The following is a 276,313-nucleotide window of genomic DNA, read 5'->3' on the forward strand; positions in this document are numbered from 1 at the left end:
AAGTGTGTATAAGTAATTCTTAAATAATGCCTCACTAGAGCTCAACAAAGGAAGATAAGAAAAAGGCAAAAATGGCTGCTGGGACATAGACCATATAGCAAATACTAAGAAATCCAAATCAGCAACACCCGACGATAAAAAGAGACTTCGGGAGAATACCATCACCCCCCTCGTAACAGAGTTGCTAAGACTAGGTCATAAAGCACCCTGACAAAAGTATTCAGAATGGTGGTAGCACACAGACACCATCCTGATACTCAACTATAATATAGATCGGGTTCAAGCAAATTTGATCATTAACAAACTGGAGCAAGCACTTGATGAGGCTCCTATCTGAGGTCCAAATGAATTTCTGCAGATCCATAAAACATCGTTTAGCGAAGGGACCCTGTAGGTGAACTGTGTTAACGAGTATACAAAAAAATGAACGACTGAAGTGGTGAAGACTATTGAGGGCCTGGGGGAAGGAGTAAACTTAAATACAATTATTCCAAATAATATGCCCAAGCGCCCCATGGTCCTCACCCGCGTCCCCAAGAAAAAACTTGATGAAGAAACTATCAGGACCCGTCTAGAGGCAAAATCAAGACGTTAACACAGAAGACTGGTTGTGATCTCTGTTCCACAGACTAAACGACAGTAAAGATAAATAAAGATTTTATTGTGAAAAAAACAAAAAAAAACCGTTTGCAAATCAATGACATCGAAATTTGATTAGGCGTAGATGCTTAAGTTAAATAAATAGCTCCGTTCGTACTCCTTTCCCACTTCCCCCTAACTACATCTTTCATGATATAATAGTTTTAAGTCGACAGCCACGGTTTGAGCTTATGCAGTCACCCTCTTAAGGAGTGTTTTGAAGTATAAACCATGATACTATGACTAACAAGATAAGGATCTTCCCGTAGCACAAAATCGGCCGTGTTCGCGCATGCCGTCATTGGAGAGTAGAATTTGAATTCTTGTTAAAGTTAAATGGGATTTTTATGCATTCTGTGATGAAATTATTCAATTAGCAAAATAATAATATTAAATAAAGGTTTAATAATTACAATAATCGTACACAAAAGGATATCTCCAAACTATTTATTAAAGATTATTTATTGACACATACAAAAAACTGACATTACGAACGTGCAACTCTCCAATTACGTCACGACTTATGCGCAATATCTTATCTTAGTCATAATCATAGTATCATGGTATAAACCGTAACCGTAAGAGATATGTAAGAACCAGGTAAGAACCAAATCTCCTATCCATAATAATAACGATATAATTCATGATTCATTTGATTGAACTGTCCTTATTAGTGGTCTGTGGTCCTTAGTGTCCTTCTATTGGTTCGATGACATCGATGTTCGATTTTCGATTTCCGATAGTTCGTACGTTCCTACCATCGAGCAAAAAGACAAAAGAGGGAATCTAATCATTATGAAAAGGCGACCAAAAAAGTGGCCTCTGATGGCGGACATATCCGGTAATGCGAATGCGCCAAATTAAAATTTTCCGACACTTATTAACAGTAGCTATAAAATAGTTTTCAGAATGTGTCTTAGACGAGAAAATTTTAATTAAATATTAACGATAACAGTCTAAAATGTGAAACAATTGTTAAAAAACTTCAATATAAATAAGATTTCATGTGACAGTTGGGACAAATAATAACATAACCCAACTAAATTTGATTTCTTAAACAAGGAAAGACTCTCTTTTCTTGTTTAATTTGGCCTCTCAAGATGGCACTTCCTGTCTAACAATATTTTTGCCCCCACTACCTTTACATTCCCTCTTTTGTCTTTTTGCTCGATGGTTCGTACACAGTATAGACCCATGTATAGACCATGGTACAATGAATACACAAGGTATGATATTGCGCATGACATTTGACAGCTGGCCCAGGAGTGTGACGTAGTTAAGATCGCCTGAACCACCTCGAACCCATTATTATAGCTTAACGTACACATCAATTTTGAAATTATGGTTAAAAAGTGATCTAATTTTTTTTTAAATGTTTTGTTTTGGTTATAATTGAATAAAAAATATATTTTCAGTAGCGTAAAACCTTTACTTCTCCTAGAGATTCAGGCAAAATATTTATTTTTGTTTTCATACATATACTAATAATATAAGTACAATTTTGTATGCAAATCCCTTGAAATTTAAAAATTTTCTGCAGAGGAAATACTGTGAATAGGTAAATAGTAGTAGATTTGCTTATTCTGATTCACTGTCACTCACTTCCAAGCAGTTTTACTGAAATAAAAACAAAATAGAGTACAATAGAGAAAAATCTGTTTTACAATTCAATATGGTATTTTAGATGAGTTATAATGAAATTTAGTAAAATAAAAAATATACACATTACTATAACCTACCGATTATTATATGCAAAATTTACTTATCAAACAATATAATAATATGAAAATAAGACACGAATTAGTTCAAACGCAAAACACAATAAATATCGACTTCAGACGACTTTACACCGGCAAGACAGAAAGCTTGTATAAAAACAAAAGTTCAACAATAATATCGGTTATCAATGGTGACTATTGCAAATTGCAAGTTATGAGATAATAAATATATTATAAAATATCTCAATACTGACTGAGTCATCTATTTTATAATAGAAAAATAATTTAGATATATGCTTATATATGTGTCTTTATACAAATGGTGTTTAGTTACTATTTATTTATACTGTATAGTATTTTTTTGTAAAACTGAAAGTTTTTATTTGCCATTGTATATCTGGTTTTGTACCTTTTTCAAAGTACGCTGTGCAATTGCTTGTTGCAATAGTGACAATGAAGATAAAATCTTTAGGTTTCATACATTTCCTAAAGATAGCGTGACCAGAAAACTGTGGATTGTATCTTGTTGTAGCTAGGATAATTTTAATTGTAATACTGCAAGAATTTGTTATACACATTTTAAAACTGAAGATTACCAAAGAAATCTACAACAGGAACTTTTAAATTACGTTTCTAAAAAGGGTCTAAAACTCAAACCTGAGGCAGTACCTAGTCTTTATTTGCCTAAATCAACATCGGCTACCCTTTTAACCAACCAAAAGAAACGCGTACAAGGAGGCGAACACAGAGAGTCCAAAAAGTATGTTGAGCAGCTTCTTACTACTTCTAGGTCAACGACGTAAGTCTAAATCTTTATTTTTATTAATTATTAGTCATGAAACCTTAAATGGTATTTTCATATCGATTTGTTAAGTAAGAAATTAGCCTCAGCCTGCTATGCAATTTGCAATAAGAACTGTTTCGGAGGAAATCAATTTAGCATCTTCCAAAATAACATATTTTTCTTTGTTAAATCATGTTATCATTATTAAAATATACAATGTTATCATTATTATAAACAATACCAAGATAATTTTATGTGTGAATATTACAAGAATGTCATTTTAAATGTTGTGCAATATTGTGTGCCCTCACAACACTCATATTCGATGGCCAGCTAGCTCATTCGATATAAATAAAGTTGACTTTGTCATTATTTATTTTGATTTTGTGTTTAGTTCAGTAGGTATATATACGTACAAATTTTGTATACCTCCATTACCACTTTTCTGTATCTTTTTAAACATCTGAAATATCGAACTCTGGAGTATAAGTTAATTAACCTGTACCTACGTGTAATAAAAGATAATTAAAACTTGTCTTATAAAGGATATCTATGTTTTATAAAGGATAAATATTATAATAACATAATTTTATCATCTCTTTATAATTACTATAATTAAATTAGCCAAATTATATAAAAAAACTTAAAATTAAAAGTCTTTCCTATACAACTACATTCAAATGTTGCGGGAATAAGCGATCTTGACTACGTCATGCGCGAAAGCGAACCGATTTTGGAACATTATGTATCATACCTTGTGTATTCATTGTACCATGTGTATAGACCATGATAGACAACAACCACAGTATGTATAAGTATAGACAACAACAACAACTTCGTAGTTCCTTAAGGTTAAAGTAAGGTTATGGCTTATCACCACACCACTTTCTTGTTTTATAGTCTGATTTGTTGTTAAATAATTTGCGTTTAAATAATAATAAAAATGTCTGAGGATACGTCAAACTCTAAAGAACAAATAATATTCAAATCTAAAATTCGCAAACAATTTAGAAAACGTCTTAAACAGGAAGACAGTGATGAAGATGAGACTGAAGTTATTGCAAAACTACAAGAAATGAAAGAAGTTCAGAAACTTAGAGAAAGACCTAACGGTGTTAGTTTAGTGGGTTTAGCGTTAGGAACAAAAGTACTAACAGACACAGAAATCAAAGATCCTTTTAATAAAAACATTGGTGGTTTGGTGAACTTACAGGCCCTAAATAGTGGCAATTGGAAAGTAGATGACGCCTATGATACTGGAATAGGAACACAGTTTTCTGTTGAAACTAATAAACGGGATGAAGATGAAGAAATGATGAAATTTATAGAAGTTGAACTCTCAAAAAGAAAAGGTATATTTTAAGTTAAATTTTATAACTAAATTACAACTTCCATTGCACATCCTCAATTACAAATGTATATCACAATTGAAGTAGAATTTTATTAATTCAAAAATAGGGAAAGCCCTGATATATACAAAAATTAATCAATTTATGACATTAATACATACATAAGACAAAAATAAAAATGATGCTTTATAGTACCTGCATTTATTAAAACATATAAAACAATATCCATAAAAACTTGACTAAAAAACAACTACCAAACTATTGGTGCTTAATATCGTTCATAAACAACTTTTAGCTGTTTGAGGAAGCTTATTAAAAAGATCAAAACCCTTAAACAACAAAGAGTTTCTTGAAGCTGTCCTTTTTGTTTTCACAATGTGTAAATTGCAATTACCTCAAGTAGGGTAATTGTGAATATCATAATTCCACATATTCAAAAGCTCTTTTTAAATCAAGGAATACCACCACCACATAATTATCATGTTCCAATTCAGATCTGAATTTACAAAGTTAAAGTTGCAGCGCAGTCTTGTGGAAATACTTTTTATAAAAACGGGACTGATTATTTTATACTTTTACTTTATAGTATTATTAACTTTTAGTATTGGAACAATTATACCTACTGTTTTTTAATAAACTTGGAATTTTGGATGATCTACAGAGTATTTATAAAATTTAAGATAATTTGACCACAAGTTACAAAAAACTTAGACCAGAGACGAAATACTCACCAAACTGGTGCACCATTTCAACTTTGTCATTAAGAATGCATAACTGATTGCTGCAATTGATCCATGCAATACTGGAACTTTTGACAATTATCGTCAATTATTGTTTTTAGTGTTTTCCACATTAGTCTAGTTATTTTTATATCTATCAATTGTATCAAAATAATATTGATTTTTTTTGCTTTTAACTTATTAACTACCACATTTCTTGTCCTTTTAAAACCCTCCCATTTAACACTTCTTCCACTTATTATGTAGCAGTTAAACTCTGTATAATTTGTCCCTAATCTTAATTTTACTATTAACTTCATTATCAAACCATGGTATGTTACTTTTGATCTGACATGTTTGAATAGGTGCTATTTTGTTTATGACAGACTGACTGACAAAATTTTATTGTAAATAGTATTGACATCAGTAGACTCTAAACCCCAATCACAAGAAAGTAAATTCATTTGGATTTGATGTATTTTTTTTTTGATGAATTTTAAAACTTAAAAATGTATGAAAATTTCAATATTAAAAGTATTCATTAAATAAAATCTGTTCAAAAAAGTATTCAATGAAACTTTTTAATAAATTTTGAAAATTTTCTATTTTGGCGCAACTTTTCATCATAATTACATCAGTAGTCCATTTTTTTTGTATACTCATTAGAACAGTTAACCCACTGAGTCAATTCGCTAAACAATGTTTTATTGAATTGCAAAAGTTCATTCTGACCTCTGATAGGCACCTCATCAACTACCTTGTTCCAGTTTGTTAATGATCAGGTCTGCCTGAGCCCGATCTAGTTGAGTATCAGGATGGTGTCTGTGTGCTACCGCTATTCTGAATTTTATTCTTTTTATTGTATGGTGTTGCCGATTTAGTTAGCCGATTTAACTCTGAGTTAAAACACACTAGTAAAAGATGACAACAAAATTTTTACTACTTGTACCTAAATTTTAAAGAATTTTAAATGTATTTTGTCCACTATTTTATATTTTATGTGTGTTGTTATTAATGTTGAGTGTCTATGCTTTTGTAAATAATCTCAACGACTAAGTCTTGAAAAAGGAACAAAACGATTCCGAAAGCTAGACAAAAAGTCATAAGAGTGTTTCATTAACATCCCGGCCAATTTTCTGACTGCAACCCTAATAAACTGTGTTGTTTGGTTATATAAATATATATATATATATATATATATATATATCTCAAAGCATCTATTCTTTTTTCTATTTCAGAGTCCATTTCAATGGACAGCTATTTCAATTGTTGCCGTTTGGTGCCAGTATAGTTCTGAGATAATCCGCAAGTCTTGTTCATCAACTCTAGTTTTTCTCAGAATTTCGATCATCTTTTGATGGTTAACGCAGTCAAATGCTTTTCAATAGTCAATAAAACATGCATATACATCTACATTCATGTCTCTGCATCGTTGCGTTAACATCGCAACTCAGAGTGATATAAATCAATATTAAGTTTATTTCTTCAACTGTCTTTGTAATCAGCCTGGAGTGTATGGTAGTGTTACTTATCCTCCTCCTTATCTGAGAATTTATGTACAGAAAGAGAAGACCTCAAAAAAAACACGACAGTTTCAACCTCCAGAAGAAACTTAAATATACCTCCGGAATTAGGAAACTGAAAAATGCTCACGTGCCTAAAAAAGAAGTCGGAAAAACTTGTGATCACAAACAAGAGTGCAAAGAATGGGAGAGATACATCATTAACCTTTTTGATGATGCTTCTTGAGAAAATGTTATACATGCACATACTACCCAGTATACTGAAATCAGAGGTCAGAAAAGTAATATAGCAAACCAAAAATAATAAAGCATCTGGACCAGATCAAATCCCTACTAAGCTACTTAAACGTTTGGACGAGGAAAATATTACCTACTTAACTACTTTCTTTCACAAAATTTACAATGAAGGAATTATATCAAATGATTGGTTAGTCACTGTTTATAACATTACCAAAGAAAAGCAGGCCCATCAAATGCACCGATTTTATACTAATCAGTTTGATGAGCCACACTTCAGACACTTTTACGAATTATACAAAACCAAGTATTCCTTCTGTGCGAAAGTAGAATGGGTAACAAGCAGGTTGGATTTAGAAATGGTCTAGGAACCAGAGAGCCACTATTTTGTATGCGCGTTCTCTTACAAAAAAGCTGTGAGTTCCGAAAGAATGGTTATTTTTGTTTCATCGACTTCGAGAAGGCATTCGACCGAGTACAACACGTTACACTTTTCGATTGCCTGCGGGCAGCAGGACTTGACCACTACGATATAAGACTGCTAAAATACTTATATTACAATCAAGTAGCTTCTATCCAAATTGTAGATAGTCGACAGGCAAGAGGGAGCAAGACTAGGCGGAGAAGTAATCAATAACATCAGATACGCTGACGATACAGCCGTTCTTGCGAAGAAAATTTACAAGATCTCTCGACATTCGTAAATCTAGTCAGTGAAGCAAGTTATCGGAGATGCCTTAAAATTAACATTTCAAAGACAAAGTGGATGGTGGTTGGAAAGATTAATATAGATCAAGGTTTGCTTTCCCTAATGGAGAAGACATATAACGCGTAAACCGTTTTAAATACCTCGGCAGCTGGTTAAACGTAAATTGTGACTCTGGAGATAATAATAACCAGGATCAAATTATCACGTAAGGCTTTTATGACCTGGAAACCAGTTTTATGTAACAGAAACCTGTCGATACATATTCGAAAGAAGGTCCTAAAATGTTATGTGTGGTCTATCCTATTATATGGTTGTGAGACATGGACATTAAAAACCACAATGCTTAACAAATTAGAAGCATTCAAATTGTGGTGCTATCGACGGATCCTAAAAATATCATGGGTTTCATACACTTCCTATGAAGATGTTCTTAAAATGATGAATTCAGAACGCTTGCTTACAAACATCATAAAGAGAAGAAAAACAGAATAGTTCGGCCATATAATTAGAGGACCCAAATACCATTTACTTCGCCTTATAATACAAGGAAAAGTGGAGGGAACGAGATGGATTGGTCGAAAGAAACTTTCAAATGATGGCCAACATCTGAATACAGACACGGCACCCAAAGAAGATATGAGATTCTACTAGTTCCTTTCCCAATTCCAAAAGGAACAATAGTCTTTTATGAACTAAATCATGAAAAATCTGCACAGATTTTATACTAATGATTCAGAAAAAAGTATAAAATCTACTTTTATAAGGTAGATTTTATAAGGAAAATATTAAAATAAGGAAAACTTGACGAGTTCTTACTCCATCAGCGCATCATTTTGGTACATCAAGTAGCGAAAAGTACAAAGAACAATGTAATGGAGTACAAACAGGAAAGATCAACTATAATAAAAAATACAGGGGAAAAACATCTTGGGGTAAGAACTCACGCCACCATGAACTGGGAAGGTTAAATAATGTATAAAGCAGATATTAATTTTTAATGTTTTTTTAGGTTAAATTAAATTTTATACCTCTTGTTTGCTTGAAATAAGTGGCAACATACATTGGTTGAAGGTAAAACTACTACAAATGTGAAAAGTGCAATCTTATTTCTGAAGTTCTAAAATATTTTGTTTATTCAAAAGTCTATTTGTAATGTCTATTTCTCAATCAATTATTCTGTATAACTGAGCAGCTGATCAAAAACATGCAATGAAAGTTGTAGAAAAATCTGATATTTTGGTATATTATTTCACATTTTCTCTTATTATTTTAACAGGCAAAGAGAGGGAAAATGAAGGCCAGGATGGTAATAGCAAATATCATACGCCTGAAGAAATAGCTCTACAGTCAGTACCTGAACATTTAAGGGAATCTTCAAAGAAACAATCTGAAGAAATGTTATCAAATCAGATGTTAAGTGGTATACCTGAAGTTGACTTAGGTATTGAGGCCAAAATTAAAAATATAGAAGCTACAGAAGAAGCTAAACTTAGGTAATGCAGTTGATTATTAAGTTATAGAAGATAAAAATCATATTTATTGGTTCATATATATATATATATATATATATATATATATATATATATATATATATATATATATATATTAATGTGATATTATAAGTCAGAGGTGCGCCAAGCAATTAATTAGCTAATTAATTAATTAATTAAACTTATTTAAATGATGCAATTATGATTTTATCACACTATTTAATTCTCTTATCTCAAGGTTATATTCGTGCTTCAATATCTATGCTTTACATATGATAGGTAAAGTCCAAAGAATACCGGAATAATAAAAAACATATATGATACAACATTATATATTGAAATAAAATTCACACTCAAATATCTTCAACAAAAATATCTCATAATGATTATCAAAATTTTGTTCTATGTACGTGAACCTTCAAAAATTTATGTTATATACAATATAAATTAAAATTTCAAATCAAAATTGTTGTTCTAAATCTCCTGATCAAAATATTTCTATCTTTTCTAAAGCAATTAAAAAAAACTGTGTTAATAAAGAAAAACTGACGAATGGTAAAAAAAACTACCTCTCTGATGATGAGTTGTCCAAATCCTTGTTCCTCGTAGCCTACACTATCTATTCTTAGCAGTTTCCTAGGTGATCAGCAATCTTACAACAAATTATTGCGAGCCTCTAGTCTTTAATGATCTTCAAATGCACGTATCGTTCAAAAAATGCTAGCCTCTTCTCCTTTCGATAAACTGAATCTCTCGTTCCGGCCTGAACAGTGACTATTGGAATATATAAGTAGAAAAGTACAACTTACAATATTTTACTGGATCAGCTTCCGTCAGATACGCTTACTCCAAAAAAACTCACAAACATTCACTTCTAATGCTTACTATCACTTGGGAACCACCAGAGAACAACGACTGTTCGCCTTGCACCCTTGGAAAACAACTGATTATCTTTTCTCCCTCAAAAAATCTAGCTAAACTCTCATTCCTACATACCAATCCCACTTTTTTCAATCTCCTCCAATCAAAGCTCGTCATACGTATCCCATCTCTTCATTTAGATAACAAACAACAATTTTACCTACAATTATAAATTTCCTAAATACTATTTACATGCTAATCGGTTTCTACAAATTCTTAAGAACTAACGGAGGAATATAATTTCTAAATATTCTATTCTATTGTCTTATTCACTGTACAAGTCCATTTGGAAAACCCGCTCGCATTGTTCATGACTTCACTTAAGCTCACTCACGTCACTCGAATATATTTTACAAAGAAAATAATTTTTGCATATCTTAAATTTTGTTTACTACAGGTCATCCAGGATAATCGACTTTCATTTCTTCGAAATATCTTTTATAGTTTATTAGTTGAATTATTTGAATTATTATATTTTGTACTTTGAAATATATTAAAAGCAAACCAATATTATTTTAAATTTTACATAGCTTAACAACTTTCCAGGATATCTTGAAAATTTATTTAAATGGTCTATTTAGTAATTTTTAATTTTATCTTTGGCTGATAAATGAATTATAACGATATATATATATATATATATATATATATATATATATATATATATATATATATATATATATATATATATATATACTTACTTTACTTAATCAGTAGACCCACTTGTACCTTTCGGTGTTGGGCCGTTTAAAATACAATTCATTAAATTATAATATTTGACAGTCTTCTGAGGTGTCCTAGCTCTTAACGAACTTTCTCCATTCCTTCCTATTGGATGCCATCTGTGTTGCTTCCTGCCAAGTCTTACCCTTACTCTGCAGTATCTGCGAGATGTCACTGTTCCATTCTTTAATGGGTCTTCCTCTTCTGTTCTTCCCTATTGGTTTGGCGTCCCACACTCTTTACTTGTCTATTATTGTCCATCTGGGTTAGATGTCCGAACCATGCCAATTTTTTCTCTTTGATTGACTCGAGTATCGGTTTGATTTTGAATCTTTCTCTTATTTGTTCATTTCTGATTCTATCAGTTCTTTTTACTCCTATCGTTCTTCTGAGGTATTTCATCTCTGCTGCCTGAATTCTGCTCTGATGTCTTTTGTTTAATATCCAATTTTCTGCTCCATATGTCACTGTAGGTCTATATATTGTTTTGTATATTGTCATCTTGGTCTTTGTTGATATTTGTTTGTTATTGAGGAATCCTCTATTTAGTGCTTGGAATAGTTTTCCTGTGTTTTCCATTATGTTATTAAGATCATCCTCGATGTCTCCTTTGTTGTTGATTACTGTTCCTAAGTATTTGTATGAATTTGTCTGTATTATTTTTTGTTGGTCTATCATTACTTCTATTTGATGTTCCGTCCCTTGTTTCCTTGATATTTTCATTATTTGAGTCTTCTCTTTGTTTACGTTTAAGTTGTATTTGCTTGCTTCTAGGTTCCATTTCTCTAAGTTGTATTTCAGATTTTCTGCAGTTTCCGCAATTAATACTATGTCGTCTGCAAATATACACATCTCAGCATTTATCATTTGCATTCTGTTCCAACCGATGCAGTATTTCTTGAATGTTTTCTTACATTCTTTCACTATCTCATCTATTACATTTATGAATAGTACTGGGCTGAGACTTCCCCCTTGTCTAACTCCTTGGGTTGTTTCAAATGGTTCTGACTGTATATTTAACATTCTTACTGTATTTGTTGTTTTCATGTATATACTTTTTGTCGCTTCTATCAGTTCTTCACTTACTTGTTTCTTCTTTAGGCTTTCCCATATATCTTTTCTTTTGACTGAGTCGAATGCTTTTTCCATGTCTATAAAGCTCAGATGTATTTCTTTATTTTTCTTTAAGGCTTTTCTATTACTTGTTGCATGGTGAATATATGGTCTTGTGTGTTGTGTCCTTTCCTGAATCCACTTTGTACATCCTCTAATTTATGTTCTATTTCTTTTCTAATTTTCCTTTCTATTATGGTTTCGTATACTTTTGCTGCTACACAAAGTAGTGATATACCTCTATAGTTCCTACAGTCTCTTGTGTTTCCTTTCTTGTATATAGGTATAATTACTGCATTTGTCCATTCTCTGGGTATTACTTTTCTCTTCCATATTAGGTTATGTTATGTTAGGTCCTATGTATTTCTTCATTTCTGGTGCTACTTCATCGCTTCCTGGTGCTTTTCCAATCTTTATCTTTCTTATTGCTTCTTCCAGTTCTTCTTTTTCTATAGTTTCTGGATTTTCCGTGTTTCTCATGGATACTCTCCTGTTGTGGCTTTCCTTCTCCATTGTATTTGCTTGATTTCCATTCAGTATCAGCTGAAAATGTTCCCTCCATCTTTCCATTATTATCTTATCGTCGTTTATTATTGTTCCTTTCTTGTTCATTATTTGTTTCAGTTTCGTTTCTTTGTTGCTTCTTTGGTTTTTCAGTGTTCTGTAAAATAATTTTACGTTTTCTTTGCTGTTTTCTTCCATTTTTTCCCCGAATTTTTCCCAACTTTTCTTTTTCTCTTTCTTAACTATCTCTTTAACTTTTGTTCTTTGTCTCTTATAATTTTCATATTTTTGTTGTGTTTTGTCTTGGATGTATTCTTTCCATAATTTCTTCTTTTCTTTTATTTCTCTTTTCACTTCATCGTTCCACCAAGATGTTCGTTTCCCTCTGTTGTTATTTCTTGTGGTTCCACATATTGATTTAGCTGTTTTTATCATCGCATTTTTAAATTTTCCCCATTCTTCTTCTATTGTTTCTGTTATTTCATGTTCATTGTCCATCTCTTTCTCTAGTCCTTCTGAGTATCTTATTCTCGTTGTTTCTTCACTTAGTTTATAAATTTTTATTATTTCTTTGTGTTTTCTGTTTATGTTCTCATTTCTTTTCTTTTGCTTTTGAATGTGGTTTCTAGTAGATAGTGGTCACTACCAATTTCATAACTCCCTTTTACCCTTACGTCTCTTATCCAGTTCTTCTCTGTTTTTTGCACTATAGTATAGTCTATAATTGATTGTTCGTCTCTTGATTTGACTTCTCTTGTGATCTTGTGTATCCTTTTATGTTGGAAGTGTGTGTTCATAATCACCAGGTTATTGTCTAGACAGAATTCGAGTAGTAATTTTCCATTTTTGTTTAGTTTGTCCTCCCCATAAGGTCCGATGACATTGTTCCATTTTTCTGTTTCTTTCCCCACTCTACTGTTCATGTCTCCTGTGATCACAATTTTCTCTGTACAATCATTTATCACTTCTTGTAATTTGTCCCAGAATTCATTCTTTTCGTTTTTTGTTGCGTCTTCATCTGGTCCATAACATATGATTAGGTTTGTATTGGTTTCCTCTGTATCCATATCTATGTCTACTCTTAGTATACGTTCGTTGTAATATATCCAATTTTTTTATTTTGTTGATACTCTCCTTCTTTATCATGCACGCTACTCCTGCCTGAGCTCTCTTCGTTTCTTCCACTCTACTGTATATTAGTAACATTCCGTTTTCTAATATTATTGATCCTTTTCCTTTTTTCTTTGTCTCTGTTATAGCTACTATTTCAATGTTCTTATCTCTAATTTCTTCCCCCAGTTCTATTTCCTTCCCATTTATACCTCTCACATTCCATGATGCCATTTTCCAAATTGTTTTGTTCTTTTCTGTGTTTAAGTTGTACTTCAATTTGTTTTTACTTCCGTTTGTGTTATTATCTTTAGATCTGCTCATATCCCTGTTCTGTGCCTGTTTTGTTTCTCGGTCCGTCATTGTGTTTTCTTCAGCTAGTTTTTTGAACCATTTGGTTCTGTATTGTATGTTATCTTTTCTATCTGGCTTGTTTTTTGATTCCATTTCCACTTAATGCCTTCAATAACTATGAAACCATATCCAATTTTTGTCCTTTTCCCATTAGTCTTTTCATCTGCTGCTATCTTCCTAAGATTTCTTTGTATATCTATCTCTTTTAATGTTAGGTCACATTCTATATATACTCTATGTTGCTTATAGTTTATTAGTTTACTCTTGGCTTTCAGTATTTTCATTTTATCTTCGAATTTTTTACATTCGATAACACACATTGATTCATTTATCTTTTGTACCCTATTTATTTTTGATTTTACTCCCATTTTTGTTTCTATGAAGTTCTCCAGTTGCTCTGCTTCTATTGTGTCTATTGTAAGCCTCTCATTATTAGGTTATTTTTCTTCTTTTCTTTCTGACATGCTTCCAAGGCTATTTCTATTTTATCTATTTTTTGTTTCATCGTTGTCATTTCTTTCTTTAGATTTTCATTTTCTCTTATTATTTCTTTCATTTGCAATTTGTATTCACTATTTTCCTTCCTAATTTCTTTTAGTTCCTCAATCATATTACCCATTGTATTTTTTATCTCTTCCATGTCCCTGTTTTTCTTTTTATTATCGCTTGCTATTTGTCTCATTAGTTCCATCATTTCGTTCTGGCTGCTGGTTTCATTCGTTGTTGGTTTCGACCTGTCTGGCGTTCGGCTCACTTTTCTGCTCCTGCTAAATATGTCTATCTCCTCTTTGCTTTTTCTTTTACCATCTTCATCAACCTTACCATCCGTCATCTTTCTTCAAATAATTAAAGTATTTATAAATATAAATATTATAAGTAACGGTTACGGATCTCGACAAGCGCCGCGCCTACCTCTACAATTAAATCTTAGCAATTATTCTCGATCCTAACCAGTTTCGACTTCTACCACTTGTAACTACAAAATACAATCAATATCAAAACAACAAATAAATTCAGCCTTTATAATTCTGTATAGTTTTACCGAAACCTGAATAACAGACCTATTGTTTTTGTTGATAATTATTATTGTTTATCGTTCTTAATCACCCGTCCAGCGCAAAAAGCTCAACTCGTTTCGACCACTCAGAAGTTTCACTTTTATCCGTAGGGCAATTAAAACTAACTATTAATTTAATACAGTTCAAAATCAGATAACTGATTATTTACTTACATAAAGGTCCTTTTTAAATACACTTTACACTAATTTGCATGCAGATTACACTCGAAACCACCCAAAATTCGAATTTAATTTCGGAGCGACACTACATACGTCCAACTAGTCTGACCGCGTGTTTACGTTTCGTTAAAGTACATATATATATATATATATATATATATATATATATATATATATATATATATATATATATATATATATCTATATATATTGTGACGATTGGGGTTTATAGAAAATAATTTATAAGTTATATACTACATAATATTAGATATAAAAAAGTATTGATTATTTTAAGAAGTTATATACTAGAGAATTTATAAAAATATATTTATGTGAGGGCATTTTAAGAAATTAGCATATAATAATTGTAAAAAGTTGTATTTTAGTAATTATAATGTGGTAGATATATGTAAGTGAGCCATGTGACTAGGCAACCAACTATACAGTGAGTGATAGACAGATATTTATACTCTGAAGTGACGTTTAAGAATATTTACGAATATAAAGTGGGGTTATAATAATATATTGTTTGAAATGTGTATTTTATTAAATTAGAGTGTTAGTTACTAATTTGAATGTTTATTCTGATCTGAAAAGCCTAAATGTCAACAAAATTATCAATGGAACATTAACGAATTCTCCAGAGTGCAGAGTGTAACCATTGTTTACGGTCGAACATTCAGGAATAATGATTATGTCGGTGGATAGAACAGATATTTTTTTCGAGAACATCGATATCGAAGAAATAGAACAAATTGGAACATGATCTCTTACCAGATGGTTCTGGAATATCCAAAAGGATATAAATACCCGTGATTTGGATTCAAGATGGAAGTTTTTAGTCAGAAGTCAGGCCAGTTTATTATGAAAGTTAGTAGATTAGTTAGTGAAGTCAATTGTTCACAGTTTTAGTAAGTCAGTCAAGCAGTTTAATAAGAAATATGAAAGTTAGTTGGAGATAGTCCAATTGTTTAATATAGTGAGTTAAATGAAGATTAAAAATTATGCATAAATTTAATGCACATTTATAATTATACACAAATAATTATTGAAGATAAAAAAAAGTATATTGGAAGAAATTAAATTATATTATGGTTGGAGATTAGTATAAATCAACTTATAATAATTGGATATTGGTATATTGAAAAGAAGAATAAATATAAATGCTGTTTGCTGGTTTGGTTGGTGGTATATAAATGCTGGTGAAGAAAACTATATCTTAAATTGGTAGAAGCTGATAATTGGAAAAAGTAATTTCACAAAAAACAAGGATAACTGAAGTACGAAGACATTCAGTGGTGATTAGAATCTATATAGTGGAAAACAGTTCATTTAGGCATTCAGTGAAAGAAAGGTACAAAATTTTGTTAATATAATTTAGTTAGTGTTATAACAATTTCAATATTGAAGATAGTTTGTTTAAATTTAACATTGTCTATAGAATTTAATTAGTTTTATAAGAACATCAATTTAAAGATAGTTTATTTTAAATTTACATTGGCTAGGTTAGATATATATGTGTGTTTCATAATAGTTATAATAAAGATAATTTAAAAAAAGTACTTACAAGCTAATTCTTTGAGAACCGCGATAAAAACCCTATATATTATATTATTAAAAATACTCATTGCTCATCATTCAAACAAAAAACACATCATAACAATATATATATATATATATATATATATATATATATATATATATATATATATATATATATATATATATATATATATATATATATATATATATATATGATATATATTATATAAGAGATGCGCCTGAATGGCTTAAATATTCAAAAGGGTCCCACTATAGACCACGCTTCTCTATATATAATATAAAATCAGTATATCTTGGGTTTAGGCTCAATAATAATTACTGGTAAATTTGGAACTAAATTTTATTATTCCATTAACATCAACGTTTCGGCAGTTAATCCTTGTCTTTGTCAAGATTCAACACGTAAATGGAACAATAAGATTTAGTTCCAAATTTAACAGTAATTATTGAACCTAAACCCAAGATATACTGATTTTATATTATATATAGAGGAGCGTGGTCTATAGTGGGACACTTTTGAATATTTAAGCCATTCAGCCGAATTTCTTATTTTTTTAAAGGTTTGAAGGCACAAAATCACTGCTTTGGATATCCTCGATTATGTGTCAATTGAAGTTTTAGATAAAGTTAACAGAAAGGACTGCATAATCATTGACCCAGTATGAACCATTTGTCTCAGTATAGACCAATACTGGTTAATAGTGGGCCTCCTATTGGTTAATATCCGGACACATATGGTCCATGCTGGGACTATATACTTGAATCAGGAGATAAGTAGGTACTGATGGGAAATCAATATTAAAAATAATAAATAATTTATTTCTAGCAAAATTTTTAACATTACAGGAGACATTTATATGGAGAAAAATCAAACTAGAACTATAGCTGACTTGCTGAACGTTCCGTTGTGCTAGGTTTTGGTAATATCCTAACAATATTATCGTGATCTATGGTGTCCATATCTTCATTTTTGGAATATGTAAATGTATTACCCAATATTTTACGAAGGAAGGAAATCACATACTCACCGTTAATAACATCTTCAACACATCCAGTATAATGACGAACAGATTTCTTGGTAGGGTCTTTCACAATAACAAAATCGCCAATATGAATATTTGGCTCTAAATCATTGTCCTCGCCATCACAAAGTGCGTTTGATTCAATGTCATCGTCTGTTTCAGACTCTTCCGAGCTGATTGTCTCGTTTTATACCTTTTTTAGGTAATAAATGAACATTACGCATTTTCTTATTTTTTTTAGTTTCTATTTTTTGTAATACTCCAAACACTTGTTTTGTCACTTTCTGTTTCTCATTTTCTTTTAACTGTTTTTTTCTTGTCTTTGTCTATACTCTTCTTCTATTTTATCTTTTATAGGAGTGTCTGTAAGTACTAGTGATTACTCCTTTCTTTTGGTGGTATTTTTTCTAGGAGGTGCTTCCTTTAGGTGAGGCCTAATGACTTCAGATATTAAAAATATTGAGGCTCTAGAATGAGAAGGTCCAGCTACTGGAGGTAAATAAGAAGGTTCCAAATAGGCACTAGTAATTTCATTTGAATCAACTGATATTTTTTTAGGGGAACAATACGAAATTCGGTGGACGACTCGGGCGGAGTGTTTGCTTCGCTTGTTACAGTATTTTGAGGTTCTTGATTTGGTAAAGTTGCAACTTCAGACGGTCGGTCAGTGACGTAAGACATCATGAAATCTTGGTCTGTAAAAATGTTGGAATCCAGCGGACGAATTCCAGTTTTCTGGAAACCTTTTAAAATAACGATCGAGGTAAAGGCTAAAGGAAATGCTTTACCAACAATTTCACGTATGTTATAAATTGTTAAAGGTGTAAAGGAGAGCAGTTGGTGATATGATCCGTACATTCTGAAAATGTGTTCGAAGTCTTCCAACCTGTAGGAAATGCGGAACCGCACGAACCAGGAGGAGCGTGTTGTAACATTTTTGCGACAAATTTTTTTCTTGGGAAAACCATAAATTGGGAAATAAAAGTACCATTTGTAGATATTATATAACACAGGGTTACTAACATACACTTTTCTCCCGAAGTGAATTTTCCGACTTGTTTGCAACCACGCTGCGCTAATATCTTTGCAGGCTTGTGCACAGTCATAACTCCTGTCTCGTCTAAATTATAAGTCTAAATTATTTTTACGGTAGCAGTTTGATTCAAGTGCAGATTTTTAATGACATTAATTCTTGTCATCTATTCCTATATTCTTTTGCGTTTGCAATAATTTTACATGCTGTACTTTATCGAATGCCTTTTTGAAGTCAACAAAGCATGTAAACATATCTTTTCTTTAATCACGGCTTTTTGAAATCGGATAATTACCTCAAAAATGTCTTCATGGTTCCCATAGCATTTCTAAAACCAAATTAGGTATCTTCGAAATATTCATCACATTTTAGTCTAATTCTCTTGTGCAGAATTCTTGGAAAAATTTTAAGAGTGTGGCTCATTAGGCTAATTAATCTATATTCTGAGCATTTTCTAGCATTGTGTTTTTTAGGTAATGTAACAAAGATGGACTTGGACCAGTCTGCGAGAATCACTCCAGTGTCATATATTGCATTAAAAAGTTTTACTAATATTTTTATGTTACCTTTATATATTAGCTTCAGCAACTCAGTTGGTGTATTATCTGAAGCTTTTCTAACTTTGGCATTTTTTTATAGTGTTTTATCTCTTTATTTCATCATTTCTGGGCCGTCAGTACAATTTTGGAAGGATTCGATAATATTATTTCTATCATATTCAAACAAATAAGATATATACAGTTGTCATTCTCTTCTTATGTCACTTGCACAAAATGTATACTTTTTAAGCACATCTGTTAGATTTTTAAAAACTCACTAATATTGTGTTTGTTAAAGCTTGTCGCACGAGACAAACTGGTAGCTTCCGGTGTGCGTAACTTTAACAGAGGATTACGATGTCGGAAATTTTTCGTCCACTCACCTTCAGCGACACAATTTAAATACTAAGTGTCTGGTATAACGATTGAATTGGTAATGACAAAATAATGAGCCAAAATTGTAGTCTCTTCAGTTACACCATAGCACATATAAGAGGCATCAAGTAAATACTGTGCCAACATAGCTTCATCTGCTTCAGTAAATACAGATTTATACACATGTTTTTGTGCAAAAATATATTTTTGTTTTTCATCATCTGAGAGAGCCTTATATTTTGAAACATGACGCTGTAAAGCCGGTTTTGATATAGAAATGTAGAGTATGTTGCTACTTCTCTTATAGTTTTCTGACCGCTGATTACTTGTAGGACTGCTTTCCTCTCGCCCACTTCAACATTTAGCGACATAAATAAAACAAGTGATGAAAATTATCATCCTTAATTGTTTTTTATCCAATTTGAAAAAAATTATGTTTGGTAGGAAAAACCTACTTTAAATACAAACCATCAGAAAAACGTTTAAAACATGAACTATTCTATACTGGCTTGTATTATTTTTTTCTCTATAGTAAAATGCTTAGGCGAGCATCACGGAACTAGCGCCCCAAAATGGCGTCGTCACGGAACTAACGCCACAAGATGGAGTCGTTACGGTAGCGTCATAAAATAGCGGTTCTTTTCGTCGATTCACTACTCTCGATCAGTTCATTTCTAGTCATCATATATTTATTCTAAGCATTAATTTAAAAACTGCATGAAAAATAACTAACAAAATACAGACATTAAATGAGAAGTAAAAAATTAAAAGAATATTTATCAATAAAAGATACGATTCATAACGATTGTTAAAATTTAAAAGTCATAAATGTAATCCGATTAATAACAATATTAAATCATCTGTTTAACTTTTTAACACACTTCTCGTTTTAAAATAATTTAATATAAATACAATTATTATTTTGAAACATATTCAGTTTATATAATAATTAAATTTACTTCTTCTTTATTGGCTTTACAACTCAGGGTGAATCTTCGCCGCATCCACTAACCCTTCATCGTCTTCCATTTCTCATTGTTGTACCCCAATCCTAGATAAATCGTTCAACATCATCCTTCTATCTTTTTCTAGGACGACTTACTGATCTACCGTCTGGTCTCTCAAAAAACACTGTCTTCCTCTGATGTTACCACATGATCTGCCCATCTTATCCGGTTAGCTTTTATATGTCTGACGATGTTTTCAGTACTATACAGAATCACCAATTCAGCATTGCGGCGCCTTGTCCACTCTCCTGTTAATTCATCTTTTTGAGGTCCAAATATCATTCTGAGAACCTTCCTTTCAAATACCAGCAGCTTATTTATTTCTCGCTGATGTACAGTTTTTCTTTTTAGCAGCTTAGATATTAATAATGATAATAGGGAGTGAATGCTCCATTCCCCGCAGTTATCCTTGCTCTGACCTCTTTTTGTATGTGATTATCGTCCCCAAATATTCAAACTCTTTTACTACTTCGAAGTTGTGATCATTAATAGTTATGTTCTGCCTAACTCTTGGTTTTGGATATTTGGTTACTAGCATGTATTTCGTCTTCTCTTCATTTATTGGAAGATCCAGACTACTTGTTTTATTATATATTAAATTTACTATTAAATTATATTTATTTATATTTTATTATAATTTAATATTTCGTTTGAATTTGACAGGTTTGTCAGAACGTCAGACGTAAACAACGTATGCTTTAATACGTCAACGAGCGGCGTTATTTATAAATAAATTATAAATTATTTGAATATAAAAAAATTGTTTACAATATAAATAATAAAATTACTTTATTCAATTTTAAAAATGTTATTTAAATTTTAAAAATATAGAAAACATAGTATAAAGCTTCGCGCTAGTCTACTGTACCGCGTATTGTACCATATTTTTTTAGATGTCCCAGTATGCACCACATAGATATTCCCCAATATGAACCATTCCACGAAAAATAAATACTCATTACTTAAAATAGACAATACATAAAACAAATGTTCACTGGCCTATCTAATCTTTAATGTTATAACCTCAACATATTAAATAGGGTTTTAAAATTTATACAATTAAAACAGTTATAAACGAAATTGTGTGACTCTTATTGTAGAAATGGCATACAATTACTTACTTTTTTATTGAAAATATTAAATATTTCTCTTATTATTTGTCAGAAACAGCAAATTAATCACAAACAAAACGGGTATGAATAGATGACTCGAGAGTGGATATCATCATGCGTCAAGGCCTTTCATTCCTGGTGGAATGTTTGCCAAGCTTACTTAGAGCTGTTTGATTTTCTCACCGCGTTAGTATTGTCAAAGTTTGTTTATGACTTGGCTTTCTTTACAATTTTCTTCTAATTATTTCGATCTGTGCATAGTTTCCTTCAGCTTCTCACTTTCAGAATGTGGATATCTCTTATGACCTGGTCCTTCTATCTCCCTCTAGGTCTTCCTCTCAGTCTTTCAGTTTCTGGCTTCCATCTGGTGAACTTCTTAATCAGTAGGTTGTTTTTCCTTCTCTCTATGTGTCCAAGTTATCTCAGTATCTCCGTTTAATAAATCTAACTATATCTTCTTCCTTCATTATGTCTCTTATTTCATGATTCATTGGTATTGGAATAAATATACTGTTTGATTTAATAGTTGATTCATTTTTTAAGAATAATTTATTGCTACTTTGACTTTTTTTGTTTCTGTGGAATTATTTGGGAACTCGTTCTTTGCTGGTTTTTGTTGAATTCATTACTGTTATCATCATCATCATGGTGTTACAGACCTTAAAGGGTCTCGACCTTTCTCACCATTCTGCTATGACCCGTGCGTGGATTTTCCAGTTGGCAACACCGATCTTCTCAGTATCCTATGTTACCCCGTCTATCCGCTCAGCTTTTATCTACCCCTTCTTCTCATTCGCACCTGATTCGCTGTTATGATGAATATCTTTTATCATGTTCGATTGCGGGGCCCGGGCTACATGTCCTGCCCACTGCAGACGGTTTCGTTTGATTGTTTGATTTCGTTTCAAACTTTTCCACCGAATGCTTATAGATATTCTGCAGTTCAAAGTTATATCTACGCCTTCATATTCTGTTCTCACAGATCGCTCCAAATATCTTGCATTACTGTTATTAGTTCTTTAATTTTGAATTAGCCTGGATGCTTGTACCAATAATTTCGGAGATTTCTTGCTTAGTATACATATATTTCTGTTTTTACGGTTCTATCCAGATGATTTTTGGTTTTCTTTTGTGTCACATTTTTCCTAACCCCATTGTCTTCAATTTTCATCTCATGATAACTTCCATCACTCCCAAAGCTCACATTACTTCTTTACTCCATGTCTGCTACTTAGCATCTAATTAATGTTATATTTCTTTATATTATGATCCTTTGAATTCACCTCTTTTGGCGTCTTTGTCTCTTGAATGTGGTTGTGGTTTTCAAAAAACTCAAAAAAAATAAAGAGCAATGTTTTGTGCCATTCATACTGTATATATTTATTTGAGACGGTGATAAAAATATCAGGTATATGAACTGAAGAATCACTGAATTGATCAAAAATTATATGTTAAAGTTTTGTGCAGAGAAAGAATGTAATAATACCAGAGCAAAATATTGAAGAAAAAATCCTCCTACTGAATAAACAAATGGATTTATATCCTGTACAGTAGAAAAATACAGAAAAAAATTACCATTGGGCCATTACCATAATCTGATGTCAGTAGCAATAAGTTTCATCTACTTATGTAATGTATGTATCTGTATAAAATACTATAAATGTCAGTAGGTATACAGATTACTGTACCATTTTAATGGAGTTGTACCAGGTACTCCTAAATTAATATTCGAAGAGTAGATTATTCACGGAAGTTCATAAACTTGAAACAACCAAAATAGACATATTTATGTTCGAAGAAATTATATTTAATACACAACACAATATACTCTATTTGGTTCGCTAAAGATTTTCGTTGAGTATACTATTTTTTATTAATTCTTTACCTTAGATATTGGATAATCTAGGATTTTTAAAGCCAGATCTGCCCTAGTCTGAGTAAATATTACTTATTGAAATTCTAAGGCAGTTGACAAATAATTATAGGGAATTTCCCAAGTATCGAGTATCAAGTTTGTAATTAAATTTCGTATTGTATTTAAATAGTTTTTATGTCTATAATTAAACACATTTTAGACTTTCGACTCATTTGAAATAATGTCTATAGTGAATTATCAACATACGCTGTTTTATATTTTATTATCAAAATTACAAAAACTTTGCTCAAATTAAGATATTTTCATTGTTAAATTTTTAGGTTATTGTGGGAAAAACAAAATAAGAAAGATGGACCCTCACAGTTTGTTCCATCCAACATGGCTGTAAATTTTGTACAACATAATAGGTTTAATATAGGAGCGACTGAAATTCCGCCAAAGAAAGCTAAAATCGAGGAAAAACCGAAGAAAAAGGATGAAAAAGCCACTGACGACTATCATTATGAAAGATTCAAAAAACAGTTTAAAAGATAATGCTAAATATTTTTAAATATAGTTTAATCACAGATACAATAAAATTTATTTAAAACTAGACTAATACATTTGTAGCTAAATTGGAAAATATACGTTTTCTCTACCCAAAGTGTTTCAACATTAGAATACTCTGAGTGTTGGAACCAAATGCTTTAGTCTTGTTCCTAGGAGTATTAAATGACGTCATTAATTATAAATATTTATTTTTTTTTTCTAAATTATTACAAACCTAAGACATTACATTAAAACTTATCTACTAAGTTCAAAATATGTTGTTGTTCTTGATCTTTCCATTCTTTATCGCCCTCCTCTCCTAAATTACCAGCATATTCCCTCATGATATGTCTAATGGTTTTCAATGAGGCACCTCGAAGATTCAAAATTTGCATGACCCTGTGCTTTATGCTTCCAGGTCCCGCTGCACATACTTCTACAATGATGTAGTCTACTAGCTGAAGGGTAAACAAACCACCTACAAGTTTTAAAGTTTTTTTATTAGAGCCATTTTGCAAGTTTAAGTTTTTAATATATTGTAGAAGAAATAAAAATTATAAGCTAATCACAAATCCTATATTAGTTTATTAGTTAACAAATTAATTAGACAAAAAAAAATTCGTGATTGCGGAATACACAGTAAAATTTTTCGATACACATTTTGTAGGATAATGGAGAAAGTAAACAATCCAGTTAATTTCTATAATTTTCGTACCTATCAATTAATCCATATAGTCTCATACAATATACGAAAAAGATAATTCTTTTGTCACTAACCACATAAACAGCGACAACCGTTTTCGCCAGAAAATTTGTAAGATATTAAACTACTCAATTCACTTAGGGCCACGATAACATCGATTTTTTTTATTGTACATAGTCGCATCAACCTCTGAGCAGTGGCGGCTTTTGGGGGTAGGCAGGATAGGCCGGGCCTACCCAATAATTTTAAGAGCTTTAAAATTGAAAAACATATATTCAAAAATTATGTTAATGCATGTAAATAACTATTAAATGTACTAAATCACTCAATACATTAGCGTCCGTTAAAACAACTATGTTATTATATTACCACAGAAAGCATCGAATCGTATTCAGGCATTTTAAATATCATTAATAGGCCCGATCGGATGTTTGTAGTAAAAAAGTTTTATAGTCGGGAATATATTGCTTTTTCGAATGTTTTTGAGAATGATGGAAGAAGGCTTATCGGTCTATAGTTCTCCGTCTTAGTAACGTCACCCTTTTTATGCAGTGGCTTGCATGGCATTTTTTACATGCTTTATTTTTCTGTACAGGTTCCGGCGTTGCATTTGCCATAAATTGATTTATTTCGTTAGAAAGCACCTGAGGGTCGCCCTCTAAACAGAAATTACCTTGATTTTTTGAATTACCCTTAATCTCTTTTACCGTTCTTATAACAATTTTTTCGAGATTGAGTAAGTAAAGAATTGTATTTGCGTTTTTCTGTCCTTTTGACATTTATATTCCATTGTAATAAATAAGATATTTTTAATTAAATGTTAAGCTCCTGGTATAACTCACTCGACGTATTTGTGTCGGGTTCTTCATTCTCGTATTTGAGTTTTCCAAGCTGTTTCGTCAGTTTTTTTAACTTTGTACAGTTCAATTTTAATGGGCGCTCAGATGTATATGAATAGATTTTGGAAAAGAGTTGTATTAATGCTTAAGTGTCTGAGGTATATTTATTTGTAACACTAATAACATCTTTCACTCCTTGAAGGTTTTCAAATAAATCAACTATTTCCTCTAAGGTTAATATTTTTCTTCGGAATTGAATAATTCTTTAATTGGTTGAAATGGGTTGACATGTGTTGTCAAATGACATTGATGAAAATAGTTTTAGCCCTAAAGTTAAAAGTTCTTTCTCTAGTATCTTATGAGGGATAGTATGAAATATATTAGATATTAAGAGTCTTTCACTAGAAGTTATTAGTTTACGGACTTGAATTTGTGTATTGTTTACAGTGATGAAACCTCCATTGTTTAAAAAAAATCATCTACGACTTGTTTGCTTGAAAAATAAATACAGATACGATTGTTGGTGATTCTTGACGAAAAAAGAATATGTTTTGGACTAACTAAAGAACCTATCGATAATAAGTATTCTTCTAATTTGACATTATTGAGAGAATTGAAAACTATTGCTTGTAGTTTGGATGGATAGATTAGTTCTTGTTGTTTACTGGCTGCAGCTGAGTAAGATAAGGTAGTGACGTAGATTGTGATAATTCATTGTTATTTTAAGTAACATCAAATTCCATTTTTAATCACCATTTGTTTATTATAAATACGGATCTGATCCACTTCAAGTTTTGATGATTACCTTTAATGACAAAAACTGGTGTTTTTGAGATTCTGTTATTACGGATTACTTTATTAATGATAAAATATATACTCACAGATTTTGTTTCTTCAATGCACAATGAAAACACTGTAATACTGTATGGTTAGCGTAGTGTAAGAATTTTATGATTGTTTTTACTCTTTAAATTTAATGATTTAAACGAATCAGTCAAATAGCGTGTATGCTTATTCGATATCGGTGCCGGACTCTCCCGATACCGTGTAAAAGATCTCAACAGTGTTCAATTATTGTGATACCTAAGTATACAGTATGAGTGAATGGTCCACAGGGGATGTGAGAACTGAATAAAAATTTAGTAGTAATAAAAATTCGGATTACAGTACCGAGGATTATAAATAATAAAAATATTGAATTTTAATTCATTACATCTAACAATAAAAACACTAAAAACTTGTGTTTTCAACACTTTCAAAATTAATTTTAAATTATTATCACTACAGCTGTTTCGGCCGTATGAATTCTGAATGACCAACTTAAGACAAACAGTTCTCGCCTCCTCAACTTATTCAGTTAAAGACTATAAAGTGTAAAGACATACCAAGAATAGATTACTTGAGAAAGGGACTCTACAGAAACAGCTCTAGTGATAATAAATTAAAATAAATTTTGTGAAAGTTTTGAAAACACAAGTTTTCAGTGTTTTTAATTGTTAGATAAAATGAATCTCCATCAAGTAATGGTTGAATCCTACATTTAATTCATTACTTATTTTAATGTTGATATGATATTAACTCTAATTAGTCTTATTTACCTTCAAGTCTTTTTAAATAAACTGCATCTTCTTCTTCCTTGTCTTCTTCGATAGTGTCGTCAATAGCTTCAATTTTTTCCAAATACTTAAAATGTAATTCAAGTAACCGGTCTACTTTCTCGTGGTCGTTTTCTGTAAATTTACTGACTAATCTCTGTCTTTGAGAGCCTCTGCAGTTTCTCAACATCGAAGCTATTATGGAACACACATGCTCTTCGTGTTCTTCGGTGGACAATACTTTTCTTCTGTTCTTCTTAGGTGTCTTCATGAATAATGGAAAGATAGTACGGAGACCAAGAATATCTACAAATTTATTACAGTTGTCTTTACCTTGAGGACCTGACATAGCATAATCTAATACTTTTAGGGAGCCATTTCTGGAGGTCTTCTTTTCTCTTAACATCAGATTCATTAGCTGTAAGCCTATAAAATTTGCAAAATTTAAAATACTTGCTGAGGTAATATAGAGAAAAAATACAAAAGTTTAGGTATGATTGAAATACGCAAGAAAAAAGGAACCGGAAAGGGAGGAGCGATCTGTTATCACAACTGCAGTTTCTGTTCTAGTAATGAAGAAAATTTCCTTCGAAGATTCTTCCATTATTAAATAAAAGGAGGAGGAAGAAATATACATCTTCGTCTTCTTTAGGTGCCGTGTCCGTGTTCAGACGTTAGCCATCATCATGTTTACAATTTCCTGAAATCTTCTGTATCGGCTGCTGCGCGACATAATTCTTCTACTGTGGTACCACACCATCGTCTAATATTCTGCCGTCTTAACATGAAAAGTCCTATCTGCAAAATTTGGTAAAATGACTTTATTGGCTCACGGCATTCGTAAACATATTATCTATGTATGTACAAAATGAAATTGTCCTATAAGCGTCTTAAGTGCCTTATTATATACCTAAATGGTTTGTCCTAACTGACTAAAAAGCCATGTTTACTAATATAAATTGTCCTATCTCACATATACTAAGAAAAATTGTCCGTTTTGACTTTAAAAATGCAGTTAGGACTATTTAAGCTAGTATTTTATACTGAGCGGCATCATTTAGGACAATTTTTGCCTAGTATGATATAAGCATGTGTGTAACATAACTTCAAATAATTAATTAAAAAGGGGATTTTAAGGAAAGGGGAAACAAAAATTTTTTATTGTCAGACATTGGGAATACTCTCATGCTTTTTGGTATTTTAAGTAAAGATATTGTGAGAAATGGATGAAGGGTAAGTTTAATAATGTTACCTTAGGTATAAGCAATAACTGATCGTAATTATTGTTTGTAGTAGTAGCAAAAGATATAGACGCACATGCGTCAATATTTTCTGGTTGTAGCAATGCAGCATGTAGTAGCCAGAACAGCGATAGGTGTAAACGTATGGTATTTAGCCAAAAGCGAGAATGATCCAGATTATGCACCTGGGACGTCCAATAAATTCGATAATAATATAAATGGAAATGAGTCGGATTCTAGTTTCGAATCTAACTATTATCATTTATGTTACATATATTAGGATGTAAATTGTGTACTAAGTTTTAAAACTTCTTCTTCTTTTTATATAGACATGACTCTGTCTGTTTTTCAATGTACCTCCAGTAAGTTACCGTTTCATTGTTTTCGTGGTCTTCCAACTGATTGTCTTCTTATTGGGGAACCGTCTCTTGCCGTATTTACTACTCTATTTGTTGTCATTCGGCTTGTATGATCGTTCCATTCTACTCTTCTATTTCTTACACAGTTCTTACTTTGTCTGATGTACCTCACCTTGCATATACATTGTATCTCTGTACTCTGTATCTTATCTTAGCTCTATCACATAGTGTTTTGCCATCAATGTTTCTAAGTGTTTTCATCTCTTCTGTTTCTAACATCCCCTTTGTCCTCTCTGTGTCATGTCTTGTTTCTGCTGCGTATGCCATTATTGGTCTGATGACTGTTTTGTAAATTTTGTCGTTCATTTCTTTTCCGATATTTTTATTTCTTCATATTGTTTCATTCAGGCAGCATGCGGCACTGTTTGCTCTATTCACTTGAACTTCCTTTTCAGTTTCGAGCTTTCCGTAGCTAGATAATGTGATGCCTAGATATTTAAACTCCATCACTTCTCCTATTATCTTACCTTCCAGCTCCAATTTACATCTTAGTAAATTTGCTGTTGTAAGCATGCATTTTGTCTTTTTTGGGTAAATTAACATTTTTCTGGCGATTATATTAAATTGGTGCAGCTTAAGTTGTAAATCATCTTCACTTTGAGAGATCAGTATTGCGTCGTCTACATAGTAGATTATTTTAAGTTGTTTTTCTACCATTTGGTATCCTTTTTTAGTTATTTCATCCATAATCAGGTTAAATAATAAAGGACTCATAGAATATCCCTGCCTTATCCCATTGCCAGTTACAATAGGGTCGGTTAGTTCTTCTACTTTTATTGTGTTTTTTTGGTAGATATTTTTGATCGTTTTGATTATTCCTGGAGGTATTTCTCTTGCGTACAGTAAGTGGATAACGTCTTTTAGTTTAACCCAGTCAAATGCCTTCTTAAGGTTCACGAAACATAGATATGCCGGTTTGTTGTATTCTAATGATTTCTCTTGCATTTGCCTCATTATAAATATAGCGTCGATGCATAATCTTCCCGACCTAAATCCTTGTGGTTCTTCTGGCTGTGTTATAATTTCATTCAGTTTATTTGTTATCACTTTGGTTGTTAATTTTAGTGTTGTGTTTCATAAATTAATTCCCATTCCCTTGATCTCCATTCTTGAGGAATACTATTTTTTGTTCTATTATTTTATAAAACTTAGTATAATAAAATTAAAAGTGTTCAGTTAATTTGAATTTTAGTTTTATTTAGGACAATTTTAGTAAGTAATACAAAAAAACGTACTTCAGATACACTAAGCTAAATTGTCCTAAGTGGCAATTTAATCAAAAATCGACTAATCTGGAAAGAATAAAACAAAATTCTGACTAGCAATTAAATTCTATTCTCTGACATAATATATAAAATAAAACATAAAGACTTCTTTAAATTACCAAGCGTTATACAATGAAAAGAAACAAAAACTTGATTTTCTCAAAACCTAAATTTTGCAGATAGGACCTTTCATGTTAGGACGGCAGTATTACGCTGCCATGAAAATTTCTTTCGACCAATCTATCTCTTTCCTTCCACTTTTCCTTGTATTATAAGGCGAAGTAAATGGTATTTAGGTCCTCTAATATGGCCGAAGTAATCTGTTCTTCTTCTCTTTATAATGTTTGTGAGCAAGCGTTCTGAATTCATCATTTTAAGAATATCTCCATTGGAAGGTGCGAAACCCATGATATTTTTAGGATCCGTCGATGGCACCACAGTTCGAATGCTTCTAATTTGTTAAGCATTGTGGTTTTTAATGTCCATGTCTCACAACCAATATGCTAATAGGCTAATAGATGCTATTTTGGGCTTAATCTCCTTTTTAAATCTACAGTTATATCAAGAAATTATAAAAATAATTCATCGATAGAAGTTTAAACGTTGTTAGCCATGTAATCAGCAAGAGGGAAGGGAATATTACAAAGCGAATCATTGGATGTTTCATTTAATTGGGAGGAGAGAGTTAGTTGCGTTAGTGCAAAATTTAGAGTGTGATTAGGCTTTTTACAAAAGAAAGATTCCAGTTTATCCATTGATATAAAGATTCGATGCCGAGTATTTTTCAGGGATTATTAGTATGGAAGTTTGTAGCGAAAAATCATTATTTTCAGGAATTATATAAGTCAAAGTCCGGAAGCTCATTGCCTGAGCATGGATTATCGTGCCCCATCTGACATAAGAAATGGACGTGACAGCAGATCCGTGGAAGATAGGTATAAGCAAATACGAACTTGAGCAATGCGTGGCGTACAACGGACATATTTGGGAGAGATAATGGTGCTAATTGCTTTAATGTAATAAAAAATGACACGGGTTAGGAATAGAGGGCATTGATGGTGGTTTGGATTTATTGTTTAGAGTAAACTGTAGCATAGGATCGATAATATACGCTTCTGGTGGATGATGCATTGTAAGGTTGAGATTAACATATGCACTGGGGTTCGTCCGTTGCGATTCTGGGTACCAAAATCGCAGACATTGGAAGGGCTAGAAAGTTATTCAAGTGTACAGTGAATATATAAAGATTAGTTCGAGAAAAGGTTATTTACTCCTGGACTATCAAGACTTCTTCTCATGAACTATAATTAAATACTCATTAATTTTACCTGTTCGGTAAATACATACTATCGATAAAGCAACCAAGACACGACCGCTCTCATAGAAGGCTAATTTGCGAATTAGAAAAATAATTAAAGCATTAATATCAAATAAAATACAAACCTTCTCCTTTTAAAAACCGTTCTCTATTTGGAAATACCATCAATGCACTACATAAACAGTCAAATAAGTTTTCCATTAGTTCATGCTCTTCAGAACTAGTAGGATCGTGTCTTTTATAAAAGGCCAGTTGTTGTAATAGAGTATCAATTCCGTCCATGTCTCCCAATGCTAATCTGAAAACAATATTTCTTTATATATATATATATATATATATAAATAAACCCACCACAGTGCTGAGTGTGACTCATGTTACATCGGTCAGACAGGGAGATCACTGAGAGGGCGTCTTACGACACACCGCAGTGATATCAACTTATCTAAGCATACTTTGCTCTTGCCAAGCATGCTATTAACTCTAAGCACAAAGTGAACTTTAATGAATTTAAGATTCTTGGCAATGAACGCAATCTCGTCAAAAGACAGTTTTTGGAAATGAGAAAAAGAGAACTGACATTAGTAACTTGAGCCAAATTAGGCTCAATATGTTGTTTACTTTAAATTGTCCCCCAAGTTGTTTTTTTATCATATTTTCATATTTAATAATTTCAAATAAAAATAAAATAAAATAACTTTTTCTTTCTTTATTTAACTTAGATTCGTTCAACTTACATTTTATTAATAATTTTGTCAATATTACATTTACATATATTAAGTAATTGTTTTTTGATTGACTTGTTTAGTAAAATTTTTTAATTGAAACTTATTCATAGAATCTTTTTCATTCACAGTTCCAAATGCTATGAACCTTGGACTGTGGAAGTTGAATCAATCTTCACCTGTTGGCTGGCTAATCAGTCACAACGTAGATTTTATAATATATGATATTTTGGATTGACCTCGCTTGCTTTGTTCATTGGTTTTCTCAACCAATCACTGGGGGGAAAATGGTGATCTCAACCACCATTTCCTTTCATTTTTTGGCTTTTTAATGACAAGTTGTCACCCAAATTTAACATATTCTTTAAATGTACCGCTCTATTGCACTAGAGGTTGGTATTTCGCCTTGCTGTTCTGTCATATTTTGACCTCAAGGCCACTGTCTTTTCACGTTGTTGGCGTGGGTATTACACCTGTTACTTTCATTTACCTGCGGCACCTAGTAAGCTAAAGACTGGTAACTTCATTTTATTTTAAATATTATATTTCAATCTTAATCTATTCAATAATGTTACCTAATGTCAAAATTAAATTTAACTGATAATATACTGTTGGAAGTGCATCTTATGATCTTTCTAGTTCTCTACATATTAATATTAATGTTTTTTCCTTAAGTTTTTTACAAAAATTTTTTATATACATGTATGATTATCACATGTTCCTTTGCTGTGCTGACTTTGTTAATTTGTAAACTGTACCTAGTTTCAATTAATTGTTTATACATCTTGATCTCAAAATGTCCATTGTCGTAAGCTTTTTCACACATTTAATATCATTGACTGCTACATGTCTTTTTAATGCAACACACATGTAATAACTTTTCTATGGATGTTTGGTTTTTCATATTGTTCTTTTTAGATAAACTGATGATGCTTTCTGAGTAGAAAGCGAAACGTCTTCAATAAATAGATGAAGTAGCCACCTTCTTTGTCTTTTATTTCTCCACTTTGACCGAAAAACCCACCATTCTTCGAGTGTTCCTTAATTTATATTGGATTGACGGTCGTACTCCTTTTCTCGATATATATATATATATATATATATATATATATATATATATATATATATATATATATTATATAAGAATATATATATTAATAATATAAGAAATTATATTATTTACAAACAAAAATATTATTTACTTCAAAAACTAATTACATTTCGTAATTAGATTACAGATGTTCTACTGCAATATGACATCGAAAAATCCACATAGAGTATAATTTACATAATAATTTACTTATAAAAAATTCACAACGAATGTGAATCCCATACTTCGTTTGTCATTGACTTAATTTGCTAGTTTCTAAACCTACACGACACTCTAAATAAAATTAATTAAATAATTTTAGGTTATAATGTTTAGGGTATAATAACTGAGAACACATACTTATTTTCTTTTATCCTATTTAGGTTAGTAAAAATCTAATTTTGTTTCCAGTCTATTTGTTATTATTCTTGTGAATAACTTGTAGAAGTGGTCTAACAGGCTTATGGGTCGGTAATACTCGAGGTGTGTTGGATCGCCCTTTTTGTGTAATAAAATGGTAAGTGCACTGTGCCATCTTGTAGGTATTTCACTTTGGTGTAGACATAAGTTAAACAATTTTTTTATATTCTCTTAAAGTCTGTCTCCGACAATCTTTACGGCTTCTATAACGGTATTATTTTCTCCTGGCGATTTATTTCTTTTCATTTTCTTCAGTGCGTTCCTTATTTCGTCTGTTGATATATCAGGCATCAATTCTGATCCTTGGTTGACTAAACTTTTTCCTGAATTTTCTAACTTTTCTGTTAGTTGCTCATCATTGTTTTGTTGACTTCTGTATAAAAATCTTCTACTACCCTTAGTAATTCACCTCTGTTGGTGATGATATTTTCATCTTTATCCTTTAATTTCATTATTTCTTTTTTACCATTTTTCAATTTTGAGAACTGAGACTCTTGTTAGTTTCAATCCCTTGTTGGATTTATTCACTTTCGGTTGTCCATCCTAATATATTTTTGTATTCTTTTACTTATCTCTCTAAGTTCGTGATGTTTTTTTGTTTCTATTACTTTGCATTTTTCTCCTCTTCCATTAATGCTTGTGTTTGAAGACTTATTCTTTCGTTATTTGATTTCTTTTGGCTTTCCTCTATAGCTTCTATTATAATGTCATTCAGGGTGTTGATATTTGTATTCTTGTTGCTTTAGAGAATGCTGTTGATGTGTTCTTCAAATACATTTATATTATTGGGCTCTGTCCAGGTATGTGTAAGTTTCCTTTTGATCATGCGATATCTCTCCTTCCCAAGGTCTATTTCTAACGACGCTTTCACCATTCTGTGCTCGCTACCTGTTCAGGACTGTAACATCTATAAAGATTTGCTTCTTGTCAGTGATCATAAAACCGATCTCATTCTTAGTTTTTCCATTCGGACTCTGCCACGTCCATCTCCGATGTTCTTTTTTGTAAAAGAAGCTGTTCATTTGGAACATATTCTTTTCGAGCAGGAAACTAAGTAAAGTTTCACCGCGCTCGTTCCTGTTACCCAAACCAAATTTTCCCAGTGTCTGTCTCATCTGCCTTTCTCCCCGTTTTAGCGTTGAAGTCACCACATATTATGGTAAAGTGTGCTTTTGTATCGTTTAGGGTGTAAAACAAAAAAGTCTTATAATATTTTTTTGTAAAGTCAATCGTTTTCAAAAAAAAAAAATATTAATTTTAATTCATTTGATTACTGTCCACTGAAAAGTAAATACAGCCGGTAACGTTGCGCTCCTTGTTATACTTCGTTAATGACTGTGAATCAGCTATCATGAATCATCGATCTTTAGGCATAATATTATGTATTGACACTGATAACAGTGATAGAGAAAAAGCATATTTGCTTTTCTTAAATATCTAATAATTACGGTTTGTATAGGTACTGTTTTAACTTACATGAAAAATTATTATTACAATATAATGTTCGAAGTAAACGCCATTCGCACGGATACATGCATTTATTCGGCGAAGCCAACTTATTAGCGTAAGTATTTCAATAGTTCAATTTCATCCTGGATACTAATGATTTTAGATGCCCCAAAAATAAAAATCCATAATATTGCATTCCGGCGTTCTGGGTGGCCACAGAAAGTGTCCATTTCTACCAATTCAACGACGAAGATAAGTTAGGGATGTCGAGGAACTTTTTAATGTATGGTAAAATGTGCTGCGTCCCCGTCATGAAGAAATCACATTTCACAGAGTATTTGTATTTAATCTTCTAGGAAGTTCGTATGTCCAAGCAGATGATTACAAATAATGCCAGCCCATAAATTTATATTATTATTTTTTTTAATTTGTACAGCGTATAGCATACGAGTTTTCATCATTCCACATGTGGTAATTGTGAAAATTAGCACACAATTTTCCGTAAAACAAGCTTCATCTGCACACAACACTTTGCACGGAAATTCGGGTTCTCTGGAGATTTTGTTTTGAAACCATCTACAAAACCTTAATCTTCGATGTAAATCGCATTGGTGTTAATCTTGTACTCGTTGGTAATGGTAAGGATGTAATAGTTGTTCCGTAAATGTCTTATGAACAATGTTTTTAGAAATACCAACGATTCTAGCCACAGATCGAGTACTTATTTTTGGATTATTACTGACTATAATATCCAAAATCGCATATTTTGCATTTAGTCTATGATTACTTCTACTTATTCTACTTAACGTAGTCTAACAAGGAGCGTAACGTAGCGATTCCGCTAATTTTTTTTATTTTAGACTTTTTTGTTGGTATTTACACTGTTGGGCAAATGTTTACTCAAAACTTCCCTTTTGAGCTTATACCGTGTGGAAGAAAAAAAATGTTTTTCTTAGCTTGAGACACCCTGTAGGGAGAATACATCAAAACCATGTTGCAGTCTCATGTTTGTAGACATTTTATTTTTTTAATTTCCCTCTCTTTAAAAACAAAGAAAATAGATGGTTTTACTCTTTAACATGTATTTTACCAAAAACAATGCTAAGTAAATTAACAATAAAAAATAACAACAGTTAATAAAACTTTAAAAACAGAAAGAAACAACCTAAAGTAATATCGCGTAATTCTCCCTTTACTTTAACAGCCTCACATAGCCTAGGCATGTTGGATATTAAACATGCTATTTGATTTTGGTCTATGGAATTTCAGAATAGTCATAGTTTCTATATATACGTATATATTGTCATACCTTTTCTTTCCCAACCAAAGAAAAATAAATAAAATATCCATCGGAATAAAATTTTAAGATATCGTTATAAACAAAAATGTATATAGTAATTTAAGATAAGATTTAGTGTAGATAAGAATAGAAATTTGTTTGGCAAACGACCTTTTTCCGTTTCAAACAAAATTATCAAAAAAACCTTTGTTTAGAATTAGAAGACATTTTACCTGTCTTAGTTAATCTTTTCATTGTTTGTATAGTCGAGTATTAAATGACCATATTCTAATCTTTTGAAATATGTATAAATTGTGTATTGACAAAACCAATTTTAAAGTAAGCTATTTAGTTTTTCTCTGAAACCGAAATTAGGCTTTTCCAAAATCATGGTAAACACAATTTGAGCTTTTGATTGGACGGTCGTTTTTAAAGGGGAATTTGTGAGCCGATCAGGAGACCGGAGGAGTTAGTTATATTTTGGTCATCGAAAGGAAACAGTCGTTTGTCTCAAGATAGGGTGTGGTTCGTGAGTTTGGATACCGGCGTAACGAAAAGAAGTGAATAGTTTGCGGAAGGAGATAACAAGTAGATTAAAAGAGGTCCTTGTATCTACCGTGGGCATTTTATAAAGTATATGTGAAAGTATTCTTACGGCATCAAGTTGACAAAAGGAGGTCCTGGTGTCATAAATAAGTAGCTGAGTTTGGAGAAGTGAATCAGGTGTTTTTTGTGTAGTCTGCAGGAGGTTTGCAGAGACGTTAAGAAGGAGCCGAGGTGCCAAAGAGGAGAGATCACATCGTTGAGGAGACTGGACTTTTCTGGGTATGTTCCAACATACAACTCAAGAAGAAAATAAGCTGTAAGTGTTTGTACAATTGAATTTTATATCTGTGAAGGATCGGTTTGACATCATGGTCATTAGCATTCAAATTTAACAACTGAGGTTTTGTTAGGCTAATCCAAAGTTTAAAGTTTTGTTGTTTCTTGTTTCAAGTAAAGAAAATTTTAAGTAAAATTGGTTAACGTAATATAAATGTATGTAGCTTTATAATCTTATTATTATAAAAATTTGATTTATTTTCTTGTATGCTGATTGATAAGATAACGACAGAATTTAATAATTGTTTTATTCGTTCATATAAAATAAAGAAACGTAAATCTTTGTAATATAATATATTTGTATTCTTATCCTTTCTTCTCTCTCCTGATAAAAGACAACTAGAAAATCTTTTGAATCCATCGAACACAGGTAATATAAGGATTATTTTACTTTTGATAACAAATAAGTTATAATTCTTTTTTATTGGCTCAATAAACTAAGATTAAAGTCAAAATAAACAATCATAACAATATATATATATATATATATATATATATATATATATATATATATATATATATATATATATATATATATGGGATAAGTCTACCGACAATATCTCATACATGTTTAGTAGGATTCATGTCAGGACTGTGAGGGGGCTAATTTAATGTCTGAATATTTACCTCACTTAACACCGCATAACGACATGCGCTAAGTGAGGCCTATTTCCTATAAAATGAACAACGTTCTCATAGAAATAAAATTTCTGTAATGTACTTTTCGGACTTTAAAGAGCCTCGACACCAAATCCGTTCTTGCTGTCAAGGAAATTCCAGCCCAAAACATCACAGAGCCTCCATTAAACAACCTCGTATGTCTTATGTTGCACTCTTCATACCGCTCACCTGGTCAATGAATAACTCTTAAGCATCGATCAGAACTGTTATTACAAGTAAAGGATGAAACACGAAATATTAAACAAAAAGAGAACTCAAACGATTTCTACTTAGCGAAACCGAATTCAAATCTTAACCACTGTGTTTCCTAAAATTTGCGAAACAAACAGCTGGATAAATTACTCGGCAAGGGAATCTAAAATTGCATTCCACAAGTCGTTCATCCTGGTCAAAATTCGTAGTGAATTCAGTTTCTGGTACTTCAAACGAAGTAAATAACAAAACAGAATGACGGTATTAGATTTTTGTTTTGATACAGTGCAGCGACAACCGCTGATACGTATTTCGACCTCCTTAGGTCTCGTCAGAACGGTATAGTCACTGCTCTGAACCAAAACAAAAATCTCTCCCGTCCTAGACAATAGTTATTAAAATAACTATATACGGACGTAACTACGCCATCTAAAAACAAAAAGAGAAATCCAACGATTTCTACTTGGCGAAACCGAATTCAAATCTTAACCACTGTGTTTCCTCAAATTTGCGAAACAAACAGCTGGATAAATTACTCGGCAAGGGAATCTAAAATTGCATTCCACAAGCTGTTCATCCTGGTCAAAATTCGTAGTGAATTCAGTTTCTGGTACTTCAAACGAAGTAAATAACAAAACAGAATGACGGTATTAGATTTTTGTTTTGATACAGTGCAGCGACGATACAGTGTCTGGTACGAAATATTAGTTTACGTTATGTTTCTTTCTGTTTTTAAACTTTCGTTAACTGTTATTTTTTATTGTAAATTTAGTATTGTTTCAATAAATATTTATTGTTATTGTTTCAGTTAAAAAACATGTTAAATAATAAAACAGTCTATTTTCTTTGTTTTTAAAGATATCTATCTTAATCTAAGATATCTAAGATATTTAATTTAAACGATTTCGATTTTGTATCTTGTCCTCCCTACAGGGTGTCTTAAACTTAACATAAGAAACACATTTTTTTTCTTTTACCCGGTATAAGCCCAAAATAAAAGTTTGAGTAAACCCTTACCCACTGTAAATACCAAAGAAAAAGTCTAAAATAATAAAAAAATTATCCGTAAATTCATTCACGAGAAAATCAACTATCAAAATGAGCATAATTTTTGGTGGTGCAAAACTTTTGCGGTTAAGTTTATTTGGGTATCAAAAATTAAGAAAACGGGAATAATAATTGTTGTAAGAACAATAAATATTTAACTCACCTATTTTTTTCGTTATTTTGTAATAATATAGACAAGATTTCACAAACATAGAGCTTATTGGGATCAAAAGGAGACTTCAATTTCAGCCTTTTCAGTAACCAAGCTAAAAGTCCCTGTTTTGTGGCTTCGTTTATTATTTCTGAGCTCAATTCAGTCAAGTTTTCAATTATAGATAACGTATTATGAACACCATCTGCTTCTTCTTTTACAGTTTCATCAAGACGTTCTAAATTTTGAACTAATAAGGCAATGATTTGATGATCTAGTAAAGATTCTATTAAAGCCTCCGTACCTTCTTCTGATTCGTTGAGACTATCCACATCCGTAAGTTCTTGGAGGAGTTCTACAGTGGCAACCTATAAAAACCATAATATTTTCACCAAAAACCGAATATACAAAAAAAAGACAATAAGGGCCCTAAATATTATAATTACAAGATAATTAAAATGAAATAAAAAAAAACTAAAAGTAAACCATTAAAAAAAAGAGTTAAAGAAAGAAGAATCTCATCTCGTGACTCATGAAAAACTGAGGGTTTGATTTTTTATAATTATTTGAAGAAGTCGTCACTTTGTGTTCGTTGCGATATTGTGAAAAAGCTGAGTATCGTATCAAAAAATGTTCTACAGATAAAATAATCTAAACGCTACAATATTTAAAACGAGACTTGTGAATTGATCAATAAGCAAAAAAGTTATTACAAATTTATTAATTGTTATTATCTTTTTTTTTATGAATAATACGAAACTTTCCCAAATTCCGAATTTCTACTTTTAAATTATGTGTTAAAGATGGGCTCGATCGGTACAGTAGTTTTTTTTTAAATTCTAATTGTTAATCCGGATTTTATATAACAAAAGATCATTTTCAAATAGCCAGTTCCTGCGGACTGAGTAACAAATAAACTATGCATATTGATCTCATTTCCTTCTTAAGGCCTTAAAATATCTTGAGTTTAAAAAGTAAGAATATTTTGAAATGTACTTAATAATTTTTATTTGATAGATAATAACATTTTTTGCATTATGAAGAAGTAAAAAAAAGATGGTACTGTAGGCGGTACAGTAGACTAGCGCGAAGCTTCATACTATGTTTCCTGTATTTTTTAAATTTAAATATTTTTAAAATTGAATAAAGTAATTTTATTAATTATTTATTATCTATATTTTAAACAAATTATATGATATTGAAATAATTCAATAATTTATTATGTTTGCTCCTAATGCCACCTGTTAACATATTAACAAAGCATACATTTACGGTTTACTTCTGATAGACCTGTCAAATTCAGGCGAAATATTAAATTAACAATAGAATATAGATACATATCATTTGATATTCAATTAAATTATAAATAAACTAAATAATATCTATGAAAATAATAATTGTATTATTTTGCTCACAGACCAACCAGTGGCACATAATAGACCAGATCTCATACTATGTATTTATTTATACATACTATGCATACCCATACTAGTTAACAAACTTACTAGACAGACAACACTAATAGGTGTGGCGATAAACTCGGTTCGCTAATCCCAGTCCGAACTGTCTAGTGAATTTAGTAATTATTTTTTTGCGAAGTTAGTTACTTTTTGACAGACTAAAAGTGGCTGGAAATTACTATACAACCAAGCACCCGTACTCATAGCCAATATTAATAGTAAACAAACTAAATAGTAAATAAAATAGAAGTTTGCAAATTACCGACAATCAATATTTATTTATCTGCACCATATAATAAATAGTTATGTTAAATTATAACAACTAAATATATATTTTTTAAATATATACTACCCAAAATTTGATGGGTTTAGTATACACTTCGACTATTTAGAATAATTCTTCTTTTTTTAAAGAAAGAAGTCTGTAATAGCAGGATACTTGAGCTATTCATACTGAGAAGTAGGAATTGTTGTGTTGTAGGTTTCCGACAATGAATCTGTCAAAATTTGTCCGAGCTAAGCGAATGGAGTTTACCTAACAGTAACAATATGCATGTTAAATACAATAAAAAATCGCCAAGTGTAGATATCTGGAATTACAAATAAAGAGACAACGGAGAACGGAAAGTACTCAGATGATACCTATTATTCTATCTACTACTGGAGTTATTCCGAAGAGCCTTTTAGAGAACACCTTTCATAATGAACATCTATATACGACTATGCAAAAAGCATTACTGCTCTCAACATCTAGATGCGTAAAAAAATTTTTGGGAGATACTCCGATATACCAAGGCACCTAGGGCTCGATAACACGGAAAGATCCCACCAGAGCTAAATCCTTTTGATACCATAGGTATCGGGGATGAGTGAGTTTTCCCCTTAGAGGGAGTGTGAGCCATATAGGTAAATCTGGAACTGAATGAGAAAATTTCTTCTAGTTGTCTTGTTATTTAACACATTATCTGCCGTATTATATATAAAGAACAAAATTGTTCTGCATGCCAGTGAAAGACAGTGGTACCTCGACATACGAGTGTAATTCGTTCCGTTTTGTTGAGTGTTTTTAAATAAGAAAAATGTATTTAAAAGAAGAAAAATTTATTTATAAGTAACAAAAAATACATACATATTCTGTAAAAACATAAGAAAAAGTGAAGTGCTTACGGAAGCTCTTTTTTTCGTCAGTGGTCTTCGCTTTTTTCGTCACACTTTGCTCATTTTCATCTGCAGATCGTTTAAAAAAACTGTCCAAGGAGGTTTGTTTCTTTCTCCCTTTCAGAATATTGAGGAAATGTGTTAGGCAAGTTTCGTTGAACAACACCGATGCACGACCATTGTAACTTTTTCGGGGTGATTTTTATCCACGAACTCTGCAACTTTCTCCCCACATTCCCAGGATCTCCTTTATATCTCTTGTAGAGACAACATCTTCCAATTCTGGCTCCTCTTTAAAACTAATTTTTTGTTGAACCACCATATGCTGCTGCGAATGTAGTTCGTCTAACTTCTCGGTTGTCAGCTTCTGAGACTGTTTCTCAACAAGTTCATTCACATCTCTTTCATCCACCTCCAGACCTATGGATTTTCCAAGAGAAACAATCTCATCTACCACTGACACTTCAGTTTCCAGTACTTCGCAGGCCCTTTCATCTACAGCCTCAGGCCACAGCTTCTTTTATGCAGAGGTTAAGGTCCTTGTTGTAACACCTAGCCAGGCCTGCTCAATAATTCTTAGGCATATTACTATGTTAAAGTGGTCCTTCCAGAACTCTCGAAGGGTAAGGTTTGTGTTCTCCGACACCTCACGGCAGCGCCGAAAAATGTGCTTGGTATACAACTTCATAAAACTAGAAATCACTTGCTGATCCATGGGCTGCAAGATAGGAGTGGCTGGTAGATAGAGAATCTTTATAAACTTGAACTCTTGGAGTAAATAATCTTCGAGATTTGGTGAGTGAGAAGGGGCATTATCGAGGACAAGAAGGATATGCAAGGGTAGGTTGTTTTTCTGTAGATATTTTTAACAGAAGGGGCAAACACCAGGTTTATCCACTCCTCAAAGAATTTCCTGGTGACCCATGCCTTTGGATTTGCCCTCCACATAACTGCCAGTTTTTCTTTTAAAATCATATGTGACAAAGGCTCTGGGAATTTTATGAATGGTTCACTAGAAGAGGTTTGATTTTACAGTCGCCATCGCATTGGCGCAAAGTAGTAGAGTTAATCTATCTTTCATAGGTTTGTGACCTGGCATCATCTTTTCCTCTGCCGTTATGTAAGTCCTATTCGGCATCTTTTTCCAGAAAAGCCCTGTCTCGCCACAGTTGAAGACTTGCTGGGAGATGTATTCTTTGGCTTCTATCAGTTCGGAAAACGTTTTGATGTAAACCTCAGCTGCTTTCATATCCGATCTTGCTGCCCTTTTCTAAAGTTGTCAAACCAGCCCCGACTGGCTTTAAACGAGTCTTCCGATTCATCATTTGTGAGAGTGTGTGGGATCTGCTTCAGCAAATCTTCGTAAATCGCTCGTGCCTTCTCACATATGATGCTTTGTGTTAAGGTTCCTCCTTGAAGCTGCTTCTCTGTCACCCACACCATTAGTAGTTTCTCCATCTTTTCATAAAGAGAAGTCCGGAGCTTAGAAATTATTATAACGCCCTTAGCTGGCATTATACCATTTATCACCTACTTCCGTTTAAGTACAGTACATATCATTGATGTGGTACATCCGTACATCTTCGCCAAGTCAGTTATTTGTACACCTTGCTCATGCTTTTCAATGATTTCACGTTTCAGTTCAATAGACACCATCTCCTTCTTCGAACCCATGGTTGTAAAAATAAATGTAATATTAAAGTACAAAAAGCAAAAAACGCGAACCCAACTTATCAACAATACTTCGAAAATGAGGGAAACAAGCAAAGTAGAGACAGGTCTATAGTAAAAATTTACACAGTGTAAATTACACCGACATCGAAAGTGCAATATGGTTAGTATTAGAATCTGAATTTTTGTCAGATTTAACTTCCAATGACCATTTAATTTGTCAGTCCAAGTAATAGTCACCTACAGACCAGTAAAATGATCTTTATGGCGAGTCCATAAAGATCTATTACCACTAAAACTATCTTTTATTTACAAAGCAAATTAGAAGTAGTCAAATAAGAGGTATGAATTTGAATAAAAACCGATTTGTCGTAATTCAAGTGTTGCTCTCATCTCAAAGCAAAATATCGCTCGCTCCGCGGCTCGTATCTCAAAATACTCATATTAGGACGCTCGTATATCGAGGTACCACTGTATATTTAATTAATACACTGGCAGATAGGATGCAATAAACCATCAAATAGATTGGAACAACACCACAGTCACATTAAAATTTTCGATTAAATAGACCTCGCTGACACTCAGAGCAACTTTTTTCTGGGTCACATAGACCAAGATGGCAGGCCATGTGTTAATGTTAAGAAAAATACACAATTTACCTAATGTTAAAAAAGTGAAAAATAAGTATTATATTAATAACTACTTATATTATCCTTGTTAATACAAATCTGTAGTCTTTCCTTTTTATTCCTAAAGTACATATTGTTCTACAGGCATCTAGCTTTTTTGTTTTAACCAACCTTAGAAATATTATAAACCACTTTAACTGCTGTTGTGTGTCCATTCATATAAGTTTTTTAATTATTACCCTCCACATTTTGGAGTATTTCAACTTTTTTCATAGTGTTATCTTTCACATTATAATTAATTGACATCTCAAGTTGGTGAATTTTACTGGTTCATTATTCCTTCCCATTATTTCATCACGTTTATTATAATAAAATCTTAAATTATGCTGAATGTTTGTATTCATACTATTTACAAACTTTCTTAAATTATTTTCCTATTATTTCTGAATTTTTATTTGTGAAGTTTATCTTGCTTGGGTCACACCAATATTAATAACATTCACAGAAAAGTCTAGTCTTAACTGTTTCTTTCCATGTTATTTTTAGCCTTCCCTTCCTGTTCCTTGCTGGAACTTGCTACTACATTGTTCTTAGGTTATGATTTTCATTTGAATTTAACAAAAGATTTTAGTAAAATAATTATACATAAGTAAACATTTTTTTCTAATAATACTTACAGCTATATCTGTATTGTCATGGGACAGCAATTCCAGTAAACTGGGTATAACTTGAAGTTTGACTAACAATGGATAATAATCAGGTGCAGTTGCCAATATTCGCATTTCTTGAAGAATTTCATGCAATTCTACTTCACTTTCCAAAAACTTTTCAGGAGAATCTGGAAATTTAATCCTCATTTCTCTGTTTTTTAAGCTTCTCTTTTCAAAATTTAGTACAATCTTCTTCAAAGCTGTTTCATCAATAATTTCACCCTAGAAGAACAAATACCTTAGGGAACAATACAATATTTTCTGCTACTAAAATCTTTTTCATAGACAAGGTTAAGATAAAATAAACAAATTCAGGAAACATAATGTCTGCATTGTATTGTTGTTGCAGATGCTTATCAGAAAGATTTGCACAAGATATAAGAATATAGACGCTTATAGAAGAATTGTTCACTGTTATTTTTGAAAGTCGGCAAAGGTTAAACAGGGTGGAACGCACGTTACAAACAAGAATGAGAGGTGGATAGAGGTGGATCAAGATTTTAGTACCACTAGGAGCAAAATATGAAAGAGTGGGGCAACAAATGCAACTTTAGATATTTTTATAATGTAGATGCCGCGTGGTCGTAGAATAGGATTAAATTTTTGCGTTTTATAAAATTTTTTAAAGAAAATAATATTATTTTAACTTTTAAGAAATTAATCTTTTTAGAAAAATTATTATGATTGAAATTTTTAATTGAAATATGTACAAATCTAAAAATAATATAATTAAAACGCTCTTCTTATAAACTATAAATAAAATTAATTAAAAGTCAATCACCGGGAGATAAAGCTCAAAAAATTGTAAGGTGTTTCGATCAAAAAACAATTCCTGATCTTGTTAGTACGCTAGAATTGCTTTTTAGCACATACACCAAAGAATTATTTTTTAAAATTTGAAAATTCGAAATTGTGAAGTATAATTTCGTATTTTTGAATTAAAAAATAAATAAGTAAGTCTTAAATAACGCCTCACTAGAGCTCAACAAAGGAAGATAAGAAAAAGGCAAAAATGGCTGCTGGGACATATACCATAGCAAATACTAAGAAATCCAAATCAGCAACACCCGACGATAAAAAGAGACTTCAGGAGAATACCATCACCCCCCTCGTAACAGAGTTGCTAAGAAACCAAGGTGCTCTAACAAGCAGACTAGGTCATAAAGCACCCTGACAAAAGTATTCAGAATGGTGGTAGCACCCAGACACCATCCTGATACTCAACTAGATCCTGCTCAGCTAATTTGATCATTAACAAACTGGAGCAAGCACTTGATGAGGCTCCTATCTGAGGTCAAAATGAACTTCTGCAGTTCCATAAAACATTTTTAGGGACCCTGTGGGTGAACTGTGTTAACAAGTATAAAAAAAAATGGACGACTGTGTGAATGTGAAGTGACGAAGTGGTGAAAACTATTGAGGGTCCGTGGGAGGGAGTAAACTTAAATATAATTGTTCCAAATAATATGCACAAGCGCCCCATGGTCCTCACCCGCATCCCCGAAAAAAAACTTGAATAAGAAACTATCAGGACCCATCTAAAGAGGCAAAATCAAGACCTTAACACAGAAGACTGGTTGGTAAAAAACAAATTGGGAAGCATGTCAAGCAGACCTGGAATATTGTTTAGGTAAGAGTTGGGTAAGATTAAAGGGACGATAAGGCATACAGTGAACGTAGATGTGGCCCCCGTACAATTTCATTTTCATGTCAGCGCTTAAAGATAACTGTCTTTAAGCGCTGTGAGGAATTTCAACAGGAAAGTACCTTGTGGAATGAAAATCTTGCAAATTAAAGGACAGAAATCAAAATTGTCTAAAAAGTTTGATGAAAAGTTCTAAGAAAATATTAAATTTTTGGTTGACAGAAGTTTTTTAAAAATGCTTGGTAAATTTTTGTTATAATAATAGAATAATAATAAAATAAAAAGTTATGTGACGGTTTTTCGTAGTGTTGGAACAAACCTATCTTTAATTCAAAGTTATTAAATATTTTTTACATGTAATAAAAAAAATAAATACTTACAATATTGTAAATATCGTACCTTTTTAAGTTTTAAAATTAAAAATTTAATATATTAAAAATAAAGATTTTTTGTGAAAACAACAAAAAAAAGACAGCTTGCAAATCAATGGCATCGAAATTTGATTACATGTAGAAGCATAATTTAAATAAATTGCTCCGTTCGTACTCCTTTCCCACTTCCCCCTAACTACATCATTCATGATGGTTTTAAGCAGACGGCCACTGTTTGAGTTTATGCAGTCACAACCGTTACCAAATCGCCCATTTGAACTGTCATTCTATAAGCGTCTATATTCTTTGGTATAACATAATATCACAAACACATTAGAACATAAAATATCAGATATACTTTATATTCAAAATGTATATTACATAAGAAGTTAACAATTACCTGAGTTTGTTCTGTTTCAACAAACTTAAGAATTTCTGCTCTCTCTTCTTCACTTATGTGATCCAAAGGTTGTGTTGATGGTGTAGGAGATATAGGTCTAGCCATTCTACTAGCTTTAGCTCTGGCTATTCTTCTCATTTTTCTGGTTCTTTCGGCCTCATCGTCCTCCTCGTCAATCTGTACTGGTCTTTTTAGAGCTTGAGGAGGCTACAAAAATATATTCCTTATAGTACTCTATAATGAAGTTTAAATTGGCATTACATGCCACAAGAAAGCAGTTTTAGAATATTTTTAAAATAAAGGTTCTTAAAATTTATATAAAAACATTACTTTATAATCCAACAGTTCTTCCACATCCATTTTTGCGACTTAAAAAATAATTAAGCAACTCAACAAATTGTACTTTAGTTAGATAGGTTAAAAACAATAAACGTCGACGTCATGTCAGTTCCAGTTCCTGTCGTTTCGTCTTCTCGTTCTTCTCCTCAACTTTTTTTATTGATACGAATATACCTCCACCAACCAGTTAAAATTATTTCAAAGTGATTATGTAATTATGTATTCTGCAGAACATTTGAAATTGGTGTTTTTAATTGTGTGGCCAAATCCTTTCATATTATTTGAATAATTGGTGTTTTTACAGGAAGATTTGTAAAATAAGAGGTGGTGTGGTCTTAATTTTTTATGTTGGCGATGGTGGACTTGACGGTCTGGGTCTGGCATTATGTTATTTTGTCAAGGAACATCTTAAAATATTTAGATTCTGTCAGACTGTCAGAAAGTCAGAACCTTTTCCATGTCATTGTTGGTGTATAATCAAATGATGTCACCGTTTTTATTCTCCGTTTAATTTTTTGTAGTTTGTATAAGATAATTTAATTAAACAATAAGTGGCTTCAAATTCTAGTCAATTAAATGATGTTCACACCAACGTCATAATATTAACAAACAATATTATAATTGTCATATCTCATTTAAATGTTAAAGCTAAGAATCATTTATTTTCTGGGTGATGAGTGCCAGTGAGACTGTCCCTATTCTGATAAATACAAGTGGCTCAGAACCTGAAACACACGGGGCCTTGTCAATAGTTTGTAGTGATAGTGAGGACGTTCCATTAGTCCCAGAAGTAGTGTTTGAATCTACATTGGATTCACCAGGATTTAGAGAATCACAGCCTTTATTGGGAGGGCTTGATGTCTCTTATAATCAGTTCCCAGGTAAGCAAGTGCATATATATCATATCTGTATAATAATTGTTTCTTTGTTTCTTAAAATTGTTTTTTAAGAAACATTTGTAACTAGCTAAGTAAGTAATAACCTATGTTTTGTTATACTCTAATTTTGTTTTAATGTTGGTTTATACTTTTAGATGATCCCGCATTTAGTGACTTGGTATGGCAAGCTGAAGTGGCTATTGATCATGGAATATTTCCTGAACGAATATCACAAGGTTCTAGTGGTTCATATTTTGTTAAAAACCAGTCTGGGGTAAGTTTCTAGATTATCTAAAATGTTTATGTAGTGCAGTAGTTTTGGTGTAATATTGATTAATAAGTACTAACTGAACAGCATGAATTTAAAATACATGATTAGTCAGGCATTTTTAAAACTAAAAATAATTTTTATCTGATAGATTACTGACCTTTATTTTATTATATTTGTTTAAATAAACAGCAAAATATTGGAAGGCTATTTATTTGTTAAATTTGAAATTTATGATTTAATAAGAAATAATAACAGTTTATTTATAAAAACATAGTATTATTTGTACTTATAAAATCTAACAGTATATCATACAGGACCTTATTTTATGCTATGATAAATCAGATTCATTGGAAGTTTCATTATAATTTAATTTAATATTATTATTTATAACAGAGCTACAGGCCCTTGGCTACTATTGGCCCAATTACCCCATTGCTTCTATTTTTTTACTATTCTTTTCTGTTTCTCTCAATTTCCTGCTTTTTGTTTCCAACTTTCAGCTTCCACTATTCTTAAGTCAGGTATCACCACTCCAATCCAATCTTTGTTGATTTTTTAAGATTTATTTACAAAAATTATGTAGTCAGCATAACTAAGGAGACTGTTCTGAGTCTACAAATAAAAATATAAAGGGAAGTAGTAAAGAGGTAACCCTTGTTGTGAATACTGTTTCTGTCTCAAACCCCACCAAGGTTTATAGGTGAACATTCAACATAGTAAGGGAAGGCGGCTTCCTTTCCAAAAAAACTAGTCAATTTGATAGGATGTGTATGGAAGTGTTACAATGTAAGGTGAGAGTTGGAAAACAATACTCAGAGAAATTTGAAATAAAGAATGGACTAAAACAGGGGGTTTCACTTTCACCACTTGAAAAACCAACTACAGTATTCCGTCTAGAAGGACCAAACTATGACGTGACTATGGTCAGGCAGGCTGTGATCAGAGAATTTAAGTATCTGGGAACAACAATCACTGAAGACAATAACGGATCACAAGAAATAACCAATTGAATACAAGCTGGCAACAGATGTCTTTATGCCTTCATAACTTTATAAAATTTAAAAAGATAACAAGACATACAGAAATACAACTATACAAAACGAATCATATGACCTGTAGTTATGTATATTAGCAAAACATGGATGATAACAAAGGCAAATAAAGAGTGACTATGTGTTTGAGAAAGAAAAATCCTATGGAAGATCTTTAGGCCTGTGCTTGATGGAGCAGCAAGACAATATAGGATAAGAACTAACAAAGAGCTTGAAGAGCTATATCCAGACACCAATATAATAAAAGAAATAAAGTTCAGAAAACTCCAGTGGGCAGGACACCTCAGAAGACATTCTGGCGAAAGAATAAAAAAGGCTGGTATAGGCATAAGCCCCAACTGGAAGAAGACCTTGTGTACAACCTCGACTCTGATGGCAAGATAATATAACAGGAGACCTTAAAGCTATGGACTTGGAGAATTTAATGGAGATTACTCAAGACAGGAACGAATAGAGGCATATTGTCAAGTCATCAAGAGTAAGTAAGGAGTACAACCTTTTTGGGGTTTGTTGCATCTTTGGTTGTCTTTGATCAGCTTTCTCCGGGAGATGACTGCCGATTTGACTTTGGAGTGAAGTGATGGATCCATGTTTCATCCATTGTTATCTACCGTCCAAAAAGCTCTGAGATTCAATACTTCATTGCTTTTTGTCTTGTGTGATAAAATGTGGCACCCATTTGGAACACAGCTTTCTCATACCCAAATGTCCATGCATCTATCTCTTGCAACTTCTCTTTGTGGTTTTCCATAATCAGTTTCAGCATTTTTTCAATGTTTTTGGGAAATAACTGCATCACTTGACCTTCCACAGTGCTCAGTAACACTGGTGTTGGTACGACCACATTTGAATTTAGCAAACTGTCATTTAATGTTTGTAATTGATGAACCAGAGTCCTGATAACACTTTTTGAGTCATTGATCAGTTTGGAAGTTTTTTCCCTTCAAATATCAGTGATAAATCAACACTTGGAATTGCTTTGAATCCATTGTTTATAAAAAATCCAAAAGTAGTGTCACTTCAAGCACTGTAAAAGTAAATAATAATCCGAATGACATGAACTTTTGACAGTATGCTTTTGAAGGTTACGACTATTGAAATGTCATATGAAACATTCATTAGAGTTGCCATCTTATGGTTAGGCCAGGACTTACTGACATGTATTAATTTACTCTTTATGTTTGACTGGTTTTAGAGTGTCAGTAGTTCAGTTGTGAGCTTTTCTACATGGCAGCCGGTGATTACAATGTTGTGTTTAATGTAATATGTGCTACTTTTGCTTGTTCAAAGATGGATATACTCCTATGAAGCATGCTAAAGTAATCGCTCTTAATGAACACTCTATGACTGTGAGAGATAGCTATAGCTGTTGGTGTTCGAAAATCAAGTGTTTCAAGAATTTTAAGAACATTTCAAAATTCCGGATCGTCGTCTCCAAAAAGAAAAGGAAACTATGGGCGCAAACAGAAAACAACTCCAAGTACTGATAAAATTCTAACAAGAAATAGGAAACTAAATCCAAAAAAGACAAGCACAGACCTTTGAAGGGATTTATTGGATTATGGTATTGTAGTGAGTACCTCAAATGTATTGAAAAGGCTTCTGGACCATGCCTGAAATACAAGAAAAGAGAAGGAAACACAATTTATGACACAGAAAATGATGAAAAAATGCTTAGCATGGGCCAAAAAATACTGATCATGGACTGTTGATAACTGGAAAACATTTTTCAGTGATAAATCATATTTATTTGTGCAGTCTAATAATATCATAATATATAGGTTGATCCATTTAAGAAAGTTGAGAAATTTTTAAGTTTATGTTTTGAATCACTTTGTTGTATATTAAATATTATTCTATCCACAAAATGTTAAAATTTCATTAAAATAGACAATACTGAAAAATTTTGTACTTAACAAAAAGTTTGCAATTTTATTATTTATAAAAATACAGGGTGTCAAATCAAATACAAATATAATTTATTAATCATGAAACTTGCAAACAAATGGAGAGTCTTCTGCAAGCCTGCCAGACAAGTCAAATATAAACATAAGTATAAATATTACATCACATTAAATTTCATATTAAAATATTTTAAAAACTTTCAAAACATAACATAAAACAAAATACAATACATTACAAGTATTTAAAATTCAAGAAACTCACTTAAGCTGTAAAAGTTATGACAGTAAAAATTTTTTTACTTTTGATTTAAAATGAGCAGAGCTGCTCAATCGTAAATTCATATCGGCACCCAATATGTCAATGACCTTGGTAAAAGATTCCATTCCAATATAGTCAAGAGCATGCTGTGCCACTGCCAAAAGTAAGAATGTATTATGTGTATTATCCTTTTGTTAGGTATTATAAGAGTGTACATCACTGTTTTTATTTAGTGTATGCTCATTTCCTGTCACATACATTATCAGTTGAAGTATGTACAGACAAGGCAAGGTTCATGTTTGCCTTCATAAAAAGTGGTCTGCATGATTCTGCTGGTGGCACATTAAACATGGCTTATATTACTTTCTTTTGAACTATGAATGCTCTATCCAAGTATACAGAAGAACCCCAGAAAATTAACCCATATTAAGTGGTTGACTGCACTAAACCAAAGTGTAACAGTTTCAGAACATGAAATGATACAGTTTCTATTAGATTTCTTATGATGTAACAGATTGTAGTTAACTTTGAACTCACTTTGTCTACATGTGTTTCCCAAGTTAGTTTTGGATCCAAGATTACTCCCAAGAATTTCATTACCTCAATGTTCTGAATAGATCCATTATCAATTTGCAAATATGGATCATATTTGGGAGTTACATTCTTGGGTAAAAATCTTATTAGCCATGTTTTCAATTGCATTCAGTGCAAGGTCACTTTAAATAGAGGGCATTCTATTAAAAAAAAAAAAAAAAAGTTGTAGACCACTTCCGGTAGTGATAGGAGGCTCTAAATATTTTAGAATAATTAAGCATATCTAAAAACTCCATATCCTAAATTTTCAGATACTGATTATGTCAAGTTTCTCTAAAACATCTAATTAGAACTCCTAAAGAATCACCCAGTATATGTTGTTTCAATACCTTTGTAATTGATATTATGATAGAGTAAATTACCAACATCATATGTTACAATAAAAATAGAAAGATACTGTAGAATACTTATAATTTTAATAAAAAATGGGATGTGACACTCTGGGAATAACCGAGGAGTGGAAGCATAGCTTTCCCATAATCTATACACAGAGCGATGGTTTTTAATATATTTTTTGACGTGACAACGTCTTAAATTAGGTTGTGGCTCGGAGTCATTCATGAAAAAGTGTAACGCCCGCTCACGTCTGTTACAGTGAGTCACTGAACGAGAGAGAGGCCCGCCGGACCGGCGAATGCCTTGCGTCTCTCTCCGACTCAAACATGATCGGTCCGCTGCGCGCAAAGCACTAGAGAATTAGGCGCGTTGAATCGGTGCGTGCTTCCGTGCATCATCGTCCTATCCTCAACAAAATCACTCAAATAGAAATTAGTTAAGTTTAAGTTTACATGTACAATGTTTTAGTAAACAAAATATATTTCTATAGTTAAAATTTGTGCAATTCTTATTTTCATTCAATTCCTTGTTCCTATTGTGCAATTTAATAATATTCATATCAATAAATATTCTACCGAGAAAAAGACGTTGTCACGGAAATCTTCGCCCGTAAAACCGACTTTACAAGCAACCGAATTTTTTTTATTTTTTTTTAATTTATTCTATTTTATTTTGTTCGATCCTATTTTAGTTTATTATATTAAGAAACACACATGGGAGTTCATTTACTACTCCACATAGTGTGTGGTCGTCCGATCTGTTCTTATAGTTGTTTTTATTTTATCAAGTTTTTCTAAGCCTTGTCATTTAAAAATTACAGGAAAATGAAATATCTGTTTTATATATATTCATCCACAAAGTCAAATACCTTACTCAACTTACTTTTGATACTTTTTTTTTAACATTTTTAATACACACAACTTTTGTCCCAATTAAACTAATCATCTATCTTTTAATATTTTTAAATAATAATTTTATAACAAAAAAACAAATTTTTCAAAATGATCTCATGTGCTTCTAGTCATTTGCTGCAAATATGAAGTTTTTTATTTGGAGCAGAACTAAAAAGCAAAAATAATAAAGGACTTCTTGGGGAGATCATATTAAAATAGCTTTATTATATGCCTTTGGTGAAGTCCATACATAATTTAATATTCATGAATATTGATCCTATTAGGAGGTTATCACATCAACTGTTATCACATTAAGATAAGTAATTTGAAAGAGATGTAAAAAATTCAATGTTTATTTTGTCTGTTTAGTATTATATGAGTACTTGAAGCTTTTTTGTTTCATCATATTATAAACGTTATACTTAAAAAACATAGCAGATTACATCCCTAATTATATATTATCTACTAGTAATAATTACCAATGCATACTATAAATAGTTATGAATATGCAATTATATCTATTTAAGTACTAGATGCATTAAACACAAAAAATACATTAAGTTAAAAAGTTCAGTATGTTAATATTATTGCTAAATAATTAATAACCATAAAATAATTCATGAGTAAAATTCTGATAATAAAAACATTTGAGTGAACTGTCTTGTCATGTTGAGTTAAATGTTGCTAATTTTGCAAAGTTTATCTTGGTTGTAATTCTCTCAAGGGTTTATTTTGTGAAGGTCATCCAAAATAGGCTTGAATCATGCAATCATGCCTATTTCACTGAAGATCTCTATATAACTGACTGTAGGACTCAGCCATGCTTGGACATCAGTTCCACTCACACACATTCAATATTCTATGAACATTTGTGCAACAAAAAGATTTTTTCATGTTGTATACTACATAATTGGATAATTGTTTGAAAATATATTTTACGCTTATTGGGTCAAGAAATATTGAAGGATGATAAAAAATTAAATTGTAATGCTTATATAAAGATAACTAATAAAACTAGTAAGATTGTGATATATAATGATTGTCCGAGACTTTCAAGTTAAATTTGTTTAAAAGAGATATATCGCTATCATATTATTTGGAAAAGTTAGAACCATCAGATTATTCATTTGTCAGGAGAGTTATAAGAATTGAATAAAGATTCCTTGACTGTAATTAATGCCTTTAAAATTTTATTTTGGAGTTAATGTCTTTAGGTTAGAAAAATTAATTTGAAAACCAGTTCAATTGCAAGCAACAATGTATCAATTCTCATAGGGAATATTTAGGCTGTGGTTTTTTGGCAGGTTTATTTATTTATTTATTAAATTATATTTACAAAATATTAATTAATAATAAAAATAAGCAATTAAGTGAACATTTCCCCTTTTGTTAAAAAACAATACTTGCAATTAAAATTAAATGCCTTCCACCCTCTACGTTAAGAGATTAGATCTGTTGTTAGCACTAATATTTTTAGTAAATAGTCATGTTTTTTAAAATTATAAATATAATTATTAAATTTACATTAATACAATTTATAATAACTATAATAACTAAAAATTATACGAACAAGCTGAATATTGCCGAAATTATCAATTGTGGGACCCCAAAAAAGATGCCAAAAATATTACCATTTTTACCACCGGGCTTCCCCCTAAAACCCGAGCGTAGTGGGGCAAAAACGCAAAAAAAATCGATTTATCAAGAATCTGTACGCTGTAGAAAAAAATGTTTCAAATAAAAAATGTAGCAGAGACAAATTTTGAACAAAAATAAATATTAGCACTTTTTATGTAGAATGAACCGTTCTCTCAGAAACAACACTTGAAGCGACCGGTGATTTTCAATGCCAGTTGCGCGCGCGAAATCAATATTAAATAAAATGTGTATCAACTCGACGGTAAAAATTCGATATCTTTTGATCAGTGTGTCCTATCGACAGAAATAAAAATGAGTTTTAAAGGTGAAGAGCGCAGCTTTTTTATGCAATTTTTGTATTTTGCAGCAAATGAAGTCAGTTTCTATAGATCTGTTCAATAAATAAACGTTGCGCGATTTTTCAATTTTTTATGATTTTCATGAGATCATTAAAATTTATTACTTTCCTTGACCGGTCCTAGTGAAATTTCCATTTTTAGAGAACAATCTTCAAAACCTATAACGTTACATTTCAATTTTGAGTTGTGTCAATAAATATAAGGCATTTGAAATATGACTAAAAAGCGCAGAATTTAAACTTTTACATTCCAAATGATAGCATGTTATGGGAAATGCCTCCAAAAAGACGGTTTTGGGTGTAATTTGTACAGAAGTTAAGTACTTTTGGAAAACGTACTAGTGTAATTGAAAAATTAGCAGTTTTAAACGTTTTAGATTGTTTGTAATGTGAAAGTTTAAACTCAGCGTTTTTTAAGCATAATTCAAATGCCTCACATTTATTGCCAAAACTCAAAACTAAAATTTCATGCTACAGGTTTTAAAGATTAGGCTCTAGTAGTCAAAACTACATAGTGCCGGTCAATGAAATCGATAAATTGTATTAATCTCATAAGAATCATAAAGTGGCAAAAATTGCGCCACGGTTATTTGTTTAAAACATTTATAAACACTGAGTTTATTTGCGGCAAAATACAAAAACAACATACGAAAGCTGTATTTGTTACCTTAAAAATGCATTTTTGTTGATTTGACGTACAGATCATTTTTAATGTTATCCTCTTTTGTCACTCCATTCATATATCTAAGCATAATCTTTCTTTTTAACTGACCAAAATTCAGTTTCGTACATCATAGCTGGTTTTATGGCAGTTTATAGAATTTTTCTTTCAGTTTCAGTGGAATCTTTCTGCCATACAACACACCACTCGCTTCCTTCCACTTCATCCATCCTACCCTAATTGTACTAGATGCATCTCCATCTATTTCGCCATTACTTTCTAGTACCGATCCTAGGTACATAAAACTACTACTTTTCACTCCACTCCTACTAGTAACTCCATCGTTAAATGAACATTCCAAATACTCTGTTTTTGTCCTACTAAGTTTTTTTTCTCAAGTACTTGTCTCCACTGTTCCAGTTTTCTTCTAAATCCCTTTCAGTATTTCTTACTAACACTACATCATCAGCATATATTAGTCACCAAGAAATGTTATCCTGTAATTTCCCTATTATCTGATTTAACACTAATGAGAATAAATAAGGACTAAGCACCGAGCCCGGATGCAATCCTACTTCCACATGAAATTTATCAGTTCCTCCCACACCTGTTCTAAGACTAGTTATTACTCCCTCATACATGTATCTCAATATTGCATTACACGAAAATTGCAATGAAAATTGCACCTTTTGTTGATCTGCCTTGCATAAAACCAAATTGATTGATTATCGCATATTTTTTTTGTTAAACAGGTATTAATATACTGTTTCTCCATTTGTCTGGTATTTGTCCCACTTTCATAAATGTATTAAACAAACCTCTTAGCCAAGTTGTTTGGCTGATCAATCCAAATCCAAATGACCAATCTGATCCAATTGGTTTATCTTCATTTTTTTGAAGTTTTTGAACAACTTCCACGTTTAATATTGTAGTATTTTTATTAATCTAATTTATTGTTTTTATTTATTATCAGAGGTTCTACATTTATAACACTGATAAGTTTATTTAAAGTCTTTATTTGTACAATATAACTAATTTATTTCACACTAATAATTATATAATTTATTTACATTTATTATAATACGCGCGTTACATTTTAAAAACTCGACGTGATGTTATTTTCAGACTAACTGTTCTCAACAAAATTCCCTCTTTAAATATAAAATGCCGGTAATCAAGTATTCCGGTGATACCCTTCGAACAGACAGATGTTGACCTGAATTGGCCCGAACACCATGGAGGAAGACCAGTCTCATCGTGGCCCGCAGCGGTGTTGACCTTTCTCGAAGAAAAGGGGGCGCCAGACTGGTTTCAGAGAATCTACGAGAACATTCTTGTTAGAATAATAACATGTTTACAGGTTAAATATGAAAACATAATTTATCGTAACAATATTTTGGCAACCATTGCTGTTACTGTCTCCGTTAGCTGCAGTGTTTTTCTGTCAAATTCTTCATTTAATAAACTGACAGTTTTGAATGAACTGAACAAGTTAGTTTTCCATACCTTTTTGAGATCCTTTTCGTGAACTAATATTTTATTATTTTCATCGCGGATACATCTAATCTGATTAAAATCTTAATTTTTTTGCACTATATTTGGCTATTTTATATATCTTTGCTTCGCCCTCCCTGGTATCAAATAGAAATCAAGATTTGTATACGCTCTTGTTTTAGCGTTTACTACTGCATTTCGCTTCCTTTTGACTGATTATATAGTTTTCTGTCTCCTTTATTTTTTCTAGAATTTCATTTGATCACCACCAGATCTCTTTATTCTCAAACTTCTTTTCAAGTATTCCATTTTTCCAAATATTTGGAACATTCTTTTAGTTTTTTAACATGTACTCTCTCTCTCCCTCTCTCTTTCTCTCTCTCTCTCTCTCTCTCTCTCTCTCTCTCTCTCTTTAACTCTCTCCCCCTGTCTATCTCCCTGCTTCCACCCCTCTATCTTTCCACACCCGCTTTAGCCAGCGCTCTCTCACTCTCTCGCCATATCACAAAACTTTAATTGAAAGTTTAAATTTAAATTAAAAGTTATTACACTTAAATCTTTAACTTTAATACCATTTAAAGTGATGTAAAATATATTACATATTTATGTTTTTAGATTACTACATACTTTGGTTCTTGGTATGTTGCGTGTTAAATTATTTTTTATATATCTCTTTTGTATCGATTACGAATTAGCTTTTGCACGGCTTCTCTCGTTTTCTGTTTCATATAGAAAACAAAATATCGAATATCTACAATTAAGAATTTGTAGTGTTTGACTGAGGATACTATTTCATAAAAGTTATCGGAAAATTGAGATCAGTCACAGCGGATTTTATATTTATAAAATATAATACTGTAAGTAAAATAACAACATGAACATAAAAATAAATCACTTTGAAATTGTGATGTTTTTTGCAGGATATGTTTATATTTCAAAACTGTAATTGATTTTTCTATATTAAATTTAAAATAAAAAAAAAAACATTTTGATATCTATGACTTATTTGAAACAATCAACAAATTTATATTTAAAATGAAGGTTGACTTGTCAAATGAATTGTTAAGAAACTAAGAAAACAAAAAATAAAGCATAACATAAACTGACCTCGTTAATAACGTGTATTTCGTTCCTTTACGTTTCGGAAGGCCAGAAATCAACGAAACATTTTTATGTTAACTACATACCAACTATAATTTATTGAAGTAAATCAGAATTATAATTAAAACTATTTTATATTTAAATAAACTTACAGTGAAGTAAAAAAGTTCTGATGTAAAATGGTATATTTTTAAAAAAATTAGGAAAAAATGGAAATTTTACAAACGGATTACAAATTCATCAGAACGTTTTCGGTCTTATCAGACCATCATCAGTGAAAACATAGTTAAGCGAGGCATTCACGTTCCGATATTTAGTCCGACTTGTGGTCAAACCTCCGAAGTTGGATCCGATATCGGACCGTGACACAGTGGGGCGAAAGCGCTACTAAAAATCGCTTAAAAATGATTAAATTCTCAGGAAATTGAAGTATAGCCAGGAAATTTGGCAGACTTGTTTGTGTTACCAAGTAGTTAGATAATATATATTATGAAACGAATTCGAGGCTAATGAAATTTTCAGTATACAAGACAATTGTTAAGAAATAGAACAAATATTTTTGAAAAAAGTTGTGCTTGGTATCTTGGTATATATAGGGTGGAAATCACTTATGGAATAAAATTATTTCTGTCTTGTTTTAAAAAATGCTGAGACTCGGTGATTTTTATATATAAATAGGTGCTTTTCAAACATAAATTTAAATGTACAGGGTGACTCACGAAAGCTTAGCATAGTTCAAAATCTTTTTTTAATGAAACATCTTGTACATTTTTACATTTTTAAAAGTTCCTCAACAACCTGATCTTAACGAACTCGGTATCATGTTTGGTCTATTATGAATAATACAGGATGACATTTTGTATAAAGTGTGGAAACCACTGATGGAATAAAATTGTTTGTGCTTATTTTAGAAAATTATGAAAAACACTGGAACACGTCAACTTTTAAATTGAATTATGCGCTTTTTAAATATAAATTTAAATGTACAAGGTGATTCACACGAGTCTAGAATAGTCCATTATCTTTAATTTGAATGGAACATCTGTGTATTTTTATGGTTTTAAAATCTCCCTAACAACCTGGTCTTAACAAACGGGTTTGTTAACCTGGGTATGAATAATACAAGGTAAAATTTTGAAATTATGTATAATTTTCTTCAAGAAACTAAATACAAATCCCAATATATTGATACTTAGTTTAGAAACTTGATGCCTGTATTTAGCTAATTTCAAAAAATACCATTCAAAATTTTATGTAATTATTGTTATGACGAAAATTTTACATAATTTCAAAATTCCACCTTGTATTATTTACAATAGAACCTACATAATATACAGGGTGTTTCATTAAAAATAAAGATGATGGTCTATGGTAGACTTGCGCGAATCACCCTGTACATTTAAATTTATGTTTAAAATGCGCGCATTTATATATAAAAGTCGGCGGGTCTCAGCATTTTTGTCGATAGGACACTTTGATCAAAAGATATCGAATTTTTACTGTCGAGTTAACTGACATTCAAAATCGCCGGTCGCTTCAAGCGTTGTTTCTGAAAGAACGGTTCATTCTACACAAAAAGTGTTACTAAACATTTCTGTTAAAAATGATCTCAGCTACATTTTATATTTAAAATATTTTTTTACGACGTACAGGATCGTGGTAAATCGATTTTTTCCGCTTATTCCCCTTGCGAGGGGAGTTTTAGGGGAAGCCGGAATAAGGAGTGATAAACTTTTTTGCATATCTTTTGCGGTCCCAAAATTGATATTGTTCGTATGATTTTTAGAGGTTCAGTGACATTCTCGTCTCTCACGACTGCTTTTTGGCTTTTTTGCCCCACTGTGCGTGAGTATGCTTGCTGGACTATTGGAAATCTAGTTGTACGAGTCGGAAATATAGAGGGACGATTCGAAGGTCCAACTTTCGACTGGCGACGGAGTTGATGCGTGAAACGATCGAAAATCTGATCAAAACTTTCCTCTGTCAACGCTTGACCTTGGGTATCTACCGCACGCCTTCCCTAATGAACAATTTCTGAATTTATTAATATTTACAAAGACACTCTCTGATTGTGGGATACTAGTAGTGTTTTATGCGCGAACTGAAATGGCGGAAAATAGGGCCATCTGCTGAATGTGATGTTGAAGTACGAAAACACTGCCAGCATAGCGTTCTGCGGTAATTTCTGTAATCATCCCTATCAATGCCATTGAGCAACTTCGTGTCACAATAGTTCACACGATCAACGAATAATTTTTTCGTCCAACATTTTTTTCCCTTCTTTTGTAATGATTACGCTAACACGCACATAGCTCCTCCTAATTATATTTTGCTTAAACTTTACTCGATACATTTTTTAGCTGGGCGATGTACACTACCGTGAAAACAGACTAGGATTGAAGTTAGTGCGCTAGTTTGATAGCAAGTCGGAGCGTGAGTGGAGCCGAGTATCCAACTATTATAGTAGTCCAACTAAGTGGGACTTCAAATCGGAACGTGAATGCCCCGCTGTAGCAATTGAAACTAGACATTAAAAAAGGTGTAATTTAAATATGTTAAAAATTAAAATTGAAACGACATGAAGTTTATGTTAATAGACAGCTTAAAGGAAACTTACTAACTCCTACTCAAAACGGAGATTACATCCGAGTTTTACCGAAGGTACTAGTTGGTTGCAGTATCCAGCAGGCCTTCGTGAACTTTGCCTGCTTCAAAACTTATATACATCCTTCCCTGTCGAGTGTCGGTCTTCTCCATCCCCTTACTTCAATGTGTCTTAAATCGTCCTGCACATCGTCCAGATATCTGAGTTTAGCATGGATCACGATCACATGGAGCAGGATCAGCAGGATGGATCACTTTCATCCATCCGCATAACGCGGCTCACCTATCTAATGCGGTTTATTTTGATGGTTTTCACAATATATGCATCACCAAAAAGTCTATAGAGTTTGAAATTATATCGCCTTCTCCACCAACCGTGTTCGTTAAGTCTCCGCCATATATGGTCCTCAATACTTTTCTTTCAAAGATTTGTGATAACTCTTCATCTCGAGTAGCCATTACCCATGTTTCCGACCCGTAAGTGAGCACTGGATGTAATATTGTTTTATAAAGTTTAAACTGTGTTGCTCTTGATATAGGTACTTCTCGTTTTTAGTTGAGGGCCTAGGCCAAAATAACAGCGGTTAGCCACGCATATTCTTTTTCTTATTTTTTTTTTGGATATGTTTTTTCAGTCCACCAGTGACCCTAAGTAGCAGAATTCTTCCACCGTTTCTATAGTTTTATGTTGCACCTCTAAGTTATTTTGTTGCATTCTTGATATAGCCGGCATATATTTAGTTTTCTGGGTGTTAATCAGAAGTCTGATTTTTTCTGCGCCGTTTTTGGTACATACTTGTGAAAGCTTTAACTGATTCTTTTCGGGTTGTTCCAATGATCATAATATCATCAACATATGCCATTATTTGTAAACTACGGGTTTCTTACCCTTTAAATCTATTCTCGAGTCTCATAACTTTTTCTAAAGCTAGGTTGAACAGCGTGCTTGGTAGCGCATATCCCTGCGGCAGCCCTCTGTTACTTTTAAATGGTTCTGAAAGATCCCCTTGTACCCACCCTTTATATTTGACTTACCTCATTGTCATTTTAGTTCATCCTACCAATCCTTTTGGTATTCAAAGTTCGATCATAGTCGAATATAATTGGACTCTGTCAACAATATCGTACGCTGCCTTAAAGTCTACGAAGATTTAATACAATCTATGTCGTATTCCGTGTTTTTTTCTGATATTTGTATGATGGATGGTATGTGATCAATAGTAGGTATGTTTTTTAAAAAACCTCTATTAAGTACATTGTCAGTATACTGTGCCAGTCATTCGTTAAGTATCGGGAACAAAATTTTGTATGCCGTATTAAGAAGGGAAATCACTCTAAAATTGGAACAGTCAAGCATGTTTTTTTTTTTTTTTATTTTATTTTTATGGCTTCGGCAGTTTGCCATACAGCCAGTTACATAATCTTTTAATCTCATTAGGTACAGTAAAAAGTTTTTGAGTTATTTGCAATCGAATAGACTAAAATAGATACATTTACAACATTTAACAAAAAGAAGAGAAAAAATATAAATAATACATACACATATATATCCATAAACATATACAATTAACATGGGTCACTCGTTTCACGTCCAGGGGACCATCAGGACATTATAATATATAACATACACAGAACTAGGCCACGGTAAATAGGATTAAACATATAAATTAGAGAAAACAAAGGTAAAAAGTAAAAACCAATTTTTTTTTTTTTTAACTAAAGAGTCAAGCATGTTTCCCTTGTTATGTATAGTTATGTATAGCGCACATAATGCCAGTATTCCATTCTTCCGGTAACGCGCATTCTTGCCATACCTGTTTTAATAGTTTGTGAATGAGGGTTACAAATGTTTGACCGCCACTTTTAAATATTTCCTCGGGTAGGTTGTGACTGAATTTCTTTATTTATTTCTTCCAAAGTTGATAGCTCAGTTTCCTCCTGTTCTAGTTCTATATCATCTCTACCTTCAGCTCTACTTTCTCTATTAAGTAGCCTAATAAAGTGTTCCTGCCACCTTTTTACGTACTTCTATTCTCTCGTTCAAAAGAATTCCATTATGAGCCTTGGTTCGCCTGTAGCTTGAAAACTTTTCTCTTTGTGTTTACTTGTTTTTAAAATTTTCTGTGTTCGTGTTCCCGATTTAAGATTTCCATTTCTTGGAAAACGTGTTGTTCCTGAAAGAAACCCTTTCAGCAAGAAAATCTGTTCTGTTATGCTTCTTCCTTGTTTAAAACGCTCCTGGTATTCACCAATTATATCTTCCATTCTTTTTTTAATAAACTCTTTATATGCATTGCCAATATTTTGTATGCGACATTTAACAATGCTATGCCCCTGTAAGTTTTTCATTCTTTTATCTCCTTTTTTTTTCTAAATGGGACGTATTATTGCTTCCGACCATTCTTTTGGTAACTGTTCTTCATTCCATATTTTTTCAATTCCCATTAAAGATATTAAATAAAGGAACTTTTTATAATTAAAAATATAATTGACGCCAGGAAAACATGAATTTAATCAAATTATTAACACCACTTATTTTAAAGATAACACAGAATAAATTCGGAAATAATCGACGATAAGTATGATATAATTTTCCGGTCAGCTACATCTGGTATGAACATTTATTACGGTCTCAACTATATTATATCAATTCCAGCAAATATCTATTTGGAACCTATTGACGTCATCCGGCATCAAATGCAACATTTGATTAGTTTACGTATGTTGTGATTTCTGGAAAAATATAATTGTCGATTATGGGAGTGCCTGCTACATATGTTATGTATATATATATATATATATATATATATATATATATATATATATATATATACATAACATATGTAGCAGGCACTCCCATAATCGACAATTATATTTTTCCAATTATATTTAATAATATATATATATATATATATATATATATATATATATATATATATATATATATATATATATATATATATATAAGCTCTGGGATGTTGGCACCTCATTGATCGAATTTCGTAAAAATAATTATACCATCTGAATGGTCACGTTTTGGTCACAAATGGTCAGTTGTTTTCAGCTTTTGGTTAGTTCTGGTTAATTTTTTATTAAGGGTTGAAAATTTTCAAGGACAAAAAAGATGTTGGCACCTCTTTGAACGAAATCTATAAAACAAATGACTGTATTCGATAGAGATTAAAACGCTGACAAATGGTCAGATATATTGAGCATTTGGTCAGTTTGTTTTTGGGGTGAAAATAATTAATTAAGTTGCAATAACCTTAGCACGCAAGCGCAGTCCATTAAAAATTTTAAAAATACCAGGATTGCAGTTCCTTGCCGCAATAAACATTTTAAAAATACTAGGAAAATAGTAGGTTCTTGCGTTTTCTTAAATCACTATGTTACAGCTAGTATCTCTGAAATATAATTATACCACCTGAAAGGTCACAAATTAATCTCCAATGGTCAGTTACTTTCAGAAATTGGTCAGTCCTACGTAATTTTTTTATTTAGTATTGAAATATTTTCAAGGACAGTGGGATATTAGCTTCTTATCCAAATTCTACAAATATTACGGAATACCAAATACATACAGTGTTGCCCGATTTTAAATAAGTAAAGAATTATTTTTTTTCACAATTAATATTATTATTATAACATTAAAAATTTTAATAAAATCCTTTATAAAAAGGTATATAAAAACCTAGTCGGGCTATGTTAAATAGACAAAACGTTTTCGGAATAAATATTCCATCATCAGTGTCCTAAAAAAGTATTTTACCACTTAATTAAAAAGAACATGAAATAATTTAAATTTTGACTAAGGTTAATGTAAAATGTGGTTAATACTTACAGGTTAATACATGAATGTAGCCACTAAATATGGGGGTAAAAACCCTTTAAAAATTACTAATTGAAATTTAGTTTACATTATGTCTTGTTTAAAATTAAGATGGTAAAGTTGCCGTTGGATTGGTAACATGGCGACATATGACTCTACATTAAGTTTCAAGTCCTGAGACGGTATGTCTACGAGGACCGTGCATCAAGACTTAAAAAAATAACTAAAATGATGAAAGATGAGCTGATCCTGTAACTGTGTATCTACTAATATCCTCTTAATGCAATACATTAGTTTTGTTAGGAATAAGCCACAATTTTACTTAAAATAAGTTTGTTTGACTTTTGAGAACGATTTTCGAAGTGGAAATCGAAACATTAAATAAACTTATTTTAAAGTGAAATTGTGACTTATTCCCAATAAAAATAGTAAATTATTTATTTATATTTTAGAACAAACATATTTTACAAACACATACACACTATGATATAGAGGCCGAAGCAGGCAGAAAGCTAGATTTAACGGCTTTGGTGTTGGCGTTAAAGATATCTATGTTGCTATCTTTTAGAATTATATTGCACTACCTCATAATGCTGTTTATGGGCGAGCAATCCGTCTCACAAATGTGAATGGGAATTTTTAACTGAATATCCAAGTAGAAAATGTTAAAACGGTTGAGAAACCAGTTCAGTATAAAGTTAGGACTAACTTTATTTTGTTCTAAAAGTGAATACAATTGACAGTTTACATTGTACTAATCTTAAGTTCCTGTAAATGACATTATGGTGCTAATATTTAAATTTGTTTAGTTGATGTCAATATTTTAACACCCCCACTTATGAATTAAACTCTGAGATAGCGCGTCAAATTGACTCAATAATCTATGCAGCTTTTTAGCATCAGTAGGCATATATTTTACATTAATTATTGTGTCAGATATTAGGTCTTTCAAAAAATGACATCTTACATCAATATGCTTACTTCTTTTATGATAAATTGGATTTACTGATAGATTTAATGCACTTTGATTATCATTAAATAAAGTAAAACATTCAGTTTTTTCAATTAAATCACTTAGCCAAACCCCTAAGAAAAACAGCCTCTGACAAGGCCGTATATTCTGCCTTGTAGCTAGATAAAACTAATGATTTTTGTTTTGCACTTTGCCAAGATACTGTAGAGCCACAAAACTTAAATACATATCCAGTAAGGGATCTTACGATCTAATATATTGCTTGCCCAATTGACATCTACAAAACCTTTCAATTCTGAATCATCTTTTGAGTCAATCAGAGAATAATTAATAGTATCTTTTAAATACCTGAATACTCTTTTTGCACATTTCAAATAAGACTCAGTATATACATTGTTAAATTGGCTCAAGAAACTGATTGTAAATGATATATCTGTTCTGGCCAAAACAGATAAATACATCAAACTACCAATTACCATCTGATAAGGAAACTTATCTCTAAATTTTACTATTGTTGTGAATTTATTAATTGTTATGTCTTTAATTTATAATGTCTTTATCAAAAGGTTCTTATCTAAATTTATTAAAAAGCACAATAACTGATATTAATTTATTTATCACTAAAGATACATAATTTATTAAAAAGCGAACGTAACATTTATCGCGGGCGCGAATCTTCTTTATTAACTGACCTCTTCCAAATAAAATGTCCTGTTATATACTCAGTACCGTTAGACTCGAAAAGTCTAAAACCTCTTGAGTAGACGACGGCGAAACGGTAAAGGCAAACTGGATTTCCCTCGCATCGGTTCGACCTTATTCTGGAAGGTTGTTCAGGTACATAGAAGCCTCTCGTAAAATCTAAAACATATTAGAATTAGTCATCATATATTTTACAGTTATTTTTAGGCCAGGATATTTATCGTAACATTGCCCCCCTCTTAAAAGATGGTTCCTCCTGGAACCTTGTCGGGACTGGAACCGGAACTGTATGCTGGTATCGGCAACTGAAACCTCTTTTACAACTTCCAGTTGTATAAAAATGACAAGGGACGGTTTTCTCTCCGCACCAGTAACTATGCGGATTGCAACAGACTAACACCTGGACTTCGGTGTCTTTGAAGATCTCCTCCACCATATTTCGGATAACCCTCCAATCTAATTGGCGGCACTCCAACTTTGGCATGGCTAACTTTTGCACGTCGGACTCTAGTACGTGCTCTCTCAATTGAAGTAAGGCTTCCCATACATCTCGGTAGGTAGGTTGGTCACGGGCAGTGTCTTTTGTTACCAGGTAGAAAAGGTAACATGATGCATCTTGGAATTTCAAGGTTTTACCGGGAGCTGGTACCTGGCATTGAAGTTCTGCAACTCGACCAAACTTCCTTCGAAAGACGGATGCCAACCCTGGTGCGTCTTTGATACTGGCCGGGATGGTAAGGGCCAGCGAGTAGTCATCGGGGAGCGCGAGTAGATCTTGCTTTTCTTCAGTGGTAACACCATGTCTTGCTTTACCGGTACCCTCCATAGGCACCCATGAATTCCTCAAACGTGAGGTCAGACACGTCTTGGACTTGGTTTACTTCCACTTCTTCATCTACGTCGTGGTCACCTTCGAAAGACGCCAGCCGGTTATGGTGTACTATCATCGGCTTTCCCTTCGGAATCTTGCTTATTCGGTAGATGACATCGTTGATCTTCTCCATAATGAGGTATGGACCTTCCCAAAACTGCTGCAATTTGGGAGAACAACCTTTTCGCTTCTTGGGATTATACAGCCATACTTTTTCGTTCTTCTTAAAGCAACCCTTTTCGGCTTGTGTATCGTACCGTTTCTTCATTCGGTCGCTAGCGATCTGAAGGTGGGAACGGACTAACTCATTTACATCGTCCATTCTTCTTCGTAATTCGATCACATAATCTTCACCTGCTACATCTTCTCCAGGTCGACATCCAAACTCGAGATCACAAGGTAGTCGCATTTCGCGTCCGAATAGGACTTTGGCTGGTGTCTGGCCTGTTGATTCGTTAACAGCAGATCTGTAGGCCATTGTGAAGAACGGAAGGTATTGGTCCCAGTCTCGCTGATGATCGGACACCATCTTTGTCAAATACTTGCCAACTGTCCTATTCATTCGTTCTACCATACCATCCGATTGCGGATGATACGCGGTAGTTCTTGTTTTCTTCATGCCTAGTCTATCACATATTCCTTGGAATAGATCACTTTCGAAGTTCCTGCCTTGGTCACTATGGATCTCCAAAGGCACTCCAAATCGGCTGATATATTCTTGGATCAACTTATCTGCAACGGTGGCGGCCTTCTGGTCTGGAAGTGCGTAAATCTCGACCCACTTAGTAAAGTAATCCATTACTACCACTACCAACATGTACTTGCCCCCCATTTTCACTTTCTGGAAATGGCCCTGCAATGTCCAAAGCTATTCTTTCAAACGGGCTTCCAACATTATATTGTCTCATAGGAGCTCTCCTTTTTCGGTGAGGCCCGTTACTCGTAGCACAAATAGTACATTTCTTACACCAGTCTTTTACGTCGTCGGAACTGTTCATCCAATAAAACCGTTCCCGAATTCGCTGAAGGGTTTTCCTTACACCAAAATGCCCTCCCGATGGACTGTCGTGTAACTGACGAAGTACTTCGGCTATTCTGCTCTTTGGGATCACCAACTGTCTTCTCTTCTCTGAACCGTCATCATTTTCCAGGACTCGTTTAAGCAAGCCATCTTCGATGATAAATGAGTCCCACTGGGCCCAATACGTCTTAACTACTGAGCATAGGTTTGATATTTCCTGCCAAGGTGGTCGACGGTTTTCCATTTTCGGATTTTCTGTATAACTGGATATCTCTCTTGTTCTTCCCTGATCTTAGTAGGCGTCCAGTCGTCGTTGACAATCGTCGTTCTTAGCACTGCTGCTTCCTTGGATTCCGTTTTGTTGCAGTGGGAACACTCTGCTGAGCATGGCCTTCTGGAAAGAGAATCAGCGTTTCTGTGGCTAACTCCGGCCCGGTGCTCAATCTTAAAATCGTATTCTTGGAGTCGTTCGATCCACCTGGCTATCTGACCCTCTGGATTCTTAAACTGCATCAACCACTTAAGGGCGGCATGGTCGGTTCGGATTAGAAACTTTCTGCCATAGATGTATTGATAGAAGTGCTCTACTGATTTAACTACTGCTAGAAGTTCTCTTCTCGTGACACAATAATTCCGCTCAGGTTTTGAAAGAACTTTACTAAAATATCCGAGGACTCGTTCCTGTCCTCCTTGAATCTGAGACAGCACTCCTCCAATTCCCACATTACTTGCATCCGTATCTAAGATGAACTCTCCTTCTGGAAGTGGATACCCCAAAATTGGTGCTGTTATTAAATGCTTTTTCAACGTTTCAAAGGCATTTTGGCAGTCTATATCCCAGCGGTATTCTCTTGCTTCCTCTGTAAGTCGCGTTAATGGCTTAGCGATATCTGCAAACTTCTTAATAAACCTCCGGTAGTAAGTACATAGTCCAAGAAAACTTCTCACTTGATGTTTGTCAGTTGGTTTTGGCCATTCCTTAATGGAATCGATTTTTCCCTTATCCACGGCCACTCCTTCTTTACTGACTATATGACCCAGATAATTGACTTTACCTTGAAATAGCTGGCACTTCTTGGGGTTTAGCATCAATTGGGCAGCTTTAAGTCGATTAAAAACGTTTTCTAAATTCCTCAAATGATCTTCGAATGTCTCCCCCAAGACGATTATGTCATCTAAATAAACCAGGCATGTTTTCCAAGATAACCCTCTCAACACATTTTCCATAAGCCTCTCAAATGTCGCAGGAGCATTACAAAGTCCAAATGGCATAACGTTGAATTGCCACAATCCAGATCCTGTGGTGAAGGCTGTCTTTTCTTTATCGACTGGGTCCATTTCTACCTGCCAGTATCCAGACTTCAAATCTAAAGTAGAAAACAATTTACTTCCAGCCAATGTGTCCAATGTGTCATCGATCCGAGGCAGAGGATAACTATCTTTCTTGGTAACGTTGTTCAGCAAACGGTAATCCACACAGAACCTCGTCGTTCCGTCTTTCTTCTTAACCAGGACCACCGGAGAGACCCATGGGCTCGTAGAAGGTTCTATCACCCCGTCTTTCTTCATTTCCTGAACAATCGTTTCAGCTTCCTCTCTTTTCGCCTGTGGTAATCGTCGAGCTGTTTGACGAATTGGCTTAGCATTACCAGTATCAATTTTATGCTTAACAACGGTAGTTCTTCCCGTCTTTCCTCCTTTCGGTACGAAAATATCACGATACTGCCGAAGAAATTCCCTTAATTTCCTTTTCTCCATCTGATTTAGAGACTGTCCTGCAACTGCAACCATTTGGTCGAATTTGTCGTTGGAATTATCAGATGTTGTCGCCTGACGGATTATGGATGTCACAGGTACACAAGTTCCTACTTTTGTCTCTTTCTTTATGGTCACTGGGTAGTCGTTGACATTGATAAGTCTCACAGGAATTTCCTTAGCCGAAGTCACCAATTCCTTTCCAATTATGATTCCACGGCCAACCTCATCGTCGTGGTTCCAAGGCTCCATCATAACAGGTCTCCCTTCGTCCACAAATCCCTGTAGCCGCGCTACTATGATCGTTTCGCTTCTCGCAGGCACGACTGTATCTTCTGTAATGGCTGCTTGCACAGTGTTGTCATTATGTGGATGGAGAAATACCTCCTTGTTGCCAACTTTGATTACCTTATTCTTAAAATCCAATTGGAATCCATGCATATTCATTACGTCCATTCCTAATATAACATCCTCTTCGATGTCAGCAACTATAACAGTATGGACGAACTTTTCTGCTCCAATTCCCAATTGTACCTGGATTTCTCCATGAATGTTAGCATTTTCACCTGTAGCGGTCCGAAGTCGCAACCTCGTTGGTAACAGTTTCTTTCGGCTGTTTATAACTGTCGGGCGTATAATGGTTCTGGTCGCTCCGGTATCCACCAACAACGTATGCTTTTTACCATTTATGTCTCCATCTACATATACACTATCTTCACGACATTTCAAAGAAGCTATTAGTATGAGAGGGTCTTTGGAAAAGTTCTGGGTCGAAGCTGCCCCCCTAAGGCTGACCCGTTCTAGTTTTCCTGATGGTGAGTTTCTTGATTTGCGTCGTACCTAGGGTGCTTACAGCAGCTTCGTACGTGTCCTATTTCGCCACAATTCCAGCATCTGGTGGTCTTCGTTTTCTTGTATGTCATGCTTTTTATCATATTAACGAGCTGGTCAAGTTTATCTTCATCTCCTTCCTCTTTTACAGTTCTAACTTTACTGTACCCGCCAGAGGCCTGCGTAGCTGACTCGTATTCGAGGGCTGCGGATAAGACATCAACCAGCGTTTTGTGACGAGCTAATCGCAGTGTTCTCTGCATTTCATGATCACGAAGACCATCAATAAACGTTTGAACGGCCAATTTTTCCATCATGTCTTCGGGAGCTGTTGGATAAGCATATCGTACTAATCTGGCAATATCTACCTCATATTCTTGAAGAGCCTCATCTTTCTTCTGTCTACGATTTTTAAGCTGTGACTGATATACATGCTCCAAATGTTCGTGGCCATATCGCATATTTAACCTCTTCTTCAGTTGTTCGAAATCATCGGTCTCCTCTACGGCTATGGTCTGAAGCACATCTAAGGCATCTCCTCGAAGAGCGATAGTCAGGTTTACAGCCTTTTCTTTTTCAGACCATCCATTCGCTCTTGCGGCTGATTCGAACTGTTTCATGTAGTTGTTCCATGATGATTTTCCGTCGAAAGTTGGGACTTTAACATGAATAGAACCTCCACTTCCTTTAAATTTCGGCCGTGTCTCCAGCTTAAATTTCGTCTCGTCTTCTTTTATCTCCACTGTTATTGGATTGTTTCCTCTCTCTGCTGTCCCTGTTTCCTCCATCTTCCTTTCCATCTCTTTAATCTTTTCTTCGAAGGCCGACATATCGGCAGCAACTTGGTTTTTTAACGAAGACATTCTATCGTGGAGGGCAGACATCTCAGAAGTTACTTTAGAGATTTCCAAAGAGATATTAGCAGAGACTTTGCTTTCCAGCGAAGAAATCTCGTTAGAAACTTTGTCTTCCAAAGAAGCGATGTCGCCGGAAACTTTGTTCTCTAATGATGCGATGTCACCAGAAACTTTCGAAATCGACGAGAGGACAGCATCTTCAAATATATAACTCTCTGGATCTAGTCCTTCTTCTAGCAAAGCGTTCTTTAGTCGTTGGACCAACTCAGCCTTTTTTCCGGTAGAAGCTAATTCTCTGTCTTCGAGATGTCTTCTTAAATTAGTCACTGTGAGCTCATAAATCGTAGCCATTTCCACAATTTCCACTTATTCCACTTTTCTTCTGACACCACTTGTTGTGAATTTATTAATTGTTATGTCTTTAATTTATAATGTCTTTATCAAAAGGTTCTTATCTAAATTTATTAAAAAGCACAATAACTGATATTAATTTATTTACCACTAAAGATACATAATTTATTAAAAAGCGAACGTAACATTTATCGCGGGCGCGAATCTTCTTTATTAACTGACCTCTTCCAAATAAAATGTCCTGTTATATACTCAGTACCGTTAGACTCGAAAAGTCTAAAACCTTCTTGAGTAGACGACGGCGAAACGGTAAAGGCAAACTGGATTTCCCTCGCATCGGTTCGACCTTATTCTGGAAGGTTGTTCAGGTACATAGAAGCCTCTCGTAAAATCTAAAACATATTAGAATTAGTCATCATATATTTTACAGTTATTTTTAGGCCAGGATATTTATCGTAACACTATCATCAATTGTTAAAGATAATTTTGGTTCAATTGGAGTTTTAACTCCTTTGGCATCACTCATGTTAAATCTCTTTAAAAACCGAATAATATAGTTTTTCTGATTCAAAGCAATATAACCTTTATTTTGATCAAAGTCTATTCGCATACCTAAACATTCCTTAATTCTACCAAAATCTTTAATAACAAATTTACTTTTTAGCTCATTTTTTAGTCTACATGTTTCACTTTTATCATTTGAATACACAAAAAATCATTTACACTTCTAAAACCGTAATTTTATTATTATTTTTTTATAGATACAAGATTCATGTTTTGATTTCTTATAATTAATATTTTCCAAAACATTATTTACTTCATAATTCCAGATCCTTGAAGAGTGTTTAAGCTCATAATGCAGTCACACTATTATCCTAATACGCTGATCAGCTTAAGTCACTAACTTCCTAATGTCCTAATCAGCTTAAGATGGAATACTGGTAGTTCTATTATGACATTGTGAAGTCACACTCAACTTCTAATACGGTGATTGGCTTGGGTCACTAATTGCCTTATATGGTCACGAGTAGTTCGGTGATGACACATAAACACAGCGGAACGAGAGATAATAATTTGGTGTGATTTAATTATGACCATTGTGAACGAGTTTGATTTAATTTAATAAAATAGCTATATTTACGTAAATACGTGTTTTAACTATTTTAATAGACGATACTATTTTAATAGACGATAATAAATAGTCTTATTTAATTTTAAACATTTGTTACCTGTTAAATCAAAACCTTCTGGTGATTGCGTGTATATTTTCTCTTTCAAATGACGATTTAGAAATGCTGTTTTAACATCTAAATGAGTAATATCGAAACCTAATTTTATAGAAAGTAAAAAAAAGCAACCTTAAAGAAGAATGTCTTATTGCTGGCGCAAAAGTTTCTGTATAGTCTAATATATTCTCTTTTATTAAAACTAGCTACTAGTCTTGCACGATATGTAATTTTATTTAGCTATTGCACTTTAACTTAAACACCAACTTATAGTACAAGGATCACAATATTTATAACGTAGTTCATCAAACTCACATTTTTACATATACCTATTTAAAATTAAGAGAATACATTGATAATAGTAACCACTCAAAAAGTGGCCGCAAATATGTTTAATTAAATTAAAAGTAAGTAGTTTTTGACAAACATTTTATTTGGTTAATTTATTTTTTACATAAAATACGCTGTTCATTACGTATAAGCATGTTTTTTTTATATCAAATCCAGTAGCGCACCTAGAATTTGGCTCTGGAGGGGGGGGTTTTGGTTGGTCACCGAATTTTTTTTTTATAATGTTACCTCCATTTTGAGTCCTTAAAAAGTGTGAGTAACAGTGTCGGAATAGGGTCCTGGGGGGGGGGGGTGTAACCGCCAAACCCCCCCTGGGTGCGCCACTGATCAAATCAAAGCTAATGTTTTCTTATAATGATATAAGGTTGGCTGAGAAAAATGGTCACAAATTAGGATTACCAGCTGTAAAACGCGAATTATCAAAAATAAAGTATAATAGAGTAAAGTCGCAATGACACTGGTTTGACAAGTGATAATGTGTATATTATTTTATCTATCGACGCATGCTTTCAAATCCGACACAACTGACACTTTAAATCAGTAGCGTTGAGCGCTTGCTGTTTTTTTATTTTATCGCATGTTTTTCGGTTGTTTTAACCGTCCAACATTTATTTTCATAGTAACCTGTTTGTTTACAACGATAACATCTTATTTTCGACAGATCTCTGTCTCTCTTGTTATTTATCTGTCATCACTTCTGTAATTTTCAAACTGTCTGTTGTGATTGGTTCGGTTACTAGTACCACTTGCAAACGCACTTACCAACATCACTTTCCATGGCCAATACTTTTGTTTTGATTGAATCGATAGAAATAACAATCTCAACAACTTTTTTTAAAGCGTCCCAGATTTCTTTAGCGGTTTTTGCTTGTTTTACATGTATATATAACTATGGATCAAGCAAAAGAACTAACTTGGCTTTAGCTTTTTCTTGTTTGTCTACTTCGGTTGCAATTCCGTCCAAACACGTGGACAAACCTTCTAGAACAAGATAATTTTGCACTGCGAAACCCAATCATTGTAATTTTCGCGGCATAATAGCTTTGGCACAGTAGACATGTAATTCACTGCTATTGTGAACCTTAACACTTACTAGTATACAACGTTTATCTATTTACCGACGGAAAAAAATGATCTGAGTCACTATAACCTGTTAAAACTTATAAATGAAACGAACCAGTTGAGTATACGGTTAAGACTACTTTATTTTGTTCCAAAAGTGAATACAATTGACATTTTATATTGTACCAATCTTAACTTCCTGTAAATGACATATGGCGCTAATATTTAAATTTTGTTTACTTCATATCAATATTTTAACAGAAAACAGTCGCAGAACACTTGAGTCAGAACACAATATGTCTCAGAACACTTGAGAATTTCCAGAATATTTAATGACTCTTAGCAATTTTCTTAATTACTACTGCTATGAATTTGTGCATCTAAGTAATATTTTTGTACACTTATTCTAATAAAAGAATAAGTAAAATGACTGCATAAAAATCAGATCAGATTTAACAATTATAAATTGGATATTCTACAAAAATATAGCAATGATATTAGACAAGAAAAACTAATTTTTAGACGCGACAACGGTGTATATTTGAGAGCATGTGTATTAAGATGCATATTTGCCAAACCTATCAGCGAAGTTAATCCCGTTATAATATATTTGTATTAATCGCGTCCCAATATTCAAAACAAAGAAATCTATTACAATTCGTATTATCATTAACAACTGTTACACTGTCTAGATATCAACAAGTTTTACTATAACCGCTTCTTATGATTAGAATCTAAAGAATGTGTCTGGGTGAAAACTTACAATTCATCACATATTCAAAATCGCGCAACACTGTAAGACTTGGTGTCCTGTAAAAATGTTGAGATTTAGATGAGAAACTAATATCAACTGCCCTTGAAAATTTTTCTATACTTGATAAAAAATTACATAGAACTGACCAATTTCTCGAAATAACTGACCATTGGAGATCAACTTGTTTGTAACCTTTTAGGTGGTATAATTATATTTCAGAAATACTAGCTGTAACATAGTGATTTAGAAAAACGCGGGAACCTACTGTTCTCCCAGTGTTTTTAAAATGTTTATTGTCGCAAGGAACTGCAATCCTGGTATTTTTAAAATTTTTAATGGACTCCGCGTGCGTGCTAGGGTCGTTGCAATTTTAATAATTATTTTCACCGCAAAAACAAACTGACCATACGCTCAATATATCTGACCATTTGTCAGCGTTTTAATCTCTATCGAATACAGTCATTTGTTTTATAGATTTCGTTCAATGAGGTGCCAACATCTTTTTTGTCTTTGAAAATTTTCAACCCTTAATAAAAAATTAACCAGAACTGACCAAAAGCTGAAACCTATTGACCATTTGTGACCAAAACGTGACCATTCAGACGGTATAAATACTTTTACGAAATTCGATCAATTAGGTGTCAACATCCCAGAGCTATATATATATATATATATATATATATATATATATATATATATATATATATATATATATATATATATAAGGAAATTATAGAATATGTAGAAATCAATAAAACAATAAGCAGAATAATAAAAGAAAATAAGAGAAAAGAACAAGAAATAAAAATAGAAGAAGTAATACAGAACAACAAAAATATGAATTGTGTGGATGGAATAACTGCAGAGATGCTGAAATATGGTGGAAAAGTGGTAATTAATACTCTACATTCCCTTTTTAACAAGATGTTAAAAGAAAAAAAAATCCCAAACAACTGGAAGGAATCCGTAACCATTATCCTCTACAAGAAAGGGGATAAAGCAGATATAAAAAACTACCGTGCTATAACACTCCTCAATTTAATGTATAAACTCCTAACAAAAATTTTAACCAATAGATTGACGACAAAATTCGACGGATACCAGTCGAAAGAACAAGCTGGTTTTAGAAAGGGATTCAGCACAAGTGACCATTTACTAAGTATGAAAATACTTATAGAACAAGCAAGTGAATACCACATTCTTCTATATATAGCGTTCATAGATTTCGAAAAGGCTTTCGACAGTGTCGAACATTGGGCAGTGAAAAGTTCTTTGAATAACAGCAGAATTGACCACAGATATACGGAACTAATAGCCAATATATATAAGGAAGCCAAAACAACAATTAAAGTATATGAAGGAACAAAATCGATACAAATAAATAGAGGCGTGAGACAGGCTGGTATAAAAATTTGTGGACAACGCTTGAACCATCTAAGGTACGCTGATGACATCGCATTGATAACCGATAAAAAAGAAGAATTATTTGAAATGATGAAAAAACTGGACGTAGAAGCTGGAAAGATAGGGCTTAATATGAATTACAGCAAGACCAAAATCATAACAAATACAGATGAAGACATCACAATGAGGATCGGACAAGATGAAATAGAACAAGTTAGGATTACATATATCTGGGTCAAATTATAAAACTTAACAAAGAAAACCAAACAGCAGAGATAAAAAGACGAGTTAGACTGGCATGGGCGGCATTTGGCAAACTAAGCTACATTCTTAAAAACAAAAGATATCCACAGCATCTTAAGACCAAAGTATACAATCAATGCGTACTCCCTGTTCTCACTTATGGTTCCCAAACGTGGACATTTACAAAAGCAAACATGGACACAATCATAAAAACCCAAAGAGCAATGGAAAGACAAATGTTGCACATAAGATTAATGGATAAAAAGAGAAACGAGTGGATAAGAGAGAAAACAAAAGTGAGGGATGTTGACAAGAAGTTGCAAAATTGAAATGGAGATTTGCAGGACACAATATAAGACAAAAAGAAGACCGATGGAACAAAATTCTTATGAGTTGGAGACCGTGGGAATATAAACGAAGCAGAGGAAGGCCCCAAATGAGATGGGCAGATGATATCAAGAAGCACGTGGGCTCTAGGTGGATGACTATAGCGACAGACAGAGAAGAATGGAAAAGGATTGGGGAGGTCTATGTCCAAAGATGGACTGATGAAGGCTAATGAGATATTTATATATATATATATATATATATATATATATATATATATATATATATATATATATATATATATATATATATATATATATATATATATACAAAGAAAACAGTTTATTAGGGATGCAGTCAGTAGGTTTGGCCAGGATGTTATAGAAACACTCTTTTGACTTTTGGTCGAGCTTTCGGAATTACTTTATTCCTTCTTCAAGACACTGTAATTAGAAGAAAGTGTAAATATTTACAACATATCTCAAATTATCATTACAACTTACTAGTCGTTGAGATTATCTGTGTAAAGCTACGACACTCAACATTGAAAACACACATATAAAATATAACATTTAAAATAATAGACAAAATACATTTTAAAATTTGTTGAATAGTTAAAATTTTGTTTATGACATCTTTTAATGGTGTGTTTTGACTGATCCATAGAGAACAGAAAAAAAAAACAAAACAAAAATAGTGTGGTTTAAAAGGTAATTAGGAGTTCTTGCTATTATATTAATGGAAATAATATTAAACCTGTCTTGATAGTATGCAACACGTTTTGTATACAGGTGTATTATGGTGTGTATATGTAAAAGTAAATCTTTATTTTATTTTTGATGTTTTGTCAGTAAGTAACAATAAATGTTGCTCAATTTATCTATGTCTGACTTTTTATTTATACAAGACGTATTAGATTTTATGAAACACATTTCCAAGAAAACACGTTTAGTATGGTTTTTTTCCTTTGCCAAAATACAGGAATCATCGAAATTAAATTCATGTTTTAAAGTTAACGCATGTTCTGTGAGCGCGCATGCGTTTATCTTTTTGGTTTTTATGTCACTGCGATGTGATATTACTCTATTGTGAAAATTACGAGATGATTCTCCGATGTACACGTTTTCACAATTGGCACACGGTATAGAATAAACAACATTCGACGACTCCTGTATTGTGAAAGGATCCTTTGTCTTTGTGTACAACTTCGATACCGTTTTCACATTCTTAGTTGTAATTTTTAAGCCACTAACATTTTTGAAAATGTTCAATAGCTTAGGTGTGAGAACTGGAATATAGGGTAGGCAACCATACGTTATTTTAGATTGTGGTAGCTCTGATGTGTTCTGTGTCAATGTCTGTGTCAGTTGTCGGACTTCATTCATCTCATTATTATGAAAATTTTGGTTATCAGAAAATTGCACAGGAAAAGGAGAACCAAAAATGAGTTTATTCAATAGCCCTGTAGGATAGGAGTTCTCTTGTAGTATAGATCTCAACTTTTTTAGTCCCTTGTCCCTGAACTCGATGTGTGATAAGTTGGTAACCCTAGTTTTAAGGGCCAAAACCAAATTTGTTTTCATCTTAGATGGATGTTGAGAATAAAAGTTTATGTAACGGTTACTAAAACAAGGTTTACGATACCATTCCGTCCTTAGCATGCCATCACTGCCCCGATGTATAAGCATGTCTAAAAACGGAATCATATTGTCAGCTTCTCTCTCAACCGTAAACTTTAAGTGTTCACACTGGGCGTTAAAAGTGTTTAGAACATCAGTTACTTTGTTTTCAGGGACAGATAAGATCAAATCATCAACATATCGTTTGATAAAAGGTATGTGAAAAGGTATCTTTTCCTTACATGTTCTTATAAGTTCATCCAATACAAAGTTACATAGTATGGGGGATATTTTGCTGCCCATTGGAGTGCCAAAAATTTGTTTAAAAAAATTACCATTAAACAAAAAGATGTTAGAGTCAAAAATGAATGTTAAAATTCTTATGAAATCACCTAAACTGATCTTGGTATGCAGAGAGATGCTGTTCCAGTTATTTTTGATGCTGTTGAGAATAGCATCTAGTGGTAGGTTTGTAAATAGTGACACAACATCTAAACTAATTAGTATATAATTATTCGGAACTTTAACATTATTAATGAAGTTACTAAATGTGAAAGAATCTCTAATATAGAATTCATTGGATTCGTTGTAGGAAATTGTGAGGATATCTGTAAGGTGATATCCTCACAATTTCCTACAACGAATCCAATGAATTCTATATTAGAGATTCTTTCACATTTAGTAACTTCATTAATAATGTTAAAGTTCCGAATAATTATATACTAATTAGTTTAGATGTTGTGTCACTATTTACAAACCTACCACTAGATGCTATTCTCAACAGCATCAAAAATAACTGGAACAGCATCTCTCTGCATACCAAGATCAGTTTAGGTGATTTCATAAGAATTTTAACATTCATTTTTGACTCTAACATCTTTTTGTTTAATGGTAATTTTTTTAAACAAATTTTTGGCACTCCAATGGGCAGCAAAATATCCCCCATACTATGTAACTTTGTATTGGATGAACTTATAAGAACATGTAAGGAAAAGATACCTTTTCACATACCTTTTATCAAACGATATGTTGATGATTTGATCTTATCTGTCCCTGAAAACAAAGTAACTGATGTTCTAAACACTTTTAACGCCCAGTGTGAACACTTAAAGTTTACGGTTGAGAGAGAAGCTGACAATATGATTCCGTTTTTAGACATGCTTATACATCGGGGCAGTGATGGCATGCTAAGGACGGAATGGTATCGTAAACCTTGTTTTAGTAACCGTTACATAAACTTTTATTCTCAACATCCATCTAAGATGAAAACAAATTTGGTTTTGGCCCTTAAAACTAGGGTTACCAACTTATCACACATCGAGTTCAGGGACAAGGGACTAAAAAAGTTGAGATCTATACTACAAGAGAACTCCTATCCTACAGGGCTATTGAATAAACTCATTTTTGGTTCTCCTTTTCCTGTGCAATTTTCTGATAACCAAAATTTTCATAATAATGAGATGAATGAAGTCCGACAACTGACACAGACATTGACACAGAACACATCAGAGCTACCACAATCTAAAATAACGTATGGTTGCCTACCCTATATTCCAGTTCTCACACCTAAGCTATTGAACATTTTCAAAAATGTTAGTGGCTTAAAAATTACAACTAAGAATGTGAAAACGGTATCGAAGTTGTACACAAAGACAAAGGATCCTTTCACAATACAGGAGTCGTCGAATGTTGTTTATTCTATACCGTGTGCCAATTGTGAAAACGTGTACATCGGAGAATCATCTCGTAATTTTCACAATAGAGTAATATCACATCGCAGTGACATAAAAACCAAAAAGATAAACGCATGCGCGCTCACAGAACATGCGTTAACTTTAAAACATGAATTTAATTTCGATGATTCCTGTATTTTGGCAAAGGAAAAAAACCATACTAAACGTGTTTTCTTGGAAATGTGTTTCATAAAATCTAATACGTCTTGTATAAATAAAAAGTCAGACATAGATAAATTGAGCAACATTTATTGTTACTTACTGACAAAACATCAAAAATAAAATAAAGATTTACTTTTACATATACACACCATAATACACCTGTATACAAAACGTGTTGCATACTATCAAGACAGGTTTAATATTATTTCCATTAACATAATAGCAAGAACTCCTAATTACCTTTTAAACCACACTATTTTTGTTTTGTTTTTTTTTTCTGTTCTCTATGGATCAGTCAAAACACACCATTAAAAGATGTCATAAACAAAATTTTAACTATTCAACAAATTTTAAAATGTATTTTGTCTATTATTTTAAATGTTATATTTTATATGTGTGTTTTCAATGTTGAGTGTCGTAGCTTTACACAGATAATCTCAACGACTAGTAAGTTGTAATGATAATTTGAGATATGTTGTAAATATTTACACTTTCTTCTAATTACAGTGTCTTGAAGAAGGAATAAAGTAATTCCGAAAGCTCGACCAAAAGTCAAAAGAGTGTTTCTATAACATCCTGGCCAAACCTACTGACTGCATCCCTAACAAACTGTTTTCTTTGTTTATATAGACAGTCAATAATATCCAGTATTTCTTATATATATATATATATATATATATATATATATATATATATATATATATATCTACGAATTAAGCGTACTCCAAAATTTTGCAAAAATATAATACATTTTTCAGGCCACCCCTTAAAGTCATGCCACACGCGGTACAAGAATGTGTATGACATGTTGCTTTTGGCCATATTGATGATTCTGATATTTGACAATATTTGAATTGTCAATATTTTATTTTATGATTAAATTATAAACAACAAATTTTCACAATTACTACTACTACTAGTGAATAATAAATAGTACTTCGTAAACAATAAATCATATTGTTTTCAAAGCAATAAAGTTAATGAAATGTACCCATTTCACGAAAAATCCCAATAATGTATTTAGGCAATAGTGCGAGTACTATCATATCTTTATATAAGATATTATAATACACACCAATTCAATGCCAGTTTATACAACAATTCAAAGAATTTCAATATAGTTTTACTGTGATCCTTCCTAAAAATAATTTATGATAATTTCTAAACATAAAACTATCACAAATGTTTAAACAATAAGCCATTTTGTACTAGGCAATATCCCACTCAATTGTAAAATTCTCGTCTAACATTAGCCAGAACGTCTGGCGTTATTTTTGCACACTCTTCAATAATTCGATTTTTAATGCTTCAATATCTGTAAACTTTTGATCAGAATAGATTTTTGATTTTAGATGCCCCCAGATAAAATAATCGTTTGGACCTAGATCTCCCGATCTCGGGAGCCACTTAATATTACTGTCAGGTCCAATCAAACAATTATTAAAGCTGTTTTTAAGGAATTCCTTAACCTCCCAGTTATTGTGCGCAGGGTACCCATCCATTTGAAACCAAATTTCTTCTTCATCTGGAGCTATATCTGCAAGTCTGGGTAAAATCTCTTCTTGTAGCAAGTCTAAAAACTTTTTTGAATTTAAATTTTCTTCATAGAAAAATGGTCCAATAATATTGTGTCTAAATATTCCTAACCAGACATTTATTTTTCGGCGATATTGGGTATGGCTTTCAATAATATCCTCAGGCTTTCTGTCGACCAAATCCTATAATTTTGAACGTTAGGTTCATTATTTAATTAAACAAAATGTTTTTTAAAAATTGTCTGTCTGCATAGCCCTCTCTAAAATTTCTTAACAAAATTCCGATCGTCGCTAAGCATTCCCTTTTGTTCTTGATGACATTGAAATTTATATGAACGGAATTTATTCCTTTTCAAAATTTTTAAGGCCGTGGAATTATGAATATTAGACTAGGTCCGAGAACTTATTCTAGGATTTTCTACAACTGCTGTTTATACATTTATTTAATTTTGATTTTCTAAATTTCTTGGTACCTCAACAATATTGTTTGTGCAGATACAATTAGAAATCACGGTCCCAGTATTTTCAAAATTTTCTAAAATCCTTTGAATTGTTGAATGACTTGGAATTTGTCTATTGGGATATCTTACGCTAAAAAAGAACTGACAATTCGCGCACTATTCTTCTTATGGTGCCCTATCCATTTAGTGGATGTTGGCGACAACTGTTTCGAGCCGCAGCGAGCAAGGTCATGATTGCCAATATGATTTCCAACATCCGAAACGGATAGGAACCAGAAGAAGAAGAAGGCGACAATTCTGGCATACTCCTCTCGGTCTTGTGTGGCTCCAAAGAGTGCATGGTCATCGAGATTTGTCCAATCCCTTATGTTTTTAAGCCATAGCAAGTAGCAAGTATTTATTTCATCCGATGCCCCGTTTTCCTTCTATCTTCCCTTCCATAATAAGCTTTAAGAACTGGTACTTGGAATTTTGAAATATATAACCCAGATAAGAAGTTTTTCTTCTTTTTAATATTGGCAACAATTCTCGGTCTCTGTCCATTCGATTTAATACTTCGACATTTGTTGTGTAATCTCTCCAGGGAATTTTAAATATACCCACATTTCAAAGGCCTCCAATCGGTTCATCACATTGGCCTTTATGGTCCAGGTTTCTACACCATATAGCAGTATGGAGTAAATGTAACATTTTACAAAGCGATATCGAAGCGTTAAGTTAAGGCTGCTGTTGCTTAGCAAGGTTGTCATATTAGTAAATGCTGTTCTGGCTATTGCTATACGCGCACTATTGCCTGAATTTTTATTATTGCTACTTTCTCCTCAACTGAATACATTTTTAATCAACTATATTGTTTTTTAAACCATAAATCACAAAATAAAAATGTTTGCAATTCAAATATTGTCAAATATCAGAAACATCAATATGGCCAAACGCAACATTTCATACACATTCTTGCACCGCGTGTAGCCTGACTTTAAGGAGTGGCCTAAAAAATGTATTACATTCTTGCACAATTTTGGAATACGTTTAATTCGTAGAACAATTTTAACATTTGTTTTCGATACATATTTCAGTGCTCTACAAATAGTTTTTCTTGACTTTTGGTGTAAAATAATTAGGGAAGCAGGAATTCAACAATTTAGAATTTACAATTCAGTTTCCTATCGCCCGTTTGACGATTTGACGATTCATCACCCTGTATATATATATATATATATATATATATATATATATATATATATATATATATATATATATATATATATATATATATAATGTTCCGAATGGTTTCCGCGGTTACTATTACAGGAATTAATATTGAACTTAACAGTTTTCCGGGTTGAAACGCGTCAATTATCATTGCGCCGAGTGTTCGACATCCTCTTCGATGTCTTCTTCAGGACTTCCGAGGTCTCAATCTCCCGAGCCCCCAGACACTACTAAACTGATCACTAATCAATGCTTTACTGGTCCTGGGAATAGAGGAAGGGTCATTTATACCGTCGATGATGACGTGGCTTGGGTGGAGGTTGGAGTGGGGATTGGCGCAGGGGTTGGAGCGAACATTTCTGATAGTAGGATTTTGATTGACGGGTGGAGCGGACGGTACTTTCTTTACGAGAGGTCTCCAAGTCGAAGGTAACTGTATGCCGTCATCTCTTTTATTGAGACAATTTGGCCTTTTTTCAATTTCTATGGATTCTCGGAAAATTCTTGGTTTATAGAAGCGGATAGGGGCTATAGTTCTGGAGTTTTCAAAATCAATTTTGTGACCTGTATGAAGATGGTGTTCACCTCTGAAATTGAGTTGAAATTGCGTACAGAAATGGAATGTTCATAAATCCTATTTTGGATTCTACTATTTGTTGGTCTATATAGGATCGGGGGTAGTCTGCAAAAGGAATTTCATAAACTCAAGGTGTTGTTTATTTGGAATGTTGTCTTTGATTGGACAAGGGATGAAAGTTTTTGTTGGGGGGTAAATATTGTCTTTATTCCTCTTGATTTTAGAATTTTGTCGATATTGTCAGTGACACCTTTGATGTAAGACAAGCTTTCGTATGATGAGGGTCTGAGTCTTTGGGTGGAGATTGAGTGGGAGATTGATGTCTGTGGATGCTGTGTGGAAGAAGTTTTGGATGAGGGCTTGTTTTAAACTAGAGAGCTCATCGGGTCTACTTGCATCATCGTAAAGACGTATTGATCTGGAGCCAAGCGTATTAATGACTGAATTAATTTGTGAAGGGGGATGATGAGAGTTGGCATGTAAGTAACTATTGGTATGGGTGGGTTTTCGATAAACAGAGTGATGAAAACCTTGGGATTGTTTTTTCGTTATGATCACGTCGAGAAACGGTAGGGATGAATAGGTTTACACCTCCATCATGAACTGAATACTAAGATGTATACCATTCAGATAAAATTGAAAAGACACCAAAGCATCCCTGCCATGGGGCCAAATGACGAATGTATCGTCAACATATCGTAGCCAACATGTGGGTTTGAGCATTGATGTGGATAGTGCTCGGGTCTCGAAGTCTTCCATAAAAATATTGGCAATTACTGGAGATAATGTGGAGCCCATTGGGGCACCATTTATTTGTCTGTAGAATTGATGCAGGATGATGAAATAAGTGTTGGACATAAAATGTTTAATGAGAGATAAGTGGTATTGATGATGAAATATTAAATATGAAACAGAGATGAAATATTAAGAATAGTCGAAGAGTTCTACACAGAGTTATATAGATCAAGAAAAAAAGATAACAATACGGAACCTCCAATTACACTAAAAACTGGGGTATTAAACCAAGGATCAGATTTAATGCCCGATATAACAAAATCAGAAATCAAAGAAGCCCCGAAGAAAATGAAAAATAATCGAACCCCGGGTGAAGACGGAATTACAGACCGATTAGCCTCCTCAGCCATATATATAAGTTGTTTACGCGAATACTAGTTAAGAGAATGGAAAGAAAATTAGAGACTTATCAACCAAGGGAACAGGCAGGATTCCGAAAAAGTTACGGAACAAATGACCATCTACAAAGTATAAAAACCCTAATGGAGAAATCAGTGGAATACAATAAACCTCTAGTTCTAATATTTATCGATTTTCACAAAGCCTTTGACACAGTTGAGCTAAGCAAAATATTACAGGCGCTTAAAGAATGCAGGCTAGATTATAGATATACTAAATTATTATACAAAATATACCTGCAGGCAACAACCACTGTCAGATTACATACTAACAGTAATCGCATAAAAATAGAACGGGGGGTTAGACAAGGAGACCCAATGTCACCTAAACTTTTTAATACGGTGCTAGAACATGCTTTTAAGAATTTGGATTGGATGACAAAGGGAATAAAAATAGATGGAGAATATCAAAACAACTTACGTTTCGCCGATGATATACTTATAATAGCTGAAGATCTAGGTATGGCAAGAGAGATGGTACAGGAACTCGTTGTGGCTACAGAAAGTGTAGGTTTAAATATAAATATTTCGAAAACAAAAATCATGACCAATTTGGTACCCAACCAGAACATCAGTATTGGTGGGAAAGAAATAGAACTCGTAGATAGATATAAATACCTGGGACATGAAATTATTATTGGCAGGGATAACCAGACTCATGAACTGAAGAGAAGAATCGGCCTTGGGTGGGCAGCATTTGAAAAACTGAGAGAAACTAAAAGTGAGCTGCCCACATGCCTAAAGAGAAAGGTATTTGATCAGTGCGTCCTCCCAGTCTTGACGTACGGAGCAAAAACACTTACCTTAACAAAAGCAGCAGCTACCAAACTGAGAGTCACGCAGAGAAGAATGGAGCGGTCTATGTTAGGAATAACTCTGCGAGACAGAATAACCAACGAAGACATCAGGAGAAGAACCGGAGTGACTGACATCATCGAGAAGATAGCCAGACTAAAATGGAGATGGGCAGGACACATAGCCAGAATGACAGATGGGCGATGGACAAAGAGGTTATTGGAATGGAGGCCAAGGGAAGACAAGAGAAGCGTCGGTCGACCACCTACAAGATGGACTGAAGATTTAAGAAGACTCAATAAAAACTGGATGAGAGCGGCGCAAGATAGACGGGGTTGGAAACATGAGGAAGAGGCCTATGTTCAGCAGTGGACTCTTGAGGCTGGATGATGAAGTGGTCTTGATGAATACTGTATTTAGTTTTCAGAATGTTTTGAGTTTCGTCTATAGTGTAGCATTTTTATTAATCTAATTTATTGTCTTTATTTATTATTAAAGGTTCTACATTTATAACACTTACAAGTTTATTTAAAGTCTTTATTTGTACAATATAACTAATTTATTTCACACTAATAATTATATAATTTATTTACATTTATTACAATACGCGTTACAATTCGAAACTCGACGCGATATTATTTTTTAGACTCGCTGTTTCCAACAAAATTCCCTCCTTAAATATAAAATACAGTTATTCTCGAAGCGGCGTTGACCTTCCAGAACTTATTCGATCGTCGTGGAGCCAAACAGGTCTTTTAGCGTAGGGGACCCGTGCATCTTCTTACCAGAAATTTCTGCCGACAGGTATATGATCTGGAAAATACTTGAATTAGAAAGGATATTTACAGTTTAGATATTACCAGTCATTATTTATCGTAACAATAGGAATGTTTGTAAAAAGTGAAACGATTTCTAAATAGAATGTCTGACGGTGAGATAGGGTATTGTTTAAGAAGTTCGATGGAATGAAAATAATTTTTGACGAAGGATGATACATTTTCGGCGAGAGGTTGGAGTTTTGGCCAATGATTGTGTAGGGCGTATTGTGTATGCGCTGACAATGGGACGTAGAGGAATATCTGGTTTGTGAATCTTGGGTACGCCATATATTCGAGGTGTTCTGGAAGACTTTTCACAAGGAATTAGAGATTGTTTTATGTCAACTGGAAAAGAGGTTTTATTGATAATGGCTTTTGTTGTTTTTTCCAGATAGGTTGTTGGATTATTAGGAATTGGTCTGTAGTCCAATGAGATTGGAGAGTTTATTGATATAAAAAGTGTTAAGGATGACGGTGGTATTGCCTTTATCGGCGGGAAGAATGACTAGACTTAGATTTGACTGAAGTTCTTTCAGGGCTTTTTTCTTGGATTAGCTAATGTTCGGAATAGGCTTTGAGTTTCTAAGAAGTCATTCTTAGAAACTCAAGATTCATTATTATATCTGATAGTATATGGTATATATAACTGTTTGTATGGGAATATAAAACTGCTTTTACTATTTTCTTTCCACTTTTATCATATTTTCTCAAGTTTAAGCAAAAAAAGTAAATAGACTTTGAAGTTTGTTAAACGTCACTTTATGTTTAAAAGAATTACTGTGGAGGTACATCGAATAAAATATTTTGTATAAGAGCATAATGTAACCGTTTGTATGGGAAAAAGTTATAAATACATAAAATCATGTTTGTTAAACGTCATTTTATGATATTTTATAACTACATGGATCAAATGAACTAAAACTGTAGGGGTGAAGTCATATAAAACATTTTAAATTTACAAAAAAAAAATAATGGTCATTCATCGAGATAAAAAATATGCTATCTCCTAAGTTGGACCAACAAATACACTTTCACAAAATTTTATTGCAATTGTCTCAGTGGTTTTTGAATATTAGCTTGGACAAACACCGTGCCACGATATTTATATATATATATATATATATATATATATATATAGATTTCAGTTCAAATTGAATATTCATAGCTAAGACAGAACAACGTCTGTCGAATCAGCTAGTAATAGATATATCTAGTGATAAAGAAGGTCAAATATTTACTTAGTAGTGCATTTGGGTCGGAATAATGAAAATTATCTTAAATTTAAATAGACATGTTGTTTCGATATTGTAAGTAATTTACAGCTTACATCAAATAAATTGACCTGTGTAAACAATAAGTACATTGTGTTTTGTAAATAATACGATTTTTAGAAAATATGAATAATAAATATTTACCGGAAACATAGTAACAGTCATTACTATACTGGATTGGCATAAAATTTTGGACTTTTTACGATCCAAAGTCGACATTTATATTTATTCTTCCAGAGAGTGTTTTCAGTTTCTGGGGTTTTCTTTCTATCTCCTATCTTATATTTTCCAATAAATATGTTCTGCAATCGGACTTTCTTCCATTCTCGGAACATTTTATTATTATTTAAACTGGTTCATTCGCCGATGATTTCAGTGATATAATTATTAGTATATCTTGTGAAAGATCTGAATCTACCGTCTGGTTTGCTTTATGTTACAATCTTCTTAGTACCACCTTTTCAAAAAATATTTTTTATTTTTACCTGGTGATTTTTTCAACTTCTTAAAGTGTCCATCATTTCAATGCATATATCTGTTCGTTGGTTGTGTTAATTCTATATATTATTATTATAATCTATTTTTGTTGATATTGGTTTTTGAATCGAATGGGCCATTAAATGCTTGCACCATTTGGAGTCCTACAAATCATTTGGTGAATATGGTATTTTTCCATTCTGCTGCAACATGTTATTGATATCCTACTACCTCACCTAGTAAAAATATTCAATATGAGCTTTATCCTAGGTTACATTTACACAGAATGGGTGCCTTAAATCTGGTAACTACTTTTGTTTGAAAGAAACACTTTCAGTAAATCCCAGTTGAAGTTAAAAGATCAATAAAAGCTGCTAGCGACAGGGGAATGGATGATTGTTCTAAAAAAGTTTTGCCTCATAATTATTGTACAACCAATGAAGATGATGGTGATGATCAGTTGAAATTGAATTTATTTTTGAAATTATTATCAACAACGAATATTGTGTTTTGCTTCAGTGTACAGAAGATAATTCAGCTGTCAATGTTGCTTAAGCGTTTGGTTGCCTAAAATTTTATCAATGTTACATCATTGGTTGATGACCATTCATTAGTCTACAATCCCTCCACTACAAATTCCTGCCCACGATTTAACTCTTTTAAAACCGCATGGGGATTACTGTCACTTCAATAAACAGAATTATGTCGATTAACCCTGCCATTTAACTTAAATATGGCTTTCACTTGTCCATAAAATCCGATCGGTAAAATTATTTTTAACTTCAGTCCGAATTACGAACGATTCTGAAAATTCCATTATTCACATCGAAAATCATCTTCATGTAAAGCAAGCAGAAGTCGTGGCCGGTAGCATTTCAATTTCAACTCACTCATTATGTCTTGAAGACTTGTGGACCGAGACACGTCCGAGTTGACCGAGGCATGTCCAGTTCTAAAGCCCATCTTCTAGTAGATACGGTGGGGTTTTCAACGACACTTTCAGAAACTAACTGTAGATTTGCTTCTGAACGTGAAGTGCGTGGACGACCACATCGAGGTAAATCAACAACATTGCCAGTGCTCTCAAATCTCTTGTTTAAATTAAATAAAGCATGCCGTGTTGGCGGCAGAGTTTTATGAAATTTGTCCTCAAATAATGTTCTCACAATCTTCTTCTAAATGTTCTATCTTCTAGAGATGTTGGCGACCACATTGACCCATCTTATTCTATTCACAGCAGCTCGAAATAGATCAGTTGACGTTAGACCAGTCTACTTCCTAAGATTGGCCAGCCAGGATATACGTCTACGTCCAGAGCCTCTCTTACCCTCAATCTTGCCATGTAGAATCAACTGTAGAAGTCGGGATTTATCATTACACATGATGTGGCCGAAGTAAGCCAATTTTCTGTTTTTTTTTATGGTATTGATAATTTCTTTGTCTTTTCTTAGCCTCTGGAGAATAGTTATGTTACTTATGTGGTGTATACATGAGACCCCCAACATACGTCGGTAGGACCACATTTAAAATGCCTCTAATTTATGGCATTATCTGTAAATCTCCAGCTTTCTACTCCATAGAGGACACTAAAGACGTAACATCTAAGAATTCTTATGCGTATATTGATACAAAGATAAGTTGCAGAGAATCTTCCTAAGGCTGTTGAAAAAGCTTCTGGCCTCTTCAATACGAGTTTTTATTTCGTAGCTGTGATCTCAAGTATCCTTAATATTGCAGTCCAAAGATCATATTTTTTCCACTCTTTCTAACGGTCTATCGCCTATTGTAATTTGGACGTTTATGTTGGTGTTCTTACTAATGATCATTATTTTTATCTTCTTGCAATTTAGTTTTAGGCCGTATTTATTCCATGCTTCTACAACGTTATCAATCATCATTTGAAGTCCCTGCGCACTATCTGTCAGCATCACTGTATCATCTGCATATCTAATATTGTTTATAAGTTGACCATTTACAGCAATCCCATCTTCTGATTCGTCCAAGGCCTCTCTAAAGATGTTTTCAGAGTATATGTTAAATAATGCCGGTGACAATATGCAACCCTGTCTAACTCCTTTTTCAACTGTTAACATCTCGGACAGTTCATTTTCTAATCGTACTGTTGCTTTTTGTTGGGGATATAAGTTTGAGATCAGTCTTATATCCTTACCATTGAGTCCTGATGTTTTTAGGATATCGATTAGTTTCCCATGTGGGACTTTATCAAATGCCTTTTTTCTCACAATAGCGCTGTTTTTTTATGTCGCTACCACATCTACATCGCGAATACACGTTCACTTGTCGTCAATTTGCGGTTCATTTCTAGTAATCAATCCTTGCGCTTCGCATAATGAATACTAAATGAATAATGGCGGTATAGCCTACACTGAGCCATGGCATTCATTCGGTACCACTGTTGACACGTTTCAAAGTAATTATGGGGTTTCAGTAAACTTTTTCGAAGCGAAGCTTCTATAGTGGTGTTGTATTATTTTTTTTTTATCTACAATAAAATGCTGAGGCGAACGTCATGGAACTAACGCCACGAAATAGAGTCATCACGGGTAGCGTCATAGAATAGTTCTTGACATCGATTCAATACTTTCGATTAATTCGTTTCTAGTCATCATATATTTACTCTAAGCAAGTTTAAATTAAAAAATGCATGAAAAATAACTAAAAAAAATATAGACATTAAATGAGAAGTAAAAAATTAAAAGAATATCTGTCACTAAGAGATTCGATTCGTAATGATTGTCAAAATTTAATAAAAATAAATGTCATCCGATTAAGAACAGCATTGAATCATCTGTTTAAATTTTTATAATAATTCTCGTTTAAAAATAATTTTATATAAATATAATTATTATATTTAAACATATTATTTAGTTTATATAATAATTAAATGTACTATCAAACATGTCTTATAAAAACAAAAGACAGAAATGAAAAAATAAAAATTATGCGAAATAATTACAAACTAAGATCAACGAAGCCAGAAATATACATTAATGATGATCTAACGCACGAAGAGATGAAGATACAACAAGAAATACGGAAAATTGGAAAATTAGAAAAACTTAAAGGTAAGAACATCCGAGTTGGCTATCAAAAATTAAATATTGACGGGGACATGTGGAAATGGAATAAAGAAAAAAAAAGTTGGAAAAAGATAAAACCAATAAAAATTAATGAAAACCAATATAGACAAAGAACGAATCATGAACTACTAAACGAAATTAAAGAGGATATAGTTTTTAAAATAAAACAGCAGGGCAAAATGGCTAGGACATATATGGAGATCAGGACCATCTACGACAATATTTTCAATATTGGAATGGACACCAGCTGGTAAAAGAAGACGTGGAAGACCAAGATCTACATGGCTACAAGAAGTAACAAATGATCTCAACAGGGCGGGCGTACGGCAATGGAGAGAAAAAACCAGAGATAGGAAACAGTGGAGAAAAATAACAGGAAAAATTAAATAAAGAAAATGAGGACTGATCTACCTCGTAACATAGATCTAGAGAGCTTAAGCGGCGTAACCCCGTGTGGGGTGTTTAGCCACAATATATATATATATATATATATATATATATATATATATATATATATATATATATATATATATCAAATGGTGTTTTATTATATATAATATATTTTATTATTAATATTTGGTCTGAATTTGACAGGTTTGTCAAGTAAACAACTTATGCTTTATCAACACGTTAACAGATGGCGTTAAGAGCAAACATAATAATTTATTGAATTTGTTTAAAATATAAAAAATAAATAAATAATAAAATTACTGTATTTAATTTTAAATATATTATTTAAATTTTAAAAATACAGAAAACATACTAACTACTCAAGGTTCTAGAATTACTTTTTGGTTAAATATGCTTTTATGGGATTAAGCCACAATGATTGGTTGTGATGAAATGGTTGATGAAAATCACATTTTTAATTAACTAATATTTGACGTTTCGATTTCCACTCTGGAAATCGTCCTCAAAAAAGATTTTTTTGTACAAATTATGTAAAAATGTGTATAACCAAAGATTTTGTTTTGGTTATGCCATGATTATGTCATTGGTTATGTAGTGGCTACAAGTTTAATTTTGTTCAAACGGTTTGGCGAATTGCCATTGTCAATTAATACTGTGTTAAATACTAAAACTTAATATTATTCGGAAGCTAATTCTTGTGACATTTTAATATAATTTACTATTTTTATTAGGAATTAACAACAATTTTAGTTTAAAGTACGTTTATTTTGACGTTTCGATTTTCACTTTGGAAATCTTTCGAATGAAACAAATTGTTTTGTTTTGTTACTTGGTAATACAAAAAATTCTTAGAATAATTTAATTTTATCAGCCTCATTCATATTGACAATTCTGACATTTATTATGAATAGATGACTTTAAAATTATATTGTCAATCTATCTGCTATCTACAACTAAAATGCCACAGAAACAGTCGGATTCTTTAAGAATATTGGCGTACATGGTTTATTCATATGCAAGATGTAAGTTCTACCAGTGTCAGAGCAATGTTTTATAGTTGATTAATTAAATTATAATATGTATGGGGGAGATCTATAATATCGGTCTTATTATTGATGCAGGTTGATCTACTTTTAATATGCATAATCTACAATATACATATTTTATTATAATTTGATTCTCTTCCTAAAAACTGTATATTTTCAATATCAAAAGAATGAAGTTAAATGTGTCGATAGCAATTAAAGTAAATTGTATACTCACGCTTAATCAAGCCATTAAGAGCGATGCTGGGAATATTTATATTCCACTATGCATCAACAATTTACTCATATAAATTACCATCTTTCTTGTACTCATTGCGTCGAGTAAGGACGATAAATATGCGAAAATGGTTGCGTTTCGATTTAATTTGAGTTTCTTACCACTCCCTAACACGTGTTTCTGGGTCTTCCCGTCATCAGAGAGAGCTTGTAAGAAAACTCAAACTAAACCAAAACGCACCGACTACTCGGCAATTATAGAAAAATAATTACCAGAGTATGCTACTAGAGACATCTAGTGATGAAAGATGAAGTTAAATGTGTCTATAGCAATTAAAGTAAATTGTATACTCACGCTTAATCAAGCCATTAAGAGCGATGCTGGGAATATTTATATTCCACTATGCATCAACAATTTACTCTGAGTATACAATTTACTTTAATTGCTATCGACACATTTAACTTCATCTTTCATCACTAGATGTCTCTAGTAGCATACTCTGGTAATTATTTTTTCTATAATTGCCGAGTAGTCGGTGCGTTTTGGTTTAGTTTGAGTTTTCTTACAAGCTCTCTCTGATGACGGGAAGACCCAGAAACACGTGTTAGGGAGTGGTAAGAAACTCAAATTAAATCGAAACGCAACCATTTTCGCATATCAAAAGAATGGTTATTTTCCAAAGAATGTTTAGCTAAGGCTGGAGTGTTAGATTTATTATCCCTTATAGTTTTTATAGTTTATATGTGCAATAATTCTATATAAATATTGATGTGTCTGTCTAATATAAGATGAGTTACAGTCTTTACAATTTATTTTATACATCTTATAGTCTTTATTGACAATAGGTTTAAATTTTGAAAAATATTTATTGGATGTTTTGGTGATTTATATCCAACATTTATGTTAAATCTCCATAGGATTTTTGACATTATTTTTGGAAAACTATTAATGTATGGCAATGATATAGTCGGTTCGCTATTCCCAGTCCGAACTGTCTAGTGAATTTAGTAATTATTTTTTTGCGAAGTTAGTTACTTTTTGACTGACTAGAACTGGCTGGAAATTATTATACAAACAAGCACACGTACCCGTAGCCAATATTAATAGTAAACAAACTAAATAGTAAACAAAATAGAACGTTACGAATTACCGGCAATCAAACAACTTTTGCAAACAACTTTTGTGTTGTAGGTTTCCAGCGATGAATCTGTCAAAATATGCCCGAGTTGAGCGAATGAACTTTATAAAGTTCTTATGTGTAATGATGGGATTATTGTTGTTATTATTTGGGGTAGTGTTTTGTAAGTTATTGATTCTAAGATTTTTTGTAGAAATATTTTTACAAATCATTTGCTTAAGATCTCAGCGGAATCTCATTGTATATCAATTAAGATCTCAGTGCTTTAATATGATAGAACTGGAAAAAGCAAACATTATTATCTTCTTGAAATAACCAGATAATATATTAAATTGGCATAAGATCTAAGAATTCAAAGAGATTAGGATTATTCACAAAAAGTTTTTGTTAGGTACAGGTACAGAAAGGATAAGTAGCTTATACGACTTTGCTACATTCTACTACATTGTCCGACAGAAAATATATTATGTATTTATGTTGTATCCAAATATCTAATATCATTTTTTACCAGTAATCTTCAGTATGTTTTCCATTTATCAGATGATGTATTTTCTACTTTATTTATATCTATACTATTGTAGCGTGATTAAATAAAACGAGCGGTTCGAATTTATATACATATATTTATTTATAACTTTACAGTTCGGTACTCTCTTATCAACTAAACTAACTTCTAACATCGCGTCATTTATATACCAAAAGTATTAAGTTCCAGAACATTCAGGAGTTGTCCCACCTCTAATTCGCCTACGTGACCTGTTGTTCTGTCTCTCACTCGAAGGATCGCGAATGTTCTTGTGGCCTTGTTAGAGTTGTAACCGTTATATGAGTCATGTCAAAAGCATGTTCGTAACACTGCTCCCCTCTTAAATCTGAGCGTCCCGATCAGTAACTCTATATGTAGGCCCAGGATGGCGGAATCTACAGGACTCTCCAGCTCTGCATGAACCCCTCAAGAAGAAATAACAGTCTACAGACTTTGAAAGACACGATCTCTTCGGATTAATACAACACACAGTAATTCGTACGCCGGTTTCTCGGAAGATTACTTCAAGCATGCTTCTGACAATCTTCCAATCCAGATTTTCTAGTGCATGGCCTATCTTGGGTAAGGCCAAATTCTTGATGTCATAATTGCACACGATTTTCTTCAAATTAGTTAGAGCACGCCATATATCCTCGTAGCTTGCCCTGTCTGTATACGACTTCCTGGTCACCATATATAGCAAAGATCGAGAACCATCTTCTAATCTCAGTACTCTTCCAACTTTAGGTTGCTGGTTTTTTAACTCGTCCAAACGACCGAATTTCTTATAAAATACAGATGAGATTCCTTTAGTCATCTCAAGATCTTGGGCAACACAGTGGGCTAGAGAGACGTTATGCGGAACACTAAAAAGATCCTGCTGAACTTCTGTGGTCACACCGAATCTAGCACACTTTCTCTCTGCGTAATTTGACATAAATTCATTAAAGCTTGGTCGCCGGTCATCTTTGATCTCATGTTGAAGGGTTCGTGCTTCTTCTGTTTCATTTGAGTCAGCATATGGTGCAAGACGATTTATGTGAACTACTTTTGGTTTACCTTTCGGCAACTTCTTAATTCGGTATATTACGTCATTTATTTTCTTTTTAATTTCATATGGACCTTCCCATTGTCTTTGCAGTTTGGGAGACAAGCCTCGACGACGTTGTGGATTATAAAGCCAAACAAGATCACCTACTTCATATCTTTCACTCTTGCATCGAGAATCATATTGATCTTTCATTCTGTCACTGGCTATCTGGATGTGTTGTCGGGCAAGTTCATGAATGTTGTTCATTCTTAACTTCAAGCGGTCGACATAATCTTCGCTTGCAACATGTTCTTCGGAAGGTCTGCAGCCAAACTCTAGGTCGCAGGGTAAACGAACTTCACGACCTAACATCAGGCAGGTTGGAGTCTGGCCTGTAGTTTCATTCACGGCCGAGCGGTAGGCCATTAGGAATAAATGAATGTGCTGGTCCCAATCTCTTTGGTGTTCTGATACAACCTTGGATAGGTGTTTACCCATTGTTCGGTTCATTCTCTCGACCATTCCATCTGATTGAGGATGCAAGGGTGTCGTTCTGGTCTTATTGACACCAATCAATTTACAAACGTTTTGGAAAAGAGTTGACTCGAAGTTTCGCCCTTGGTCGGAGTGGATCTCCAAGGGAACACCAAATCGGCTAAAGAATTCTTTAACAAGTACCTCTGCAACGGTAGCAGCTTCTTGATTTGGTATCGCATAGGCCTCAGTCCATTTCGTAAAATAATCCATGGCTACCAGGATATATTTATTTCCATCATTTGTCTCTGGAAGTGGACCTGCAATGTCGATTGCTACTCTTTCCATAGGACTACCAACATTGTACTGTCTCATGGGTGCCCTCTTTTTACCAACTGGACCATTACTGGTTGCACACAGTTCACATTTCCGGCACCACCTTCTTACATCATCTTTAAAGTTCACAAAATATAACCGTTCTCGAACCTTTTGCAGAGTCTTCGTGATACCAAAGTGTCCACCTGATGCACCGTCATGTAACTGACGCAATACTTCTGACACTTTACTTTTAGGTACAATCAACTGAAGCTTAGTTTCTGTACCATCATCGTTCTCAAAGGTTCTATACAGAAGATCATCTTTCAGCACTAGGCAATTCCATTGGCTCCAGTAACACTTGACTTCTGGACTACATGCACTAATGTCATGCCAAGAAGGTCTTTCACTTCGACGCATCCAATCCAATACTCTTTTTATACATGGATCATCTGCTTAAGCGTCTTGTAGCTGTTGAGGCTGCCATTGCTCATTAATGACGGTGGTTCGTCTCACGGGGCAAAGTCGTTCTTCCAATTTAAGACAGTGATTACAATTTGCACTGCACGGCCGTCTCGAAAGGGCATCAGCATTTGAATGAACTCTGCCAGCCCTGTGTTCGATCTCGTAATCATATTCTTGTAATCGTTCTAACCATCTTGCCATCTGGCCCTCTGGATTACGAAATTGTAGGAGCCATTTTAGAGCAGAGTGATCCGTGCGAAGAAGAAACTTTCTGCCATACAAGTATTTATGGAAATGCTCACAAGCCTTCACTACGCCTAGCAATTCTCTCCTGGTAACGCAATAGTTTCTTTCTGGTTTTGACAAGACTTTGCTAAAGTAAGCGATGACTTTCTCCTGCCCATCTTGGATTTGGGATAGAACAGCTCCTATTGCACTGTTGCTTGCATCTGTGTCCAACACAAATTTTCCTGCCTGTCTAGGGTAGCTTAAAATCGGCGCGCTGATCAGAGCCATTTGTAAGTGTTCGAAAGCTCTTTGACACTCTTCGCTCCATGTATATTCTTTGCCTTCTTCTGTCAACTTTGTTAATGGCTTGGAGATGTTGGCAAATCCTTTGACAAAACGTCGGTAATATGTACATAGGCCAAGAAAACTCCTAATTTCGTGTTTATCTCTTGGTACTGGCCAATCCTTAATTGCTGCAAGTTTTTCAGGATCAGCTGTTACACCATTACTTGCTACAATATGTCCCAAGTACTTCACTTCTCGTCGAAACAAGTGACATTTCTTCGGACTCAACTTCAGATTCGCTGCCCGCAATCGTTGAAAGACTTCTGTTAGGTTATTGGCATGTTCATCGAAGGATCTTCCAACTACAATTACATCATCCAAATAAACCAGGCATGTTTTCCATGTTAGACCTCTTAAAACTGCCTCCATTAATCTTTCAAATGTGGCCGGGGCATTACATAAACCAAAGGGCATAACTGTGAACTGCCAAAGCCCTGATCCTATCGAGAATGCGGTTTTTTTCACGATCAGCTGGCTCCATGTCTACTTGCCAATATCCACTTTTCAGATCGAGTGTGGAGAACCAACGAGAACCAGAAAGTGTATCCAAAGTATCGTCTATTCTGGGCAAAGGATAACTATCTTTTTTAGTTACTGCATTGAGCTGTCGGTAGTCAATACAAAAACGTGTTGAACCATCTTTCTTCTTTACTAGCACTACTGGTGATGTCCATGGACTATTTGATGGTTCAATTACCCCTTGTTTGTTCATATCTTTGATGATGTCTTCGGCTTCATCTCTTTTCGCAAATGGAAGTCGTCTAGGTTGTTGTCTGATTGGCTGAGCGTCTCCGGTATTAATTTTATGCTTTACTATGCTTGTTTTGCCATTATCCTTCTTATCCATGGCAAAAACATCTTGAAATTCTATCAGCATAGACTTCACTTTTTTAGTTCGTTCATCATCAAGATCTTGGCACGTTTTAATCATCGTCTCAACAAGCTCCTTTGGATACTTAGATTTCGACGGTTTCTCATTAGTATTCATGGAACAAATCGAAGCCACGGGAACACACTGTCCGATCAAAGTTCTTTTACTTAACTTAATAGCAGTTCCCTTTAAATTCATAACTCTTACAGGAACGACATCTCGAATTCTCACCAAAGCTTTTGCCGTTAGGAACTCGGCATTATTCACATCTTCGACCATCCTCAAACTTCCCTCTCGGCAGTAACCATCAGGTCTGGTCATCAAAATTTTCTCACTATTACCGGGTATTGTTACGTCACAAGTCGTTATTAAGCTGATAACATCTTCTTTGTCTTCATGAAACGGCAACTCTTCTCCACTGATCTCGAGAACTCCATCTTTGACATTCAATACAGCCCCAACTTTCCTTAGTAAATCCATCCCCAATATGAACTCATCGGAGATCTCTGCAATTAATACTGTATGTTTCACTGTGGTCTGGCCAATGGATACTGACATATTAGCCTCGCCATATGTATTAATTATCTCACCAGTTGCTGTTCTAAGCTTTACTGTTGCGGGCAATAATTTAAGATGGCCTCGTACTACTTCTGGCCGTGCAATAGTTCTCGTTGCACCTGTATCTACCAAAAACGATCTACATTTATTATTGATACGACCCTCTATGTACAAGCTATGAATTCCACCTGAGGACGTAATGTTCACAGTTACTATGGGGGCTGTGTTTCTCGAGGTCGGCAGTTGCCCCTTGTTGTCGACCCGTTCTAGTTTTCCGACTGTTGTATCATTTTCTTGCAATTACGGCGAATATGACCTACGTCACCGCAATTCCAACATCTGGGCTCGCGTCTCTTCGGCATCGTGTTACGAACTACTTTTCGCACCATTTCTTCCAGACGTTCATCGTTTGGTTCGTCGCCTTCTTCAATGGTTCTTACTCGATGACTCCGTGAAGTTTGACTGGCTGTTTCATGTTCCAAGGCAATAGCAAGCGCTTCATCTAGAACTTTCGGTCTTGCTAGTCGTAAAACTTTCTGTAATTCACTTTCTTTTAACCCATTGACGAAGGTATCTACAGCAATTTCTTCTAAAATGTTGTCTGGTACTTCCGGATAAGCCAACCGCACTATACGAGCAACATCTGCTTCAAACTCTTGCAAATTTTCACTTGCTCGTTGAATTCTACTTCTTAGTTGCGCCTTGTAGACTTGTTGTAGATGGGCATCTCCGTAACGTTTGTCTAGTCGGGTGAACAAGGTCTGGTAACATTTTTCTTGACCCTTAGGAATCGATCTTAGGATATCCGCAGCATCACCTCGTAAAGCAGCAGTCAAGGAAACAGCTTTTTCTTGTTCTGTCCAATGATTGGCTGTCGCAATAGCTTCAAATTGTCTAAGGTATATGGACCAAGAAGACTTTCCATCAAATGGTGGCAATTTGAATCTCATATTATGTGTCGTTTCGTCTCTAGGTGATTCTTCTTTCACTACCGGATCTAAGGCTATTGTGTTAACTGGTGGTAGCACTTTTGTATTAGTTATCATGCTCTCTAACTGTTTGATCTTCTCTTCTACTTTATCGAATGTTCTTGTGACTTCTTCAAATTTGTCATTGTTTTGATTACATACTTCGTCGAATCTTCTAGACATATTTTCGAATTTCTCGTCGTTTTGTCTAGCTATTTCTTTAATAGTTTGAGACGTTTCATTGAATCTTTCATCATTCTTTCGAGAAGATTCTTCAATCATTTGAGACGTTTCATCGAATCTTTTGGAAACAGTCTCGAATTTATCATCATTTTTTTTAGAAGATTCTTCAATTTTTTTAGAAGTTTCTTCAATCATTTGAGACGTTTCATCGAATCTTTTGGAAACAGTCTCGAATTTATCATCAGTTTTTTTAGAAGTTTCTTCAATTTTTTTAGAAGTTTCTTCTATCTTCATTAAAACTGCTTCTTCCGCTGACTGAAACTGGAATGTCTCTGGGTCATCTCCATTCTTGTTAAGAACATTCTTTAGTCGTTCTTGGAGTATCTTCTTGGACCCGCTGCAGTGTTCATCGCGTTCTTCCAGTTGCTCACGCAACTGTTTTACTGAAAGTTGTACTAGCAACATCTTTGGTCAGGCACACACGTACTTTTTTTAAATGTTCTTTCGTACAAAGGACACTACCGAACTACGCAGATGTTCCCGACGAACAATACTTTTCAAAAGTTCAAAGTCTTTTTCAAAAGTCACTGCTGAATTTATTTCTTTTTACTCACACCGTAACACCAACTGTAGCGTGATTAAATAAAACGAGCGGTTCGAATTTATATACATATATTTATTTATAACTTTACAGTTCGGTACTCTCTTATCAACTAAACTAACTTCTAACATCGCGTCATTTATATACCAAAAGTATTAAGTTCCAGAACATTCAGGAGTTGTCCCACCTCTAATTCGCCTACGGGACCTGTTGTTCTGTCTCTCACTCGAAGGATCGCGAATGTTCTTGTGGCCTTGTTAGAGTTGTAACCGTTATATGAGTCATGTCAAAAGCATGTTCGTAACACTATTTATTTTTTAGAAAACAATCGGCGTATTCAAACCAAAGGACGAGGAACCATATGGTAGGTTGAATCCAAAATGGACGAAATGGACGCATAAATTATGTTGTCCGTGTTGTTTTGGGAGATCTTGTTTGATACCAAATCAAGGATATTTGTCAGAAGCTGCAGCCTCACTAGTTGATCAAAAGTTGAATCTGAATGTTGTTCCCAAAACTAGAGTAAGTATTATATATATATATATATATATATTAATTTTAGTAGTAATATTGCTATTTTTTATTGGTTTGTAACATGTTACATAATGCATTTTTTTTCTCCTGGGAGCCGTGTGTTATAAACCGGTCGTACTGCTGCCAATTGGCTTATAGTACATCACACAACGCATTAGTGGAGTCGACTTGAAATCTTATTTTCACATTGAGTTCGTCTTCTAACACCTTTAGTAGATTGTATTTATATTTATTTTTATTTATTATTTGATTCATGCTTGTTTTCCGCAGGATTTCTGCCATATTAGTGCATGTAAGTCCAATATACATTGTGCCATGTGCTTGACCGAGTATACTTTCCCACTGTGAGTATGTGCCGGTCGGTGCTTTTAACACTCATAAAGTCGTCTCTAGACTTCGATTTAGGTCAAACGCCCTTATGTTAATTTCTCTTGCTTAATGCAATATTGCATAAATATTTGCCTGGAATACAGAGTTATATTTTCGTAGTCGAATAGAAATGTTTAAATTTCCACCAATACGGTAGATTAATAGTCCCGATCCTTCAGTAGGTTTAGACCCATCTGTGTGTACCAGTTGTAAACCTGCAGCCTAGGCTATATATTTGTTGTGCACCGTCCCTCTCGTGGGTACTTTAGGCCAGTATCTGGGTACCATATGGTCAGAAATTATCATCATACCGTATTCCTAATCTTATTTATGATGTTACTCTGTCTTGATCTAACCATTACGTTACTCAGGTTTTCTAGCAGCCTATAATATGCCAATCTCGCCTCCCCTTTTAACGATGTGCAGTGGAAGGAGGTCCAGTAGGGCCTCTATAGCTGCTGTTGGTATGCCCGTCAGAGCCACTTGAATTCTAAGACAAGCATACTTTTACTTACTTAATCAGTAGACCCATTTGTACCTTTCGGTGTTGGGCCGTTTATAATACAGTTCATTAAATTTTTATCTCAATATTTTACAATCTTCTGAAGTGTCCTAGCTCTTAACGAACTTTTCTCCTTGATTGAGTCGAGTATCGGTTTGATTTTGAGTCTTTCTCTTATTTCTTCATTTCTGATTCTATCAGTTCTTTTTACTCCGATCGTTTAATATCTAATTTTCTGCTCTATATGTCACTGTAGGGCTATATATTGTTTTGCATATTGTCATCTTGGTCTTTGTTGATATATCTTTGTTATTAAGGAATCCTCTATTTAGTGCTTGGAATAGCTTTCCTGTGTTTTCCATTCTGTTGTTAAAATCGTTCTCGATGTCTCATTTGTTGTTGATTACTGTTCCCAAGTATTTGTATGAATTTGTCTGTATTATTTTTTGTTGGTCAATAATTTCTATTTGATCTTACGTCCCTTGTATCCTTGATATTTTCATTATCTGAGCCTTCTCTTTGTTTACGTTTAAGTTGTATTTGCTTGCTTCTAGGTTCCATTTCTCTAAGTTTTATCTCAGTTTTTCTGCTGTTTCCGCAATTAATACTATGTCGTCTGCAAATATACACATCTAAGCGTTTATCATTTGCATTCTGTTCCAACCGATGCAGTATTTCTTGAATGTTTTCTTACATTCTTTCACTATCTCATCTATTACATTTATCTAACTCCTCGAGTTGTTTCAAATGGTTCTGACTGTATATTTAACATTCTTACTGTATTTGTTGTTTTCATGTATATTCTCTTTGTTGCTTTTATCAGTTCTTCACTTTCTTGCTCTTCTTTAGGCTTTTCCATATATCTTTACCTATACCTTTTCTACCAGGTAGAAAAGGTAACGTGATGCATCTTGGAGTTTCAAGGTTTTACCGGTAGCTGGCACTTGGCATTGAAGTTCTGCAACTCGACCAAACTTCCTTCGAAAGACGGATGCCAACCCTGGTGCGTCTTTGATACTGGCCGGGATGGTAAGAGCCAGCGAGTAGTCATCGGGGAGCGCGAGTAGATCTTGCTTTTCTTCAGTGATAACACCATGTCTTGCTTTACCGGTACCTGCATGAATTCCTCAAACGTGAGGTCAGACACATCTTGGACTTGGTTTACTTCCACTTCTTCATCTACGTCGTGGCCACCTTCGAAGGACGCCAGCCGGTTATGGTGTACTATCATCGGCTTTCCCCTCGGAATCTTGCTTATTCGGTAGATGACATCGTTGATCTTCTCCATAATTAAGTATGGGCCTTCCCAAAACTGCTGCAATTTGGGAGAACAACCTTTTCGCTTCTTGGGATTATAGAGCCAGACTTTGTCGTTTTCTTAAAGCAACCCTTTTCGGCTCGTGTATCGTACCGTTTCTTCATTCTGTCGCTAGCGATCTGAAGGTGGGAACGGACCAACTCATGTACATCGTCCATTCTTCTTCGTAATTCGATCACATAATCTTCACCTGCTACATCTTCTCCAGGTCGACACCCAAACTCTAGATCACAAGGTAGTCGCATTTCGCGTCCGAATAGGACTCTGGCTGGTGTCTGGCCTGTTGATTCGTTAACAGCAGATCTGTAGGCCATTGTGAAGAACGGAAGGTATTGGTCCCAGTCTCGCTGATGATCGGACACCATCTTTGTCAAATACTTGCCAACTGTCCTATTTATTCGTTCTACCATACCATCCGATTGCGGATGATATGCTGTAGTTCTTGTTTTCTTCATGCCTAGTCTATCACATATTCCTTGGAATAGATCACTTTCGAATTTTCTGCCTTGGTCACTATGGATCTCCAAAGGCACTCCAAATCGGCTGATATATTCTTGGATCAACTTATCTGCAACGGTGGCGGCTTTCTGGTCTGGAAGTGCGTAAATCTCGACCCACTTAGTAAAGAAATCCATTACTACCAACATGTACTTGCCTCCATTTTCACTTTCTGAAAATGGCCCAGCGATGTAAAAAGCTATTCTTTCAAACGGGCTTCCAACATTATATTGTCTCATAGGGGCTCTCCTTTTTCGATAAGGCCCGTTACTCGTAGCACAAATAGTACATTTCTTACACCAGTCTTTTACATCGTCGGAACTGTTCATCCAATAAAACCGTTCCCGAATTCGCTGAAGGGTCTTCTTTACACCAAAATGCCCTCCTGATGGACTGTCGTGTAACTGACGAAGTACTTCGACTATTCTGCTCTTTGGGATCACCAACTGTCTTCTCTTTTCTGAACCATCATCATTTTCCAGGACTCGTTTGAGCAAGCCATCTTCGATGATAAATGAGTCCCACTGGGCCCAATACGTCTTAACTATTGAGCATAGGTTTGATATTTCCTGCCAAGGTGGTCGACGGTTTTTCTCTTTCCATTTTCGGATTTTCTGTATAACTGGATCTCTCTCTTGTTCTTCCCTTATCTTAGTAGGCGTCCAGTCGTCGTTGACAATCGTCGTTCTTAGCACTGCTGCTTCCTTGGATTCCGTTTTGTTGCAGTGGGAACACTCTGCTGGGCATGGCCTTCTGGAAAGAGAATCAGCGTTTCTGTAACTAACTCCGGCCCGGTGCTCAATCTTAAAATCGTATTCTTGGAGTCGTTCGATCCACCTGGCTATCTGACCCTCTGGATTCTTAAATTGCATCAACCATTTAAGGGCGGCATGGTCGGTTCGGATTAGAAACTTCCTACCATAAAGGTATTGTTAGAAGTGCTCTACTGATTTAACTACTGCTAGAAGTTCTACTTCTCGTGACGCAATAATTCCGCTCAGGTTTTGAAAGAATACTAAAATATCCGAGGACTCGTTCCTGTCCTCCTTGAATCTGATACAGCACTTCTCCAATTCCCACATTACTTGCATCCGTATCTAAGATGAACTCCCCTTCTGGCAGTGGATACCCTAAAATTGGTGCTGTTATTAAATGTTTTTTTAAGGTCTCAAAGGCATTTTGGCAGTCTGTATCCCAGCGGTATTCTCTTGCTTCCTCTGTAAGTCGCGTTAATGGCTTAGCGATATCTGCAAACTTCTTAATAAACCTTCGGTAGTAAGTACATAGTCCAAGAAAACTTCTAACTTGACGTTTGTCCGTTGGTACTGGCCATTCCTTAATGGAATCAATTTTTCCCTTATCCACGGCCACTCCTTCTTTACTGACTATATGACCCAGATAATTGACTTTACCTTGAAATAGCTTTAGTTTTGGGTCAGAATTTATCGTAACAATATAATTAACATTGTGGAAACTTGTTAAAGTTGGTAAACCAAAAGGAAGGTCACCGAGGTCACATGGTGGGGTAAATTTCTTTCAAGCTCATGAACACTGAACTGAGCGCCTTTGAAAATTTGCATTATCTCGGGCTCGGGTTCTACGTAACGTAGAGCCTTCTTCTTTGTTTTTTGATTTGGAGTAGCTCGCATAAAAAATAAGTTCAAACATATTTTCACCCCTATAAAACCACCACTAACCCCCAAAAATTATTTTTTTTTTCATTTTTTTTGCGTTTTTTCGATTTGTTAATTTTTTTACTATTTTTATTAATATTAGTATTTAATCTAAATTGTTTTTAGGGGTTGAAATGGTTACAAGGTTAATAAAAATAATTAACAATAATGTATATACTTTTATAAAACAGTCAAAAGTGATTATAAACCATTTATTTTAAAAATTTAAAATGATTATTTCTCTTTTGAAAAAAGAACTATAAGTAATAAAAAGAAAAAAGTGAAAAAACAATTTCATAAAGAAAAATTTATTTTTATAAATAGAATTGGTTTTTCAAGGGGTTTCAAACATCATATAATTTCAAAATATATTCAACATAGATAGAAAATTTCATTGATTAATAAAAACAGTAAAAAAATGAACAAACAGAAAAAATGTAAAAAAAAAGAAAAAAATTATAAACTCTAAATTTTTAGGGGCTGGTGGTCGTTTTATAGGGGTGAAAATATATGTAAGAACTTATTATTTTGTAACCGTTTCAAAAGATTCCGAAAATTCATTATAATTTCGATTAAATTTTTTTTAATAAAATTGCTTCCGCCATCTATCTGCCAAGTACTTTTAATTACCTCAAGGACTCTAACGTGATTTCTAATATATTCGTTAGATGAGACCGTTTGTCAACTTGTCACTCGTATTGCTTCCCAGCTAAAATTTCTAGCATCGGAGCATCATCTTTTTATCTCGCAGAACGCCAAGCCGCTAACGCGTGAATCTGTTCAGTTGGTCTTTAGACCCTTATCGGAGAGGCTAGAATATTGACAAAATATGTTTGGTTCGAGGTAATATAAATATCGAGTTGTGACATGGTATTCTAATCCCAGCCCAGTATCTCTTTATGATGTGATATATTGATCTTAAATGGAGTCGTACACAATGGTTTCATTTGGTCAACTAATTAGAGAGTGAAAAGAAACAATTTCTTCAAAATTACCAGCTATTGGATAATTCAGGTTGTACCAATTTTTATTATATTTTTTCTTCTATTGAGCAAGCGAGGAATATTTACGAACTTAAAAAGAAACAGTGAAGTGCTTATTATTAATTTAATTATAATAGATATTCTAGATAATAAATAACAGTATTTTTTATGTGAACGAATTTCGAAGTTTGGGATAAAATATAAATTCATTTTCTTAATTACTAAACGCCGTGATGTAAATGTTTGTTTTCTTACGACATGATTTTACTTTTAGTTTTGTATAAACACTCCTCATGGTAATTAAATACTGTAAACTGTAAACACAAATTGGTATTTTAATATAATTCTGAACTGTCAATATTTTTTTGTTTCTTTGGAAGATTTCTACAAAAATAATATATTATCTACTATAATTATACTTGGATTTCAAAAATAATACACAGCTTCTATATGGTTGAAAAAACCACGCCCTTTCTCTACGACGCGGGCAACCTGGCCTTGAATATAAATTTGTATGCATATACGCTACAAAATTGGCGCCCAACGTGGGGAATTTTTCAGGCTTTTGAATATTCCTACAAAATTGACGCTGTAACGTGGGGCTTCTTAATGTTACATGATTGATTTCTGTTTATATTTTATTTTTAAGATTCATAGTTGTTTGTGTATAATGATGTCATATCTGAGTTTTTATCTTCTGATGTGTGGTACATATATTTTTAGATGGGATTGAAACCTGTTGAGTTATACGGGCTAATATGTTTAAACAATTTGTAGGTATTCTAGTTCTCAATTCCTTTTCTTTGCAGTTTAGTCTTTTATTTATCTATATACTGTGGCTTTATTTGGCCTTTTGTCTAATTCTGTTGACGTTTTCGGGATCTTTAGATTTATTTTAACAGACTGGAATTTAGGAATTGAATCATCCAAGTTTTTATCCGCCGATATTTGGAATGCAAAGAGATTTATTTATAGAACCCTAATAATTATAATCCTCGATGTGTTTATTTTAAATAAACAACTTGCTCTTAGCGTTTGTTATTTGAAAAATCAATTAAGTGAATTCTATTTCTTGACCTTGTTTCATGGTTTGTATATACAGCAAACAGCTGGGAAAATTATATCTATATACAGACTGTTCCGACCTAATTTTAAAATGTGTTATCTGGATTCGTGCTGAATACTGATGCGAAATATTTTTTTAGTGGATGTGAAGTTGAGTTCTGTAATTTTGGATGTTTTTGATATAATATCTAAATCTGTTATCTGATAATTTTTTTTTATTTGTTAAAATTTTTCATACTTTGAAAGGAAAACTGATTTCCTGAAAAAGAAAATGTTTTCGATATTTTGCAGTCCGTGGTTCTTTTGTTTTGCAAGTATAAGGAAATAATGATATGACTTCGTTTATCTCTGGCTAAGGCCTATTTGTTGAGAATATAGAGAGAAAATATTGTTATGTTCCTTCTGTCATGTTAATTTTCTGTCTTTGTGTGGTCAGATGTACATAGTAGAAGTATGTTTTTGGTACTGGAACTTATTTTTATTTGTGGTTTTACTTTTCTTTTCTTGAGATGGTAAACACAAATTGGTATTTTAATATAATTCTGAACTGTCAATATTTTTTTGTTCCTTTGGAAGATTTCTACAAAAATGGCGCCCAACAATAATAATATATTATCTACTATAATTATACTTGGATTTGAAAAATAATACACAGCTTCTTTATGGTTGAAACGACTCTACGACGCGAGCAACCTGGCCTTGAATATAAATTTGTCTGCATCTACGCTATAATTTACAAGAACTACCCAAATCAAAAAGATGGCTCTACGTTACGTACTCGTAGAACCCGAGATATTGCAAATATTCAAACACGCTCTGTATGAAGTTCCGTTTTTACTTTTCATGAGCTTGAAAGAAATTTCTACTTTTAATGTTTATAAACAATTGCGCTGTGAATTAAAAAAAAATTAATGGGTCGTACAAACTTCTTTTTTTTAAGATGTGTTTTTTCATAACCTTGCAGATGATGCACTTTGTTTTTTTGTAAAAGTTAAAACGACGGAGATAATTTTATATGGCGAAAATGGTACTTCATTCGTTATCATTTATTTATAAGTAAACATATACAAATTAATATTCTTTTTTAAAAACATAAAAATTACACCTTACGAAGATAATGACACCATAAAAACACTTTTAAGTATTGACAAAGCACCTATACAGCCATTTGAAAATGACCTTTTTTAAACTTTTAAACTTAATAAAGGATTTTATAATAATAATAGTCTCCCGTTTTATACCGCTGTCGCGGCTTTGGGAGTATAGCAGGGTAGTCTGCTATATCTAGGGCCTACGGTATACAAAGAAGGTAACATGGCCAGTGCTACGCTTCAACCGTCTATTATTACCCCTGGTTTTACCCAAGGTACTCATTTTTATTCAGGCTGAGTCGACCTGGGGCCTATAGACATTTTTAAAATGTCTAGATGTTCTTGCCGGCGGTGGGATTCGAACCCCGGACCACCGGCTTGCGAGGCAAGCATCCTACCGCTTGCGCTACGCAGGCTCTTAAGGATTTTATACTATACTTTATTTACTGAACTCAATCCCAACTGCATAGTGAATTGAGTCATTCATTTTGTGTTCTGTTGGTCAAATTTTGACATCGACTGAAAGTTTCTATACAACCGAGTACACGTTTTCATAGCCTATGTAATGGTAATGGTGACTTAAAATTAAAAAATTATTCACATGCGGTTTATTCAAAAAATAATACTGAATCAATTAAAACAACAAAAGTTTAAATGTATATTTTAGAAATTTTATAGTGGTTTATACATTAGTATTTACCAATGGAAAGTTTTTAATTTAATTTCTTTTTTCGTTTTTACGCCATCAGCATTTATTTAATTTAAAGATTGTACTTCTACAAACAAGAAGATTATTAAAAAAATACTGTAAAACTAGTTAGAGACCAATTAACATTTTTGTTATTGACATAATTTTTGCTATTTGTAGAAACGTTTTAATTTATATATTTATTTATTAACGGGATAGCCCCAACGGCAGTATAATACAGTAAAGAAAATACCAGGCTCCGTGAATCATAAATCTAGGTAGAAATTTGACATTATAAGAGACCTCTTAAGTTGACTCATACTGATGTTAAATAAGTCCATAGCTGAGTTATTCAAAAATATCATATAGGTATTTGTGGAACTTATTATTTCTACCATATGATGTTCTATGAAGGGGGATATTAAAAGTTGTAATATGGTGCAAACCTATTTAACAAATAAGAAACATTAAATTTGATTTAATCCTTACTCGAGATTTTTTGTTGTCCGAGTTTCTAATTTTTCTTACCTTTTTCTCCACTGTTATAAAGCAGATGCCATAACATGGCCACAAAATGTGAATGCAGGAAAAAAATTCGCTCACGTTCAACTTAAACATAAAATGACATATCATTTTCAAAAATAAACTCCCTTTTGGAAAAGGTATTACTTTAAGTAATAGATTCCAAAAAAAAAGTAAAATAAAAAAATTAGGCAATTTCTCTACTCTTTTTTTAATTTCTTCTTTGTTTTGCATTTTCTGGGAAAATTTAAGACTCTGAGACGATAAAAGATAGAAACCTGGAACTCCTGATGGGTATTATGGCTTTTATGTGTTCTGAGAAATGAAGACTCGAGTGTTAAGGTGGATTAAAAAAAAAGTGGGAGTCGTACTGACTATCACAATGGAAAAACAGCTCTAATTTTGGGTATATTATTATTAACACCCCTCATTAACTTTTTTAAATAATATTTTCATAGTAAGTTTTTGAATTTTTGTCAATATTCAATGTGGTTCCAGGCGAACCAAGTTCGCCTGGAACATCAAGACGAAGCAGAACTAATCTGACTTGACAATGGCAAGTGTGACCTTGCCGAAACGTCGCCAAAACAATGGTTTTTCTAAAAACCAAAAATATTTAACCGCGGGGTCAAACCCGGAAAACAACTGAAACCACATATAGCTCCCGCGGAAATTTCAAATTCAATATATATATATATATATATATATATATATATATATATATATATATATATATATATATATCTATATATATATATATATATATATATATATATATATATATATATATATATATCAAAAGTATTATGTTCGAGAATATTCTGGGGTAGTCCCACCTCTAATTCGTCTCATCGAAACCGTATCGAAAGACGGGCGCTATTGAAATGCCGATTCTTACGTTTTCTAGATTCATCCTTCTAAGAATAATTATGACGTATCGGAGATGGGCTATTTCGTTACACTGCTCCCCTCTTAGATCTGAGCTTCCCGATCAGCAACTCCAGATGTAGGCCCAGGATGGCGAAATCTACAGAGCTCTCCAGCTCTGCATGAACCCCTCAAGAAGAAATAACAGTCTACAGACTTTGAAGGACACGATCTCTTCGGGTTAATACAACACACAGTAATTTGTACGCCGGTTTCTTGAAAGATCACTTCAAGCATGCTTCTGACAATCTTTCAGTCCAGATTTTCTAGTGCATGGCCTATCGTGGGTAAGGCCAAATTCTTGATGTCATAATTGCACACGATTTTCTTCAAATTAGTTAGAGCACGCCATATATCCTCGTAGCTTGCCCTGTCTGTATACGACTTCCTGGTCACCATATACAGCAAAGATCGAGGACCATCTTCTAATCTCAGTACTCTTCCAACTTTGGGCTGCTGGTTTTTTAACTCGTCCAAACGACCGAACTTCCTATAGAATACAGATGAGATTCCTTTAGTCATCTCAAGATCTTGGGCAACACAGTGGGCTAGAGAGACGTTATGCGGAACACTAAAAAGATCCTGCTGAACTTCTGTCGTCACGCCGAATCTAGCACTCTTTCTGTCTGCGTAATTTGACATAAATTCATTAAAGCTTGGTCGCCGGTCATCTTTGATCTCATGTTGAAGGGTTCTTGCTTCTTCTGTTTCATTTGAGCCAGTATATGGTGCAAGACGATTTATGTGAACTACTTTTGGTTTACCTTTCGGCAACTTCTTAATTCGTTATATTACGTCATTTATTCTCTTTTTAATTTCATACGGACCTTCCCATTGTCTTTGCAGTTTGGGAGACAAGCCTCGACGACGTTGTGGATTATAAAGCCAAACAAGATCACCTACTTCATAGCTTTCACTCTTGCATCGAGAATCATATTGATCTTTCATTCTGTCACTGGCTAACTGGATGTATTGTCGGGCAAGTTCATGAATGTTATTCATTCTTAACTTCAGGCGGTCGACATAATCTTCGCTTGCAACATGTTCTTCGGAAGGTCTGCAGCCAAACTCTAGGTCGCAGGGCAAACGAACTTCACGACCTAACATAAGGCAGGCTGGAGTCTGGCCTGTAGTTTCATTCACGGCCGAGCGGTAGGCCATTAGGAATAAATGAATGTGCTGGTCCCAATCTCTTTGATGTTCTGATACAACTTTGGACAGGTGTTTACCCATCGTTCGGTCATCCTCTCGACCATTCCATCTGATTGAGGATGCAGGGTTGTCGTTTTGGAAAAGGTTTGACTCGAAGTTTCGCCCTTGGTCGAAGTGGATCTCCAAGGGAACATAAATCGGCTAAAGAATTCTTTAACAAGTACCTCTGCAACGGTAGCAGCTTCTTGATTTGGTATCGCATAGGCCTCAGTCCATTTCGTAAAATAATCCATGGCTACCAGGATATATTTATTTCCATCATTTGTCTCTGGAAGTGGACCTGCAATGTCGATTGCTACTCTTTCCATAGGACTACCAACATTGTACTGTTTCATGGGTGTCCTCTTTTTACCAACTGGACCATTATTAGTTGCACACAGTTCACATTTCCGGCACCATCTTCTTACATCATCTTTACAGTTCACCCAATAGAACCGTTCTCGAACCTTTTGCAGAGTCTTCGTAATACCAAAGTGTCCACCTGATGCACCGTCATGTAACTGGCGCAATACTTCTGACACTTTACTTTTAGGTACAATCAACTGATGGATCATCTGCTTGAGCGTCTTATAGCTGTTGAGGCTGCCATTGATCATTAATGACGGTGGTGCGTCTCACGGGGCAAAATCTTTCTTCTAATTTAAGACAGTGATTACAATTTTCACTGCACGTCCGTCTCGAAAGCGCATCAGCATTTAAATGAACTCTTCCAGCCCTGTGTTCGATCTCGTAATCATATTCTTGTAATCGTTCTAACCATCTTGCTATCTGGCTCTCTGGATTACGAAATTGTAGGAGCCATTTTAGAGCAGCGTGATCCGTGCGAAGAAGAAACTTTCTGCCATACAAGTATTTATGGAAATGCTCACAAGCCTTCACTACGCCTAGCAATTCTCTCCTGGTAACGCAATAGTTTCTTTCTGGTTTCGACAAAACTTTGCTAAAGTAAGCGATGACTTTCTCCTGTCCATTTTGGATTTGGGAAAGAACAGCTCCTATTGCACTGTTGCGTGCATAGGTATCCAACACAAATTTTCCTGCCTGTCTAGGGTAGCTTAAAATCGGTGCGCTGATCAGAGCCATTTGTAAGTGTTCGAAAGCTCTTTGACACTCTTCGCTCCATGTATATTCTTTGCCTTCTTCTGTCAACTTTGTTAATGGCTTGGAGATGTTGGCAAATCCTTTGACAAAACGTCGGTAATATGTACATAGGCCAAGAAAACTTCTAATTTCGTGTTTATCTCTTGGTACTGGCCAATCCTTAATTGCTGCAAGTTTTTCAGGATCAGCTGTTACACCATTACTTGCTACAATATGTCCCAAGTACTTCACTTCTCGTCGAAAAAAGTGACATTTCTTCGGACTCAACTTCAAATTCGCTGCCCGCAAGACTTCTGTTGGATTATTGGCATGTTCATCGAAGGATCTTCCAACTACAATTACATCATCCAAATAAACCAGGCATGTTTTCCATGTTAGACCTCTTAAAACTGCCTCCATTAATCTTTCAAATGTGGCCGGGGCATTACATAAACCAAAGGGCATAACTGTGAACTGCCAAAGCCCTGATCCTATCGAAAATGCGGTTTTTTCACGATCAGCTGGCTCCATGTCTACTTGCCAATATCCACTTTTCAGATCGAGTGTGGAGAACCAACGAGAACCAGAAAGTGTATCCAAAGTATCGTCTATTCTGGGCAAAGGATAACTATCTTTTTTAGTTACTGCATTGAGCTGTCGGTAGTCAATACAAAAACGTGTTGAACCATCTTTCTTCTTTACTAGCACTACTGGTGATGTCGTCCATGGGCTATTTGATGGTTCAATTACCCCTTGTTTGTTCATATCTTTGATGATGTCTTGGGCTTCATCTAGTTTCGCAAATGGAAGTCGACTAGGTTGTTGTCTGATTGGCTGAGCGTCTCCGGTATTAATTTTATGCTTTACTATGCCTGTTTTGCCATTTTCCTTCTTATCGATGGCAAAAACATCTTGAAATTCTATCAGCATAGACTTCACTTTTTTAGTTTGTTCATCATCAAGATCTTGGCACGTTTTAATCATCGTCTCAACAAGCTCCTTTGGATACTTAGATTTCGACGGTTTCTCATTAGTATTCATGGAACAAATCGAAACCACGGGAACACACTGTCCGATCAAAGTTCTTTTACTTAACTTAATAGCAGTTCCCTTTAAATTCATAACTCTTACAGAAACGACAGCTCGAATTCTCACCAAAGCTCTTGCCGTTAGGAACTCGGCATTATTCACATCTTCGACCATCCTTAAACTTCCCTCTCTTCAGTAACCATCAGGTCTGGTCATCAAAATTGTCTCACTATTACCAGGTATCGTTACGTCACAAGTAGTTATGAAGCTGATAACATCTTCTTTGTCTTCATGAAACGGCAACTCTTCACCACTGATCTCGAGAACTCCACCTTTGACATTCAATACAGCCCCAACTTTCCTTAGTAAATCCATCCCCAATATGAACTCATCGGAGATCTCTGCAATTAATACTCTATGTTTCACTGTAGTCTGGCCAATGGATACTGACATATTAGCCTCGCCATATGCATTAATTATCTCACCAGTTGCTGTTCTAACCTTTACTGTTGCAGGCGATAATTTAAGATGGCCTCGTACAACTTCTGGACGTGCAATAGTTCTTGTTGCACCTGTATCTACCAAAAACGATGTACATATATTACTGATACGACCCTCCATGTACAAGCTATGAATTCCACCGGAGGACGTAATGTTAACAGTTACTATGGGGGCTGTGTTTCTCGAGGTCGGCAGTTGCCCCTTGGTGTCGACCCGTTCTAGTTTTCCGACGATTTTCTTGCAATTACGGCGAATGTGACCTACGTCACCACAATTCCAACATCTGGACTCGCGTCTCTTCGGCATCGTGTTACGAACTACTTTTCGTACCATTTCTTCCAGACGTTCATCGTTTGGTTCGTCGCCTTCTCAATGGTTCTTACTCGATGGCTCCGTGAAGTTTGACTAGCTGTTTCATGTTCCAAGGCAATAGCGAGCGCTTCATCTAGAACTTTTGGTCTTACGAGTCGTAAAGCTTTCTGTAATTCACTTTCTTTTAACCCATTGACAAAGGTATCTACAGTAATTTCTTCCAAAATGTTGTCTGGTACCTCCGGATAAGCCAACCGCACTATACGAGCAACATCTGCTTCAAACTCTTGCAAATTTTCACTTGCTCGTTGAATTCTACCTCTTAGTTGCGCGTTGTAGACTTGTTGTAGATGGGCATCTCCGTAACGTTTGTCTAGTCGAGTGAACAAGGTCTGGTAACATTTTTCTTGACCCTTAGGAATCGATCTTAGGATATCCGCAGCATCACCTCGTAAAGCAGCAGTTAAGGAAACAGCTTTTTCTTGTTCTGTCCAATGATTGGCTGTCGCAATAGCTTCAAATTGTCTAAGGTATATGGACCAGGAAGACTTTCCATCAAATGGTGGCAATTTGAATCTCATATTATGTGTCGTTTGATCTTCTCTTCTACTTTATCGAATGTTTTAGAAACTTCTTCAAATTTCTCATTGTTCTTTTTAGAAGTTTCTTCCATCATTTGAGAAACATTTTCAAATTTCTCGTCGAATCTTCTAGACATATTTTCGAATTTTTCGTCGTTTTGTCTAGCTGTTTCTTTAATAATTTGAGAAGTTTCTTCTATCATTTGCGATACATTTTTTATTTTCGTTAAAACTGCTTCTTCCGCTGACTAGAACTGGAATGTCTCTGGGTCTTCTCCATTCTTGTTGAGGACAGTCTTCAGTCGTTCTTGGAGTATCTTCTTGGACCCGCTGCAGTCTTCATCGCGTTCTTCTAATTGCTCACGCAACTGTTTTACTGAAAGTTCTACTAGCAGCATCTTTGGTCAGGCACACACATACTTTTTAAATGTTGTTTCGTACAAAGATCACTACCGAACTACGCGGATGTTCCCGGCGGACAATACTTTTCAAAAGTTCAAAAGTCTTTTTTTTTATTTAGCAATCACTGCTGAATTTATTTCTAAATCTCACACCGGACACCAACTGTAGTTTGGTGACGAGATTAAATAAAACGAGCGGTTCGAATTTATATAAATATATTTATTTATAGTTTACAGTTCGGTACTCTCTTATCAACTAAAACTAACTCATAACATCGTTACATATATATACCAAAAGTATTATGTTCGAGAATATTCTGGGGTATTCCCACCTCTAATTCGTCTCATCGAAACCGCATCGAAAGACGGGCGCTATTGAAATGCCGATTCTTACGTTTTCTAGATTCATCCTTCTAAGAATTATGACGTATCGGAGATGGGCTATTTCGTTAATAAATATATATATATATATATATATATATATATATATATATATATATATATATATATATATATATTGGAGTCTCGTTCCAACCTTTGCTGGAGACGGTCGCATAAATTTGTTTTTCTAGTACAAAAATATCTATTATTATAGTAACCAGTTCTTATTGGAAACTATATCGTTAATTACTAATATTAATTATCAGTGTTCTAAAAACGCAAACAAAATAAAACAAGTGCTATTTCCAAACGCCAAATACCGGTAAATAAAAGTCATAGGCGTATCATAAATAATTGTTCGTGATGTATAGAATATTTAATCGTGATACAGGATGGACATAGACAATCCGTTCTTAAATTCAAACAAAGTGAGCAGATCTCCGCTGAGAAGTTCAACTTCAGAAAAACACACTGCTAATCTGCAAATAACTACCATGCAACAACCATCGAGCAACAGAACCTTGTCTAGCGAACATCAAAGGAATGAAAATTGCTCAACCAATATAGTACTCCAAGAGACAGAGTCAACTGAGAATCAACATGAACAACCAGGTAACTCTTTTCTTTCTAATCATGCTTCTTCTTCTTCTTCTTATCTACCGTCACAAATATACATCGCTAATCCACAAGATAGCCAAGAAAACCAAGATCAAGAATGGAAAACTGTTCAAGCCCACAAACGAGCAAGAAATGACAGCCCTGGAGGTAATAAACAACTAAAACAAACAATAATGAGCGATTACTGGCTCAAAGCACCCACACCAACGTCTAATAGATTTGCTAGCTTAGATGAAGTACCTGATGAGACCAACCAAACCAGAACTGATGCAGTTAAAGAAAGTATTCAACCCCCACCCATATTTGTTTCAGATGTAGGTGATATACAACCTCTTCGACAATTGTTAGAAACAATATCCCCTCTGGGATATTCCATCAAATGTCTCTATAACAACCAAGTAAAGATCCAGCCCTCAACTTCTGAATATTACCGAAACATAACCAAAGCACTCGATGAGAAAAATACACATTATTACACCTACCAAACAAAGGAAGAAAGAACATTCCGAGTTGTGCTTCGTAATATGCATCAGACAGCAGATAAAGACGCTTTAGTACATGAGCTAGGATTAATGGGACACGAAGTAACCAACATAGCTAATATATATAAGAATGGATCCAAAATAGCGCTTCCGCTCTTTTATATAGAATTAAAAACCAAGCCAAATAATAAAGACATATATGATGTGAGAGCACTCCAGAACATGATTGTGTCCTTCGAACCACCATATCCCAAACGTCAGGTTCCCCAATGTACCAAATGTCAACGCTACGGTCACACACAAAAATTCTGCCATATGCCTCCAAGATGCGTAAAGTGTGCAAGTAATCATCTTACTTTACACTGTCCACGAAAAGAACGCAGCAATAACGTAAAATGTGTACTTTGTATGGGAAACCATCCGGCCAACTATAAGGGCTGCAGCGTATACAAACAAATACAAAAAGAAAAATTCCCCCAACTCAGAAAGAATCAAGAGACCCACAGAACAGACACCCATGAAACCAATAGTCAAAGAGTAACCCCTGGTGTTTCTTACGCTCAAAAAACTTCAGGAAATAGTCAAGCGGATGAAATCACAAATCAACAAACTAATGTCGGCTCAAACCATTCAACGAAAATTGCCAACCTTGAAAACCTGATGACAAAACTAGTAGAGAGAATGGACACTATGCTTAATCTTCTTATGACTATGATTTCCAAAATGCACTAATGCAACACAGACTTAAAATAGCCGTCTGGAACTCAAATGGCCTAATGAACCACATCCAAGAAATAAAAATTTTCCTCGACGAGAAGAAAATTGATGTTATGCTTGTATCAGAAGCTCATCTAACAGACAAAAACTATATCAAAATTCCAAAATACATTGTCTACTACACAAAACATCTAAATGACAAGGCACACGGTGGCACAGCTATTATTATCAAATCTAATATAAAACACCATGAGTTAAATAAGCTCAGTGAAAAGTACCTGCAATCAACTAGCATTGTCATCGAAGACTGGCTAGGCAACCTTACCTTATCTGCGGTCTACTGTCCTCCTGGTCAACCAATCAACGAAAACAACTTTAGCACCTATTTCAGTTCTCTTGGACACAAATTCATAGCAGGAGGAGACTTTAACTGTAAACATCATCACTGGGGCTCTAGGGTAATTACAACAAGGGGTAGACAACTGCTGAAGTCAATAACAGGAAACAACCTACAATACATATCTACAGGAGAACCAACTTATTGGCCTACAGATCCAAATAAAACACCAGATCTCTTAGACTTCTGTGTGATTAAAGGTATCTCTCTTAACTATTTAGCAATAGAATCATGCTGGGACCTCTCTTCAGACCATTCTCCCATTCGAATTGACCTAGACTCCAAAATCATAATCAGAAATAAGCCTCCAGTCCTAACCAATAATCAAACAAATTGGAAAATATTCCGAAGCGCACTAGCAGAACAAATACCAACGAACTTGCCACTTAAAACAGAATTACAAATTGAAAATGCGGTACAACAACTTACTACCTCCATACAAAAGGCAGGTTGGATTTCTACTCCTGAACAAACAACATGGAAGGAAAGCATAAACTGTTCGCAAAGTGCAAAAAACCTGATCGATGAGAAAAGAAAACTTAGGAAAAAGTGGCAAAACACACACGCTCCTATTGACAAACAAAATTTAAACAGAATTACCAGAAGACTCAAAAATCTATTAAAAGAAGAGAAAAACAGGGGGATCCAAACTTACTTAGAAAATTTGACTCCGTCCAAAGACACCAATTATTCTCTATGGAAGGCGACGAGAAAGGTAAAAGGTCCACAAGACGCCATACCTCCTCTAAAAAATGTCAAAGGTAAATGGGCAAGAACAGACACAGAAAAATCTGAGACATTCGCTGAACATCTTTCTATAGTATTTAGTCCTTTTAACAGAGTAGTGCCATTAGAACAAGAAGAACCATTTAATTCTTTTCTTGAGGCTCCATATCAAATGGATCTACCAATTACCAAGTTTAATATTAAAGAAGTAAAACAGATAATAAAGAATGAGATACAACCCAATAAGGCTCCGGGATTCGACCTCATAACGGGTAAGATCCTCCAGGAACTAACCAATGACTGTTACAGAATAATCACTATGATCTTCAATGCCATGCTTAGTCTGCATTACTTCCCTCTGCAATGGAAAGTGGCACAGATTATACTCATTCAAAAACCTGGTAAAGATCCAAAAGATGTCAACTCATACCGACCGATTAGTCTACTCCCAGTCATCTCTAAGGTCTTCGAAAAACTTCTACTACGAAAAATCAAACCAATATTGGACGAAAAGTGTCTCATACCTGACCATCAATTCGGTTTTCGTAACCAACATGGTACAATAGAACAAGTTCACAGACTATACACAACAATAAGAAGTAGTCTCGAGAACAAGCAATATTGTACTGCAGCCTTTCTAGACGCCTCTCAAGCTTTTGACAAGGTGTGGCATACAGGACTTCTGTACAAATTAAAGAAAAATTTACCTTACCCTTACTTTAAACTGCTTCAATCATACCTTACAGAAAGGAGATATCTGGTAAAATATAGTGAAGCCTATACAAAACTCTACCCCATCCTGTCTGGTGTACCTCAGGGTAGTGTGCTCGGACCGATTCTGTACCTGATATATACGGCTGACTTGCCAATAAGCAATAACCTAACGCTTGCAACATTCGCAGATGATACTGCTTTCTTGGCCTCTCATAGCAACCCAATAATAGCATCAGAGAGACTGCAACTACATCTGAACAAAACAAATGAATGGCTGAAACTCTGGAGAATTAGAGTAAACCCCTCAAAATCTACACAAATTACATTCACTCTAAGAAGAGGTACATGTCCACAAGTTAACCTAAATGGACACCCTTTGCCCCAAAAGCATGACGTAAAATACTTAGGTATTCACCTTGACAAACGTCTAACTTGGACCAAACATATATGGATGAAAAGGCTTCAATTGGGAATTTTATACAGAAAACTTTACTGGATGTTGGGAAAAAACTCTCACCTATCGATTGACAACAAGCTACTGATATACAATACAATAATAAAACCCATTTGGACATATGGCTCACAGCTCTGGGGTTCAGCTAGCAAATCTAATATTATGATAATACAAAGATTCCAATCCAAAACTCTGAGAACAATCGCTAATGCACCTTGGTATATCCAGAATGATGCAATACATAGAGATCTTCAGGTACTAACAGTCTCTGAAGAGTGCAAAAAAACTTCTGAACAATATCAAAACAGGTTGCGGGCGCATCCTAATACCCTGGCACACAATCTTCTCAACAACCAACAAGCGAAGAGATTGAAGCGACATGACCCCTTGGACCTACCTCACCTATCCTGACAGAGCCTACAGCAGTGGGAGTTACGCCTTCAACAACACCCAGCCATTGTGATCAGTGCCGCTTTTAGTGCTCGCGTATCAGTGTATGTGCGCATCCTACCGGTAAAAAGCCAATTTGTGTCGTGATGATTTGGTCACTGGACCTTACATCTCTCTGTCATGTAAAGACAAAAAATTTTACTTATTGTTGGGTTGGAGTCAATAAAAGGGCTATTGGTTAACTATTTTTTTAATCTCGAGCTTTCAATTGTGTTTACAATTATTATCAAGAGCTAAAAAAGACAAAATATCTTACAAGGTTGAACTAGAAAGAAAAAAAATTTTTGTTAACTTACCAAATAAAAATTAGTTTAGTAAATAAAAATTGCTGCTAATACATCTTAAAAATAATTAATATAAAAATGTCCTAATCTAATAAATGCTTCTCTGAAATTTTTTTTTATAATTTTGAAAACATTTTTTTAATACAAAAATAATTGAATTTATAAATAAGTTAAAATAGCAACCAATTACATACATATATATATATATATATATATATATATATATATATATATATATATATATATATATATATATATATATATATATTTATATATATATTTTAATGTATAACGGTAAAAAATCTGAGAACAAACAGAAAAGAAACGAGTAGAATAGATTTAATAGAAGATCTTGGATCGAACACTACTCACACCTTTTGACTGAAATAAGACCTCAATTCACGAACATCAGTACAACAACATATGAACTGGAATTCAGTGAAGACGATGAAATAACAGTACAGGAAGTCGAGAATGCAATACAAACTCTAAAAAATCGGAAGTCATGCGGACCACAAGGTATACCAAATGAATTATTAAAACATAGCCCACAAGTATTACGGGAATTACTGGCGTATGTCTTCACCTTATTCTATAATGGACACGACTTACCACCGGAGTGGACAAAAGCACATATTAACAACATCTACAAAAAAGGAGATAGAAAGAATTGTTCAAACTACAGGGAGCTAAGTGTCATAAATTCACTCTCAAGACTGTATGGAAAAATAATAAAAAACAAAATTGAAAAAGAGATGACAGTTGTTGAAGAACAGAATGGCTTTCGTGCAGGCAGATCCTGTATGGACAGTATATTCTCTCTAAAGCAAGTTATCGAGAAAAGATTAGCCCACAACCTTTCAACTCATATAGTCTTTATAGATCTGACAAAGGCATACGATAGTGTACCACTTTCAATGCTTTGGGTAGCAATGGAAAAACAAGGAATAAGCAAAAAAAAAATATACAAGCAGTACAACAGCTCTACAAAAATATGACGGCCAACATGGCCTAAAGCAAGGCTGCTGCATAGCACCTACACTCTTCAAAATATATCTAAATGAGGCACTCTCAGTGTGGAGAAGAAAGTGCTGCAATATGGGCATCCCAATCGGAGATGATAGATTGTACACGATACACTTCGCTGACGACCAAGCCATTCTAGCTGAAGACGAGAGTGATGTAGGCTACATGCTTAGAAAACTGGAAGATGATTATACCAAATGGGGCCTCACAATTAATATACAAAAAACTGAGTATTTAGTTGTAGGAGAAAAACCAGAAAGCCTACAAATCGAAATGGGAACTATAAAACCAACAGACAATTTTAAATACTTGGGAGTCCAAATAACATCAAAAGCAGGAAGTAGCGAAGAAATACACTCCAGGATTGGCCAAGCAAGATCAGCCACCAGACAGCTACACGGACTATTATGGAATAAAAAAATAACAAAAGAAAATAAAAGAAGAATCTATAAAACAATAATAGAAAGTATTGGGCTGTACGGCGCCGAACTCTGGGAAATAAACCAAAGAAACAAATCAAAAATTAAGGCCATGGAAATGAACTACTGGAGACGATGTTGCCAGCTCACTAGACTTGATAGGGTGAGAAACGAAGATATTCGGAGAGAAATGGAAATCGATCTAGACATAATAGACACAATCGAAGCCAAAAGACTTAACTGGTATGGGCACCTTCAGAGAATGCCTGAAAATAGATGTCCAAAAAAAAATAGAAGAATGGACTCCGCCAACTAGAAAAAAACGAGGTAGACCAAGACGATCCTGGAGAGATCTAACAACTGAAGATTGCTTCGACAGAAAACGCTGGAAATTAGGATGCGAGAAGCGGCGCCAGCTGTAGAAGACTCGCTTGTTATATATTATATAAATTTTAATGTTAATCAAATTTATCGTTCAGTAACTGAATCATTCGGTCTAAAAGCGGATAAAATACAAGAGTTTCACTTTAGCACTATTAGCATATTTCAGCATTATTGTCTAATCTAGTAGAAACTAAACTTTACGTTTTCTCGTAGTATGTCAATTTGCAGCTTATCACAAGTGTCTTTTACTTTGGAAGAAATATTATCAAATATAGATGGTTCGATCCTTAATTCTTCCAAAGCAAGCTTTAAATTTGAAACGTCTATAGCTTCACAAATATCTATGTCTGGTGATTGAAGTAATTTGCTAACTTTGACAACCATTTGCAGAATTGGATGCATTATTTTCATACACATAATAAAATCAAAGGATTTTATTTAATGTTATCCTCTTACAACAGGTTAAATACAGCAATATATTTCTTTAAAACAATTTTTACACACAATATCCTTATTGTACTATTGTTTAAGTGGTCGCCAAAAATCAACTCTCCGCTGGCTTGAGGACCTGACAATTTTAACAAAAATTTTTACTTCGTCCATGGCCTAATCAGCTGCCTATTTCTATTAGTTGGACAAAGTTGTCCTCTCTTTTGAGCTAGGAAGATGTATGTTCTGTTCATGTTAAATCTTGTAAAATCGAGCCAGTGTAATTAAAATATTATAATTAACCATGATTTTCATGTAAGAGAAGGGTCTCTACATCTTTTTACATAACTAGTTTCAACTTTTTTTAATGTAAGTATTTTCCACATGTTTTGTAATTTAAGTCAAAATTTTACCGTATGTTTTTTGTCATTTTAAAGTGGAAATATACTTTCAGGTTTTTCCACTGATGATGGTCCGACTGGACCGAAAACATTTTGAAGATTTGTAATCCTTTTGGATAAATTTTAAAATATACCATTATACATAAGAAGTTCTTACTTCTATGTAAGTTTTTTGAACTATGGTATACAGCCAACCACTGGTTTTCCCCTTTTAGTTTTTAATTAGTCAAGATTTATTAGAGCAACTCAATCCATTCACTATCGATCTCGCGCCAGCGCTTGATTCGGCTACTGCTCGGGCACGTATGGGTTCTATCCTGTTACCATAGACGTATATATTAACCAACGATGTAATACACTAACGATGGAATGTGTTGACATTTTTACATGTAGTTGATAAACGAAGGAACTCTAGGTCACATTATCAGCTACAATGGCCGACGTGAATTTGACAGGTGATTAACACTAGAAAGTCGGAGGGGCCAATTTGGCCCCTGTTGCGATTTGAAGTTATTGTAGTTCTTTTATTTGACACAATAATAATTTCATATTTTATGACTTTTAATATTTTGATACAAAGTCTTATTTAACGCAAAAAATATTGTTTACTAAATTTATTAAATGGATTTTCTAACAAACCTACCATAGAAGTCTGAAGGGACCAAACTGGCCCTGTATTAATTATTATCGTTTTCTCGGAAATTTGACGATTTCTTTTAACTTTCTGTCGGATAGATAAAATTATGTTTATGTACGTTTATTCCTAGAAGGTATTTTGTTACATACTGTTTGTTCCTTGAAAGTATTTTGTTTATTGAGCGGTTTATTAGGTTCTGCTGACTCTCGTTTCTAGAATATTGAAACATTCGTTCAATTGTGAAAATTCAAGACGACTGTAAAGATGTCTCGTCGTGGACTATCAGAGCTTGAACTTCTTGAAGAAATACGAAAAATACAAGAAGATGTTTCGGGAGGTGAATCTGAATTTGCAGAAAATAATGAGTCAGACGATGAACAATACGTACCACCACAAAATAATGATTCAAGTGACTCTGATGCTTCAGAGCAGTTAGAAAGTTTTATTGTACAAGACTCACCAATTTATGTAAACACTGCTTCTACAACTCAACAGCACGAGTCAGCTAATTTTATCGTGAATCCAAGTGCATCTAAGCCAAGTCACAAGAGAAAAAGAGGTCAACAAGGAAAAACTATTTCATTCGGAGACACCGAACAATCGAAAGACGGAACAACGTGGAAAGTTATTGATTCTGGATCAGTACCTGGTAAGATTATGATTTTTAGTATCTTCATATTCATTGGATGTTTGCTCATTACAGGACGCCGCGCTCAGCACAACATTTATCGAGAGGAATCAGGTCCTACGTCGTATGCAAAAAGGAACGTGAGGAACAATTGTGTGGTAAGTGCTTGGCATCTAATAATCAACGACAGCATGTTACGTCATATAAAAGAATGCACTATTGCAGAAGCACATCGATGTTTGAAAAATGACACATGGACTATAACTTTGGAAGAACTGGAGGCTGCCCTTGCTATTATGTACGCAAGAGGAGTCTACGGCGCCAAAAATTTCCCAACCAATAGCTTGTGGTCAAAAGTATGGGGTCCTCAGTTTTTTAGGCAAACTATGCCACGAGACAGATTCAAGGATATTATAAAATATCTCAAATTTGACATAAAGCAAACGAGATCTGAACGATTGAAAACCGACAAATTTGCTCTAGCCTCTGCGGTTTGGAATGGATTTATAGAAAATAGTGGTGCATGTTACAAACCGGGAATAAACCTTACTGTGGACGAACAACTACTGCCTTCTAAAGCCAGGTGCCCGTTCACACAGTACATATCAAATAAACTGGATAAGTTTGGCATAAAATTTTGGCTTTTGACATGCGTGGAATCAAAATATATTGTAAATGGTTACCCTTATACTGGCACTGATCATCTACGCAAGAAAGATACAAGTGTTGGTGAACATGTTGTTTTGCGGTTAATGGAAAATCAACTGGGAAAGGGCAAAAATGTTACGACAGATAACTACTTTACATCGTTAAAATTGGCCAAGGCATTGCAAAAAAAATCAACAAGTCTTGTGGGTACTTTGAATCGCAACAGAAAGGAAGTTCCTCTAAGCGTAAAGAGTAAAAATGGAGAATTATATGTTACCCATATATTCCAGAGCGACGAAAAGATAACACTTACTGCATACCAAGGAAAGAGTCACAAAAATGTGCTTTTGTTGAGCTCATTACATCAATCAGTGGATGTTGCTGTCGATGGAAAAAAACTTCCTCAAACAGTAAGTTTTTATAATAAAACAAAATACGGGGTTGATGTAGTGGACCAAATGGCGCGTCTTTATACCACAAAAGTTGCTTCAAGACGATGGCCAATGCACGTGTTTTATAACATTCTTGACTTAGGAGCAATAAATGCATGGATTATTTATAAAGAAGTTACTGGAAGTAAAATCAGTCGTCGTAAGTTTATTCTTCAGCTGTGTGAAGAATTACGGGCTCCATACCTTGCCTCCCGAAATCTGGTACTATACCCAGCACCACCGGATTTACCAACTACCAGCACCGTTACTAGCCAAAAAAGAAAAAAATGTCAGTTAAAAATGTTTTGTAAAGGAAATCATACTTCCAATGAGTGCCACGGCTGTAACAAGGCAATGTGTGGCAAATGCCAAAAACTGCAAACTGTATGGTGTTCCAAATGTTTAAAATGAAACTAAAAAATTAAATCAAATTCTATCGTCAGGAGTTTATATAATTTCTTAAAACTGTTTATTTTTATTTTTTGTTTATTCCCAAATAAATAGTTAATTCTAAACTTTTATTGATTTAGGAACTTGGGGCCAAAATGATCCCTTCGGGCTTTCTAGGTAGGTATGCTAAGCCCGACTTTCTAGTATTAATGTCAATAAGGTTATCCCCGATATTTTAATGTTAAACAAGTAATATGTGTTAAGTCAACAATTTAATGTATTCTTTTTGGTAAATCAATCAATTTGTTAAATTTTTAATATCAGTGGCGTGTGATGCGCAACTACGTACCTGTAAAATATATATGTTATAAAAATAATAATTTTTTAATTTTACAATGTTACACGTCATTATATCTTTTAATGTGGTAATAACACGAAAATAATTATTGTACATGTATACATACATATATATACATATATATATATATATATATATATATATATATATATATATATATATATATATATATATATATATATATATATACCGGCAAAATAACGCAAAAGATAGAAAACATAACACGTGAAATAAAAAGAGATGAAAGTAGTAGAGGTGGGAAATTATCGATAGAAACCTCTAATTTACATTAAATTACATTAGGACTATCGATAGTTTCCCACCTTTAGACGTTAGCTTATGAGCTATTTAGTTGACTCAGTCATAATATTACAAGTGACATGACAATATTACAATATTACAATATTACAATATGACGTCGAATATTTAAATTTTTTAAATTTCGCATAAAGTAAAAACTGATTGAAGGCAATAAAGCAAATGTAAGTAAACAATTTAATTAGTAGTAATTTGATAATTAATTCTGTGTTGACGAATACAGAATAACAAGCTATGATAATTCTGTATTGAGAAGAGTGTATGCGACGTCTCAAATCATAGTTTATTATTGATCAATACTTTAATGTTGGATAAAAAATACACCTACTTAAACTGTTTTTACTTACATTACGTGGTACGTATTACTATGACTGAAGTCAACCAGCTCATAAGCTAACGTCTAAAGGTGGGAAATTTTCGATAATTCTAATGTAATGTAAAGTAAATTATAGGTTAATATGGATAATTTCTCACCTCTACTACTTTCATCTCTTTTTATTTCACAACGTATTATTTTTTCTATCTTTTGCGTTATTTTGCCGGTTCTTAAGGCACTCATCCCTGTATATATATATATATATATATATATATATATAAATATTCGGACATTGTTATCAGGTACTTTGGACCCAAATATCTATTCATAGGTCCCATCCTTAGTATATTACATCGTCGATATTGACATAGGCTGACCATAGCGGCCGCGCGTGCTGACGACAAGATTTCTTGCGGTTGTTCAATCTGTCTCTCTCTATCTCCTCATTGAAACTCCTCACTCTTTCTTTTCCCCACCAAAAAGAGACGCTGCTATACTTACTTATTGTAAGACAGAGACACAAACCCATGTTAATATACACGTATATACCTGTTAGCTGCAATAAAATTGGTTCCAAATAACTGGTTGGAGCAAATATCGTAATTTTTGCTCGGCAGCGGATTTAAAAAAAAACTACGGAAATGTTTTTTTGGAAAACATTTCCGTAGTTTTCCGGTTTTCCATTTAATGGAAAAACTCCATTAATAATATGAATGTACTCTCATATCAAATTAATAAATGCATGCTCCTTCTTTAGATTAAGAAGTACATATTTGGAATCTGTCTTTTTGTGTTTATTAATATATTTTTCATTTTTGTCCCTTTGTAAATATTTAATTGTGTACAATAAAAATTCTTAAAAAACAAACGTTATAATCATGTTTTTCATTTGTTTTAGGTAGTTAAATTAGTATCAGAAACTTTTCACTATTTAAGGATAGATAGGCAAAAAGCTAGGGTAAAAAGGGCGATCATGGAACAGTTCCCTAATGTTGGATTAAGATTTAATAGGATAGGTTTGCCACCGAAAGTAAGTACCTTCTTAAACAGAAAAAAATCATGTAAACTTATAAATGACATTCAAATCAAATTTAAATTTTAAAATAATTGTCATAATATGTAAATAAAAAATATTAAGTAAAAATATATAGTTCACTAAGTACTTACTGAAAATTATCAATAAAAGTTTGTGTGTGTGTTTGTGTGTGTGTGTGTGTGTGTGTGTGTGTGTGTGTGTGTGTGTGTGTGTGTGTGTGTGTGTGTGTGTGCGTGTGTGTGTGTGGTGTGTGCGCCGTGATGGGTCCTCCTTGATAACTTTTATGGTGCCACCATTGGAAAATGTTGAGATTTCTGTTGGATTTCTGGTTGGGATGTCTGCAGTAAATATCAGGTAAAGGAGAGGAACTAGCACCCTACCCTGTGGCGCCCCTGAATTATTGGGAAAGTATGTGGAAGTCGCTGTGTTATATTTTACTTGGCAGTAGCGATCTTCGATATAAGATTGTATAATGAGGTAGTAGGGAGTTGAAAGGATGCTTTTAAGGTGGTATAAGAGTCCATTGCGCCTTACTCTACCAAATGACTCTACATCTAAGAACGTAGCTGTGCAATATATATATATATATATATATATATATATATATATATATATATATATATATATATATATATATATTGCGTCCTCAATAGCAGTGAGGATTTTTGTTATTATTCTATGGGTCTGTTGTGTTATAGAATGTCTCACACAAAATCCGAACTACTGTGTAGGTATTTCTGCATCTAGGTTAATATCCTTCTTTAATCTATCAATCAGTAGCCTTTCGAATATTTTAGAAATTGTAGGCAACAGACTGATTAATCGATAGGATGACGTTTTATCTGGAAGTTTGCATGATTTGTGAATCATAATTTTTTTCAATGCCCTTTCGTGGTAGATTTTTCAGTATCAATCCTGTTGTGAGCAGGTGCCTTGTGGTTGTTGGATTTTTCTATTTTGTGTTTCACTTCTAGTGAATTGAAATGTTTTATTGGTAGGACAATACTATGTATCCAGAAAGTCTCTATTAAGTTTTCGTTATTATTATCATATGGTTGGCGTTCTTTAAAAATGTCAGATTAGTATTTGTTGATTCGTTGATTCTTTTTCGTGGTCTGTTCTTCTCCGTGTATTGCCGTCTTTTTAAGTGCTTTGTTGCCTTCCAGATTCTGTGATCATCTTTTGATAAGCTACTAATATAGTGTTCAAATGTAGAATTGCATTCATAATGTAAGGCTGATCGTAACTGTCTTGTTGTCGGTTGTATTCGGCTTTGTCACTCAAATTCCGACTTCTTTGCCATCATGTCATCTACCTCTTGCCCTCCATTTCTCAGCTATTAGTTATCTAATATGGTCTGGAGTGTTGTTTTTATTTTCTTGATTAAGAGTTACTGGTGGTGTAGCTCTACTTGCAGCTTGTTGAATTTGGCAGGTGAGGTTGTTTATAACTTTACCTATATCATTTTTATCTTTTAATCTGATTTCAAGATTTAGATTTGTTTGGCGCTCATACTTTTGAATTTACACCAATTAGTTTTAGGATACGTCAACATAGCTATTTCAGGTCGTTTAATTATATGAGTGCTGAGTGATGCTGTGATTGGTATCCCAATTTTCTTCTATGTCCGTCTAGTTTGTTGCTATTCCTTTTATCACAAAAAAACCATGTAGATCCAGCTGTATATTTGAGTCAGTTAGCCAGTAGTTCATCCTATTGATGGCATCTATCAGGTTTCTACCCTTTGGTGTGATAAGTAGTGGGCCACAAGTGGTACGTTTAACATTCCAGTTTTCCCCAATTTATTATGTTGATGTGTTGAATATCTCTTTGTATTCTTCAGTTGTGATTATGTCTTAGAGGGCTGTACATTGCTACAATATTAAACTCCCAAGTAGGGACACTGATACTAATTATTTTGCTTGTATCATTTATCTGTTTTATGTTCCGTCACGGTGTTATAAATTATATTATTCCTTGTAATTGTTGCTGATCTTCCACAAGCTGTTTCATCTGGATGGCTGGTATGTTAAACTATGTACTGAGGTATTGTAAGTGCACTTATTTCTGTAAAGTATATTTAGAGGATATGAGTAAGATATCTACTTTGTAGTCTTTTAGGAATTGGATTACCTCTGCTAAACCATTCGCGTTCCACTCAGCGATTCGAAGAGATCTAATGAATTTTATTTATTAATGTTATTAGCATGGGAAGGATCATGCTGTTTTGATTCATTAGTTGTGTAAGCATTTCTTTAAATGTAGTGAAGAATGAGTTCAGTTAAGATCCTATATCTGCTACTTGACTTTCATTTTTTGCTGCTTCTGCGTATGATTTAGTTACATTCTGCTGATAGTACTATCGCTCTTAATTATAACACTATGATGTCTGAACTGGGTTGGAAGTTTGGTGTGGTTGACTGATTTCCATTGACATTGACATCAGATTATTTGAGGTTGACTGATTTCCGCGTTGATGATTATTTATTGCATTTAGCAAGTTCTTAGACTCGTAGATTCCACAGAATTTATAGTTTGCAGTGTGCGCTCCTTCCCACAGGGCACATTTTGTTGGAGTGTTTCTGGGTTTTCTGCAATCTAATGTGTGGTGACTTCCTCCACATTTTACGTATGTATGAGGTCTTGGACAATATGCTTTTGAAATGCAACGTTGGCACTTTACGATCGACGTCTTCCATTCTTTGCGGTTTCGTGTCAACCCTTGCGTCTGTCCATGTCACTCCTCTTGTATCCAATATCTTCCCTATTACTTCATCCCATGTCTGTCTTGGTCTTCCCCTTTTTTCGTTTTTCAATATTTTTGCTTCCTACACTCTTCTCACTGGTACGGGTTTAAATGTCTTATAAGTTCCCTGTAGTTTTGGTGTTTATTTTGATTGTGTCGTTTTTCAAATGGTAATCTTCTTCTTTAATGGCAGCTGTTAGCTTTGGAGTCATTTTTTTTTTAAATATCATTTACCCCGTATATAAATATAGGTCGAAGTTTAGACGTCACAAGTGTGGGTGTTATTGGTACGCTATCATTATCGGTTAGTTTTTCTGAAGGTTCAGATGTGTTAGTACTCATTTATGTTGATATATTTTCCGTTTTTGGATTTGCTTTCCTTTTTTTTTGTAATTATGTTGACCGTTTGCCCATCGTGAACATTTTTTGAGATTTTTTCATCCCCTTCGCTGGGATCATTGTATGCCAATTTCCTCATCACTGACTGCTATATAAGTATATTGGGCATTTGTTATATTTGGTTGGCCCACTAGGGGAGCAGGAAAGTTTGAGTTATATTAATGGGCATTATTTGGGGATGGGATAACTGGTATATATTGGTTTGATGCATGTTGTTCATTATTCGGGAAACTATAGAATGGGGATGATATTGTAGTTGGTTGTTGTGTCGGTTCATAAATTTGAGGTGTATTATATGACTACACATTTGCGGACTGCTCATTTTGATCTTGATTTTATATATTTTGGAGTCCATTTATGTTGTTATAGGACGCCACTGGATTATTATTTTATGTTACTCAAAAACTGTTTTTATTTCATTTAATAATTAATCACTTGTCACGCTTTGATTTCACTTGTCAGTAGCAATATCATAATAGCGGAAACTCGCGAAAGAATAACTTAAATCTCTACAGCTACATGAATAGGTGTTTACTCACTATAAAATTTTATTAAATAAATTTGTACTAAAAGTGTAAAAGGGATGTAAGTGGTATTTATAATTATTTAAAATAAAATATTTTCTTTTAGGTTGGCTCATTCCAATTGTTTGTAGATGGATATAAAGATGCTGATTATTGGTTAAGGAGATTTGAAGTGGAACCATTAACTCAATCGCTAGCTCAAAAATTTCAATTGCAGTTTGAGCGACTGGTAGTGTTAGATTATATAATCAGGAACACTGATCGAGGAAATGATAATTGGTTGATTAAATACGATCAACCTACAGTTGTAAATGGTACGTATTATGGTTTTATTTATTAAATTGGTGATTGAGTGAGTTACATCAAAAGACTATTTTTTTGTACCTACATAATGCTACAGGAAAATGTACTTTAAATTTATTTTAGAAAAATCATATCAAAATATTTATTATTACCGATAGATACAAAGATGTATAATATTTATATATACACATTTGGAATTTTATTTATGGAACATAGGATTTTTAATACAATTACTAAGATTCCCTGATTTGCAATTAATCAGTGTAAATTTCTATATAACGTCGTGATGTTTTATAACTAATTTATTTATTCCACTGGATTGCCTCTCCTCTGCGGTATATAGGTAGTAGCGTATGTGGCACGCCGACAGTGTTGCTCCATCTACCGATTTTTCCTGAAAGTCCGGTTTTGTGCAGATAATAAATAATGTTTTTTTAACATCAATTTTGTTTGTGTTCATTAGGTATTATTTGAATTATTAAATTTATACTTAAATACATTTATTATTCCAAATATTGTTTATAATTTCGAATTAAAAAAAGTGTATTATTATTTTATTTTTGAATTAATTTTTATTTTTAGAAATCTACTTTTTTTTAAGCCGTTTTGGCAATAAAACATAACCATTTTTTTTTTAGTTAAATAATAATTTTAATTCCATATTAACATTTTTTATAAATACGTACGTTTTCGGTGAATTGACATGCATTCTAGCTGGCAGCATCGCGGCATGAATTGAGACTCCAGTCGAACAAATGAATTAATTATAAAACATCGCGACGTTGTATTGAAATTTACACTGGTTAATTGCAAATCAGAGGATATGAGTTATTGTAATAAAAATCCTCTGTTCCGTAAAAATTTTTCCAAATCTATATATATATATATATAAGAATTACTGGATATTAGTGACTGTCAATATAAACAAACAACACAATTTATTAGGGTTGCAGTCAGAAAATTGGCCGGGATGTTAATGAAACACTCTTATGACTTTTCGTCTAGCTTTCGGAATCGTTTTGTTCCTTTTTCAAGACACTATAATTAGAAAAAAGTGTAAATATTTATAAAATATCACAAATCTTCAGTGCAACTTACTAGTCGTTGAGATTATTTACGAAAGCATAGACACTCAACATTAATAACAACACACATAAAATATAAAATAGTGGACAAAATACATTTAAAATTCTTCAAAATTTAGGTACAAGTAGTAAAAATTTTGTTGTCATCTTTTACTAGTGTGTTTTAACTCTGGCACATAGAGAAAAAAAAGAAAAAATCCTATGATTAAAAAGTAATTAGGTGTATTTAATATCATGTTTCTTTTTAAGAAATACTAGAGGCCCATCTTAGGTGATTTTAATTTTTAAACCTGTCTTAATGGTATGCAACATGTTATGCATATAACTGTAATTTGTGTGGGTACGGGTACAGGTAGATATTAATTTTATTTTGGATGTTTTTCCAGTAAGTAACAATAAATGTTGCTCAGTTTATCTATGTCTGACTTTTTATTGATGCAAGATGTACTTGATTTTATGGAACACATTTCCAAGAAAACACGTTTTGAATGGTTCTTTTCCTTTGCCAAAATACAGGAATCCTCGAAATTAAATTCATGTTTCAACGTTAATGCATGTTCTGTCAATGCACATGCATTTATTTTTTTGGTTTTTATATCGCTACGATGTGAGATCACCCTACTGTGAAAATTACGAGATGATTCTCCTATATATATTTTGTTGCAATTATTACACGGTATAGAATAAACAATATTCGATGACTCCTGTATTGTGAAAGGATCTTTTGTTTTTGTGTACAACTTCGATATCGTTTTCACATTTTTGGTTGTAATTTTTAAATCACGAACATTTTTGAAGATGTTCATTAGCTTCGGTGTCAAAACTGGAATGTAAGGTAGGCAACCATAAGTTATTTTGGATGGTATCACTGATGTGTTCTGTGTCAATGTCAATTGTCGGACCTCATTGTTATGAATTTTGGTTGTCAGAAAAATGCGAAGGAAACGGAGAACCGAAAATGAGTTTATTTAACAGCCCTATAGGATAGGAGTTCTCTTGTAATATAGATCTCAGCTTTTTTAATCCCTTGTCTCTGAACTCGATGTGTGACAAGTTGATAACCCTAGTTTTCAGGGCCAAAACCAAATTTGTTTTCATCTTGGATGGATGTTGAGAATGAAAGTTTATAAAACGGTTACTAAAACAAGGTTTACGATACCACTCCGTCCTTAGCATGCCATCATTGCCACGATGGATTAGCATGTCTAAAAAAGGAATCATATTATCATCCTCTCTCTCAACCGTAAACTTTAGGTGTTCACAAGTTTACGGTTGAGAGAGAGGCTGATAATATGATTTCTTTTTTAGACATGCTAATCCATCGTGGCAATGATGGCATGCTAAGGACGGAGTGGTATCGTAAACCTTGTTTTAGTAACCGTTTTATAAACTTTCATTCTCAACATCCATCCAAGATGAAAACAAATTTGGTTTTGGCCCTGAAAACTAGGGTTATCAACTTGTCACACATCGAGTTCAGAGACAAGGGATTAAAAAAGCTGAGATCTATATTACAAGAGAACTCCTATCCTATAGGGCTGTTAAATAAACTCATTTTCGGTTCTCCGTTTCCTTCGCATTTTTCTGACAACCAAAATTTTCATAACAATGAGGTCCGACAATTGACATTGACACAGAACACATCAGAGATACCATCCAAAATAACTTATGGTTGCCTACCTTACATTCCAGTTTTGACACCGAAGCTAATGAACATCTTCAAAAATGTTCGTGATTTAAAAATTACAACCAAAAATGTGAAAACGATATCGAAGTTGTACACAAAAACAAAAGATCCTTTCACAATACAGGAGTCATCGAATATTGTTTATTCTATACCGTGTAATAATTGCAACAAAATATATATAGGAGAATCATCTCGTAATTTTCACAGTAGGGTGATCTCACATCGTAGCGATATAAAAACCAAAAAAATAAATGCATGTGCATTGACAGAACATGCATTAACGTTGAAACATGAATTTAATTTCGAGGATTCCTGTATTTTGGCAAAGGAAAAGAACCATTCAAAACGTGTTTTCTTGGAAATGTGTTCCATAAAATCAAGTACATCTTGCATCAATAAAAAGTCAGACATAGATAAACTGAGCAACATTTATTGTTACTTACTGGAAAAACATCCAAAATAAAATTAATATCTACCTGTACCCGTACCCACACAAATTACAGTTATATGCATAACATGTTGCATACCATTAAGACAGGTTTAAAAATTAAAATCATCTAAGATGGGCCTCTAGTATTTCTTAAAAAGAAACATGATATTAAATACACCTAATTACTTTTTAATCATAGGAATTTTTTCTTTTTGTTCTCTATGTGCCAGAGTTAAAACACACTAGTAAAAGATGACAACAAAATTTTTACTACTTGTACCTAAATTTTAAAGAATTTTAAATGTATTTTGTCCACTATTTTATATTTTATGTGTGTTGTTATTAATGTTGAGTGTCTATGCTTTTGTAAATAATCTCAACGACTAGTAAGTTGCACTGAAGATTTGTGATATTTTATAAATATTTACACTTTTTTCTAATTATAGTGTCTTGAAAAAGGAACAAAACGATTCCGAAAGCTAGACGAAAAGTCATAAGAGTGTTTCATTAACATCCCGGCCAATTTTCTGACTGCAACCCTAATAAACTGTGTTGTTTCTATATATATATATATATATATATATATATATATATATATATATATATATATATATATATATATATATATATATATATTTATATATATATATATATATATATATATATATATATATATATATATATATGTATATATATATATGTAACTATTTGTAAATAATAAAAAACAACTATCGTATAATTATTTATGAAATTAGTTAATTACGAAATTGCACCTTTCTAGTATTGCTTGGATTTTACATATTTTCGTTTAAAAAATAACAAATTTGTATAAAAATATTATTTTTGTTTTTTTTTTTCAAAGTACTTCCTCGCAACTTTAATACATTTATTAAAGAAAATGTTCTTTAAAACCGTTTCTTAAAAATATACTATATCTCCAGTCTAGATGTATGCTTAATTACTTAAATTAGGTATATATTAGCCGTTATACAGGGTAATTGCAGGATCTTGATGCAACAAAATGTCTTAACAACTCGTACTTATATGTAGATGAAGACCATAGAGGCACGAAGTATGATAATTATCTGCATACCTCCCATATGATGATCCTGAACAACCACCACCAAGGGAGTTGGAGAAGCTGATGAGAGATTGCAGGAAAAGTAGACTGCAATTGTTCATCGGCTGTGATGCGAATGTGCACTTGTACAAACACCAATGACAGAGTCATTACTACAGTTTGCGCTGGTGTTAGACATGGAGGGCCGAACAATTTCAAGAGGTTGTCCTGTCGGCGTTCGGACAATTATCCGGAAATAGTGGAAAAATTCCAACAGGAAAGTACCCTGATGTAATAACCTTGCAAATCAAAGGACAGAAGTCAAAATAATGCGGGAATATCAAGGCTCCATAACGTTCTCTCAAAGGACCCTCATATAAGTATTCTTTCAAACCAAAAGGAGTCAGTTGAGTACACTCAGAATGGAGTCTAAAACAAAGCTGATACCACTAGTCACATGGCAGCAGACTTAATAGTTTCAGAGGAGACTGGTTTCTGGCAAAAGGAGTGGCAAACCAGAACAAAATAAAATGGACAATAAACTCATTTTAGCCATATAAATCTTTCTATGAGATTTATACAATACTTTTACGGAAGAGAAATTATATCTTATGTACACTTCTGAGTACATATCAAAAGCATGGAGGCTCTAAAGTGAGGCATTTATATCCAAACCTATCAAAACCGGACAGGAACAAGTCAAGTTTAGGGCAATAAGTCAGATGTCAGTCTTACTGAAGACTGTAGAAAACCTACTCGATAGGCACATTAGATAAGGTGTATTGGTACAGAGTGTTGGCGTACGTTCTGGAAAACCAAAAGGTGATGTTGAGTGTATTTCTCGATATAGAAGGAGCATTCGACAACACCTACGAAGCAATCACAAGGGCGATTCGTCTAAAAGGAATAGGCGAAACAAGCTGCAGATGGATAAACTGTATGCCGAGGAGCCGGGTGATATACGCAGCGTTACCAGCAGATACAGTTTTAACATAAGTAGACAGACGCTGTCCGTGGGGGCATTCTTGGGCTATGCGGTTGACTTGGTCATCGCAGCTTACAGAAAATTTAATGGCACAGTCAGAGATAGAATGCAACAGACTTTGAATCTAGTTACAGAATGGAGTTCAAATGTAGGGCTTAAAATAAGCCCCCAGAAGTCCAGAATCATGAAATTTACCAGAATGAGGAATTTAGAGGGATTGGGTACTCTAAGCCTAAATGGTACGTGTATAAAATTTGATAAGTAAATCTTATTTAGTCTAAATTATCTTGAGGTAATATTAGATTCGGGGCTTAATTGGAATTATCAGATAGAACGAATAACCAAGGAAGCGGAAACCACGGTAATGGTAGCCAGATGCACTCAATGGAAAAATGTGGTGTTTAAAACCAGACGTGTTATATTAGATTTATAAAATGATGGTGAAACCAACAATTACATCTGCATCAGTGGTATGGTGACCAAAGGTGCAGCAAAAAAGTGCCATACTCAAACTAAGCAAGATGCAAAGACTTGCTTGCCTTGGAATCACAGGGGCTATTAGGGGCAGCCATGGAGGCACTACTGGACCTCCCACTTTTACACATAATTATAAAGGGGAGGCGAAAATGGCATATTATAGACTGCGGGACAACCTGAGTAACGTAAAGGTTAAATCAGAACATAGTACCATCATAGCAACCAGTCTGCATTGGCATTTTATCGATCCTCTATGGGAATTACTGTCGTTGTGAGAGGTACTAAAGATATAAGAATTATCTCCGACCTATCCTAAAACTAGACAGCAAAAGTACATCTTCAAAATTCGTACAGAAAACGAGTAAGACAAAAGCATATGTTTTCTTTATTTACTAATTAAGTTTTTTGGTTCTTGTTGTACTACTTTTATCAGAGATTAGAAATCATTTAGACTTTAGTCTATGTATCGATGAAAAAGAAATTAAACTTGGTAATCAGTTAGTGGTTAAACGCTAATTGTTGTAATAATATTCAAATAGTGTTAGATATGTTTGAAAAACTCCATCAAAATAACATTCTTCTAATTGTTTACATCTGAGATGTTTAGAAGCTACTTACCCAAAATACATATTGGATCAAGGTACAAAACTAGGCTTAAAAAACTACTATCATTTTTACTAACCCAGTCAAAATAAAACATATACTAGTTTGTAACTAATGATTTCTTTAGCCATTTCACTTTCTCTAGGAAACTCTGTGAGTGCTCAAGTAGAACTAACAGATACAACGGATTGGAATTTGGTGCAGCTTCCTGAGATTAGTATAGCAGCAATCGATAATGGTCTAGCGTTTCCTTATAAACATCCGGACAGTTGGCGAGCTTATCCTTACCATTGGGCGTGGTTACCACAAGCGAAAGTACCATTTAGTAAGGCTACCAAAGACCTGGTGTTACCATTATTGTCAGATATGAACTTTGTGCAGGTAATTTCTGAAATAATCTATAAATTATTGAAAAATCAAAAATAATTCATCCAAAATTTTTCGAAATTTGGTACCAATCATTTTAAAACCAGGTGAAATTTATATTTGATAACATTACTACAATGCTAACCATTAAAAAATGGCTTCCAATACATATTTTTGCTCTTACTTAATCCCTTAGGCCTTTTAAGGCATGGGTTTGGGGTTCTTTGTCATCTCTTTTATATTGAGATGTTGCAGAACAAAAATGATGTACTCATATAGTGAAGTTTAAATTTGAATGTTTCGTGATATTAGCTGGCAGGTTGTTCCTTATGGGGACAAGATTGTTATTTTAAAAAACTACTAAAATATTACTAACCAATAAACAATATTGCATTTTAGGACTCCTACTATATGATTAAACTCACTAGTAGACAATATTTTCAGATTTCTTCACATTTTTAGTTATCTTACTTTTTTTACGGAAAAATTAAAGGTAGTTATTGATGCAGTAAAATTTGCATTTACAATTTCTAGGAACAGTTTTATATATAAATTCTCACTATGGTGCAAAAATTTAGTGGAAAATCTAGAATTTTGATGATTTAATCATTAAGTAATAGAAAAAACCCTAGTGACAAATTTGTCAAGCTTTATTTAGATTGTGTCATAAAATATTTCTATATGTCTCTTTAAAAGTAATAGGTAGCTTTTCCCAATAATTTATATGGCGCGATAGATTCTGTCCGCTGGTTATTTGCACATATGTGGTATTATTCACCAATTATTTTTAAGACAATATTATAACGACTAACCGTTACCTTAGAATACGATTTTGTGGAATAAGTACATATTTATAAGCTATTAACTGGAACTGGTTATAAAAAATATTAAGAAGAATAGACCTCTAAAATTGAAATATTTGAATGTGACTGTAACTCTGTCAAACGAAATGGTGAAATATTTTTGGTCGCGCAAATATAGAAATATTAACACAATTTTGTGAAATGGTAGAAACATTTTTTACAAAGTGTTTTTGTTGTTAAATCATTCTTGGAAACCATTAAATTCTCAACCACAGTAATTTGTGAATGAATTTATTGAATTGGAAAAAAATGGGGTCCTTTGGAACTTTTTTGTGTTCATGAGGTAGCATATTTATTCAATAATGTACTTACCGTTATGATACCATTGTCTGTCTTTATCTTAAAAACTCTGACTACACCATCACTGCCGCGTATAAGTTCGATCACGCGACTAACTTCCACCGTAATAGAAATAAATTGTCCTCTTTTATGAGCACTAACGTGTTTTCCGCAACTTCACCGTTAGTAGTAGTCCATTTGGTACGTTTTTGTAGTTCGGAGATGTATTCTTTGTTCCATCGTTCCCATATATGCTGAGAAAGCTGCTGAATATGCTGGAATTTTGAGAGCCGATTAACTGGAATATGACGCAAATCTGGATCTGGATTGGTAATAGGTGGTCTTCCGATGAGAAAATGTGCAGGAGTTAATGGGGAGAGATCATTTGGATCACAGGATAAAGGATGAATCGGTCGGGAATTTATTATAGCTTCAATCTGCACAAGCAACGAATAAAATTCCTCGAACGTTAAGTGCGCGTTTCCCAAAACTCTACGTAAATGATGCTTAACTGTTCTTACTCCGCTTTCCCATAGTCCGCCAAAATGTGGAGAATATGGAGGCATAAAAGACAAATATTATCCTTTAGCAAGGATTCTCTTAACGCGGGAGTGTGCTGCTCCAAAAATTCTCTTAACGCTCTTAACTCCGAACTAGCTGCTATAAAATTGGTTCTATTATCGGAAACCATCTTTTGAGGCTTGCCTCTTCGTGCAATAAATCTTTTAAAGGCCAACAGAAATGATTTCTTAGAGAGTTCCGCAACTAATTCTAAATGTATGGCCTTCGTACAAAAACAAATGAAAAGACACATGTAACTCTTAAATTAGTTTACAACCTCGACCCTTTCTATCGCGAATTAAGAAAGGGCCCGCATAATCTGCACCTGTTACAATAAACGGTGGCCCACCTGCGAGACGCTGAGCAGGAAGGTCTCCCATGATTGGCTGAATGGATTTAGATTTTAATCGAAAACATTTTACACATTTGTGTACGGTACGTCGCGCTACCGACGTCTCTTATCGTTGCAAGTAAAAGCTGAGAACCAGCATGCATAAGATCCTTGTGAAAATGAGTAAATATTAAAGATGTAACTATATGATCTGCCTCTAAAATGATGGGATGTTTTTTGTCATACGCAAACTCGGAATGCTTTAAACGCCCGCCTACTCTCATGATGCCCTGATCATCAAGAAATGGAGATAAATTTATGAGTTTGCTGTTTTTATCTAGAGATCCCCTTTGGTTCAAACGCCTTATTTCATTAAAAAATTACTATGGTTGACATAGTTTTAGAATACGGTTAAATGCAGAATGTATTTCATCCACAGAAAAGGGTTCAGCAGTCATCTCCTTATTTTTACACATGCGGATGAATCTGAACACATATGCAGCGGTTCTTTTTAAACCTAAAATATTAGAGAAGCGCTCAAATGAAAATACTTCCGTATTCTGTGTTTTATCAAGTTTATTAGTAAAAACCTTTATGTTTTTTCTCGTTTCGCTTGTTTCAGTAGGAGCAACTTGTAAATTTGGCCATGTATCTTAATCTTTCATGAGTCACTCCGGTCCATGCTACTGTTGTGAATTTATTAATTGTTATGTCTTTAATTTATAATGTCTTTATCAAAAGGTTCTTATCTAAATTTATTAACAAGCACAATAACTTATATTAATTTATTTATCACTAAAAATACATAATTTATTAAAAGGCGAACGTGACATTTATCGCGGGCGCGAATGTTCTTTATTAACTGTTCCCTATTCTCCAAAAAGTCCTGTTATATATTCACTACTGTTAGACTAGAAACGTCTACCGCCTTCTCGACTAGACAGAGCGGCGAATTGTTCTCAAAACCGGTATGGTTAAATCGGCTTGTCTCCAGAAGGTTCGAATTGTTGTTTTTATTACAAAGGGGGACCCATCGTGTGTCAGGTAGGCATTACCTAAAAAATACGTGAATGAATGAAAATATTAGTAATAAATATATTTACGGTTTTGGGTCAGGATTTATCGTAACACTACCATAAGTTGCATACCATTATTTTATCTGGTGCTACGCGTCTGGATACTAGATCTGCAGGATTATTCTTGCTTGGCACATAACGCCACTGCGCAAACGAAGTGGTTTCCTGGATCTCTGCTACGCGGTTACTAACAAACGACTTCAATAGATTGGCTGATGTTTTCAACCAACTAAGTGCTATGGAGGAATCTGTCCAGATGTAACACGTATTAAATTGCACATTTAATGAATTTTTGACCTTATTGGTCAAACGCGATAAAATGACTACTCCACAGAGCTCTAAACGCGGCAAGGTAACTGGCTTTAAGGGCGCAACCTTGTTTTTCTCACATAATAAGAATGAATACGATCTACCTAACGAATCGGTAGATTTGATGAATATGCAAGCACCGTACGCTTTTTCTGACGAGTCGCAAAATCCATGAAGTTCTAATCTGACCTCACGATAACATATAATATGCCGAGGTATTTTTAAATTGTTTAAGCTTTCTAATTTATTCCTAAACTGTAAATAATTATTCGCTAAATGCTCAGGTATGGGATCATCCCATGTAAGACGCTCTAGCCATAGTTTTTGTAACATAATTTTCGCTATGATGGTACACGCACTTAATAGACCCAAGGGATCAAAAATTTGAGCTATGTCCGATAATAAAGTTCGCTTTGTAATTATATGGCCTAGAGATGAATTTATGCTATAAAACAGAGTATCTGATTGCGGTGAGTACAATAATCCCAAAGTTTTCGCCTTCTCGTTTTCACCAAATTGAATAACTGAACCCGTAGTTGAATTATCCGGTATATCTCTTAATATTTCAGGATCATTTGAATAAAATTTACGCAATGTAAATCCTCCGCCTTTGAGGACCTCAAAAAGTTGTTTACAAGCTTCGCGCGCTTTCTGTTTTGAATTAAAACCTGTCAAAAGGTCGTCCACATAAAAACCCGATTTAATAAGGCTAGCAATGTTGAGATTTTTAGCTTCTTGCTCTTCCGCTAATGTCATTAGACATTTTATCGCTAAGTAAGAAGAGCATTTCATACCGTATGTAACTGTTTGCAACTGAAATATTTCAATCGGTTCTTCCGGATTATTTCGCCATAAGATACATTGTAAGGATTTTTGATCATCTGGAACCGATACCTGACGGTACATCTTTTATATATACGCACTAACTACATATAAGTGTGTTCTAAAACGCAATAAAATGGAGAGTAAATCATTTTGTAAAGTTGGTCCAGCCATTTGAATACTATTTAATGAAATGCCGTTTGTAGTTGGCGCACTACAATCGAACACAACGCGCAAGCGTGTCCTCAAAGAACTTTCTTTTAATACTGGATGATGTGGCATGAAATAAAATGTAGTATTTCCACTAAAGTCTGTTGCCGCATCTGTAATTCTGCACAAATTTTTCATATGTCCTACTTAACTCTTTATATTCCTGGATGAATTCGCTATAAAGAGTTTTAAGATTGGCATCTTTATCCAACTTAATTATAATAAAAACCTATTTTTTGCTTGACGAAATGAATCACCGAGTGAACTTATCGGTTCCTTGAATGGCAATGACACTATGAATTTGCCTGTCGCGTCACCTTTTACCGTATGCTCGAAATGTTTTTCGCATTCAATTTCTTTGCCCGAGAGTGCAGGTATTTCATTGACAACCTCTTCAAGTTCCCAGAACTTACTTATCTGTTCTGAAACTTCGATAGTGTTTGTAAAATTACACTTAGTTATTCGCCTTTTTGATGCGATGTTTTGGCTGGTATACGGCCCTGCTATGATCCAGCCAAACATTGTCTCTTGCATGAATGGTTTATTTTTACCTAAACTAATTCTGTTTGCCCCAAGTATTTGCCAAAATAGATCACTTCCTATCAGCAATTCGATTTTTTGTGGTTTATGAAAATGATTATCCGCCAATTTTAAATGTTTAGGTATCTGCAAATCGCTAATGTTTATTTCAGATGCCGGTACGCACCCCGTAATTTCTGGTATTACGGAGCAATTTAAAGTTGTATAAAAACTTATATCGGTACGCGACTGTATATTTATTTCGCATTTGTATTGAACGGGAGATGCAATATTATTTATGTCCATGACTGATATGTTCGCGCTTGTCGTTTTTACTCTAAGTTTATCGCATAAATTTTCGGTTATGAATGAGCTTTGTGAACCACAATCTAACAAAGCTCGCACTATGTATGCCTTGCATTGGCCGTCAAAAATATTAACTAATACTGTGGACAGTATAGTTTGGTCTGTAGCGCTAACTGCCGAAACTGACAAATTGGTAGTGTTTAAAATATCTTGTATATTATCTATAGATCGTATATCGCTCGCGTTTTCTACCGGTTGATGAACTAAAGCTGTTTTCTGTTCGCTTGACCTATCTGGATGCAATAACGTATGGTGTTTTGAAGCCCATTTCTTTCATGTTGTCTGTCTACACCGCTTATAGAAATGTCCAGACTTAAGACAATTCGTGCATAGATTGACCTTTCTTACTGTATCAAACTTGTCCCTAGAGGAAAGTTTTAAAAATTCGCCGCATTGATAAATGGTGTGTTCCCTTTTGCAAATAGGGCAACACTGTGTATTATCCGCTTTGTTTAAGGTTCTCTGTGCTGAGTATAGACCGCGATGCGTAACCACGCGCGTAAAGTCGATGTATCGAACTTACAAGAAATGATATGAATAAGGAGTATGTCCCATGAATCCGTGGGTAGCCCTAGCTGCTTTAACGCGTATAAATGCTTCGAAAAATGTCAACTAATTGTCGCAATCTATTCGATGACTCTTTATGTATTGGCTCTATATTTAATAATGCATTAACATGATTGGAAATTAGTAATCTCTTATTATCGTACCTTTCCCTGATTAATTTCCACGTAACTGCATAGTTTTCGGCGGTAAACTCTAATGTTCGTATTACCTGCGCCGCACCGCCCTGTAATGAACTTCGTAAATAATGAAAACGCCTTATATTGTCTAAGTACTCATTTCTGTTAACTAAAGATTCAAAAAGATCTGCAAAATCTAACCAATTATTATAATTACCATCAAATTTTGGTAACTCGATAGGTTTAAGCTCAATACAATGCCCTGTATATGAATTCTTAGAGCGCTCACTAGCTTTATCGCCTTCTATACACGCTACTTGTTGATTATCGCGAATGATTTTTCGCGCTACCGCTAATTGTGAATAATATTTGTTGTAGAATTCTTCGCGCTTCGTATATTCATCCTCTAATAATTCAAATTGAACCGTATTTTCTATTTGCCCTTGAAGCTCATCGAATTCGCCCTGTAAATGTTCTATATTATTTATTATTTCTATAGCCTGTAATACTTCTAAATCTGAAACCGTTTCTCCACTAGTTATTTTATCATTTAACGCTAATATAAATTTCGAAAATATTGTGAGTTTGCATTTAAAACCCCTTTTTCGCTTTAAATTCTCCATAATTTTATAATGAATTAAACAGTAAACAGAAACAGATTATAAATCGCTTAATATTCGACCTACACGTTCTAAGAATTATCACATGTGCAGAATAAAGGTACAAAACTGATAAATAAAAAGGGATGTGAAATGGATATGCTCACCAAAATATTTGTATATGTTTATTCTAACAGCTGGCCTCCTGGCGCCAGAGATCTTCGCATCAACTCGTAGGTCTTCACAAGTTTTAAAAACCACAGTTGTTAAATTATGTAACTGTCTTGAGATTCACGCGCTTGAGTCACTATGAATGCACTGTCTCGCCCGCTAATTTGATGACACAAATATGAGTTCCGAACCGGTGAATTTACACTGTTTTAACACAAGAATTTGATGATTCGGCATCGAATGGACCATGTAAATGACTTGATTTGCACTTCGCGTGTGCCGCTGCTAAATAATTAAACTTCGAGTGAAAAACTGACTTTATTTTGAATCACACAATACATGAATATATGAACGCTAATAAGTATTATGTCCGCTCGCTCTGAATGCTGTATCACCGATCTCGTCTCGTATTTGAGTGCTGTCGTCTTGGGGTGCTTTTAGGGACTCGCCTTATCTTCACATATGGCATAATATCTGCATACGCATAGACTGCTTTGTTGCCGAATAGGAAAAAATTCATGAATTAAACTTAAAACAGATAGTGGCTTGAACACCATTCAACAATTAAAGAGCTCGGTGCAAGAAGCGGTCAACTCCATGTTTTTATAATTTATGGAAAATCAATAAAAACTTTCCAATATTGATATCTGTAGGAATTTTTTGTCAAAAAAAAAATTCCAATTAACTGTTGGTGTTGGAAAATAATTTAATATCAAACTGATAACAAAAAATTGTTTTGAGACTAAGAAGTTGACTGTTTTTTGCACCGAATCTCCAAAAAGTACACAAACAAAGCAGCATTCATGATACTATGACTAACAAGATAGGATCTTCCCGTAGCACAAAATCGGTCGTGTTCGCGCATGCCGTCATTGGAGAGCAGAATTTGAATTATTGTTAAAGTTAAATGGGATTTTTATGCATTTTGTGATGAAATTATTCAATTAGCAAAATAATAATATTAAATAAAGGTTTAATAATTACAGTAATCGTACACAAAAGGATATCTCCAAACTATTTATTAAAAATTATTTATTGACACATACAAAAAATTGACATTACGAACGTGCAAGTCTCCAATTACGTCACGACTTATGCGCAATATCTTATCTTCTTAATCAGTATCATGGCAGCATTATTGCGTTCATCATTTGTTTATCATAAAATAAAAAACATAACTTTATTTTTTAACTCAAAGCAACTCTAAAAAACAAGAAAAATATCACAAATAATGTGATATTCAGCAAAGAAAACTGATAAAAATAATATAAAAAACTAGAAATCATGAGTTTCAACTTCGTCAGTACTTCTTGTTGTTATTTATCTTGATTTGTGACTCGTATTTGCTCGTAATACCAATTATATATCGGTGGTACGTATTTATCTTCCAAATACATTTGCTATTTTTTTGGTTTTTTTTAGTAAAGTAAACCGCGTCAACCATGAAAGGTTATTGGCAGGGAAGAGTTGTACATACAATCAGATGTTTGCTTATAGCTACTAATTACAATTGAGAACTTAAGTCTATTTTTTATTAGATTGTACAATTTAGTTAGTTTTAGAAACTTAGTCACTTTATTACATTTACTATAGTTCAGAGCACTTTTCAGATCACTCTGTGATTTACCATGTTATATTGTTACATGACAAATGTAACACTGCGCTTTTTAAAAATAGGTTTAAAAGTATTCACAAAATCGATCATCATATCCTGGGTAACGTCTATTATGCGAAACTGTTTTGATGTTTTCTTGACTAATTTATTTCGTTTTTCTTTTTCAATCAGACCAAAGTAACGGTCGTGCGATCGAAAACTGTGACCGGGTTCCGGAAACTGATATGTAATTTGGTGAATATTACTATTGAAAGCATTCATGAATGTATGAAAGAACTGCACTATGGTGTGATTTTTGTTTAGGGCAAAACAATTGTTCATATAGAAGTTGTAACAGTTTCCCGGATAAAGTTTGTTAAATATTATGTAAATAACTGATCACTTAGTTACAACCTTTTTTGGCAGTGAGCTCAGCGTGCATATAAAAAGTAGCATCTCTTTTCTTGGCAGAATGTACACAAAAGTTGTATTGCCATAACTGCCTTTTAATAGGTTAACTGCCATAAGGTTTTGTTGCTAATCAAAGAATAAGACATCAACTGATTCGTTTTCGCGAGCAAAATTTGTATATTCTCGTAATTTGGTATAAAATATTCTTCGGCATTCTGTAAGTGTAGATGATTTTAAGTTCCAAGCGGGTTTTAGTTTCTGCATTGACTTCTGCGGCAATTGTGTTGTCCAGGCGGTCATATTTCTCGGAAGTATCTGACCTAGGATGTCCAAAACTAAGATTATGATTGAGATTAAATTACTGGTGATATAAATCATATGTTACTAGCGGCTGTGTCTTTCAAATTTTTCCCGTCGTCTAGAACATACTTTTCTGGCTTACATTTTTCAAGGTACAGGCGATACATTTTTGCAATATGCTTCCCACGCTTATCCGAAGTGACATAGTTCTATGCAGCGTCAGATTTTTGACAATCTTAGACACTCTATTTTTTGATACTCTATGCAAAGAGCAGAATGCATTTTTGCATACTATGGATTCTTGGCTTCCTACAAGTAATTAAAAAATATATATTTTAGAACCAACTATTATATTTTGCAACAAAAATATTACCTTATACTTATAGGTGCTGTTCTTTTCTTTTCCCTCTCCTGTAGTCGGGCGTTTCCTTTGCACCTTTGACACTCTGATTAATCCTCCTAGATAAATATGTCTTCTTTAGTTTTATCTCCCGTACTATAAAACTGCTCAAGTATGTTGTGGATATCGTCTATTTCAGTAAAACATATTTTTCTACAATAGAAATTTGTTCCAGTAGTTTTCTTTTGAATTAGTTTATTTGCCGAATTAATATATTCTTCCCCTCTAGCCTGTTTACTTTTCATAACGTTTAGTTTCCATTTGCTTTCCATCTTTATCCGGTTTTTGCCTTTTTTCTTAATGGTTTAAAGTTTCTGTATTATTACGCACAGCTGTTTTTTGCTGTTCATTACTTTCATGGCTACGTTTTTTAGCAATAACAAAATGCTTTGATCGCCGTCGACTAGGACCCGGAACATCAGAATCGGAGTAATCCGATAACACGTAGTCAGTCCCAGAATCTGAATATGGGTCTTCCTCACTAAACTCACTACTTGAACTAATATTCACAATGCAACTATCTGTTTTACACTTTATTGGTACCTGCGATACACTACTGCAATGTTCAAAACAAATAATTGAAATGCTATGCTATTCCGCTTGCCATCGCCCGTGGCCTGATTTTCTGATGCTGCCAATGTTAATGTAATGCCATTGGTGGAAGAAACAGTCATTTCCTGGAATTGACCGATTCTTGCACCTACATAAGTACTTTTATTGATTGATGCAGTCAACTGCTTAGCACATGTATTTAATATTTGTTGGAGATTGCTGCTTCTTGCACCAAAAGATATTATGCAAACATTGTTCTATGGTGCATATAAAAACTGAATTTGGGTAAAAAAAAAAGGAGTTGACTAGTTTTTGCACCAAACCCTTTATTTATTTATTTAAGAAGGTAATTGCTGAATTGAAAATGTCCCTGTGAACAGTATTTAAGTTAAAAAAAAAATCGGTTGCCTGTAAAGTCGGTTTTAGGGGCGAAGATTTTACGTGACAACGTCTTTTTCTCGGTAGAATATTTATTGATATAGCGCTGCGCGCGGCACTAGAGAATTAGGCGCGTTGAATCGCTAAAGTTGAAAATCGTTGAAAGTATCGTCAGCTGTATCTGTAGTGAAAATGTGGAGTGCTTACAGTGTCCTATTTTAGGGGGAACCACCAGTATCAGATATAATTTTAGGAAATTACCTAGGGACCTATATTCTTTTATAATATTGCTATGGATTTATCCATTTAATATTGAGCAATGATTGTAAACATTCTTTATAGTTTAAACTTCAATGAAAATTATTAACTGTGTCTAAAGACATATATGATATGAGGTATTTTACCCAAGAGTATTAAGTATAATGAATATACATAAAAACATAATTTTGTTTTCTTAGGATTTAACATTTTGTCAGCACATTATCTCAAATTCACACTTAAATCAATATGTTTTTACTATTAGGTCTGTTGAATGTTTGTTCTTTACACAAAATTTAGTCTATACTTCATATTTATTAAAGGCGATAAAATATACATTACAATTCAGTTGTTTATAAACCACTTTCAAAGCATAAAGAACCTTTTAAGCTTTGTTTATATTATTTTGTGTATATTAATTGAGTTAATTGGAGTAGCCCACTTTGATACAAAAATACAGTCAATTTATGGATATTTCAAGGTGACAATCTAAAAAAAAGCTGATTTCCTCCCATGCATTTTATTAGAAACACTTGAAATTTAAAAAAAATTTAAAAATCGTAAGATGTAAGACCTTAATCGTGAGATCGTGAGATTTGTCTTCAATTCGTGAGTAGATTCGTCATTTACAACAACTACAACAATAAAGGTAAATAATTGTACACTAATATTTCATTATCGTAAACTATGATTGATTGATTAATTGTTAGATTGACACAAAAGTTGAGAAACTGAGTTTATAGCGGCAATTCCTTGTTCCTATTGTGCAATTTAATAATATTCATATCAATAAATATTCTACCGAGAAAAAGACGTTGTCACGTAAAATCTTCGCCCGTAAAACCGACTTTACAGGCAACCGATTTTTTTTGAAAATTTTTTCGATATATCAATTAGTTGCGGAGATATCGATCATTGAAGTTATTGTTTGCTACCAGTATTTTATATATTTATTTTTTTCAGTTATAAAAAATTACTATTTCCAATTATGTCTACCAAGTATGGTCACATGTATTTGCCTACATATTAAATAATAATAAGTACAGATAATGTTATGTGACGTTCACTTCTGATTATATATATTTTAATATTTTTAATTTTAAAGAATCAATTTGAAAATCAAAACACTTATTCAGATCGAAGGTTCAAATTTTTGCTAAATAAATTTGAAATTAATTAAAATTTGTAAATGTAAATGGTAAAGTTGAAAATTAAAACATTTACTAAAATTGGAATTTGAAATTCTTGCTAAACACAGTTAAATTCTAACTCCGCGCGTGGTGATTGGTCGGTTTAGTTCGTTTGTTTGGTCGCCCTGTTTTGACAGGTTAGAAGTTATAATTTGTTATTTTAAATGTTTGACTAGCAATACGCGCTGTTTCTTCTCAATCGACTGAATTACGATTGATTGCAGAGTGATTTAAACTAATAATTTACTTAACACTATCAACATTTGTCAATAGTATGACATAACCTATAAACTCAGTTTCTCAACTTTTGTGTCAATCTAACAATTAATCAATCAATCATAGTTGATAATGAAATATTAGTGTACAATTATTTACCTTTATTGTTGTAGTTGTTGTAAATGACGAATCTAAGCACTCCACATTTTCACTACAGACACAGCTGACGATACTTTCAACGATTTTCAACTTTAGCGATTCAACGCGCCTAATTCTCTAGTGCCGCGCGCAGCGGACCGATCATGTTTGAGTGGGAGAGAGACGCAAGGCATTCGCCGGTCCGGCGGGCCTCTCTCTCGTTCGGCGACTCACTGTAACAGACGTGAGCGGGCGTTACACTTTTTCTTAAATGACTCCGAGCCACAACCTAATTTAAGACGTTGTCACGTCAAAATTAATACCATCCTTTAAACCCCAGGCAAAAGTAGAACTCTTTTAAGAACAAGAAAACTTATTGATCTCAGATGTCTAAAATAGCAGATAGAGTATGTACAAAGTAAGTACCAATTTCGTCAATGGGCGTTTTTGGTAAACAAGTAGATACATTTGAATAAGTGTTTTATATCAATCTTCTTCTTCTACGGCACTACAGCCCAAAATGAGCCTTGGCCTCCTTTATTTTTTGCCTCCACCCTTGTCTGTCTGTGGCTGCTCTTCTCCATACACGGACTCCTAAAAGTGCTTGTGCGTCGCTGCTTACTGTGTCTTCCCAGCGCTTTCTTGGCTTTCCAACTGGTCTCTTTCCCTGCATTCTGGCGTTCAGTGCTTGTTTTGGTAGCCTATCCTCTCCCATTCGTATCACATGTCCGGCCCATTGCAATCTTTGTATTCTAATGAAGTCTGACAGGGGTGTTTCCTTATACAGTTGATAGAGCTCGTTGTTATATCGAATTCTGAAGATTCCGTTTTCCCTCACAGGTCCTAGTATTCTCCTCAGTACTTTTCTTTCGAATGTGTCGAGTTTGTTTTTGGATGTTTCTTTCAGGACCCATGCTTCGCTGCCATAACATGCTATTGGCCGAATTAAAGTTTTATAGATTCTCATCTTTGTATTTCGGTGGACACTTTTAGACCGAAATATATGGGAGATAGGTATAACTTAAACTTTCCAACCGTTTCAATGTCATCTTCATGCATAATGTTTTGTGGGATTATATTTCTTCTCGTCTGTACCATTATTTTTGTTTTTTCTGTGTTAATTTCCAGACCTAGCCTTTTCGTTTGTGTTTTTAACTCTGCGTATGCTTCCTGTGCTCCTGTTGATGTTCTACTCATAATATTAATATCATCGGCGTAGGCAGCCAGTTGAACCGTTTTATTGGTCAGTAGGTTTTCTCGTCCAGTTTGCATTTGCCTAACCGCATACTCCAGTGCCAGGTTAAACAATGTTGGTGCCAGCCCATCTCCCTGCTTTAGTCCCTGCGAGATTTTGAAAAAGTCTGTCCGGTTGTTTTGTATTCGTACACATGCCTGAGTTTCATCCATTGTGGCTTTAATGAGTCTAATCAGCTTATGTGGTATTGCTAATTCTGCCAATATATAGTATAGTCTGTCCCTTTTGACTGAATCGTATGCCTGTTTGAAGTCTACAAACACGTTGTGAACATCAATGTCGTGTTCCCACGATTTGCTCAAGACCTGCTTGACTGTAAATATTTGATCCATTGTCGATCTTCCCCGTCTGAAGCCCGTCTGATATTCTCCAATAATATTTTCTGCTAGTGGTTGGAGTCGCTGGTTTATAATATACGTGAGGACTTTATACGCTGTACATCGTAGAGAAATTCCACGGTAGTTTTTGCACTGGAGTTTGTCTCCTTTTTTATAGATTGGGCATACTATACTTTTCTTCCATTCGTCGGGTATTTTCTCTTCTTGCCATATTTCTTTGATAAGCGCGTGGATATGACTTGATAGGTGGTTGCCACCTACCTTATACAGTTCTGCTGGAATCTCGTCAACTCCCGGGGCTTTATTGTTTTTCTGGGCCTTAATAGCTTCGAGAACTTCCTCTATGGTTGGAGCTTCTACTTCAACTTCGTTCTCTTCTACATGGTTCGTACCCATTTCATCTTCCATATCTGCTTGTGTTCCAAGTAGGGTCTGAAAATAATGCTTCCAGGTTTCTGTGACTTTCTGTTGGTCACTGATTATTTGCCCACTTTCATCTTTGCATAGGCTTGTTTGAGGTTTATATCCACTTTTTATCTTTTTTAGGTATTCGTAAGCTCCTCTAGTTTCGTTTTTTTTGAAATTTTGTTCCATTTCTTCTATTTGTCCATTTTCATAAGCTCTCTTTTTGTTTCTGCATATCTTGTCTGCTTTCCGTCTTGCGACTTCAAATGATGTTCGTCTTTCCCGTGTTCTTCTTGTTATGTACATTTTGTGCGCTTCGTTTCTTTCTTCTATCGCTTGCCTGCACTCGTCATCAAACCATGTTCCTCTTCTCTTCTTTTTCTTGTTTCCCACGGTGGACGCTGCTGCTGTCAGCACTGCTGTTTTGATATTATTCCATTTGCTCTCTATGGAGTGCAGTTCTTGTGTCCTTAGCTCATTTGTGACTTCTTGCTCGAACTTCTCTCTACATTCCCGAGTCTTCAGTTTTTCCAGGTCTAGTTTGTTTGTTCTTTGTTGTCTTTCGTTTCTTTCTCTGTTAACTCTGCACCTAAATTTGGTTTGCAGTAAAAGATGGTCTGATCCACAGCATGCTCCTCGTCGTGTTCTCACATCAGAGATACTACTGGCTGCCCTTTTGTCTATCATCACATGGTCAATTTGATTGGTTGTGGTTCCATCTGGTGAGATCCACGTCATTTTGTGTATGTCTTTATGTGGGAAGCATGTGGAGCTTATAACCATGTTTTTACTGGTGGCAAAATTTATCAAAAACTCCCCATTCTCGCTTGTTTCATTGTGCAGTGAGTGTTTTCCTGTTGTGCCATAGAACTGCGGTTCCTTGCCTATTTTGGCATTCATATCACCCATTATAACCTTAATGTCATTTTTTGGCGCGTTGTCATATACTATCTCCAGCTGTTGATAGAAGCTTTCCTTTGTATGTTGCTCTTGTTCATCTGTTGGGCAATAGATGTTTTATATCAATGTTTGTTGAAAAACACTGTAATGAACTAACGTATCGTGTTTATAAATGCTCGTGAATATTAACTCTGTATAGCCATAATTTTGCCGTGTTCTTGTGGTATTCTTCTAAGTAAGTAACTTCTTGAGACACAGATGAATCTAATAACTAAATATTATTAGATTCATCTGAGAAATCTTCATCAATTTATAGAAAATGCGAATATGCCTTTTGCAAAAATAAAGAATATATAAAAAAAGATTAAATTTTAAAAAACTTTTGGATGCATAATTTTTTATTAGTGTCCTTTTACAATTATAAGCCAGATGATGTCTATACAGTGAGCACGTAAAGATTGGAATAAATTCGTTAAAGGCTTGATTTGGCCATTGTGCAAAAAAAGCTCAGACAGGTCGATTTTATTTTTCAGTTGCTCATTTTCTGCTGAACTCATATTTTTGATGTGAATTCGAACAGTGATGGCGTCATTATCATTTTTTTAAATGGTAATACCTTATTTGGCACTGTTAATTTTCGTATTTTGAGAACGATTTTCGAAGCGGAAATTGAAACGTCAATAAGCTTATTTTAAACTCCAATTGTGACTTATTCCCATTAAAATGGTAATCGAAAAGAGGGCATCTTTTTAACCGAATTGCAACGCAGAGATTTTAATGATACTAGGTTATGGAGATAGGATTCGTACACAAGCTAAGGTTTGTAACTTAATTAAAAATAAACATCCCGGTATTCGTTCTGTGCAGCTGACATGACGGGAAGGGATATACGTCACGTTTAAAGCACTCATATCGGCCAAATTTGTCATCACCATAAGGTCCGCTTGTGATTATGCTAATTTCAGTACTGATTTTAGTACTAAAAATATTAGTTACAAGTCGATTTAGTATGAAAAATGTGGGTTTGTGTTTTCAATTATCTTAATTTTAATTACTATGTAGGCATACGCTCTACCAATTTTGCATTGGTAACCTTAAAGTTAAAATTATGTGCTGTAGCTTTAATTATAATAATGAGGCTTAAGAAAAAATCACACTTCTTAAAAAAAGCGTTTATGCAAAGGAATATTAAATATGTTGAATGAAGAATTATTAGTAGAAGAGCCTTTGGCATATAAAAACTTTTTACGAATGAATAATAATTTGTTTAAAAAATTGTTACCACCAGTTGAGAATAACCTCACTTTTAATTTAACCTCAAATGTTAATTTTTTTTTATTTTTCAATAAAATCATTATTTTGGAAGAAGTTATTTTTTGACATTTAGAACATATTCTTAAACATTATACAAACATCTAATGACAATCACTTTGTGACCTCTTTTTCGTGACGCGCAGTGTAGAACAGTGATCAAGTCATCAAAAATATGAGTTCAGTAAAAAATGCGGAACTGAAAAATAAAATCGACATGTCGAGGTTTTTTATCCAATGACTAAATCCAGCGTTTAATGAATTTATTTCAACCTTAACGTGCTTATTATAATATAGACCACACTTTTCAGAATTATTAAAAATGTTTGATTCTATTTTAGGATCTCTGTGATGATTTATATTTACTTTTTAAACAAGATAAAGGTTTTGATAGAAATTTATACGAACGTCAGATGTCTGTAATGAGGGGCCAAATATTAAATTTAACTCAAGCTTTGAAAGACAGCAAATCACCAGTGCAGTTGGTCCAAATGCCTGCAGTTGTTGTTGAGAAGTAAGTATTTTATATCCTGATTTATATTGATATTTAGTAGTAATTTACTAGAGTTTCAAATTTTATTGTTATAGTGTAGTTATAGTAAAAAGGAGAAAGTCAATTTATCACATATATATATATATTATATATATATATATATATATATATATATATATATATATATATATATATATATATATATATATATATATATATATATATATATATATATATCCTCCTCCTCCTCCTAAGTGCCTTCTCTGTTGAGGTTGGCGATCAATATGGCAAATTTCTCTCTATTCTGGGGCTTGATGAATTAATTAATTTCCTTGTGTGTGGGTAAAATCTCTGATGTTTCGTAGCCAAGATTTTTTTTTCGTCCTATGCCCCTTTTACCTTCGATCTTGCCTTCTAATATTACTTGGAGCTGCTCAAATTCCCTATGGCGCATTATGTGTCCTAGATATGGCGTCTTTCTAATTTTGATAGTATTGACCAGGTGAGGGCGTGTATATATATATATATATATATATATATATATATCAATGCTCAAACCCACATGTTAGCTACGATATGTTGACGATACATTCGTCATTTGGCCCCATGGCAGGGATGCTTTGTGGTGTCTTTTCAATCCCATCTGAATGCTATACATCTTAGTATCCAGTTCACGATGGAGGTGTAAACCTATTCATCCTTACCGTTTCTCGACGTTATCATAACGAAAAAACAATCCCAAGGTTTTCATCACTCTGTTTATCGAAAATCCATCCATACCAATCGTTACTTACATGCCAACTCTCATCATCCCCCTTCACAAATTAATTCAGTCATTAATACGCTTGTCTCTAGATCAATACGTCTTTACGATGATGCAAGTAGACAAGCTGAGCTCTCTTGTTTAAAACAAGCCCTCATCCAAAACGGTTACCGCGAAAATCACATCAATAGGAGCATCCACAGACATCAATCTCCCACTCAATCTCAACCCAAAGACTCAGACCCTCATCATACGAAAGCTTTTCTTCCTTACCTCAAAGGTGGCACTGACAAAATTCTAAAATCAAGAGGAATAAAGACAATATTTATCCCCCAACAAAAACTTTCATCCGTTGTCCGATCAGTCAAAGACAACATCCCAAATGAACAACATGGAGTTTATGAAATTCATTGTGCATACTGCCACCGATCCTATATAGGCCAAACAAATCGTAGAAATCAAAATAGGATTTATGAACATTCCATTTCTGTTCGCAATTCCGACTCAATTTCAGCTCTAGGTCAACACCATCTTCATACCGGTCACAAAATTGATTTTGGAAACTCTAGAACCATAGCCCCCATCCGCTTCTATAAACCAAGAATTATCCGAGAAGCCATAGAAATTGAAAAAAAAAGTCCAAATTGTCTCAATAAAAGAGATGACGGCATACCGTTACATTCGACTTGGAGACCTCTCATACAGATAATACCGTCCGCTCTACCCGTCAATCAAAATCCTACTGTCGGAAATCTTCGCACCAACCACCGCGCCAATCTCCACGCTAACCTCCTCCCAAGCCACGTCACTATCGACGATATAACTGACCCTTCCTCTATTCCCAGCACCAGTAATGCATTGATTAGTGATCAGTGTAGTAGTGTTTGGGGGCTCCGGAGACTGAGACCTCGGAAGCCCTAAAGAATACACGCGGTTCAACCCGGAAGACTGTTGAGTTTCATATTAATTCCTGTAATAGTATTAATCTTAACTCTAGGTTTAATATATATATATATATATATATATATATATATATATATATATATATATATATATATATATATATATATATTTCAAGAGTATTATGTGAAATTTTGGTACAAAAATAATAAATATTGTGGTGTAAATTGGCATAGAGAGAAGAATTAAACACTAACTTAAATTTAATTCTATGATTAAATAGCAATTTCTGATTTTAGCTAGACATTAAGTAACGTTCATAAGTAGAATGGATAGCAAATGGCGGTATTGTCCGATAACACTGCTGTGGGATATTTCACTACACTTCACTGATGCCAATTTCACTATTATATCTAATTACAAGAATAACTGCTTAGCGGAATGTCGTTTCTATGTTAAAACCGAACTACTGGCAACACTGCTGGTTTGAATGAAAGAATTTATCTTTTAGCGGTTTTACTAAACACTAAGTACTTACTATTAATGATTTGTTATAATAATATTTAGGAAAGAATAATGCGGTGCGAACTACTTAGTTACAAATACAATATACTAATAAGCGAAGCGAATCTTTTGCTAGCTAACGATTTTAACTAATGGGCTTGCGAGATTTGCGACTGATCTCTATGACAACTTTTAGTCAACTAGTGATAATATTCAAATCACAGCATAGACATAACAGTTATTCCTTATGCTATGTCCAAATCATGTAGGCAATAAGAATCGCAATATCGGCATGATTTAGAATTTATACCGGGTGAAACGGAATTTCATCAATTGAGCAAATGACAGCTAATTTTCCAAAATGAAAAAAAGTCACTTTGCGGTGTTCCACGTAACTTATAACTCGTCCGTTGACAAAAAAACAAAAATATTTTGTTAGTTTATGAGTTTCTCTAGGTTAGGAGTCTAATGTTCATTTTATATTATTTTTTTCAAATTATGGACAACAACATGGACAATATCTTAATGTTGTGACCTAGTAATTTATCTATAAAAGAAGTGTGCAAAATTTGAGTAGGATCGATCAAGTAGTTTTTAAGATACAGTGAACACCGACTAAAGCATCTTTTTACTCCTGCCTTCGACGAAGACTGTCTTTTTTGTTGCATCTACAGCCTTTTTATCCGCTCTAGTAATTCCATTGTTATCTGCCGTGAATGCATAATTATGAGAATTGTGTGTATTTATTCAAATTTCTATGTGAGTGCTCACGCACTTCACTTACTCATCTCATTCACCACTTACTCGCCTCACTCACGCATTCAAATCAATCACTCACCTTACTCACTTACTTCACTCACTCACTTCTCTCACTTACATCAATCACTCACTAACCTCACTCACTTAAAATGGATATTCTTGAAGAGTTACACTATCGAATAAAAAAATAAATGAAATGCAAAAAATAACCTACTCTCCCATAATAATGGTCCAAACAGGGAGACGCGCTGGCGTGCCTCCTTTTTAATATTGCCTTACAAAAAGCAATCCGGCAGATAATATTAGATTGAATGGAACTATCTTAAATAGGTCGACATAAATTCTCCCTCAGTGTTTATAAACTATACCTTGGAGTAAGTCAAAGAATTCACATATAATGGATCGTTAGAAAAACACAACAAATACACAAAGTAAAAAGACACATAGCAACAGCAAAAGAACTCTCCATGCTCTTCATAAACATTTGAAGAATAAAATCCTAAGACGTGCAGTAAATCTCGGGCGGACGTAATTTCGGCCGGAAAAAGAGCAGGTACTAAAAGCCGGTAGGTAAATTCGGCCGGAGGTTTTAAGTTGCTTCCTTATCTCATAGGTATTTTCGGCCGCAAATCAAATAAAATAACAGAATGCTTTATATTAAAATATTTCTTTATTTCAATAAAATTATTACATCAACTTATTTCTATAAATTAAGTAAACTATAAATTTTTAAAAAACGTTTTGATGTGATACAGATTTAACGAAATTAATTCTAGAAATATTGTCAGATCGAAGCATATTTACCATGTTTTCGATAAATTTTAGTTTGTTTTTTACTTGTTTGTCTTTAATTTTTGCTGGAATATTTAAATTTTTTATTTTTAAATATGCATCGATCTGACAATCTTTTAATTTTTCTATAAAAATAAATATAGAAGGGTGACTTGAATAAAAACTAGAATTAAAGTGCGAATGGAATGATTCGCAGGCATTTGTGGTTCTTTTAATTGATGGGTTTTCATATGCCCATATATTTGGTGGAAAATGAGATTCTGGCGCTATGTAGTTTTCTAATAAATAGTCTGCGTATTTATCTATAAGTTTATGGTCCGGTTTGTATGACATGAGATCAAATATGAAACAATCTTCAACTTCAGAGGGGTCTAAATAAGTTAGCCCAAAAGTATGAGTAAGCCATTTGCTTTCCTCGCAGTTTTTATCTTTATACATTTGGGTTAACCCTAATGATTGTATTTTCCTATACCACGCCTGGTGCAAGTGGAATCTACAACCATTTAGTTTGGTTTTGGGAAAGACAACTTTTAATGCGTTATGAATTGCGATTTCAAAATCCACAAATACCTCCTTCGGTTCAAAAACAATATTATAAAGTTCAAAAATTTTAGATTTTACCAACAGAAAAAGTCTCATATATGTGTCACTGGTCTTATTGGGCAACAGACAATACAAAAGAGGAACATAATGCCCATTTTCCAGTCCATGGATGGTAAATAACTGATAAAAATATTTTGTACAATAAGAAAATGTGCCATCCATGTAAAAATCTTTCATTTTACATAAACTTATTATATTTGTATGGCAAGAAAAAACAATGATATTATCAGCTGTGCTGTTAATAAACAAAAAATTTTCACCTGTTGTGGTTTTCGGTCCATAACTATCGAGTACAGAATGTACATCGTGAATATCCTTAGGCAGGGCTGGTAAGAGCTTACGGCGGCTGTTGTACAAATTTCTTCTTATTAGACTGACATCTATCGATGACAAATTCTCTGGCAAATGATTTGAAAGAACGCTTTTAATAATTTTTGAAGGTTTCTCCGATATGTCTTCCTCAGCTTTGCGCTTGCATGAAGTCGTCACTATTTTTCTCTCCAACGTAGTTTCATCGGACTCGTGGTTGTGGATTAATTCACTTCTAGTAACTGTGTATTCCGCACCAACAGTGTACAGTTTGGCTAAACATCTTAAATTTTTCTTTATACACCTCCAACGTACTTCACCACTTTTTAATACGTCCTGTTTACAAAACTGAAACTTTTCTACAACTAGTAAGTCACAACCGCGTGAACTCTTAATTACTGAAACAGATGCCATCGTATACAAATAATATATTTTATGCTTTCTATCGACTAGTAGCTTCAAGATAAGTTATAATACTGACTAGCTATAATAATTTTATACCTGTTATTTGTGAATTTTATACATTTAAAGGAATAATCTTAAGTAGGTACAACATAGTTATTAGAATAAAGAGATAAGTAAATTAAAGGTATTTCCGACAGGTACACAGGATTAGGTATTTCCAAATAAATACACAATTAATATTTTACAGAAACTATGAAGCGTAATTACCAATATTTTAATCTCATCGTAAACATCAACCCCTCGGCCGAAATTACCCCTGTCATAAATGGTACCCCTTGATTTATGCAGGTAGGCCAAGGGATTACCGGCCGAAATTACGCCCGCCGGTAAATCTCAACATTTAAAAGACCTTAATAAGACTGGTTTTGATTTATGTGGGTGAAACATGGACTTTATCCTTAAACGACAAGAGACAATTGTCTCAATTTCATTTTCTTTTGAAAATAGTTTCAAGAAAATTCGTCACTACATGATAAAGTTTTACTCACAATATTTTCGTACTACGTACTTTACGAGTTTTTTTACAATTGTAGCGTCCACTAACTGATTATTATTTTTTTAGGTCTCAAAGTCAACATACATCTAGGTTTTTCAATTTTACACAACGCTTCCAAGATAAAAGTCCATTTTTCTCTTGGTGTTAAGTTTTGTTGTTCCGAATAAGTGATCGATTATAAGTGATAACAGTTAAACAGTCTCTACTTTTAATTATTTTAAAGATGGTAAGCTTTTATTTACAGAGACACTTTTTATATGTTACGTCAAAAAATATATATGTTTAAAATATATGTAATTTTTATTTATATAATTGTAGTATTATTTATTAATGATTATATTCCTGATGTTTTGCATCCAATTGGTCAATTGATCACGACAATAAAATCCTTTTCTGTACATCAATTAGTTAGATATATATCTAATATTCATAGAAGAAGTTCATTAGAGAATTGGTGTAAAATATATAAATTGGCGTTATTTTCTAACGCTATAAACGTTCGTGGATTTTAAAATCTTCATTATAGTGCAATAATGTTTATATTGTCATGTGCTATTGTTAGTATAGAGCTATTAAACAAAAATCGTAATTGGAGGTTAACTCAGGCAGGTGTGCAATTTAGTCAACTACCATTTTCTTTGTGAATGCTATATTTATGACTTGATGTAAGGTTTGGTTATAGACGTATATATACTCAGTGACATTAGAAGTGTTACACCCAGAAGGAATAATCTCTTGAACTTAATTTTTTGGCAACATGGTAGATTTATATCAAGAATGAAACGATAACGTTTTCAAGAATTTGTATTAACAAGTAATCAAAAAAAAATTAATAATGCGTTTGGCGACCCCGCAGCTGAATACACTCCTGTATACGTCTAGGCATTGACAAAATGAGATGATCGATGTCTGCTTGTGGCACCTCGTTCCAAGCAACTTGAACTTCATGTATTAAATGTGCCAGAGTCTGTGGAGGATGGTGCAAAGTGGACAGTCTCCTTCTCATCATATCCCATACATGTTCGATAGGATTTAAATCCGGAGCACTGGGTGGCCACGGCAAAACATTAACGCCAGCTTCTTGGAGAAAGTCCATAGTTTGACGAGCAATATGGGGACGCGCGTTGTCTTGCTGAAAAAGGACGTTTTGACGGCCGTCGAGATAAGGCAGTAAAGTGGTTTGTAAAATGTCATCAACATAACGCGCAGCTGTCATATTGCCTCGCATAAACACAAGTGGTGATCGGCTACCATAGGCAATAGCCCCCCAAACCATTACTCCAACTGTCCTGTGTACATGTCTCTCAACAGCAAACCCGATATATCGTCGCTCTCCACGGCGGCGTCTTACCATCCTACGACCATCATGCATTCCTAAACAGAATCTTGATTCATCGCTGAATGCTACATTACGCCATTCTGCCACCCAATGCTGCCGTTCTCTGCACCAATTCAAACGTTGATGACAGTGATCCCCAGTCAAAGGAAGCACTAGTCGTGGGCGGAATGAAACCAGTCCAAAGGCTCGAATGCGACGATATAGTGTACGCATACTAACAGGTCTACCTACTACTTCAAACCATTGGTCAGCAATTTGACGCGTAGTAGCAAAACGGTCTCGCAAAGCAAGTAATCTAAAGCGCCTATCTTGATGCTCTGTTGTGCGCCTCGGTTGACCAGTAGGTCTTCTTCGTGTTCCTCTACCTTCGTTTGTCCACACACGACAGACACGCATAACCTGTCATTGCCGTACAATTAACGCGACGGCCTATTTCGCGATACGACAAACCCATATCTCTATACGCAATAATTCTGCCCCTGTCAAAATCGCTTACATGGTGGTAATTTTGATGTCTTCGAACTCGAGGCATTTTCTTACACTGAATACAATTAGACTAAGGAATAATAACTAAAAATTTCTATACAAACCGGTTTTTACACATCGGTATCTTCACAAAAAAATTTAAAGGTAAAACTTTATTTTTACAAAAAGTAGAAAAGATAAAACATTGATATTGTTATCATAGCATGTTTTAAATGTTGTCATTCTGTTGCCAAAAAATTAAGTTCAAGAATTTATTCCTTCTAGGTGTAACACTTCTAATGTCATTGAGTATATTTAAATAAAAATTGAGAAAATCAAATAGAAATGACATTCAACGCATGAAAAGGCAAAAATTATCGAATATTACTTCCGTACAGATGTAAAAGTAAATGTACTATCAGTATTCAATGTCAGAATGTACTATTTTCCTGAAGAACACTGTGAATTAGTTTTTAACTAAATAATTTGCACATTAGATATAAATAGACAAATTCGGTGCAGTTTTTCAGAGATATTGACAAATAGACAAATTCTGGACAATGTTTTAGCATTGATTGAATATCCGAATAGATCCGTAGCCCTATACAAATTAAGTGTAGCAAATTATCTCTCCTCAAAACAGTTTAGCCATCTATATTCGAATAAGAAAATTACACCACGGTCAAGCACATCTTGATTTTTGTCGATAGGTCATTTGAATCAAAAGCTATCGAATTTTGACCGTCGAGCTGATACAAATTTTATTGAACATTGATTTCAACTGACATGCAAAATCGACGGTCGCTTCAAGCGTTGTTTCTAAGAGAACGGTTCTTTCTACACAAAAAATGCTTATAAACATTTTTGTTTAAAATTATCTCAGCTACATTTTTTATTTGAAACATTTTTTTTTACGATGTACAGATTCTACGTAAATCGATTTTTTTGCGTTTTTACCCCCCTGCGCGGGAGGTTTTAGGGAGGTAAAAATGGTAAACTTTTTTGCATCTTTTTGGGGTCCCAAAATTAATATTGTCGACAAAATTCAGCTTGTTCGTATGATTTTTAGAGGTTCAGTGTCATTTTCGTCTCTGACGACTGGAATAAGGGCAAAATGAGCCTGGTTTGACCCTTTTGTGTACCCGTTTATGCTGCTTAAAATGGTTAATAGTGGGTCAGAAGTTAAAAGAAGTCAGCTGAATATGATTATATCTAGGTTGTATTCCTCCCGCGAGAACTCCGTGCATAAATCTCGGGTATAATCAAAAATACTTATTCTTAGTTTTTGTTATTCGGCAGCTAATTGAGGATTTCAAAGAATGTTCGGCTAGTGTTGCCGTAATAGTGTTCCCGAAATTGGCTTTTTGCATGTTGACTAACAATTCAATTTGTTTTCTAAATCTTTCCTCAATGTCTTTTTTTTGTGAGCACTAACTTCTTTTCTTTACCAGTTCTCTTCTCTACATACTTTTTTATTGGTAATTTATACGCCAAACGTAAAACGCTTTCAAGCTTTTGGATCCTTCCATGTAATACCGACAAACCGCTTAGTTCCAGTGCCATAAAACAAAACACACACACACACACACACACACACACACACACACACACACATACCGACAAACCGAATTCAACAGTCGTAAAACCCGTACTTAGTTTTTTAGTCAGATTGTTAAAGTATTTAGATGTTGCACCACATATACAACACCGACTTGTAGATTTTGTATTGATTGCAGCATTACAGACCTTGCTATAAATTATGGTTATCTTGAAGGCATGTTCAAACATGGATGTGTTACCGTGCAAAACAACTTCAGTACTTGTAACCTTTATGCAATCCGTCGGCAGGTCTCATTATTTTTTTTTTCCTTTAACAAAAAGTCATAGCATGGATAAAATGATTTATTTGTGTTTCTAATAATTTCATATTGTCGCTTGGTTAAATCGGCTCCAACAGACATTGCTAGGGCTTGTAACAGTGTAAGAGCAGTAATGTCATTTTTATCTAATTCTGCCTGTACGCATCGCTGTATTTCCCTGCATGAGTTGGAGAGTTTGTGACCTCTTTTAGTATTTGTTAAGCATTCCTTTTTTCTCAAACCTGTAATATGAAAGATAACTTCACCATCAAGCAAAAAACGTATTTCTTCTTTTCATCCTTTCACTGTAGTCTTCAAATGGTTTAGAAAGCCAACCTAGTAGCATTTGTTTGTTTTCTACCAGTTTAAATGTTACATCTACCGAATCTTTATTTGTTTGTAGAAATACTGCTTTTTTCGGTAGACCTTAACCCATTAACGCCGAGAAAAAAAAATTTCTTAAAATTTTAGAAATTTACAATAGTAATGACTAAAATAAGACCCTACAACATACTTTTGACCATATTTTTTTATTACGAACAACAAGATGCTTTAAAATAGCTGTTCCCATATGGGCTCGTTAGGCGCAACCTATATTATACACAAAAAAAAATTATTTTTATAAAAATTAACTATTGATTATGAAACATTCGAAAACAATCTATACAAAGTCCAATATTGCATTTGCAGCACATTGTTCGTCCCCTACTATTGCAATTGTCACCCCACATCTTCGCCTTTTACCTTCGGGGACTGTAATAATGTAATGATGCATTCCATCATATCTAATATCATTGCTAACTCGAAAATCACTCGCTGCTGCTTTCGGTGCTCGTCCAGTAGCTTTCGGTTTTACCTGTATCTTGTTAAATACGTCTGAAATAAAGAAAAGAAACACAAGAGTACTACTGAATAGCTTCCTTCTACCTGTTTATTTACCTGGTAAATACTTCGTCTAAAATCTAGTTGACTAATTTTTCGGCCACTTTTTCTGTTCAAAATCCATGCATTCTGTAATGCAGCATCAATTACATAAGTAAATATGGGCCAGTACCATTTCTTTGATCTAATACCAATTCGATAACTACAATCAGATAAAAAATTATATTCTAAAGGCAGACAAAGAGACAAACTTACCAAGATATCTTGTTGTCCATTTGGTCAGTTCCACCCATATTTTTATTGTATTCCGGTATAAGATTAGGCCTTGGTATGGGAAGTATTTTCTTTTCTTTTCTGTTAAACCTGTCTACTGCCTTCACTGGCTCAATACCATAACTCGTACTAGCAAGGGTGACAACATTATTGTCCATCCATCTAACATACACTATTCCCGTTTCCCTGTCTAAAATGTATGAAAAGTATCCTCTTCTTTGTTTTTCAACCTCCTTTTTTGAAGGAAGAGGGCAGTCCTTTGGCAAGCGGTTTTCCCTTATAGTGCCGGTTCCAGTATAACCATTAGCTTTTAGAGTACATAATAAATTTGGATTTGTAAACAAGTTATCGAAAAAAAAATTGTACGGAAAGTTTCCTTTTTCCTTTAGTTCCTCAATCATTTGCAGTAGAGGAGCCGTTGGTTTTCCAAAAATTGATTTATAATTAGAATTTGATCTGGGATTTTTTCCTTGGTATACTTCAAAATTCACCAAGTAACCATTCGGAGTATTCAACGACCAAACTTTGTATCCAAATCTTACTGGTTTGCCACGGATGAATTGTTTACATCCATGGCGACCAAAATACCGAATCATCGATTCATCGTAGGAAAGATTTGGTTCAGGTATAAAGTGTTTAAGAAAACTTGATTTTAAGTGGTCTGTAATTAGCCGAAGCTTGTACATTTTATCAGAGGTGTTTACATTGTTATTATCAGCAAAATAAATAAATCTGCATATTTGCAAGAATCTATCACGGCGCATGGCTTCTGATATCATAATATTTTTCATATCATCTGAGTTTTCCCAATAACTTCTTTTCGATGGCAAAACATTAATTCCACTGAGGATCAGAATACCAATAAAAACTTTTAATTCTTCTATGGTCAGATTAGGATTAGGACAATTTTGAAATAAAGCATAGTTTACCGTTTCATGTAAAATTATTTGAAGCAAATCGTCGGAGAAAAAACATTCAAATATCTCTGAACAGCTCAACGATTGGTATTTAGAGTAGTCCCCTGGTGGAAATGTACGACTACCGGTTTGCAAATCTCCTTCAACAAAATTGGTGACTGCTGGTTTAATGGCTATATTCAGTGAATAACTGTCCTTATTTGGAACATGTACATGAGAAGATGCAGATAAAATATCAATATTATCAAGGTTGAGTCCCAGTCTGTCTTTGTTCGCAAATACAATCTCAGCTGGAGCACTCAGTTGTCCTGCCGACAAATTGTCTGCTAAACCACTCTCATCTTCATCTGCAGAGTCTTCATCAGTTAAGATGTTACTATCAGGAGGCTCAATATATATATATATATATATATATATATATATATATATATATATATATATATATATATATATATATATATCTACGGCATTTCCTTCATCATAAGCTATATCTAGAGCTTCTTGAAGCGTAATTCCCCTAAAATAAAACACATTGTTCTTAAATGGCATTAACGCCTAACGAGCCCATATGGGCACACCTATGTTTAGAGGCAAATTTTATAGCCATAATAATTTAGACAAAAACAGTTTTTACATACTAACATTCCTTCACATGTTATTGATAATATACGTATAAATGCAATTAGCTAGATAATATTTTCAGAGTTAAATAATACTTACACAAATTTGATGTCCATATTTTTCACGAATATTACTATCACATGTATTCAAATATCCAAAACAAACGAAACCTTTTACCACTGGTTCGCACAAACTCTCCTAGGTATGTATCGACATGTACTAAACTTGTCTGACCACTCAAACCGCTTCGGAGTCCCCACTACAAAAAATTCTTCACGTTTTAAAAAATTCCTTCTAACGAGCCCATATGGTACCGTTAGGCGCTAATGGGTTAAACCACTTCTCCTTCATCGCCGTTTTAAAATATGAAAATATTTGCTTTAAACTGTTTAAATTATCAGGTGTGTCGCCATAGTTTGACTCTAGATTATTCAAATATTGTTGGTCATAAAGATATTTAAGGGTCACTATTTTCATGCCAGAGACACCACATGTAGTTAAAATAAAGAAAATAGTAACTTATAATTAAAAGAATTAAATAATTTTCATTTTGTGACGTCATCCAATATAGCAAAATTATCAAAAACCCCCTATATTTGGAGTATCCGCACCTAAATTCTACGTCGTTAATTATTAGTCAAATATATACAGTATACTATACAATCAACAGTATTCCCCGAGAGGAGACGAGAATATAACTAAATGTCTTGCAAACTTAGAAATTAAATAGAAATGCCACCACAAACGGCTTACGTTTGATTTTCTAAAAATAATATAAAACAGTAACAGTAAACATTCTTTAAATATTTCAAGAAATATTGATTCTTACCTGAATTATTCGATTCCACCACAATTACTTTAAAAAATAAGGTGAATATCACAAAATATCACGATTTTTAAAAAGTTGACTACTGAGCTTAGACAACAAACCGTCACTTACAGCTAACTGCGCGCACATTTGCATGTGCACACGTGCGTTGTGGACAGTTCTGAAGTGGGGATAGTAAGTTTGTGTTAAGACAAACCGATATTTTCCTCTAGGATGTTTCTTGAATTTTTAACGTCACTTTTGAAATTTGACTTTGGCCGGTTAATTATTTAAAACCAACGTATGTGCGTCGTCTGTCCGTCGTATAGGTGGTCTACCTCTGCTTCTTCTTTCCGCTCGTGGTCTCCACACTGCAATTTTTTGGGTCCACCGCCTATCACTCATTGTGGCCACATGGCCCGTCCAGTTCCACTTCAGCCAAGCTATACGCTCTATGACATCTGTGACGCCTGTCCTTCGTCTTATTTAAGTAATTCAGGATATTATTAAACAACTACAGTGTAGAGATTTACTAATATAAACTGTTCATACTAAAATCTCCAGCATATACTAAAATATCAAAATTACAAATAAATATCTGTCAATACTATCAGATATAATCTAATTATTAAGGTAAACTAAGTGTAAAATAATATGACATCACCTAGTAATTTGGATCTAACATTGCAATTATTTCTTCAAGCAAATCTAAAAGCAGATAAAAGCGAGTTATTCTCTTACTGTTTTCTGTTTTGGTTATTCGAATAATTGAACTTTCATGCACTTCATTTCCATAAATTTGATGTATTTGGTGTCAAAATGTTCTCAGACTTTGCATTATTCACATAATTCCATTATTGGATTCAAGATTTCATCCGGATTCTATAAGATGAGAATTAACTTAAAGCTTAGAATTTATTTCAGCAATGTGATTCTGAAAGGTAGTAATCATTTCCCAGATGAACATGTGTATTGAATTTAAGTTTGTATATCCTTGGTTCTTCTTTTTTTTATTATATTGCTGACAAATTATTCTCCTGCATATACAGTAAAGGTATGAAAAAAGAATGTTAGGAAAATTCTACTCACAATACGTTATAGTTTTATTAAAGTTTGGTAAAAAAGAATGGGCTACCGGTTTCGCTGTTTACAAAATTTTACAGCATCTTCAGGCCCTCAAGAATCTAAGGCTAAAATATATGGTGTATATAAACAAATGTGTATATGACAAAAAAAAACAAACAATTATTTGAGTAGTACAGAGGACTTAATCGATAGTCAGTCAATCACGATGACTAGATAGAATAAAATAGAATAGAAATAGGTATGTGTGCTTTAAATTTATATTAGATATTAAGATTCCATAGACCAGCTTCACTCTGATGTTAACTGTATGAGTCATTTTTAATAAAATAAAATAATGTAAGATAAATGAAGGAAAATACTTACATATCAGTACAATTCTCTTTCATGATTCGTATGAAAAAAGGTGTCCCTTTAGCTCCATCCCTCCTTGTGGAGTATTGGGTGCTTATGCGTTTCTTGGCCAAACGTGTAAGATTCTTGACTGGCCGGGTCAGCGCGATAAAAAAAAGTGGTACAGTTAGCGGTACTATAGACTAGCGCGAAGCTTCATAATAAGTTTTCTATATTTTTAAAATTTAATAAAGTAATTTTATTATTGATTTATTATTTTTGTTTTATTTTATGTTTTTTTACAATCATTGATTTACAAAGTTTATTTATTTTAACACATAATCTTTTATACATTCGAAAGTACGTAAAACCACTGTTAGTTTATCCTTGTTGTAGATTTTAATAAAAGTTTACATGTTGTATAACGGACCTCCCCTCGTCGAGTAAGTGGTCTCTTGAAACTGTTTCGTGTCGCTAATTTCATGACAATCGCCTCAGTACTTTACTACAGAGAAAAATGAATACATCGCCAGTATAGAAGCTTTGCTTCAAAAAGACTTAAATACATTTTAATTTATTTCATCAACTTTAAAACTATTTAAAAAAGCTGAAAATTTTAAACCAGTTAGGTTATGTATATTATCTCTGTTATGTATTATAGTGTGAAAGTGACCATTGCAACCGATGTAGTTTTTATAGCACAGTTTTCTGTAATTTCGATTTTTTTTCAATGGCTCTATATACTAAAATTGGAAGACTGTCAGTGACTAGTTTGATTTGGTTTTCTTCTACATTTTTCAGTTAGAAATAGTTTATCTAAACATATAATTCTTTGCTGAGACAATAGCAATAGGGAGACGATTAAACAGCCAATTTGTATGTAAATAGATTAATGCTTCTCTTGATTGACGATGCATATATAAAAAACATAAAATATGTATAGCAGAAATGAATTTAAAACATATAGGCACGAGATTAAACTTAGAAAGCACATCTTCACCTTAATGCGAGAACTAGGTATCTCAAAAATGCTCAGTTTTCAGTTATATCTGCAAATGTATCGGGTAGCACTCCAACTAATTTACTACTAAAAGTTAAATCTTTTACTTACAAAAAGTGAATATCAGTGAGTTATGCTTTTAGACGCTATAATATAATCTAGTAAGAAATCTATATTGCAACTCTCAATATATAAATTCACCGTTACACAGCAATAGATTTTCTTACTGGATCGAAATAAAAGATTTAAATTGAGATTATTATTGTTAAATACATTATTACATTGACGTCTATTTTATCTAAAACCAACCCTAATAACGGACAAGAAAAAACAAAGTATTGTATTAATAAAGTACCTTGTGAATGGAAACGCTTTTATTTTGGTGAAACATTAAGACCATTAAATGTCAGATATGTAGGTACACATGGAAAAATGATCATACAATGGAACGATTCATGCACAGTCCCGAAAGAAACAGATGGTAAAAGGAGAAAAATCAAAGAAACTGCTCTTATTATGTTAAATGAAACAACTGTGGCACAGAAACAATGTGATAGAGGAGTGGCTGTGATATTTGAACGGAAAGTATAAAGGTTCTATATATTATAGCTGAAGGTCTTATGTAACAAACAAGGTATATGGATAAGACAATATAATTCTGAACTATATCGACTTTTTGGTAATGGATCTTTAACAAGATTAAAATAAACTGCCTCAAAACGGTAGGATTAATAATTGGGATGGATGAAAGTGACCTTGGTAAAATAACTATTCTAAACAATTTGGTCAGAAAGAGTATAGCACTATCTGATATTCAGGTGACTCACCACAGACAAACCTTCTACTAGCTATTTATGACAGCAACTATCATAATTGAAAATCTCTTACTGAAAAACCATTTTTTCAGGTTTTTAAATGGATATGTTCGCTTAGTACCAAATCTGAACATTAAAACAAATGATCCCTTAATTCAAAACCTCAAAATAATTTTGGCCCTTGCAATTGCAGACTTATGAGCATTATGCTGATGGAAAAGTACTTTCCTTGTGGTGATAACTTTAGTAGGTCAAGTCGTTATTGAACAATAAGTGTAACCAAAAGGTAAAGAATTTGATGAAGAAGTAACATTTGATTTTTATAGAGTTTGTTTGAATATGATAATGAAAATTTTATTTTAACTTTTCATTGCAATTGAGATAATTTCAAGTTTTTACATAGCTTCAAACCAGATTCATGTTTAAAACACTGCAGTGTATGTCCTAGAACATATCTCCAGATATAAACTATCGAGCGAGATAATGATTTACTGTGTTTTCAGCACTAAGAAATTCACTCATTTACTGTAGAGATTAAAAACCATCTTCAACATATCAGAATCTTAAATATTAGTAAATGAATACTTATAACACTGTTAAAATGATATCTAGGACAGCTATATGACCTTCACCTTAATGGGAGTTAAGTAGCCAGTTACATTCCTCTACTGAATGAGGAATACTTACTAGGGAGTGTCAAAACTGGAATGCAACCTACTGGAGATTGTGTTATTTATTTATGGATTTAGAGATTTTGTTCCTTGGAGCGCCATGGAAGACCGTAGAAAGGGGAGGTGAATTACATGCACAGTGCTCTTTTAACTTTACATTACGTTTTTAAGAGGTATAAACTTTAGTGTAGGCTGGAATATCCTCAAATAGGTGGGTAGGTATATAAGTGGGCAACTGCAAGATTCTTTTCTATACTCACTATTTTATCGTTAACATACATAACTGAATTTTTTGACGAATGGGTTTTTTGTTTCATTAGATGCAAAATCTCACACAGAATATCTGAATGACTTTAGATTTATATATATATATATATATATATATATATATATATATATATATATATATATATATATATATATATATATATATATATATATATTCAGGGATTCTACAGTATTCACTGCCTTCCCTCGCTCGACCGTTTCCATCTCTCTTAGTTGTCCCATTCTCCGTCGTTTAGGCCTCTCTTACTCATGGCGTCGTCTACTTCGTTCCTCCAGGATTTTCGGGGTCGTCCTCTTTTCCTCCTTCCTATGGGGCTCCATTCGGTTATTCTCTTTATCCATCTGCTGTCGCTAGTTCTTCTTACATGTCCATACCACTTTAGTCTTTTTTGTTCTATATATGTTAGTATGTCTGTTTCTATTGATGTTCTTTGCTTTATTTCGTCATTATTTCCCCTATCCATTCTTGTTACTCTGCAGCATCTTCGCAGGCATTCCATCTCTGTTGCTACTATCTTACTGCTGTTTTTCTTGTTTATGATCCAAACTTTAGATTTAAACAAATCTAAACAGATTTCACTGTAATCGCAATAAAGCAACTTCATATGTAATATTCCCAACCACAACACCCTGTATTTCATTCAGTTCCCATACCAAAACCATCAAGGGCTGGTTTGCTGTGTTCGTTGTCAACCAAAGTAGGTTGCTTTATTATTGCTCTCCTGTAAAGTTAAAGAAAAATGCTTGCTTGACAACGATTTATTGAAGAAAAAATATATCGATTTTTATTGAAGATTTAAAAAAAGTAGTGTGGAAAGGAATTCGTTAAACTTCGCTGGGCTGGTCATGTAGTAAGAATGGAGACAGAAAAATTGCCGAAAAGAGCCCTTGATAGTAAAATGCAGGGCGCAAGACCAAAAGGAAGGCCACGGAAAAGATGGGAGGATGAAGTGGCAGCGGACGCGCAAAATTTGCTAGACGTGAGAACTTGGAGAAGATTGGCGCGGGACCGACAAGGTTGGAGGAGGCCAAGGCCCGATTTGGGTTGTAGCGCCATTGGAGAGAGAGAGTATTGGAAAGAGAGCTAACAAAAAAAATAGTTGCTTCTGAGAATCGAACAAACTAATTTTAGATTGATATATTGAAACTTTTCCAAATTTATGACAATTGCTATTTGATCAAAATCTTGCATATGTTTATAAAATTAGAAAGTGAATAATAAGTTAAAATTCTGTTGTAATGATTTTAATATATATTTTTAAAATGATAAGGAAATGGTCATAAAATTGAAATCTACTGAACATCTGTTGCAATCTGACAACTAGTGTTTTGAAGGTTTTGACACTATTGCCAAATTTATCCATTAATTGACCAAAGGGGAATTACAAAATTTTTTTCTAATGACTAACTGAAACTAATATCGAAAGAAACAACTATTCATTCATTTGTGTTTTATATGAATAAAAAAAAATTAAAAAATACCAGATTCCATAAAATAATATAATGAAAATGTACTGTTTCAAAGCATATTTGAGGAATAAAACATATCGCACATGCTAAAGAAAAGTGACACTATCCAAAATAATCAATTTTACAGATTCAGCGTTTAAAGTTTTTGACATACTTTGTTGCGAAATATGATCTTTTAGAAATAAAGTTAGTGACTGAAAGATATTTTTTTAAAACCTTATTTATTACCTTAAACACTTAATTATGTAGTTTTTCTGTTTCCGAGTCTGATACCAGTAAAAAATTAGTAAAATCATTTAATATAGTATAAGCAGTGAAATATTTTTATAGTTATATAATTTTTTATTGAAAATAACAAGTTACAACATTTTTAAAAATATAAAAAAAAACTTAATGTGTACCGTTGGCTACACAGTTTGAAAATATATCGGAATGAAATTAACATAAAAAGTAAGAAAAAAATTAGAAAAAATTATAAAATATTATTATAATATGATACAATATAATATTCAGGTTTTTGGTCTATCATGCTTTGTATGTGTTTTTTCTTTAATTAGATCAAAGAAAGTCGTGTGGAATATAATTGCTTTAATGGAAACTGCTGATTTATTGGTCGATTTTTCCGTGTTTTACACCTGTTAGAACCATCTATATCAATTTCTTTATAGTCTTCGTAGTACGAAGTTACTTTAATATTATCTTCATCTCTTTCAATTCTTATTATTTTAATATCAGTCAGTTTTACGGTTTCATCTTCTTTGTTTCGTTCTAAGTTAACTAGATTTGCAAGTTCCTTGATATCGTAAAAATATTTAACATAATTAATTTACAGTATAAGGATTGCTTTTTTCCTTTGCGTTTCGTATTGCAAAGGCACATAAATAGGACCGGACTTTAAAGATTTCTTTACTTCTCTTTCGATTGTAGAGTGGGCAGCGTCACCTTCATTTTGTGTATGACCTTTTATTAGAAACTTATGTGTAATTGAAGTCAAGTTTTTTAAGGTTAGCAAGCAATAAACATACAAAGAAATCATAAACTGTTTTTTTTTTTGACCACTGCAGTTATCTGAGTAGAAAATAATATTTAGGTTAGTAGATACAGTCATTTCTGACATCTTTCTAATATATTTAAGAACACAACTTGCTATTTAATTTGCTCCACGTTGGCCCTCTACTTCATTCCAGAAAAAACACTCAGTGTGGTCTCTTTCTATTGCCGATATAGTGAAATTAAAACAATTCATTTTACTTTTGTAGTAAAAGACTGAGACATCACTTCTTAGACAGGGCAAAACAGCTTGTAGGTCGTAACATGCTACTATTAAATTGTCGCATACCAGTAGTTTATCGTTATTTTTATTTCTCGAATTTTCTTTTTCAGAAATATGTATGAATATATTTTTCTTGAAGAGCTTCCTTATTACCTGTTTGAGCGATGTTGTATGCTGCACAAAGATCACATTGATCTTTTTTTGGAACAAAGAAGCTAATTTTGAATCAGTTTTAAAAATTTTTCTATATTATTTGAATATCCACAAATGAAGGGTTTGCTGTCTTAAATAGTGACTTTCTATTCGTGAAATTCCATTTATGTGATTTCATACAGCAGATAATAAGCTATCATTTAATTTTGCATGTTTCCCACTCTGTTGTGTATCAATTATTCCTTTGTTATCTATCTTTGATATTACAGTATGTATTGGACAATCAGATATTCCAAGAGTTTGAAAAAAATTTTACATACTCACACTGTCTTAGATGTATCTACTTTCAAATGAAAAGATTGTTTAAGTTTCCTGTTACTGTTAACCATTTTGTACTGATATTTTGGGATAACAGATACCATACTCCTTGCAATAAATTCTCTGACTTGTCAGCGATACCATAGCCCAATAGCTATCAAATATCTGTTTTCGAATTTCTTCTAAAATGTGGTCAGCACATTTTAAAAGGCATTGAGTTGTACATGGAGATCCCATTTTTCTTGCAGGTATAACCCTATGGTTACGAGAAGCTGACAGGTATTCCTGTCCTGAATTTCTCAAAGTTTTAGCAACTGCCTTCCTACTTTGTCCAGGTCTTCTAACTATTTTTGGTACAACGCAATCGTCTGCTGGTTTGGAGGACAGATTTTGAATGCCTGTAGCAAAATCTGACTGTGTAACTGAGGGTAGCGCTAATTGATTGTCGGGTTGTACCAAACCTAAAATATCAATATAATTGTCAAGAGTATTTTGTCGCATGTTAATGCTTTCGACAGAAATATTGTTTTCCGTAGCAACATAAACGGGATGTTCTTCTGATTCGCTTTTATGAGTGCCTGATATTGAACTAGTTGGCAAACCTGAGTTGGAAGATGAGCTTGTGCAAGACGAAGTGATGCTAGAAGAAGTATCAGAGCTTGAAGAGGAGTCGGAACTAGAAGAGGCCCTGCATAGTTTTTTTGTATTGGATGGTGCCAGCAAATTTTTGTAATGGCGTTTCTTTGTATTGGATGAATATGGCAAATATTCTTTATTGTCGTCTGACACTGGAAAAAAACCGGAAACATTGTCCACAGTATTATTATTGTGTTCACTTAGATCTGTATCATTCAATAATATGGGAGTATTTAAATTGGGATCTTCCACATTAGATGCTGTTGACAGTAAAACATCCTCGTTAATAATTTGCTTTTCCGTTGGAATTGGAATATGTGCTATATGTAGCATTCTGAAGTCTAAAAGAAAATATTGAGCATCAGAAACATAAAGGTAAACTTATAGTCAAAATAACTATTTTTACAGTTTTTCTCAGATTTTATTTACATCATCATCATCAATGGCGCTACAACTCTTCGTGAGTCTTTGCTGCATTTACTATTGTCTTCCATGTTTGTCGGTCCTGTGCCAGTAATTCCCATTGTCACACCCCCATTTTCTCTAGATCTTCTTTGACTGCATCTTTCCACCTTTTTCTAGGCCGCCCTACAGACCCTTCCCTCTGGCCTTTCCCAGAACACATTGTTTATAACGCGATTGTCTTTACTGCGTATCACATGCCCTGTCCATCTGAGTCTACTGGCCTTTATATATCTGACTAGGTTTTCTTTTCCGAATAGAGACTAGCTGATTATTGTATCTGCCCCTCTATTCGTTTGTCACACTGTCTCTGCAAGGGCCATATATCATTCGAAGAATTTTACGTTCCCACAACAGCAATTTATTTATTTCTCTTTTTGTTAGCGTCCATGTTTCGCTTCCATACGCGACTGCTGGTCGTATTATGGTCTTATACATCGGGATTTTTGTATCTCGTGAAAGAAGTTTTGACTTCATTAGATGTTGCATTGCAAAGAAAGATCTGTTTCCTGCCATTATTCTCGTTTTAACTTCTCGCTCTAATTTGTTGTCATTTGTGATTGTTGCTCCTAGATATTTAAATTCTTTAACCACTTCGAAGTTGTGATCATTTATAGTAATGTTTTGCCTTATTCGCAGTCGTTCTTGTTTTGAGACAACCATGTATTTTGTTTTGTCTTCATTTATTTTTAGAATGATGTTTAATGCAGCTTCTTCAAGGCTCGAGAAAATATCCTTAATTTCTAATGTTGATTGTGCTACTGTGTCTACGTCATCGGCAAAGGCGATTATGATTTTTGCTCCCGAGCAGTTATGTCTGGTTTGATTTTTGGATATATTTTCGCATGACATATTCTAAGGCAAGGTTAAACAACGGATCTCCCTGTCTCAGTCCAGAATTTACGCAGAAAGCATTTGATATTTTTCCCCCTATTCTAACTTGTGCAAAAGAATTACTTATACACATTTGTGTTACCGCAGCTAGTTTCTTGGGTATGCTGAGCTTGATCATTGCCTTCCATAATGTTGCACGATTAATTGAATCATAAGCCTGTTTGAAGTCTATAAAAATCTGATGCACGTCGTGATTATATTCCCAATACTTTTCAAGCATTTGTCTTATTGTAAATATTTGATCAATAGTCGTCGATCTGCCAGGCCTGAAACCACACTGGTAGTCACCAACTATTTCTTCAGCGTATGGTACTAATCTTTTTAATAATATTGAAGCCAATATTTTATATGTAGTGTTGATTAGTGAGATTCCTCTGTAATTCATGCACGATTCCTTTTTTCCTTTCTTGTGTATTGGTACAATAATACTACCACACCACTTTATTTACATTTTAAATTATAAAATTTTCAATTTTAAAAATTATGATATTAGTATCTATATGATTAGTGTATTATTATCTTTGTTACAAAATGAAAATTGATATTAATAGATTGAATAAACCAAATTAAAAAAAAAAATGATAACAAAACTATCGTTTAAAAATTTTAATAATTAACAGTCTCAACTTTGCAGTAAATTACGACATAAAAGCCGAATGTAATCATATATTTAAAGAACCGTATAAACAACAATGTCACTAAACAAAACGTGACGCTATGGTATCACTTGCTGCAGCTATTAATATTATAAATTAACAGCTACAATCACACTAAAGACAAAGTGGTGTTATTGCTAACCACAAAGTCAATTATATTTACAAGATGTATAAGGAACACTGACACTAAACAATGAATGTCGCTTTTGGAAGCGGCTAATTTAGCTATTATTATTATTACAAACCAAAAGCCATAGTGACATTAAAAATAAAGTGATGTTATTCCTAATTACAAAGTCAATACTAACCTTAAAACTGATACAGGTAAAGTGTTCTTATACTGAAGAAGACGTTATTTCACAATTTGAATGTTAAGTTGTAGTAATCACGTTCGTCACCACTGACATAATGACAGTTTTCAATATTGTAGAAAATCATCTTTCAGATAATGATAAAACGGATTTCTGCCATTTAGTCGGCAATAGTTGTACTAGAAAATGATAATTTTATTGTATTGTGTAATTCTAAATTTTGTAGTAGATGCCGCCATCAGTACAAAATATGTAAATTTCGTATAGTGTCACTTTTCTTTAGCATGTGCTATATACAAATCATATAGTGGCAATACCACAAACACAAATTTGTGTTTTACTGAAGATTCTTTGTAGCTAACTTAATCGAAACATTCTCTAGACTAGTTATTTCACACATGAAGAGGAATAAAAACAATTAAATCAAAAAAACTGAAGGTGCAGGGAAATATAACATAAAATTGTAAGCAATTAATAGAAAAAAAAACAACACTTTTAATTGAATCATAAATATCTTACTAATCAAAGTTAAGTTGATACCATATAATATAATTATTAGTGATCATATCATGAAGTAAACAGTAGTATACTGTAAATAAAAGCTTATCTTACTGTTTCTCATTAGTTCATTTAATTTGACTTAAAATTTGTAAAATATGTTAACTGTAAATTTGAATATAAAAATCTACTTTAATAAATAATGTATTTATTTTAAGAAAGTTACAACATGAAATAAAGTTGCTACAGGACTAAATATTTTATAAATCTATTATGGTTTTAATTTTGCTACCCTTGGATCATCGTGTCTATAAACAGTGTATTGCTCCTTATATTTTCTATTGTCTCCATCCTTTTGATAATATAAATACACTGAATAAACTGTTATTCCAATCCCAGCTAAACCAAAAACTGAACTACCCAGGATTTCTGGAATTTCGTTCCATCCTCTTTTAATAAGCCCAACTAAACCTCGACTTGGAACTGCACTCATTCTTATAATGTAAAATATCAGAATTTGATTTTTCGTTTTATTTTTCACTAAAAATCCAACAGATTATATCATAACCTTAGTTTTTGAAATATTATGTAAGTTATTCTTCATCTTCTATTCATTTGTTTGGTGTTAGCTACCAGGGCTATCCGGCCAATGTAGTAGCAATTTTCTATTAATTTCGTGTCATTGGTGACACTTTACACCCAAATACGCATAGTCGTAGGTAGAATATTTTTTAACTATTGTAATTTTTTTTGTGTTCTAAATCTAAATAATATCAAAATTTACAATTAAGGATGGTAAAATTATTTTTGATTATGAAAAGGTTGGGAATAAAAATAGAAAAATGTAGCTGAAAATGAAAAAGTATTGTAATGGCAGATATATTAAACCAATTTAATTTGATTTCTTTGTGAAATATAAACTTTAGACTGCCAATGAAATAATCAAATGTGTCCCAAATCACGGGTGCCCAAATATATATATATATATATATATATATATATATATATATATATATATATATATATATATATATATATATATATATATATATATATATATATATATATATATATATATATATAAATAGTGGCCTCGAATGATTATGCAACCAGGTGTTTCAACTAATGACAATCATACACGCAAAGCAAATTCAAGAAATTGATGACATTGACAATTAATAGCTATAGATAGAAGAGGGAGGATATGTGGATGCGATGTTTAGGTGTTTAAAATTTGTACGTGTAATTTCGTAGTTTAAAAAATAAACAAGATGTTGCACCTAAGAAAAGATGTATTATTAACGCTGTTTATTTATTTAATTCATGGATTTCAAGAAATCCACGGTAAGAGTTGATTTATTTTTTTTTAAACATAAACCTCAAAGATTATCTTTTGTAGCTTCTTCACAAAAGTATGTAACATGTGGCTCGGTGGTAAAACTTTTAAATACAGATTATAGAGTAAGACTACATTCTCATGATGTAAAGTATGGAACAGGTAGTGGACAACAATCAGTTACTGGGACTGAAGTTCAAGAAGATATTAACAGTCATTGGTTGGTAAAACCAGCTACTGGAAAAAGCTTAGAAAGAGGAACACCGATTAAATGTGGTTCAACCATAAGATTAGAGCATGTAGATACTAAAAAGAATTTACATTCTCATCATTTTTCTAGTCCTTTGAGTAGTAATCAGGAAATTAGTTGCTATGGAGACAATGGGGAAGGTGATTCCGGAGATAACTGGATGGTTATATGTTCAGGTAATTTATTAATTAGTAAGAAAATAGGAGAACAGGAAAAGTTTTAATGACTTTAAAAAGTGTAAATTATGTTAAAAAACTAAAAAGTTGAAAATTTTCTTTATCATATCACATAATAATACAATTATAAATACCAATATAATTAAAATGATGATATGTTACGTTATTTAAATATAACTAACAAAACTGTTGAAGTAACAGCTAAGAGTGGTCTTCGTTGTCTAGGATGCTAATTTATAACCTGCCTATAAAACACAGGTCTGCTGTTCCAGGCTGTTGGCTAACAGTCTGTCCAAGTTATGCAAGTCAGCAGTTTCTATGGGAACTGAATGATGAAATGTGAAGTCAGTGAACTTCAGCTAGTTCAAGATTAATATTTTCTCAAATAACAGCTCCCCTTATTAATGAAAAGTAAATACCATTGCTTTGACTTTTAAAGTGTAATTGGTATCTCTGGAATTTCTATGTGGTGGTGAAGGTGGAGACTGATCCTGGGACCAGGCGATTGCAATTTTAGGGAATCCTTTGTTTCAACATTTACAGTAAAGGTATAAAATAAGTAGGGTGATACCAGTGATAAGGTTGATATGGTGAATAAGAATAAACCTAAACTTCACCACCGCAGTGGTTAGCGTCGCCTGCTTTGGCTGCTGTGAATGAAAAAAAAAATAATATAGTTTCCTATCCACTGGCCTATGCGAAATATGTAAAAGATATTACTCCATCAAACTATTTCTTCTTTCTATATTGGCATGATCTGAGTCGCATTCAATAATAATAATATGAATAGAATATGATATGCTTAACCTCGTTGGGTATATCCTGAATAAACTTACATAAACATGAAGTACTTACATTGGCACCACGTTGACCATTACCTTCATGCCACATAAAGTAGCTTGTGGTGTTCGAATTGCAATTCCTTACTGTGAAATATGTCCATAATTTACATTTGTAAAAACTGATACTTATATTTAAGCATGGTGTAGCAAGACATTGCTGGAGATCAAATACGGCCATCAGTACTTTTCCTTCAGAATTGCGTGATCTAATTTTATCATATGCTTTACATTTGTAATGAAAATCAGCCTTTTCTTTGTGAATATCATACTCCGACTGCAACCTACACTTTCCATTTTCATCGGTCACATTTTTAATTTTAGACAGGTAAGTATCACAGTAAGTTTTACAAGCATCAATATGAGGCTTTTTGCATTTTAGACCAAATTCTAAAAAACATTTTCGGTATATACTGAAACTTACGGGAGTCGACGATCCCTGTAATTCTGAAGGTATTCCATTGTCCTTGTACAATTTGTACATCTTTTCCAAATTCAAATCACTACCCAAATACTACTACGAGTAATGACTCTCGTACGCCAGAAAGCTAGCAATATGTTGAAGCACTATACTAATATCTTCATCTGACCATTTGTTAGAGGGAGTGTGCCTACTTCGTTTATCTCCCAGTATAATAGCAGTGTCACCATTTTTCTTCTTTTTGTCCTTTGAGAAGACCTCTACCTTCAGCAAACATGGCTTGAAAGCAAGCCCTGCCCTACATACTTCAACTTTTGAAGAATGTTGTGATAAAATATTTTGCTGTAACAGTTCTGCTTCGGCGTGATACTTGTAGCTTACGCTACGTGGAGCAAGTTTAATCAAAGAACTTAAAAATTGGCGTTGTTCATCCCGAGAATTTAAGTTTCTATAGTCACGAATATACATCGTTTTCGTTTCATCTTCAATATGACATACACTTATCATTTTTTGACTTCAGTAATAAGATTAAGAGTTATTTAGCCATTATATGATATAAACACTTATCACTATTTGACCATAAAAAATGAAAAATGTATTTTGATCATTGCGTGACAAGAATACTTATGATAATCTGATCACACATAAACAAAAAAAATGTGCATATATCATTAAATAACCAACGCTGTCAATCAAATTATATTCATCATGTATTTAGCAGCGTCTGCCCAAACGATAACAAATGTTGTTTTGATTATTTTTGTACAATAAACACAAAATGATTAAAAATGCAGTTATCACCTTCTGACCAAATGGTAAGATATATATATATATATATATATATATATATATATATATATATATATATATATATATATATATACAAACAACACAGTTTATTAGGGCTGCAGTCAGAAAGTTTGGCCAGGATGTTACAGAAACACTCTTTTTGACTTTTAGTCTAGCTTTCGGAATTGTTTTATTCCTTCTTCAAGACACTGTAATTAGAAGAATGTGTAAATATTTACAATATATCACAAATTGTCAGTGCAACTTACTAGTAGTTGAGATTATTTATATAAAGCTATGACACTCAACATTAATAACACACATATAAAATATGACATATGAAATAATGAACAAAATACATTTTAAAATTTAGTTATGATAGTAAAAATTTCGTTTGTGACATCTTTTAATGGTGTGTTTTAACTGATCCATAGAGAAAAGAAAAAACAAAAATAGTATGATTAAAATGTAATTAGGTGTTCTTCATGTTATATTAATGGAAGTAGTATATTAAACCTGTCTTGATGTCCTATATATATATATATATATATATATATATATATATATATATATATATATATATATATATATATATATATATATATACACTTCTTAAACAAATTAACGCACCACTTCAATAAATCAATTTTATTTGTAAAAGGGCAAATAATAAAAAATGAAACTTCACCAGATTTATTCTACATTTTATTAGTAATTATAACAATTTGTCTAATCATCAGAAAATGTTGAAGTACAGGAGAAAAAAAATAAAACGGAAAATTCTAAAAAAATAATAAGAAAAGTAAACTAAAATATGAAAAAAGTCTTAATAACGAGTGTTTCCACCTCTACTACGTATAACAGCTCACATCGTTGGCCCATACTTAAAATTAATTGCGGTATTTCATTTTGGTCTAGTTCTCTCCAAATCTGGATCAGTCTCTCTCCCACTTCCTGTAAGTTGTTTGGTTGTATCGGTGTCGCTCTTAATCGCCTACCAAGGATATCCCAGAGATTGTCAATCGGATTTAAATCCGGACTATGTGCTGGCCATTCCATAGTGTTCATTTCTACCTCTTCTAGATAATTTCTGACGATCTGTGCTGCGTGAGGTCTGGCATTATCTTGCATTAGTAAGAAATTTTCACCGATATAAGGAGCAAACGGTACTACATGTTGCTCCAGGATCTCCAATATGTACCTTTCAGCTGTAACAGTTCCATTTTGTATGACCACTAGGTCCGTACGTGCGGTAAAAGAAATACCACCCCACACCATAACGGATCCTCCACCAAAAAATGTGGTGTGTGAGAAGTTACACTGAGCATATCGTTCGTTGGGTCGTCGCAACACACGAACACGTCTGTCGTTATTGTACAAACAAAATCGGGATTCATCAGTAAATAGCACTCGTTCCCAGTCAGCCTCTAACCAATTAACGTGTTCTCTGGCAAAATGTAGTCTCCCTCTTCGATGCTCTGCAGCTAATAGAGGACCTCGGGCGGCAATCCTAGGTGTTAAGTTGTATTCCCCAAGTCGCTGGCGAACAGTTTCAGTACTAATTTGTATAGCATGCACGTCTCGAAGCTGAACTTGTAGACTTCGATGTGTTACAAAACGTTGTCGAAGAGCAGAAATTTTTAAAAATCGATCTTGAATAGGGGTAGCTACCCGGTTTCGTCCTTGCCCTGGTCTACGAGTATGATCCCCTGTTTCGAGAAATCTTTCTAACACCCGTGAGACGGATGTGTGGGACACATTAAACCGACGACCAATTCTTCGGTAACTCCAACCTTCTTCCGACAGTATCACTACTTGGGCACATTCATCTCGGGTTAAATTACGTGATTGACGCTCCATAATAAACACAATTAACAATAATCAACAATTAAACAGTAGCCGAATAAAATTCGTGAACACTTGGAAATTAGTATATTTATAGAATTAGTACATTTTTTGCTTCTTTTTGTTTTGTTGCAAAAAAAAACTATAGCGATAAAACACAGTCAATAAATATAGAGTGTACGAATAGCATATACAAAATATAACATTAACTGCTTGCAAAATATAACATTACAATGGTAATTTTTATTAACGCTAATAAAATATGTTAATATTTTATTGAATATTATATTATTAATGAATGATATAAGAATGATTGAATATTATATTATTAATGAATTATATAAGTGGTGCGTTAATTTCTTGGAGAAGTGTATATATACAGGGTGAGTCATAACTATTGGGACATAGACTAAGGACAGGTTATTTGGACTAAAATATGGCTATTGGGCCAAATATGCCATAATAAAATGTTGCTGAGAAAAATATACAGGGTGTTAAAGTTAATTTTTGTTTTTCGTTTTTTGCTAATAGTTTCCCTGTATATTTATAAATTGCTATCAAAATTGGCACAGAGGCATAATCTTAGAATTTTTATTAGAAAATATGACGTAAACGTCATTTTTACGTAAAATTGGTACTCTTGTTTAAACATGATAATTTCAACCGTTTTCGATAAAAACGCAGTCGAACTGCTTAGAGTCTTAAAAAAGGATTTCAAATATTATTTCATTTATGAAAAGTATGCTTTGGACTGTCAGATAATTGTTGTTGGTAAATGTCATTTGTTCAGTGTAAATTATTTTTGATGTGACAGTGTAGTGTAATGTTGCATTTTTTAAAAGTAATCATTACTTTTTTTGATTGAAATTCCTCGTCACAATCATTTTACTAATGAAGAAATGCGAGATATGATTTGCGTATACGCACAAGAAAATTTTTGCGTCGCTCGGCAGCCAGAAGGTATGGAATGTTATACGCAAACAGAAGGCAACCAAATCACAAAACTTTTGCAAGATTATATCGTAGTTTAGGTGAAACTGGGTCATTTCACACTAAAAATCGGAGTGGTCGACCGAAACAAATCACACCTAATCAAGAAGATGAACTTTTGGTTCGAGTAGATGAAAATCCTGAAATAAGTTCATGACATCTATCAGCAGCAACAGGAGTAAGTCAGTCGTCTATTGTTAGAATTCTAAAAAAAGAGAACCTCCATCTTTATCATTTCACTCCTGTTCAAAATTTACTTCCAACAGATCTTCCACGACGGTTACAGTTTTGCCAACGTATTCTGAATAAACATCGCAATGACAGACACTTTATTAAGAATATTCTGTTCACCGACGAAGCAACTTTTACCAGACGAGGGGTTTTTAATTGACGAAATAGTCATTATTGGGAAGAAGAAAACCCGCATGCTATTAAAGCTAGACATTTTCAGCATGAGTTTAAATTGAATATTTGGTGTGGCATTATAGGCGACCAACTACTAGGGCCTTATGTTCTTCCTCCTAATTTAAATGGAGATTCTTATTTATTCTTTTTGGAAAATACTCTTAGTGATATTTTAGATGATCTGTCACTGGATGTAAGAAGAAAAATGTGGTTTATGCAGAATGGAGCGCCACCTCATTTTTCATTAGCTGTTAGAAATCATCTTAATGACGTATTTCCTCAACGATGGATTGACAGAGGCAGTGATTTTCAATGGCCACCAAGAAGTCCTGAGTACAACCAGCTAGATTTTTATTTTTGGGGACATATGAAGTCCTTAGTTTATGCCAATGAAATTAATACACGAGACGAACTTTGGAGATACATTCAAAATGCAGCTAATCTTATAAGGGGACAGAATAATATTTTTTTTAACGTCCGAAAATCCTTTATAAAAAGAATTAGAAAAGGCATAGACATCGGAGGAGACCATGTAGAACATTTGGTTTGAGTTTTTGTGAGTTCTTTTAAGTTAAAGTGTGTTTAGTTTTGATTTATCGTCAAAACGGAAACCTTACGTTAGTTGCAACTTTGTTTATTAGTTTGGTATTTGATAGTGGAATTGTAAATAAAATACTATTTCTTGTCTAAGATTATGCCTCTGTGCCAATTTTGATAGCAATTTATAAATATACAGGGAAACTATTAGCAAAAAACGAAAAACAAAAATTAACTTTAACACCCTGTATCTTTTTTCTCAGCAACATTTTATTAAGGCATATTTGGCCCAATAGCCATATTTTGGTCCAAATATCCTGTCCTTAGTCTATGTCCCAATAGTTATGACTCGCCCTGTATATATATATATATATATATATATATATATATATATATATATATATATATATATATATATATATATATAGAGGTCCCTTCATTTCGGAAGGCATCTAATTTGCATATTATCGCCCTGGGCAGAGGTCAAAATTTGGAATTTCTTCCTAAGCCACGCCTTAGCAGTAAATCATTTCAATACTCAGTAGCGCAGCAGTGCAGGTGAGAACAAGTTGTGTGTGTTAAATATTAGATAATTTTATTTTCAAACAATCTTGCTGAAAATGAACGGAAAAAAACGTAGCGTTATTAAAGAGCAGGGTCGTCAACTAATATTTATTGTGTATAATTATTTTAAAAATATGAAAAGTAAAAAGGACACTCTGCTAATGGTAAAAAAAGACTGCTGAAGCAACAGGTAAGGAGTTTCAATGCATTTAGTACTAATTTTTGATATTCAAATTCAATCTTTCAACACTTTTTACTTTTAGTTCTCAATGTTACTTATTTGTCAATCTTTTATACTCTGCTCTTGTACCCCATTTTGCCTACCTTCGCTTCTCTTTTGTATTGGCTGTGTCGATAATACCATTTTCGACATATTTCTTTTTTCATTCCTTCGATGTGTCCTAAACATCGTATTCTCTGCACTTTCGTTACAGTCGTTATTTTTAGCTATTATTACGTTTACTTCGTTATTTTTGTTTACTACTTCTTGGTATGTGGGTAGTTCTGTTACTATGTGATCATCTACAATTTCATGGTGTGTTTCGATTACTACTTCATTTTTATTTACCATAATTTTTTGTAAAATAATAACCACATTTACTGTAAAATAATTTTGCCAAATTGTCATTATTCCCCTAGCTAGTTCATTTAGTAATAGATCGTCATCATTTTTCATATGTGGAGAAAGAGCTTATAGGCTCTTGTTTGCGTAGAAAGCTCTTATTTATTAATTTTTTAATTTTCGACTATCGCTTTGAGTTACTCGAACGCATACTTAAGACTTATCAAACATTATAGAAACGAAAACAGACCCATGTACTTTTTTGTTTCTTTATGTTTAAAATTTGAAGAATTATTCCTGCAACATACCAATCATTTTGAATTATTATTTACGTCATCATCATCATTATCAATGGCGTTACAACTCTTCGTGAGTATTTGTCGCGTTTACTATTAGATATTCTCTTACTGCATCTTTCATTTTACTTATACGCTGATTATATTTACGTCGTTATAGGCATTTCTGTACGGACCGTATCCAGAATACTACAAGAGTGCAAACGGTCTCTAGATAATAAAAACAAAGTTGAATTTTCTTCAAAGAGACCTTTACGAAAGTCGCCTGTGACAGATTTAGCAGAATATCAAATTACAGATATTCGGCGTATAAACACGATTTTCATAGAACAGAGAATTGTAGTGTTACTGTTAATATATTGAAGAACAAAATTGAGAGAGATTTGGACATTAAAGTATCAGAAGCCTCGCTACGAAGAATTCTTTGAAATATGAATTTCCGTTGGAGGAGAGCACAGGACAACAAAAAAATTGTTGGTTGAAAAGACGGAAATAAGGGCTCGGAGAATCAAATACTTAAGACTTATCAAACATTATAGAAACGAAAACAGACCCATTGTTTACCTCGATAAGACATATGTACACAGTGGACATACTTTGTCGAAAACTTGGAATGATAATTCTAGTAAAGGGTTACTGATGAACATTTCGAAGGGTCAACGTTTAATAATAGTGCATGCTGGTGGTGAAATGCGATTTATTCCAAACGCGCTTTTAATATTTAAGTCTGCTAGTAAATCCGGTGACTACCACTTAGAAATGAATGCCACGAATTACCGCAAATGGCTAAAGGAAAAACTAATTCCAAATTTACCCCCTAACTCAGTAGTTGTTTGCGATAATGCCTCATACCATTCAGTACAAGTGAATCCTGCGCCTAATAGTAATTCCAAAAAAATTATATGATTGATTGGCTGATTAAAAACAATATAACATTTATCCTCAAAGTTTTAAACCCGAATTGTATGCGCTGATTAAGTACCATAAAAATCGTTTCAAAAGGTATGAATTAGATGAACTTTTGCGTGAATATAGTCACACACCTTTATGGTTACCTCCATACCATCCGGATTTAAATTCGATAGAGCTAATATGGGCTGCGATTAAAAATAATATCGCACAAAATAACATAACTTTCAAATTGGAAGATGTGAGACACCTGTTGGAACAACGAGTTTCCGAAATAACCCCAGATGAGTGGAGAAAACGATGTCATCATGCAATTAAAATAGAAGACAGTTATTTAACATCCGAAGTTCAAATAGACCGTCAAGAAGATATTAATCCCATTATAACAAACTTAGGAAATGACGATATTGACATCGAGTCTTCTTCGAAAGAAGAAAATTAAATTAGATTTTGTCTTTCCCAAAGACAGGAATATTTATGTTTACATGACTTTATTATATCATAAAAGGCTTCCAAGAAAAGAATTAAATCAGGTAGAAGTTCTAGGTACATGTAATTGGGACCGTTCATTAGCATATAATTATCCTCACTCTTTAATATTTTGGTATTGTATTGGTATTTGCGATTTTGGAAAATACGCTGGGCAATTAATTGCTATTTTAAAAAACCATTTTGTTAAACTTATCAATATTCAGAACTTAATAATTATTTTGTACAGTAAAAATAGTTTGGTCAGGTAAAACGTATTACGAAGGTATTATTGTTTTTGTCCCATCAAATATCTTACTGATCATTTTTCAAATGTTGGCTATATGTTCAAAATTATTGAAAACTAAAAAATCGCCCTTATTCAGTATAATATGTTTTAGCTGTATCTATTAAATAGTGCGCGCCACTGTCGTTTAGTTAAAATTTCAGTAACCAATCACCAACTTCAAAGGAGGTTCTTATACAATTTGGACATGCCTCATAATATGCAAATTAGATGCCTTCCGAAATGACGGGACCTCTATATATATATATATATATATATATATATATATATATATATATATATATATATATATATATATATATATATACATATATATATATATATACATATATAAATATATATACATATATATATATATATATATATACATACATATATATATATATATATATATATATATATATATATATATATATATATATATATATAATGAACCAGAAGTATTTGCTGACAACGTAAGGAAGTAAACGTTAAATAGTGGGTTTGCAGCAATAAAAATGAAATGTGTACTCTTTTAAATTTTTATTCCAAGCTTTCGGACATTGGTTATGTCCTTCATCAGGGAGCTACAAATGTGATTAAGAAATTTTTGGTGTTGGTATAATTAACTAAAAATTGTTTCTACTTACAAACTTAACGAGGTTGTATCAACAAAGATCTATTATAATATTGATAAAATTTGTCATGGTCTCTCATCTATTTTAATATATGAAAAAACTATTTTTATGTTTAAAATTTTAAAAAAATTACTGTAAATACAAAAACACTTAATTATTCTAAATAAATACGTGACATTATTTTGACAAAATTCTTTCAAATGTCAATTGATAAATTGTTGTTTGTGTTATTATTACACTTATCTAGTAGTAACAAATAGGAGAACATTTCATTTAGATGGCCAATATCCGTTTTATGATTCATTAATATATCAATAATCATAAAACGGATATTGGCCATCTAAATGAAATGTTCTCCTATTTGTTACTACTAGATAAGTGTAATAATAACACAAACAACAATTTATCAATTGACATTTGAAAGAATTTTGTCAAAATAATGTCACGTATTTATTTAGAATAATTAAGTGTTTTTGTATTTACAGTAATTTTTTTAAAATTTTAAACATAAAAATAGTTTTTTCATATATTAAAATAGATGAGAGACCATGACAAATTTTATCAATATTATAATAGATCTTTGTTGATACAACCTCGTTAAGTTTGTAAGTAGAAACAATTTTTAGTTAATTATACCAACACCAAAAATTTCTTAATCACATTTGTAGCTCCCTGATGAAGGACATAACCAATGTCCGAAAGCTTGGAATAAAAATTTAAAAGAGTACACATTTCATTTTTATTGCTGCAAACCCACTATTTAACGTTTACTTCTATATATATATATATATATATATATATATATATATATGAATGGTTTCAGTTGTTTTCCGGGTTTGACTCCGCGTTAAGTAGTTTTGGCTTTTTGAAAAACCATTGTTTTGGCGACGGTTCGGCAAGGTCTAAACTTGCCATTGTCAAGTCAGATTAGTTCTGCTTCTTCTTGATGTTCCAGGCGATAAATTATAATATATTACTTCAACAACTTTATCTGTAACTCAATTTGTCTTGGGCTGTATTCTTGTGGCTCAGTATCTATCTTGTTGTATTTGCTAGTAAGATAATCAAAAGGAATAATAATACACATAAATATCAAATGTAAATTTCATCAATATATTGTATAGAAAATAAGATCAAAAAGAATATCAATTGTAAAATTCACCAATATATTGAAACAACACAAAATTCATACACCTGCTATTCGCTCCGTGCGTGACTGACACAACACCTACCGCCTTCATCTGACAGTTTTGGACCTACCAATTTTCAGGTTAAACATATGACATATGTTTGACATTGTTAAATACATGCGAAATTGACAATTATTAATAATTAACTTTTTAATTATATTTTTTTAGTTTATGTACAAAATAAATGTAGTATTAAAAACTGGGTTTCTCAAAATTCATCAAAATATATCTTTTCAACCACAAACGGAAAAGAAAGGGAAAAATCTAGTACTGGCAAATCAAGTTTTTCACGTGAAAGAGCATATATTTAAAAACAGTAATAGTAAAAGTTATAATATAAAAGCTAAAGTCATCAGGCACTCTGCAGTTAGCTTGAAGCCTTATAAAATATCATTTAAGGTAAATTATTTAAATTTTTCCTATTTTAAATTGCATAAAAATGAAGTTATGTGATATTTACTTTTTCATATTAATAACACGGATCCATCTTTTTCTTTTCTCTAATTTATATGTAATCTTTGGGAACCTATAAAAACTACACTTACTATTTTTGCTATTATTAGCACAATTAAATACGCAATATGTATTTGCACACATTTTTGATAAAATTTATGCGTAAAAAGGTAGGGCCAATTTTGTCATATTTCGCCGCTACGCACGCTGGCATCGTTTCAAAGTACCCCTACTATGGTCACGCACGGAGCGAATATAAAATGAATAAAATTTTATAACATAGGTATCAAAATTATGACATCTAAATTGTAAAAATCCAAACATACAGATCATATATGTTCCTAACATGTTTTTTAATTCTAGTAATCAAATGAGAAAAACTGTTTCTATTCACAAACCAATAACTTTTCAAAACACCTCTATTTCCCTATGACTGACTTTGACACCATCTAGCATTTGCTTGGTTAACAAATTGTGTGAATGGGTGTATACATTCTAACTTTTTTCCTCATAACAATAGTTAGATTCTGTGTTGACATTGAAATTATTTTCTTTTAATATTCTTAATGTCTATAAACCTAGCAAAGAATGTTTCATATTTAAAAGATAAAAATGAATTAATAAAATAAAATAGTAAATACCATAGGTAAATTTCTACTTATAACCAGAAAATTTCCTGTTTACCACAAAGTGTAACGACATGGGCTGAAATGATTTATTCCTGATGTTTCATCCCCATATCAAAGTAGATATGGGAGCAGTAGGTGTCTTCCTGAAGGAAGCTGATAATTGATTATCAGTTGATCTGAGGTGGTATTAAAAATTTTAGTGCATTTAATACTGACTTAGACCAACACATAGAGTCAGGGAACCTATGAAGGATATAAAAACCAGCACCTGCAATATTTTGTCATTAAAAACATTAATGGCTTAAACATTCTCATTATTTTATTCTTTTACATTTGTGTAAGCTATTTTATCATTTCTGCTAAAATACCTTCCTTCCTATATACAAAATTCATATTTGTTTCTATGTCTTTTATTAATAGACTGATAAAAATTGATTGAATTGTTCTATTCATTTCATGCTTCATGAGGCTGTAAAAGAAGTACACATATTTTACGGATTCATCTATAATCAAATAAAATTATATATATATATATATATATATATATATATATATATATATATATATTGTGACGATTGGGGTTTATAGAAAATAATTTATAAGTTATATACTAGAGAAATTTATAAAAATATATTTATGTGAGGGCATTTTAAGAAATTAGCATATAATAATTGTAAAAAGTTGTATTTTAGTAATTATAATGTGGTAGATACATTTAAGTGAGCCATGTGACTAGGCAACCAACTATACAGTGAGTGATAGACAGATATTTATACTCTGAAGTGACGTTTAAGAATATTTACGAATATAAAGTGGGGTTATATTGTTTGAAATGTGGATTTTATTAAATTAGAGTGTTAGTTACTAATTTGAATGTTTATTCTGATCTGAAAAGCCTAAATGTCAACAAAATTATTAATGGAACATTAACGAATTCTCCAGAGTGCAGAGTGTGACCATTGTTTACAGTCGAACATTCTCGATATAATGATTATGGCGGTGGATCGAACAGATATTTTTTTTGAGAACATCTATATGAAAGTAATGGAACAAATTGGAACATGATTTCTTACCAGATGGTTCTGGAATATCCAAAAAAGATATAAATACCCGTGATTTGGATTCAAGATGGAAGTTTTTAGTCAGAAGTCAAGCAGTTTATTATGAAAGTTAGTAGATTAGTTAGTGAAGAATTGTTCACAGTTTTAGTAAGTCAGTCAAGCAGTTTAACAAGAAATATGAAAGTTAGTTGGAGATAGTCCAATTGTTTAATATAGTGAGTTAAATGAAGATTAAAAATTATGCATATATTTAATGCACATTTATAATTATACACAAATAATTATTGAAGATTATAAAAGTATATTAGAAGAATATTGGATGGACATTGGAAGGAATTAAAATTATATTATGATTGGAGATTAGTATAAATCAACTTATAATAATTGGATATTGGTATATTGAAAAGAAGAATAAATATAAATGGTGTTTGCTGGTTTGGTTGGTGGTGTATAAATGCTGGTGAAGAAAACTATATCTTAAATTGGTAGAAGCTGATAATTGGAAAAAGTAATTTCACAAAAAACAAGGATAACTGAAGTACGAAGACATTCAGTGGTGATTAGAATCTATATAGTAGAAACAGTTCATTTAGGCATTCAGTGAAAGAAAGGTACAAAATTTTGTTAATATAATTTAGTTAGTGTCATAACAATTTCAATTTTGAAGATAGTTTTGTTTAAATTTTAGATTGTCTATAGAATTTAATTAGTTTTATAAGAATATCAATTTAAAGATAGTTTATTTTAAATTTACATTGGCTAGGTTAGATATATATATATATATATATATATATATATATATATATATATATATATATATATATATATATATATATATATATATATATGTGTGTTTCATAATAGTTATAATAAAGATAATTTAAAAAAGTACTTACAAGCTAATTCTTTGAGAACCGCGATAAAAACCCTATATATTATATTATTAAAAATACTCATTGCTCATCATTCAAACAAAAAAAACACATCATAACAATTTGGCGCCCAACGTGGGGCTCTCTATTTAAAAGAATTAGTTTGGGAAGATAAGTGCTCTCATATAATTAAATTAATTATCAGTAGAAAGAAAAAATTATAGATTTTATTTTTAATTATATTTGAACAAGTAAAGTCTCAAAATGTCTCAAGGAAAGAAAGGTACAAGAAGCAAAAAGAATGAAGAAGATGTGGAAGTAGAAACACAACCTATACAAGAGGAGAGTTTAGTTCAAGTTCCACAAGATACTGCAGTAATGAATCCAGAAAGAGAGGAAAATGTCAATATGGCAGCTTTGATGTCATTAATGATGCAGATGAACAAGACAATGGAAGAGAATACAAAAAAAATGGAAGAGAATACAAAAAAAATAGAAGAGAATTCAAAAGAAGTCAAAGAAGACATGAAAAAAATGGAACAGAAAATGGAAGAGAATACGAAGAAAATGGAAGAGAATACGAAAAAAATGGAAGAGAACACGAAAAAAATGGAAGAGAATTATAGAAAATTAGAAAAGAAAATAGAAGATAATAATAATAAAATTGTAAAGCAAATAGAAAAACAAATGGATAAAAAACTTGAAGCTGCAGAGAAAAAAGTAGCAAATGAAATAAAAATTATACGGAATGACTACAAGAAAAGGATAGAAAATGAGAGGACAGAAGTAAAGAGGATTATTCAAGATAATAAGATAGATATAGAACAGAAAATAGAGTTACAGAAATGTAACTTAGAAGTAAAAATTAACGAAGACAGGAGAAACACAGAAGAAAAATTAGACGATATACAACAAAATATCCAAATAAATTGTAATCAAATAAGAAATGTGGAACAGAGAATAGATGATATTTCACAAATGAGAGACATAGGGAGACCTTACTTAAATTTAACAAATGAGACTGGGATTAAATTCTCTGGTAATATAAAAAATTTGCATCCTAGAGTATACATAAATAGTTTAAAACATAAATTAAGATTGGTGAATAATATTAATGATATTAAAGATTATATTAGAGTGACATTAAATGACAATGCAGCAACTTGGTTTGCTAGTATTGAGAATGATTTAGATAATTTTCAAACATTTGAAAATAAATTTTTAAATTATTATTGGGGTGAATTAGAGCAAGCAAAGTTTAGAGAAACTCTATATTTTGGAAAGTATAATCACAATTTAAAATCAAATATGGTAGATTATGCATTGAAATTGATAACAGTTGCAAAATATTTAGAACCACCACTTAGAGAGGATGAAACAGTCTTAAATGTATCTAGACATTTTGATGCTGATGTTGTGCAAACCGTAACTGTACAAAATATTCAAACAATAGATAGTTTTATTAATTTTATTCAAAGAATACAAAGAGGCAATATGACAAGTAATAATAACAACAGAAAAAACAACAATAACTTTCAATATAATAAAAATGATAATCAACAATATAGACAATCATATAACAATAATACTAGGTATGGTAATAATTTACAAAATTTTAATAATAATAACAGTAATCAAATTAGACAAAATTGTAATAATAATACTAATTATAATAGACAACATTTTAATAACAGTACTAATAATAATAGACAAGATTTTAACAATAGAAAAAATACAGAGCGACCTAACTATAACAGACAGGTAAATTGTGTTCGAAGGAATAGGAGCTGCGAAGACAGGGAACGAAATCGTACAAGGCAAGAAAATGTGAGTAGAAGTCATAGTAGGGAAAGACATAGTACATCAGATCCAAGTGGTCAGATACAATCTGACAATTCTAATAATCAAAATTTTGTGCAGTAAACTTTCTGAATTACAAGTTAGGCCATTGCTATTATGAAAAACCTTCTGAATTTATTTCTTTAGATGAAGATAAAATTATTGAATCTATTAATTTAATTTATATAAATGCTTTGGCCAAAAATAAAATGATTAAGATTATGATAGATACTGGTTCAGAAAGTACTTTAGTCTCGGAGAATTTTATTTTTAATACATTAAAACTATCAGATATAATAAAGATTCCAAAAATTAAAATTATTGGTGCAAATAATAAGAAGTTGGGTGAAATTGATAAACTAGCCAATTTTAAAATTAATATTCTTAATAAAGAAATTAATATGCAAGGATTTATTGTCAAGGATTTATGTGTTGATATATTAATGGGAAATGATGAATTGGAAAAGAAGAAAGTAAAGATAGATTTTGAAGAAAAAATCGTAACTTTGGAAGGGCAAATAATTAAATTTATGCAGAAAGATGAGGTAGAAGAAGGAATAAGAGTTGATAGGATATTATTAAAAGAAAATAATGATGTTTATGAAGAAGAAATGTATTTTGATGATAGGGAAATGTCCCAGAAGAATGTAAAGAATAATTATTGTAGTGAATATTTAAGGAATGGAAATTTTAAGCAGATGGATGCCTACGAGGCGGAGTGCGTAAAATTGGAAGCAAGGAATAATGAGTACATAATGAAGAATAATTTTATTTGTAAAGAAGAAGATGTGATAAAAGTTTTAAATTGCCCTGAAGAATATAAATCAATAGTCATTTCCATATTGCAGCAACACAAGGGACTTGTCAATAAAGAAAATAGAATTGCACAAAATTATATCCATAGTATAAAAGTTAAAGAAGAAAAAGATTTTAAAACAAAATCATACCCAATACCATATAAATACAGAGAAGAAGTAAACAAAACAATTAATAATATGTTAGAAGATGGGATCATTGAGAAGGCAGACACACGTTTTATTAACCCCATAGTAGTAGTACGAAAAAGATCAGGTGAAATCAGGTTATGTTTGGATGCAAGGAATATTAACAAGATTACTGAAAAGCAATTTGAAGCACCAATGAGTATAGATGGAATATTAGGAAGAATTACAGGAATGTCATTTTTCACTAAAATCGATTTACAGCATAGTTTCTGGTTAATACCTCTAGAAAGAAAAAGTAGACTATATACAGGATTTCAGATAGATGGAGTAGTATATCAATTCAAAGTAGTACCATTTGGACTTCAATCATCTTGCAGTGCTCTATGTAGATGTCTTCATGATATTTTGGATCAATATGAACATTTTGTAATTCACTACATTGATGATATATTAATTTTTTCTAAAACGGCTGAAGATCATGAGAAACACCTAAAAACTATAATAAATAGATTAGACAAAGTGGGACTAAAAATAAATCAAGAAAAATGTACATTTTTTCAAAAAGAAGTCATATATCTAGGTTATAAACTTAACACTAAGGGAATCGAAATGGATCCAGAACGAACACAAGTCATTCAGGAATATAAAACACCACACAATTTAAGAACTTTAAGAGGATTTATTGGAATAATTAATTATTATAAAAGGATGATACCAGATCTAAGTATAAAAGAAATTCCATTACTTGAACTACTGAGAAAAGGTGTAAAATGGAGATGGGATCAGAGAAGACAACTAGCATTCCAAGAAATTAAAAACATTTTTCTGTCAAATTTGAAAATATACTATCCTGACTACACACAGCCATTCATATTAAGAACAGATGCATCAATAGAGAGATTATCAGGGGTATTATTACAAATACATGATGGGGTCGAATACCCAATACAATTCATTTCAAGAATTACAAAGCCACATGAAAAGGGTTACTCAGTTTCAGAATTAGAACTAGCAAGTATAATACACTGTGTCGCAAAATTAAGATTTTATTTGTTGGGTAATGAATTTACAATAGAAACAGATCACCAAGCTTTAACGTCTATATTAAATAACAAATATGGAAACAGTAGAATACATCGGTGGAGTCTAATACTTAGTGAATACTGCTTTGAAATCAAATACATTTCTGGAAAATCCAATATAGTGGCAGATGCTTTATCAAGGTTAGAAAATACATCACAAAAAGGGCAGCGAACAATAAAAATTGGATTAAATCAATTAGTAGAAAGTACTGGATTATATTCTAAAGAAGAAATTATAAGAGATCAGATCAATTTGAGTGAAAAACAAAAAGTTCTTAGGAAAGATGGGGTATATTATAAAATAATAAATGGCATAGAAGTATATGTAATAACTAGAACTTTAGCAAAGAAAATATTGAAAAATTTACATAACAATTATATGCATATTGGTTCAAGAAAGCTATGGATGCTATTTAGGGACAATTATTTTGCAAAGAATGACATAAGTATAGCAAAAGAAATTACTACCCAATGCCCAATATGTCAACTAAACAAAGAAAAGAATTTCAAAAACCAGAACACATATAAATCTAATGTTGTATATGAAAAACTAAATACAGTTTCCATGGATTTTATTTCAAATTTAGTTCTCAGTCCAACAGGAAAAAAGCATATACTAGTGATAGTTGATTTATATACAAAATTTATTAAACTATATCCCTGCTCTAGAACAAATGTTAAAACATTAAAATTATATATTAATCAATTTTTCGAAGAAATAGGACCATTTAGAAATTGCATAATAGATAATGCTACATATTTTAACAACCAAAAATTTCGGACATTTTGTGAGAAAAAGGGAATCAACATTCATTTTACAAGTATCAGACATCCTCAGGCAAATCCTGCAGAAAGATATATTAAAGAAGTTATAAAATATTTAAGGATACTGTGCCAAAGTCAACACGAAAATTGGCAGCAACATATACCACAAGTAGAGTATTTTTTAAATAATACACATAATTTGAATACAGAGGAAGTACCAGAATATTTAATGTTTGGCCATATAGGAAACAGAAAGTGGATTAGTGAATATAATCAGGATATGTTAGAACAAGTAATGCAGAAAGTGAATAACCGAATTAGGAGGAAAGCTGAAAAATATATCAGAAGACAAAATCGAAATATAAAAAAACCAATCACATTTCAAAAAGGAGACCTAGTGTTAATTCGTTCACTTAGAAAAAGTAATGTTAAAGAAAACCGTTGTAAGAAATTACAACCAATGTTTGAAGGTCCATATACAATTGAAAATCAGAATGGACTAAATAGTTATGTGTTAATAGATGCAGAGAACAGACTAAGAGGCATATTTCATATCAACGACATTTTTCAATATCATGAAGAGATTGAATAATGATTTCTATACCTTTAACACAAATATAATAACACTAATAACTTACTGATATATCCATTTGATTCAATAGAGTTGATTTGTTAAATGGTAGATGGTAGATTTCATTATTTCGAATCAATTTGACATCATACTTGTTGAATTTTGTATATATGGAAATTAATTTGTACCCTAAAAATCATAATTTGGGGTTAGACACAAAATTGATACTATAATTGCTATAAAAATGTCTTTCTAATATAATAAAGTAAAAAAAAAACTTACCAATTTATATTGATGAAGTTATTTTGAATGGAAATAATTCCTAGATTTTGTCTATAAACAAACAGAACACCATATCGATTATATTTTTAATTAAGGTTATATTTTATTCTCTGATATCGCATCCATTGCCCCATTTGACATGACAGTTTGACCATAGAATAGCCGAACTGTGCTCCGTTGTTCTCTGCTTTGACATAGACAGCGAACAGGGATGTATTTAACACATTTTAAATAAAAAAAAAAAATTGATTTATTAAATTTAATAAGGTATGATAAAATTAATATTTAAAAAAATAATAAGTAAATTATTTATTTTAAATATTATTTTTGGGGTATTGTGACGATTGGGGTTTATAGAAAATAATTTATAAGTTATATACTACATAATATTAGATATTTGGTTGTTTTAAATAAGTTATATACTAGAGAAATTTATAAAAATATATTTATGTGAGGGCATTTTAAGAAATTAGCATATAATAATTGTAAAAAGTTGTATTTTAGTAATTATAATGTGGTAGATACATTTAAGTGAGCCATGTGACTAGGCAACCAACTATACAGTGAGTGATAGACAGATATTTATACTCTGAAGTGACGTTTAAGAATATTTACGAATATAAAGTGGGGTTATATTGTTTGAAATGTGGATTTTATTAAATTAGAGTATTAGTTACTAATTTGAATGTTTATTCTGATCTGAAAAGCCTAAATGTCAACAAAATTATTAATGGAACATTAACAAATTCTCCAGAGTGCAGAGTGTGACCATTGTTTACAGTCGAACATTCTCGATATAATGATTATGGCGGTGGATCGAACAGATATTTTTTTCGAGAACATCTATATGAAAGTAATGGAACAAATTGGAACATGATTTCTTACCAGATGGTTCTGGAATATCCAAAAAAGATATAAATACCCGTGATTTAGATTCAAGATGGAAGTTTTTAGTCAGAAGTCAAGCAGTTTATTATGAAAGTTAGTAGATTAGTTAGTGAAGAATTGTTCACAGTTTTAGTAAGTCAGTCAAGCAGTTTAACAAGAAATATGAAAGTTAGTTGGAGATAGTCCAATTGTTTAATATAGTGAGTTAAATGAAGATTAAAAATTATGCATATATTTAATGCACATTTATAATTATACACAAATAATTATTGAAGATTATAAAAGTATATTAGAAGAATATTGGATGGACATTGGAAGGAATTAAAATTATATTATGATTGGAGATTAGTATAAATCAACTTATAATAATTGGATATTGGTATATTGAAAAGAAGAATAAATATAAATGGTGTTTGCTGGTTTGGTTGGTGGTGTATAAATGCTGGTGAAGAAAACTATATCTTAAATTGGTAGAAGCTGATAATTGGAAAAAGTAATTTCACAAAAAACAAGGATAACTGAAGTACGAAGACATTCAGTGGTGATTAGAATCTATATAGTAGAAACAGTTCATTTAGGCATTCAGTGAAAGAAAGGTACAAAATTTTGTTAATATAATTTAGTTAGTGTCATAACAATTTCAATTTTGAAGATAGTTTTGTTTAAATTTTAGATTGTCTATAGAATTTAATTAGTTTTATAAGAATATCAATTTAAAGATAGTTTATTTTAAATTTACATTGGCTAGGTTTGATATATATATGTGTGTTTCATAATAGTTATAATAAAGATAATTTAAAAAAGTACTTACAAGCTAATTCTTTGAGAACCGCGATAAAAACCCTATATATTATATTATTAAAAATACTCATTGCTCATCATTCAAACAAAAAAAAACACATCATAACAATATATATATATATATATATATATATATATATATATATATATATATATATATATATATATTTATAGGTAAAAGATATCGGCATAGCTCGCAACAAAGGAAAAAAATAAAATAAAATATGTGTACAAGATGGAAGGCAACCGTATATACGTATTTCTGACTATTCGTCGTCTTCAGTACGGTGCAGCTAAGTTAGAAAAGGAGCATATTAACTTGGGAAAGGATCACTACAGGAGCAATGCTACCAATTTGTGGCAATAATGTTAGAAGACTCTGAGGTTTCCAGAGCAACAACCAACACATCCACGGAAGAAGCTAAGCTACCTGAGGAAAGGAATGATAAACGTTTAGAACGTTTCAAATAAGAAAAAGGTTAATGCGATTTGATGGTAATATAAAGGTAAAAGATATCGGCATAGCTCGCAACAAAGAAAAAATAATATAATAAAATATGTGTACAAGATGGAAGGCAACCGATATCTTTTACCTTTATATTACTATCAACTAGCATTAACCTTTTTCTTATTTGAAACGTTCTAAACGTTTGGCATTCCTTTCCTCAGGTAGCTTAGCTTCCTCCGTGGATGTGTTGGTTGTTGCTCTGGAAACCTCAGAGTCTTCTAACATTATTGCCACAAATTGGTAGCATTGCTCCTGTAGTGATCCTTTCCCAAGTTAATATGCTCCTTTTCTAACTTGGCTGCACCGTACTGAAGACAACCAATAGTCAGAAATATGTATATGCGGTTGCCTTCCATCTTGTACACATATTTTATTACATTTTTTTTTCCTTTGTTGCGAGCTATGCCGATATCTTTAACCTTTATATTGCTATCAACTAGCATTAACCTTTTTCTTATATATATATATATATATATATATATATATATATATATATATATATAAACACTAATTGAGATGAAGTCTTTTATTTTGTTTAAGATAATAGTGCCATTTTTCTAATACTGGACATTATTTTTATTTCAGGTGACAGTTGGCAAAGGGATGAAAGTATAATGTTTAAACATGTAGACACAGATATGTATCTGTCTGTATCAGGTAGAACTTTTGGTCGACCAATTAATGGTCAAATGGAAGTAATTGGAGTACGTTCATCTACAGGATCTGTGCATTGGCAAACAGCTGAAGGTGTATTTTTACATGCTCCAGATTTATCTGCTAGACATATGCACTCAGTTCATTCTGAGCTATGAAACAAACAATTAGTTACAAATCATGAATTAGTTACAAGTTTTTTAATTTATTTTTTAATTTTGTTAAAACTGTGAAAATGTTTGTAATAAACAAGTGGTTAGATAAAACTTATACGTATGTATCTAATCAGCCATCGATGTTGATTGCTAGACATAGTCCTATCCTTCCTTCAATTCCTCGTTAGCTTAAAATTTACATTCATCTTCATTATATTTTCAAGTTCATCTACCTGCGACAGACATTAAAACCGATGAGATAACGGCTGTAACTGTATTCCGCTTACTTAGACAGTCCTAAACTGTCCCGCGAGTAGAATACAGTTACCGTCGTTGCATCATTACATTTTTAAATATCTGTCGCAGTGGACGTGAAAGATCAAGAAGAAATAAGTACACAGTGTATAAAAATCGAAACCCATCGTACTGCATATAATAAGTTTCTCTAGCGACTGTGACTACATGGCGTTAAGTGTGAAAAGTTCAAATGTATATTTTTTTTATTTTTCCAAGTGGACCGTAAGTTGTTATTAACAAATAACTTGTAGATATAATCCATTTATCCTTGTCAAAATATTTTTACTTAAAGGTACTTGAAGGTTTAAAGATTAGAAAATCACAAAATCACACAAAAATCATTAATTGATGCATTTTTCAACAAAAAATTGCAAATAACTCGAAAAGAAAGCATTTTTCGAAAAATTACCGAGATAGAAAAAGTATTTATTTCGGTTAGATACGCCTAAAAAATTTTACTCGAAGCCATTCGGAAAATTGTTTTTTGTTATAAGTTATTTGTTAATAAGAATTTCCGGCCTACTTGTTAAAACCAAAAGTACATTTGAACTTGAAAAATTATATAAAATCGAATAAAAAAGGTTTGGTGCGGTAGAAATGCAAAAAAGAAATTAGTCGGTTTATGCTCTGCTTATAGGGGTAAACCGCTCGCCTAATATAGCATACTGTATTGTTAAATTGCTGAACTCTAATATGATTTTCATATGGCTTTAAAAAATTAAATAAAACTATTGATTTTTAAAGATGCTTAATTATGATCTAAAAGTATTCATAGAGGTATCTGACCAAGGTCAGATGGTAGGCATTCATATTGTTACGATAAATATGAGTCATAAAATTGTAAACATATTATTTCTAATTCTATTCAATTCTAGTAAGTTCGCCGCTCAGCTGAAAAACCTGTTTGCCTTCCATCCTTCTCGAGAGGGTCGCTGTCCGAATTCGAAGGGATTCTCGATTAACGGTATTTTATATTTAAAGAGGGAATTTTGTTCAAAACAGTTCTAGTTCTAGTTTTGAATATAGAGTTTAAATTGTAAGCCGGAAATAAATATAAATAAATATGGTGAAATAAATTAGTGAATATTGTAATAAAGACTTTAATAAACTTATAAGTGTTATAAATGTAGAACCTTTACATACTACATACTGTTACAGTTGCTGGAATGGACGTAATGAATATGCATGGATTCCAATTGGATTTTAAGAATAAGGTAATCAAAGTTGGCAACGAGTAGATATTTCTTCATCCACATGATGACAACACTGTGCAAGCAGTCATTAAAGAAGATACAGTCGTGCCTGCGAGAAGTGAAACGATCATAGTAGCGCGGCTACAGGGAATTGTGGATGAAGGGACACCTGTTATGATGGAGCCTTGGAACCATGACGACGAGGTTGGCCGTGGAATCATAATTGCAAAGGAATTGGTGACTTCGGCTAAAGAAATTCCTGTGGGACTTATCAATGTCAATGACTACCCAGTGATCATCAAGAAAGAGACAAAAGTAGGAACTTGTGTACCTGTGACATCCATATAATCTGTCAGGCGACAACATCTGATAATTCCAACGAAAAATTCGACCAAATGGTTGCAGTTGCGGGACAGTCTCTAAATCAGATGGAGAAAAGGAAATTAAGGGAATTTCTTCGGCAGTATCGTGATATTTTCGTACCGAAAGGAGGAAAGACGGGAAGAACTACCGTTGTTAAGCATAAAATTGATACTGGTAATGCCAGTATCAATTTGGCCAATTGGTTGGCCAATTCGTCAAACAGCTCGACGATTACCACAGGCGAAAAGAGAGGAAGCTGAAACGATTGTTCAGAAAATGAAGAAAGACGGGGTGATAGAACCTTCTACGAGCCCATGGGTCTCTCCGTTGGTCCTGGTTAAGAAGAAAGACGGAACGACCAGGTTCTATGTGGATTACCGTTTGCTGAACAACGTTACCAAGAAAGTTAGTTATCCTCTGCCTCGGATCGACGACACATTGGACACATTGGCTGGAAGTAAATTGTTTTCTACTTTGGATTTGAAGTCTGGATACTGGCAGGTAGAAATGGACCCAGTAGATAAAGAGAGGACAGCCTTCACCACAGGATCTGGATTGTGGCAATTCAACGTTATGCCATTTGGACTCTGTAATGTTCCTGCGACATTTGAGAGGCTTATGGAAAAAGTGTTGAGAGGGTTATCTTGGAAAACATGCCTGGTTTATCTAGATGACATAATCGTCTTGGGGGAGACATTTGAAGATCATCTGAAGAATTTAGAAAACCTTTTTAATCCACTTAAAGCTACCCAATTGATGTGAAACCCCAAGAAGTGCCAGCTATTTCAAGGTAAAGGGTCATCTGGGTCATATAGTCAGTAAAGAAGGAGTGGCCGTGGATAAGGGAAAAAACGATTCCATTAAGGAATGGCCAGTACCAACGGACAAACATCAAGTGAGAAGTTTTCTTGGACTATGTACTCACTACCGGAGGTTTATTAAGAAGTTTGCAGATATCGCTAAGCCATTAACGCGACTTACAGATGAAGCAAAGGACTACCGCTGGGATACAGACTGCCAAAATGCCTTTGAGATCTTAAAAAAGTATTTAATCACAGCACCAATTTTAGGGTATCCACTGCCAGAAGGAGAGTTCATCTTAGATACAGATGCAAATGATGTGGGAATTGGAGGAGTGCTGTCTCAGATTCAAGGAGGACAGGAACGAGTCCTTGGATATTTTAGTAAAGTTCTTTCAAAACCTGAGCGGAATTATTGTGTCACGAGAAGAGAACTTCTAGCAGTAGTGAAATCAGTAGAGCACTTTTATCAATACCTCTATGGAAGAAAGTTTTTAATCGTAACCGACCATCTCGCCCTTAAGCGGTTGATGCAGTTTAAGAATACAGAGGGTCAGATAGCCAGATGGATCGAACGACTTCAAAAATACCGATTTGAAGATTGAGCACCGGGTCGGAGTTAACCACAGAAACGCTGATTCTGTTTCCAGAAGGCCATGCTCAGCAGAGTGTTCCCACTGCAACATAACGGAATCCAAGGAAGCAGCAGTGCTAAGAACAACGATGGTCACCGACGACTGGACGCCTACTAAGATAAGGGAAGAACAAGAGAGAGATCCAGTTGTACAGAAAATTCGAAAATGTAAAGAGGAAAACCGTCGACCACCTCGGCAGGAAATATCAAACCTATGCTCAGTAGTTAAGACGTATGAGTCCCACTGGGCCCAGGGGCCCAGTGGGACTCATTTATCATGGAAGATAGCTTGCTCAAACGAGTATTGGAAAATGATGATGGTTCAGAGAAGACAGTTGGTGATCCCAAAGAGCAGAATAGCCGAAGTACTTCGTCAGTTACACGACAGTCCATCAGGAGGGCATTTCGGTGTAAAGAAAACCCTTCAGCGAATTCGGGAACGGTTTTATTGGATGAACAGTTCCGACGACGTAAAAGACTGGTGTAAGAAATGTACTATTTGTGCTACGAGTAACGGGCCTTACCGAAAAAGAAGAGCTCCTATGAGACAATATAATGTTGGAAGCCCGTTTAAAAGAATAGCTTTGGACATATATAGACAGATTTACGCACTTCCAGACAAGAAGGTCGCCACCATTGCAGATAAGTTGATCAAAGAATATATCAGCCGATTTGGAGTGCCTTTGGAGATCCATAGTGACCAAGGAAGGAACTTCGAAAGCGATCTATTCCAAGGAATATGTGATAAACTAGGCATGAAGAAAACAAGAACTATAGCATATCATCCGCAATCGGATGGTATGGTAGAACGGATGAATAGGACAGTTGGCAAGTATTTGACAAAGATGGTGTCCGATCATCAGCGAGACTGGGACCAATATCTTCCGTTCTTCACAATGGCCTACAGATCTGCTGTTAACGAATCAACAGGCCAGACACCAGCCAGAGTCCTATTCGGACGCGAAATGCGACTACCTTGTGATCTAGAGTTTGGGTGTCGACCTGGAGAAGATGTAGCAGGTGAAGATTATGTGATCGAATTACGAAGAAGAATGGACAATGTACACGAGTTGGTCCGTTCCCATCTTCAGATTGCTAGTGACCGAATGAAGAAACGGTACGATACGCAAGCCGAAAAGGTGTGCTTTAAGAAGAACGACAAAGTCTGGCTCCATAATCCCAAAAAGCGAAAAGATTTTTCTCCCAAGTTGCAGCAGTTTTGGGAAGGTCCATACCTCATTATGGAGAAGATCAAAGATGTCATCTACCGAATAAGCAAGATTCTGAGGGGAAAGCCGATGATAGTACACCATAACCGGTTGGCGTCTTTCGAAGGTGACCATAACGTAGATGAAGAAGTGGAAGTAAACCAAGTCTAAGATGTGTCTGACCTCACGTTTGAGGAATTCATGGGGGCCTATGGAGGTACCGGTAAAGCAAGACATGGTGTTACCACTGAAGAAAGGCAAGATCTACTCGCGCCTCCCGATGACTATCCGCTGGCCCTTACCATCACGGCCAGTATCAAAGACGCACCAGGGTTAGCATCCGTATTTCGAAGGAAGTTCGGTCGAGTTGCAGAACTTCAATGCCAAGTGCCAGCTCCCGGGAAAGCCTTGAAACTCCAAGATGCATCACGTTACCTTTTCTACCTGGTAACAAAAGACACTGCCCGTGACCAACCTACCTACCGAGATGTATGGGAAGCCTTAATTCAATTGAGAGTGCACGTACCAGAGTCCGACGTGCAAAAGTTAGCCTTGCCATAGTTGGAGTGCCGTCAAATTGGTTTGGAGGGTTATCCTAAAATGTGGTGGACGAAACCGTCCCTTGTCATTTTTATACAACTGGAAGTTGTAAAAGAGGGTCCAATTGCCGATATCAGCATTCCATTCCAGTTCCAGTCCCGACAAGGTTCCAGGAGGAACCCTTTAAGAGGGGGCTTCTTCTTCTTCTTTCAGTGCCTATTCGTTCCGAATATTGGCAATCATTCTGGCTATAATTATTTTATTGACTGATGCTTTAAATAGATTCGTTGTTGTTGTGGAGAACCATTTCCTCAGGTTCTTCAACCATGATATTCTCCTTCTCCCAATTCCTCGCTTTCCGAATACTTTACCCTGTAGGATTACCTTCAGTAATCTGTATTTAGTGCTGTTTCTCATTATATGTCCGAGATATTCCAACTTTCTCCTTTTAATGGTATACATCACCTCTCTTTCTTTGCCCACTCTTCGTAATACGGTCTCGTTGGTTATCTTGTCTGTCCATGATATCCATGATATCCTGAAGAGGGGGCAATGTTACGATAAATATGAGTCATAAAACTGTAAACATATTTCTAATTGTATTCTAGTAAGTTCGTCGCTCAGCTGAAAAACCTGTTTGTCTTCCGTCCTTTTCGAGAGGGTCGCCGTTCGAATTCGAAGGGATTCTCGATTAACGGTATTTTATATTTAAAGAGGGAATTTTGTTGAAAACAGTTAGTTCTAGTTCTAGTTTTGATATAGAGTTTAAATTGTAAGCCGGAAATAAATATATAGCATTTTTCATATAAAAATGCTTGCACGTTATTCAAGATTTACGACGTCAGAACCTCACAGCGTTGCCAAAACATCAGAATAGTTAGTAAGTGAGGAATTTTTAAAATGTCAACTATTTATCAAACTATTATATTAACAGTAAATACACTTAGTTTTAAGACTACTGCAACACACTAAAATACATAAGAAAACATTTTAATACAAAATTATATATATTCTAAATTTTAAACTTAAATCTTTTAGGGCTTTAATAGTAAAAACGTCCCGCCATTATTTTCTTGTTCAAAATAATCTATCTTATATGAAAGCTTATCAGATTTCTACAGACTATTTATTTGTTTTGGCATAGCTTAATCACAATACACAACAATAATTAGTTTTTAAAGCTATTAATCTAAATTTAATATGTATTTATAAATATGATTTATTAATATATATTATATTATGATCAAATTGTGTGAGAAATCAAAACATAAACAAAATTCTTACTCTAAATAAAACTTTATAGACTTTTGCCATACGCTGAACTGTCAATAAAATTTGAAGTATTCCCGTGTCAGTTGCGTACAATTGTCTAATTTATTTAATTAAAATTATTATTTTGTGGAATTTTAGACTTACAGGGTTATTTCACAAAATTTATATTATTAATAATAACAAATGTTTTTGTTTATTTAATCAATATAATTCTAAAATTTCCAATATAATGATGATTACTTTTCTGATTATTACACCATGTTGACGCCTATGAAAGATCGAGCAGTTCCGTATGAGTTTCGTATTATTAGCTGTGTTAGGAAAATTTGAACTCTAAGGTTGACGTTCTGGAAATTTTAAATATAAGTGACGTCACTTTTTAATAAATTGTGACGTGCAAGCATTTTTATATGAAAAATGATATAAATAAATATTGTGAAATAAATTAGTGAATATTGTAATAAAGACTTTAATAAACTTGTAAGTGTTATAAATGTAGAACCTTTGATAATAAATAAAAACAATAAATTAGATTAATAAAAATACTACAATATTATAGCCAATGATCAATTGCGGTTCATTTTTCATACAATCTCTCACTAACTGTTCCAACTCCCTTGATGATTGTTCGGGATTATCGTATGGGAGGTATGCTGATCTAAGAACAATCTCCTTTATAACTCCTCCCTCTATAACCTTTATCTTTACTGTCGTTTATTTTGTGGAACAGAGATCACATCAAGTCTTTGGTGTTAAGGTCTTGATTTTGCCTCTTTAGACGGGTCCTGATGGTTTCTTCGAAGTTTTTTCTCGGGGACGCGAGTGAGGACCATGGGGCATATTATTTAGTATAATTATATTTAAGTTTACTCCCTCCCACAGGCCCTCAATAGTTTTCACCATTTCAGTCGTCCATTTTTTTGTATATTCGTTAACACAGTTCACCCACAGGATCCCTTCGCTAAACGATGTTTTATGGAACTGCAGAAGTTCATTTTGACCTCAGATAGGAGCTTCATCAAGTGCTTGCTCCAGTTTGTTAATGATAAAATTTTCATGAGCCCGATCTAGTTGAGTATCAGGATGGTGTCTGTGCTACCACCATTCTGAATACTTTTGTCAGGGTGCTTTATGACCTAGTCTTAGCAACTCTGTTACGAGGGGGATGATGGTATTCTCCCGAAGTCTCTTTTTATCGTCGGGTGTTGCTGATTTGGTTTTCTTAAGATTTGCTATGGTCTATGTCCCAGCAGCCATTTTTGCCTTTTTCTTATGTTCTGTTTGCTCTGGCTACTTTATAAAAATATTCCATGCGATTATTCAGGTCTCGAATATATTTACTCATTAGTGTTTTTTGATTTTATAGAGTTTCTATAAAAGACCGGGAAGAACGCATTTCCTGGCTTCAAAATTTACGAAAGTGGTATAACACGACTACCACTGAACTGTTCCGCGCTGCAATAAATAAAGTAAAGATAGCCGTGATGATCGCCAACATCCGGAACGGATAGGCACTTTAAGAAGAAGATAGAGTTTCTGGTGGTCGGCCTGCAGTGTGCCCAAATATGGTGCATAAGTTCATATGGTGTAAAACCGTGGGTCTTATTTTTTGTGTTGTTATAGTGATGATTGTGGATGGTTAACACTAGAAAATGTTTGTTTGATGTCGTATAATTCGCATAGATCTTTGATTATAGCATTCTCGAATTCTCGACCGCAGTCACAATGAATTCTAAGTGGTGTTCCATAGTGTTGAAAGAAGAGTAGGAGTGTCTTGGCTACTGTTACTGCCTTTTTGTTTTCCAAAGGATAGGCTTGCGTGAATTTTGTCAATTCGTCACGAATAGTTAAAGCATAGTTCCTACTAGGATATTCGAATATATCCATATTTATTCTTTCGAATGGTGTTTTTGGAGTTTCTGTTTATCACCAGATGGGACGCAAGGGCTTGAAGAATCACTGCCATTTAACACTTACACGGAGCAATCTTTTTGTGTTGTGGTCGGGCAACATAGTATAGATATTGGATCTATACTCGATGACCGGCCTGATAAATGTTTTGTATCAGGCTTTGTCTAGATCGGCCGTCCAGTTCAGTGTTTGGGTAAACACCACACCGAGGTATTCGATCTGGTTGCGGAGCTGTAGTCGCTCCCCCCAAAGTCTTAAGTTGTGCCTTGCGGAGATTATGGGTGTGATAGATCGGCTGTGCTTCGGATGTCTGAAGACAATAATTTGTGTTTTGTCTGGGTTGGGTGTTATCTCCATCTCCGACACCACCTGTCGACCAGGTTAAGGTGATTTTGAGCAAACCCAAGTGTAGCATCAATGCTCTGTGCTGTTGTTACAAGAGCTGTGTCGTCTGCGTAGAGCAAAGTGGTTGTTCTTGTGTATCGGGGATTAGGGAAGTCGCTGTTGTATAATGATGTATAGTGTTGGTGCCAACACGGAACCCTGAGGTACTCCCGCTGTGGGAGTAAAAGATTCAGAGAAATAACCCCGCTCCCTAACCGTAATTCGACGATGAGAGACATATGAATGGATAAGTCTGACGGATGAGAGTGGTAGGCCGATGTTCAATAATTTCTTGACCAGTCCCACATGCCAAACTTGGTCGAAGGCTTTTTGAACATCGAGAAAAATGCCTAGTGAAACTTTTCCATCGTTCAGACTTTGTGTGATGTGTGTGACGATTTCTGTCAATGCCGTTTTGGTAGAGTACCCTTCTCTAAAGCCGAATTGGAATGGTGGGATGACGTTGTGTTCTGTGGTAAAGTCTATGAATCTTTCCTTGAGGATCCTCTCGAAGACCTTAGCCAAGACATTAAGGAGAGATATCGGCCTGTAAGAGTTTAGATCGGTACGTGGTTTGCCCTTTTTAAGAGCATGACTGTATTGGTTACTTTCATGTATAGAGTGACGCTCGGTGGGAGGTGTTTCACGCAGTTCCTGGTAATTTTGTCAGGTCCCGGTGTGTTCGATTTGCCGATTTGGCAAAATTTTGTAAAGGTTTGTTGATCCACAGGCGACATGATAGGATGATCATGGGGTGCCTGTGGATCGAAGGGGGCGCCGAGCAGTCGTGTTATGTCTCTCTCGGTCACCGCACGGAAGACGAGATCAAATCTAGGATCGTTTGGGGAGATTAGGGTATTTTGTAGATGGGTTTTGAAGGCGTCGGCCTTCTGTTGATTTGTGTTTATGATTTGGTTGTTCACCACGAGGCGAGAAGGATTGTTGGTTTTCTGTTTGGTTAGGCATTTGAGTTTGTGCCAGAATTTACCGCCCTCATGATAATCAAGACTGGAGGTAGCTGCAATCCATTGACTGGCCTGTAGATTGTTAACCTGCAGTTTGATTACCGCAGGTAGGCTTTGACCTATCTGCGCTTACCGCAACCAGGGGGTTGCGGGTACGTTGAAACTGACGTCGTCTCTTTTGTTTGATTTTATCGATGATAAATTGTGGTAGAGGTGGTTTTCTGAGGTTGATGACCCTGTTAGGGACTGACAGACCAATTGCTTGATTTATCAGGTCGAAAATAACCGTGATACCATGATCGATATCATCAGGGGCGTGAATTCCCAGTTGGCGTGTTTGTAGTCTCTTATTATCATGGGAGGGTTAGGAGGTGGAGGGTTAAATATCTGTTTTTATATCTGTAAATATTTAACCAGCAAGAGTAGGTGATCCGACGTAATCGAGTCACCCAGGAAGCATTCTTCATCCAGTAGATCGATCAGATCGTATGTACACACGATATGATCGACGGACGACATGCCCTGGGCTCCCAAAAAAGTCAGTTAACGGTTATGGATGCGATGTAAGGGGAGGTTAATGAGCAGATCCGAAAGTTCATTGCCTGCACGGTTTGTGGCCATGTCGCCATATTGTATATACCTGGCGTTAAAGTCTCCAAGAATGGAGACTTGCCTTATTCAGGCTGGAGACGTAGTCAAACAATGTCTCGGATAAGGGTTGTGCAGGATGTTATAAGAGACTAGTGTAAGCGTGTTGTTGTTATCGAGGTGTATGTCAACTGCTAGGAAGTCTTCATCATTAAGGATAACATGGGGGGGATGTTGTGAGGGGAGAAAGGAATTCCATATTTAATGAGGAAGCCAGTACCACGAGATATTTGGCTTCGAGGACGGTGTAGAGTGCAATAACCAGGGAAGATAGGGTCGCTTTTGGAGAGGGCAAGGATTTGGATGTTATGACATTGAAGGATATGTTTGATGAAAGGGCGTTTTCTCGCGACACCCTGGCAGTTCACAGCACCTAGTGAGCTGTCCATTAGAGGGGCAGGAAGGAGATGGATGCTCTGTTGTTATGGGTCACAAGAGTACTCTTGTGACCGAACATCAGAGTGGAGAAGGGATTAGTGACGTCAAGTATTAGTTGACGCCTGTCGGGAAGGAGGTTGATTAGGATGAGGGAAGTGAATTCCATGACTGTCTTCATGTCTGAAGTCAGTTCATAGGGAGGGACGCGTTTCTCGGTGGTGACAGGTTGGGTTTCTTGGGGTTTTTTGGGGATTTCCCTTCTGTGGAGGCATTTGGCCGAGTAGGCCGCATAGTCACCACCACAGTTAGGACATTTTGGTGTTTGCGGAGTGGGACAGGAGGTGGATTTGTGGTCTTGGCCACAAGTCGGACAGCGGTACTGCTTTTGCCGGCACTCCGAAATGGTATGCCCGTTTTGGCTGCACCTGTCACAGAACTTGGGCACGGGAGGAACAGGGTTGGCGTTTAAAGGGAGCTCAACGAGAAGTCGGATCCCGTCCATGAAAATGCCACTGGTCAGCATCCCCGTGTACTTGAGTTCACTCGATATGACCAGTTTGACGAAGATGGTGGGTAAAATGAGAATTTCCATCTCGGTGAAGATGCGGGTAAGATCGGGGTCGGCGTAGATTTTGTCTACGCCTTTGACGACGACCATGTAGGTTTAGGTGGAAGGACGGGTAGGGTTTCTGGGGGCTGGTGTGTGCTTTGGAGTGATTTGGACTTTGTGATCTCCCAGTGAGTCACGGAGTCTGCGTTGGAGCTCAACGTGATTAATTCGGTGGATAGTGGTGAGATGAGCAATTTGGGTCGGTAGGACTTTAACCGTCGAGATCTGATTTAACAGGAGCTCTCTGGTATTAATAACTCGGAGGTTGAATGAATGAATGGTTTGGTGATGAAGGCAAGGGTGATAATGGGTTGAGTGGTGTGTTGTGAGATGGCAGTGGTGGAAAATCTGAGTTGTCATGGTTGGTGGACGAGTGATGAGTATTTTGTGCAGGGTCGTGTGGCACATCCGGTTTAGGTTTCGTTGACCTGTTTGAACGGGTCGAGCGGGGTATTGTACGAGAGTGGATGGCTAGGTTACCCTAGATGAAGCCCGTTTATTTGCACGCGGTGCAATGTGCGGAATGGCGGGTAGCCGGACTATACTGACATTTATGTTGAGCTAGCGGTCCCTCGTTGTAATTCCTGTATTATTAATTAGTATCTTCAGGGATAGCAGAGAGATTCGGACAGTACTAGCAGGTCTACGTCCTCAAACGGAAGTCCCGGCAACAGCGTCCGTAGGTGGCCTTTCTTACTGAAACCACCTATTAAGCATACACCGTGATCGACAGAATCTCCAAATAAGAAAATAAACTACCAACCTGTCGAAACACTGAGCTTTCCCACTGGTTATTAATTCCTTGTATAACCACGTGGGGACCACGCGGATATTTTCCTCTGTTTATTATTTGTTCTTTGTTCCTTGTTATCGGAACCTTATCGGTACGTTATCAGCACGTGGCGTCCCAAGCGGTCAGAACAATGGCTTTGCCTATGGCTGCCGCCTGACCCTGTGCTGTAGGGATACCGTGCTACCTGAAAACCTAAAACACCAAAAACACTACTAGGCATGTCCGTTCACTTCGGAAGTTCGCGGTAGAATCGGAATCTGAGCTTACATCAATTAATGAATGAATGAATCAGCCGAGAGCAGAAATTGTCCCATATTTATAAGTATATTAGTATTTATATGGCATTTTCAGATCTCTCGGCCAATGATAAAATTGGAACAGTTTTAAGACGGGACGACTTATGCACCAGGATGACATGGAAAAACTTAAGTGATCCACTTAAGGTTTTCCTGCAAATCTTAACTTTTTGGTAAATTTCACATTTTTTTACAAATTTCTCTACATCTTTTGTTAAATTCTTCCAATTGTATTTCTGCTTTATTCTTCTGACAGTTTAGTTTACCCCTCGATGTAAATTGTTTTTACCACAATGGTAATGATCTAAACTTTGAGGAATTTCGTCCTCGGTGGCTGTTTTAATTATATTTTGACTGATTCTTAATTTTAATTCTTTTTCAGCAAAAATATGTATAAAATATATAAGAAAATATCTCTAGGGTAAGTAGTTCGAGATTATTTTTGACACAATATATTTTTGATTCATCGAATTGACCTTTATTTGCTCAAAGTACAAGAAACAGATGTGATATTACTAGTTCGGGATCAAGCGGTAATGGTATAATAAAATATTTTCTCGATCTATTAAAGTTTTGCCTTCTACAATATTAATTCTTCGGTTACTATATTACATGTTTTCTTCGAATATGTCATTCATTATTTTCTCGGGGAGTTCTTCAAGTTTATTTTGCCAAAAAAATGTAACAATGTTTTTGTTGGATTTGTCTAATAAGTCCGTATTCGATGTTTCAATTTTAGAATAATCGATTATTGACTTAGTTCTATACAGTTCGATAAACTTGTCAAGTTCTTCAGACATTTTTTCTATATTTTCTTCATCGTCGTCTTCGTTTTCTTGAGTTTCTGAGTGAAAGTTTGCACAATCTTTGAAATGGTTATTCTTTATTCTTGAGAGGGCATCTGCATTTCTGTTTATTTTTCCTGCACGATATTCTATTTTATAATTGTATTCTTCGAGTTTTAGGCGTCAACGCGCTAATTGGCTTCCGAGACCTTTTATCGAGAAAAGCCATGTAAGAGGTCGATGATCGGTAATAAGGGTGAATTTTCGGCCAAAAATATATAGTCTAAAATGTTTGATTGTCCATACGATAGCTAATCATTCTCTCTCTATAGTCGAATATTTTGTTTCGGCACCGCATAATGTTCTGGAGGCATAAGCTATGGGTAAATCTTTTCCAGTAGGGCCTTGCGATAGAACGGCTCCAATCGCGAATGCACTAGCGTCAGTTGTTAGTAAAAATGGTTCCTCAAAATTCGGATATATAAGTATTGGATCTGATGTTAAAATATTTTTGAGTTCGTTAAAGGCTTCTTTGCATTCAGAATTAGAAATAAAAGGTATGTCTTTCTGAAGTAGTTTCGTAAGTGGTTTAGAAATTTTGGCATAATTTGGAATAGATCTTCTGTAGTAACCGGCTAAGCCTAAGAATGATTTTATTTTTTTGGTGTTCTTTGGTTCCGGGAAGTTTTTGATGTAAGATATTTTAGCTGGATTTGTTTTTACACCATTTTCTGTTACAAGGTGGCCCAAATATGCTACTTCTTTTCTTAAAAATTTGCACTTGTCTGGCTGTATTTTTAAATTTGCTTTTCGTAACCTTTTAAAAACTTCTGTTAGTCGTGACATGTGATCATGAATACTGGGTGAGTAGATAATTATGTCATCCATATACACTAAGCATCTTTCGTTTTGTATTTCTAAAAGGATGTTATCCATTACTCTTTGGAAAGTAGATGGAGCATTCATTAGTCCGAATGGCATGCGGACAAATTCGTAATGTCCATTTTCGACGGAAAAGGCCGTTTTCTGGATGTCTTGTGGCTCGATTTCAATCTGGTGAAATCCAGACGCTAAATCTAGTGTTGTGAAGTATTGGCATCTTCCTAGTTGGTCAAATAGTTCTGATATTTGTGGTAGATGAAAACGGTCTTGTACTGTGAGTTCGTTAAGCTTTCGATAATCAATAACAACTCGCCATTTTTGTTTTCCTGACGCATCTAATTTCTTCGGTACGACCCAGACTGGACTCGACCAGGGCGAGAGGCTCTTCTAGATTATTCCTTCTTCTAACATTTTATTAATTTGCGTCTTCACCTCTTCCTTTTGTATTTGAGGATATCTATAGGATTTAGTGAAGATAGGTTTAGCGTTGTTTGTTTCGATTTTGTGCTTGATTTCGTTTGTGAAGGTCAGTTTGTCGCCTTCGAAATAAAATATATCTCCATATTCAGTACATATATCTAGAATTAGTTCTTGTTCTTCGCAATTTAGATAATCAATTCTTAGTTGTTCTTTAATCATTCGTGTTTTATCTACTACGGGTTCTTCAAAATCATTTCCGTTGTAGGATAGGATTGTCTTCGAATTTTTGAAAGGTGCGATTGAAATGCCTGAAAATTTGATTGTCTTCGGCATATCATTAGCATTTAGGACGGAAGTTAAGAATTCTCCATTTTCGTCTACATGGACTAATGCATGAGGTAATCTAACTTGTTCTATTTCTTGAGCTGATAATATGGCATCTGTATTTGATAAATTGCATTTTAGTCTGCATATTTGTTCGGTCCGGCTATCAATGGTAATTCTGTTTTTCCATTTAATTCGTTTTCTCTCCGGTCTTTCAAGATTTTTGTCTTCATCTTGGTTTTTTACGAGAGTCTATTTTTCATTCATAGGGTTCTGGTATTTTAAATTTGATTCCTGTTTAGAATCTGATTTAATTTTTATTTTAGGTTCGTTTTGTCTTGTTTCTGTAGGGTGTGTCGGTGATTTGTCTTTTAGGTGTGTTTGTCTCGTGTCCTACTTTGTGGAGGGTGAGAGTTTTAAAATTTGTATGCAACTATCGGGATTTGAGATCTATTACGCATTCATAATGATCTAGAAAGTCTAGGCCTATTATGTCATCGAAATCAATGTATAAATTGAAAATAAAGACTTTGTGAGGATTATCGTTAGTGAAGGGAATCAGGACAGATTCTGTTATTAACAATTTTTGATCGGGTATACCTTGAATAGTAACGTTTTCAGGAAATCTATTATGATAGTTGCGTGCTGTGTTTTCTTTGAAAACAGTGATTCTAGCACCTGTGTCGATTAAAAGTTTAAAAAAATTTGGAACTCATTGTACGAAGTTGAGTGCTTGGATTTGTTCTTGGATATTCGTAATATCCGTTGAGTAGCTCGTATGATTGGGAGGATGATTTTGATTCTGAAGTGAAAGAAAATCCTGATAAGTTTCTGTGTCGAGTGTGTTATTGGTTTCCTAAAAGTTATCAGTTTGTGGATTATTTTCTGTATAATATTCTGTTTCATAGTTATCGGTATTATAATAATTATCTGTATAATAATCGTCTGTATACTAGTTAGTCGTCATTTCATCAGGGTATTCGTTTAAAACATGCGCCCTTTGGAAGTTTGGGTTTCTTTGAATAACAGATGGACGATTGTTATTTTAAGATGAAAGGGAAGGCCTCTGTTGGTTGAAATTTAGACTGTTGGAGGAATATTAATTCCTATTAGGGTTCTGATTGTTTTGATGTAACCGTGTGGCCTAGAAAAGTTTGGTATGGCTGTACGAAACGTGAAGAGCGGCATTCAGTATTTAGATGACCAATGCGGCCACAATTTGTACATTTTGTAAATTGAGATGACGGTCTTCTCATTGGTTGAGTGGGTTTGGCGATAATTGATTTAGAATTAGATTTTTGTTCTTCAAAATATGACAATTGAAGTTCGCGTCGAATACGATTGCTTGCTTCAATGAGATCTTTTGGATTACTAGCCCTAATAATTTGTCCTCGATGAGGATGTAAACCGGTTAAAAGTGTGTTTAGGGCCATGGTATCTATTAAGTCACATTGGGCGGTTTTTTGATCTGGGATAAATTTGCTATTTGGATCGAGGCGTGCATTTTTGCATTCAGAACTTGTAAGCGGTTAAAGAAAGTTAGTCTTAGTCTTTGTAAGTCTTGTATTAAGGAGGTCAGGTCTCTACTGTCTCCGAAATGTAGATTTAGTAATTGTTTTATTTCTGTATAAGAAAGTGGTTTTCTAAAATTAATAAGTTGTGCAGCTTTACCTTTGAGTTTATTTTTTACATGGCCATCTTAATAGCACAATCGCACGCATCTAAAAATGTAGAAAGAGAAATCGGATCGCCCTAAAATTCTGGGATAAGGGAAAATATTTCCGAAAGCTTATATGGTTCGATTTCTTGTTGAATTTGGGAACGTGCCTCGGGCATTTTCGAGATATTTTTAAACGAAAATGAAAAATAGAAGTATGGAGAAATTTAAAATGTATCGGTATATAAGGGAGGAGAAAAAAAAGTGGTTGTATATAAAGGGCAAAAATGTATCAATATAAAAATATCAAATAATATATCAATAAAAATGTATCAAATATATCGAATAAAAACATATCAAGAGAAAATATACCAAAAATATAGCAAGTAAAGAAAAATATGTCAGTAAAATATCAGTATTGTTACGAACATGCTTTCGGCATGGCCCACGTAACGGTTGCATCTCGAAAAAGGCATCAAGAACATTCGCTATGTATCGAGTGCGGGAGAGAACAACACGTCACGTAGGCGAATTAGAGGTGGGACTACCCCAGAACATTCGAAAATAATACTTTTTGGTATATATATGTAACGATGTTGAGTGAGTTTAGTTGATAAGAAACTACCAAACTGTAAACTTATAAATAAATATATTGATATAAATTCGAACCGCTCGTTTTATTTAATCTCGCTACAGTATAAAATAATATAAAAGAAATATGTTAATAATTTCAAATATTAGATAATCAACTTGTATTTTTTTATGTATCTTGATTAATTGACTTGCAGTATAGTCAATTTCGTAAATTATTATATCAAAATTATTAACGAGATGATTCAAAATGCACTTACATAAAGAAGAACATCGGGACGCCTTGTTCTCTCTGCTCAGCGACCAGGGGCTTCACTAGGTGTTCCTTCCGTAGATTACAGGAGTGAGGTTGTTCGGAGATGCTTTCTTCTTTAAGGATCGTCTTGTTCTCTCTGCTCGGCTACCAGGGGCTTCACTAGGTGTTCCTTCCGTAGATCACAGGAGTGAGGACTTCCCTATATTTTTTGTTCCATTAAGGGATGAGAAATCGCCGCTGCCAGTGAGTATACACGTGTTCTAGCAACGTTAACCGGATCCTACTGACTATGCCAATTGTTAGATCAGTAATCACGTATTTGACTTTTTAAAAAGAACTTTATTTGTTACACATTAAATATTAAACAATAGTACAAAATTAAATTAATTTAAAATGACTGCAATAATTGGACTGGTCGAAGTTGCAACTTGCAGCTAAGAGTGTCTCCGGCATCTGAAAATGGTAATTTATAGTGTTAAGTCTTTTATTTGTTTATAATTATTTATATTTTGTTGTGAATTCTTTAATTTATAATGTCTTGTTCTTATCTTAATTCATTAAAAAGCACAATAATTTATATTAATTTATTTCAAGAATAATACATAATTTATATAGTCGAGCGTAACATTTAAACTCGCGAGCGCGTCGTCAGAATTAACTGTCCCTCCATAACCAAAATTCCTCTATAAATATAAAGTCCTGTTATTCGAGAATGAAAACAGTTGTTTCTCGAAACACATCGAACATAGACTGCTGTTTTGCTGAAAGGCCTATAATGAGTCATTTCCACGACTCGATACTTCCAAATGGGACCAGAAAAACCAGTCTGCGGTCCTCGATGAGAGATCGTCGCACTCTCGAATAACTACAACAAAGAAAGAATTAGTCATATTTACAGTTTAGGGTCAGAATTTATCGTAACATTGCCCCCCTCTTAAAAGATGGTTCCTCCTGGAACCTTGTCGGGACTGGAACCGGAACGGTATGCTGGTATCGGCAACTGGACCCTCTTTTACAACTTCCAGTTGTATAAAAATGACAAGGTACGGTTTTCTCTCCGCACCAGTAACTATGCGGATTGCAACAGACTAACACCTGGACTTCGGTGTCTTTGAAGATCTCCTCCACCATATTTCGGATAACCCTCCAATCTAATTGGCGGCACTCCAACTTGGGCATGGCTAACTTTTGCACGTCGGACTCTAGTACGTGCTCTCTCAATTGAAGTAAGGCTTCCCATACATCTCGGTAGGTAGGTTGGTCACGGGCAGTGTCTTTTGTTACCAGGTAGAAAAGGTAACGTGATGCATTTTGGAGTTTCAAGGTTTTACCGGGAGCTGGCACCTGGCATTGCAGTTCTGCAACTCGACCAAACTTCCTTCGAAAGACGGATGCCAACCCTGGTGCGTCTTTGATACTGGCCGGGATGGTAAGGGCCAGCGAGTAGTCATCGGGGAGCGCGAGTAGATCTTGCTTTTCTTCAGTGGTAACACCATGTCTTGCTTTACCGGTACCTCCATAGGCACCCATGAATTCCTCAAACGTGAGGTCAGACACGTCTTGGACTTGGTTTACTTCCACTTCTTCATCTACGTCGTGGTCACCTTCGAAAGACGCCAGCCGGTTATGGTGTACTATCATCGGCTTTCCCCTCGCAATCTTGCTTATTCGGTAGATGACATCGTTGATCTTCTCCATAATTAAGTATGGACCTTCCCAAAACTGCTGCAATTTGGGAGAACAACCTTTCCGCTTCTTGGGATTATACAGCCAGACTTTGTCGTTCTTCTTAAAGCAACCCTTTTCGGCTTGTGTATCGTACCGTTTCTTCATTCGGTCGCTAGCGATCTGAAGGTGGGAACGGACGTCCATTCTTCTTCGTAATTCGATCACATAATCTTCACCTGCTACATCTTCTCCAGGTCGACACCCAAACTCTAGATCACAAGGTAGTCGCATTTCGCGTCCGAATAGGACTTTGGCTGGTGTCTGGCCTGTTGATTCGTTAACAGCAGATCTGTAGGCCATTGTGAAGAACGGAAGGTAATTGGTCCCAGTCTCGCTGATGATCGGACACCACCTTTGTCAAATACTTGCCAACTGTCCTATTCATTCGTTCTACCATACCATCCGATTGCGGATGATACGCGGTAGTTCTTGTTTTCTTCATGCCTAGTCTATCACATATTCCTTGGAATAGATCGCTTTCGAAGTTCCTGCCTTGGTCACTATGGATCTCCAAAGGCACTCCAAATCGGCTGATATATTCTTGGATCAACTTATCTGCAACGGTGGCGGCCTTCTGGTCTGGAAGTGCGTAAATCTCGACCCACTTAGTGAAGTAATCCATTACTACCAGCATGTACTTGCCTCCCTTTTCACTTTCTGGAAATGGCCCAGCGATGTCCAAAGATATTCTTTCAAACGGGCTTCCAACATTATATTGTCTCATAGGAGCTCTCCTTTTTCGGTAAGGCCCGTTACTCGTGGCACAAATAGTACATTTCTTACACCAGTCTTTTACATCGTCGGAACTGTTCATCCAATAAAACCGTTCCCGAATTCGCTGAAGGGTTTTCCTTACACCAAAATGCCCTCCCGATGGACTGTCGTGTAACTGACGAAGTACTTCGGCTATTCTGCTCTTTGGGATCACCAACTGTCTTCTCTTCTCTGAACCGTCATCATTTTCCAGGACTCGTTTGAGCAAGCCATCTTCGATGATAAATGAGTCCCACTGGGCCCAATACGTCTTAACTACTGAGCATAGGTTTGATATTTCCTGCCAAGGTGGTCGACGGCTTTCCTCTTTCCATTTTCGGATTTTCTGTATAACTGGATCTCTCTCTTGTTCTTCCCTTATCTTAGTAGGCGTCCAGTCGTCGTTAACAATCGTCGTTCTTAGCACTGCTGCTTCCTTGGATTCCGTTTTGTTGCAGTGGGAACACTCTGCTGGGCATGGCCTTCTGGAAAGAGAATCAGCGTTTCTGTGGCGAACTCCGGCCCGGTGCTCAATCTTAAAATCGTATTCTTGGAGTCATTCGATCCACCTGGCTATCTGACCCTCTGGATTCTTAAACTGCATCAACCACTTAAGGGCGGCATGGTCGGTTCGGATTAGAAACTTTCTGCCATAGAGGTATTGATAGAAGTGCTCTACTGATTTAACTACTGCTAGAAGTTCTCTTCTCGTGACGCAATAATTCCGCTCAGGTTTTGAAAGGACTTTACTAAAATATCCGAGGACTCGTTCCTGTCCTCCTTGAATCTGAGACAGCACTCCTCCAATTCCCACGTTACTTGCATCCGTATCTAAGATGAACTCTCCTTCTGGCAGTGGATACCCCAAAATTGGTGCTGTTATTAAATGCTTTTTCAACGTTTCAAAGGCATTTTGGCAGTCTATATCCCAGCGGTATTCTCTTGCTTCCTCTGTAAGTCGCGTTAATGGCTTAGCGATATCTGCAAACTTCTTAATAAACCTCCGGTAGTAAGTACATAGTCCAAGAAAACTTCTCACTTGATGTTTGTCAGTTGGTTTTGGCCATTCCTTAATGGAATCGATTTTTCCCTTATCCACGGCCACTCCTTCTTTACTGACTATTATATGACCCAGATAATTGACTTTACCTTGAAATAGCTGTCACTTCTTGGGGTTTAGCATCAATTGGGCAGCTTTAAGTCGATTAAAAACGTTTTCTAAATTCCTCAAATGATCTTCGAATGTCTCCCCCAAGACGAGTATGTCATCTAAATAAACCAGGCATGTTTTCCAAGATAACCCTCTCAACACATTTTCCATAAGCCTCTCAAATGTCGCAGGAGCATTACAAAGTCCAAATGGCATAACGTTGAATTGCCACAATCCAGATCCTGTGGTGAAGGCTGTCTTTTCTTTATCGACTGGGTCCATTTCTACCTGCCAGTATCCAGACTTCAAATCTAAAGTAGAAAACAATTTACTTCCAGCCAATGTGTCCAATGTGTCATCGATCCGAGGCAGAGGATAACTATCTTTTTTGGTAACGTTGTTCAGCAAACGGTAATCCACACAGAACCTCGTCGTTCCGTCTTTCTTCTTAACCAGGACCACCGGAGAGACCCATGGACTCGTAGAAGGTTCTATCACCCCGTCTTTCTTCATTTCCTAAACAATCGTTTCAGCTTCCTCTCTCTTTGCCTGTGGTAATCGTCGAGCTGTTTGACGAATTGGCTTAGCATTACCTGTATCAATTTTATGCTTAACAACGGTAGTTCTTCCCGTCTTTCCTCCTTTCGGTACGAAAATATCACGATACTGCCGAAGAAATTCCCTTAATTTCCTTTTCTCCATCTGATTTAGAGACTGTCCTGCAACTGCAACCATTTGGTCGAATTTGTCGTTGGAATTATCAGATGTTGTCGCCTGACGAATTATGGATGTCACAGGTACACAAGTTCCTACTTTTGTCTCTTTCTTTATGGTCACTGGGTAGTCGTTGACATTGATAAGTCTCACAGGAATTTCTTTAGCCGAAGTCACCAATTCCTTTCCAATTATGATTCCACGGCCAACCTCATCGTCGTGGTTCCAAGGCTCCATCATAACAGGTCTCCCTTCGTCTACAATTCCCTGTAGTCGCGCTACTGTGATCGTTTCGCTTCTCGCAGGCACGACTGTATCTTCTGTAATGGCTGCTTGCACAGTGTTGTCATTATGTGGATGAAGAAATACCTCCTCGTTGCCAACTTTGATTACCTTATTCTTAAAATCCAATTAAAATCCATGCATATTCATTACGTCCATTCCTAATATAACATCCTCTTCGATGTCAGCAACTATAACAGTATGGACGAACTTTTCTGCTCCAATTCCCAATTGTACCTGGATTTCTCCATGAATGTTGGCATTTTCACCTGTAGCGGTCCGAAGTCGCAACCTTGTTGGTAACAGTTTCTTACGGCTGTTTATAACTGTTGGACGTATAATGGTTCTGGTCGCTCCGGTATCCACCAACAACGTATGCTTTTTACCATTTATTTCTCCATCTACATATACACTATCTTCACGACATTTCAAAGAAGCTATTAGTATGAGAGGGTCTTTGGAAAAGTTCTGGGTCGAAGCTGCCCCCCTAAGGCTGACCCGTTCTAGTTTTCCTGGTGGTGAGTTTCTTGATTTGCGTCGTACCTAGGGTGCTTACAGGAGCTTCGTACGTGTCCTATTTCGCCACAATTCCAGCATCTGATGGTCTTCGTTTTCTTGTATGTCATGCTTTTTATCATATTAACGAGCTGGTCAAGTTTATCTTCATCTTCTTCCTCTTTTACAGTCCTAACTTTACTGTAACCGCCAGAGGCCTGCGTAGCTGACTCATATTCGAGGGCGGCGGATAAGACATCAACCAGCGTCTTGTGACGAGCTAATCGTAGTGTTCTCTGCATTTCATGATCACGAAGACCATCAATAAACGTTTGAACGGCCAACTTTTCCATCATGTCTTCGGGAGCTGTTGGATAAGCATATCGTACTAATCTGGCAATATCTACTTCATATTTTTGAAGAGCCTCATCTTTCTTCTGTCTACGATTTTTAAGCTGCGACTGATATACATGCTCCAAATGTTCGTGGCCATATCGCATATTTAACCTCTTCTTCAGTTGTTCGAAATCATCGGTCTCCTCTACGGCTATGGTCTGAAGCACATCTAAGGCATCTCCTCGAAGAGCGATAGTCAGGTTTACAGCCTTTTCTTTTTCAGACCATCCATTCGCTCTTGCAGCTGATTCGAACTGTTTCATGTAGTTGTTCCATGACGATTTTCCGTCGAAAGTTGGGACTTTGACATGCACAGAACTTCCACTTCCTTCAAATTTCGGCCGTGTTTCCAACTTACATTTCGTCTCGTCTTCTTTTATCTCTACTCTAATTGGATTGTTTCCTCTCTCTGCTGTCCCTGTTTCCTCCATCTTCCTTTCCATCTCTTTCCATATCTTTTCTTCGAAGGCCAACATATCGGCAGCAACTTGGTTTTTTAACGAAGACACTCTATCGTCAAGAGCAGACATCTCAGAAGTGACTTTAGAGATGTTAGCAGAAACTTTGCTTTCCAGAGAAGAAATCTCGTTAGAAACTTTGCTTTCTAAAGAAGCGATGTCGCCGGAAACTTTCGAAATATCGCCAGAAACTTTGTTCTCTAATGATGCGATGTCACCGGAAACTTTGTTCTCTAATGATGCGATGTCACCAGAAACTTTGGCTACATTACCAGAAACTTTGGCTACATCACAAGAAACTTTCGAAATCGACGAGAGGACAGCATCTTCAAATATATAAGTCTCTGGATCTAGTCCTTCTTCTAGCAAAGCGTTCTTTAGTCGTTAGACTAACTCAGCCTTTTTTCCGGTAGAAGCTAATTCTCTGTCTTCAAGATGTCTTCTTAAATTAGTCACTGTCAGCTCATAAATCGTAGCCATTTTCACAATTTATTTTATATCACACTTCTGCACCACTGTTATGTCTTTTATTTGTTTATAATTATTTATATTTTGTTGTGAATTCTTTAATTTATAATGTCTTGTTCTTATCTTAATTCATTAAAAAGCACAATAATTTATATTAATTTATTTCAAGAATAATACATAATTTATATAGTCGAGCGTAACATTTAAACTCGCGAGCGCGTCGTCAGAATTAACTGTCCCTCCATAACCAAAATTCCTCTATAAATATAAAGTCCTGTTATTCGAGAATGAAAACAGTTGTTTCTCGAAACACATCGAACATAGACTGCTGTTTTGCTGAAAGGCCTATAATGAGTCATTTCCACGACTCGATACTTCCAAACGGGACCAGAAAAACCAGTCTGCGGTCCTCGATGAGAGATCGTCGCACTCTCGAATAACTACAACAAAGAAAGAATTAGTCATATTTACAGTTTAGGGTCAGAATTTATCGTAACAATAGGTTTGGTATAAAGTGCTGAATCGCTGTTTCCATGCATATTGGCCAACGGTTCGTACAAAGTTCTTCTACTACGTGCTCAGCGGTTTCTATGGGAATGGGATGATGAAATCTGAAGTCGACGAACTTAAGCTAGTTCAAGGTTAATATTTTCTCATATAACATATATATATATATATATATATATATATATATATATATATATATATATATTTTCTTGTCGATTCATCTTGTCCAATGGTAACAGTTCTGGTTTTAACTGATATTCATCAAAATTAACATTGTATTTCTTCAACAGATCTATAATGTCGGTTTGAACCATTTAGCGGAAGGTTCTTTATTCATGATTTCACTATGGTAGGGTGCGTTGTCCACGGTAATAAAAAATATACTATTCATTTCACCGTGATAATTTGCAGTCAAGGATTTGGAACAAACTAACAAACTGGCGCCTGACATAAAACCTTTTACTGAACCAGCATGAACCACAATAAATATTTTTACATCATAACCACTTAGTTTACGTACACTTCTGCTGTTGTCATTCTGCCACAACGTCATTTTATTTCTCCTAGAAAAAATCCACGTTTCATCTAAAATTACAACTCGTGGATATGTACTATTTCTGTTTTTCATGTATTTACGCAAGAAACACGCTCGTTGTGCTGAGATATGAGTTCTTTCAATTAAAGCTCTTCGATAATCATCTTTTTTAAACTTAAAGCCCAAATCTTTTAATTTTCTACTCAGGAATGTTTTACTTGTAGCAACATTTTCTTTAGCTTGCATCTCATTGATCAACGCTTCACGGGTTATATGTTTCTCTAAAAAGTTATTTATTTTAATATATTACTATAACATGTTAAGTCCTACTCGTAATTCTCAGCAGAAACTTAGTTTACTCACTATCCTGGTACATATATTATATATTGTATTTCAAATTGCCATTTTATTGCCCTCAGGTAAATCAGTAGTTTTCTTGTTTAAACGAGGTCTGCTTTTTCCCTGAGAAGATAAAACAGGATTTTTTTTGTCTTTTTCGTATATTGTATACTGTTTTTCTCGCCAATTTAAGTGCAGCTGCTACCCTCTAAAATTAAGTTAAAATATCAATATTTTTTATTGAAATTGGAAAAAAAAAAAAATTAAAAGTTCCTAATTATAAATACACTCGCGATCATAAAATCCGGGTTACCTTTAAAATCACCGATATTTCATTTTTAACGAGCTTTATCGTAAATAATAATAACACAAATACAAACTAATGCATGTTTCTGGGAATTGTTGTCGGCTTAGCGGTTTCCTTTGCAACAAAGAATTTCAATAGTGCCGATTTCGCGGGAAAGCGCACACTTCCCAAAATGAACAGTACCTGTAATTGCCGCTTGTTTTAAATGTCTCATTTGTGCTTCGACTTTCTGTTCAAACGAAAAGAACAAACGTTTATTATTGCCACCATTAGTGTTTATTAGTGCCATTATTAGTGTTTATTATTGTTTATTTTTTGCCAAAAATACCCTTAACTGTCGTTGACACGACACAAATTGTTGCGCTTGTGAAAGACGGTCACACTCAACGGCAAGTCGCAAGAACTGTTGGCGTAAGCCTTTCTTCGGTTCAACGAGTGCTTCAACGCTTTCAGGAGAAGGGTTTGCTATCCAGACGACCTGGCTCTTGGCGAAGAAGAATGACCACGGTACGAGATGACCGTTTTCTTGTGTTTCAGGCTTTACGAAACCGGACTTCAACTGCGATTATACATCGAAATCGTCTACAGGAAGTACGAAATCGCAATGTTAGCGCTGCAACAATCAGGAGAAGACTTCGTTCTTTTGGACTATCATCTCGGGTAACGGCTACAGGACCGCCACTTCGCCTGGCGCATCGAGTTGCACGACAAGCTTTTGCTCGACAATACGCGCATTGGGGAATTAACGATTGGAGCAAAGAGTTATTCTCAGATGAATCCCGTTTCGGCCTAACTGGATCCGATGGACGTGTAAGAGTTTGGAGGAGAACCGGTGAATGATTTTCACAAGCTTGCATTGCTCCAAGAATGCCATTTGGTGGAGGCTCGGTCATGGCTTGGGGAGGTGTATCTTCCGACTTCCGCACAGAATTACCCTTCATCGAAAATGGGTCCTTAACTGCACGAAGGGACATTACGGAGATTCTGGAAGAACAAGTTATGCATACCACGACAAGGCTTGGAGAAAACACACGGTTTTTATGCAGAACAACGCTCGAACGCACGTTGCCACGATCAGTATGCAATACTTGGACGAGGTTGGAATTACGAGGTTACCCTGACCAGATAGATTTCCGGACCTGAATCCTATCGAACATATCTGGGACGATTTGGAAAAACGTATTCAACCCCTAACATCTCCTCCTAACAACAGACAGGAGCTTAAGGATCTGTTAGTGAGAGAGTGGAATAACATACCACAACATGTAATCCAGAGAAAAATTGAGAGTATGCCCCGTCGTCTGCAAGAGGTCATTAGAGCAAGTGGAGGCAATACACGATATTAGTCATTGAAATTTCACTGACATTTTACCACGTTCTGTATTTTCCATTTTTTTCGTATGCCTGTTTTATCAACAATTTGGTTTGTTTTCTGCTTTTTCAATAAAAACAATAAAAAACCGTTTTTTTTTTCTTTCAAAGAAAAACATTGATGACAAATAAAAAATACGTTAGCCTAAAAAAAAAGGTTATTACTGCACCAGAGGCACAAATATTCCAGAAACTTGAAATTTTCAAGGTGACCCGGATTTTATGATCGCGAGTGTATTTTGTTATGTAATGAAGTTGGCAAATACATAATATTAATAATATATATTCTTGTCATCATTGAAACTTTATAATATTGCACATTTAATAATTGTACTTTCTGTACTTTTTGAACGGATGACAACGGTTCCCCATTCCTTTTTTCTAATTCAAAGTAAGTACTCCATTAAATTTAAAACGAGCTTGTGCTTGTACGGTAAGAGTTTTTCAAGGCATAATATAAAAAAATTCAATAAAATATTTTCTTTTTGCCATTTTTTTAACTTAAACAAAACCATTCCTTAACTGTATGAATGAGGTTAAATTAATGACAAAATAAAATACACTTACCATAAAATTTCAAACTCCAATATAAAATTAGTTGTGAAACGACTGTTTGTGTAACATAAATTACTTCTAAATGCAAAAACGGGACAAAAAAAGCCAACAAACTGTTGGTCGTTAATTGTATCATCAAATTATAATTAATAATAAAAAAAGTCATTTTTTAATTATTAATTATAGTCTGGACAAAACTATATCGGACAATTTTTGTTTTTTTTTTTAATTTTTAACATACTAAATTACATTACAATTTTTATCCATTAAACAGATCGGTGAAGGTATTTGATATATCGGATCCTCTACTGTACGCAAATCAGTTGACGTACCTACTACCTCTCCTCTTCTTTGACGTACTTGGAGCGGTAGTTTTTCCTCAAGGAACTTAGTTTTAATTGATTTTCGCTTAATACTAACGCCAGATTCTCCAAATATATTTGTCAATATATTTTTTTCATTGGGATTATTCAGGAGGAATATTATGTAAGAGTTTATGGCACATCTTCTGGTGTTTCTTGAAACATCATACTTTGACAATGTTCATAAACTGTGTCTACCCCGGCTTTCGTTGAATTATAAAACGAGATAATAACAGGCTTATATTTATGACCGCTTTCTGGATCAAATTGGTCATCGTGATGTATTGAAGACGCCAGAATAAAATTTTTTCCCTTTTTAGGAATATAGGACACAATTTTTGTATCTTTTGCGATCCCAAACATACTGCTAAGTGCTGGTCGCGCCTTTGTGTTGAACCATGTGTGGCCTTTCCGTCTGTTGCCCAACATAAATTTCCAAGTTCTTTGTATAATGTATTTTACCATCGACAAACTAAAAATCTTTATCCCATATTTACTATTTAAATGGGAATAAGCCACAATTAAAGGTTAAAGTACGTTTAGTGACGTTTCAATTTCCACTTCGGAAATCGTTCTCAAAATACAAACATTAGTAAATTAAACAAATTTTGTTTTTTTTTTACTTAGTGAAAAATTCTTCTAATTTAATTTTATCTGACTCATCTATATTGACAATTCAATAATAATTTTCTGACGGATATTCTCAAGTTGAAGTTGATTTCATGTAATCGAATGAACTATCTTATAGGTAAAGTCGTCCCAGGAACGCAACTCAACAATATTGGCAATATTATTTTAAAGTCGTCTACTTTAAAATGTATAATGTATGTCTGAATTGTCAATATAGATGAGTCAGATAAAATTAAATTATTAGAAGAATTTTTCACTAAGTAACAAAAAAATAAAATTTGTTTAATTTACTATTGTTTGTATTTTGAGAACGATTTCCGAAGTGGAAATTGAAACGTTAATAAGCGTACTTTAACCTTTAATTGTGGCTTATTCCCATTTAAATAGTAATTACTTTAAAATGCCACAAGAAAATAGCTTCAGAACAATATCCCGTATTTATTTAGTTTAGAGGGATATATTGTTTGAAGAAACATCGCTCTCAAAAGCCTGTTAACATCTCATCAATTGTTATAAAGTCGCCAGGACTATAGGCATCGACACATTTTTTTACAAAAATATCAAATATATCCCTTGCTGCAACTAATTTATCCTTTTTTCCTTTGATTTTGCGTTAATCGTTCATCAAAGCGAAAGCATCGTGATAAAAAAATCTTTTTTTCGACATTTTTAGTCAAAATCTTTCAACGCCACTAGATTACCAACACGCTTAAGCTATGGTTTGTTAGAACAGTGAGCGACGCATAACTCACAGTCAGTCCAACGTCGCGCACGTTCGCCAAAATCAAAGAAATTGTTCTCTATGAGAACGGTTTGTTAGGTTCTGCTGAGCTGCGCGCAATACAGATCGATAGCCGTGTATGTCGACGGTGTGCGCTGGAATCAACTGCGATTTGATTTGGACGCAAACGTTCAGCTGAGCTCACAGCATACATATTATGTATACCGAGTATAAGACTAGTGGATCTAGTACAAATCCCTGGAAAGTCTAAAATATTCTCGAAATTTTCGCCCACTGTTCTAACAAACCATAGCTTAACAGACCTCTTATTTCAACTGCATCTGTAGGACTAGCATCTTTCTCTTGTGCATTTTTTGCTATTTGTTGAATATATTTATGTATTCGTATTTTTTATAATTATTATATTTAGTAATTGCTCTCGATTCTCGAAGAGCTAAACATTCAGACCAGACTCTCCTCTCAGTGTCTTGCAAATGTTTTAAAGTTTTTTGGCCACATTGCGAGAAGAGACAATGACAACTTAGAAAGACTAATTGTGTGCGGAAACGTAGAAGGACGTAGAGGCAGAGGACGCTCACCTATCCGATGGTCAGATCAAGTACAGAAAGCCACTGGAGAGACGTTTTCCGAGTCCATGAGAGCAGCCCAAAATCGCAAGAGATGGAGAGAATTGACAGCCCGCATTGTAGGAAATCACGATCCTCAGCAATGAGGAAACGACAAGAGAGAGAGAGAGAATTGCTCTGTAAAAAAGAGCTCACAGGTTTCCAAAATAGTTGATTGTTTTGCGAAATTAGCTACGCTAGGCAATTCCACAGTAATAGTAGATTTTAGGGTAAGAACCTGTTTACTTGGACAATATTTATTCTACTTTGTTATTTTATTACGCCCGGTATAAGTACCTACTTTTAATTCTTTTTTCTGATATTTCTACTTCTGCGTCATCGTCATTGGAATTATCTTCTTGTTCCGTAGCAGAGTCCTCTTGACGTACCTCAATTTTATCTTGTTCGTCTCGTATTCCTTTTCGTAATTAATTTTTATTCACTATAACTGAGAAAAACAAATACCTCTTTTTCTAATTACCAATAGGTACAATACTGACTTATATTTCACGTCGCGCCTAGGCTGACAGACCACACCCTCCCATATGACGAAGGCCAGTTATCTGATTTAGATATTATTAGTCAGGGGTTTTCAAGATTTTCAGGAACTAATGTTTTAAGAAGGTGCTATAAACAGTGGCGCTGTAATTTAGCCAATGTTTGGATTATATGAAAATTCCCAATAGCAGGGTCCGTCATACTAGGCACAATCGGTGCAAGGTTAGTATAGTTTCTTAACGCTTAAATACGACAATGGTCTATTAATATTAGTAAAATGTTGCTAAAAATATCCATTTTACTCTTATTATATTTTATAATGCCGAGATTTTGTCGCCAACATTGTTGAATGTTTACTCGGACCAGTTATTTAAAAAGGCAGTTGAGAGACAACGATATGGAATAAAAATCAATGGGGAACTACTTAATGTGATTAGATATGCAGACGATACAGTAATTCTTTCAGAATATTGAAGGTCTCCAAATTCTGCTTGATCGTATTCACGAGGTAGGAGAGGAAATAGGCATAAAAATAAACTCAAACAAAACCAAATTTTTAGTGTTTAGTCGTGACCCACATCCCGATGCAAAGCTTCAATTAAACGGAGTCCAAGTTGAGAAAGTCCACAAAATGACATATTTAGGAACTGTGATAACGGACCAACCAGATCCAGACATAGAAATAAAACATAGAATAGCAATGACTAAAACTACTTTTATGAAAATGAAGTCATTTCTTTACAATAATCATCTTAGTTTAGAACTAAGACAAAGAATGGTTAAGTTTTATGTTGGGTCCGTACTTTTGTATAGTGCAGAAGTGTGGACGCTCAAAGTATCGATCATGAACAAAATTGAAGCATTGGAAATGTGGGTTCATATACGAATGCTGAAGATACCTTGGACAGCAAGGAAAACTAATGAAGAAGTACTAAGGAGCGTCAACAAAGATAGAGAACTACTAAAGACCGTTAAACATCGAAAAATGTCTTATCTGGGACATATAGTAAGGGGAAGTCGATATAAAATATTACAACTGATCCTTCCAGGTAAAATAGAGGGCTGTAGAGGTGTAGGAAGAAAACAAGTTTCTTGGTTAAAAAACATTCGTGAATGGACACAGATAACAAATGCAGGACAATTATTTCATATTGCAGAAGATCGAGAAGCCTTCGCAATGGTGATCGCCAACGTCGGACAATTCTGATATGGCACGCCGAGAAGAAGAAGAATGCCGAGATTGATGTCGAATTGTAGTTTATCCTCTTTATGCTAAAAAAAAGAATAGGTACAGATTGAAAACCAGAAGAAATAGGTCACTAAATAACTTATGTTTTCCTATCTTTTTGATTTTAAATAAAATTGTAAATATAGATAACGTGATTACCAGAGTTTGTAGTACATAATATTTATGAAGTTTAAAGCCTCGTACATTTACATGCCCATATAATTAGAACACATTGTTACCGTACTTATTTTTGAAGGCGAAACACAAAACGATTCAGTTGAAAGAAGATGCTTCAGACACCAGAAAAAACTCCTTAATATGGAGCCAAGCAAATCTGGAAAGGCAGTCTAGAAATAAATGAAAAAGCAAACGAAACTTGAGCAATGGTTATTTAAATAAAAGACAAAAACAAGTGAACTATTTTTATTAATCTAATTTATTAACTTTATTTATTATAAAATCTTCTAACACTTAGTTTATTAGAGTCTTTATTTAATTTATATATAATCTTATACTTAATTTATTTTACACTATTTATATAATTTATTTGCACGTTACAATTCAAACTCAACTCCATACAATTATTCTTTTCAGACTAGCTCTTACAATGACAATTGTAAGAGCTAGTCTGTAAGAGTTCACTAGAATTCGGCCGTGGTGAACTTTCCTAAATTTTCTCGAACGCCATGGAACCCAGACAGGTTTTGGCGGCGGGGACCCTACTAAAAAATACTTGTTAGAAAAGTATGTTTACAGTTTAGGTATGAGTCATATTTATCGTAACATTGCCCCTCTCTTAAAATATGGGTCCTCCTGGAACCTTGTCGGGACTGGAACTGGAACGGTATGCTGGTATCGGTAACTGGGCCCTCTTTTACAACTTCCAGATGTATAAAAATGACAAGGGACGGTCTTCTCTCCGCACCAGTAACTATGCGGATTGCAACAGACTAATACCTGGACTTCGGTGTCTTTCAGATTTCCTCCACCATACTTCGGATAACCCTCCAATTTAATTGGCGGCACTCCAACTTTGGCATGGCTAACTTTTGCACGTCGGACTCTAGTACGTGCTCTCTCAATTGAAGTAAGGCTTTCCATACATCTCGGTAGGTAGGTTCGTCACGGCAGTGTCTTTTGTTACCAGGTAGAAAAGGTAACGTGATGCATCTTGGAGTTTTAAGGCTTTCCCGGGAGCTGGAACTTGGCATTGAAGTACTGCAACTCGACAGAACTTCCTTCGAAAGACGGATGCCAACCCTGGTGCATCTTTGATACTGGCCGGGATGGTAAGGGCCAGTGAGTAGTCATCGGAAAGCGCGAGTAGATCTTGCTTTTCTTCAGTGGTAATACCATGACTTGTTTTACCGGTACCTCTATAGGCACCCATGAACTCCTCAAACGTGAGGTCAGACACATCTTGGACTTGGTTTATCTCTTCCACTTCTTCACTTGGACTTCCACTTCTTCATCTACGTCGTGGTCACCTTCGAAAGACGCCAGCCGGTTATGGTGTACTATCATCGGATTTCCCCTCGGGATCTTGCTTATTCAGTAGATGACATCGTTGATCTTCTCCATAATGAGGTATGGACCTTGAAATAGATCGCTTTCGAAGTTCCTTCCTTGCTCACTATGGATCTCCAAAGGCACTCCAAATCGGCTGATAAACTCGGTTCGCAAATCCCAGTCCGAACTGTCTAGTGAATTTAGTAATTATTTTTTTGCGAAGCTAGTTACTTTTTGACAGACTAAAAGTGGCTGGAAATTACTATACAACCAAGCACCCGTACTCATAGCCAATATTAATAGTAAACAAACTAAATAGTAAATAAAATACAACTTTGCGAATTACCGACAATCAATATTTATTTATCTGCACCATATAATAAATAGTTATGTTAAATTATAACAACTAAATATATATTTTTTAAATATATACTACCCAAAATTTGATGGGTTTAGTATACACTTCGACTATTTAGAATAATTCTTCTTCTTTTAAAGAAAGAAGTCTGTAATAGCAGGATACTTGAGCTATTAATACTGAGAAGTAGGAATTGTTGTGTTGTAGGTTTCCGACAATGAATCTGTCAAAATATGCCCGAGCTAAGCGAATGGAGTTTATATTCTTTGATCAACTTATCTGGAAGTGCGTAAATCTCAACCCACTTAGTGAAGTAATTCATTACTACCAACATGTACTTGCCTCCATTTTCACTTTCTGGAAGTGGCCCAGCAATGTCCAAAGCTATTCTTTCAAACGGGCTTACAACATTATATTGTCTCATAGGAGCTCTCCTTTTTCGGTAAGGCCCGTTATTCGTAGAACAAATAGTACATTTCTTACACCAGTCTTTTACGTTGTCGGAAATGTTCATCCAATAAAACCGTTCCCGAATTCGCTGAAGGGTTTTCCTTACACCGAAATGCCCTCCTGATGGACTGTCGTGTAACTGATGAAGTACTTCGGCTATTCTGCTCTTTGGGATCACCAACTGTCTTCTCTTCTCTGAACCATCATCATTTTCCAGTACTCGTTTGAGCAAGCTATCTTCCATGATAAATGAGTCCCACTGGGCCCAATACGTCTTAACTACTGAGCATAGGTTTGATATTTCTTGCCAAGGTGGTCGGCGGTTTTCCTCTTTACATTTTCGAATTTTCTGTACAACTGGATCTCCCTCTTGTTCTTCCCTTATCTTAGTAGGCGTCCAGTCGTCGTTAACCATCGTTGTTCTTAGCACTGCAGCTTCCTTGGATTCCGTTTTGTTGCAGTGGGAACACTCTGCTGGGCATGGCCTTCTGGAAATAGAATCAGCGTTTCTGTGGTTAACTCCGACCCGGTGCTCAATCTTGAAATCATATTCTTGGAGTCGTTCGATCCATCTGGCTATCTGACCCTCTGGATTCTTAAACTGCATCAACCGCTTAAGGGCGAGATGGTCGGTTACGATTAAAAACTTCCTTCCATAGAGGTATTGATAAAAGTGCTCTACTGATTTCAGTACTGCTAGAAATTCTCTCCTTGTGACGCAATAATTCCGCTCAGGTTTTGAAAGAACGTTACTAAAATATCCAAGGACTCGTTCCTGTCCTCCTTGAATCTGAGATAGCACTTCTCCAATTCCCACATTACTTGCATCTGTATCTAAGATGAACTCTCCTTCTGGCAGTGGATACCCTAAAATTGGTGCTGTGATTAAACGCTTTTTCAAGGTCTCAAAGGCATTTTGGCAGTCTGTATCCCAGCGGTAATCTTTTGCTTCCTCTGTAAGTCGCGTTAATGGCTTACATAGTCCGAGAAAACTTCTCACTTGATGTTTGTCAGTTGGTTCTGGCCATTCCTTAATGGAATCGATTTTTCCCTTATCCACGGCCACTCCTTCTTTACTGACTATATGACCCAGATAATTGACTTTACCCTGAAACAATTGGTACTTCTTGGGGTTTAACATCAATTGGGCAACTTGAAGTCGATTAAAAACGTTTTCTAAATTCTTCAGATGATCTTCAAATGTGTCCCCCAAGACGATTATGTCATCTAAATAAACCAGGCATGTTTTCCAAGATAACCCCCTCAACACATTTTCCATAAGCCTCTCAAATGTCGCAGGGGCACACCAGAGTCCAAATGGCATAACGTTGAATTTCCACAATCCAGATCCTGTGGTGAAGGCTGTCTTCTCTTTATCTACTGGGTCCATTTCTACCTGACAGTATCCAAACTTCAAAACAATTTACTTCCAGCCAATGTGTCCAATGTATCGTCGATCCGAGGCAGAGGATAACTATCTTTCTTGGTAACGTTGTTCAGCAAATGGTAATCCACACAGAACCTCGTCGTTCCGTCTTTCTTCTTAACCAGGACCACCGGAGAGACCCATGGGCTCGTAGAAGGTTTTATCAACCCGTCTTTCTTCATTTCCTGAACAATCGTTTCAGCTTCCTCTCTTTTTGCCTGTGGTAATCGTCGAGCCGTTTGACGAATTGGCTTAGCATTACCAGTATCAATTTGATGCTTAACAACGGTAGTTCTTCCCGTCTTTCCTCCTTTCGGTACGAAAATATCACGATACTGCCGAAGAAATTCCCTTAATTTGCTTTTCTCCATGTGAGTTGGAGACTGTCCAGCAACTGCAACCATTTGGTCGAATTTGTCGTTGGAATTATCCGATGTTGTCGTCTGACGGATTATGGATGTCACAGGTACACAAGTTCCTACTTTTGTCTCTTTCTTGATGGTCACTGGGTAGTCATTGACATTGATAAGTCGCACAGGTATTTCTTTAGCCGAAGTCACTAATTCCTTTCCAATTATGATTACTCAGCCAACCTTGTCGTCATGGTTCCAACGCTCTACCATAACAGGTGTCTCTTCGTCTACAATTCCCTGTAACCGCGCTACTATGATCGTTTCACTTCTCGCAGGCACGACTGTATCTTCTGTAATGGCTGCTTGCACAGTGTTGTCATCATGTGGATGAAGAAATACCTCCTCGTTACCAACTTTGATTACCTTATTCTTAAAATCCAATTGGAATCCATGCATATTCATTACGTCCATTCCTAATATAACATCCTCTTCGATGTCAGCAACTATAACAGTATGGACGAACTTTTCTGCTCCAATTCCTAATTGTACCTGGATTTCTCCACGAATGTTGGCATTTTCACCTGTAGCGGTCCGAAGTCTATGTATGCCTTTTACCATTTATTTACCATCTACATATACACTATCTTCACGGCATTTCAAATAAGCTAGGTACGAGAGGGTGTTTGGAAAAGTTCCGAGTCGAAGCTGCCCCCTAAGGCCGACCTGTTCTAGTTTGGTCTTCGGTCTTATGGTCTTCGTTTTCTTGTGTAAGAGTTCTCATCATATTAACGAGCTGGTCAAGTTTATCTTCATCTCCTTCCTCTTTTACAGTCCTGACTTTACTGTACCCGTCGGAGGCCTGCGTAGCTGACTCATATTCGAGGGCGGAGGATAAGACATCAACCAGCGTCTTGTGACGAGCTAATCGCAGAGTTCTCTGCATTTCATGATCACGAAGACCATCAATAAACGTTTGAACGGCCAACTTTTCCATCATGTCTTCGGGAGCAGTTGGATAAGCTTATCGTACTAATCTGGCAATATCTACCTCATGTTCTTGAAGAGCTTCATCTCTCTTTGTCTCCTCTACGGCTATGGTCTGAAGCATATCTAAGGCATCTCCTCGAAGAGCGATAGTCAGGTTTACGGCCTTTTCTTTTTCAGACCATTAATTCGCTCTTGCAGCTGATTCGAACTATTTCATGTAGTTGTTCCATGACGATTTTCCGTCGAAAGTTAGGACTTTAACATGAACAGAACCTCCACTTCCTTCAAATTTCGGCCGTGTTTTCAAATATTTCGTGTCGTCTTCTTTTGTCTCTACTGTAATTGGATTGTTTCCTCTCTCTGTCGTCCCTGTTTCCTTCATCTTCCTTTCCATCTCTTTCATCTTTTCTTCGAAGGCCAACATATCGGCAGCAACTTGGTTTTTTAACGAAGACAGTCTATCGTCGAGGGCAGGCATCTCAGAAGTGACTTTAGAGATTTCCAAAGAGATGTTAGCAGAAACTTTGCTTTCTAGAAAAGAAATCTCGTTAGAAACTTTGTCTTCTAAAGAAGCGATGTCGCCGGAAACTTTGTTCTCTAATGATGCGATGTCACCAGAAACTTTGGCTACATCAGAAGAAACTTTCGAAATCGACGAGATGACAGCAGCAAATTTGTCTTCAAATATATAAGTTTCCGGGTCCAAACCCTCTTCCTCCGAAGCGTTCTTTAGTCGTTGGACTAAATCAGCCTTTTTTCCGGTAGAATCTAATTCTCTGTCCTCGAGATGTCTTCTTAAATTCGTAACTGTGAGCTCATAAATCGTAGTCATTTTCACTATGTATTTATTTAAAATTCCACTCTGACACCAATGAACTATTTTTATTAATCTAATTTATTAACTTTATTTATTATTTATTTATTATAAAATGTTCTAACCTTAGTTTATTAGTCTTTATATAATTTATATACAATCTTACACTTAATTTATTTTACATTATTTACACTATTCTAATTTATATAATTTATTTCCGCGTTACAATTCAAACTCGACTCGATACAATTATTCTTTTCAGACACAATACAATTATTCGATACAATTATTCTTTTCTTTATGGAAGCAACTCAGTTGCTTCCATAAAGTCCTCGTAGACACACCGTCTCAGGACTAGCAACTTCAACGTGGAGTCATATGTCACCATGTTACCTAATCCAACGGTAACTTTAACATCTTAACATTTTATAAGAAATACTGTAAACCAAATGTAAATAATTATTTTTTAACGGGTTTTTACCCGTTAGTATACCATATATTTAGTGGCTACATTCATGTACTCCTAGACACTGATGATGGAATTATGGATTTCGAAAACGTTTTGTCTAACATAGCCCGTTTGGGTTTTTAAATATATACCTTTTACAAAGGATTTTAATAATTTTTTTAATATATGGTATACAGCCAACTACAAGAACGTAGATTCCTTGTGGATTACAAATTTTTTGTCTTTACTTTTTTGGAGTTTTTGTTACTATATATGATTTTTGTATGTTAATATACAGATTTTACAATTTTTTTTTTGTTAAAAATTTTTTATCTAATAAAGGTGCAAACCACTTTTTTGGGTATATGTTGCTTTTTTGTGGATAAAATTAGTTTCAATTTAAACTTTTTTAAATATACTAAAAAGAGAAGAAACATATTTCTTAATAGTACAATTTATATTATATTTAATACATATTTGGTACTTCAGGATTTGATTTAAAACCTTTATAGTTGATTTTCTCAAAAACTTAGTTTTGCGACATGCATTTTTATAACATATCCTTTTTATGTTTTTTTATTATCCTAGTGATAGACCCCTCAAATGGTGGTTGATTGATTGATATGATTTTCTCTTGAGGTATGTGATATATAAATACCAATGTGGTTAAATTGTTCTTTGGCTGTTGGTTCTTGTCTCAGTATGTTAAGCACTAAATTATGATGACTTGTCAAAACACAACGTATGTCGAAGACTACACTTCAAATGATACAATGGAAATAAAGAACCAGACACCACCACGTTTATAGAAATTGGCAGATTGTGCTGGATGGGTCACGTAAAACGGAGGAACATCTAGCCCCCAAGAAATTTATAAGGCAGGCACCAATGAGAAAAAGACCAGAAGGATTTCCCAGGCTTAGATATATTACATAGAACAAGACCTGAAAAGTTTAATAATCACCAACTGAAAGCGTAAAGCCCATAATAGATCGAAATAACGAATGATACAAAGGATTGTCGTGTTACTGATGATGATGAACATGTATCACTGGATGGTGTTATACAAAAAGGAGCTAAACCACAAAACATTAAAAATTGAGTTATCCTAATCACCTGGTAGATTATTTATTTATTTATTTATTTATTAACGGGATACCACCCAATTCAATATATACACAAAGTATTACAAGTATTATCTAGTGATACAATAATTACAAAGATATAGCAAATATGTATGAAAAGAATTGGCGATGCAGCCATATAGAAAAAAAAACAAATATTAAAACTATATAAAGCACATAGCAAATACAAATCACATAAAATTACAAAATTTTTTTTAAACACATTCTACAGACATTTTCCGAAGCGCACAGCAACAAATCAAAGTCTATTCTATTTCCATTTAGAATGATTCTACTCAGTGGAGAATGCCTACCAAAGTTAGAGCGATGAAATTTAATTGCAAAATTATGAGATGTTCTAGTAACTCTAGAGGGAACATTAAAGTCGATTAGAGACAGTAGATCATTGCAATTAATTTTTGAATTCAGTAGTTTATGAAGAAACAAAACATCAGCATACATCCGTCTGGAAGATAGCCTAGGAAGGTTTAATGTATTTCTAATTTCTGAGTAGCAATGGTCGCTTAAAGGTTTGTGTAATTTAAAACTTAAGTACCTAATGAATTTATTTTGGACTTTTTCAAGCTTGGCTATATGGACTTCAAAAGTGGGCGACCAAACGACTGAGCAATACTCAAGAACAGATCTTACTAGGGAAATGTAAATCAGTCTGATGGAATTAATGTTATGCAAACATCTAGAGGTTCTAATAATGAAGCCTAACATTTTAAATGCCTGGTTATTCACATAATCATAATGAGCGCAAAAATTTAGTTTGGAATCTAATTGAACACCTAGATCTCTTACAGTTGAGACAGCCTTCAGTGGTTCTTCAGCTAATTTGTAATTATAAGAGAGGTTGTTAATTCTTCTACAGAAACTAATAAGGTGACATTTTCCAACATTAATGCTCATTTGGTTCCAATTGCACCATGCCATAATTTTGTTAATATCAATTTGGAGTTTTTCACAATCTGAGACGTCTTCGACAATTCTATAGATTTTTAAATCATCAGCAAATAGCAAAAATTTAGAGTTAATTTGAGATTTAATGTCATTAACAAATATATTAAAAAGGAAAGGCCCTAAGTGGCTTCCTTGTGGAACACCAGATGTTACGGAGATCTCACTAGATTGAAAGTGTTTAATTTTAACAAGTTGTATTCTGCTAGTTAGGTAACTACATAACCAGTTATACAGATTGCCTGTAAATCCAATAGTTTTAAGCTTGTTACACAACAATTTATGATTCACAGTGTCAAATGCTTTGGAGAAATCTGTATAAATAGCATCCACCTGTAGTCTCCTTTCCAAAGCATCAGATATGTATTGCGTGAAAAGTAAAAGATTTGTCGAAGTTGATCTACCTGAAAGAAAACCATGTTGCTCTTCAATTAGTACATTGGATAAAGGTGTTTTAATAGAGTCACATATTATACTCTCTAGTATTTTATGAATAGAAGAAAGAATGCTTATTGGTCTGTAGTTAGCTATGTTACTCCTGTCACCTGATTTATGAATAGGAACAATAAAACTAGATTTCCACAAACTTGGACAAATACCTGAATCAAGTGAATGAGAAAACAGAAAATATAAGGGATGGGTTAAAGTACATCTACATTTTTTTAATAGTATGGGTGGAATTTCATCTGGCCCTGAGCCCTTATAAATGTCCAAATTGGCTAATTTTTCAAATATGATTTCAATAGATACATTACAAGAATTTAGACTCACTGTTTTCTCATACTCTAAGATGGGCTGTATTAAATCATCATCATTTGCTCTGTAAATATTTTGAAAGCATTGCGCAAAGCTATTAACGATATCCGCACCATTATTAAGCATTGTGTTTCCAAAAAACATTGTGTTTGGTAGACCATTATTTTTGCGTTTGCTGTTAACAAAATTCCAAAAGTGCTTTACGTTTGAACTAATTCTAGATTCAGTTTGACTTATATAAATTTCATGACATGACCTGCTTAGTTCTTTGCATTTGGTTCTCAAGGAAGAGAAAAGTAGATAATCGTCCCAAGAATTTGTTTGTTTATTTATCTTGTGAGCAATTTTTTTCCTAAATATTAATGATTTTAGGTCATTAGTCATCCAACGAGGAAATTTGGGATTTTTTAATCTTCTACGTGGTATTGAACAATTGACACCAAACTGCAATATGGAGTAGAACAGTTCCGTGGCTTCGTTAATATCTCTGCAAATACCTAAAACGTTCTCCCAGGAGATACTAGCAAGATACATATTAAGAGCAACATAGTCTCCTCTCCTAAAATTGAAGGCAAAACTATCATATTGAAGCTCGGGCATATTATCTTTTATAGCTAAAGAAATTGATAACGCAGGATGATAACGATCACAAGGCAATAAGTAATCGTTAGCAATTTCAACTGTTATATTTTCATTATCATTTGCAAAAACTAGGTCAAGTAAAACTCCGTTGCAATTTGTGATTTGATTGAGCTGAAATAGGTTATGAAATAGGTTATTATATTGTTATTTAAATTATGGAAAAATGATTTAAGTCACATCGGTATTGAAAAGAGTGATACAAGTGAAATTTTAACCCATAAACTCCATTCGCTTAGCTCGGGCACATTTTGACAGATTCATTGTCGGAAACCTACAACACAACAATTCCTACTTCTCAGTATTAACAGCTCAAGTATGCTACTATTGCAGACTTCTTTCTTTAAAAAAAGAAGAATTATTCTAAATAGTGGAAGTGTATACTAAACCCATCAAATTTTGGGTAGTATATATTTAAAAAATATATTTTAGTTGTTATAATTTAACATAACTATTTATTATATGGTGCAGATAAATAAATATTGATTGTCGGTAATTCGCAAAGTTCTATTTTATTTACTATTTAGTTTGTTTACTATTAATATTAACTATGAGTACGTGTGCTTGGTTGTATAGTAATTTCCAGCCACTTTTAGTCTGTCAAAAAGTAACTAACTTCGCAAAAAAATAATTACTAAATTCACTAGACAGTTCGGACTGGGAATAGCGAACCGAGTTTATCTGTGAATATTCAACTTGTAATTACGCAAAAAACGTTTAACCATCAATTCAAGCTAAAAACTACTCTATTTGGTTAATAAGACTTACGAGGATCAAAAAGTGGGGGATTAAATAAACTTCTCGATGCAAGAATAACGAAAGTCATCATTCATATTAATCTTTTCCTATTCATTATATTGACGCTAATCTGATCTTACACAAAGTGCATAATTTGTATGAGAACAGTATAGAAGACGGTGACAACCCAGTTAGTTTTTCCACTTACAAAAAATATTTCTATTCTGAATTTTATCGGCATTTCTAGAAACCTAAAACTTAACTTTAATTAATTAAAGATCTCAAATCCGCAAAAGAGAATCCTGAATTAGAAATTTTAACATTTGATCTGCAAAAGACCCATCCGCTTCCATAGTTGCTGACTGGAATAACATTTTATAAAGAAAGTTGAAATTGTATAATCTTGGCATCCGTGTTGGTAGCACAGGAAAGGGGATTTTTAAGGATTGGCTTGAATATGAAGCTGGGAGAGGACCCCAAGAGGTTGGATCCTGTTTAAGAAAGTACATAAATGATCATGTTAATCCACTTGTCAAAAACTTTGTTCTGTGGTATGACTGTTACGGCCAAAACAGTAGTAATTTATTACTTTTAATGATACATACATTGCATAACCATGCATCTCTCGATTCTATCACTTTACAATTCTTTCTTTATTTCTCAGAATTTGGGGATGTTGAGCGCTCTTTAAAGATCCAACAGCCGTTATTCACGGATATAGACTACATTAATGTTATGAAAAATGTAGGAGAAAAAACAAATTTGTTGTTAACAAAATTCAAATAGAAGAAATAGTTTCAATGACAAACTCCTGGAATGTTGCTATCACAAACACCAAAGTTGACTCAGAGAAAGACAAAGTGAATTGGCTCCTCCTCCTCCTCTATCCTTCGTAAGGATGTGGTGACCTTGTGGTATTTGACGAATAGTTGCTATCCATTCTCCTCTCTCCTGGGCGCGGTGTGCTGCCTCAGACAGAGAGTAACCGGTAGCGCACTTTATTTGGTCTGACCATCGGAGTGGCGATCTTCCTCGGGTTCTTTTACCATCTACCTTGCCTTCAACCACCTTGAATCCATCTTCCTTGAATTGGCTCAAGACTCATGAAATCAAAGCTTTAAAGAGTGAGCCTTCCTTGCTCTACATGAAACCAGACAAAACAGTAGAATATGTACAGATAATAGATGTAGAAAAAAAGAAAAAAAAATGGTCTACTGCAGAAATGGTTCAAATAGAGTTGTATCAGCAGTTATGGCCAAAAGGTAAACCACTATCCAAAGAAAAAATTAAAAATCTCTAATAAATATTAAAGATACCTACCACAAGATCTAAAACCATTTTATAATTTCTTAAGAATAGCTGAACAGGGTGACTTTTTTGATGATGTTGATGGTTTTTGAGTAGAAAATGTGGACTTTGACAATGATGAAGAGGATTAAAATTATTTGAAACACTTGCAGAACCACAGAACTCGTGGCTGAAAGACCTGAGGAGATGGTTCGACCGCTCATCCGCAGAGATCGTTCGCGCAGCAGTTTCCAAAACTACAATTGCCATTTGGATCGCCAACCTGCGAAAGGAGACGGCGCAATGAGAAGAAGAAGAAACACTTTTAAATAATATTAAAATTTTCAATTACCTAAAATCAAATATTTTGTCCTACATTTTGTATTCATAAAACATGTTTTATAATTAGTATGTAGGTTACTGTGTTTTAAAAAAACTTTCTATCTTGTATACCCTAAAAACCAAAAAAGATTTGTGCAACATTAAATTTTTTTACACAGAAATAATTGCTATTTTTTTATCGTGTTGAAAAAATAATCCCAAATTTTACTGACATATCATAGGTAAACTGTAATAAAGCATGTGATTTGCAACAGATTATCTACTTTAAAGCTATTTATCTCAAAATCAGACTTGTGTGGGTTGACCCTTTTTGCGTAACACCATTCAACTACAGTAACATATTCAATCATTCCAAAGCAAAATTATAATAGTGACACGTGGGTTCCACTTTTTTTCTATTTTATCTATTCTCGTGAATTCATCTTATGTTGTTTCATTGTGACTGAATTTTATTTAATTTTTACCTTTTATTATAACTAAAATAGTCTATATTAATTATTATCTGGCTTATTTGTTTTTAATTTCTGTATTATTTGGTTTTTTATTTAAAAAAAGGTTTGTAAGGAAATAACGCATCAAAAATTCCAACCCAAAATAAACACATGCTAAAATTTATGACAGATATATCCAAATAGCACACATGATAGCATAGCTATCATGATCAGTGACATAGTACTGATTTTTAAGCCACAGCTTGGTGAAACATGTCATGCATAAGTAACATACAGTAGAAGATATTAAAAAATATTTAAATTTATTTATTTTATACAATTATTTGCTCTTAATCTAAATAACTGTAGCCTGGCTTTCTTAATAAAGGGATGATATATTTAATCTTAAAAATACAAACAATTTTGATTTAAATCGTAAACTATCTAACATGTAGTTTCTAAATTTTTAACAACATTACAAAAATCGACTTTGGAAGGAGTGAGATAAAATGCAGGTGCCACTTGTATTCCACAAGGACACTGACATCCCATTATCCAACTAAATGATCCCAATTTGGTTGAACATTTTGGACACAATATTTTGCCCTGATTTTCTTGTAAGACATTCATCCATGCAATTGGTTCTACAAAGTAAGTTTCTTTGCATGTTACACCGTTTGTCTCATGCAAAAGAAGGTTGGATTCAGCTGCTAATATTCTCCTACACTTTTTACATCTGTAAACATTGGGTTCTGGTTCAGTTTGTTCAAGACTTGGATCAGGTTGTATTAGATGGTGAAATTCTTGTGGTAAAATCTTTACTTTTCTCACCTAAAAAATAAACAATGGCGTTTTAATCACAGATATTTTCATGTATTCCCTGTTTTTAAGTAGATATTAACTTTACGCAGTGGTGGAGCGTCCTTAGAGAGCAGAGGGGCCGTGCTCCACCAAAAAATATGTAATATATGTAGATTTTTATTTACAATTCTATTTTATATTTTATATAAATATGCTTTAAACAATTTATTTGCTCACGTATATCGTTTTTTTCTCCTGATATAAAAATAATATATTGCACAATCACGCATCGTACCTCTCTATTAATTGTCACCATGTACTGCACTTATTTTACAGCTTTAAAAAAGTAGCCGAAATAGTGTGTTGAAGGAGAATGTTTAAATTCAAATATGGTTGTGTAAATTAATCAATACATTTGACCTCCCTGTATTCCTACGATCCCTATAGTACTGCGCGGAGAATGCATCTCACTAAGCAGAAGAGCGTGAGTCGTTAAGAGGGACAGACGCAACTCGACAGTGAACCAATGCACTCATATTGAATTCGTTTTGTTCGTTGTTTCGTAAAGTAGTGTAAACCATGGTAATCAGCTTCAATTAGACATACCTAGTTTTACCTGAACATATATATTGTTTTGATTGTTTATTGCAACAATTTAAATTTTGATAATTATTTGCACATATGAGTTAAAGTTCATTCATCTCGCCAAGGCTATCGAAGGAAATATAGTTGATGTTAATTTAATTATTATTGTAATAGTTCCTTGTTTGTTTAATTCGCCACAGAGAAAGATGGGATAATATCGTGGAGGCGTCGATACTTGCAATGTATAAAGCAATATAAACAGGCAAATTTAAGTATCTTCTACCTAGATGAGACTTGGGTCAACGCTGGCCATACTGTTGACAAAGCGTATGTGGAAGGCTTATCTACAGGACTGAAATATGCTTCTGGAAAAGGAAAAAGACTTATTGTGTTACATGTCGGTTCTAAAGATGGGTTTGTTGAAAATGGATTGCTCTTGTTCAAGTTTAAGGAAAAGGGTGACTACCACGAAGATATGAATTCCGATCTTTTCGAAAAATGGTTACAAATATTTTTGCCAACTTTACCTGAAAATGCAGTCATTGTTCCAGATAATGCATGATATCACAGTAGGAAATATGAAAAATTGCCAATCAGTGCCGTGAGTAAAGTAAAGAAAAAAATATATGATAGATAAAATGGTTAAATCAAATTAATTTGGGCGCAAGTAAAGGGCGAAGTTGCGAGAAAAAATAGTACTTTTAAATTATGCGACGTAAAAAAAGTATTATTCAACAAAGCCTTAAATAATGTTACTGCTAATAATTGGCAAAATGCCATCAATCATGTAGATGGCATTATATCCAAGATGTGGCAATTGGATTTTATTATCGATTCCTTATCGGAAGACTCTGACAGTAATTAAATTACGGCACCAGTTCAAGTACAATCTGGGATTCAGGAGGGCTCTTTTACTATATGCATTCCACAGGGCAGTATTATAGGCCCTTGTTATTTGTTTTTTATGTTAATGATCTAGATATGAACATTTATAAAAAAATAGGGACAACATCCATATGGTAAACTTTGATGATGACAGAAATATTGATCTTAAGATCGTCTTTGAACCACCTTCTGGATATTGCAAACTATACTTTGGAGGAGGCTCAGATGTGATTCAATATGAACAGACTAAAAGTAAATCGGAAAAAAAAATTATATGATTTTCAAAACTAAAATGAACAACACTACAATACCTAAGAATGTACAGATACAGGAAGAGGAAGTATTTTCACTACATTACACCAAATTTCTGGGTATAGATATCGGCCAGAATTTAGACTTCGAAATACAGTTTGGTAAATTATGCGCATTAGTTTGTTACTCATTTAGAGTAACATCATCATATTTAGATGTCACATAAAAACGTACTGTATATTTTGCAAACTTACACTCAGGAAGTACCAAATTATTATTCAGAAAAAATAGTTACGATACTGCTTAGTTTGAAATTTAGAGATTCCTGTAAAGAAAAAATTTAAACAATTATGTTTAAATTTAAATATGGTTGTGTGAATTAATCAAAACATTTGTCCACCCTGTATTCCTACGGTCCCTTAATAGTACCGCTGAGGCTCGGAAATACATTTCGCTAAAGACAAGAGTTTTAGTCGTTAATAGGAACAGTCGCACCCGCTGGTGCATCGATGCATTCATATTGAAGTCGTTTTGTTCGTTGTTTCGTAAAGTAGTGCGAATCATGGTAATTAGCGGTAAGTTCTTCACCTAGTTTTACCTCAACCTTTAAATTGTCTTTGATTGTTTATTGCAACCATTTAAATTTTAATAATAAACATTGGCACCTATGAGTTAAAGTTCATTTATCTCGCCAGAGTTATCGAAGGAATAGTTCGTGTTAATTTAATTACTATTAATTCGTAATAGTACATTCGTTTGTTAATTCCCCACAAATTAGGTGTAATGAATGTACCAGGAATATATATTTATAAGTGCCTAGTATTTTTTTTCAAAAATAAACATGCATATATTTGAAATAAACAGCATAAAGCATAACTTCAGTACACGAAGTACAGTATCAACTACAATCTGCCTGTGCATATAGGCTTCAATCACAACGAGGTTTCCAATGTATGCATGTGTAAAATTTTATAATAAATTGCCGGTTGCGATTAAAATTGAAAATAATTTTATCAAATTTAAGAAATATGTAAGCCATCTTATAACAAATCTTGAACTGTATTCGGTCAATGATTATTTTGTGACATAGACAAATTCTAGAGGAAACAAAAATGTCTTTTGTTGTTTTGTTAAAGATATATCATATTTAAATTTAAAGTTTTTGTAGCATTTAAATTTACGTAATATGTAATTTAAACAAAAATGTTATCTGTTATTTCAACATAAAATTTTATATATTCTATTTTAAATAAGTGTTGTAATTGGAAAATTTTCATTTAGTAATTTCAGTAATTTAAATTATGTATTTGTTTGTCAATCGATTCTTGTCAATAAAGATATTTCTATTCTATTCTATGCAAACGAATCGCCTTCCTTCTGATTTATAAACCAAATTTATCTCTTAATTTTTTTTTAAGTTTACTGTTTTTGACATATTAAACTTTTTTATTTGTCCACTCAGGATATAAAACTTGAAATCTAGAATTTAAATTTATACTCAAAGGCCAATAAAATGTTAAATTACGTTATTGTTATAATGAAAATCAATAACTTATAAAAACCGTGTGAGTGAATACGTATTTGTTGAGCGGTGTAAACGTAAAAAAGCGGTGACTTTGGGGGAGAAACGTTCAAAGAGTGCATGCCGTTCACGTGACCATTCTATATTGTCAGCGGCAGAAGTATAGTACAGATTAGAAGGCTAAAGAAATGAATATTTAAAAAAAAATCTCAGCTCCTTTATTTCATACGAACATGTATTTTTTTTAAATATTATCTCATTTTTATTTATTCTCCGTTCACAAATTGTTGAGAGCACGAAATGTGTATTTATTCATTAAATAATATAATGTTTTAATACTGTTATATATAATATTAATAATGTTTTAATACTAATATATTTAGCAAAAAACAATTAAAACTTTAACGGCTAATGTTGGTTATTATATTATATTAATAAAAATAAGAATTTAACCATTAACAATTTTGTAAATAAGAATACCTTATCTCTTTGGATATTTCAATACCAATCTTCACGTTTAATCACTTTACTAGAAAACCTGGAATTCATATCCGAAGGTACTATTCGTGGCAAGATAATTAGGATGGAATTCCCCAGATTTAATGGGTATAAAGATGGCGGCTTTGGCCACGTGCCTCGTCTGTACAGTTTATATTCGAAACTTAACTTGAAAGGGTGAAGTTAATACGAACGAAAACAATTTTTTTGTTTAGTACGTTTTTGATCGCATGTAATTTACGGCTCGTCGGTGTTTTCGCGTCTACGGCAGTAATTAGCGTCTCGAATATTTCTTTTGCTAATTATATGCAGTGCGTGAGTGATTTTTTATTCCATATACCTACGAACATATACGTACCTTTCGCTCGTGCTCGTTTTGTTGGATTGTTTGTGATGGCTTCATCATCAACATCAAGTTTTACACCGGTACTGTTGCGTACAGTCAGTAAGTCTATCTATTCACCAAGAGAGAAGACTATTGTCCTGGATGTTCACGAATGCTCAGAATCCCACAAACACTGTTCGCAACATAGTCGAAAGTTGTGCCAACATGACTGGCGTAGGAGAGTCAACTATATATAGGTTCCTATCAGAAAGAAAAAAACACGGTATAGCTAACTCAAACACAAACGAACACTTAAAGAGAGGGAAAAAGTCTATTGAAATTGATGAACTTGCCAAAAATGGTATTCGAAGGAAAATTCATGGATTTTTTTTTCAAAAAAGAAATACCAAACCTAAACAAAATTTTACAAGAAGTTAGAGACGTCCCGGATTTGCCTCATATCGGAGAACTAAATTGTGGCAAGTTTTAAAAGAATTAAATTTCCGGAGGGAGAAATCCATCGAGCAAAAAGAAAAAAGAGGGATCTAATCGTTATTAATTTATCTATTTATTTGTTATATTACATAATATTAATACATAATACACTTAAAATACTTTTTTTAACACTAGAACACAATAAAGTTTTAATTAAATAATAACAATAATAGTCTAAAATGTGAAACAATTGTTAAAACACTTTAAATACAAATAATCTTTCAGGTGACAGTTGGGACAAACATTTATAATACAATATACAATAGCAATAATAACATAACCCAACTAAATTTGATCTCTTTCCTTGTTTAATGTGACCTCTCAAGATGGCACTTCCTGTCTAACAATATTTTTGCCCCCACTACCTTTACATTCCCTCTTTTCTCTTTTTGCTCGATGGAGAAATCAGACCGAAAATCACTTTTGATTGACTGGGAGGAGATAATATGTTGGAGAAGAAATTATCTAAGATCCATACGAAAATTCCGGGCCGAAGGTAGGCCAATCTTCTACCAGGATGAAACGTGGGTAAACTCAGGTCATACTCTAAAAAAAAATTGGTCAGATAAAAATATATTAAGCTCCAGGCAAGCCTTTATGGAAGGTTGGTCTACTGGTACCTCCCCACCTTCTGGTAAAGGCAGTAGATTAATAATTTCTCACATTGGCAGTGAAAAATGATTTGTTAAGCATGGTTTGTTGGAATTTCAGTCCAAAAGCACAAAAGACTATCACGAGGAGATGACAGCTGATGTTTTCGAAGAATATTTTGAGCAGATGATTGAACACATACCACCAAATTCAATTATAGTATTAGATAATGCACCTTATCATTCACGACTAGTAGAAAGACTTCCAACGACTGCGTGGAAGAAACAGGATATTCTTGACTGGTTGCGGAATAAGTATCTGCCTTACGAAGATGGAATGGTAAAAGCAGAACTTTTAAGAATTGCCCGGAAACACAAATCTAAGTTCAAGAAATACGTAGTTGACAAAATGGCGGAAAGGCGAAACATCACAGTCCTTAGACTTCCACCCTACCACTGCGAAATAAATCCAATTGAACTTATTTGGGCACAAATGAAAAGTTATGTGGATAGAAAAAATACGTCATATAAAATACAAGCTGTACGTGAATTGTTATACGAGTCTTTACAACATATTACAGAACAAGACTGGAAAGATGCATTAAGACATGTAATAGAAGAAGAACAAAAAATGGGGGATCTTGATAACATAATTGATGCGACCGTAGAGACACAACCGCTAATTATTAACCCTCAAGACGACTCGGATTCCGAAGTTGATCCTATTTATTTTGAATTTAAATAGTTTTCTAATCGTAATTATATAAGGTAAGTAGAGAGAACAACATTACCGCGATTATCAAGGGGGAAGAGGACTTATGGACATAGGTGAGCAATTGGATAAACAGGTTGCTAATTTAAGAACTTATTTTCAGGTGCAGGCTGAGACATCTACCTTACATCGAGCAATTTGCGCAGTAGATGACACAACGCCGCTAAAACTGAGGGAACAACAAATGCGACACACAACAAATACCACCTGACTAAGCAAGAAAAAATGCGCACCTGGATGAGTAAACCTCTGCATGAGCGACATCTCAATGAGATCAGCAAGAATATGTCGACAATACAGCGTCGAACTACTGGTTGACATCAGGAAAGATGTTTCCCGAGACTGAGAGTTTCCTACTTGCCATTCAGGATCAGGTTATACCAACTAAAAATTACCTGAAATATATTGTTAAAGATACTCAAGTCCAAAATGACAAATGCCGATATGGATGACAAGCCCAAGAAACCATCCAACATCTTACCGGTGGCTGCCAGGCATTTGTCGGTACTGATTATAAAAAACGTCATGACTCAGTAGGAAAGATTATCCACCAGCTGACAAACTGGGACTTCTCCAAACCGACCATCTTCCTTATTATCAATATGTCCCTGACAGAATGCTTGAAAATGACAACTACAAGCTATACTGGGACCGCACTGTGCTCACAGACCAACCAGTGGCACATAATAGACCGGATCTCATACTAGTTAATAAACTTACCAGGCAAACAACACTTATTGATGTGGCGATACCTAACACCAATAATTTGCGTGTTAAATGCAACGAAAAGATCGCCAAGTATAGAGATCTAGAAATACAAATCAGGAGACAATGGAGAATGGAAAGTACCCAGACAGTACCTATTATTCTATCTACTACTGGTGTTATTCCCAAAAACCTCCTAGCGAACATAAAATAGCTGGGTCTAAATGAACATCTTTATAAGGCCATGCAGAAAGCTGTACTCCTCGCGACGTCCAGGTGTGTATTGCTTGTCAAATTTAAGGTGATACTTGACAAATTTGTCCACTTGCGTAGAATATTAAGTGAGAACGCATTCGGAGGAAAAGAGATACATAATGCGCTCGGTCTCTTCGTATCGTTGGTACACTCCGTACTACAAGTTTACAGAGAGTGGCCTTATTTTTATTAATGGAACTTCTCAAAATACAAAATATTTTGTTTTGTTACTTGGTAAAAAAATTCTTCTAATAATTATATTTTATTTGACTCATTAATATTGACCATTCAGTCATGTTGAAGCGGCAGTTTTTTCGAACACTTCTATAAATGTCTCGTTCTGTAATTTAATAAGAGGAATATTGGCGGAGATGAAAGCTTTACATTTGCGTTACAGTAAACTGTATAAGAATAAAAGAACAGTAGTTAATCTTATACCTGGAACATACCGACGAAACATTTATTACTTAATTTTTATACTAGAGTTGTCGTAATATTTTATTTTTTATTTTAAACTTATTTTAAACTAAAATTGTGGCTTATTCCCAACAAAAATAGTAAATTACATTATTATCCCACAAGAAAATAGCCTAAGAATAATTTTTATTTTAAATAAAAAGACACACACACACAAGCGTACAACCCAGCTCCTACAGAGATATGTGTTCCAATGGAATAGTGGGACCCACATATCTGAAAATCAAACCGGTCACACTCCCTTCGGGTGGTACCTATCTGACCCACAAGCTATCCTTCCTCCCCTCCCCCTCGCAGAGGAGACTGTACTCATTTTTTACTTTGGAGACCCTGTTTAATAGAACATCTTCCGTATGTGGTTAAGCCACCTAATTTTAGGGGTAGCTAGAAGAGCTTTTCTTTGGCTGACTAAAAACTGAATGACTACTTAGGACTCATGTTCCCTAAATGTGTTGTCGGGCAGGGGGCCATCGCCCGTCGACATGGGTCGATATCTCGCTGTCTAAACTGTGTATGTTCGGTCACTCAGTCGTCGAATTGGCAAAATGAATTTTGTTCTCCTCGGCGACTGGGTGCCCAAAAGGCCTGTCCATCCGCCTACGTCTGTCGGTACGTGACCTCAATGCTCAGTTTACGCGTCCTTCAGAAAGGTGTTTCGGTGCCGCTGGCGCTCAAACTCACTGATTAGTCTGATGTCTCTACTTTTAGATACAAATTACTTGACTATACAAGATACTTGAGATAATTTAATTTATAACTCACCACAAAAGACACGATTAAAATTAAAGTCCATCTTCTGTCTCCGAACTACAATTTTCTAGAGAATCCACACTATCAGTGTCTATCTTTCTGCAAATGTATTATTAAATCGTCTACAATTAAGTCTGGAGCTGGTTCCTTTTTTATTTAATAACGCTCATAAGAAATAGCATGCTCGCAATATTTTTTCCACTCATATTGGGAAAATTTGCAGAAAAACTCATCACAATATGTTTCAACATTTTTAAATTTAAAATCTACATTTTTATTTGCCACATATTGTTTTAGAGCAGCCCACACTAACTCAATTGGATTTAAGTCCTGGTGGTAGTTACACCTCATTCAAATTCGACGTGCAGTAAAAGTAAACAAAACTAGGCTATGCTACGTAAGACTCCATAGGCGTGCGGTTTTGCTTTCATATTTCCTATCAAATTAATAAAACAGTATGTACAATTAAAGATTTGTTTACTATGAACAACGAAGATAAAATATACAATGTTAGTATTATTTTCAAGGAAATTCAAAATTAGCTTCACTACTGTAAAATAAAAAGAAACTTATGGTTTGACAAAAATAATAAAGCAGTAATTGCAACGTTGTTTTGACACTTAAACGATCGAAATCAAAACATCAAATACACTTATTTTTAAAGTAAATTGTGTGTTAGTTCGCCTCAAAAGAAGTAACTTATTATTATGTTTTCAGTTTTTATTTGAAAAACAATAAAACTCACGTGATCCAGATTACAAATGTTACCAGAAATTGAAATCTCATTTTACATAAATTTCGTAAATTTAAATACAGATATACCTTAACTTAAAATGTTTTCATAAACGAAAATTTTGTATTAAAAAAAAATAAGGTGCACTTAGAGAAGTACAAAATAAACAACTGATCAAATCCTATCACGCGATATAGAAAATGAAAGGGAAGGATATAACGAATATATTAAGATAGAAAATCAATTACATATCTTAATAGATTCGTTATATCGTCCCTTTTCATTTGCTATGTCGCATGTTAGGTTTCGATCAGTTGTTTATTTTGAACTCAGCCAGAGGCCTTCCTTAAGTCAATAAATCAAAATTTGTCTATAGTAAATTTATTTTCATTCATAGTGCCTTATGATATCTCGTACGTAACTATACGTTCTATATAATCAAGATCCTGTGTAGTGCCATTTTGGTAGTCGCCATGTTTTTTTCTATCTTAATATATTCGTTATATACTCCCCGTTTAATAAATATCGACAACCGAGTTGAAGAAAGCGGATATTCAAAAGTGGCTGCGATCAAAAGTTTTGACAATTCAGTTCTAAAAGTCGAGCTTTTGACTATTGTGAATAAACATAAAAAAATATACTCCATTCCACGAATATACGACTGTTTTAAATTCGGTTTAAGGTATCGATTTAACTGGTCCAATGTGCTGAATTGTACAATAGTAAATTCTCCCCATTTTTAAAATACTGTTATGACAGATATAAACCTTAGATTTAAATATGAAGTCATGATATAAACATAGAGTTGATAGTTTATAGAACAGAAGTTGTAATTCAGATTTTGAAGTATATAATTACTATCATTGAGTTTAGTATTGTATACAAGTTGGTTTAAGTGTAATGTAATGTAATGTAAAAGTGTAAAGTGTAAGTGTAACAATACTTAAGTGATTAAATAGTGTAATTTATTTAGTCGAATATTCAATTAGTATTAAAAACACCAAAAAACTTACTTATTCTCTAATTTTTTTTCTTTTCGCGCATTTTATATATTGTCTTTCGCGGGTTTCAAATTTGCAACCTTTATATTATGCAAGAGATTTATATTATGCGACATTTTGTTCACTTTGTCCACTTTTTTTTTGCTTTTTGCAAAACCGACTTTAGTTTTGTTTCACTAATACAGAGTGTATCACATACACGTTTATGTACGGACTGAACTGCTCGCAGAGGGTCCCCGTTGGTTTTCTCATCAGCAAAATAAGAAAGTACATTAAATATAAAGTTGTCTACATCTAAAACAAGTCTCGACATTTTTGGCTTCAAAAAACAAATACACTACATTAAACTCTTTCTTAACGGACACCTCTCTTCACCGGACACCTCTATACGGACATTTTTTAAAACTAAAAATCAGTCGGCGATATATGAAACGCATGTAAATTTTCGTTACTTTTTAATATCTGTAACGATTCGGTACTTTACCTATCAATAGCGGGCCGTTACTTTCGGAACTTTTAAGAGTACATCCACTCAAATCAAACAAATATTTAAAACTAACAAAGTGAAATATTAGATTCTTTTTCTGGTTTCTGAACCATCGTTCTGCCAATTTCTTTTCATTTTTATAAAAAATAGTATATTTCTTTTTATTACAGTTGTAGTACCTAATAAAGTAATAAAATAGTGTAATATCAAACAAACCCGGCACGCCTCTTTGGTGTTTACATTTCGCCGAAAACCAACCCAAATGTCTGATGAACACATTTGGCTTCATAGACGTCATTGTATTTATTTGTAGGAGCGTTAGCGTAAAAATTTTTATTATTTTCCGATTATATTTCAATAAAATTTGTGTCTATCTGAACATCTATTAACTGAAATAATTTTAGTTTATATGTCATAATAAAACTAGATCTTAGACCAATTTACTTTCATACTTCTACTTGCACAGTAAAATATTCGTTGTCGCAATAATCCAAAACAGTCGTATATTCGTGGAATAACCTATACACTATTGTAAGCATATTGTAGATGAAATGGGTAAAGAAAAAAGAAGATATTCACAGGCACTCGAGGTAGATTCTGAGTAAAATATTACCCAAGTTACACTTTGAGATATGTTGAATGTTTTTATTTTTGACAAGATTTTTCTGACCTTTGCATAGGTTTTTGCTTTGAAATTTCGTTTTCCTTAAACCAACGAATGGAGTGCCATTAAGAGCTCAGTTCACGAGTGGCAACTCCGTTTCAACCTTAAATATTACGTTTAATTTTAAAACATTTTTACACATTTAATGTAATTGTATTTTAATTCCGTGCATTACAATAACGGATTCACGTTATTATGTTGTTGGAAAACCTCATTCTAACATGTTTATTCAGTTATTTTCAGTTCTGTTATTCCTGTGAACGACTTATGCTACGATGTCTACTTCATATTTTCATATGTATTTCATAATACAGGAAAATATAGGTTTATACATCGTTAAAATCATGATGTGGGAGTGCCCTTCGTAACAATCATACTGTTGACGGTTTATTTATACTTACTGCAGCTCTATCTTGTATTTAGTGTAGAAATGTTTAGAAAGGTTTTCGAAGCCCCGCCCATTGTGACGTCAGAGGTGAGGTAGTCCATTAATAAACACAACTGACCGTTTCCACTAAACAGACTCGAGTTTCAAAAACTCGGGACTCGAAAAACAAAACGAACTGTTTCAAAACACGCCAGTCTTTAAAAAGTTGCTATTTTGTTTTATTGGATACGAGTTTGTGTTTTGTTTTGTTTTTATTTTGTCCGTTTGGTGGGAAACCGCCATTAGATATTACATTTAATTTTAAAACAATTTTTACATATTTAATTTAATTTTATTAATTCAATGCATTACAATAACGAATTCGCATATTATGTTGTTGGAAAACCTCATTCTAACATTTATTAATTTAATTTTATCTTTGTTATTCTTCTGATCATAAAATATAAATGATAACATTTATTATAAATATAAATGAATAAATTCAAGCACTGTAATTCCCTGACGCACGCCCTGGCTAAAATATTATCACTAGAACAACAGTGGTCCAATTAAGTTATAGCAATTCTTCCGCGTACAAGGACTACTAAATGATATGGTATGCTAAGTTTCGTATACGATGTCTATTTATATAGTTTATGAGGTGGATATTATGTACGTTTATACATTGTAAATCGTGATTTGGGAGTGCTCCTCGTAATATTCATAATGTTGATAACGTGTGTTGGTTTGTTTACTGCTACTGCATCTTTAAGATGAATTTGGTTTAGGTAGTCTTAAGACAGAGTGACCTGCATTGTTCATAATTTGATCTATTTATAAGTTTTATTTCTGGGTTTGTGCAAGAGGAATGAATATAAGTTTCATCCATGTAAATTATGGGCCGATTTTCTTCCCTATATTGTTTAATATTTCTGAGAAACTTCCTCCGGGGCACTTGTATATCGGGTTTTTCAATTAGGATTTTCCTGTTATTCTTCGCTTTCTTCCATCGAAATCCCATATCTCTCAGTACTTTTCTCAAAGTTTCATGCGACCCTGTATAAATATTGTCTTTATTAATTTTTTTTGTAATATGTCGCAATGTAGGAACTCGTTTTTCCGTGACATAATTTATTATTATACGCCGAAGTTAACCTTTGTCAAAATCGCCCAAGTTGGATTTTGGGGTAGATCTCATGTTAGGCGTCGAAAATGATGTAGAAGCACCTTCTTCTATATTTTTCATTTCACGAGAGATCCGTTTTATAGTGGCTATACTTACTTCCGTTGATAAGGAAGCACGCTCTTGAATTTTTTTAAAATCTTTAACATGCGGATTTTGCATCGCTTCTCTCTGCATAAAAATAATTACATTTGCTATTACCTCCCTCGTTTGTCCAGACAAGACTTTGCCTTCTAATTTTTGAATAAAAATCCATGTTTATAGTTTAAAATACTTAACAATAATTATTTAAAAAGTCATAAGATATTTCTTCAACACACAGTAACTTTAAACATAAGTAAAATAAAAAAACTTTGTCGGACTATACAAGTAAATCGGCTAAGTATCACGTTAAATTTGACAAGCAATACGAAAATTTTTGGGAGATACTCTAGCAAACCAAGTCACCTAGGGCTCGATAACACGGAAAGAGTCCCACCAGAGCTCAATCCTTTTGATACCTTAGGTATCTGGGATGAGTGAATTTTGCCCTTAGAGGGAGTGTGAGCCGTATGTCTAAATCTGGAATAAGGTAAGTAATAGTAGTTGTAATCGTAAGGTATTAAAGGGGAAAGGCGCAAAATGTCGCCTGTCAAAATGTTCAATGTGTTTTAAATGTGTCCATTTTTTTTTTCAAATCCTGAGAAAACTAAAAAGCATTTTTAAAAAATTTAAAGGCAGAATGAAATATTTATTAGAATAAATAAAAAGTTTCTTTTGCACGCAATATTTTCAATTAAAAATTATACTATATTTTCTCTTTTATTTTCACCCCTGTTACATAACATATTAAAATAAGCATTGTGGAAGTTTTCAGGGACTTTCTGCCCTCAGTAATAATGTAATCTTTCATTCTGCGTTTAAATTTTTCAAAAATATTTATTAGTTTTCTCCGGATTTGAAAATAATGGATACTTTTAAAACACATTGGAAATTTTGCCAGGCGACATTTGGCGCCTTTCCCCTTAATTAAATAAATGTATCTTTTACAAATGGCAAGAAACTTTTTATTTTTGAATAAAATAAAGAAGTTTTATTAAAAAATACAATTTACATAAGTACGATTTAAAAAATATATTTATTTAGTTCAAATAAATGTTTCAATCATATACTCTACGACACTGGTCGGTCATCTGTAACCATTCAAAATACCCTCGTAATAGGATTATAAGGTATTGTATTCCTTCAGATACAAGGTGGGTTAGTCGAAAACATCTTAAACCGTCAGTTTCAGGTTGGTTTTTACTAGTATATCGTATTACCTATCCTCTCTGTATTTCAGTTCTCTAATTAGGGTTAAACTTGTAGTGAGCTATCGACAAATTCTGAACCGATTATAAACAAAATTTTTTTTGTTTTTAGTTTAAATGAATAACCCGTTTTCTAGAGGGCGCCTAATGCCTAAGTTAATCTCTCAAATCTCAGGATTGCTACATCTTAACCAAAAACTTCCAACGGGATTACCTAAAGAAAACGCCCTTGCAATACAATCAACCACTTTTAATTGAAAATTAAAATCAAAATTACGGACATTTGAAGATAAAGTTGGAAAAAAACATTACTTTTTGCATCTTTTTTCGCCTTATTTTTTTTTAATGGTTAATTGTCTGTAATTTTAAATTATTACTTATAAATATACTTTAAATTTTTAAAGTAATTCCGTTGGAATTTTTTGTTTCAGATGTGCCAATTTTGAGAATTGGTGTCCGCCATCGAACACCTTCTTTTTAGACTTTTAAGCTGAAACGCTATCTAGAAAATCCTCAGCGCACTCTTTTTAGTACATGGGAACTAAAAAAATGTTTTTTTTTGTTTAATTCAAAGATAAAATAATATTTAAAAATCATATGGTCGATTCTAATATTTCATGTGTGTATCTAATAAAGAGGCTGAGAATTTTTTTTTAAATATGCATTTTTTTAGCTTTCTAATCTGTACTTTAAAGGTTGTACTAACAGAAAACAAAAAACAAAACTGGAATTTTTGGAAAAAAAATTCTAAGGAATGTCTTAGACTATTTACCAAAAACGAGATATGAAGATATAGAGTATAAGAAGACCAAAAGCAAGGCCACTCAAAAGATGGGAGAGCAAAGTGGCAATGGACAGCAGTGGCGCACCCAGAATTTGTGTCTGTGTGGGGGGGGGGGTTTGAAATTTTTTTATGCTACCTCCATTTTGAGTCCCTAAAATTTGGGTTTTAGTTTAGTTTAAAGTACTAAACATAGCAATGCCAAAGATTCAGGTATCTATTATCCTGCCTAGCAACTAAAACCACCCTCTCATACTTGTGTGCAGTTGATTGTCGCACGTACCGTACTCCGAAAGTAGGGTGGCCGCTGTAAGGCTGACAACATTTTTGGAACACTCCATTCTCTTATCTAGATCTTATCTATTGTTCTGAAGCTATTTTTTTGTGGCATTTTAAAGTAATTACTATTTTGCCACAATTGAAGGTTAAAATAAGTTTATTGACGTTTGACATTAATCCAACTTGTAAACACATTCTGGAGACGGCTATCGCCGTATTCCCGTTCTCCTCCGCCATCCCACCATAAGGAGTTCAGACATCCTACAATTTTACGTCACTGATTACTTCGGTGTTTAATTTCGGTTTCTCCCAAGCCGTTCTTAGCAATAAGTGCACATAAATATTTAAATTTTTCACTTGTTTGATTTCCACGTCTTCGTCTATAAACACTTCAAACCTTGCATCTGAATTGATAACTAAATATTCTGTTTTCATCATGCTGACTTGTCAACCCCATTTTACATATTCTCTGTATAGATGCTTTATCATAAATTCTAGATCATACGATCTTGAGCTTGGACGACTTGGTCATTCGCAAAGTTCAGGGAGAACAGTACGTCATTTCCTAACGGGATTCCCATTCCCTGGCAGTGGTTTTTCCAATTTTGAAGGGCTGCCTCAATATATAAATTAAACAGTAATGGTGACATACTGCATCCTTGTTTTAGTCCTTTAGTTACGTTTATTGGCTCTGATAGTCTATTTTCGATTTTTAGGTAAGTAGTGTTATCCCTGTATACTTCTGTCATTATTCCTAAAAGATATGGACTAATGTCGGGTTGTTGTAAAGCTTGCCACAATTTAAGTCTTGGAACTGTATCATACGTATTTTCTAGGTCGATGAAGGCTAGATGTACTTCGGTACCAACCGTTATTCTTTTTTCTATTAATTGTTGGGATTATAAACAAGTTATCAGTGCAAGATCAAAGATTCAAACGTCAATAAACTTATTTTAACCTTTAATTGCGGTTTATTCCCATTAAAATAGTAATTAGATCTTATCTCTGTCGTTGGCCCGGTTGGTGTTTCTCTTCTTCTTCTTTCTTTTTAATGACTGCTCGGATGTAATTGTAAACGCTATTCCATCCCTCCGTACTTCCCGTTATCTTCACGATCATCTCTCTTACAGTCACAGGGTTCATACCTATTTCTTTATACATTCTGTTTCTCTCCACTGTACATCTATTACACTCCAGCATTGTGTGAGTAACAATGTCAGAATATTCGCAGTATAGGCATTTATCTCTATCTGTCTTTCTGAACCTATGAAGATACGCCCTAAAACAGACAATCTACCCAGTCCCTTAGGCTCGGGATCAGCATCTTGGTCTACTGGGCAACATGTTCCTGGTTGTTTCCTCTTGCCATTTTTCCATTAATCTTTCCCTTTCTTCTTTTTTTTTTAAAGCTGTTGTCAAATGCTATCTTCTCTCATAAAGATGTCTCTTTTATGCTGCTAACACATGCAGAGGAACACAACCCGTGATAGTCCACAAGGCCGCCGCAGATACAGTCCTGTAGGTGCATGCTACTCGCAACAGACTCATTCTGTCTATTTTTGTCATAAGTCTAATATTAGGTATTTATATCTAAATATAATGAAAAATATTATTAATTATTTTGTATTAATTGTGTATTTATACAATAATTATTGTGTTCAACATATTTAAAGTGGTAATTTAATTATGCAATTAGCGTTTTGGATTTTTTGTATTGTGTGTGAAAGACAAGTTACATTTTCCTACTATTCTTTATATATTTTTTACTGTATATGCCCTGGGGGGGGGGGGGTTAACCCACAAACCCCCCCCCCCCCGAGTGCTCCACAGATGGACATACACAATTTGCTGATGACTTGGAAGCAAGCAGTATAGGACTGCCTATTATTGGAGGCTAAATATGCAATGGTGTAGAAGAAAATTAAACTGTCTGTTTAAGATTTGATTGAAAATGATTAATTAGTTTTTTTAATGGCAGATATGCACACTATGTGCCATATAAAACTGATACACTTTTTCCCTAATGTAAAATTGGTGATTTTTCAATCACTTTATTACTTAACACTTTTACTTCATCGCGTATCCCCAGAGACATGTGGTGTAGCAGAGACATTTTTCAAATGTGGTGTAGCAAAATTGGTCAAAACTCGCATCGTGCGGTAGCGATAAAAATGGTATTTGTATATCGTTTTAAGTGAAACAAATGGCCATCGATAACAAATTTTTTATTCTCGCTACTGATATCCATAATATGAGATGTGCCGTCAGAGATACATGCCGCACATAAACAAAAATTTATTGTTACCATACGTCGCATTTATGCTGTTCAACAATTAAGTATGTAACACATATAAATTTATATCTATAGACAGAAACAGACGAAACTGAAATAAAAGCCTTCCTAGGTGTAATAACTAATGGGTCTCATTCAGGTACCACATATAAATTTATATTGGTATAAAGATGATATAGTTTATAATAAATTGATTGCAAAAGTTTTAAGTCAAGACCGCTTTTTGTCAGTCAGGCCATGGAGTTGGGGTGTCTCCATTGTAAAAATGACGCGCACCCTATCCTCCATGCTAAGGCATGCTGGACGAGCCATACAGTCTGTAGTCAATACCCCGAGGTATGAGCGGGACCACAAGGTGCATTAATACTCATACGCTTATGAAACGCACCTGGCGCATCACAAAGGCCTTCACAAATTACTCTTTTCCAACTTGTCTTGAGTGATATGTCTTTAATCTTTCCTATCAGCCTCTCGTGGCTAACTCTTGTTTCTTCTGACCCCGAATGGCTATTAGGTTTCCGAGGGCAGACGGGTCACTATATTTCCTTATGCCTCATACTCTTCAGTTCGGCGAATCATTCAGTGTGACGAGTCATTCACCGAGCGATTGTCGGTATAAGCAATCCCCCACTTACTGACGAACGGCTTCGGGCGGATGAGTTGGTAAGTGGTAGGGCACCCTTTTCTCCTGAGGTTGTGAAATCGGCCTCAAAGGCGGATGAACCAAAGATTTGATGCCCGGGAAAAAGATGGATAAGCGCAAGTAGGGCAAACACTCCATTAAAGATCCACAGCGATACGCCCTAGTCTCCGGGGAGTACAGTTTTGAGTTTACCAAAAGATAATAAATTGAAGTGCAGCAAGAATATCAAATCTGCACATGGAATGTCAAAACTTTATACAAAGCAGGAAAAATCCACAATGCAATACAGGAGATGAAGAGAATGCATATTGAAATCATGGAAATAGCAGAAATGAGATGGCCAGATGCTGGAGAAATACAAATAGAAGATAACCAAGGTATATTACTCGGGAAAAAGTGATGGATCACATGAATATGGAGTCGGAATAATCGTATCACCCAAAGTTGCCAAATGCGTTACTAACTTTATACCAATATCAGAGAGAGTGATGTTACTACAAGTAGAAGCCAACCCTATTAATATAAACATCATCCAAGTCTATGCTCCCACTGCAGACAAAGAGGAGGAAGAAGCAATTGAGTTCTATCAGAACATGAACAGTATCATACAGAAAATTCCTCGACAGGAAGTTCTCATCATTATGGGTGATTTTAATGCCAAGATTGGAACTGGAGATAAGACACAGTACATTGGAGGACATGGACTTAGAGTCAGAAACGAGAGAGGTGACCTCCTAGAAAATTTCGCAGAAGACTCAGAACTAGTTGTCACCAACACATTCTTCCAATTACCACCTCGCAAGCTGTACACGTAGAAATCCCCTCAAGACACACCCGGGAGAATTATTAGGAATCAAATAGACTACATTTTAGTAAATAAAAGATTCCAAAACAGCTTTACATCTGTCAAGACTTATCCTGGAGCAGACATGGAGGCAGACCACGTCCCACTGGTGGGAGTATTTCGAGTAAAACTCAAAATAGTGCAGAAAAGGAAAGCACAATCATACGACTTACGTATGACCTACGAACCGAAAGACCTTGATACGAGGATGAGAGTCCAAGCCACGTTAACCGGGCTTATCGGCACGTTAAGTGACTGCAATTAGAGACGAATCGAACGAAGAACAAACGATCAAACATATTACAGAAATAGTGCAAAATGTAAAGCATAAACACTTAAAGGCAGATAGATTAATGAAGAAAAAATCATGGATGACAGATGAGATCCTGAAACTAATGGACGAGAGAAGAGAAGCCAAAAATGACCCAAACAAGTATAAAACCATAAATATATTAATAAAAACGAAAATCAGACCTAACATAAGAAAATATTTTTTTTTCTTATTATGTGTCAGTTTATATAATTTGTCAATTTTAAAATTTTTTTACACCATGTATTTTTTAATTTTTAACTCATTTTATGAGAGGTGCATAAAATTGTCACATGTTAGTGTAACATCCAAGAAATACTAATCTCAATAACTGAACAAATTCCCCTTCGTTGGCTCAGTGAAGATGTTCGTTCAGTTGTAATGGAAACACCAAATAATAGTAGCAGAGTTTATTGATGAGACGTATACTATGGGTGTTGAGTTTGTTGAGTGAATATTGAGTGAATGCTCTCTAGGCAAGAGATCTTAGTTTTATATAAGTTTTAATTGGGTCAATATATTCGCGGACCTCGCGTGATATGTGTATCTAATTTATGTAAATTGTTTAACTTTTGTCAGCACTTTTGACTGATGTCCAAATTATATTATTGATAATTGACCAAATGTGTATGTAACCTAATTAACTACGTGTGTGTATTTAATAACAAATAAATTCATTGGGTCTACTGGGTGATAAAATTATACTGTCCAATTTCGAATATGAATTCTGAAGATTTGATATTGGACATACTGCGGAATCGGGCAATCTGGCCCAAGTGTCAATACTCAAAGTTTACATATAAGTATTACATAACATAGTAAAATTCAAACATGATAAATTATAAATAGTTTAAGAATAATCAATAATCTTCCAACCGTACCCTAGCTATCAATGTCCGACTCTATCTCTAGATTAAAATTAGGGCAATTGGATGAAAATGTGGAGAGTGGGATGTCAGCTTGGGAAGTCGACGGTACATTGTTGTGCCGATTACTAACTAATACAGGTACTTCCTGTTCGTTAGTCTGAGTTTGTGGATTCCCTGAACGACATAGTCGTGCAACAGGACGGTACTTCCATAACGTGAGTATCCCAATTATTACCATTATAGTAATGGTCCCGGTGGCCACAAAATAATGCCAATTAGATTCATGAATCGATCGCCAGTGCGTATGCATCATTTCTTGTTCCAGACTCTCCTCCTCAAGTAACACATGACGTAGCTCTCCTCCTGGTATGTCAAGGTAGGTGTTTAGAGGCGTGTTAAACCTGCAGGGTGTCCTCGCCACCAGTTGAACCACGGGAGTGATTGGCGACTTCAGGTAACTCGTCACTGCTCTGTCCACCCCACGGCTAGTGGGAAGCAATATAATATTTTTCGTTTGGGCGATACATTTGGGTGAAAGCTTCAGGAATGTGACTCGTTCCAGTACTCTTTCGCTCCGATTTCCATCGCAAATAATGGATATGTGTATCGTGACTGGCGTGATAACTAGCCAGAGGTTGGGAGTACCCATCTTACTCCATTGAGCTGTCTGTATTGTCCTGGCTACCAGTGGACATGTGCTATTCTTAGATCGCTCATAAATTTCTTCAAGTATGCAGTTTGGTTGGGTATCCATGTTTCTTATAGCCGTTGGTGAGCACGCTATCTGCGCCTTTGTCAACAGTAAGCACCTTTCTCTATCTTCCGCGGTCAATTCGAAGTAGTGCAGTGTGTTATAATCTACGACCAGTAGATTCCTTGGGGCGACAAATGTGCGCAACACCGACCCCTCAACGTTAAGTGGTATGGCCGTGACTTTGAGCATGCTGTACTTATTTTTCCCTGTCACTATGAAGTAGCCGATGACTGTTATATATCTGTCGTCATGACTGACTTCTGTTTCTGTAATGGGTTGTCGTCGTATTCCGACCCCTTGAGGCAGTATCTGCCCTGCTTTCCCTATTAATTTGGTTATTTCACCCGGTTTCACTATATCAATGAAGTGTCCGTGGTTATAGTGAAGGTTTAATATTCCCTCGTAAAATTGAGTATATTCGTTTATGAAGTCCATAACTTGTAATGCTATCGTTTGTATTCGTAACGTGCTATATTCGGTTTCTAGTCTTTGTGCTTTGTCTTCTACTTCGTTAAGTCCTTTAGATATTTCTTGTAGACCTGTGATTAGTGCTTTTTTAAACTTGTTCATTTGCTCGTTTATCCTGTTCTCTTTGTGATTGATTGATGTTATTGTTTCTAACATTATCTTCGCCTGGTGCTGTGATCCCTTTATTAGCTCCTTTTGGTTATTATCTAATGCTTCAATGTTACTGTAGGCTTCGTCATTGACTCCAAATACTGAGGTTAATATTGTTCCTAATATTCCTCTTCTTTCCCTTCCTTTTATTTCTACTGTCAACCCCTCGCTTACTGACTCCGCCTTTCTTTGTCCTTCCTCTAACTTCCCTATTATATCCTTACAATTCACGATTTTTATCTCCTGACACAGTTCTCGTACGCCTTGTATCATATTTCCTATTAGTTGGTGCTCTGTTCGAATTCTTCCTTTTTCGAGTAACACCTTTATTCGAAATGTTCCCCGGTCTATGACGACCTCTCCAAGGCCTTCTGTGAAAAATCTTGGTACCGGATTATATATTTTATACGGTTCTGCCTTTATGGGTTTTAACATCGTTAAAAACATTATAGCTACTAGTATTTTCTTCCATCTTAGTGCTGCTGCCTTCTTCGGCTTTTCCTGTTTCTCTTCTTCCAGTCGTATTAGCTTATGTATGGGTCTTTTAGTCAGTTTCCCGTTTGCCTTTCTCACTGTTACTACTCTGGTTAATCCCTCCGCTCCAGGGTGTGTTTCTGTTACCCTCGCTAATGGCCATCTGCCTGGAGGTGTATCCTCTTCTTTAATTATAACTATTTCTTCTTCTTTTATGTTAGGGTGCGCCTTATGCCATCTATTTCTCTGTTGTAATTGGTGCAGGTATTCCTGTTTCCAAATTTTCCAGAAGTCTCTTTTTATTTTCTCCAATAATCTCCACCTCGTCGGCATCTTCAAATAAGTCGTAAGCTCTTCTTCCCGATTTGGTGATATAATTTCTCTCCCTATAAGGAAGTGAGCTGGTGTCAGGGCTATTTTCCCTTCAGGGTCTTCTGATGACCCACATAATGGTCTCAAGTTCATACATGCTTCTATTTGTGTCTTCTTCATATGTTAGAACTGTTTCCCCGATGATTCTTTTCAAGTGATATTTCATTATTCGCACTGCGCTATCCCATAATCCTCCGAAATGTGGTGCATATGCAGGTATGACATGCCACTGGGTACCTAGTGCCAGTAATCCTTGTTTTATCTCGTCATCTATTTTTTGATTTTCTTTTTTCAACAAATTTGCTGTTCCTACGAATGTGGTTCCGTTATCGCTGTATACGTTGTTGCACTGTCCTCTGCGTGCCGTAAATCTCTTGAACGCTGCGATGAATGCATCCGTAGACATATCGCTTACTACCTCAAGGTGTACTGCCTTCGTTGACAGACACACAAATACGGAGATGTAGCCCCTATAGCTCCTCTGTCCTCTGCCTCTCGTGGTACTTATTTTTATTGGCCCGGCATAATCTATCCCTGTGTTAGTAAAGGGATGACTCGGGTTCACTCTGTCTTTCGGTAGATCTCCCATTAATTGTTGTGCTGCTTGGCTGTTGCTGCCTCCTGCACCTTAAACATTTTGCTAGATGATCTTTCACGGTTCTTCTGTCGTTGATTATCCAGTATTTCCTTTTTATGTACTGTAGTGTTTGTTGTAATCCGCTATGTAGATTTCTTGCGTGACTATCTGCTATAAGTAACTTTGTTAATGCACTATCCTTTGGCAAAATTATCGGATGTTTTTCTCCGTACTTTAGATTCGTGTGTCTCAGTCTTCCGGTGACTCTTAGAATTCCTTGTCTATCCAGGAATGGTACCAATGAGGCTAATTTATTTTTCTTGTCTAATTACTGTTTCTTCTCCAGCTTATTTATTTCTTGTTTGAAGTAGGCGTGCTGTGTGTGCTTTATCACCTTTAATAGCGTTTCCTCTAATTCTTGGACTGTAAGCTGACTTTGTCCATTGTCCTTCTTTTTTCTGCATTTGTCTGCAAATCTCCTACAGTATGAAAGTACTCTTCTCATTCTTTCTAAATTTGAGAATCTCTCGCATATGTCCTCCTTTATCGTTGTCGTGTGCACCGTTATTTTCGTTTTGACTTCCTCCTCATTTGTCTCTGGTATTTCTTCTGATTCCTGCGTTAAAGTTTTGTTACTAGTCAGCCAAGTTGGTCCCTTCCACCATAGCTCTGCTTCTAATAATTCTGATGCGGTACTTCCACGTGAGAGGATGTCCGCTGGATTTTCCTTTGTATCTACCTTATGCCAATTTTTCGGTCCTATAACGCCTCTTATTTCCTCTACTCTGTTGGCGACGAACATTTTCCACCTTTTTGATGATCCCCTTATCCAAGCCAGGGTTATTGTTGAGTCCGACCATGCATATACCCCAATGTTTTCCCTGTTCAATGCTTGTAGGGTTTTCTTCATTAAATTTGCTAGTAGTACCGCGGCACACAGCTCGAGTCTCGGTAACGTCGTTTTCCCTTTCAATAGTGCGACTTTCGATTTTGCTATCATTAGATTCGTTTTAATTTCTGGGCCTAATACCCTTGAGTAGATTACCGCTCCATATCCTTTCATAGACGCATCTGCAAATCCATGTAGTTCTACTCTGTTTATCTTGCTTAAGTTGTTCCACCTGGGCAATGTTATTTTCTCCAGATTTACTAATTGCGCCTGGTATGTATTCCACCTGCTTTGTTGGTTACTAGTTAATTCTTTATCCCAACTGGTCTTTTGCTCCCATAATTCCTGTATGAACATTTTCGCCTGAATTACTACAGGTGCTATCCATCCCAGTGGGTCGTATAGTTTTGCTACTTCTGACAGTACGTGTCTTTTCGTTATTTTCTTTGCCGTCGTTATCCCTATTTTGAATGTGATTATATCCTCTTTAGGGGACCAGTGTATTCCTAACGTTTTCCGTACTTCTTCTTGTTTGAATGCCTTGGAGTCTACGTTCCTCATATCCTCCGGTACGTTCTCCATTATTTTTTCTTCGTTGCTCAACCATTTTCTAAGAATGAAACCTCCTTTTCTGAACAGTTGTATTAATTCCTTTTGGGCTGTTTCTGCTTCCTGCACTGTCTTAGCTCCTCCTAGTATATCGTCTACATACATGTTTTCTTTTACAATTTTCGATGCCAACGGGAACCTCGCTCCTTCGTCTTCTTGTAATTGTTGTATTGTTCTTAACGCTAAAAGGGGTGCTGCGGCCGTGCCGTATGTCACCGTCGTTAAGTTATACTCTTATATGGGGTCCTTTGTGTCCTTTCTCCACAAAATTTTTTGACATTTTTGGTCTTCTTCTGCCATTCTGATTTGTCTAAACATTTTTCCAGATCCGCTGAGTATGCTATCTTATTGGATCTCCATCGTAATAGTATATTTGTCAAATCTTGTTGTAATTTCGGCCCTGTGTGCATAATATCATTCAGGCTTACCGCCGATGAGCTTTTGCTTGATGCATCAAACACGGCTGTTATTTTCGTTGTAGTACTGTCCTCTTTTCTCACTGGATGATGAGGTAAGTAGTACCCATCTCCCTGGTTTTCTGCTATTACCATATGACCTTGGTTTTCATAATCTTCCATGAATTGTCTGTAATTCGCTTCTAACTGTTTGTCTTTTGCAAACTTCCTTTCTAGTTGCATCAATCTGGCGAATGCTTGCTGTTTAGATTCTCCTAACTTTGCGACGTCTTCCCTAAACGGAATTTTTACTTCGTATCTCCCTTCTTCATTCCTTTTTACAGTCTGTCGATACAGTTCTTCACATTCTTGTTCTTCCACTGAGAAACTTGTGTCCTGATTTACTTCTTCTAATTCCCAGAAGTTCTTTATTTGTACGTCCATTTCTTGTCTTGATATCATACAGCATACTTCTGCTTTTATATTCTCCCTTTCTCGTGCTATTCCCGAAACTATCCATCCTAGTTTGGTGTTTTGACTCAGGAGTCCATTACTTATTCTGTGCATCCCTTCTGTCAATATGTAACTGTATTCTTTTACTCCTAGTAGTAAGTCTATCTTCCCAACCTTGTAATATCTTGGATCTGTCAGTATTGCATTTTTCTCGTTATAGTCCGGTAGAATTATATCCTGTTCCGGTAAATTCCTTGTTATCTTCGGTAGTACTAGTGCTTCTATTTCCATCTCGAAGTCACTTTCGTAATGAGTTTCGATTAAAAGTTTCATACTCCAGTTGGCTGTTTTTTCTCCTGACGAGCCTATCCCGGATATTGTCGCCTGTATGGGCTTCCTTGTTGTTCCTAGCGTCGTCGCAGCTTGTTCCGTTATAAATGCGCATTGTGACCCTTGGTCGATTAGTGCTCTCATTATGTGTGAATCTCCTTTCGCATCTCTTATGCGTACCACAGCTGTCGCTAGTAATGCTTCACCTTCCTTATGGCTTGCACAGTTTACTGAATTCTGCCCTCTTTGTTGGTCGTTGCTATTCCTATGCCCATTGGTATCTTGTGTATTTTCTCG

General features: G+C 34.1%; 7 protein-coding genes across 8 annotated transcripts in view; 3 read left to right on the plus strand and 4 right to left on the minus strand.

Moving 5' to 3' along the window:
- The first annotated feature begins 3,945 nt into the window (after positions 1 to 3,945).
- Positions 3,946 to 24,459, plus strand: LOC140451822 (splicing factor C9orf78). Its single transcript, XM_072545714.1, has 3 exons — positions 3,946 to 4,493; positions 8,955 to 9,171; positions 23,978 to 24,459. The coding sequence occupies exons 1-3, from the start codon at positions 4,085 to 4,087 to the stop codon at positions 24,189 to 24,191; spliced, it is 840 nt and encodes a 279-aa protein (XP_072401815.1). The 5' UTR covers positions 3,946 to 4,084; the 3' UTR covers positions 24,192 to 24,459.
- Positions 24,378 to 48,000, minus strand: LOC140451809 (beta-catenin-like protein 1). Its single transcript, XM_072545677.1, has 7 exons — positions 47,853 to 48,000; positions 47,523 to 47,729; positions 45,074 to 45,328; positions 39,491 to 39,846; positions 31,691 to 31,863; positions 27,326 to 27,748; positions 24,378 to 24,663 (listed from the first exon to the last, which is right to left on the minus strand). Exons 1-7 carry the CDS (start codon positions 47,880 to 47,882, stop codon positions 24,434 to 24,436), a joined length of 1,674 nt encoding a protein of 557 aa, XP_072401778.1. The 5' UTR covers positions 47,883 to 48,000; the 3' UTR covers positions 24,378 to 24,433.
- Positions 48,001 to 48,291: 291 nt separating this feature from the next.
- Positions 48,292 to 164,217, plus strand: Pi4KIIalpha (phosphatidylinositol 4-kinase II alpha). 2 transcript variants are annotated; one of them, XM_072545690.1, is made up of 8 exons: positions 48,292 to 48,742; positions 48,895 to 49,013; positions 103,113 to 103,313; positions 130,584 to 130,715; positions 134,497 to 134,704; positions 141,148 to 141,401; positions 158,163 to 158,335; positions 163,972 to 164,217. In XM_072545690.1, the coding sequence occupies exons 1-8, from the start codon at positions 48,535 to 48,537 to the stop codon at positions 164,051 to 164,053; spliced, it is 1,377 nt and encodes a 458-aa protein (XP_072401791.1). In that variant the 5' UTR covers positions 48,292 to 48,534; the 3' UTR covers positions 164,054 to 164,217. The 2 variants fall into 2 exon arrangements, with proteins under 2 accessions (XP_072401791.1, XP_072401802.1); XM_072545701.1 differs by having other exon boundaries at positions 48,294 to 48,742; positions 141,166 to 141,401.
- Positions 164,218 to 175,383: 11,166 nt separating this feature from the next.
- Positions 175,384 to 181,970, minus strand: LOC140451827 (uncharacterized). Its single transcript, XM_072545728.1, has 2 exons — positions 181,430 to 181,970; positions 175,384 to 179,450 (listed from the first exon to the last, which is right to left on the minus strand). Exon 2 carries the CDS (start codon positions 179,440 to 179,442, stop codon positions 178,537 to 178,539), a length of 906 nt encoding a protein of 301 aa, XP_072401829.1. The 5' UTR covers positions 179,443 to 179,450; positions 181,430 to 181,970; the 3' UTR covers positions 175,384 to 178,536.
- A 151-nt stretch (positions 181,971 to 182,121) lies between these two features.
- NdufA3 (NADH:ubiquinone oxidoreductase subunit A3) lies at positions 182,122 to 182,562 on the minus strand. Its single transcript, XM_072545740.1, has one exon. It carries the CDS (start codon positions 182,421 to 182,423, stop codon positions 182,202 to 182,204), a length of 222 nt encoding a protein of 73 aa, XP_072401841.1. The 5' UTR covers positions 182,424 to 182,562; the 3' UTR covers positions 182,122 to 182,201.
- A 533-nt stretch (positions 182,563 to 183,095) lies between these two features.
- Positions 183,096 to 206,046, plus strand: LOC140451844 (stromal cell-derived factor 2). The gene is made up of 3 exons (XM_072545752.1): positions 183,096 to 183,274; positions 183,330 to 183,692; positions 205,712 to 206,046. The coding sequence occupies exons 1-3, from the start codon at positions 183,202 to 183,204 to the stop codon at positions 205,936 to 205,938; spliced, it is 663 nt and encodes a 220-aa protein (XP_072401853.1). The 5' UTR covers positions 183,096 to 183,201; the 3' UTR covers positions 205,939 to 206,046.
- A 44,219-nt stretch (positions 206,047 to 250,265) lies between these two features.
- Positions 250,266 to 276,313, minus strand: part of LOC140451853 (dual specificity protein phosphatase MPK-4-like) — a 35,681-nt gene continuing 9,633 nt past the window's right edge. The window contains exon 2 of the mRNA XM_072545763.1: positions 250,266 to 250,721. Within this exon, the coding sequence (XP_072401864.1) occupies positions 250,335 to 250,721 (387 nt within the window). The 3' untranslated portion in view covers positions 250,266 to 250,334. The remainder of the gene's footprint in view (positions 250,722 to 276,313) is intronic.

Source organism: Diabrotica undecimpunctata, chromosome 1 (assembly GCF_040954645.1).
Source record: "Diabrotica undecimpunctata isolate CICGRU chromosome 1, icDiaUnde3, whole genome shotgun sequence".
Taxonomy (NCBI): domain Eukaryota; kingdom Metazoa; phylum Arthropoda; class Insecta; order Coleoptera; family Chrysomelidae; genus Diabrotica; species Diabrotica undecimpunctata.

What these genes read in the sequence shown, in the direction of transcription:
- LOC140451822 (XM_072545714.1), top strand. Translation starts at nt 4,085, where the DNA reads ATGTCTGAGGATACGTCAAACTCTAAAGAACAAATAATATTCAAATCT. An exon ending in TGAACTCTCAAAAAGAAAAG is followed by an intron (nt 4,494 to 8,954) that starts GTATATTTTAAG and finishes TTATTTTAACAG; the next exon opens with GCAAAGAGAGGGAAAATGAA. An exon ending in ACAGAAGAAGCTAAACTTAG is followed by an intron (nt 9,172 to 23,977) that starts GTAATGCAGTTG and finishes TTAAATTTTTAG; the next exon opens with GTTATTGTGGGAAAAACAAA.
- LOC140451809 (XM_072545677.1), bottom strand. Translation starts at nt 47,882, where the DNA reads ATGGATGTGGAAGAACTGTTGGATTATAAA. An exon ending in AAGAACTGTTGGATTATAAA is followed by an intron (nt 47,730 to 47,852) that starts GTAATGTTTTTA and finishes ATATTTTTGTAG; the next exon opens with CCTCCTCAAGCTCTAAAAAG. An exon ending in CAAAATAACGAAAAAAATAG is followed by an intron (nt 31,864 to 39,490) that starts GTGAGTTAAATA and finishes TATTGTTTTCAG; the next exon opens with ATTAGCATTGGGAGACATGG.
- Pi4KIIalpha (XM_072545690.1), top strand. Translation starts at nt 48,535, where the DNA reads ATGAGTGCCAGTGAGACTGTCCCTATTCTGATAAATACAAGTGGCTCA. An exon ending in CTCTTATAATCAGTTCCCAG is followed by an intron (nt 48,743 to 48,894) that starts GTAAGCAAGTGC and finishes TTATACTTTTAG; the next exon opens with ATGATCCCGCATTTAGTGAC. An exon ending in CCTGCAGTTGTTGTTGAGAA is followed by an intron (nt 158,336 to 163,971) that starts GTAAGTATTTTA and finishes TTATTTTTTTAG; the next exon opens with GTCTCAAAGTCAACATACAT.
- LOC140451827 (XM_072545728.1), bottom strand. Translation starts at nt 179,442, where the DNA reads ATGCTACATATAGCACATATTCCAATTCCAACGGAAAAGCAAATTATT.
- NdufA3 (XM_072545740.1), bottom strand. Translation starts at nt 182,423, where the DNA reads ATGAGTGCAGTTCCAAGTCGAGGTTTAGTTGGGCTTATTAAAAGAGGA.
- LOC140451844 (XM_072545752.1), top strand. Translation starts at nt 183,202, where the DNA reads ATGTTGCACCTAAGAAAAGATGTATTATTAACGCTGTTTATTTATTTA. An exon ending in TGGATTTCAAGAAATCCACG is followed by an intron (nt 183,275 to 183,329) that starts GTAAGAGTTGAT and finishes TATCTTTTGTAG; the next exon opens with CTTCTTCACAAAAGTATGTA. An exon ending in CTGGATGGTTATATGTTCAG is followed by an intron (nt 183,693 to 205,711) that starts GTAATTTATTAA and finishes TTTTTATTTCAG; the next exon opens with GTGACAGTTGGCAAAGGGAT.